At 42.6% G+C, this 245,442-nt stretch overlaps 6 protein-coding genes and 1 long non-coding RNA gene across 17 annotated transcripts in view; 3 read left to right on the forward strand and 4 right to left on the reverse strand.

The window, feature by feature from the left end:
- LOC123751238 (uncharacterized) overlaps positions 1-8,603 on the reverse strand; it is a 26,373-nt gene extending 17,770 nt beyond the window's left edge. The window contains exons 1-2 of the mRNA XM_045733340.2: positions 8,544-8,603; positions 5,823-6,005 (exon numbers count right to left, since the gene is read on the reverse strand). Of these exons, the coding sequence (XP_045589296.1) occupies positions 5,823-5,986 (164 nt within the window). The 5' untranslated portion in view covers positions 5,987-6,005; positions 8,544-8,603. The remainder of the gene's footprint in view (positions 1-5,822; positions 6,006-8,543) is intronic.
- Positions 8,604-18,222: 9,619 nt separating this feature from the next.
- Positions 18,223-56,043, reverse strand: LOC123748750 (ankyrin repeat domain-containing protein 29). 2 transcript variants are annotated; one of them, XM_069332881.1, is made up of 15 exons: positions 55,900-56,043; positions 47,932-48,157; positions 41,490-41,588; positions 38,643-38,753; positions 36,097-36,201; positions 34,171-34,269; positions 33,443-33,544; positions 32,479-32,574; positions 30,336-30,437; positions 25,292-25,381; positions 24,902-25,000; positions 24,309-24,371; positions 24,112-24,169; positions 20,078-20,397; positions 18,223-18,589 (listed from the first exon to the last, which is right to left on the reverse strand). In XM_069332881.1, the coding sequence occupies exons 2-14, from the start codon at positions 48,017-48,019 to the stop codon at positions 20,118-20,120; spliced, it is 1,392 nt and encodes a 463-aa protein (XP_069188982.1). In that variant the 5' UTR covers positions 48,020-48,157; positions 55,900-56,043; the 3' UTR covers positions 18,223-18,589; positions 20,078-20,117. The 2 variants fall into 2 exon arrangements, with proteins under 2 accessions (XP_069188982.1, XP_069188978.1); XM_069332877.1 differs by having other exon boundaries at positions 41,490-41,609.
- Positions 56,044-58,013: 1,970 nt separating this feature from the next.
- LOC123751206 (ankyrin repeat domain-containing protein 13D) lies at positions 58,014-104,113 on the forward strand. The gene is made up of 16 exons (XM_045733309.2): positions 58,014-58,212; positions 63,121-63,478; positions 65,352-65,487; positions 67,215-67,339; positions 72,599-72,644; positions 73,974-74,117; positions 75,575-75,618; positions 82,275-82,414; positions 86,515-86,581; positions 89,196-89,354; positions 89,491-89,619; positions 91,848-91,998; positions 93,695-93,856; positions 95,470-95,632; positions 99,311-99,391; positions 102,366-104,113. The coding sequence occupies exons 2-16, from the start codon at positions 63,143-63,145 to the stop codon at positions 102,637-102,639; spliced, it is 2,157 nt and encodes a 718-aa protein (XP_045589265.2). The 5' UTR covers positions 58,014-58,212; positions 63,121-63,142; the 3' UTR covers positions 102,640-104,113.
- Positions 104,114-118,694: 14,581 nt separating this feature from the next.
- On the forward strand, positions 118,695-213,134 carry LOC123751154 (microtubule-associated protein futsch). Of its 7 annotated transcripts, none has more exons than XM_069332893.1 (18): positions 118,695-118,840; positions 122,222-122,392; positions 123,040-123,164; positions 130,320-130,431; positions 133,033-133,312; positions 138,795-138,873; positions 140,759-141,110; positions 144,977-145,517; positions 147,939-149,143; positions 164,815-165,006; positions 172,604-172,675; positions 176,900-181,087; positions 181,239-184,374; positions 189,880-189,974; positions 193,866-194,241; positions 200,626-200,734; positions 205,818-206,021; positions 210,153-213,134. In XM_069332893.1, the coding sequence occupies exons 1-18, from the start codon at positions 118,798-118,800 to the stop codon at positions 210,264-210,266; spliced, it is 11,394 nt and encodes a 3,797-aa protein (XP_069188994.1). In that variant the 5' UTR covers positions 118,695-118,797; the 3' UTR covers positions 210,267-213,134. The 7 variants fall into 7 exon arrangements, with proteins under 7 accessions (XP_069188994.1, XP_045589219.2, XP_069188997.1 ...); XM_045733263.2 differs by having other exon boundaries at positions 118,701-118,840; positions 138,792-138,873; XM_069332896.1 differs by having other exon boundaries at positions 118,701-118,840; positions 138,792-138,873; positions 193,869-194,241.
- Positions 213,135-216,733: 3,599 nt separating this feature from the next.
- On the forward strand, positions 216,734-231,598 carry LOC123751148 (uncharacterized). Its single transcript, XR_006772074.2, has 2 exons — positions 216,734-216,882; positions 231,108-231,598. It is a non-coding gene; the product is annotated as an uncharacterized lncRNA (long non-coding RNA).
- Positions 218,808-222,297, reverse strand: LOC123751137 (uncharacterized). Of its 4 annotated transcripts, none has more exons than XR_011229880.1 (4): positions 222,236-222,297; positions 221,561-221,726; positions 219,228-219,809; positions 218,808-219,115 (listed from the first exon to the last, which is right to left on the reverse strand). XR_011229880.1 is itself a non-coding variant. In XM_045733244.2 (3 exons), exons 1-3 carry the CDS (start codon positions 222,245-222,247, stop codon positions 219,484-219,486), a joined length of 504 nt encoding a protein of 167 aa, XP_045589200.1. In that variant the 5' UTR covers positions 222,248-222,297; the 3' UTR covers positions 218,808-219,483. The 4 variants fall into 4 exon arrangements, 1 of the variants encoding a protein (XP_045589200.1); XR_011229879.1 differs by having other exon boundaries at positions 219,153-219,809; XM_045733244.2 differs by having other exon boundaries at positions 218,808-219,809.
- A 9,783-nt stretch (positions 231,599-241,381) lies between the features above and the next one.
- Positions 241,382-243,063, reverse strand: LOC123751126 (uncharacterized). Its single transcript, XM_045733232.2, has 3 exons — positions 243,001-243,063; positions 242,210-242,375; positions 241,382-241,871 (listed from the first exon to the last, which is right to left on the reverse strand). The coding sequence occupies exons 1-3, from the start codon at positions 243,010-243,012 to the stop codon at positions 241,777-241,779; spliced, it is 273 nt and encodes a 90-aa protein (XP_045589188.1). The 5' UTR covers positions 243,013-243,063; the 3' UTR covers positions 241,382-241,776.
- Between the last annotated feature and the right edge of the window lie 2,379 nt (positions 243,064-245,442).

The raw sequence follows: 245,442 nt of genomic DNA on the forward strand, positions 1-245,442 counted from the left end.
GAGTGGAGTCTCAGTTGCATATTGGCTTATCGAATTATATATATATATATATATATATATATATATATATATATATATATATATATATATATATATATATATATATATATATATATATATGTCGTACCTAGTAGCCAGAACTCACTTCTCAGCCTACTATGCAAGGCCAAATTTGCCTATTAAGCCAAGTTTTCATGAATTAATTGTTTTTCGACTACCTAACCTACCTAACCTAACCTAACCTAACTTTTTCGGTTACCTAACCTAACCTAACCTATAAAGATAGGTTAGGTAGGGTTGGTTAGGTTCGGTCATATATCTACGTTAATTTTAACTCCAATAAAAAAAAATGACCTCATACATAATGAAATGGGTAGCTTTATCATTTCATAAGAAAAAAATTTGAGAAAATATATTAATTCCGGAAAACTTGGCTTATTAGGCAAATTTGGTCTTGCATATTAGGCTGAGAAGTGCGTTCTGGCTACTAGGTACGACATATATATATATAGGGGTACCACCACTGGTTTAATTAAAGGGACCCACATCCTCGAAGAAGAAAATAAATAGTGTTCAGAGAAGACCTTGTGGATTCTCACTGAATACTTTAATCTTTTCCTCTCCTACCACCCCTATTATTTTTTTTTTTTATTTTATTTTATTGCAATGTTACAGTTTACAGAAAACACACACTTATATAACAATATACCAATCAGTGTTCGAAGACCTCGTCCAGTTCCTCGGGGGTCGGGTGCGTACCCAAGATACAACACGCATTTCCCCTCTGAACAGCGACACTGAGGCGCTGGAACATAAAACTGGCCGCTCTTGGGTCTCTAGTCTTCCCAATGAGTTCCTCGCCCAGCTCCTTCAGGAACTTAAGTGCACATTTACCCCAGGCGCCCAGAGTCTCAGAGCCTATTGGCACGAACCTGTAACAACGTTCTAGGTCCCTGTACTTGTTAGTTTTCTGGGTCTCCCTGAAGGTGGCCGCCCCGCCTCCCTCAGCTGCGCTGTAAGGTAGATAGGTATCAGCCAATGTGGATGCACACGTGTAGTCCCACACGACCTGTTTACCTTCCCTCCACGGCTGCAGGGTGACTCCATCTGGGCGTTTTTGGCTGTTGTCAGGCCTGCACAACTGAGGTTCCCTTTGTGCTGGGCACCCAGCTGAAGCCAAACTTCTCTTGATGATGTCATTGACTGCTTCATGTCTGGCAATCTTTCCCTGTGTCTTACGACAGATGAGACCATGGCTGCCGTATTGGTCTGCCCGTGCATGGCCGCAAATACACCGGTGCTCGGTGGAGATAGGGGCGGCAAGGCGCAGAGCAACACCAATACTTAGGGTCCGATGGTCCAGGCGGGTGCCCAAGGCGGACTGATGGTCAAGTGGATTAAGGCGTCTTGTACATACCAGTTGTGTTGCTCCTGGGAGTATGGGTTCGAGTCACTTCTGGGGTGTGCGTTTTCAGTTGCATATTGTCCTGGGGACCATTCAGGCTTGTTCGCATTTGTGTTCCTCACGTGTGCCCCAAAGAATGAGGTGATTTGGTAAAATGCTATGCCCAAGATTACTATCCGAGTGCCGGTGGTGGGGTGGTTCAAATAGCCTCGGCTATCACCTCATTTTGTCCGGTCGTGATGGTCAAGTGGATTAAGGCGTCTTGTACATACCAGTTGTGTTGCTCCTGGGAGTATGGGTTCGAGTCACTTCTGGGGTGTGAGTTTTCAGTTGCATATTGTCCTGGGGACCATTCAGGCTTGTTCGCATTTGTGTTCCTCACGTGTGCCCCAAAGAATGAGGTGATTTGGTAAAATGCTATGCCCAAGATTACTATCCAAGTGCCGGTGGTGGGGTGGTTCAAATAGCCTCGGCTATCACCTCATTTTGTCCGGTCGTGATGGTCAAGTGGATTAAGGCGTCTTGTACATACCAGTTGTGTTGCTCCTGGGAGTATGGGTTCGAGTCACTTCTGGGGTGTGAGTTTTCAGTTGCATATTGTCCTGGGGACCATTCAGGCTTGTTCGCATTTGTGTTCCTCACGTGTGCCCCAAAGAATGAGGTGATTTGGTAAAATGCTATGCCCAAGATTACTATCCGAGTGCCGGCGGTGGGGTGGTTCAAATAGCCTCGGCTATCACCTCATTTTGTCCGGTCGTGATGGTCAAGTGGATTAAGGCGTCTTGTACATACGAGTTGTGTTCCTCCTGGGAGTATGGGTTCGAGTCACTTCTGGGGTGTGAGTTTTCAGTTATATATATATATATATATATATATATATATATATATATATATATATATATATATATATATATATATATATATATATATTATTAAATATGACCGAAAAAGTAAGATTAATAATTCTAACACGAATTTTCTCAATCTTTCGTACATTACGCTTCACTGTTGGAGGTAAATCAAAAATCAATTCTCCAAAATTCATTTTTATTTCTAGTCTGACGCGACACGGGCACGTTTCGTAAAACTTATTACATTTTCAAAGACTTTAGTTCACAAATACACAACTGAATAGAACTTACGTATCTCCGATTTTATATCTACATTTGAGTGAGGTGGAAGGGGTGATGTGGCATTAACACAAGACAGAACAAAATGTGGTATTAATAGGGTATTAATTTCATCAACACAAGACAGAACAAGGGTGTTAATAGGGTATTAATTTCATCAACACAAGACAGAACACGAAACAATGGATATTGAATAGAAGTGTTTGTAGAAAGCCTATTGGTCCATATTTCTTGATGCTTCTATATTGGAGCGGAGTCTTGAGGTGGGTAGAATATAGTTGTGCAATAATTGGCTGTTGATTGCTGGTGTTGACTTCTTGATGTGTAGTGCCTCGCAAACGTCAAGCCGCCTGCTATCGCTGTATCTATCGATGATTTCTGTGTTGTTTACTAGGATTTCTCTGGCGATGGTTTGGTTGTGGGAAGAGATTATATGTTCCTTAATGGAGCCCTGTTGCTTATGCATCGTTAAACGCCTAGAAAGAGATGTTGTTGTCTTGCCTATATACTGGGTTTTTTGGAGCTTACAGTCCCCAAGTGGGCATTTGAAGGCATAGACGACGTTAGTCTCTTTTAAAGCGTTCTGTTTTGTGTCTGGAGAGTTTCTCATGAGTAGGCTGGCCGTTTTTCTGGTTTTATAGTAAATCGTCAGTTGTATCCTCTGATTTTTGTCTGTAAGCAAAAAATTAAAAGCAAAGGTCAACAAACTGATCGAAACTGTGAACGCCAAGAAATCCGGACTCCACCTGCCAAAGATCATTGGGGAATATAAACCTGGATATGCGTATGGAAATGTCAAGACGCACAAGCCTGGAAACCCACTTCGGCCAATCATTAGCCAGATACCCACACCCACGTACAGACTGGCGAAGCGACTCAACGGCCTGCTGACTCCTTATGTTCCTTGCACCTTCAGCCTGAAGTCTCCAAAGGAATTTGTTGACTTACTGCGGGGCACACGGGCCACAGGGATAAGAGCCTCGTTGGACGTAGAATCGCTGTTTACCAACGTACCTGTGGACGAGACAATCGGAATGATAGCCGACAGAGTGTATCGTGATCCAGCCTGTACTCCTCTTGACATACCAGAAAATATTCTGAGGAAACTACTCCAAGCTTGTACTAAAGAGGCACCCTTCTTGAGCCCGGATGGGCACATGTATAAGCAAGTAGATGGGGTCGCCATGGGTTCTCCCCTAGGTGTCCTGTTTGCAAACTTCTACATGGGTACCATCGAGCAAAAAGCCTTAGTCGACATGAACTTGAAACCGGCCATATACTGCAGGTATGTTGACGACATTTTTACACAGGTACCAGATGTCAGACATCTGCAGGAGCTGAAGGAGGCATTTGAGCAGAGTTCCGTGCTGCGTTTCACTTACGAGATGGAAAAGGATGGGAAGCTGCCTTTTCTAGATGTAACAGTCATGGAAAAGGGTGGAGGTTTCCACACTGCAGTCTACACTAAGGAAACAAACATAGGAATGTGCCTAAATGCCAACAGCGACTGCCCAGACAGGTACAAGAGGAGTGTTGTTAACGCATATGTCGACCGTGCTCTCAGCCACAGCTCAGAATGGAAGCAAGTCGACGAAGAACTCTGTAGGGTAAGGCAGGTCCTAGTCAATAACGGCTTCTCCAATGGTTTCGTCGAAGACATCATAAGAAGGAAAGTGAAAAGCCATGCAACCTCTGAAGAGACAACTAACACAACACCTATACCCCCTATTAGACTATTTTACAGGAACTTCTTTTCCACAGCTCATAAAACGGAGGAAAGGGTCCTGAAAGATATTGTTAATAGAAACGTTATCCCTACAGACAAAAATCAGAGGATACAACTGACGATTTACTATAAAACCAGAAAAACGGCCAGCCTACTCATGAGAAACTCTCCAGACTCAAAACAGAACGCTTTAAAAGAGACTAACGTCGTCTATGCCTTCAAATGCCCACTTGGGGACTGTAAGCTCCAAAAAAACCAGTATATAGGCAAGACAACAACATCTCTTTCTAGGCGTTTAACGATGCATAAGCAACAGGGCTCCATTAAGGAACATATAATCTCTTCCCACAACCAAACCATCGCCAGAGAAATCCTAGTAAACAACACAGAAATCATCGATAGATACAGCGATAGCAGGCGGCTTGACGTTTGCGAGGCACTACACATCAAGAAGTCAACACCAGCAATCAACAGCCAATTATTGCACAACTATATTCTACCCACCTCAAGACTCCGCTCCAATATAGAAGCATCAAGAAATATGGACCAATAGGCTTTCTACAAACACTTCTATTCAATATCCAGTGTTTCGTGTTCTGTCTTGTGTTGATGAAATTAATACCCTATTAATACCCTTGTTCTGTCTTGTGTTGATGAAATTAATACCCTATTAATACCACATTTTGTTCTGTCTTGTGTTAATGCCACATCACCCCTTCCACCTCACTCAAATGTAGATATAAAATCGGAGATACGTAAGTTCTATTCAGTTGTGTATTTGTGAACTAAAGTCTTTGAAAATGTAATAAGTTTTACGAAACGCGCCCGTGTCGCGTCAGACTAGAAATAAAAATGAATTTTGGAGAATTGATTTTTGATTTACCTCCAACAGTGAAGCGTAATGTACGAAAGTTTGAGAAAATTCGTGTTAGAATTATTAATCTTACTTTTTCGGTCAAATTTAATAATATATGTCTACAGGAAAGACTGCTACCAAAATATTCTAATATATATATATATATATATATATATATATATATATATATATATATATATATATATATATATTTATATATATATATGTATGTGTGTGTGTGAACAAGCCTGAATTGTCCCCAGGCGTATATTCAACTGAAAACTTCACACACATTTAATTCACATTTGTGTTGCTAACGTGGTTCCACAAAAAGAAGGGGATTTGATTAAACAACCATGCCCAAGATTACCATCAAAGTGCCGTCGGGGAGGTGGTTCAAATAGCCTCGGCTATCACCTTTTTTTGTACGGTTACTGATGGTCGAGAGGTTAAGGCCTCCTGTACACCAGCTGCATAGTGCTCCTGGCAGTATGGGTTCGAGTCATTTCTGGGGTGTGGAGTTTTCAGTTGAATATACACCTGGGGACCATTCAGGCTTGTTTGCATTTGTGTTGCTCACGTGGCCCCACAAAAAGGAGGTGATTTGCTTTTTTTTAAGTTTTACTTTTAAAAGACTAAATTTCATAACACGTTTCTATTCTTAATACTATTAGTATTGATGGGACAATAAAGCATATATCTTACAATTGGGGCTGGCGGTGGGGGCTCTGCATTGCCATAGCTGAGGAAAAAGGCCTGAGACGAGGTGTGGCCCGTTGTTGACTGAGGCGCTGCAAGATGGGGCACACCGGACGCCACACCCTCGCTGCTGACATGCTTCTTCCTACTACATGAAGAAGCGAAGACATGTTGCTTACGCTACGCTTTCTGTAAATGTAAAATGTTTTCTTTTGAGATATGTCAAGAACTGACACAGAGCTGACTCGCTTTTTTAGTTGTAGTTATTGTGTCTATTTTTTACTTAGCTCGTGTGTCTTCAATGGGTCGCGAAGACCTCTTTTATTACTTTTATTCAATGGATTTGTACACATTAAAAAGTTTCATTTGTTTCGACAAATAATATTATTAATATATAGTTAGGTTATTTAGAATTTCGTGTAACCCATCACTGATGAACAATTGTTCAATTTACAAAATAATAATGCACAAAGATTCAAGACTTTGACAATATTATATCAAGGCCTTGAATATGTTTGCTATACATGTATTGTTTATTTATGAAAATACTGTTGGAAAGTTATTAATTAGAAACAGTCCTCATAGTGATAACTGTCATTTACAAAATACCTAGTAAAGACTAATAGGTTCTATGCAGGTCAAATATCCAAAGATTTGAAATTTAGAATTTTGCTATATAAATATTCTGTAAGACATGGACAATTGTCTAATGCTTTGTTTATTCATTTGTCAGAAAGCTGTCACCAAATTTATTAAAAGAGGGCTTCTTCAAAACCTAATTGAAAAATTATTTTCAGTGGAAACATTATAGAATCTGCTTTAATACAGATTACAAAATCATTCCATTTGAACATTTTTTGTGGTTTGTATAACTTTGATCCATTTTTGATTGATAAGCTGAATTTTCCTGAATTAATATATTTTCTATTTTTTCCTTTAAAATGATAAAGCTTTCTATTAATATATATGATTTAATTTTCTTTAACTTAAATTAAGACTAATGTAGAAGTATGACCGAACTTAAATTACCTAACCTATCCTAATGTAACCTAAACTAACATAACTAAGTCAATAATGCATGTTCCTAATAAAATATAACAATGTTATTTAAAATAAACCAATTGGAAGCATTTTTTTGAAAATAGGGAAAATTACTTATCCTATTATGCAAATCGGGCCTTGAATACTAGATGGTACTAAAACTCACCGCGAAATACAAACAATCTTAAATTGTATACATACAGCCTGTGAGAGCCTTTGTTTTGTAATCAACGCTGCTGAAACTAAGATATTTAACATACAAATTTGGCAACCGCAAAAGTGGTCCACGAAAACTTAAGATAGATAACATACCAATAGACTATGTCTCTTCTTTCAAATACCTTGGTGTCTCTGTCACTTGTACCTCAACTGCAGTCAATAAGTTACATCAACAATGTAGAGACAGACTCAAGGCTCTCAGAACTGTAGTGGGGTACAGCCCTAAATATGGTGTTAATATTAGAATAGCAAAAATGATGTACTTAGCATATATAAGGTCTCTGATAGACTATCATGCACCAGGTTTAGTCCTGCAAAATGGCAAAAGTATTGACAGACTGGAAAAAATGCAAAATGAATCACTCAGAATTATACTTGGCTTTCCTAGAACTACCAAAGTTCTGAATATGCCGAAAGAACTAAATATACTTAGCATTCGAGATAGAATATCTGAAATCAATCTTATGATGGGACTAAAACTTCTGCGTGATAACAAAAACAATATTGTGTCAGTTGAACTGTTAGAACACATACGAAATGGAACCAGTGAGTCTAAATGGATTCAAAGAACAGCCACTCATATTAAAATGATGGGACTGCACGATGTATATACAGATGAAAGAGTACAGCACTTCCTTCCACCCTGGCAGATAGTACTTTTTGACATCCTGACGCCTGCATACACCACCAAGAAACTAAACACAAACAACCCTCATGCTCAGCTTGCTGCTAAATTAAGCACCATAGAACACATTCACAATATACAAACTGAAAACAACATAACACCGACCATATACACTGACGGATCACTCAATACAGCTACAGGGAGAGCAGGAAGTGCTGTTATCAGCCAGATGGCAGCACAATTTAAAGGAATATACGAATTAGTAACTGGGCATTCACAATGCAAGCTAAGTCGGTAGCATTCGAAATTATTGACAACACTGAAGTAGACAGCTTAATTATTTCCGACTCCCTTTCCTCACTACGAGCAATAAACAGTTTGCAATCAAGTAATAACGTGCTTATCTCAGAAGCCAGACATAGATATATAAGCATACTTAACGAGAGGATAAATATAAAAATGTTGGGGATTCCATATTTCGCTTGCAGTAGATAAATGACATGAGATTAAGAAACTCAGTATTGTGAAGACTAATAATAAACAACATATCCCCTATGACTGTAATATCTCCATTGATCAAACAATTATGTATTAGCGATAAGACCCACATTAATGTATAATGACTTACTGGAAATATAATTGAAAAAGAACTTTCTCTGTAACTAGCTGACATGTAACTATTAGGTGTGAAGGATAGATGAAATTGTTTATGTAATAGTCTAAGATGAGGTTTGATAAAGACCTTTTGTGCCCTCTGTAATGCTTTTGCGCTACCACTCACAGGATGAGTATGGGGCGCACCTCCGGCAGCAACAATCAAAACCAAACAGTACCGTGCTTACCGGTTCTTTCTGTAACTGTGTCTGGTCAAAAATGAGTAGTGAGCCAGGGAGCTGCCCAGAGAGAACTGTACATACTGCTTATCTCTCCGCCTATATACACAACAGGGACTCACTTGGTCACGCTCTCAATCGCTGACGGGTACTGCGTGACCGGCGCCTGATACGCAGGATTTCAAGGAAATTATTGTATCTCATCTTCATTCCAACCTTATAATCATGAAATGAGAGGACTCATAATAATTATTTGGTTGAAAGTTCCAATATGTAGTGATGGACCATCAGTAATTCACTTTTGAGCGATTCACTTTTGAGAGAGAGAGAGAGAGAGAGAGAGAGAGAGAGAGAGAGAGAGAGAGAGACAGACAGACAGACAGACAGACAGACAGACAGACAGACAGACAGACAGACAGAGAGAGAGAGAGAGAGATAGACAGACAGAGAGAGAGAGAGAGATAGATAAACAGACAGAGAGAGAGAGAGATATTAAGCTAGCTCCTTGTGGTATTTCATGATCCAAGATCTCGATGTCTTCCTCGTTCTGAGTAAAGATCAGGTCCAATAGACTTGTTGTATCTCATTGTTTTCTAGTGTCATCATTCACATGTTTTGTTAAAAGGTTCCTTTCTATAACATACAACAATTTGCTCCCCACGTTTCTTTCGCACCATGGGGATTCATCAATTCCTAGTCAATCTCTTTACGATTTAGCTCCCACTATGACTAGTATTTTAGCTCTCATTCTATGTGTTGTTGCTGCTGCTGTCTGGAGTTTATCTATACATGGCTTGTTGTTTGCCTAGAAGCAAATTTGAGAGTTTGACTTGTGAGAGTTTGGCCAGATTTGACTTGTGAGAGTTTGGTCCACTAGGGTGTTCCTTGCAGCAGTTCGCAGGCCCACATATCCATCTTGGTCCGGCACTCCATGGAGAAAATGATCTAGTTTTCTCTTGAAGATGTCCACGGTTGTTCCGGCAATATTTCTTATGCTCGCTGGGAGGATGTTGAACAACCGTGGACCTCTGATGTTTATAGAATGCAAGGTGAACCATCCAAAAAGGGTAAATATCAATAAATAATTAATCATATTAATTCCCCCTGATATAACTGTCATATATTGGTTACGATTATTACTGCGTGCCCCCATTTTGACGGGTGAAATTTAAGGGAAAGAAGAGTTAGCAATCAACTACCTGGTACAACATGTAACATGTGATTACTCACCTAAAAGGAGTATTAATCTGCGATCATCTGTGTTCATGTCAGGTTGACCGGGCCAAAATAAACTATACAGATAAGGCTAATCATTTGTAGTCTTAACACCTAGTAACATTGTAGTGAATGTCTGCCAACCGATAATTTTGATTGATAGACAATAAAAATAATATACACCCCAACTTGTGTAGGAAACGATTTGTGGGATTTAAATATCATACAGTCCACTTTAACATTGTACAATCCACTATCAAAATAAATCAATTATCAAAAAAAATAAATTAATATAGATATTAATAGAAATTATAAATTAGAATTCATTAAATAAATTAAAAATTGTATTAAAATAAATAAATAAATCCTAGGAGTCAGTTTTCCTCATGCTTGTGTTTCAATCGTGTTTTAGTATCTATGTACTGGTTTGGTGTATTTGTTTTTGTATTAGAATGGTGCTCTGTTGCTGGAGGTGTATCCTGTGGTATTCGACAATGTTATGGTGCTTCGGTACCTTGTCTTTTATTTATATGCTATTTTGTAATAAAGTGAACAAAATATCCTGGGTGACCACGACCAACCTAAGAGTCCGACACTACAACAAGCAACTTTCATACACACGGCTAGATCAGAACTTTGAACCAACTTGTTACACCTAGTCCTTGAACACTACTATCAATTCCTGGTTGATACCTGGTTGATGGGGTTCTGGGAGTTCTTCTACTCCCCAAGCCCGGCCCGAGGCCAGGCTTGACTTGTGAGAGTTTGGTCCACCAGGCTGTTGCTTGGAGCGGCCCGCAGGCCCACATACCCACCACAGCCCGGTTGGTCCGGCACTCCTTGGAGGAATAAATCTAGTTTCCTCTTGAAAATGTCCACGGTTGTTCCGGCAATATTTCTTATGCTTGCTGGGAGGACGTTGAACAACCGCGGACCTCTGATGTTTATACAGTGTTCTCTGATTGTGCCTATGGCACCTCTGCTCTTCACTGGTTCTATTCTACATTTTCTTCCATATCGTTCACTCCAGTACGTTGTTATTTTACTGTGTAGATTTGGTACTTGGCCCTCCAGTATCTTCCAGGTGTATATTATTTTATATCTCTCTCGTCTTCTTTCTAGTGAGTACATTTGGAGGGCTTTGAGACGATCCCAATAATTTAGGTGCTTTATTGCGTCTATGCGTGCCGTATATGTTCTCTGTATTCCCTCTATTTCAGCAATTCGTTGCTAAAAATCTACATACTTTGTTCCTCAGTGTTTTTGCGCCTTCACAAGATTACCTCAGATTCTGGCTCCTTTGGGCCGCCTGAAAACTCTCTCAGAGATAACACGTAGCGTCCCACGGTTATCTCTGCCCGGTCAGCTCAACATAACTGTTGTTGCCTATAATGATAAGCCTGCACCTCTGAATAGTTCATAGGGCGTTGAGCATTATACCCCGTTCAACCGACACAAAGCGGAGCCTAAGTGACTGCTTCACTGTCACCACAAGGCACTTACTCACTTAACTTCTACACTCCTTAACATATAACACAACCAAATGAAATATACGCGTGAGCTTTCAATAAGTTGACAAACATTACTGAACCACCGCTAATCCACCATTGTAACAATGGTCACAGTCACCATTGTAACGTTTACAACAATCACTCCTACTACCAGTGTAACGTTCTTTTAGAAACGTTACACATGAAATATACTACTTACTAGACAACAATGTAAAAAGTTGTTCTCTTTACCATTAGAGAACAACATAAATTATGACCCGAAATAAAATTAAGAAAACTCCTTATCATATCTCAAGATGAGATATCTTGGTGGTATGGGTTTCCCTAGCTAGCTTACGACCTAATCACACCACGCTCGTTGAAGCTGCGGCTGTCCACCAAGACACAGGTCTATCGAGCATTTAGTGCGTTTTAAAAAGAATGAGTTGTCAAATGTGCACCTAGGATGCTCTGTTCGAGCTGTTGACGAGTCCACCCTTGAGAAGAGTCACGTCTGGTGATCCCAGACTTCAGTCAACGGTTCGAACCTAAAATGAGCAGTGCAGAGCTGGCTAACTTGCTAAAATACTGCTTTAGTCCATAAACTATACACTGACAGGGCATTACCTACTTTCCCTGTTTGAAAGTGCGCTTTTGTGGAGAGCATCTCACTGGCATAACAAATGTATGTTACCATTCCTCCCAGCTCTCACCTGAGTTGCTCTTCTCTCCATGTGTTACTCCCTCCGTTCTTTCTTGTGTTCCTCATCCAGCTTTAATCTGTTGTGCTCCTTCAACTCACATTCACGTCTCTTCCAGGTCATCCAACTTGCGTTTTTGTCCTTGTAGCTTTTTGTTCAATCTATTTTAAGTAGCTGTTGTAATCGGCATCAAGATATGATGTTTACAACATGTTGCTATCACTTGAGCGTGTATCACACTGACCTTTAGCCGGAAGATCACCGTGAATCTCAATGGCTTTATTATTGTGCTTTTCTTACATACGAATTTTCAATGACATCATTTATTAAATAAATATTCTTATATTTAAAAAATTATTATATATTATAATGATTTTATGGCCAATACAATGTACCCAATTACTCACAGTGGATATTACCAGCAGTAAAAGCTTAGTGTAACAGCAAAATGAATTATTAAGAAGCACTGAAGCAACTGAATGAATCGCTCAGAAAATATGTTTTTATGATAATTAAGACCTCTATGGGAATCACACCAAATATTACACATTTAACTGAACGAAAGTCATATGGAGGGTCTCTCTATAAATTCTAATATTTAGTAAAGCATTTAACATAAGCCTAACCCGACCAGCCTATGTCTGCCCCGAACCCAGATCATTCCCCATGCAAAGTTTTGTAAGGCTAGCCGCAAGTGTCTGCCTTTCAACTTTGGACAGACAAACAGGCATTCTCTCGTTATAGTTTAGATATATATAAATTAGGAGGAGGTGCCCGGGAGAATCTTTCTCTCCCAAACCCCACATTCCGCCCATCTTCTTTTCCCTTCTCCTCTATCACCCCTTCCCTCACTCTCTTCCTCCTCTTTCCTGCCCCCTCCCCTCTCTCCCTTTGGGGATTTAACATCGATATATGTAAGTGTTGAGTTCAAGGAAAGACGAACTACAAAACAGAACAGCGAAATCGCTGTAAGTGAAAGTGCGGTCGTTATCCCTGCTGTGATCTCTAAGGTGCCATGAATGGAACACTAGGCCTTCTGAAGGTTCCTTGATTAGCATGTTCTACCGGAAAGCTGGATGACAGCTAACGTAGTCCCAATATACAAAAAGGGTGACAGGCAAGAGGCACTGAACTACAGGCCAGTGTCCCTAACTTGTATACCATGCAAGGTGTTGGAGCAGGTCGTGAGGAAAAAGCTCACAAAGCATCTGGAGAGAAGGAGTTTTGTAACAAACACCAGCATGGGTTCAGGAATAGTAAATCGTGTCTCACAGGTTTAATATAATTTTTTGGCCAGACAACAAAAACTAGACAAGAAAAAGAAGGGTGTGCAGACTGCATTTTCTTAGACTATCAGAAAGCCTTTGACACCGTACCCCATAAGAGGTTGTTACAAAAGTTGGAGAAACAGGTTGTAGTTAAAGGTAAGGTGCTCCAATAGACAACGGAATATCTAAGCAACGGGAAACTGAGGGGAGAAATCTCAGTGCGAAGAAATGTCATCAGCGGAGTCCCACAGGGCTCTGTACTTGGACCATCCTTTTTCTGATATATGTAAACGATCTTCCAGAGGGTATAGACCAGGGGTGGGCAACCTTTTTGAGAGTGCGTGCCAAAATCAGCCAAGTCTCTGACACAAACTTTTTCCACGTGCCAACCATTTTTTTCAGAACATATTTGGTATCTCTTAAGAACTTTTTAAACGAAAAAATAATAAATTACCTCAGTGCAGTAAAACATAGTATAAAAAAAACAGAATTTTTTTTTTATTTAACCTTCAGAAGTACATTTCAACAGCCTTTAAGCTTTTGTGACTTTAATAGAATACAACAGATAAAAAACTTGCTGACTCCTTTTATATACATTCAGTGAGACTTCTGCTGCTTCATAACTGATGACAGAGATTTTACATCGGGTTTATATTTAGTAACATTGAGAGATATGCATGCAGCGCTAGTTTCATCTGTCATGCTACTCCTGTTACGAGACTTAACAAAGTTCATAATTGAGAACAAAGATTCGCAAGCATATGTAGACGAAAACATGGTTAGCAATGCTGTTGCAAGGTTTTTTAAACAGACATAATTTTCTGGAATAGTATTCCAAGTCCTTAATACTTCGTTTTCCGCATTTCTCTTTGTTACTTTCATCTCTAATCTCTCTCTTTCAATATTTTCCAAGTCAACTCTAAGGTCAACAAATTTCTGCTTCCAAATTGAGCTACTCTGAAATTCAATCAACTGCATCTTAAAATCATCCATGTCTATCCATGAAAACATTTGCAAGTTTAGTTCATCCATTTTGATGCTGTCTGGAAACTTGATGAACTTTACTGTGTCTTCCAGTTCTTTGAATTTGGCAAATCTTGTAGAGAACTGCCAAACTGTTGACTCGATAATGTTTACAAACTTTTGAAGACATTTGTGGTCTGTTCTGTCATCTTTTAGATCACTGATGTACCTCTTTAGGTTTGGAAAGTATCTAAATCTCTCATTATCTACATCCCTCTTAAAAACTTTAAGCTTCATTTCAAAAGCTGTTATGTAACAAAACATAACATCAAGTGTCTTACGAGAGCCCTGTAACTTAATATTCAATCCATTTAAATGTTCACAAAAATCTGCAAAAAAACATCAGTTTACAAACCCACACGATGTCAGAAAATTCATGGTATGACACTTGTTGGTCGTTCAAATAGAGCTTTATCTCATCTATGCATTCAATAAATCGTTTCAGAACCAAGCCTCTGCTAAGCCAACGAACATGGTTGTACGTTTTTAGTCCTTTATACACAGATTCCTAGGCATTGAGTACTTATACCAAGAGTTTATAAGACTTCACTTGGTTCGATAGACAAAACCCGTTTTTGTGTGTTTGTGTGGTGTGTTGTGGCGAAACATCGTTGAGTCGGTGACATCTTGCTTATGCCAGCTCTGTTCTTAGGGAGCAGGCGAGCGAGTACGTGTGAATTTAAGGATTAAGACTATTCTTACAATTATATTGAGTTTCACAAAGTTATTGATTTATAAGAGGAATAATTTTCACCTGGAGATGAAGTACTGACCTTCTCGGGGAGGAGGCAAGTGAGCAACTGTGAGAAACACTACAAAGCAAGACTGCGAGAGAGTTACGAGTCTGAGATCGTCTGAACATGTGTTCATTACGGGGACTTCATGGGGGTGAGGGACTGTTGATTTCACTGGTTATATTACGGCCGTCAATGGAAAGAAGGGGACAGCATAAGAATTCTTATCTTTCTTTAGCTTTCGAAGGTGAAGATGCTTTAGATTTAGATAGTAAAGTGAGTTTAATTAATATGCGTCAAACTGAAGTCGGGCGGCATTCAAACACATGAGGTTTAGGGGGGGGAGATGTTGTGGGGGTTTAAATTCAAAGTTTACGAAATTAATTTTTAAAGGTGGGCGGGCATGGCGTATTTTGCCTTCACAGATATGATTGTCAGTGTACATTATGGTTATGGGTGCAGCCTTTAGGTTAGAAAGGCTTATTACATAAAATATGAGCCAAAGTAAATAGAGGGGAATCATCATACATCGGCATGATCGATGACGTAAAAAAAGAAGGTAACTATGGCAATAAGATCAACTTCTTTTTCTTGAGACCTCTTTAGCTTCGTAGAGCTTAAACCTCTTCACCACCAGGACGTACATATACTGTCATGGCATGTAAGCTTATACCCCAAGGAAAGTAGTTTTTTTTTGTCTGTGCTTAGGGTGACATGTGCTTGCATCTGTGCTTAGGGTAACCTATGCTCTTGCGAGCCAGAGACAAGTCATCGGCGTGCCAAATTTGGCACGCGTGCCAAAGGTTGCCCACCCCTGGTATAGACACATTCCTCTCAATGTTTGCTTATGATGCAAAAATTATGAGAAGATTGAATTGTCGGGGATTGAACGCAGACCTGCATGAAACGAGACCGTCGCTTTACCGTCCAGCCCAAGTGATTGGGCTGAACGGTAGAGCGACCAAGAATCTTTGACTTAAAGATTCTTGGTTATGAGTTATATTCGTACAGCGTGTATATGATAACACTAGATAATATTGTTATGCAGACAAGTTCCATTCCTTGTTTTATATATACTTAACTTGAATGGATGGTGGCAGCAACCTTTTATTATTTCCACTATTCTAGCACTCCATTCTCTCTCCATTCTGTCTCTCTCTCTCTCTCTCCATTCTCTCTCTCTCTCTCTCTCCATTCTCTCTCTCTTTCTCTCTCTCCATTCTCTCTCTCTCTCTCTCTCTCTCTCTCTCTCTCTCTCTCTCTCTCTCTCTCTCTCTCTCTCTCTCTCTCTCTCTCTCTCTCTCTCTCTCTCTCTTATTCTAAATCTTTCTGTTTCTCCTAACCGCTCTTCCTCACACCTCCTATCTACCTCTCTACCTCCCTCGCCCTTTGATTTTTATTCCTACTTTCCTTTCTCTTTCATTTTCCGATACGTTACAGTACCACTTACAACTGTGTCTCACACAACCCATACCACCTACAACCACTTCACAAACAACCCATACCACCAACCTCCACATTACACACAACCCATTCCACCGAGAACACGTACCACAAAAACCATTCCACATGTGAGAGCGGGAAGCACAGGTGTTTGAGTACATTACTTTTTCTTAGGTACAGGTGCAAGCTTCATCTTCATATCAATTTTGTTTGACGTCTTTTTTACGTCAATAATAATCCTTAGTAACTACTAGAGCACCCAGTGTTCTCTTGGTTAGACTCTACTACTAGAGAGTAGTTCAACCACTAACAAAGAAGTCCAACACTATTGTTACTAGACTTCTTTGTTTGTGGTCCTCCACTTGTGGTTTTCCCAGAGCAACGACGTCATTGGTCGTGAGACTATCAGGTCAATATTTACTCACTCAAGTGCTCATAAAAAAGTGGGCTTGTATGATGTTCAAAGATAAAGGACAAATGATAATGTTTTATAACGCTTTTCAAGTAACAGTTTGTTTTTGATTCAGATACTCGGGAGTAAAACCCTCTTGCAGCGTATGGTGAACCCGTAAGTAGCACTTATCTTTGGAATGGCTTAAGAGAAACCACAAGGTTACAGATAACAAGAACGTAAGAATGAAATGATACCATTATTTCATAATTTCAAACACCCATTGTATCTTCTTGTAAATAAATAAATAATAATAAATAAATAAATAGTATAGTTTAATGATTAAACTTACTCGCCAGTACACTGGGTGCTTGAATTTACTCCTGATTAGTGTCGGTCAAAGCTAACTCGTGTTAGAGACACGGGACGTTCATGTTGACCAGACCACACACTAGAAGGTGAAGGGACGACGACGTTTCGGTCCGTCCTGGACCATTCTCAAGTCGATTGTGAGAATGGTCCAGGACGGACCGAAATGTCGTCGTCCCTTCACCTTCTAGTGTGTGGTCTGGTCAACATTCTTCAGCCAAGTTATTGTGACTCATCGCCTGCACATGGGACGTTCAATTGATAACCAACTCCAGCAGAAACAACCTAACTAATCACTCAGGGACAATCAGTCATTAACTCAGCTCTTCAATGACTATCGGAACTGACCTGGGACAATGGATCTTACTGTCGCTCAGGAAATCACTATACATGTGCAGTATATGTCAATACCTCGTCAAACCCCGGTAGTACAGTCTGGTTCGTTCTCGACTCCCAATCGAAAATTCAAGGTTCGAATCCTTTTCGGCACAGAAATGGCTGGGCGCATTTCCTTTCACCTCATGCACCTGTCCACCTAGCAATAAATATATACCCAGGGGGGGGGTCAGCTTGTTGGGGGGGTTGCATCCTGGGCGGGGTCAGTAATTAGACCCTGGGGGATTGGGGGACTTCGGTATAAGCCTAACGTGTTCTGTATGTATTACCTGGCTTCCTGTCCCCCGACAAAATGAATTATTATTAGTATTATTCAACGGACTACAATCAGGCTCAATCCTCACACAATCTTGAGGTTATCTTGAGGTTATCTTGAGATTATTTCGGGGCTTTTTAGTGTCCCCGCGGCCCGGTCCTCGACCAGGCCTCCACCCCCAGGAAGCAGCCCGTGACAGCTGACTAACACCCAGGTACCTATTTTACTGCTAGGTAACAGGGGCATAGGGTGAAAGAAACTCTGCCCATTGTTTCTCGCCGGCGCCTGGGATCGAACTCAGGACCACAGGATCACAAGTCCAGCGTGCTGTCCGCTCGGCCGACTGGCTCCCTAGTCAATGGCAATGGCGTAACAACAAAGGATAACAAAAACACATTTGTGATTCTACGTAGTTTATTCAAATATTTCAAATACATAAAATCTTTCACACTCTCCTGAGTGCTTTATAACCTAACTATATAATATGAACAGGATGCACATCTCAACGGCCAATACAGTTGCTCTCTTGTTGTTTTAGATTCAGCTACTCGAAACAAAAAATTCCAAGTAGCACGGGCTATGGTGACCCCGTAGTAGACTTAACCTGGCACAAGAGCAGTGCTGTAACTGTGAGTTGCTCTCCTGCGTGAAGTCCTCTTATTCGTCTTAACGACCCGACCATGTCATCATCCCCAACTGCTGGTGTTCACAAGTGAATGTCTTCCAGGAAATCAGTGCGACCTTTCTTGTTCACTTCCTCAACAAAATCCTGGGAATGAGTAATATGTGACGCCGATAATGATAGCATAACCAAATTACATATGAAATTCAATAGTAAGACCAAGAAGATCACCAATATGTTGGTTTTGGGAACGCTTTATTTAACATTATGGTTTTTGCAGTAAAAATGCCCTCTTAGATCCATATTCCTAGTTAAGTGGGCATCCTGGAGATACCCAACATGACAGTTTACTATCCAGGGTTAACAGAGATAGGGCTTGTGCACGAGATCGGTGCACTGTAATGAGCCATTCAAGTCAGCTGTGGGATAATCTTGAGAGACCATCCTCTCACACTGATCTTAGGTTATCTCTCGTGGATCATTGATAAACCTCATGACAAAGCAAAGGCATCCTTTACACCAAGACGGAAATTAACCTCTAGAATCAACCCACTATCCTGTTAAGATAGTACTTAAAGTGACGGCGGTCCATAGTCAACATTTTACAGTATTTTCAATTTTAGATAGTAGAATTTTCGACTATTTACTAAATATGGAAACAATTCCTTTAGAAATTAATGCAAAAATAGTTATTTTTGCTACAATTCCTCCAGTACATTCTGATATTTGAACTTTACTGGTGTTGAGCTCTCTCAGATCATAGAGATTTAATGTACAACTGAGAACAGGAGATGATTTTTCCCCCATAGGGTTATAAACTCAAGGAACCGCCTACCCGCCGAAACCGTAAATACCAAACCTGTTATTTTAAGATACAACTAAAAACTTATCATCAGAACAAATTGAGAAACCTTTGATAAGCCACTGTCTGCCTGTACTTGTCCAGGCCGCTAGTATTAGTGGCCTTCAGGTAAATTTAGATAAATGATCTATTTACAGTCTCTTGACATAATTGATTAGATATGTGCCTTTTTAAATGTTATGTTATCTAGGCTTAAAATAACTATTTCTCCAGTAATATAAACAGCTTTTATCCGATTTAAACCAACGAATCTTCACTCCTAGTTGCTCTAGTCGTCCAGCCATCCATTAGCACTCAAAAAAAAATTAGTTTAGCTTTAAGACTAAAAGGAGTTAAAAGCAATAAAGACAAATTTCAGGAAGAAGAAAATGCACTGTACAACTTTTTCAAGCATAGAGGTTTCCCAGACGAGGTCTTACAAGAAGCATCAATACAACTAAGCAGGAGGGACAGACAGGACCTCATATACACAATATGGTCCTTGTGTATAACACATAATGTACATAACGTTTATGTACGATATGTACATAACGTTATGTACTCTCGGGAGTTGACGTGAGCAAGGACACGAGTCAACGTCAGCACGGACGGGAGTTGACATCAGCAAGGACGAGAGTTGGGCGCAGCAAGGTGATAAGCCGGTAGTTTCCATGAATACAATTCAGGATAGACAGATGGAAAGATGAACACAACTACAAAGATAGACAACCAGAACAAAAGTTCAACATTATTTACAGAGTCAAACGAAGAAGACTTTAAGACAGTTGACTTACATAAAGTTGGAGACAGAGGACACGTTCATGGCGCAAGGTACTAATGGCGATCAATTGCAGCCGAGACGTTGCTCCAGACCCTCTCGGCCGCCACACCGGCACCAAAAGTGTCCACACACTGGCAGCACCTACAACACTCAAGGCGGTGACCGACAGCACAGCTTACTCCCACGCCATAGTCTCCAACATCACTATGATCTCCACCATGGGCTCCACCATGGGCTCCACCATGGGCCAGGGCATCACACTGGGGGTCTGTCTTGCCAGTCTTCTCCCAATTGCACTTGCGGTTACACTTCATTTCCACGCAGGACTCAAACCTAGACATGAGAGAGAAGGGATGCCCCATTATGACGTGAGATAAGTTAAGTGATGAAGTCACAGTACCCCAGTGTGAGGGTATATTGTTCTAATATATAATATATTAGGTATATTGTTATAATACAATAATCCCTTACCTTTTTCAGTGACGTGCAGATATTTACAGTGAGAGGGGGTGTGTGTTACCTGGAGCTCCGATTGTGCTATCATAGTAATAATGGAAGGTGTAGTGAAGGAACTCATGAATCTATGTGGTGCTCTGGGAACAGAGTTGGATTCCGTCCGGGAGGATCTACGACAGCCTAAACAACGTCAAGAAGAAACGAAGGAGGAGACCAGTATTAAAAAGTCCTCGCCTTGGAATATCGCAAAAGACAGTGATCTTAAGAAGACTCAAGTAAGGCCGCCTACATATGTCCTAAAAACTTCCAACTCATTTGCCATGTTGAAGGACAAGTGCTGTGGGAAGCCTAAAGTTCGCTCGAAAGGGAAGGCAACGAAGGTAGCGCAGGTACCTCAAGGTGCTCAGAAAGTAAAGGAAGTAACTAAGCGAATTTTTATTGTGGGAGATTCCCAGGTGAGGTATTTGGATAGAGCTTTTGGTGACAGAGAGAGGAGGGAACAGGCTAAGCGTTTGCTATCCGGGAGCATGGATTGGTGACATTGTTAACAACATGAATGATATTATGGCTGGAAATGGGATCAAACCCATTATTTGTATCAGTGCTGGTGAAAATGATGTTGGACTAGTTAGAAATGAAGAACTGATTTAGAACTTTTAGGAAATTTTCAGAGGTTTAAGACAGCCATAGAATTAGTTATGATTAAGGGAGGAATCCCGATCATATGTGGCATTCTTCCAAGAAAGAGAGTTGGAAATGAATTGTCAAGGGCACTTGGTGTCAATTGCTGACTAGACAAGTATTGCAAATCAAATGCAATATCATTCATAGATTACTGGGAAAACTTCAGTGGAAGAAATTACATGTATGCTCGGGATGGGGTACATCTATCTAGGGCTGGGGTTGTTGTTGTTGCGAACTCGATGGAACCTGTGGTGGGAGGGATTTGTTTGGGTTTAAACTGTTAGTAGATAGTGGTATGGGAATTGATATGGAGAAAGGAGGTAATAAAAGTACGTGTTTGCGGGAGAAACAACTTGGCAAAATTATCAGAGAAAGAGTGGAGCCTCAAAATAACAATTTACTTAGGGTATATTATACGAACAGTAGGAATCTATGAAACAAAATAAACGATTTAAATGCTCTTGTATGCACGGAAAAATATATATAATTGCACTTACCGAAACGTGGATGAATGGAGAAAATAGAGAACTATTAGCTGAATATCAGTTAGATGGATTTAAGATATTTCACACAGATAGATATATTAGACGAGAAGGGGGAGTAGCCATATATATATATGTTAGGGACAATTTGAAATGTAGTCTCAAAGAAGGAATCAAAACTGAGCCACACACACAGAAACTATTAGGCTAGAATTAAACGAAAAAGCAAATAATCATATAATAGGAGTTACATATAGGCCACCAAATTTAAATAGAATGGAAGCACAGCATCTATGGGATGAAATATCTAGATCATCTAGGTCTAACAGTATTTGTGTCATGGGTGACTTTAATTTTAGTGGAATAAACTGGATTAACAGAACAGGGAATAACGAAGCAGAATATTTTCTAGAATTAATTGACGATTACTTTCTTACTCAACACATTAAGGAACCAACGCGGGAAAATAATATTTTAGATTTAGTGTTCACTAACAAGGAAACAGATTAATGACATCGAAATAGGGAGTGAACTAGGGAACAGTGATCACAAAGTAATCAGATTTAGCATGGAATGGAATGGAATAGATCGGTTACCAGGAGAAAATTCTGTTAAAGTGCCAGATTTTTTTAAAGCTAATTTTAAAAATCCTACAGGCAAATCCTAAAGGATTTTTTCAGTTATATCGAACAAAGGTTATGGAAAGGATAGGTCCATTAAAAACGGAGACAGGTCAGATAACGGATAATGACGAAGAGATGAGTAGTATTTTTAATAAATATTTTATCTCTGTTTTTACTAAAGAAGAATTTAACTCTATGCCTTCAGCCGAACAAGCCATTTCAAGCAACTTTCCCACAATAAACGTTAAGCTAATTGGCCGATAGTGTGATGCAAGTGATCTATCTCCTTTCTTGAAAATTGGTACCACATTAGCAACCTTCCACGAATTTGGCACTCTGCCTGACTCTAATGATTTATTAAATATGGTACTCCTGGAACTTCTACACTGACTACTTCTCGTCGTGCACTCCCTTCACACACTTAAGATCTTCGTAAAATTTTGTTCTCTCACATCCCAACTAATGTACGCCTGACTTACACATGGTAACACAAAATGTATGGAAAACGCATAAATATATAATTGATGCACATTTGCAAGCAAAGCCATGGGACGTGTGTTGTTTAGGTACGGAGTAGGTGGTGGCTACCAGTGATAGACGGGAGCAGTGTCTGCCAGTGTTGGAGGGAAGTAGTGTCTGCCAGTGTTGGAGGGAAGTAGTGTCTGCCAGTGTTGGAGGGAAGTAGTGTTAGAGGGAAGCAGTGTCTGGCAGTGTTGGAGGGAAGTAGTGTTAGAGGGAAGCAGTGCCTGGTAGTGTTGGAGGGAAGCAGTGCCTGGTAGTGTTGGAGGGAAGCAGTGCCTGGTAGTGTTGGAGGGAAGCAGTGCCTGGTAGTGTTGGAGGGAAGCAGTGCCTGGTAGTGTTGGAGGGAAGCAGTGCCTGGTAGTGTTGGAGGGAAGCAGTGCCTGGCAGTGATGGAGGGGAGCAGTGTCTGGTAGTGTTAGAGGGAAGCAGTGCCTGGTAGTGTTAGAGGGAAGCAGTGTCTGGCAGTGTTGGAGGGGAGCAGTGCCTGGCAGTGTTAGAGGGAAGCAGTGCCTGGCAGTGTTAGAGGGAAGCAGTGCCTGGCAGTGTTAGAGGGAAGCAGTGTCTGGCAGTGTTGGAGGGGAGCAGTGCCTGGCAGTGTTAGAGGGAAGCAGTGCCTGGCAGTGTTAGAGGGAAGCAGTGCCTGGCAGTGTTAGAGGGAAGCAGTGCCTGGTAGTGTTAGAGGGAAGCAGTGCCTGACAGTGTTAGAGGGAAGCAGTGCCTGGTAGTGTTGGAGGGAAGCAGTGCCTGGTAGTGTTAGAGGGAAGCAGTGCCTGACAGTGTTAGAGGGAAGCAGTGCCTGGTAGTGTTGGAGGGAAGCAGTGCCTGACAGTGTTGGAGGGAAGCAGTGCCTGGTAGTGTTGGAGGGAAGCAGTGCCTGACAGTGTTAGAGGGAAGCAGTGCCTGGTAGTGTTGGAGGGAAGCAGTGCCTGGTAGTGTTGGAGGGAAGCAGTGCCTGACAGTGTTAGAGGGAAGCAGTGCCTGACAGTGTTGGAGGGAAGCAGTGCCTGGTAGTGTTAGAGGGAAGCAGTGCCTGACAGTGTTAGAGGGAAGCAGTGCCTGGTAGTGTTGGAGGGAAGTAGTGTTAGAGGGAAGCAGTGTCTGGCAGTGTTGGAGGGAAGTAGTGTTAGAGGGAAGCAGTGCCTGGTAGTGTTGGAGGGAAGCAGTGTCTGGTAGTGTTAGAGGGAAGCAGTGTCTGGCAGTGTTGGAGGGAAGCAGTGTCTGGCAGTGTTGGAGGGGAGCAGTGCCTGGCAGTGTTAGAGGGAAGCAGTGCCTCCACCCACCTAGTGTATCCGAGACTGTAGGATGCGTCGTTGTGCTCACAGGCAGCCCTTAGTTTACCTGAAACATTTGCGGTTTACAGTAATTATTTGACCTTCATTTATCATTACTATTTTGTTTACATCCACCTTCACTTTATTTTATTCACAGTGTCTTTAAGACTATCCTTGTGTGAAGTGTGAGTCAGGTGACTACCCACCTTTGATGGCTTGGACCAGAAACTTGTATTCCTTCTCCTCAGCTATCTTTAAAGCTGTCTTATCTGTGGAGGAAATGTTGTTCTGAGTTCATGAATGTATTCATAGATAAGCACTGAGGTTTAGTTTCTGACCCCATAATGTGCGTTTGTAGTTCATCTACCACCACGCACAATGATGAGTATGGGTGCCTCTTTAACACATCCTTCTTCACCCACAGTGAATTATAATTAAATAATTTAATAATTAAATAATTAAATAATTAAATAATTAAATAATTAAATAATTTAAATTAATACCAGTGACATATACCAGAGGAAGGGAAGGGAACTGTCAGGGGAAATATCCAAGCCACTCCGACTATATAGCACTTGGAGGATATCTGGATAAGGATTAGCGATGGTGACGGGGGGAAGGAATGGTGCCCAACCACTTGGACGGTCGGGGATTGAACGCCGACCTGCTTTAAGCGAGACCGTCGCTCTACCGTCCAGCCCAAGTGGTTGTACCAGAGGAGTAAATGTTTAACATATAAGTCGTTATAATGCGATTCATTCTGTCAGCGCAGTGTCGCCCTGGAATCAGTTCCGCTAACCTTCCATGTTGTGATGGGTGAGATCCGGGCAGAACTGGAGCAGGAGCAACACCCCATCCCTCTTAGACTCCCTCGTATAACGCATCAGCGGTGTATCACCTGGTTATAACACAAAACTAAATCAGAACGATACAGACACACTGTGTGCAATATGTTGAAAACAATGTTCTGGAAATATTATGTGACTATTTTATATTTCTTGTTAGAGTAGTTTACGTTCATGTCGACATTGCTGTATATTATTAAGTCATGTGCAAAGAGCTTGTAGAAATGTCCATCATCGTGTGCTTATTCTGAAAGTAATCATGAAATATATTTGATACATTAAAGGAAGTGTCAATATATAAGGCAGCAAGCAGTCAGGCGAGCAGGTTGGTGCCAATACTTCACCTTGTTTGTCCTGCACCTCCATGCTGGCTCCGGCCTCCAGGAGAGCAAGTCGACCATCGTTGTTGGCTGCGTAGACTAGAGCCGTTGACCCTGTAACAGGTTAATGTCTTCAACATTATACTCCAAAAATCTTGGGTTATTATATCATTTACTACATATGTGTTCACATTTAGCTTTTTAAATCAAAGACGATCAATTATACACCGTTAAACACTCATTAAGTTTTTTGTAATAATCTTCTACATAACCTGACAGCTGGGTGGACAGCGCTTCAGATTCGAAGTCCAGAAGTTCCGGGTTCGATCCCTGGTGGAGGCGGAGACAAATGGGCAAAATGTTTCTTTCACTCTGATGCCCCTGTTACCTAGCAGTAAATAGGTACCTGGGAATTAAACAGCTGCTACGGGCTGCTTCATGGGGGTGTGTAACAAAAAGGAGGCCTGGTCGAGGACCGGGCCGCGGGAACGCTAAGCCCCAATATCACATCTCAAGATAACCTCAAGATAGCCTATGAATTCAAACAGATAACACCCAAACAGTTTGTTATCCGTGGGTTTTGCCCCCAAAAGTGGCCCAACACCAAAAATTTGAGCTCTAACAGGTCAAAAACCAATTGTTTAATTTACCAAAGTGCCTGCATAATTCTCCCAAATTTTGGGTTGAGTTACTTAAATTAACAAAACAGTTGTTGCACAGAAAAATGTGAACTTTTCACCATATATTAGGTGAAGATTGGACGGAGTTTAAATTCTTAATTAATTAAATAAATTATAATTATTGTTGCAATTGGTTTTTACGACTCTGCTCCATCTTCCGATGGCTCATTGATTGTTAAGACAATACTGAACTACTACTTAAAACTTTCTCGAAAGTACAGATGTAACGCAGACAAGGAGTAACGGCTTCAAGCTCAACAATTCATAATTTAGGATGGATGTGAGAGAAGAGATTACCAGCTAGCTGTAAGGCAGTGTTGGAGCGCAAGCCGTCAGGTTGCACTCTGACTCGAATCATTCTAGATTCTGTAGATGTCTTCTTAAGCTAGACATCTCTTGCTTGGTGTCTATGAGGAGCATAGTCCCAGGGCTGTGCATTAAGTCTACGGTGGTCGCTGTAGCTTCTCTGTGAGAGGAGGTAGAGCCATTAGCATGTATTTAACATGTAAGTGTATGGACAGAGGGAGAGAGGAGCGAGGAGGACTTGCGGTCAGGAGGACCAATGGTTCTTCGCTTGTATGAATACGGGCTGGAAGCCGTGACGTCACCGAAGGCACTACGTGATTAGAGGGAGGTCTACAGTTGTTGAGGCGTCCCTAGGCCGATGCCATGCTTTCTCTGATTGGTGGATTCATAGACAGAGGGGACAAGTGTGGCCTGTTCCTGCCTCGCCTGGGGTAGCCATTCCGTCCGTGTCGCTGTGCTTGAGAGACGTGTCTTCCCGTAGTTCAGCCAAACTGCGAGAAACACCGTCTATAGCGACATTTAGTAACTTATTCATCACCGTTCCTGCAACGCGGGTCCGTCAAGCAGATTCCGGAATCGCGGTGATAGGAATTTCGATAATTAAGAGTGAAACGAAGAAGATAGAGTGTATCACCACGTGATCCAGCAGGCACAACGGGACTGCATTGTTTAGGACCCGTGATCATCGTTAGCATCCATAGTCATCCGTCTCTATATGACTATGATAACTGACTAGGAGGGAATAGGAAAGGTGTCTCAGTGTTTGTGAAATCTTTCTGTTGTTATTAAGTGAATTACCGCCACCTTGGTGGACATAGCAGTTCCCGCCTAACCGTGTCATCACCATCTCAGCTCACCACACGCTCGAGCGAGCATGATAACGCTCGAGTGTGAGTGTGAGAGCCTGCTCACGCTAGTTCCTGAGTCAGTGAGGGAGCTAAGCACTTTAAACCTCCTGGTCTATTGCACCACCAACTGTGTAACTATTTCATTGACTCAGGTGTTCTGGAGACATCCTAACAATTTATCCAAAATTTCCTTGTCCATTTTAAAGAATAAAGAACAATTTTATTTATATTACTTCTAAGCTGCATCACTTATGAACCCATCCCTGCCCTTGTGTGGCAGTGCACAATAGAAAGTTGTTCTCGCATATTCATACATTAAAACATTAATTGTAACCACGAGTGTGGGTATGACTCCAGGACACATGGAGACCATCCTCGGTGCAAAGGGGCATGCCACCCCGTTATGGCCCAGTGGTGCCAAAGGGGCATGCCACCCCGTTAAGGCCCCGGTGACGCCAAAGGGGCATGCCACCCCGATATAGCCCAGTGGTGCCAAAGGAGCTTGCCACCCCGATATTGCCCAGTGGTTTCACTAGATCATAACTTTAGTTCATTTATTATGCACCCTATACCCATCCTGTGGACGGTAGTGGAAAGGGTTACAGAGGCACATAATGGGCTCAGGGACTGAACCCCACAATTCATTTAGCTAAGCAAGTTACAGTCTTGATGAGCTAGTTTCAAAATTCAATGCACATCGTCACATAAACAATGGGCTCGACACCGACCACAAGTACAGCTTCTAAATTAAGCAACACTCATATGTGAAGAGCTAGTGTCACAATTGATGTGTTTGTCCTGCACCCCCCTCCCCCTCCACCCAGTGGGCAGCGGTTAATAGATTACAAATCACTTAACGGTACAAGAATAAATATGATTCAACCTTCAGGCTCATTGTTTCAGTCATTTATAAAAAATAATTATGTTTATTTCCAATGTAATAAATAATAATAATAATGTTCATTCAGGTATAAGTACATACATATAAAATGAGTAACAAACAGAATGTTGGACTTCTAGATAGAGCTTGTACATACTATGCCTAAAGCCACTAATATGCAAATAATAAAACATTTGAGTAGTTATATGTACCTCTATGGTTTGATAAAGTTGCATATCTTTGTATACTTAATTCGTGGTTGTATTTAGTTTTAATGACAATGATAATAATTCATCGTGTCGGGGGACAGGAAGCCAGAGTGTATTGATACACATTAGGCTTTTCTCGAGGTCCCTCCCAAAGGCTGAACTACTGACCCCGCCCAGGATGAAACCCACAACACGTTGACTAACTCCTGAGTGCCTATTTACTGCTAGGTGAGTAGGTGCATTAGGTGAAGGGAAATGTGCCCAACCATTTCTATCTAACCCGGGATTCGAACCCGAAATTCTCGATTGTGCATCGAGAACGAACCCGACTGTGCTACCGGGATAGTTATTATATACGTTGTGTTTCATTAATCAGTGTGTGATGATTTATTGTCTATGATATTATTGTCAGACTTCTGTATTATTATTTGATAAGTATTTATTTTTATTGGCATTGTTGGCCAATTTTACTTTGCATAGAAATGTTTTTTTGAGTCATATGAAGGATTGGTCACAGAGAGTTGTAGCGGGAGGCGGGCTGGCGTCCTCAGTGACTTGTGGTACATCATGGTGAGAGGAGGAGCCGTGGGCGCTCTCTCTCTCTCTCTCTCTCTCTCTCTCAGATAAGTGAAGTGTTGATTTGTTATCTCTGTGATGATAACAACTTGTTTGTGTGAATATGTTATTGAGTAATAATTAAAGGAGAGTATCCAGTGAGTGGGAGAATTTATTTCTTATGTTTCTTTTGCCCATGAGCTCAGAATATACTGACATTGTTTCAAAGTTTTAAAGTAGTTTCATTCCACTTACTGCTGCTTGATTATTACTTGGGATTGGGGTGAAGTGTTCTATAATAAGAGCCTTATTCTACGCTCGTTAGTAACACACTCAACATCTTAGAATACACCAAGACCATTACACTTTACACCCAAGATTCAACTTATTATATACCAATTATGCAACAGTAAGCTGGTCATAGAAATATATTGACACATATGGTACAGAAGTTGTGTTTTTTTTTTTAGCTTAATGGAAACAGTGACCAGTTTGGATATTTACCAAGATATTCCTTGTATATAAGAATAATAAATGATTTAAGCCTTCACTCATTAATGACAAGTTGCTATAATATTCCTGAACGGAATACATATTTTCTGTAATAATTAATAAGAAATTCTCCTTTTATAGAAGGAAGGCGAGCCGAGAAGCTGCCTGCAACACTCCAGATACCAGAGATATGTAGTTATTAATAGATATTTGTATTAATTAGTGCTTTAAGTTATCCTAAGTGGTAATTTTTCCTTTAGGAGCCTCTTTATTAGAAGCGTTCTCTTTCTCGGTTCAGCTGTTTTATTCCACCAGAAACTTTTGATTTTTGTTACGACCCTAAATTACTAGGTGAGAAGAAACAAGGAAACAAACATATGCATCAATTATACGTATAACAGCTGCTGGATTAAAGTACAGGCAAACGTATGGTGGTATGTAAGCTTCTAGCTTATTTAGAGATGCTAATAGGGAATATGACTACGGGTGTATAAAGCTAGAAGGTTACAGTAAAGGAATATTTTAATTGTGAATTGAATGGTGGTTATGGAATATTTTAGATGAACCTTTACCACCAATCATATATTGTATCTAATATAACATGCAACACTGGTTGAGTGTAGGAATATGTATTTGGTATACAAACATTTCAGCCAATGAGTATTTACTGTGTGTGTGGGGGGGGGGGAGAAATTTCAAGTGTTATGTCTCCAGAGAGCTGTAGGCCTACCTCTAGTGTGCCAGGGTACATCCCTACTCCTACCTGTGTGGGGTAGGTGCTTTAGAGTAAATATAGATGAGGTAGAGTAAGGGGGTTTTGTGTATGGTGTAAGTGTTAATGAAAAAGTAATATTAAAGGGATAACTATGTTTTTGTCTACATCAGGCACAGTAGACTATCACACCTTTGGACACAGGTGCATTATTCAAATTATGGGAGGTAAGTTCAGTAGGGGACCGGGCCTTGTCTGACTCTTACTGGACGGCTTGCCTGTCATCTCCAGTAAATATGCACATTTAAGCCCCAGTTGTAACCTCAGTTACATTAACAATAACGCACCGACCTTAACAATTATTTGTTAAATGTTGCTTAACTCACCAAGGTGATCGGCGAGGTCGAGTATGGGATGGCGTGCGAGGACGAGCTTCAGGATGGCCGGTGACCCGCTGCGTGCTGCCAGCATCAACGCTGTAGACCCATCTGTGAATATTGACCTGTGAGAGGTTCCTCTCCCTGTGGCTGGGCGTGGACCCAAGGCTCGAGAATCAGGCCGGAGTCTTCCTCTGGTCACGTGACAGCTACGGAGGCTTAACTATGCCTCAGAAGAGCTTACCGGATAAGTTAGCAGTTGCAGTCTGAACATCGTTGGGATATCAGTAAGCAAACCTCCGACTTCTTCCTGACTTGGCATCTCTTCGTGTTTTATAGTCACCAGTTATTACCCAGATGTGAACAAAAGTATGTCTTCTTAATGCATATTTTATGCTATGTCAGATATAGTGTTAAATTTTAGATAGCTCCAAATTTTAACAAATTCACACAGAAATTACAATAGCGTTATGCATCAAATGAACAATTCCACAAGGGTTCGAACCCTCATCACGGCCCTTGTGGATTTGTTCATTTAACAAATTGTGTAACCAGTGTAATTACAGTAGTGAACCAGGGAAATTTTATCTCAATAGTAGAAAAAACATTAGGAGATATTAAATGTTGTTGAATAGACCTATGGACACTACTACATGGAGCTATATAATTTAACATAAAGTCTAATTAGAAAACGTGTATATCATCTGGTAATTCAATGTATGCAGAAGGGTTTTGTAAATATAAGAACATCTTGGGAAATCTTATAAATACGCTATGGTAAATTCCATAGTGCAAGTGTGATGAACGTGTTAGTACTTTAGTCCACGAACTACGAAAAATTTCAAGCACAAGTACAAGGACAACTTTTTATCTGTACTCAAGTACAAGTACAGACTCTTGTACTTGAGTCCAAGTTCAATCTCTTTGGTCTACAAAATCCATAAGAGAGAAAGTCTATCTGTTCGAAGTTCGAGACCAGACACTTGTGGCTAGCCTCACCCAAATTGAAATAGGGAATGGTCTGGGGTCTGGGATGAACATAGGCTGGTCGAGGTCGCCAGAATTCAAAACGGAACAGCGTGCCAGGGCCACATTCAGACCCCCGCGACGATTTTTGGCACTGCCCGCCGGCTACACAGCTAAATATTTTCAAAACTATATTTTTTCTTATATAGTACTATACACCATTATTCACTGATCTTGGGAAAATGAACAAACTTCCTGCCGTGAATAATTTTCCCGTACTTGCATAAAATAGACGATTCTTCCACAGCTTCAAAAGTTTTGAAAGCTGCGGACCTTTATCAGATAAAGGGAAAACTAGTCTTTTAATTTAACATTTCACACCACTGAGCTCGTCTCACTGACGACCACACACGCACGCACACACACACACACACACACACACACACACACACACATTAGCCAATAATATTTATAAGAAAAAGGAGAGAGACAGATATCGAGACAAAGACAGGGACAAAGAGACAAATTAGATGTATGGATAGATAAAGGAGTAAATGGTTGCATAGTAGGATAGCCAGAGTGATAGATAAGTGGGTAGAAGGATGGATTAATAGAGGGAAAGACAGAATAGATAGCAGATAGATGAGTTAGATGGGTAGATGGATTGATTAATAGAGGGATAGATCTGTGGACAGACAGAATAGATAATGGATAAGGGAGTAGATGGATTAATTAAATAACACAGTATTAACTGTGTTAGTTAGAATAAGTGCGTTAGCATAGAAGAAAATAAGAGCTGTGTCATCAGCAAATAGAATTGGTGCGGTTGACTTGCATTTGGAACGTCGCTGACATCTGTGAGAAAGAGGAGCGGACAAAGTACACTACCCTGCGGAACGCCAGTGTTAATGGGCAGGGAGGGAGAAGTAGCCTTGTTCAGTGGAAGCTACTGCTGCTTGTCCCTGAGGTAAGACTGCAAGTATTGTGGTAAGACTTCCTCACTACACTTAGAAGACAAATGTCGCTATAATTATTTAAAGAGCATGACAATCGACTTGAGAATGGTCCAGGACGGACCGAAACGTCGTCGTCCCTTTACCTTCTAGTGTGTGGTTTGGTCAACAAAAGATCATGATTCTGTCTTAATGTAAATTCTAGAGATGAATCTGTGAATACAATCACTTACCCTTGTCGTGTTTATTTATGTCAATTTGTTTCTGTAAGATGAGTCGTGTGGCTTCTTCATTTTTGTTTTGAATGCAGAACATCAGTGGGGTCTTGCCTGCAGGAGATATTACAGAACTTCAATAAAGTAATTATCGCTTTATATTGCAGACTTTCACGCTCATAACATGTGCAATACAAGCGAGGTCTTAACCCTTCCCGCTCAGTCCTTTGTCAAATGTTTGAGAAAGAACCAGGAAAAACCATCTGCTTCTGATACCCTTTCCAGACTGGTAATGTCTTACCAACTCTCCCGAGTGTAACTGTGGCTCCTGTCTTACCAACTCCCCCGAGTGTAACTGTGACTCCTGTCTTACCAACTCCCCCGAGTGTAACTGTGGCTCCTGTCTTACCAACTCCCCCGAGTGTAACTGTGACTCCTGTCTTACCAACTCTCCCGAGTGTAACTGTGGCTCCTGTCTTACCAACTCCCCCGAGTGTAACTGTGACTCCTGTCTTACCAACTCTCCCGAGTGTAACTGTGACTCCTGTCTTACCAACTCTCCCGAGTGTAACTGTGGCTCCTGTCTTACCAACTCTCCCGAGTGTAACTGTGGCTCCTGTCTTACCAACTCTCCCGAGTGTAACTGTGGCTCCTGTCTTACCAACTCTCCCGAGTGTAACTGTGGCTCCTGTCTTACCAACTCTCCCGAGTGTAACTGTGGCTCAGCCTTACCAACCCTTCCGAGTGTAACTGTGGCTCCTGTCTTACCAACTCTCCCGAGTGTAACTGTGACTCCTGTCTTACCAACTCTCCCGAGTGTAACCGTGACTCCTGTCTTACCAACTCTCCCGAGTGTAACTGTGACTCCTGTCTTACCAATTCTCCCGAATGTAACTGTGGCTCAGCCTTACCAACCCTTCCGAGTGTAACTGTGGCTCAGCCTTACCAACCCTTCCGAGTGTAACTGTGGCTCCTGTCTTACCTGTTGCGTCCTGAACTCCAGGTTGTGCTCCAGCGTCCAGTAACTCCTCCAGAGCGTTGATATGGTTCGTCTTAGCTGCGACCATCAGGGCCGTCATGCCTCCTGGAGTGTGGTAAAGGTATCAACATCAGCGTCAGTTCAGCTCAGTTTGTTTTATGACACATATCCTTCTCCACACTGGAGCAGGATGTCTTCAAGTTCATTAGTCTCTCCAAGCACTCATATGGAGTGCTTGGAGAGAGTAATGAACTACTCTCATGAAAATACTATTACATGAAAATATAAAAAAAAACTTGATATTTATGCCTGAAGTTGAACAAATCTACGTAGGAAGCGAAGAAAATAAGTTGATTAGTTTTGTAGCTACCAGGGAAGAATTTTGTAAACAAATATACAAATTAAAAGCCAGGGACAAAGCAAGGACTCCCAAGGCGCTCGAGAAAGGAACAGAGCAGTGCAGTAAGCCCTTGACATGCATTGTAATTAATCATTATACTCGGGCAGGGCGCTGGAGCAAATGATTGCAAATGTGGGGCAGATTTTTAACATCATAACTCACCGGAAAAAACTCGACCCACAACACAACATTCCAGACACCACAACCCATCACACAACATTACTTACCAGACAATAAAGCTTATAACACACAACACACCAGACAACACAACTCACCACACAACACAACTCACCACACAACACAACTCTCAACACCACACAACACAACTCACCAGGCGAGGTCTTGTGTTCCATATTAGCGCCACATACTATAAGGGAGGACACGCCGTCCCGGAAGTCCTTGGAGGCAGCAATCATCAGAGGAGTGAAGCCTAGACAATACTTATATATAAGTACCCGTACGATCAGGTGTCAATGTACATACATATATTTACTGTGCAAAACATGAAAGGAAGAGAACATGCTGGATGATAAACCCGAACACATCCCAAATACTCCCAGACGTATTCTCACCTAATTGTATTCACCTAATTAATCTTGCATTGGAAATGGTTCACCTATTAGGCACCGCCTCTCAACTTTCCATCAACAAGTTCACAAAGTTCCGAGCCTATTGTGTTCTTTTCAACATGAGAATCTCTCCAAAATTAAGATATCTCTAACAGACATCGCTCTCTAACAAGGATATTTCTCCAACATGAAAATCTCCCCAACACGATAACCAATCATATGTGACGATCTCCGCAACATGGAGATCTCTCCATGACGATTACTCCAATCTGAAGATTTCCAAAATGAAGAAAGGAATGTAATGCATGAACTCACCGAAGTGTTGATCTATATCTAAAGCATATAGACCTCTCCAACACGAAGATCTCTCCAACACGACCTCCAACATGGCACCACCTCCAACATGCACACCATCTCCAACATGGGCACCACCTCCAACATGGGCACCACCTCCAACATGCACACCACCTCCAACATGCACACCACCTCCAACATGCACACCACCTTCAACATGGGCACCACCTCCAACATGGGCACCACCTCCAACATGCACACCACCTCCAACATGCACACCACCTCCAACATGCACACCACCTTCAACATGCACACCACCTCCAACATGCACACCACCTCCAACATGGGCACCACCTCCAACATGCACACCACCTCCAACATGCACACCACCTCCAACATGCACACCACCTCCAACATGCACACCACCTCCAACATGGGCACCACCTCCAACATGCACACCACCTCCAACATGCACACCACCTTCAACATGGGCACCACCTCCAACATGGGCACCACCTCCAACATGCACACCACCTCCAACATGCACACCACCTCCAACATGCACACCACCTTCAACATGCACACCACCTTCAACATGCACACCATCTCCAACATGGGCACCACCTCCAACATGGGCACCACCTCCAACATGCACACCACCTCCAACATGCACACCACCTCCAACATGCACACCACCTCCAACATGCACACCACCTCCAACATGCACACCACCTCCAACATGCACACCACCTCCAACATGCACACCACCTTCAACATGCACACCACCTCCAACATACACACCACCTCCAACATGCACACCACCTCCAACATGCACACCACCTCCAACATGCACACCACCTCCAACATGCACACCACCTCCAACATGCACACCACCTCCAACATGCACACCACCTTCAACATGCACACCACCTCCAACATACACACCACCTCCAACATGCACACCACCTCCAACATACACACCACCTCCAACATGCACACCACCTCCAACATACACACCACCTCCAACATACACACCACCTCCAACATGCACACCACCTCCAACATACACACCACCTCCAACATACACACCACCTCCAACATGCACACCACCTCCAACATGCACACCACCTCCAACATGCACACCACCTCCAACATGGGCACCACCTCCAACATGCACACCACCTCCAACATGCACACCACCTCCAACATGCACACCACCTCCAACATGGGCACCACCTCCAACATGCACACCACCTCCAACATGCACACCACCTCCAACATGCACACCACCTCCAACATGGGCACCACCTCCAACATGCACACCACCTCCAACATGCACACCACCTCCAACATGCACACCACCTCCAACATGGCACAGGAAGTTGTCATCTCACCATCAGTCAGTCTTGAGGCCTCAGTGTTGGAGTCCTGGGCATTACACAGCAGGTTCACCAGCTCAGCGTTCTGGTACTTGGCTGCCCAATGTAGTGCCGTCTCTCCTGTGTGATTTGTATAGATTTGTATTAGATTGTAAAGAACTTGTGTATGTACAATATTGTAATAGTTTAGAAAGTGTGTATGTGCACATCTGTGCTTGTTTGTGTAAGTTAGTGACCTGAGTATTTGTGTAGGTTGTATAAAAGTTTGTGAATGTAATTATATGTGTGTGTAAGTTTCTACATGTTTCGTATATATAGGGAGTTTGTATATGTAGTGATAGTTTGTGTAAGAGTGTATGTCTTTTGTCAGAGTTGTAAGAATTTGTATAAGAGTAAGATAGTTTGTAAATGTAATTGCATGTGTAGATGAGATTATGACATATATATATATGTGCAAGTAATTATGAAATTTATGTAAAAGTGTTTGCGTCATGGGGTATTTTATGTAAGTCTGTATACGTTTGCGAATGTAATATTAAAGTTCAATGTTGTAACTAAGTGTGAAAGAGTGTTGTCTAGGTAAATAAATAATAAACAAAGAGTTGATGTTTCAGAGCGAATAAGATGCTGTTTTAAATAAGATACATTATGTAAGTTTGGAAAGTTTTATAAGTTACGTCAGACAGGATAGTGCATTGTTGTTCAGAGAATAGTTTAAGACAAAGTAGATTAGAGAATATATTTTAAACATAATAATTAATAAACAGAAATGCAAGTTAGGAAAATTTGAACTAGCTATTTAAAGTGCTTTATGAGAACTCAGTAACTCTACTTTTTCTATGTCTGAAATATAACTGTTTTAAATTGGGCGAAAATTGGGCTACTAGTAGCGAAGTTACTAGTAGCCTAATTCAGTAACTATTAACTAGTTACTAGTTACTAGTAAAGGAAACAAAGACGGAAGACGGGAGCTGAAACTCGGTAACTGACTCGATTTTATTTACTACGTCCGAAATACAGCGGTTTTAAATTCTGAGAAAAATTAGGTTATTAGTAGAGAAACTACACTTATAAACGTATAGAGCTGGGACCAATAACTAACATCTGATACTGGGAATTACATTTTTCAAAACAAGGACTTAAGTCCTCAGAGTTTATTTTTCCCCCATAAGAACTCCTTAAGAACGCAGCTGAAACTAAAAATTGTACCGAAAATCATGTGACACGGCGGGAACTAAAACTCTGAAAAATTTTACCTCAAAAAACGCGTGACACAGCGAGAAGTTTAAAAAAAAAAAACATTCGTCGCTAAGCCCATTATGTGCCTCTGTAACCCTTTCCACTACCGCCCACAAGATGGGTATGGGGTGCATAATAAATGAACTAAACTAAAACAAAAAACTAACTAAGCCTACATCGCTACTACTTGTCTCTCCTGACAAGTCACACGCTACGGAAAAGTTATTATTTTCAAGATTAAAAAACTTGAAAGAATACTTAATAATTACTTGGTGAATGCTGACTTCATCAATTATCAGGTAATAAATTACTCAATTCAAGATACTACTAAATTTCATATTACTTAATGTACGCATGTAGATGAACACGCTACATAACACAGCATGTAGATGAACACTATATAACACAGCATGTAGATGAAGGTGATTTGAGTGGTAGATGCTGTGATTGGTAGATGCTGTGAGTGGGAGATGTTGTGAGTGATAGATGTTGTAAGTGGAAAGTGATGTGAATGGTAGATGCTGTGAGTGGAAGGTGATGTGATTGGTAGATGTTGTAAGTGGTAGATGCTGTGAGTTGTATGTGGTGTGAGTGGTAGATGTTCTGAGTGTAAATGCTGTGAGTGGGAGATACTGTTAGTGGAAGGTGATGTGAATGGTAGATGCTGAGAGTGGTAGATATTGTGAGTGGTAGATGATGTGGGTGGTAGATGCTCCGAACGGAAAGCTCAGAGTGTGTGTGTGTGTACTCACCTATTTGTGCCTGCAGGGGTTGAGCTTTGGTTCTTTGGTCCCGCCTCTCAACTGTCAATCAACTGGTGTACAGATTCCTGAGCCTATTGGGCTCTATCATATCTACATTTGAAACTGTGTATGGAGTCAGCCTCCACCACAACACTACTTAATGCATTCCATTTGTTAACTACCCTGCCACTGAAAAAATTCTTTATAAAGTCTCTGTGGCTCATCTGGGTACTAAATTCCACCTGTGTCCCCTTGTTCGTGTCCCACCCTCGCTAAAGAGTTTGTCTTTGTCCACCCTCTCAATTGCCCTGAGAATTTTGTAGGTGGTTATCATGTCTCCCCTTACTCTTCTGTTTTCTAGGGTTATGAGGTTCAGCTCCCTTAGCCTTTCCTCGTAACTCATTCCTTAGCCTTTCCTCGTAACTGTGTGTGTGTGTTTCAGTAGCTGCGGAATATAATTATTACTACAAGACAATAGAACTGGCAAGGAAACATGTTTACATAAGATTCAATAGGATGTTCATCTTAAGTGATCTTTAGAGTGATTTAATTCTGTCAAAGAAGGTAAAGTTGACTTACCGGTGGTTTTGGTAGCCAGATTTATGGGGTAAACAGGATCGGTTGCTTCCAGTATGAATTCAGCCAAGGTCAACGCCCCGTACATGGCAGAGACGTGGAGCAGACCCTGTCCTGTACACAACACGTTACAATAAGTATCGCCTTCCCAACGAATACACTAAACTACAAGCTAAAACTATGGTGAACACGAGCTTGGCGCGACAAGCTAGTGAAAAGGAATTCATTCCTCAGCCTCAAATGCCTGGAGATAGAGGAATGCTACACAGAAATGTCTTGCCGACCCTTAACACCATAAGAACATTAGAACATAAGAACATAAGAATGAAGGTAACTGCAGAAGGCCTAGTTGCCCATACGAGGCAGTTCCTATTTATAACCACCCAGTCCCACTCATACACATGTCCAACTCACGTTTGAAACAATCAAGGGAACCCACCTCCACCACATTACGTGGTAATTGGTTCCACAAATCAAAACCCTGTTACTGAACCAGTAATTACCCATGTCTTTCCTAAATCTAAACTTATCCAATTTATACCCCCTGTTTCGTGTTCAGTCATGTGTTGATACTTTTATTGCCCTATTAATATCCCCCTTTGTTATGCCCATTCATCCACTTATACACCTATATCATGTCACCCCTAATTCTAGAGAATGTAATTAAAGCTTTGTCAATCTTTCTTCATATGAAAGGTTTCTAATTTGGGGGATTAACTCTATCATCCTACGCTGGATGCGTTCTATTGTATTTATATCCATTCTATAGTTCGACGACCAAAACTGAGCTTCATAATCTAAATGGGGCCTAACCAGAGCAAGTTATAGCTAAAGAACAACACCAGGTGTCTTATTTCTAACGCTTCGATTAATAAATCCCAGTGTCTTATTTGCCTTATTACGAACATTTATTCATTCATTGATTTTTTGGTTTTAAATTCTTATTAATCATAAGTCCCAGATCCCTTTCGCAATCCGACTTCGCAATCTCAACACCATCTAGCTCGTATCTTGTAACTCTATCATCATTACCTAACCTCAAAACCTTACATTTGTCAGCATTAAACTGCCAATCTTTTGCCCATTTCAAAACTCTATTTAGATTGTCTTGAAGAGATAGTGAATCTCTTTCCGTGCTTATTTCCCTCCGATTTTTGTATCGTCGGCAAATTTGCAAATATTGGTGCTCAAACCTGAATCTAAATAATTTATATATATTATGAATAACAGAGATCCCAGGACAGAGCCTTGAGACACTCCACTTACAACATTTTCCCAGTCTGACTTAATCCCATTTATATTAACTCTTTGTTTCCTTTCGTTAGCCATGCCCTAATCCGTCTTAATATAGCACCCCCAATACCATGAGCCTATATCTTTTAATCAGTCGTTCATGTAGTACTGTATCAAAAGTCTTGCTAAAGTCAAGGTACTCAACATCACAAACCTTACCACTATCAACTGCCTCAACTATGCTGGAGTAAAATGACCGCAAATTTGTTAAACATGAAATGCCATTTGTAAAACAGTTGTGAATCATTTATTAATTTATGTTTTTACTACCTATATGGTTTTACAGATTCTTTATTATCCATTTTGGGTCATTAGTATTCGATCTATTCAATGTGAATGTTATACTACGTTCCTGTGCTTAGCTTAGAATATTTTTAAATCAGTTATATTTTGAATCCACATTGAAATCCCTTTTTTACATCACCCATCGCTGGCTTCATGTCTCGCTCCAAGACCAGCCCACCCCCTATGCCCAAGACTTTCCAATCTATTTGACACAAAAAAATAGGCTATTAAAATTAGGTTTCCGAAAATCTGGCACTTTAACACAATTTTCTCGTACAGATCTATTCAATCCTATGCTAAATCTGATTTCTTTGTGATCACTGTTTCCTAGCACACTCCCTATTTCGATGTCATTAATTGTTTCCCTGTTAGTTAACACTAAATCTAAAATATTATTTTCCCTACCAACAGTGGAAGGCACCTGACTGTTCTGGGGAAACGAGGTCATCCAGTTAGTCTTAGTAACAGTCATGCAGGAAAATACATTAATGCCTGCGTGGTCCATGAACAAAGCAAATCAGAAATTAAAAATAGTTAATTAGCACTTAAAATAAAGCAGTGTTGGTTCGTGAAGAAGAACAAGCAGAAGAACAGGAATTTGTGCAGGTTCCTCAATATTTATATGAATAGAAATTTACTAAAAAATACTAATATCAATGCAATTTTTAACTGTTATTAAAGGTACAAAAGGGGGAGGTGTAAACACTATTAGTAACACTATGTGTAGGAGAGTGTAGCCACTGGCGTTAACACTGTGTGTAGATAAGTACTGCTATTTGTAGTACGTCACTGATAGTACCACTGGGTGTAGAGAAGTGTGGGTACGTGGGGGGGGGGGGTAACCACTGGGTGTAGAGAAGTAACAGTAACACAGAATATAAGGAAGTGTGGACACTGATAGTAACACAGGGTGTAGGGAAGTGTGGACACTGATAGCAACACATGGTGTAGGGAAGTGTGGACACTGATAGTAACACATGATGTAGGGAAGTGTGGACACTGATAGTAACAGAGTGTCGGGAAGTTTAAATACTGATAGTAACATAGGGTGTAGGGAAGTGTGGCAATTGATAGTAACACAGGGTGTAGGGATGTGTGGCCACTGATAGTTACAGAGTGAAGGGAAGTGCAGTCACTGAGAGTAACACAGAGTGTAGGGAACTGTGGCCAATGGTAACACTGGAAGTTGGAAGTTGGTGGTGGGGAAGGAGGGTGCTGTCAATAAAGACAAGAGCCCGAGTTGGTAACTGAAGATAGAAACAACACAATTACCTTCCGTATCCCTCCAGTTGAGAAGTGAGCTGTCCAATTCCAATGCGGTTTTAGCCGCAGCGAAGTCTCCCGCCTTGATGTAGTCCCTCACTGCAGCTCCTGTCAAAGGTGGAGACGTTACTGGTGGCCGCAGCTCTTGTGGAGAGCTGCGGCAGATATCAGGGAGCACGGTAAATACCACCGTATTTAGGAGCACGGTAGATACCATAATTAAGATAGGGATAGATTAGTGCATAATATAGTGAGAGGAGAGCAGAGTTAGGAACATAATATCTGATTTCGGAGAGTATACCAACTGTTTTAGAGACTTTCTTAGATATGTGTTGAATGTGGGTGCTGAAGTTGAGTCTCTTGTCTAGGAATAGGCCAAGAAATTTTCCATCATTTTTATTACTGATGTTTATGTTGTCTATCTGTAGCTGAATTGCATTCGATGATTTACTTCCAAATAAGATGTAGTAGGTCTTTTCCATGTTTAGTGTTAGTTTGTTAGTTGACATCCATAAGTGGACTATTTTTAATTCATTATTCACAACATTATTTAGTGTATGTGGATTGGGGTCTGAATAGATGAGGGGTAGTATCATCAGCAAACAGTATAGGTTTAAGAATATTAGAGACATTAGGCAGATCATTGATATATATAAGAAATATGAGAGGTCCCAAGATGCTGCCCTGCGGCACCCCTACGGTTTGAGGTAGAGTAGCAGAGGTTATATCATTGATGGCTACACATTGGTGACTGTCACTAAGATAGGATCGGATATAGTTTAGGGCAAGGCCACAGACTCCATAATGGTGGAGTTTAAGTAAGAGGTAGTTATGGTAACAGTTTCAAAGGCCTTCCTCAGGTCGATGAAGAGTCCAATCGGAAACTCACTTTTCTCAAGGGTTGAGTAGATTAAGTCAAGTAGACTAACAATGGTGCAAAGATCTGATGCTCAGATAGGAGATAGGGAATACCCTCTTTGATGGCCTTGTATGATAAAACCACTTCTAATTATCAATGCCCAATTCAGTTCACGAAGTTTATCATAATGTAGCACTGGTGCAAAAGTAACACTGTAACATAAATGTAACACTGGTGCAAAGACCTCATTTTCCCTTTTCGACCCGATCCTGGACACCTAACTATCCACCAAGGGCAGCCCCTAATGGGCTGGAGGGGCCCCTCCAGTGGGGCGACCGTTGACCCGAACGAGTTATTATTATTAACATCTTTATTGACAAAATTAATTACAATTTTGCCTAATCTGAGGATTTTGATAGTCTTATTAAAGTGAGGATAATGCTGGTATTCACTCTCACGCAGGACAGAGGGTCATACATAAGACAATAGGTCTAAACTGTAGGCTGAAGCACATATATATCATGGTTACAATCAATGTTTTAATGTATGGATATGTGAAAACAACTTTCTACTGTGCACTGCCACACAAGGGCAGGGATGGGTTCATAAGTGATGCAGCTTAGAAGTAATATAAACGGGTGTGTACCTTAGAACGTTTAACACCCAAGAGGGGCCAAGGCAACCCCCTCACCGGCCCCAGGGAGTCATACGTGAGCCTCTCACCACGACAAGGTGACGCTTTGAAGGGGGCACCTGGTCAGTTAGTGGGTTGTAGTAACGCATTGTGTCGTAGCCTCTTGTGTCACACATCTTCACGCCCCATGAATTTAAGGTTACATTTATGATAAACTTCGTGAACTGAATTGGGCATTAATAATTAGAAGTGGTTTTATCATACAAGGCCATCAAATACGGTATTCCCTATCTCCTATCTGAGCATGTCTCTCTCCTCCCTCCTCCTCTTTCTCTTTATCTCATGTACCTCCCCATTCCTGTTATTTCTGTTTCTTTCTTTTTTTCCTATGCAGGTGGGTACAGGAGCAAACGACTTCGGACTCCCAATAGCTTCCTTTTTCCTAGCGCTTGCAGCGGTGCTCATAGTTCAAGACGTCATGCCCGATCAGAGGATTCTGCAATATCCATTTCAAGACCACAGCTGTTCTTGGTCTTAACTACCAGTATTATTGCCACTTCGGGGAGAGAGACTTAACATAAGATCAGCAGTAGAAGGAACTTTCCAGAAACGCTAATGTCATTTTGCCATTAATTGGAAACAGTGACAATTATCTGCAGTTAACGATAACTGAACGACTCTGCCTACTCTGGCCTAGATCTACATACACCTCTTCCAGAGGGACGGACATAGTTTGAAACCGGGTAGAGTTGGGCATTAGTCAGAGATGAAGTCAGCAGGCCAACAGAAATTAAGTCAGCAGGCCGCAAAGATCAAGTCAGCAGGCCTGCAGAGATGAAGTCAGCAGGTTTGTAGAGATAAAGTCAGCAGGTCCAAAGAGATGAAGTCAGCAGGTTTGTAGAGATAAAGTCAGCAGGTCCAAAGAGATGAAGTCAGCAGGCCCGCAAAGATGAAGTCAGCAGGTCCGCAGAGATGAAGTCTGCTGGCCAGCAGAGATGAAATCAGCAGGCCTTCGTCTGCAGAGACGAAGTCAGCAGGCCCGCAGAGGTGAAGTCAGCAGCCATACAGGGATGTAGTCAGCAGGTCCACAGAGATGAGGTCCGCAGGCCCACAAAGATGATGTCAGTAGATCCGCAGAGATGAAATGAGCAAATGAACAAATCCACAAGGGCCGTGACGAGGGTACGAACCTGCGTCCGGGAGCATCCCAGACACTGCCTTAATCGACTGAGCTACGACAGGGTTAAAAGAGTTGAAACCGAAGTTCTAGTGAACTTACTGGATCTCGCAGCCTCTCCGAGGCACAAACCAGGGTTTTACACAACTCCCCCCTGCACCCGAGCTATGTCATTAGGCCGTTCTCCCTCTTCGCCCTTACATCATTATACACAGAAATCACACTAACGTGATGCATCAAATGAACAAATAGTCAGACAGCGTAGCTTAAACTGTTTGGGTTGAAAAACGTTTAAGCTGCGGTCTTAGGCGTTCTTATGGGGAAAAATAAACTCTGCGGTCTTAAGGAATTGTTATGGAGAAAATGTTTAAGCTGCGGTGTTAAGGAGTTCTTATGGCCACAATTCATCACTTATATTAGAAAATATACTCTTTTTGATCTTAAGGAAAATCTCATAGGAAAAATATACTCGCTTCTGTGTTAAGAAATTTTTATGTAGAAAATATACTTGTATTCTTAAGGAATTCTTATGACAAAAAATATCGTCTGTACTTTACCAAGTCCATTTTCAGAGAATATGTTCATTAGGAGTTTGTTAAGTAATTCCCAGTATCAGATGTTAGTTCTTGAGCCCAGCTCTAAACGTTTATAAGTGTAGTTTCGCTACAAACAGTCCAATTTCCCTAAAATTTAAAACTGCTGTAATTCGGACGTAGTAAACGAGACAAGGATAGTTACCGAGCTCCGGCTCTTGTCCCCCTGCCTAAGTTCATTCATATATCATCGTTATTAATAGCCCAATTTTTATGCAATTTAAAACAGTCATATTTCAGACGTTGTGAGAAGAGAAAATTGGGTTATCGCGTTTCAGCTCCCGTCCTCCGTCTTAGTTGTCTCTCGTAACTCTTAGTTCTTGAACCCAACTCTATACGTTTATAAGTGTAGTTTCGCTACTAACACTCCAAATCCCTTGATATTTAAAACCGTTGTATTTCGAACGTAGGAAAATATATAAATTCAGTTACAGAGCTCCGGCTCTTGTCCCCTCCTTAATTGGCTCTTGTAAGTTCGTTATTAACAGATTAATTCCCCTAAGAATTAAAACATATTTTTTTCAGACACATTAAGAAAAGAAAATAGAGTTACCGAGTTTCAACTTTTGTCTCCCGCCATAGTTCACTTTTGTATTTTCGCTATTAGCAGTTAAATTTCCTTAAGAATTAAAATATAGTTAATTTATGAGAATATAGTTATATATAGAATAAAATTTAGTTATTTTATGTTCCATGCCATTTCGTCTCATGGAACAGATAATAATAGAACATTACCAAGAGATAGATGAAGAACGGGTGAAATGAGAGATGCGAAAACAAATTTAAAATCTCGAGGGCAGAGTTGAGAAGAGATCTGGAGAGGGGGGAGGTATGGGTAGAGTTGGGGAAGGGGGTGAGGTGCAGGGGATGTAGGGGGGAGATGAGGGGGGACGATAAGGGCGCATGGAAAGTTTGTTTATGTTGTAATTTATTATTTTTGGGGGCAATGATGTTCCTGCGCGGGCCCTAAGCCTCTATCTGGCCCACGAAGTGCTGCTTGTTTCTGTTTTACTTAGGCGGAGTATGAGTATTTATGACTCGTATGGTCACTTCAATAAGATTTTGCCCCCATGTGTTTAACAACTTCTGCTCTGTAGAATCTAATTTAAAATCTTAATGGGTTTCTAACTCTGCACTGTGTTAGATAACCACATCTGGTGGTCTGTTGGGCATTTCTCCACAGTGCTGAGTGGTGGGGGGGGATGAGGAAGGGAGGAGGTAAGTGAGCGGACTGGAGTGTGTGTGATGATTGAGGAGGAGGCAGGAGTGGCCAGGAGGGGGGTCAGGGGGAAGGTGGAGGAAGGGGAGAGAGAGAGATAAAGTCTGTTATGGGAGGTTATCCATACCTGGCGAGTGTTTATTTACACATGTGTATCGAAGGTCAGGTTTTGACTCATGTTTACCTACAATGATAAGAATGGACTTTAATCTGGGAAACACGTTTACTTTGATAAACGGTTGAGAGCTGGACTCTTGTTGTTGAAATAACTGTGTTTTGGCGATCATTGAACAAAGGCAGAGGGGCAAGAGCCAGAGCTTGGTAACCATTTCATTTGTTCTTAATGGGTATGAAATAACTATATTTTGATTCTTAAGGAAATTGAACTGGTAATAGCGAAAATACAAGAATGAACTATGGCGGGAGACAAGAGTTTTTTTTTTGCAGGGATATTCCTGCGCGGGCCCTAAGCCTCTGGCTGGCCCACTAAGTGTTGCTTGTTTCTGTTTTACTTGGGCGGAGTATGAGTATTTATGACTCGTATGGTCGCTTCAGTAAGATTTTGCCATATGTGTTTAACAACTTCTTCTGCTCTGTTGAATCTATGTTGAAATCTTAATGGGTTTGTAACTGTGCACTGTGTTAGATAATGTTCCAGTGGTCTGTCGGGCATTTCTCCACAGTGCTGACAAGAGGTGAAACTCGGTAACTCTTTTTTCTTATTTTAATTCGTTTAAAAAAACTGCTTTAATTCTTATGTGAATTAATCTGTTAATAACGAACTTACAATAAATAATTAGGCGAAGACAAGAGCCTGAGCTCGGTAACTAAATTGATCTTTTTACTATGTCCTAAATACAGCCGTTTTAAATCTCGGGGAATTTGGGATGTTAAATAACAAAGTTACGAGAGAAAACTAAGACAGAAGATGGGAGTTGAAACTCGGTAACACTATTTTCTTTTCATGCTATGTCTGAAATATGACTGTTTTCAACTGTGCGAAAACTGGGCTATTAGTAGCCATGATATAAGAGTGAACTAAGGCGGGAGACAAGAGCTAGAGCTCGATAACTAGCTTTATCTCGTTTACTACGTCCGAAATAAAGCGGTTTTAAATTTCAGGGAAATTGGACTATCAGTTGCGAAACTGCACTTATAAACGTGTAGATCTGGGTCCAAGAACATCTGATACTGCATGGGAATTACTTAACAAACTCCTGATGAACATATTCTCTGAAAATGGACTTGGTAAAGTACAGACGATATTTTTTGTCATAAGAATTCCTTACTATGACAAGTATATTTTTCTACATAAGAATTTCTTAACACAAGCGAGCATATTTTCCTTATGAGATTTTCCTTAAGATCAAAAAGTATATTTTCTAACATAAGTGATGAATTGTGGCCATAAGAACTCCTTAACACCGCAGCTTAAACTTTTTCTCCATAACAATTCCTTAAGACCGCAGAGTTTATTTTTCCCCATTAGAACGCCTTAAGACCGCAGCTTAAACGTTTTCAAACCTAAAGGTTTAAGCTACGCTGTCTATCCCTCTACTGTCCGCAGAGATCAAGTCAGCAGGCAAGCAAAGATGAAGTCAGCAGGCAAGCAAAGCTGCACAACGGTCCAGGGCTGACCTCACCCGGCCCTGCTGCCTTACAGTGAATGACTACAAGTGGTTGTTGATTTTATTCATCCTGCTTAATAACCACTACAGACACTGCTAGGATAATGCTGCGGAGGTCTACAGTCAGCATTATGCTGACTGCATCATGTTGTATGAAAACAACATGATGTTCATAGACGGGAGATTGCAATTACTTCAGCAGCACGCAAGAACCCTGACTTCATTGAAGTCACCGATTTTTGCCGAGAAATAACAATGTCAGAAGATTTAATATTTAGAGAGCACAATAAAGCCAACCTCAGAGCATGATAATGAATTGTTACAAGGAGAGCTTGACTCACCTGCGTCAGCCGTCACCTGGTGCGCGAACACTTGGTGCGTGAGGAAGACCGCCGCCACCCACAGGCGCCCTGCCCTCGCTGCTGACATGGCCGCTGCTGCTGCTGCTGCTGCTGCTGCTGCTGCTGCTGCTGCTGCTGCTGCTGCTGCTGCTGCTGCTACTGCTGCTTCTGCTGCTTCTGCTGTGTCTTACAATACTGATCCTGCTGCCGCTGCTGCCACTGAAAGCTGAACTGCTTTAGTTAGTAAAATTATCAGCTACGAAACTTTTGTTCTTTGTATCTAATTTTTCACATGTTGCTTCCATTTCTTTTGCCAATAAGTAACCTGAATGTGTATGGTCCTGGGATCAAGGATGCCCACTAAAACAGTTCTTTCATTCTAGAGAAAACCTTCGTATGCACAATAAGTACTGAGGAAATTACAGTGTATGTATTCGGTATGTGGATAACAGGTGTGATGGGACAGTGCATTGAGGAAACCCAGTTTGCTTTTAATATATATGTACATTATTGAACCGTCCTTCCCCTTGAGGGTGTAGTGAGACGTTGCTTTTGCTTCAATCAGTCATTGACTTTGTTGCACAGAAGACGTGATACCGGAGCCCCGGTGTAGCGATGGCTGACACATCACACTTGCTATTTACCTAATTTACTCTATTTAATTTTAAATTTTGTTACACAATACCAAGGTACATAACACCAAGACGGCGGCTGCTGCTGCGTACAGACTGAACGCACATCGTGCAGAAGCTGTAAGGAAGGCTATTACAACTGGATTCATATAACTATAACGAGAAAATTACTAGAACCAAAAATTAATAGGCACAATACAGCATATGGCTAGCATATAAAAGAAGACAGCAATGAACACAATGATAAAGTTGCTTGGATTAAGTACATAAAGATTGGGAGATTGGGTAACACTAGATACAGAGCAAATTTAAAGCTCAGTGTAGGAAACTATGAAGATGAAATTAGGTACTTTTTGTTTTTGTTTTTGAATGAGGCAAAATTTTGACAGCTTTTCAATTCATTAGGGAGTGAGTTCTATAGACTAGGTCCCATTATTTGCATAGAGTGTTTACACAGATTAAGTTTGACCCTGGGGATATCAAAGAGATATTTATTTCTGGTGTGGTGATAATGGGTCCTATTACATCTGTCCAGGGAGAGTTTCAGAGAATGGTTTGCGTTTAAAAACAGGGTTTTGTAAATGTAGTTGACACAAGAGAATGTGTGGAGTGAGTTAAAGTTTAGCATATTAAGGGATTTAAACAAGGGGGCTGAGTGTTGTCTGAAAGCAGAGTTTGTTATTATTCTGATAGCAGATTTTTGCTGGGTGATGATGGGCTTGAGGTGGTTTGCAGTGGTTGACCCCCATGCACAGATACCATAATTAAAATAGGGATAGATTAGTGCATAATATAGTGAGAGGAGAGCAGAGTTAGGAACATAATATCTGATTTTGGAGAGTATACCCACTGTTTTAGAGACTTTCTTAGTTATGTGTTGAATGTGGGTGCTGAAATTGAGTCTCTTGTCTAGGAATAGGCCAAGAAACTTTCCATCATTTTTATTACTGATGTTAATGTTGTCTATCTGTAGCTGAATTGCATTCGATGATTTGCTTCCAAATAAGATGTAGTACGTCTTTTCCATGTTTAGTGTTAGTTTGTTAGTTGACATCCATAAGTGGACTATTTTTAATTCATTATTCACAACATTATTTAGTGTATGTGGGTTGGGGTCTGAATAGATGAGGAGTAGTATCATCAGCAAACAGTATAGGTTTAAGAATATTAGAGACATTAGGCAGATCATTGATATATATAAGAAATGTGAGAGGTCCCAAGATGCTGCCCTGTGGCACTCCAACGGTTATTGGTAGAGTGGGAGAGGTTATATCATTGATGGCTACACATTGGTGTCTGTCACTAAGATAGGATCGGATATAGTCCAGGGCAAGGCCTCAGATTCCATAATGATGGAGTTTAAGTAACAGGTAGTTGTGATTAACAGTATTACAGGCTTTTCTCAGGTCAATGAAGAGTCCAATCGTAAACTCATTTTTGTCAAGGGCTGAGTAAATTACATCAAGGAGACTAATAATTGCATCTTTGGGACCGGAAGCCAAACTGACAGGAGCTGAGTATGTTGAATTTTACGAGGTAGGAATAGAGCTGTTTGTAGATAATATTTTCAAATATTTTTGATAGAATGGGTAGGTTTGATATTGGTCTATAATTGTTTATGTCTGCCGGATTACCTCCTTTATGAACAGGCGTTACTCTTGCTTTTTTAAGGATATCAGGGAAGGTATGACTCTCTATAGATTTGTTGAACAACAGAGCAAGGTGGCGCAAGGGCATGGGAGGCGCTCTTGTATACAATGGATGGAATTTCACTGATATTCCCTGCCTTGGTTTTTAGTGAGTGTATGATGGACACATCTGTAGGGCTGACTAGTGAAAGGAGAAGAGAGTTTGGATAGCTGCCTGAGAGATATGTGTTAATATGTGTCTGAGTCTGTTGGATTTTTCTGGCAAGGTTAGCACCAACTGATGAAAAGAAGCTATTAAATTCATTTGCCATTTCTAAATCAGTTGACGGTGTATAGCCATCTTTATTTATCTGGTTATGTGAATGTTGTTTAGTGCCTAGGAAACTAGAGATGGTTTTCCATGTACTTTTCATGTTGCCTTTAGCTTCATTGAATCTATTCTCATAATATGAATGTTTTGCCTTTCTTGTGATACTGGTAAGCATTGATGAGTACCTTTTAACTACTTCCTTCGTAACTAGACCAATCCTAAGTGTCTTTTCATATTCATGTTTTTTGTTGATTGATATGAATATGCCACTTGTGAGCCACGGATTTTTATTCTTTTGTCAGTTACTTGCTTGGTACGGAGGGGACAATAAGTGTTGTAGAGGCTTAGAGTTTTGGAGAGGAAGAGGTTAGCAAATGAATTTATATTCTGAGTATTATTGAATTCAGATTCCCAGTTAATATTGTGAAGTGCATTTGTAAGGTTGCCTATTGCTGATTCACTGTGTATCTTGAATGTAAGTTTCTTGCTTTCTGGTGGTGTTAAGTCCATTTTTGCTATGAGAAAGGTAGGATAGTGGTCAGTTGTTCTGTCATAGATTATACCAGATACAAGGGGAGCTGTTATGTTAGTCCATATGTGGTCCAAGGTAGTGGCAGATGTTTGAGTGACTCGGGTGGGCTTGGTGATTGTGAGGATTAGCATACAGGAGTTCATGCTGTTAAGGAAATAGTCAACTTGAGAGCAATTTTGTTGACCCTGGTCAATATAGAAGTGTCCTCTCAGAATGAAGTGGGTTTTTTTTTAGATTGTTGTTTATGATAAGATTCATAAGGTTTAGATAAAGTAAGATAAGGTTTATGACCAGGGTGGGTACTGGTGGGTGGGTACTGGTGGGTGGGTACTGGTGGGTGGGTACAGCTGGGTGGGTACTGGTGGGTGGGTACAGCTGGGTGGGTACAGCTGGGTGGGTACTGGTGGGTGGGTACTGGTGGGTGGGTACAGCTGGGTGGGTACAACTGGGTGGGTACTGGTGGATGAGTACAGCTGGGTAAGTACAGCTGGGTGAGTACTGGTGGGTGGGTACTGGTGGGTGAGTACTGGTGGGTGGGTACAGTTGGGTGGGTACTGGTTGGTGGGTACTGGTGAGTGGGTACAGCTGGGTGGGTACAGCTGGGTGGGTACTGGTGGGTGGGTACTGGTGGGTGGGTACAGCTGGGTGAGTACTGGTGGGTGGGTACTGGTGGGTGGGTACAGCTGGGTGAGTACTGGTGGGTGGGTACTGGTGGGTGAGTACTGGTGGGTGGGTACTGGTGGGTGGGTACTGGTGGGTGGGTACTGGTGGGTACTGGTGGGTGAGTACTGGTGGGTGGGTACTGGTGGGTGGGTACTGGTGGGTGGGTACTGGTGGGTGAGTACTGGTGGGTGGGTACAGCTAGGTGGGTACAGCTGGGTGGGTACTGGTGGGTGGGTACAGTTGGGTGAGTACTGGTGGGTGGGTACTGGTGGGTGGGTACAGCTGGGTGGGTACTGGTGGGTGGGTACTGGTGGGTGGGTACTGGTGGGTACAGCTGGGTGAGTACTGGTGGGTGGGTACTGGTGGGTACAGCTGGGTGAGTACTGGTGGGTGGGTACTGGTGGGTGGCTACAGCTGGGTGAGTACTGGTGGGTGAGTACTGGTGGGTGGGTACAGCTGGGTGGGTACTGGTGGGTACAGCTGGGTTGGTACTGGTGGGTGAGTACACAGAAGCACAGTGAGACACAACCTCGTGCCACGTGTGTGTGTGTGTGTGTGTGTGTGTGTGTACTCACCTAATTGTACTCACCTAATTGTGCTTGCGGGGGTTGAGCTCTGGCTCTTTGGTCCCGCCTCTCAACCGTCAATCAACTGGTGTACAGATTCCTGAGCCTATTGGGCTCTATCATATCTACATTTGAAACTGTGAATGGAGTCAGCCTCCACCACATCACTTCCTAATGCATTCCATTTGCTAACTACTCTGACACTGAAAAAGTTCTTTCTAACGTCTCTGTGGCTCATTTGGGTACTCAGCTTCCACCTGTGTCCCCTTGTTCGCGTCCCACCAGTGTTGAAAAGTTCGTCCTTGTTTACCCGGTCGATTCCCCTGAGGATTTTGTAGGTTGTGATCATGTCCCCCCTTACTCTTCTGTCTTCCAGTGTCGTGAGGTGCATTTCCCGCAGCCTTTCCTCATAACTCATGCCTCTTAGTTCTGGGACTAGTCTAGTAGCATACCTTTGGACTTTTTCCAGCTTCGTCTTGTGCTTGACAAGGTACGGGCTCCATGCTGGGGCCGCATACTCCAGGATTGGTCTTACATATGTGGTGTACAAGATTCTGAATGATTCCTTACACAGGTTCCTGAACGCCGTTCTGATGTTAGCCAGCCTCGCATATGCCGCAGACGTTATTCTCTTTATGTGGGCTTCAGGAGACAGGTTTGGTGTGATATCAACTCCTAGATCTTTCTCTCTGTCTGTTTCATTAAGTACTTCATCTCCTATTCTGTATCCTGTGCCTGGCCTCCTGTTTCCACTGCCTAGTTTCATTACTTTGCATTTACTCGGGTTGAACTTCAACAGCCATTTGTTGGACCATTCACTCAGTCTATCCAGGTCATCTTGTAGCCTCCTACTATCATCCTCTGTTTCAATCCTCCTCATAATTTTTGCATCGTCGGCAAACATTGAGAGGAACGAATCTATACCCTCTGGGAGATCATTTACATATACCAGAAACAGTATAGGTCCGAGGACTGACCCCTGCGGGACTCCACTTGTGACGTCTCGCCAATCTGAGACTTCACCCCTCACACAGACTCGTTGTCTCCTGTTGCTTAGGTATTCCTCTATCCACCGGAGTACCTTCCCTCTCACTCCAGCCTGCATCTCCAACTTTCGCACTAGCCTCTTGTGTGGCACTGTATCAAAGGCTTTCTGACAATCCAAAAATATGCAGTCTGCCCACCCTTCTCTTTCTTGCCTTATTTTTGTTGCCTGGTCGTAGAATTCAAGTAACCCTGTGAGGCAGGACCTGCCATCCCTGAACCCATGTTGATGCTGTGTTACAAAGTTCCTTCGCTCCAGATGCTCCACTAGTTTTTTTCGCACAATCTTCTCCATCAGCTTGCATGGTATGCAGGTTAGGGACACTGGCCTGTAGTTCAGTGCCTCCTGTCTATCCCCTTTCTTGTATATCGGGACTACGTTAGCTGCTTTCCAAGTATCTGGCAGTTCCCCTGTTGCCAGTGATTTGTTATACACTATGGAGAGTGGTAGGCTCAGTTCTCTTGCTCCTTCCTTTAGAACCCAAGGGGAGATTCCATCTGGGCCTATAGCCTTCGTCACGTCCAACTCTAGTAAACACTTCCTTACTTCCCCACTGGTAATCTCAAACTCTTCCAGTGGTTCCTGGTTAGCTATTCCCTCACTTACCTCTGGAATTTCTCCTTGTTCTAAGGTGAAGACCTCCTGGAATTTCTTATTCAATTCCTCACACACTTCCTTGTCATTTGTAGTGAATCCTTCCGCCCCTATCCTTAATCTCATAACCTGTTCCTTTACTGTTGTTTTTCTCCTAATGTGGCTATGCAACAATTTGTGTGTGTGTGTGTGTGTGTGTGTGTGTGTGTGTTTAGCGTGTGTGTGATGGGGTGAACATTAACCACAGAACACCTGCTACAATAAGTCACGTCTGTGTCTGTCTGTCTGTCTGTCTGTCTGTCTGTCTGTCTGTCTGTCTGTCTGTCTGTCTGTCTGTCCGTCCGTCCGTCCGTCCGTCCGTCCCTCTCTCTCTCTCTCTCTCTCTCTCTCTCTCTCTCTCTCTCTCTCTCTCTCTCTCTCTCTCTCTCTCTCTCGCTCTCTCGCTCTCTCGCTCTCTCGCTCTCTCTCTCTCTCTCTCTCTCTCTCTCTCTCTCTCTCTCTCTCTCTCTCTCTCGCTCTCTCGCTCTCTCGCTCTCTCTCTCTCTCTCTCTCTCTCTCTCTCTCTCTCTCTCTCTCTCTCTCTCTCTCTCTCTCTCTCTCTCTCTCTCTCTCTCTCTCCCTCTCTCTCTCTCTCTCTCTCTCTCTCTCTCTCTCTCTCTCTCTCTCTCTCTCTCTCTCTCTCTCTCTCTCTCTCTCTCTCTCTCTCGCTCTCTCTCTCTCTCTCTCTCTCTCTCTCTCTCTCTCTCTCTCTCTCTCTCTCTCTCTCTCTCTCTCTCTCTCTCTCTCTCTCTCTCTCTCTCGCTCTCTCTCTCTCTCTCTCTCTCTCGTTCCCTCGCTCTCTCGCTCTCTCTCTCTCTCTCTCATTCATTTGTACTCTCTGGTTCACTACCACTGCGTCACTTGCCAGGTAGGTGTTCCTAGTCATCACAGAAAACGGTTTACAGAGAGTACGGTTCACAGAGAACGGTGTCTCTATAACATGAACTGAAGCACAAGCCAGAGATAGTTGCTTGTCAATAAAGCAACGTCATTTCTGCCAAATCATTTTTTGGATGATTTGGCAGCCAGCAAAAATTAATGTGAATTGTAAACTGACGATGAACAACAACCATTGTAAATTTACGACTCCAGGCTCACGAGAGCTGCGAGAGTCGACTACAGTGGCTGACGGATAGTGGTGCGTGATTGGTATCTTAGAGCATATCAAAATGCATTCAACTCTATCTGTAAACAGCAGTGGCGGCACATGAATACAGAGAAAATATTAAAGGAAAATACGTTTCAGGTCAATAGTGACATGTAAGTCTTCACAGTACAGGTTAGGCTTTACACAATTTAACAAGGGGGCACTTCTATGGTGGATGTTCTGCATTAAAAAGCAGAATATGCATAAATAAAACAAAATAAACAATAAAATAAAATGAAATAAAATAAAATAAAAAAATAAAATATAATATAGTAAAATAAAATAATAAACAGAACTTATATTCAAACGCAGACCACGGGAAGCCTGCCTAGGCGAGTATTATTTATTGACTGTTTAAGGACCATTCTTTCATCAATGCCTTCTGCGCCTCCTGTAGCTCATTTATTACCTTGAGATCCTCTTGGAATGCCTTTATTTTTTCGTCAATTATTTTATCTGTCAGATATTTTTACCACTATGCACCCATCTATTGTTACCTTATTATTCCCCCTGGTACTCGTAAGTTAACTGAGCTTGTCATTGCGTGGGATGCAATAGAGGTGAAAGACGCCTTTGCCTTCGATTTCCTCTTTACCATAGGCATCACACAGGGGGCGTGAGATATTGAGACGCTATGGTACACCAGTATGCAGCCCTCACATCTGATTGCTTCTTTCATCTCTGGGTTCTCAAGCACAATTACACTGGCATCAGGTGCAGTTTGCTGACGCAAAACAATATTGCTACATGCTATACAACACAAGTTAAACAAGTTAAGATAAAGTATTAACCTGATTATCGGAAGGTGTGAGAGAAGCGGAGAGAACCAACAGCGCTGCCTCTGAGGTCGCCTCACCTGTCGTCCTGTCACTGCTGGTGCTACTGTCTGTCTGTTTCCCCTACTGCTGCAGGTGTACCATCAGCCCCCACCACCATTACCACACCCTGCACCATCAGCACCCATCACTATTGCACCCTCAGCCCCCACCACAGTAGTGGAAAGTAGGCCATAGAGGGGCCGTTTTGCTGTCTGCTCTGTGTGGAAGCTGTAGCGTCTTGGGGTCGATTAAAACTGTACACGCCGAGTGCTACATTCTTGTCTAAAATTGTCTAAAATATTTGAAAAGCAAATCTACAAGCAGCTTTACTCATATCTAGCCAAACTCAATATGCTTAGCTCTTGCTAGTATGGTTTCAGACCCAATAAAAGCACTAACGATGCACTTATTAGTATGATTAACTTGATACATACAGCTCTTGATAAAAATGAGTTCCCTGTTGGGTTATTTGTAGACCTACGCAAGGCTTTTGACACTGTCAACCACCAAAACCTTCTTCTTAAATTACAACATTATGGAGTCAGAGGTCACTCCCTGCAATACCTGCAGTCTTACTTTACTGACAGGCTCCAGTATGTTTCTGTGAATAATTCCATTTCTCCTACACTACCCATAAACATTGGTGTTCCAGAGGGATGCATACTGGGCCCTCTCCTCTTTCTCATCTACATTAATGACCTCCCAAATGCCTCTCAACACCTCAAACCAATCTTATTTGCTGATGAAACAACTTTCATTTTCTCCAGTCCTGACTCGCTTGCTCTAAATGTCACTGTGAATACTGAACTAAATAAAGTCCATCTTTGGCTAACTGCTAACAAACTCACTCTTAACATTGACAAACCTTTCTATATTGTGTTTGGTAATAAATCCTGAAATGAAATTAATCTAAAAATTAACAATATACAAATCAGTAGTAAAGTTGATGGTAAACTCCTTGGTGTCCTCATCGATAACAAGCTGAATTTCTAGGGACACATTCTAAATATAACAAAAAAAGTTTCTAAAACTGTTGGCATTCTTTCTAAGATCAGATATTATATTCCTCGCCCTGCCCTGGTGACGCTCTATTACTCTCTCATCTATCCTTATCTCAACTATGGTATTTGTGCTTGGGGTTCTACTACCCAAAATCATTTACGTCCTCTAATTACCCAACACAAAGCTTCTATTAGAACAATATCTAACTCTGGCCCCAGACAGCACTCGGTACTCTTACTCAAATCTCTGAATATGTTAGATATTAAGTCACTGCACATCCTCTCATGTGTACTCTATATATTTAAAACTCTGAATTGTAATGTCAATCCTGACCTTAAAAGCTTCTTAGAAGGTTGTAACAGAACCCATGGGCACCACACCAGAAACAAATACCTATTTGATATTCCAAGAGTACGACTTAATCAAACTAGAAATGCTCTACAAATGAAGGTGACCCAGAATGTGGAATGACCTTCCCAATCATGTCAAAGGCTGTACCTCTCTCAACCAGTTTAAGATGAAAACTAAGTACTACCTAATTAACTCCATGTAACCTACCTTACCCCTAAATGCTAACCCATGTCTTACTATTTTTAAAAATGCTGTTTGTTGACCAACTTTTATATTGGCTATTTTTTACCATGTTCCTCCTTTTTTACCTTTTATTTTTTCTTTCAGCGCAATTTATACTTTAAGCTCAATTACTATTAAGTTTTAGTCTAAGTGTTTTTTTCCCCACCTCGACTTGCCCGAAACGATATGCGTACTAGTGGCTTTAGGTATTGTATGTACTAGCTATATCTATAAATCCAACATTATGTTTGTAACTAATCTTTTATGTATGTACTTTTACCTGAATAAACATTTGATTTGATTTTTTATTTTGACTACTAATCCCGAACGCTGTCCACTTAGCCGTCAGGCCCCTCTGCATATTAGTGGGTTTAGGCATTGTATGTACTAGCTCTATCTAGAAATCCAACATTATGTTTGTAACTCATCTTGTATGTATGTACTTTTACCCGAATAAACATTTGAATTGATTTGAGTTACGCGCGTTGATGAAGGGCGAGAACGCGCAGCACATTGTACAGTGAAGGTGGTTGAGTGTCCAAGAGTGCGCAGAGTGGCCTGGTGAGTGTTGTGAGCGCCGCCCCCTTACACCAGCCCCTCACCAACTGGCCTCATACCTCGCCACCTCTCCCCACACCTCGCCCCTCACCTGCGCCGCCAGTCACATGACGTGTGAGGCAGCGTGAGGGCACTAGAGGTCACGTGTGCCAGGTGAGGGCCTCTGCTTGTCACTCTACACGCTCCTGCTGCAGACCACAACCTCCTCTCACTAATTATGTTATTCTCTGAATATTTATGTTAAACATATTATGTTAAACAAGTTAAACATAACTCATGTATGTTTAAGAAACCATGATTATGTTCATAGGAACCAGTTTGTATTTTAATGTTTTGGAGATCCCTGTATTGACCCACCAACACTTGTTTGATTTATTACACTAATTGCTTCGTTTATGTGAAGAATTTCCTACATACTGTGTACTCTTGTTATACCTGCTCATGAAACTGTTTAGTATCATATATATTTAAGTTCTCTTGTAGGTTGATATTAGTGGCTGAATCACTTCCCACTTCAGCTCAGAATTGACAGCTCACATTAAATAGGGAAAATACTGTATATGTTGTTCATTAAATTTAGTGTTATTAAGCAGTGTTGAAATTATAGTGAATTACAAGTGTTTGATGCATGTTAGAGAGAATGCTGCACTTTCTTGTGGGGTGGGGTGGTGGGTCAAATCATACACGGGCTATTTGACAAGGCGCGGTTTTCGATTGTTGAAACCATATGTATACGAATACATACAAAACCGTATTAGGTTTATAGGATGTGTCAGGGTTTGTTGGGTTAGATTCAGTTTGGTTAGTTTAGGTAGATTTTCAAATCGACTGGCAAATTGTCTTGTGGTAGGTGACCATAGCATGGAAGCATCATGGAGAAATTTCAAGGTCATCATTACTGAACTCTGTCACAAATATGTGCCAAAAGGAGAAAGAAAATAGTTGCATAACACAGTAAAGAGAGTTTTGATAACTAAGCAGGACCTCCGAAGAAGGTACAGATCCACAATGGACATCATTGATTATGAGCTATGTAAAAGGGCATTAAATTCAGCCACCTAATAAATCAGATCGGCCAAAAGGAGCTGGGTATGATCGTTTCGGACATGAGATGGTACGACAAAGCTCGTTTTCTGTTTGTTAAAAGCCATATACAGTATATTGTTGTGCTTAAAACACATGAAAGATCTTGAAATTCAAGTGAAAACAAGGCATTCATAGCCCCATGTAGTTAATTCAAGTGAGGATACACTGTATTTTCTTCAACATATTCTTGCAAGTCATTGTTTTCAGAACTTTGTCAAGTTTAATTATAGGAGTAGACATTTATGAAACTAGCACTCAAAACAGCCAAATACAAGCCTGATATAAACCATCTGTTAGCGATGGTGCATGAGCAAAAAGTCTCACCGAGAGCGAAATAATCTTATTTTCCTTTCTTTTAATTCAATGATTTTATACAGTAATATGAACCAAAGCTAATAACTCCTATATTGCAAAATTCAACATACTCAGCCCGTCAGTTTGGCTTCCGCTCCCAAAAAGAGTACCAATGATGCAATTATTAGTCTCCTTGATATAATCTACTCAGCCCTTGACAAAAATGAGTTTCCTATTGGACTCTTCATTGACCTGAGAAAGGCCTTTGATACTGTTAATCATAACTACCTCTTACTTAAACTCCATCATTATGGAATCCGAGGCCTTGCCCTGGACTATATCCGATCCTATCTTAGTGATAGACACCAATATGTAGCCATCAATGATATAACCTCTCCCACCCTTCCAATAACCGTTGGAGTGCCACAAGGCAGCATCTTGGGACCTCTCCTATTTCTTATATACATCAATGATCTGCCTAATGTCTCTAACATTCTTAAACCTATATAGTTTGCTGATATTACCCTCATCTACTCAGACCCCAACCCACAATCATTAAATAATGTTGTGAATAATGAATTAAAAAAGTCCACTTATGGATGTCAACCAACAAACTAACACTAAACATAGAAAAGGCCTACTACATCTTATTTGGAATCAAATCAACAAATGTAATTCAGCTTCAGATAGATGATGTTAACATCAGTAATAAAAATGATGGAAAGTTTCTTGGTACAGTATATTCCTAAACAATAGACTTAACTTCAGCTCCCACATACAACACATAACTCAAAGTCTCTAAAACAGTTGGTATACTCTCCAAAATCAGATATTATGTACCTAACTCTGCTCTCCTCTCACTATATTATGCACTAATCTATTCCTATCTTAATTATGGTATCTGTGCATGGGGTTCAACTACTGCAAACCACCCTGTTTAAATCTCTTAACATGCTAAACATGAACTCACTCCACACATTCTCTTGTGTCAATTACATTTACAAAACCCTGTTCTTAAATGCAAACCCTGCTCTGAAACTCTCCCTGGACAGATGTAATAGGACCCATTATCACCACACCAGAAATAAATATCTCTTTGATATCCCCAGAGTCAAACTTAATGTGTAAATACTCTATGCAAATAAAGGGACCTAGTCTATAGAACTCACTCCCTAATGAATTGAAAAGCTGTCCAACTTTTGCCTCATTCAAAACCAAAACCGAAAAGTACCTTATTTCATCTTCATAGTGTCATACCTTGTGCTTTAAAATTGCACTGTTCTAGTGCTACCCAATCATCCAATCTTTATGTACCTAATCCAAACATTTTTACCATTGCGATCATTGCTGTCTTCTTATATGTGCTATCAATATGCTGTATTGTGCTTATTAATCTTTGTTAAATTACCTATCAAGCTGTCAATGCAATCAATCAGAGCTACCGATATGTTCTAATATTCCTACTAATCTCTCTCATCACATTTTTTTTCTTGTAATTTTCCTGTTATCACTTTTAAATTTTGCTAGACTTTACCTACTTAAAATTATATGTTAGATTAAGGACCTGCCCGAAACGCTGCACGTACTAGTGGCTTTACAAGAATGTTAACACCATGTCATGTATCCTCACAAACCCAATGTACCTTCTTGTATATAAATAAATAAATACATTTCACATTTACATTTCTTGTTGCTTATAAAGTAAAATCAAATTTATTTATATTTTTCACTTATTAAAAATATTAATTTTTTAATGGTTTTTCTAAAAAGTTTTCATTTATTTCAATCTGTTATACTTTTTTTAATTACATGTAATAGTAAAACAGTAAATATATATACCTGTACAGTGCACGTAAATAAGCAAGATCACTTTTCATTTCCTAAAAAATGTTTTATTATTAATACAAATTAATTAATTTTACTATAGTTACTAGTTATTAATCACATAATTCCTCAAGCTGTACCGTTTCAGACAATTCAGCAGAGTTGTTGGTTGCCTAAACAGACATCATTAAGAATGCTTTCAACCATTTTCTTCTCTTTTGCCATAAAAATTATAAAATGTAAATATTGATAAATTATAATCTGTGGCTCAAAACTCCCATGGACACACATGTTAATTTATTAGAAGATTATTGCCAAATTGGGTACATGCTCTAATAAAGGTTCACCACCCCTACCCTAGGTCAACTACTGACCTTTCCCAAGATATATCCTATAAAAGTTGGCCGATTCCTGGGCTTTTGGTGAAAAAGGCTTCAGGTGAAAGAAAATATCAAATATTTCTTTCCTGCCATGAGAATCGAACCTGGGACTATTTAGTTGTAAATTGACTGTGCCACAGGACTTGTTACCACACTGTAATTTATGTTAATATATATATTGCTGACTGTTACTCTGGTGTTTTAGTAATTACCTAAGTGTAGTTACAGGATGAGAGCTACGCTCGTGATGTCCCATCTTCCCAGTACTCTTTGTTGTATAACGCTTTGAAATTACCGACGGTTTTGGCCTCCACTAACCGTCTACCACTCTGTTTGCAAAAGAAAACTTTCTAGTATTTTTCCAGCACCTTTGTTTTCTTAGTTTGAATCTTTGTCCTCTTGTTCGTGAACTTGTTTGTTTCAGGAATTCCTATTTTGTCAATTTGGTCAATTCCTGTTACACTGTAGTATTTTGTAAGTGGTGATCACATCACCTCTTTTTCTTCTATGTTCTAGTTTTGGCATGTTAAACACCTCTAGTCTCTCCTCATAATTCTTGTTTTTCAGTTAAAAAAGCCATTTTGTAGCATGCCATTGCACCTTTTCCAGTTTGTTTATGTGCTTCTTGAGATTTGGGCACCATACAACTGCTGTATATTCCAATTTTGGTCTCGCCAAAGTCATGAACAGTTTCTTTAGTTTTTCACCATCCATATAATTAAAAGCAAGTCTGAAGTAGGAAAGAGATGCATATGCTCCTCTCACAATGTTCTTTGTGTTCCTCTGGCAACAGCTTACTATCCAAAACTCACCCTCCTAGGTCTCTTTCTTTATTAGAGTTCTGTAATTCCTTTTTACATACAGTAATTTATAAGTTGTGTGCTTTTCTATTTTTTCCGATTCAACATTCCAAAACATGCCATTATTCACATTTAATTCCATTTGGCACTTAATGCTCCAAGCACTCCCTTCTCTGTTACCCCTCCAGTATGTTTCAGTTTCCAGAACAGCCTCATGTGAGGGAGGCTGTCAAAAGCCTTTTAGGTCCAGATACAGTCAACCCAACCACCTCTTTCCTGTAGTATCTTTAGCTCTATCATAAAAACAAAGTACTGTAGATTTGTTACACAGTATCTTCCTGTTCAAAAACCATACTCTGTCCATTATTATGTCATTTCTTTGTAGATGTTCAACCCATTTGGCTTCAACTATTGTGTCTAGTGTTTTGACTACCACACTTGTTATATGTATTCCTAGTTACATTACAGTTGTTGCAGCACAAGAGGCATTTCAAACAATGGATTAGGAATTATCTTAAGTGACAATACAGTATTTACATTATATACAAGTAAATTGTTTGGACTTCAAATCAGAATCATTCAGCTATCAATTTTTTTTCATTTTTTTTTTTTTGTTTCCTTGAATATTTCTTTAATGAAAAGCCTTTGTTTTTATTAAACCATTTAAAAAATTTCAGGTTGCAGTGCACAAGGCTTCTAATGGCAGAAGATTGTAAAATGAGTAATTGCAAAAGTAGAGAAGATACAGTCAATGGTGCCTCACCAGCTGATGAAGATAAAAGTGTAAAAAGAGTTCCTCCTGGAGTCAAGGAGAATGAAAAAAAACAAGTTAGAGCAGAAAATGATGCAGAGCCAAGGGTTTGTACAGAGTCACCAATGATGGCAGCAGACCAAGTTAGAAAAGAGGCTGGGAACCAGCATCTAGGGTTTGACTGTAACTCTGAGACCAAAGGTGGGCAAGACTGTTACCCTCTCCATTGGCTTGTTTGGCATAACGACTACCGAAGATTAGAAACAGAGCTGAGTAAAGGCAAGGTGTGTGGAGATTATTTAATGTAAATAGATTTGGTTGGTGATTAATTTACTGACATTTTAAATAGTAGTGTGATAAGTTAATGTTCCCTGTGAAGGGTTTTTCCTGATCATTCCCTCAATTCAGGGAGCATGGATGTCTGAGGACCACCATATTCCCCATTTCTGTCTATAGCGTATTTCTTATTCTGTACTGAATACATTATAATCCACCTTGATCACTTAAGGTATGGGAATGGTGTCTTAATTTATAGGTTTCTATAGACTAGGACTAATGTTTTAAGTTTACCTTAGCATTTCTACTGTGGGCAAAACTGTTACTCCTCTTCCACTTAGCTACAGTATTGATGTTCCAGATAGTCAGAACTGCCTCTATTCATGATTTATTTAAAAATCATATTGTGTTTTAGAAGTGCATATGGCATCTGAATCTAGACTATATTCTATACCTAATGCAATATTAACCAAAATGTTGGTGGCTGAAGTTTTGATAGTTACTTAACAGTAGTTATATTGCCCATTTCTAGCTCCTTTCAGCTTAACCCAAAGATATACAAGACAAGAGTGAAAATGCCAGGCTCCTCGCAACTATCTCGCATGCCAGTAGTAGGACACATTTTGGTGTTTAATACTTCATTACATGTAATGAAGTATTAAACACCTTGCACCTCGCTGAGTGGGCCAGGTTCTGGCTCATGGGTAGGCGGAATTCCACTGACTGAAGCCCCAGACTAATATAGTGCATATCAGTCCTATAGCTCCAGGGAGCCTCTGGGTCTCACCCAGAAAATGGCATTTCATTACATTCAACACTGGTGAGCGTGTTTGTTGTCTCTAGCATTGTGCCTGTTGGGTCTAGTGTTGAACCTTTTTATTTGGTCAAGGCTCTTTTTTTGCAGTTAGTGGCTTAGCGACTGCTAACTTATAGGCCTACATGACTCGTTTCAGGCAGGTCCAGACATCAGCTGTCTCTGGCATAGAGGTGGATTCTCAGTCCTTATATTTTGATGAGAATTTGGAAAGTTGATTTTGACCGCTCATGCCAAGTTGAGGTCATTACCTGCTCTTTCAAGTTCTTTCTAGTGCTTTATCTTCTTTCTATGTGACTTTCCAGCCCTCTTAACTTTTTAAGGGGAAAGTCAACTTCACTGTTGTCAAGTCAGAGTCAACTTCACTCTAGAACAATATTTTTAGATATATATTTGTTTAATATTTAACCGCTGCACTGCGCTATCTGTGATATTATGGGAAATAACGGTGCACCACTCTACATATCATGAATGTTAGTACAGTACTGTATATTGTAGGATTCAAAGCTCATATGCAGTTAGTTGGGTATCAGATGGAGGCTTGAGACTTCCGGAGAGTGTTGGCCATTTTGTAAAAAAATCCCAGCATGCTCCACGGCTGAAGGTAGGCTCAGTTTTGATTGAGCAGCCATGGCCAAAGGACACACTTCAAGCTCTTATTCTCCTGCGGGTTGCGCGGTTAAAAAAACCACTGTCTGAAGATGAAATTCAGGACGTATTGTTTCAAGAGGACCGTGACAGTAATGGTGACAACCCAAAGCCCAATACAAGACTTACACAAGTATCGGATATGAGTGATAGTGACACAAATGATGAGGATACAGGGAGTGTGTACCATACACAGTACAGTACAGTTAGCTTACAGACACACATCAGCTTCATTAATTTTGTCATTACATCCTTATGCTTCTGTATTATTCAGTTATTCAGATGATAGAATAAAGTACCTATTCCTTGCATGTTCCTGACACTGCAATAGGGGGATGAAAATTATTAAAATGTTTTTCTTTATTATACAGTACACAGAATGTTTATGAAATATTTTTATTTCATTTATAACTTTTCAGCACAGCAAAGAACTACGTGATCCTCGAGGACGAACTCCCCTTATGTTAGCTGTTACCCTGGGTCACTTAGAATCAACTAGATCACTGCTACGCTACCACTGTAATGTTAATGTTGAGAATAATGATGGTTGGACAGGTAAGTGAGAATTTTTCATAAATTATCTTCTTTCCCTTATGATGATAACATAAGCTCCTGCTTGTTCAGTAATTTACATTTTTACTGTGTTGTAATCTTTCATTGCTGTGCTAAATATTTTCTGTATTGCCCTCCACAGTGGCTACCTAGAGGTATGTCTTTAAAATTACAGGACTATATCTTCTTCATTTAGTCTTTTCAAGACTTTTGAGGCCTACTGGAGGAAAGTTGGTCATTATAAAACAAATTAAATAACAGCTCTATGAGAAAAGAATAAAATTATTGAAGCAAGGCAAACAGTAGTTGGCAACGGGTAAAAACTCTTGCCCCAGGCCGCCACTGGGTGGTAGCCCCAGGCCACCACTGGGTGGTAGCCCCAGGCCACCACTGGGTGGTAGTGCCAGGCCACCACTGGGTGGTAGCCCCAGGCCACCACTGGGTGGTAGCCCCAGGCCACAACTGAGTGGTAGTGCCAGGCCACCACTGGGTGGTAGCCCCAGGCCACCACTGGGTGGTAGCACCAGGCCACCACTGGGTGGTAGTGCCAGGCCACCACCGGGTGGTTGTGCCAGGCCACCACTGGGTGGTAGTGCCAGGCCACCACTGGGTGGTAGTGCCAAGCCACCACTGGGTGGTAGCCCCAGGCCGGCCACTGGGTGGTAGCGACAGGCCACCACTGGGTGGTAGCACCAGGCCACCACTGGGTGGTAGTGCCAGGCCACCACTGGGTGGTAGCCCCAGGCCACCACTGGGTGGTAGCCCCAGGCCACCACTGGGTGGTAGCACCAGGCCACCACTGGGTGGTAGCCCCAGGCCACCACTGGGTGGTAGTGCCAGGCCACCACTGGGTGGTAGCCCCAGGCCACCACTGGGTGGTAGCCCCAGGCCACCACTGGATGGTAGTGCCAGGCCACCACTGGGTGGTAGCCCCAGGCCACCACTGGGTGGTAGCACCAGGCCACCACAGGGTGGTAGCCCCAGGCCACCACTGGGTGGTAGCCCCAGGCCACCACTGGGTGGTAGCCCCAGGCCACCACTGGGTGGTAACCCCAGGCCACCACTGGGTGGTAGCGCTAGGCCACCACTGGGTGGTAGCCCCAGGCCACCACTGGGTGGTAGCCCCAGGCCACCACTGGGTGGTAGCGCCAGGCCACCACTGGGTGGTAGCCCCAGGCCGCCACTGGGTGGTACCTATGGTACCTCACCTATGCAGTTACTGCATAGTTTGTATGCAGTGTCTCAAAGACCTCACAAAGTGTGTTGTGCGGTGCTGACAGAACTGCTACAGTTTGGTTTGGGGTCAATAATACCTTGGCTCTGTTTTGCGAGCTATCTTGTGCAGCAATAGTTTGTTTTGACTCTTTGTGGTTGCCTTTTCCAGTGATGTGGCAAAAGTAGGTCACTGCTCTCTGCACCTCTATGAAGAAGCCAGGTTTTGGTGCTGGTTCTCGGTAGGCCTATAGAACTTTATAGGTGATGCAACATAGTACCATAGTATTGAAGCATCAGGGTGTCACTGGGGCAGTACCATCTCATTGTATTGTAGCTTCAGGTAGCCACCGGGGTTCGCCAAGAAATGGGCGATTCATTATGTTCAGTACTTTTTTTTTATATTTTGGTTCAATTATAATCTAAATATCCTGAATAATTAGTTACCAGTACTAGCATCAGCCTAGAATACTGAATTGCTGGGAATAATAAGCCTACTTATTTAGGATTTGTGTTAGTTTTGCAGGAGGCCACAGCAACAGGTGACCCAGAGCTTCTTGGCATTATTCTGGAAGGGCGCGACATGCAGCGTTATTCCTCGCGTGTAGCTGGTATCCCTAGTCTTTTGGCAAAACTAAAAGAGGTAAATCATATTACTTTGTTCTTACTTTGCTACAGCATTGTAACATTGTAAAGGGTTCTATATTGCAGGAAAATATTTAATACTTAAAAGTTTTGCATCCAATAGTAACATATTTTGATAATGGTCAAAATTATGATAGTGATTGAAAACTGTTCATTGGAGTCATGTTCATCAGTGGTTCTTGCCACTTTCGCACTAGCCATGTGTTACTCAAATTTTCTGGAGACTCACTCGGTGGCTCTCTGAAGCTATCTTTGAGATGGCTTCCCCTACTGAGTCACATCAGCCATAGGATAAGTGTTGGCCTACCAGAGCCAGAACGTTGCCTCTCACAGAAGCATAGAGAGCTGGGGATTGTTACGTTAACAATCTACTAGGGGAAGGAGAAAAAACAAAAGTAAACAAGAAATCGGAAAAGCAATACAAATGACTAAAAGGTTCACCTAAAATCATGGACCGAAACAGCTAACCGTCAGGTGATAAACTCAAATCCAAATGGTTCAATTGCCACTTAGCTCAAACCTCCTAATGTGCAAAGCCACCAGTAGGCGGTGCCCTGGGAGCTCCCTGCTTCTGGGCCAGCATTGAATCAGTCCTGTTGCTGATGTCAGAGCAATCTGACCTTCCCGATTCACTGGGACACTTCATTTTAAAGATAAAGTGACTGTAGAACTGTATCATACTTTCCAGTGACACTAGAATTTTCATGAGAGTAGACAATATTGAGTACACAGCAAATCTCTAATTATGACTTTCAATGGACCACAGAAAATATGTTTAATAAGAATAAGTTCCGGTTACTGCACCATGGACAAATGAAAATATCAAAACAGGAACCACATACAAAATGAAGTCAAAGCACACTATTGAAAGAAAAACAATGTAAAAGATTTAGGAGTTATGTTACAAGACCTTACCTTTTAAGAATACAACAAAGTTGCTGTCACAACTGCAAGATAAATGACAGGTTGGATAACAAGAACCTTCCAAACAAGAGATGCTATACCTCTGATATTTGTTAAGGCACTAGTGCTCTCTAGGGTGGAATATTATTGCACACTAACAGTCCCATTCATAGCTGGAGAAAATGCTGACCTGGAGAGCTTGCAAAGATCTTTTACTTCTAGAATCCACTCAATAGAACCTCTAAATTATTGGGACTGTTTAAAAATTTTAGGTCTGTATTCCCTAGAGTGCAGGTGGGAGAGATACATAATAACTTACATTTGGAAAATACTAAGATTGGTTTCAAATCTGCACACAGGAATTGCACCACACGAGACTAGAAGACATGGCAAGTTGTGCAGAATAACTCCATTTAAAAAGAGGTGCAGTAGGCATGCTGAGAGAGAACTGGATAAACATCAATGGTCTATGACTTCTCAACACACTTTACACATACAAGGTTTAATTGACCAACCTCTTGCAGTGTTCAAAAAAGAACTTGATAAACATGTTCAAAGGACACCATATCATCCTGTCTGTGACTCTTAAGTCAGACTGCAAGCAGCCACATCAGAAAATCTGGTTGACCTGATCACCAACCTGGAGGCCTGGTCAGAGACCGGGCTGCAGGGGCATTGATCCTTGGAGTCATTGATAGGTATACGACAGGAATATGGCCCTTTTTATCTTGGTTCTGTGGTGGCCATTTTCTTGTGTATCATTCCCATTCTTTAGTATTTGCTGATGGGCATGTGTTTAGAATCTCACTTCTTGCATGGACTTCATCTAATCTGTTGTAATAGGTGCATGTGTTCGGGGCAGCCCCTCCCTGAGTGCCCTTTTAGCATTGCCCCTGCAGTGACAGTTACTTCTCTGTTGTGATCAAGAGTTTGCTCCTTAGAGGACAGGCCTCAGGGGTGGAGAACCTCACCTTGAGCAGTGCACGAGTTATTAGCTCCTTTGCAAGACCCTATGGCTGGGGGGTATTCTGTTTTGTTACAGAGTACTGTAATTCCCTAAGTATAATTACCCAAGTGTAGTTACAGCATGAGAGCTATGCTTGTGGTGTCCTGTCTTTCCAGCACACTGTCATGTAATGCTTTGAAACTACTGATAGTTTTGTTCTTCACCACCACCTCACTTACATTGTTCCAACCGTCTACCACTCTACAGTATTTGCAAAAGTGTTCTTACTAGTATTTTTAGGCACCTTTGTTTAGTTACCCTAAATCTATGACAACTTGTTCATGAAGTTTCAGATTTCAGGAATTCTTCTTTATCAGTTTTGTCGATTCCCATTACTATTTTGTATGTAGTGATCATACTGTCTTTTTTTCTCTTCTTGCTATGGCATATTTATTTTGTCTAACTTCTTGTAGCTCTTGTCTTTCATTTCCAGTAACCAGTATGTTGCATGTCGTTGCACCTTTTCCAATTTGTTGATGTGCTTCTTGAGATATGGGCACTGTACAACTGCTGCGTATTCCAATTTTGGTCTCGTAAAAGACTTGAACAATTTTTTTGTGGAGAGCCCCGTTGGCTCCCTGACGCTATCTTACTGATCAAGTGCCATACTACTTGATTGTCATTAGTCGTAGAGTTCTTTGGTATACCTACCGGGTATACAGCCAGAACCTAACCCCCTCAGAGAGGTGCAGGGAGCATTAGCCCATGAACACTATATATTTAAAGTATGTCATTGTGCTGTCGACCAGGGAAGGCACTTAAAAAGGTAGGCGAATCAAAACAGACTACTACCTGGTTGAAAATTGTGACCTACATCCTCAAAATAGTAAATAAACGCCTCCACAAAGAAAACAAACAAACAAGTTAGTTGGACTTCGTTCAATTAACTCCTCGCACATTAGCGCCACCCCTCATCCCAGCAAGGGGATGGAAAGCTGGTCCGGTTGAGCCAGGCCGCCCACCAACCAGTTCTTTAACTGTTGTCGTGCCAAGTGGTAGCTGTTACTCTGGCTCTGTGTTCCTGTTTTCTTTTGTGTTTTTGCCCTTGCCGTGGTGTTAACAAACAGAAGTGTGTGTGTGTGTGTTTCCAGGAGTTTTCAGGTACTGTACTGGAGCTACATGCCCATAGGGTCACCTTCCCTAGGTGCTCCATAAGTACAGTACTGCCCTTGGTTCTGTGGTGGTCAGTTAGGTTGTGCGGTCAGGGTTATGTTTCCTGAGGTGTTGGGGATTCACTCCCCATTAGAGGACTTCTTTGCTTGTGTTGGGGTGCGTCGGGGCTTTGGGTTTTCCATCTTGGCTGGGTGGGGGAAGTGTTTATTGGCTGGTGCAGCCTGATTTTAATCTATCACACAATGAGTACTCGCCTAGTTGTCCTCAACTTAGGTAATTAGTACTTAAGTTACTAAGGTTGTGGGGGTTGAGTTTCAGCTCTTTCGTCTTGCCTCTCAACTGACAATCTACTGGTGTACTGCAGATTCCTGAGTGGAAGATTCTCTCTGACTGCTTATTGGTGGTTACGGGGTTTTGGGGATTTTAATGTACTTTCACAGCTTGTTCTTTCACCTATTTTGGCAGCGTAGTTCTGCTTTTCACCTCATTAGGCTATGCCTAGGGTGAAGGTATGGTACTTCTTTGTTGCCTCCAAGACTTTACTGCAGCTGCTTGCAGTCAAATTGTCTGCACCGACAGAGTTTACTGGCTTAGTTGGCCCCAGTGCCTGGGCTTCCTGTAGGGCTCATTCACCCTACAGACCTTGGAAAACCTCTGCGGGCTCGGTTGTACTATGGCTACCTCTTCTGTGTCCACTCTCGCCTTGTGCTAAATTCAAAGGTTGCTCGTCGCCCCTGCCTCAGGGTGGTGGTCATCTAATCTGCCTCTGCCATACTGTCTGTTGGCCAGGGACACCTATGACCCGGAGTCTTGAGGGAATTGTTCCCTGCTTGTGCACCAATCCAATCATCCCTCTTCTAATATTATGTGGAGATTAGGCAGCAGCAGCATTGCATAGGCATTTCCCAGTGTTGCAATGTTCCAGGTTGGGTGCTCGTTTGGAAGGCTTGGATCTTTCCCTCTTAAAATTTCAGGACTTGGATTTGGGGGCATTGGTTGCTTCGCCCTTGGTTCAGTCTGCACCCCATTTTCCTTCTAAGATGGGCGTGGTTTGCCTTTCTCCTCCTCCTCCCCCTTCCCTGCTACCGGCTCCCTACTGTCTGAGGGTTTCGGAGTCGGGGCGGAGTTAGCTTAGGATGAGTCTCGGTGACTTCAGGGGATGCTGCTTCTGATACGGGTACGGAGGTAGTTGAGCCTCTCCTTCCTGCTGAGGTTTCTGGGTCCAACCAGAAGCTGATTTCCTTCTAAGTCATTTACCTGAACTCTGCCTTTCCTTCTAAAGTGGTGGGCATGGATAAGGGTTCTGCCCCGGGGCCTTTGGCGATGGTTTCTGGGGCTTGGGGGGATGGGGGGTCTGTGTGAAACTCTTGGGTTCCGTTTGACCCTGTTTGGGCTTTGTGCCCTCTTCGCATGGCCTTTTTCTGTAGGAGTGTGGGGTTCGTACCCTCCTCCACCTTGATGAGTTTGGTTCAGGTGGGGCTCTCCCCCCTAAGGTTCATTACTGGGGGCATTTAGGCTCCTCGGATTCATTCATCCGGAGGTTTTCTTCCTCTCGGATTTCCCATAATTACTGAAGTGTAGTTACAGGATGAGAGTTACGCTTGTGGTGTCCCGGCTTCCCAGTACTCTTTATTGTATAACGCTCCATGCAGAGGTTCGGGAGGCGCTCAGCGCTTGCCTCCTGTGGGCCTCAGTTTACTTTCTGGGATGGTTCCAACCTCCTTTAAGTTCGGTTCTGCTTCCCACTATAGGGTGTGTTACGAGGTTCTGGTGTCTTCCTGGCTGGCAGACTGCTCCTTCTCTTGGGACTTGGAGCAGCTTTTCTCGTACCTGCATGCATGAGTGGTGGGAGGTTACCACAGTGTTCCAGGTGTTCTTGAGGGGGCTCTTTTGAGTTCTTCATTGAGTGCATCTTTGCTCCCCGTGATGTTGGTCTGGTGCAGTTGCATGCTCAGGTACCCCTCTCTTTCAGCTGCTTTGGTGGCTGATGACTTTCGGACTCGCAGTCGCCAAGCGACTGCGAGTCACCACTCTTTCCTTTTCTGTTCATGTTGCATTTTTACCCAACACTTTGTATTCCCCTCTCCTCCTACTCTTAACTTGTTAATAATCGAAGATAGAGTATTATACATTAATAAATTATTGTTTGTTACAGTATAGTACTATGCATTACAGTATAATATTGTACAATATGCTTCTATAAGCTTTATATATTAAGTGAGATTTTCTTTGCAGGCACCAGATTTTTATGTCGAAATGAAGTGGGAATTTACAAGTTGGGGTAAGTTGTTTTTGAGGTTTTTATTATCTGGTTAGCAATTAACAGTATAAAGAAATTTGAATACTGTACAGTATTTATAATACAGGCCAATCAAAGCAGATGTTTTCTAGCCTACAAATGAGTTACTAATATTTACTTTATAGAATATATATTTATATTTACAGTATTATTAAAAGATGAGACTGAGATATTGCTTTCATCATTGCTTCATTATTGCTTCATCATTCCATTATTGCTTGGGGCGGGGGGAAGCTGTTGTTGGTGAGGTTGGGGGGAGTCCATTTTGGTCCATGCCACAATGGAGCTGGTTGCTCTGGTTCTCTCCTCTGCTGTGTTCTCAAGGTTTAGCTCTTTGCACTGTTCACATTCACAAAAATAATCTGTTACTTATTTCATCATTATTAAATGATGTTGTTGACATAATCTGCACAGCAGAGCTGTAAGCTGCAGCTGCATGAGCTACTTTTGGTCATTCTCTCAGTACTGAGGCCCCTCTCACCCAGGAGGGGTCCCACAATTTTTTTCCAAGATGGTGTCTGTTTACTGGAGGCCTGAGAATGGAAATGTAAACTTCGTGTAATTTGACTCTTACATGAGGCCAAAATGACCATGGTAACCATTGATGAAGTGATGTAAAACAACCCAGGTCACCACGCACAATTGAGGGGTTAAAGGACCAGCAACCCATTCTCTTCAGAGCTCAAAGTCAAATCATAAATGTATATTGTAGAAACCCATCTTACTTAAGTGTAGAAAAACTCTGACTGCCATCAGATAGGTTTGTGCTTGTATTAGTTATTTATGTTATGATATACATTAGAAGGGTGAAATTTTGTGGATTGTCTGCTCAGTTCACTGGGTTAAAATGGCCAGCAGCTTAGAACAAGATGTTGTTTTTATTAAAATATATCTGGTTTATGGCACTTGCTTTTGAAATACATCTGAATTGTATGGACAATTTGGCTAAATTTTAGACACACGTACTGTACAATATTTTAAATGAGGATGCCTCCTGATTCTACTAATTCCAAAAATATTCCTTGAAATTCCTTGAAATCTCTTGAAATCTCTAATGATTGAAACTAAGTGTAAAGAAGCAATAAGTGTAGAGTAGATGTTATTGTGGGGGATGTTTTGCCTGTAATGGCTGATGTACGGATAGGTACTCAGATAAGCTGGGAAGTAGATAGCTAGTTAATGTAAAAGAAATTATCTACTTCAATATTTAAATATTATGTAAGTTATTTCATATTGTATGATTGAAATCTTTGTAACTATTTATTTCTCATCTTGTAAAACTATTTAAATATCATTTGGTATTTGTTACAGTGCCGCTAGTTTCACGAATGTGTCCAAGTGACACGTACAGAGTATACAAAAGTGGATCATGTGTTCGAATTGACACAACACTTATTGGATTTGACCAGACAAGTTGGCAGCGTGGAAATCGGAGCTATATCTTTAAAGGGCAGGGTAAGTACTTTAAATTGGATAGTGATGAACATTTCTTTGCTTTCAGGAATTTGAGTACAGTAATATAATTAATTTATTTGACATTTATTTTCTGCTTGTCCCTCTAATATTTGTAAGTTAAATAATTTGTGACTGTTCTTGTCCACTCATCTTTTCGGTAACTGGATATATAGTACAGTATACTCTATTTAAACATGTCTTATTGAATATGACCGCATATTCAGTATTTACTATCTTCTGATTTAGGGCTTCTATCCCTCTAACTATTTTCCTAGCATCAGGGCTTGGCTGAAAGAGGAGTTCTCCAAAACTCATTTTCATTATTTTCAAGGTGAAGAATAAAAAGTGAATTACTATAGAATGTATTACACTTATTTATTCAATTTGCATAACGTTTCGAACCTCCATGGTTCATTCTCAAGTGAAAAAAAATTACAGAACTCGTTGATTTATACCCGTACGGGGTCAGGTGATAAGACAAGTACAATAAAGGTAAAAACAAGGGGGATACATAGGGGATAAATAGGGGACGAAGCACATAAGAATAAAGGTAACTGCAGAAGGTCTATTGGCCCATATGAGGCAGCTCATTATCTATTATCACCCAATCCCACTACATACAAAGACTAATCAGGTGTAATTGGCCTGTTATGTTGAACAGTGTCTTCTGTGTTGGCATCGTTATGTTCTGGTCTTGTCCTTACTCTCGTGGTGGGTAGAGTAAATAGTTCCGTGATTTGGGTGTTCATGGTAGGTTGTTCTATTCTTATTTGAATTGCTTCAAGAATTTGTAATCTTCTTGCATCTTGCATTTTGTCTATTATACAGGTACCTGTATAATAGACAAAATGCAAAAAGTGTAGAAGTGTAGATATCATAGTGCCACTGCTCTCTGCACCTCTTCAGAGGGGACCTGGTTCTGGTTCATGGTACCCAGTAGGCCTGAAAGAACTCTGCAACTCATGGTACCTAGTAATTTAGTACTATATCAGCATTGTAGCATCAGGGAGCCACTGGGGTTCACCCAGAAATATGCTTTTCATTACATTCAACATTGGTTTGTTGGGGACTAGTCACTGAACCTAGTTGATTTCCACTGTCCTGACAGGTCCAGTGCATACGGTTAGGAGAGCTCCTGAGGATATTAGGGAATAGAATTTCTATTGTTCCTTGCTTTATAAACATAGGCCAGATAGTGTGATTATAAATTGGTACTGTACTAGTAAATAGGCACTGTAGTACTTTACTGTGTGAGGAGTATGCTGAATGGAGAAGAACATTTGTATTGATTCTCTTACATTTTTGTGAATGGAATGGTGTGTTAAATGATGACTTAATGTAAAGGTTTTGTGTGTTTGCATGATACTGGCTAGTAGTAGTATTAATTTTCACCTGGCAATAATTTTGTTTGGTTTTGAGTGTGACTTGACTTTTTTTTTTTTTTTTTTTTTTGGCAGCTGATGGAGCCACGATGATGGAAGTTGATCATGAAACTGGACAGGTGAGTAGCAGTAAATTTTAGTAGTAGTGATGATGATATTATACTGTGTATTATTTTCAGTTGGGATATGCTATAATTTTTACAATATTCAGATTTTTTGCAATATGTAGAGAACATCTTAGCATATTTATTTAAAATTTTCTGCATTTGGATATAATGATACAAAGAAGTTACCTTTCAAAATTGGCTAAATTATCTCTTTGGAGGTTGATTTTTAAAACATTTTAAATTTGCAAGGGAAAGTAGATAACAATGAGTGTTTCTGTAGATCTTCCTTTTGTTTGAAACTGGATAAAAAACACCCACATTTCAGTGTAGCATAACCAGCTTTAATTTTTCACTTCAATGTGTCATATTGCCGTAAAGTTTATACATAAAATTTGTCAAAATTCTTAACACTTTCACTGTCCGAGTCATACAGGAATGATCACGTAACATCTGACCTGACCACACTGCGTGACTCATACAAGGTTGATTTAGAGTTCTACGAAAGATTTAAAACTCCCTTCAGGTATACGGAGTTCACATTGGTTTTCTCAGGCCTCCAATAAACAGATGCAGTTTTGAGAAAAATTCATAGACTCCGTTGATGGGTGATCATGCCTCAGTACTGAGATAGCAGTGATGGGTAGCACAATCATACGATACGAGCTAACTGCTCCACTAGGTGTACTATGTGTTGGGCATGCTAGGCAGGATACGAAGTAACAGCTTGTGTCCACAGCATCACTTAAAAGTGACTAAATATGCAAGTAGTGGCAATTACTTTTCAATAATAGTATAAAAGAATAGCCTAACTGTGATGAAGACTATGTACAGTATTCAGATGTCAGTGGACACAAGGCTGTTTATTATGATCACAGTGCAATACAGACAGCCACAGCACTCTGGCATTGTTTGTTGGGTCTAAGCATCTTGAAACTACAGCTCATGTTCCTTTAGAAAATAAATTTGTGGAAAATTATTCATTTTCAGGATTTAGTGACCAGGATTCTGGTAATAGGAGCATTGTGCATAGAATTAATGATATTTGTAGTATGTTGGTAGGAGGAATTGTGTTAAGTTGGGTGGCACCGTCGGCTTACTAGCGTGTAATTACCTAAGTGTAGTTACAGAATGAGAGCTACGTTCATGGTGTCCCGTCTTCCCAGCACTCTGTCATATAACGCTTTGAAATTACTGATGGTTTTGGCCTCCACCACCTTTTCACCTAACTTGTTCCAACCGTCTACCACTCTGTTTACAAAAGTGAATATATTTTTCTTATATTTCTTCGGCAGCTTTGTTTCGTTAGTTTAAATCTGTGACCTCCTGTTCTTGAAGTTCCGGGTCTTAGGAATTCTTCCCTATCAATTTTATCGAGTCCTGTTACTATTTTGTACGTAGTGATCATATCGCGTCGTTTTCTTCTGTCTTCTAGTTTTTGCATATTTAATGCCTCTAACCTCTCCTCGTAGCTCTTGTCCTTCAGTTATGGGAGTCACTTAGTGGCATGTCTTTGCACCTTTTCCAGTTTGTTGATGTGCTTCTTAAGATATGGGCACCATACAACCACTGCATATTCCAGCTTTGGTCTAACAAAAGTCGTGAACAATTTCTTCAGTATTTCTCCATCCATGTACAGTATTTAAAACCAGTTCTGAAGTTAGAAAGTGTAGCATAGGCTCCTCGCACAATATTCTTAATGTGATCCTCAGGTGACAGTTTTCTATCTAGAACCATCCCTTGATCCCTTTCTTTGTTAGAATTCTTTAAAGATTTCTTACATAATTTATAGGTTGTGTGTGGTCTATGTTCTCCAATTCCACATTCCATATCAGGGCATTTATTCACATTAAATTTTATTTGCCAAGTGGTGCTCCATATACTTACACTTTCACACTTTACTGCCAATCACTTTGCTGATGTTACACTAAACATCACACTTTACTGCCGTGCCGCTCGTTCGCACAACCCTCCCCTCCCCAAGAGGGGGAGCGGGAGCCCCGGACCTCACCGTGTCGGCTGCCTAACACCGGTTCGTAAGCTAATGTCAACCGGGACAGACGCTTCTCTGGCCTCAGTTTCCTAGGCAGTGTTTGTCTTCGTAGTGCTCACTGCTTTATTTTGTGTTGTGCGGTGGCCAGGTGTTCCTCATCAGAACCGGGGTTGCATGCGCTTAGGGGCTTCCTTCCCATAGCGCCCTGTGCGTCCTGCCCCTGTGTGACAGGGTTATCTTCCCTGGGGCATTCGGGAACCATTCCCGTAGAGGTTCTTGCTACTCGGCATTTGCCTTGCTCTTGGGGGCCAGCTGGGGCTTGGGTGCTTGTTTGGCCTTGGGTAGGGACTGGTATTGTGCTGGTTAGGGCGTCAAGGTGTTGCGCAACCTGCCACCTACACGGTGACCGGTTCCTGTTGACTCCGGGGACGGTGTACTTTTGTGGGGGTTTTCTTTTGTTTTTATTTTCATTTGCCTGGTGGGTGTCTGCCTAGTGTGGCTATAGTTCCACTGGCAGTGTTTGGTGGCCCTCTGCTAGGCCCCAGTGATTATACACGTTGCAGGGATTTTCAGTGTTGCATCTACTCCTTGTTAGTTTGGGTGTTAACCGGTTAGCAACACCTTGCCCAGGCTTCCCATAGCAGTCACCCTACGTGCCCTGGAAAACTCTTGTCAGGGCTCGGTGGACCATTTGGATGCGTCTTCAGAGTTCCATCACGTCTTGTGCGGGTTCGTTGGTTGTTGTGCCCTTGTCTCCTGGTGACAGTTACCACTTTTACCTTTGTCGTTCTGCCTGTTGGGTCACTGACACCTTGACCCGGAGTCTTGCGAGTTTTGTTCTCCACTTGTTCTCCAGTACTCTCCTAATGTCATTACTGTTCAGAGTACAGGCAACATCCGCGTTGCAAGCTCGGTTTAGGTTGCTGCAATGCGCTAGGTTGGTTTCCCACTCGGATGCCCAGGGAGCCGACCCGTTTTGGTTAGGTGCTGTTCGCCCCTTTCCCTCCCTGTTCCTGGCTCCTGACCGTCTGCGGGTTTTGGGGTTGGGGTGGGGTTTAGTTGGGGCAGAGACTCGGGCGGTTTCGGAGGCTGCCCCGTTCGGGTTGGAGATGGAGGTTTTTGAGCCTGTTCCTCCTGCCAAGGCTTCTGAGTCTTACCAGTGGCCCTTTCTTTGCTGCCTTTTCCCTGGACTCTTCCTTTTCTTTAAGGGCAGAGGGCGTGGAGGACGGCTCTGCACTGGGGCCTCTGTTGCAGGTTCCCGGGGCTGTGGGGAATACCCGCTAGCGGTTCTGGGGCCGTTTGCCCCTGCTTGGGTCTTCTGCTTCTGGGCGGGGTTTTTTGTCCATCTAGTCTGCTTACTTCCCACATTTGCTGGTGCGTTTTCGGATCTATTGCATCGGTCACGACTTCCTGTTTCTGGTGGCCATTTTCTTTCTGCGGGTTTCCCCGCTTGGCCACCAGGACGGCGCTGCGTTTTTTTTACATGTGAATGGGTGTGCAAGCTCGCATTTTGGGTGAGTTTTTTCACCTCTTTCAGGGGTTTTTATTCTCCTGTTGTCAATTCTTTGCTTTTTCTGGGGTGTTTTGCCCTTCTTCTGTTCCTCTGGGAACGCTTGGGTGTTGGTTTTTACACCGGTTTTTGTGTTTTCTGTGTTTGGGTCTGGGCCCAGGTGTTTGGGCTCAGTTTCTGTCTGTTTATGCTTGCTCCCACACCTTGTCCCTCGATTTTCGGTCCATTTTGGCCGTTTCCCTGGAGGTTCTGTCAGGGTGCTGTGCTTCGCCCTTTCTGTGGTGTATGTATGCTAGCAATTGTGGTGGTTTGGGCTCCGCTGGGTTCGATTCCGGGTTCCTTTGGGCTCTTTGGTTTCATTTAGGAGGTTGCTTCCTTCTGGAGTTCTGGGGTCTTCCTGGCTTGCAAGCTGATCTTTTTGGGTCTTGGCACGTGTTGTGGTCCTGCCGGGGCTTTGGGTTTTGTTGTCGAGGTGGGCCTTTTGGTGCAGTTTTTGTGCTCTCTTGGTGCCTTCTTCGTCTGGCCGGCGTGGTGCTCTCTGCCCAGAGGTCGGTGGCTTGTCTTTTTCTTTTCTTAATTTATTTTATTTTTATTTTTTATTATGAGTATACAGTATGGTCTTTGAGCAGAGTTCTCTCCTACCTCTCTTCTCCTCGGTTGCTGATGGCCCCTTTGGTTCAGGTTTGTTTTTCTGAGACTTATTTCCTGTTGGCATTGGCCTCTGTGGGTCGGGTTGCGGAGCTTTGTGCTCTTCTCCGGCACAGGGGTTTTCTGCTCTTTTAATTGTGGTGTTCGATTGCAGCTGTCTCCTCTCCTTTCTGGCGAGGAATGTGTCTGCTGATTTCCGGAGGGGTCCTTTGGTTGTTGATGCTTGGTTGGTCAGGCCAGGGGAGCATTGTGTTTTGTGTCCGGTTGCGGCCCTCTGCTGTTCTTTTTGCGCCAGGGCTTCTGTGTCTAGGGACGCTGGTTTTGATCTGGTTTCCCTTCTTCCCTGTTCGCGGGTACGGGTCTCTCAGGTCATCCGCAGGGTTCTATGTCTGGCCCGCCTGCGGTCTTTCCCCATGCCCATGACGTTCGTAAGTTTGCTGCTCTGTCTGCCGTCTTTGATAACATGTCTTGGGTTAACATTCAGGCACGGGGATTTTGGCAGTCGAACAGGGTCGTGGCTGCACACTACCTTGTGAATGTTTCTGGGCCTAGTCGGGTCTATGTCGCTTTTGGTCGGCAGTTGCAGCCAGTTGTCTCGACTTTGAGTCGAGTTGTTATAAGCGACCGCCTCCCAGATAAGTCCCCTTTCTTTTCCTCTTTGGTGAAATAGCTCAGGGGAGCTGTAGGGGCTCTCCTCAGAAAACCAGCGTTGAATGTAATGAAACGCCATTTTCTGGGCGAGTCCTGGAGGCTCCCTAGCAACCCTCCCTCCCTCTGGTCGGCATTTTTATGCATCTTTTGATATCCAGCCTCAGAACTGGGGTGTGGATCGCCGGCGCAGAGGTCTGGGGTTCCCTCCTTCCCCCTCTCGGGGAGGGGGGGTGGAGCTGCGCATACGTGCGGTGCGGCTCGTGTGACGTCATGCTTGGTTGCTCGTTTTTCATTTGGGAGTTCTGTTCACTTGTTTGTCTACTTTTGTCGTTTTTCAGCAGAATAGGGGTTTGTTTTGGGGTGCTTACCTTTCTGGATGCCTGTCCTGGTCGGTGGCAGATATAGAATGCTTCACAGTCACATGTGCATTTCTATATGCCATTGCTCCTCGTGCCTCTCTGAGGAGGCCAGGTTCTGGCAGTGGTCACTGGTAGGCCTACGAACTCCACCCACATCGACTGATGCCAAAAGAGTATCCTTATCAGCCTGGATAGCTCCGGGGAGCCTCCGGGACTCGCCTTGAAAATGGTGTTTCATTACATTCAACGCTGGTTTTTTTTTTTTTTGTATTGACTAGGTACCACTGAACTTACATGTAAAGACTAACCTTTACTGGGATATGACATTCAAGAGAGCTGGTTACTTTGTGTTACTTTTGAGAAAACTGGTGCCTCTCGTGTAATCCTTGGTATTCTTAGATACTCAAGGTATTTTTACCATTGCCACTCATTTCAGTCTTCCTCAACACTGCATATTTAACTTTTGTTAGGTTGAGCCTCATTTATGTAGCTTTTGTTATTTAGGTATCTATAATTTATGGACTACAGTGGTACCTCGGAATATGGTGTCCCTGTATACGAGTTTTTCGGAATACGAGCAGGATTTGCTCGGAAAATTTGCCTTGGAAGGCGAGGGTTGCCTCGGAAGACGAGGGTGTTGATACGCATACTGGCGCTTGTGCGTGGTGGCACGGTGATCGCGCCTCAATTTACCAGTGCCTTGCGCCCAGTGACTATCCCGCCTGAATTCTTCACAAGGATTTACAGTTTTGTCGTTTTTTTGGCCATTTGAGCATAAAAGTTGTTATTATATATCTCGCCATGGGTCTCAAGAAAGCCAAGAAAGTCCCAAGTAAGGTTCAGCCTAAGAAAATAGTTGTGAGTAGAGGCAGGAGAGGATGTCCCTTCTTCATTAAGAAAATGTGTGAAGTATGGGAAGAACTGCAAAGTTTTGTAGAAAAAAACTCACCCAGATAAAGCTGTAGCAGGCCATTGCATTGACTATTTAAATGACAATGTGATGTCTTACTACAGACAAGTGTTAAAATGTAGGGAAAAAAAAGTGTCTTTAGACAGATTCTTAATAAGACGAGCTAGTCCTAGGGGTGTGCAGGCAAAACGTACCAGAATGTGCACACCAGTGAAGTCCTCACTGCCTGATGTTATAATGGAAGGGGACTCCCTTTTCCAAACAGTAACACCTCTCCTCCTCCCCCCTCCTCACCATCTTCCATATGCCAACAGCAGTCGTCAGCAAGGGTAAGTAATAACTAGAACATAGTTTTGTAGGTTTATTTAGATGAATTAGGTATAAAATTTAGTTTGAAGTGAGGTTTTTGGGTAGTCAGGAACGGATTAATTCATTTCCCATTATTTCTTATGGGGAAATTAGTTTCGGATTACGAGTTTTCGGAATACGAGCTGTCTCCAGGAACGGATTAAACTCTTAAACCGAGGTATCACTGTATTTTGTTATTAGAATATTTGGAATCAACTTCAGTTTTGTTCCTAAATTATGTGGTCTTTTCAGGTGTACATGGAAAACATGCGAACTCTGCCTCCAGACCAGGCACATTCATATATGCGACCTCACCCTGGAATGCTGTCTCATAGGCTCACTACGCCCATAGCCATTACATATATTGATACTGAGAAAATAAGCTTCGAAAGGTTGGTATTGTTCACGTTGATATATATACACAAGTTAAAATTAATATAATCCAGTGTTGAATGTAATGAAACTATTCTTAATGGTGGATCCCACAGTAGCTCCCCGAACTACTCACTTGGACCTTTCCAAACCTTTAGTACCACACCAGGCTCTAACGAACCACAAATGCCTGTCAGAGAACAGGGCCAGAAGCTAATGACCAGGACTAAGGGTCATTGGGTGAGGTCCTTCTTTAGAGTGCACAGTTCAATTTGCAAGTTTGTGGCAGTGTGGCAGACAATATGACAGATTAGTCTCCCTCTAGACTTCATTCTCTGACTGCTCTTCTGTGGTTCTTTTTTCTGAATTGCGGGAGGGAGAAATGGGGGTGGTTCGGTTCTTTCCTCTTTGGAGCTGGGCTCTTTGTGTTGCTCATCTTTTGATTTCTCAGGGTTTCTTTAATTCTCTCCTCAGTTTACATCCTGGGTGTGTCCGACATGTATGCTAATGGTCTCATTTGCAGCCCATTTCCATGGAGTTAACGGTTAGTGACATACAGTATCATTCTGATGGCTTTGCGAGGCGATCGGGTGCCTCAAGGTGGACCTGTTCTTGTCATATGGAACTGTCTTTCACAGTGGGTATCTTTTCATTGGGCTGGTAAAGGTGAGGTTTCCATTATCTCTTCCTCCTGGTTTTGCTGTTTCTCCTGGTGTTGTCTAGACTAGAGACTTGAGCGGGGAAGGTGATCCTTTTGTCTCCTTGGTTTTTTGTATATTCATCTGTTATTTGCCCAATGTTTCAGTGATTGTCTTTATTTTGTCTTTGGTTGTTTGTCGTTGAGCATCTAATTCCATATGCTGTCACCCTTTTTCATTCTGCCTTGTTGGTGCCGCTTTTGTTGGCGTTTGGTGTTGATACGGGTCCGGCACTGTTTCATAAGATCTCTAGTGTGTTCTCTCTTCTAACCTGTTCTTCATGAGCCATCTTGGTCTTTGGCTCAGGTGTTTTTCTGAGGAGGGGGGGGGGAAACACCAGGCATTATAACATCAGGCAGTGAGGACTTCACTGGTGTGTTTTGTGCCTCCTTGAAGCTACAGTGCTGACATATTGTTAAACTACGAGGTGCCATCAGTCACGGAGTTCTTTTAGGCCTACTAGGGACCATAAGCCAGAACCTAGACCCCTCTATAAAGAGGAGCAGAGAGTAGTGGCACTGGTAAAATTGTCTGTCTGAATTTTAAAAATCTCCACCATCACCAGGGAAAAACCCAGAAAGTCAGTGAAATAAAACAGAGCTCTGGTGGTTAGAAAGAAGACCAATGCCTCAAAATCGCTAAAAGAACTACGAACAATGCAAACAAATGATTGAAAATTCATGAAACTAGTGCAAGCTTGTTTGCCCCACCACCACCTATTATTTGGGGGAAAGAGGAAGGCAACCAGATCAGCCGGCTGCTGCATCCTTCGTTCTTTGCTGATGGTGGACAGTGTGAGGTGCCTTTTGTTGCTCCAGCTCCTATGATCTTTTTCAGCTAAGAGGTGGTTTTTGCCTTTGTGGCTGTTCTAATGCATGTTTGTGCTGCATGAGCCAGGTGTATAGGGCACTTGGAGCTGCATGTGAATATGGTTTTCTTCCTTGTGTGCTCGCTAGCACTGTCAGGGTTCTCCTCCCCGAGTTGTTTGGAGTTTGGTCCTTTAGGAAGCTTCCTCGCTTGTGTTGGGCCTCACCCGGGCTAATTTTTTTTTTTTTTTGGCTTTCTATCTTCCCGGGGTTCAGGAGTCACATTTTGACTGGTGTGGCGCACTGGGGTTTGCATTTGCATCTTCCAAGGCATGCTGAGGTCGGCCTTCTCAACCTCAGGTGAGCTGTATTGGCTTACTTATACCTGTTTCATTGTCCATACAACTATCCCATTCGTATTTTGATACAATGACACATCTCCTCTTGGGGAACTTGTTTCGTATTCCAGGGTTCTGGCATAGCAATCCCAGTGCCTGGGCTTATTGCAGTGTCATTCCCTGTAGACCCTGGAAAACCCCCTGCAGGTTTGGTGGTCCAGCGAATCTGCTCTCACCATGTGAGAGTTTGTGAAGTGAGAATGTTTGTGAATTGAGAACGGCGATGCTCATTCTTCCTGCCTTTGCAATGTTGCCTGTACTTGTAGGCCCCTCCTAACCATTCCGCATACTCTGCCTCAATCCAAGTCGTACTCCAAACCTGTGTCAGGTTAGGTTAGGGTCTGTAGGTTTCGTTTCTTTGGCCTGTAACCTGGGGCTGGTCTTCTTTCCCAGTTTGGTTGAGATGATCTGCCTGCACACCTGCTCTTAACAACGTGGTCCTTTATAGACTTACCTGGCCTCCAGGCGAACATGGGAAGGTTTTGTGGGAATTTTACCTAGGAGGGATGTTCACTGTAGTTTCCCTCATCCATATCCATACTTCCTGGAGTTTTATCTTGAGCTGAGCTGCATGGCCAGGGAAAGAAAGGATTGGGAGGATCATCTCTTGTCCTCCACTTGTTGTGTTCTAGGTCTGAGCAGCATTGGCAGCTGAGTAGCATTCTTGTTGGCATTGGCCTCTGGGGTTGGGTCGGGGAGCTTCATGCTCTCCTCCAGCGCAAGGGCTTCTGCTCTTTTGGTCGAGGTGATCAGCTCATTCGTTTGCAGTCGTCTGCTTCATTTCTGCCAAAGAATGAGACCGCTGCTTTCCGGAGGAATCCTTGGGTTGTTGATGCTTGGTTTGGTGAGGCGAGGGGTGCATCATGTGTTGTGTCCGGTTGCGGCTCTCCGCTGTTATTTTCACGCCACGGCCTCTGTGATTTGGGACGTGCTTTGGGTTGATCTGGTTTCTCTTCTAACCTGTTCTTGGGTTCAGGCCTCTCAGATAGTCTGCAGGGTTATTCGGTCTAGCCAGCCTGCGGTCTATCCCTGTTCCCATGATGTTCGTAAGTTTGCTGCACTTGCTGCCGTCTTTGGTAACATGTCCTGGGCTGACATTCAGGCACGGGGTTTTTGGCGGTCGAACAGGATCCTGGCTGCATGCTACCTCGTTAATGTTCCTGGGCCTAGTCGGGCCTGTGTTGCTTTATGTCGACGGTTGCAGTGTGTTGCCTTGACTTCGAGTTGAGATGCGAGCACCGACCGCCTCCTGGGTAAGTCCCTCTAGTTTTTCTCTTTGGTGATGTAGCTCTGGGAAGCTGAAGGGGTTCCCCCTAGAAAACCAGCGTTGAATGTAATGAAACGCCATTTTCTGGGTGAGACCCAGAGGCTTCCCAGCAACCCCCCCATCCCCCGGTTGGCGTTTTGTTCACGTGTTTTGACATTAAGTCTTGAACTGGATGGTGGATTGCCAGCGTGTTGGGTTTGGGGCTTCCCCGTCCCCCTCCTGGGGAGCGGGGAGCTGCGCAGACATGTAGTGTGGCTCATGTGACGTAATGCTCGTTTGCTCATTTTCGTTTGAGGAGTTCAGTCACTCGATGATCTATTTTAGTCGGTTTAACCAAAATAGGGGTTTGCTTTGAGGCGCTTACCTTTCTGGGTGCCTGGCCGTTCGATGGTAGACATAGAATGCTACAAATCCCATGTGCATTTCTATTAGCCATTGCTCCTCTTGCCTCTCTGAGGGGGCCAGGCTCTGGCTTGTGGTCCCCATAGGCCTAGAACTCCATTAACACTGACAGATGCCAAAGTGTAATGATTTACATATCAGCCTGGATAGCTCTGGAGGAGCCTTCGGGTCTCACCCAGAAAATGGCATTACATTCAACGCTGGTTTTTTGGTTCTCTAGTGTGATTTGACTGTTTTGTGTGGTTTCAGTTTTGATATTAATTTTTCCATTGCATAGGAGCTGGAATGTGTCTTCAATAAACATATTATTATCTGTGGTCCATTGAAAGACTATTAACATTAGATTGGAGATTTGCTGTGTACTCTATATTGTCTACTTGAATTAAAATCCTAGGTTCTGTCTCTAGTCTGTAATAGGCCTAGCAGTATTACTATGACCGATGTTATCCAGTAAAGGGAAGCCATCTTGGCAAAATAGCTTTAGAGAGCAGCAGGCCTCTTCCAGAAAGAGGCATTTCGTTATAATCTGCATTTTTTGTTTGTTTTCAGAGATAAAGCTGGCATATGGGGCTGGCGGAGTGATCGAAGTGAAAATGTTAATGGTCATGAATGTAAGGTAAGCTCATTTTGCTTTGTTGTATAATGTTATAAATAATTCCTTCTCCCATGAAGAAATTTGTGCACTGTATTAATTTCAGTACTGTTAGTGTAGGTACAATAACCGGCTACTGAATAACAGAGAAATTTATATTTGACAAAATTTGCAATGCTAATAATTATTTTAAACATAAGCAAAATGTTATTTGTTACATTCAAAATGTTGTACTATACTTCTAAACAACTTATGTATGAAGGTATGAACCAATGATAACAAAATTTGTAAACTCTAAATTAACAATACAGTCAGACATTGCTTTAAATTGGTTGTACTGCAATGGGCATGCAACTATTCTGTACATTCAAGAGGGAATTTCTGTACAGTATTCAGGCTCCGTGAGTGACTATGGGGTATTATTGACCCAGGGCCCAAAGAACTGAGTGACTTAAGATTGTCTCTAATCTCTTGATGGTTTGGTTGTCTCCTAACATAGTTTGAGAATTGTATCATTAACTATTTTTATTGTGGAAAGTATTTTCTGTCATTTGAAAGGTTTACGACCTAGTATCTGGCTGGATGCACTACTGTGTCTGAACTTGCCCATGCCTCCACACTTTAAATGAAGTGATATTAGCTGTCCCAGAAATTGGTAGTTCTGCATGTGGTCATTGTTTTTTACTCTTGTTAAATTTATGCTTCACTTATATTGCATGTACCCTGGCTTTTTATTTTGCCCTGGACTTGGGTCAGGGTTACAATCCTTGGTAGTCAGGTCGTCACTTTGCTCCTTCAGGGACACCTGTTCCAAGTGGTTTGGATTTCTCCTTTACAGGTTGATTCCTCTTAACCCTTCAGCTGCACATCCCTTCATCTGATGGGGTGAGTAATTATGCTCAGACTGTGCATCCCGTCATGTGAAGTACAGTGGTACCTCAGCTTACAAATTTAATCCGTTCATGAGATGTAATCCGTTCAGAGAGATGGCTTGTAAGCTGAATATTCGTAAACTGAAACGAATTTCCCCATAAGAAATAATGTAAAATGAATTAATCCGTTCCAGACTCCCCCAAAAATTAACTACAAAGTAAATTTTATATCTAATTCACCCAAGTCTTCAGTACTAAAGTATGTTCAAGTTATTACTTACCCTTACTGATGACTCTTGTTGGCGTATGGAAGACGGTGAGGGGAAGGAGGAGAGGTGTTAGTGTTTGGAAGGTGAGTCCCCTTTTATTATAACATCAGGCAGTGATGACTTCTCTGGGGTACACTGGTGTTTGGAAGGTGAGTCCCCTTCTATTATAACATCAGGCAGTGATGACTTCTCTGGGGTACACTGGCACGTTTTGCTTGCATATCACTAGGACCTGCTTGTGGCTCACTGCTTGATTTTCTCACTAAAAAACGATCCATAGAGGATTGTTTTTCCCTTCATTATAACACTTGTCTCTAGTGAGGCATCACATTGTCATTAAAATGGTCAAAGCAACGGCCTACTACAGCTTGCTCTGGGTGAGTCGTTTCAACAAAAGTTTGCAATTCTATTCATCCTTGTTTGCAGTTCTAACTTCAGAATTGCTTTTAAATACATGGATGGCGAAATACTAAAGAAATTGTTCACGACTTTTGTTAGGCCAAAGCTAAAATATACAGCGGTTGTGTTGTGCCCATATCTTAGAAGCACATCAACAAACTGGAAAAGGTGCAAAGACATGCTACTAAGTGGCTCCCAGAACTGAAGGGCAAGAGCTACGAGGAAAGGACAGAGGCATTAAATATGCCAAAACTAGAAGACAGAAGAAAAAGAGGCGATATGATCACAATCGCAATCTAGATCTTCGTCATGGATTTATCTACCAGGTTTCCAGCATACAATGCAGAGGAACCAGAATTTTGGTTCATGCAGATGGGGGCTGTTTTCGACCACCACGAAATAGGAAGATTCATGCTGCTAAATATTGTGCCTTTCTTTATGCGAACAGTGACTTAGAGCAGGGGTGAATGGTAAGACCTTAAGCTGGTGTGATGAATATTGACGATGCTTGAGTAGTGTATGGTGACCATTGGTGGTGCCGGCCGTAGTGTGCACGTGAGTTTCTGGCCGAGAAAAAATTCTCATCCCACCACTACCACCAGTGTTGCTACTCGTTTACTGGTTGGTTGGAGATATGGTGATGGCTCTCACTTGGGATTATAGATACACTTAGATTGCTTCACAGACTTTATTGGGGTGAGGTAACACAACTCATCCCAACCAAGGGTCCTCCCTGCTCTGATGCCTGGCTATGGATTGCCGGCACCCACTGGCTCTATGGGTACGACGTCAGAGGCCTAGTCCCCTGTGATTGGCTGCACTCCAACCGTCTACAATTTGAAGGCTGACACCTATCCTTCCTTATATTTTGTCATAATTTCTTCAGATTTAATATACAGTACATAAATTTTGGGAATTTGCAGTATGGAGTACTATACCGAGTTTTAGCATAGTAGCTTCCTGGAGACAATTTTAAAATAACTTATTAATTTGTGTCAAATATTTATTTTATTTACCTATTTTGTGCAGAGGCAATTAATCAATATCTAGCTTTATATGATTAAAACTACTGATGGCAGTAACCAAAATTTCAAACAGGTATTTTCCGCGATAAATGTTGAACTTGTAACGAAGACTCGAACTGAGCACTTGACTGATGCTGACAAAGAAAAATCTTCACCCCGAAGTCCAATCCAATCGTTCCTTAACATTGCAGAAGTGGAAGAAAAACAAAACTCTCCTTCCTCCTCGGAAGAGGTAAGGAATTCTCTTATCTTTTCAGTCTTAATCTGTATCTTTGTGTGTTGCAAGAAAGTGGAGTGTAACAATTTTGTCTCAGTTTTTATCATGTGTAGAGTAAAGGTTCTCTTGTGACAAAGAATTTTTTTTTCAGAGCGAGACATATAGTCTAAATAATCCAAGCAATATCACTGCTGATGAATATTTTGATCCAGATGGAGACTTGCAAGGCCGTGACATTGGTCGACCTAAAGAAATCTCCAAAAAAGTGCAGAGTTTTAAAGTAAGTTCACTGCTTTTCATAGAGAAAGTAAAATAAAAAAAAATTGTAAAGCCTCACCCTCTTTGTCACAGTCTGCGTCTGTCTATATGTCCTTTTTCATATAACATTTATCCAATCTGATAACATTGCCTCTTATTACTGAGTAGTACTATTGAGCTCGTTCTAGTTTTGAGAGATTCAATTATTTGTTCACAATGTTTGGGGGAGTTCATTTGCCAGTTTTGATGCTTTGGTGTGTATGAACTGAGCAGTGGTCTATTGATTTGCTGACATTTTGGATGCTTTCTTGGTGGGGTGCAGAGCTTCACCTGCTCTTTGTGCCTCTGTGAGGTGGCAGGTTCAGTCGCTGGTTCTCAGTAAGCAAAACAGAACTGTATGGCTGATGTGCTGGTAGTTGGGAGCCTTCTCAGCAAGACTGTCTCAGGGAGGCACTGGGGATGTGCTTTGGGTTGATCCAGCTTCCCTCGTTCCCTGTTACAGGGCTCAGGTCACCCAGGTCGTCCACAGGGTTATTAAGTCTAGCCAGCCTGCGGTCTATCCTCGTGCCCATGATGTTAGGAAATTTGCTGCTTTGGCTGCTGTCTTCGGCAATATGTCCTGGGCTAACATTCGGGCGCGGAGATTTTGGAGGTCAAACAGGGACCTAGCCGCATCCTATCTCATCATTGTTCGTTGTCCTAATCGTCCGTTTGTGGCTTTGGGTCGCAGGTTACAGCCAGTTGTCTCGACTTCGAGTTGAGGAGTGAGTGTCATCTACCTTCCAGGTAAGTCCCTATTTTCCTTATGTTTGGTGATGTGGCTTCAGGGAGCCATAGGGGCTTCCCTCAAAAAACCAGCGTTGAATGTAATGAAATGCCATTTTCTGGAGGCTGCCTGGCAACCCCCTCCAGTCGGCGGTTCCGTTTTTCTTTTGATGCTCAGCCTCCGAACTGAATGGCTTGGGTAGCCTGCGAGGTGGGTCTGGGGCTCCCCCACTCCCACTTCTTGGGGGGTGGGGGGGGGGGGGGAAGGTACCTCCCTCGTGAGAGTGCGGACAGGCAGCGCAACGGTGAGGTGTGAAGTTTGCTTGTTTGCTTGTTTCCTTAATTTAAGTGGTAGGGCGAGTTCTGCCTCCCTGTTCGGTTTTCGGTTGCAATTTCTTACTTAGTGGGGTTTGTTTTGTTATGCCTACTTTTTCTGGGTGCTAACCCCAGTGGATGGCAGACAAGGAATGCACCCTACCACATAGGGGGGGTTTCTATAGGCCATTGCTCCCTTTGCCTCTCTGAGGAGGGGGGGGGGGCAGGTTCTGGCTCTCGGTTCCCGGTAGGCTGAATTCCAATTGACTGATACCCCAGACTAATATAACACATATCAGCCTGATAGCTCCAGGAAGACTCCGGGACTCGCCCAGAAAATGGTGTTTCATTACCTTCAACACTTTTTTTTTTTTTTAATTATTCTCCATGGGCCTCCATTATCATGGGCCTCGTAGCCTGGTGGATAGCGCGCAGGACTCGTAATTCTGTGGCGCGGGTTCGATTCCCGCAAGAGGCAGAAACAAATGGGCAAAGTTTCTTTCACCCTGAATGCCCCTGTTACCTAGCAGTAAATAGGTACCTGGGTGTTGGTCAGCTGTCACGGGCTGCTTCCTGGGGGTGGAGGCCTGGTCGAGGACCGGGCCGCGGGGACACTAAAAAAAAAGCCCCGAAATCATCTCAAGATATAACGAATCCATACTTGGTAGGGCTGGTCAGTAGAGCAATGGTCTTGCTTCGTGCAAGTCTGTGTTCAATCCCCGACCTTCCAAGTAGTTGGGCACCATTCCTTCCCCCCCCAGTTCCATTCCAAATCCTTATCCTGACCCCTTCCAAGTGCTATATAGTCGTAATGGCTTGTGCTTCTCCTGATTTGGTAATGATTTATTATGTTTATTGAATGCATGGCCAGTACTTACTGGAATTTCAAGCAAATATGAAGAAGAGCTTGTTCTGTCTTCTCAGCTTACGCTCATTTCATCTAGTAACTCTTCTAAAAAAAAAAAAATGGTTCTATTATGCATTACAGATAGAATTTCCCATAAATATAATTACAGTTTTGCCATACTTTAATTAAGATGGTGATGGCAATACTATACAGCAATAATTAAAAAATTAAAAAGCAATCTAGTTATTTTGTGGCTATAATGTGACAAGAAAATGTTGTGACCTAGATGTAAGCAGGAAATATTAAGAATGTTTTCTCACTAGGCTCACCTTTGGCTGGCAGAGGAGTACCCACTGAAATTACAAGAGCAAGTGATGCCAATTGTTGATCTTATGGCCATCAGCTCTTCTCATTTTGCGAAACTCAAGCATTTCATTCAAATGCAGCTTCCCAATGGATTTCCTGTAAAAATTGGTAAGTAATGTGTTGTTTTAATTTCTTTAATAGTTGTTTTATGTACAGTATTTCTTGGTTGTACCACTTAGTTGCTCCCTTAGGCAAGGCCATGCTATTCCCTGGATATGACTATACATGTACATTCAGAAAGGTAGAAATCTCACACTGCTGCAGCAGGGATCACCTAACCTTCATATAAACGGCTGTGCCCATTTATGATGATGCAACACCTAGTTGCGACTAAAATAAAAAAATAAAATCTAGCAATGTTTTTCTTTCCAATATTGTTAAAATGCATTTCTTTGCCATGCAGTTGCTTTGTAATGCATACACGTTTGTTTCATATACAAAATATTGCAACAAATCTCGTGTAATAAATAACTGTAAAAATCCAAGAGGAGTGAATAGTAATGGTACAGTCAAGCCTGGTGTTCCAGTAAAACTTTCTACAAATGGTGGAGTGTAGTCAGTTGACCAGGCTTGACCAGAACATTGCCGTTTCGTAGTATGACCACGTGAGCCTGTGGCAGTATGAACATCAAAATCATCACTTCCCTAACTTTCAATCTCATCCTCACCTACTGTTTCAGTTTCAACAAACTCACTGCCAAATGGCTCATAACAGATAATGAGAAGGCATTGGCGCAAAGTTTAAAACATGTCCCAAAATGATCGGATAAAAAATATAATTTTAACATTTATTAATTTTTGGACTTCACCTACATCGCTACAACTCCTGAACATCTGCAGAGTTAATTTTGGATGTCATATTGGTCCCTCCCGAACAAAGGTGTTAAGTCAATGACTGTTGGGGGGGAGGGGGGTGGCTTGTTGAGCGTGGTTGAGAGCCAGGAGATGATGGACCCTGCCATGGTGTCCTGATCAAAATGGAAGACTTCCCACTAAGGTGGCCTACACTGGATTTTCTGAGGGAAGCCAACACATACTGATCAGTACCATACTACTTAGTGCCATCAGTTGCGGAGTTCCGTTTGCCTATCGCAGACCACGAGCCAGAACCTGACCCCCCTCGGAGAGGTGCAGGGAGCGAGGGCATATGATCATTTTACATTTAAAGGTTATCATCTTTGCCACCACCTAGGGAAGGCACCGGAAAGATAAGGGAATCAAAAGAAACCACTGCATGGTTAAACAGAAAACTGCATCCCTAAAATTGCCAAAAGAACTTCCATCAATGAAAACAACCGAATTGTGAAACAGCCTCCCAGCGAGTAGTTTGCTCTGTCTCCTCCCCCTCAAGGAAGGAAGTAAACTAGCTCCCTCCTTTTTGTTGTTTTAATGTTGATAATGAATATTACCAGTGCAAGAACTGAACCCTCGTGGTATTCCACTCGTGACATTTCTTCAGTCCGATACATTGCCTCTGATTACTGCTCTTATTTTTCTGTCGGTTAAAATTTTTATCATCCATGTTAAAAACCTCCCTGTCACTCCTCTGGTATGTTTCAATTTCCAGAACAACCTTTTATATGGGACTCGGTCAAAAACCTTTTTTTAGGTTCAGATAAATACAGTACAGTCATGCCAACCATCTCCTTCCTGTAAAATCTATCTGTTTCATAGAAATTAAGTAGATTTGTTGCACAAGATCTCCCAGATCAAAAAACCAGTCTGTTTATCTGTTCGTATGGACAGAAATGCATGTATATCTTTAAGTGCATTTTATGACTTAATACTCAATTGTACTTTTCAGAAATTCCTCTGTTCCACGTATTAACAGCAAGAATCACATTTGGAAATATATTCGGTGTTGATGAGGGCATAGACAATGTATCCACAATAAGTGAAGAGGACAGACTTGCATGCATTATAGATGAAGCTGTGTTTGAGCCTCCTGCACACTACACAAAGATTGGTAAGTAATGATTAATCAAATTCAGCAAAATTCAGTGAATAAGTAGAATATTTCAATTTTTTTCTCGTCTTTGTCTTGAAGATGGGAGACCAAGGCAGCCATCATTGGAACATGTAAGATAGGTAAACTGCAGTGTGCCTCTAGACCCATGCATCACTTTTCCTCACCTTGCTATTGGTTATATATTCGGTTTCTCCAGCTGAATTATATTCACTTCCACTATACCTTTGAAAATGTTGACAAGGTCAGCAAAATACACCTTAGTGTCATGCCATAATAAAATTGTAAAATAAACTTTGGAGAGTTAAATTTTTCAACTTCCTTCTTAAGTGAAGAACATGAGAAATATAGAGAAGATTCATGCTAGAATCAATCATTGATCTTGCCTGTTTCTGTCATTTTCAGTAACAATTGTCTGCAAGAAAAACTGCTACTAAAATATAGGTGAAGGAAAGACCCAATTTATGTTTTAAGTGTATTAAAAGCCAAATTTCTGTGGGGAGCCCTGTTGGTTCCCTGAAGCTGTCTGAACTGATATGTGCTGTATTAGTTTGGGGTCTTCAGTCACAGTTCTCATGCCTACGAGGAACCATGAGCCAAAACCCTGGTCCTGGCCACCAGGTGTCTTGTGTGAATATTGATAAATGCGGCACTCACAGTGGTGCATCAATGTGTTCATAATTTGGCATAGACTAGAAGATATCGATGTCTAATGTTGGTGTGTGGATAATGAGAAAATAAACATACGAGTGGAAACCGACTCCACATCTAAAAGTATGGCAAAGATGAGGAGTTGTGTTAATGGTGGTATCTAAGTGTTACTGTTTTATGAAAAGTGTGTGGTTTAGTCAAGAGACTTAGATTGTGAGTCGAAGTATGTTTAGGAGTTAGTCGCAATTCAGACAGGTTAGGGTAGATTATGGTAGGGTAAGTTAGAGTACATTAAGTAACTTGTGGTTAATGTCTATAAGGTTAGGTTAGATTGGGGTTGGTTGGTTGAAGATGGGTTGTTATGTTGTTGTAGTACAGGGTATTACAAAATTAATATACAATGGTTTATGCAAATTAGTGGGGAATTTTTCACACAGGGTTACAGGGGGACCCGAGAGAATGTTTGTTTGGACAAATGTTCGTAAAGTGAATGTTCATAAAGTGGGGATGGCCTGTAATGTACTGTAGTTTATTTACCTGGTTGATGGGGTTCTGGGAGTTCTTCTACTCCCCAAGCCCGGCCCAAGGCCAGGCTTGACTTGTGAGAGTTTGGTCCACCAGGCTGTTGCTTGCAGCGGGCTGCAGGCCCACATATCCACCACAGGCCAGTTGGTCCGGCACTTCTTGGAGAAAATTGTGTAGTTTTCTCTTAAAGATGTCCATGGTTGTTCCAGCAATATTTCTTACACTCGCTTACACTCACCGAGAGGGTGTTGAACAACCATGGACCTCTGATGTTTATACAGTGTTCTCTGATTGTGCCTATGGCACCCCTGCTCTTCACTGGTTCTATTCTGCATTTTCTTCCATACTGTTCACTCCAGTATGTTGTTATTTTACTGTGTAGATTTGCTCTTTATATGTAATTTACTAATCAAATCGTATCCTTTTTTTAATTGTAGGTCATTCTGATGAGCAGCACGTACAGTTAAGCATGGATGAAGATGATGCTCTGTTGCAGTATGCCATCCAACAGTCTCTAGTAGAAGCTGGCACTGAGCAAGACCAAGTGGACATCTGGGAGGCACTTCAGGCTGACCACAGACCAGCTCTTAGGCAACCAGGGTCAGTAAATAAAGCTCTCACAATTTGCTTCAGTTAAAGTGCATGGTATAATTTAGTGTTATGTCACATATATACTTTTATCACTATCTACCCATGGAACCCCTGTAATGCAAATCAAAATCAGTGACTGTACTGTTCAGGGACATAATTAGCCACATCACTGGCAGAGGTTTGAATGTTTTTCCCTTCAAACCAACACAGTTATAACTGTTAGCTGCCAGTTCCAAACACTGTTCACATACACCTTACAAGAAAGAACCTCTTCCTTACATTTCTTGATTTGCAATTTTGTTCTGGCAATATTTCTTATACATGCTGGAAGGATATTGAACGACTGTGGACCTCTGATGTTCAGATAGTGTTCTCTGATTGTGCCTATGGCACCTGACCTGGATGGAAATAAATGATACTGTACTTGAATTCGGTTTTCCAGTTTTATTCAAATTGGTTTCCTACATGATATCTGAAATAACACGAATCAAAGGTATCAGAGGGGAATTACAAATTGTCGTAATAATGAACCCTACCAACCTGTTGACTACATGTCTACCTGTTGATTACCTGTCTACCTACCTGTTGATTACCTGTCTACCTACCTGTTTACTACATGTCTACCTGTTGATTACCTGTCTACCTACCGGTTGACTACATGTCTACCTACCGGTTGACTGCCTGTCTACCTACCGGTTGACTACCGGTTGACTACCTGTCTACCTACCGGTTGACTACCTGTCTACCTACCGGTTGACTACCTGTCTACCTACCGGTTGACTACCTGTCTACCTACCGGTTGACTACCTGTCTACCTTCCGGTTGACTACCTGTCTACCTACCTGACTACCTGCCAGTTGACTACCTGCGTGATAACTACCTACCTGTTGACTACCTGTTTGAGATTTTGAGGATTGATGTCTTTGTGGCCCAGTCTCTGACCAGGCCTCCTGGTTGGTGGTCTGATCAACTAGGCTGTTCAGTGCAGCTGCTCGCCACCTGACATATGAGTCACAGCCTGTTTGATCAGGTATTCTTTGAATGTGCTTGTTGAGTTGTCTTTTGAACACTGCAAGAGGTTGGCCAGTTATGCCCTGTATGTGTAGTGGGGAAAAGTTTTGAAAAGTCTTGGGCCATTGATGTTGATAGAGTTCCCTCAGCATGCCTATTGCACCTCTGCTTTTCAGTGAGGCTATTTTACACATTCTGCCATGCCTTCTGGTCTCATATGGTGTTTTTTTTGTGTGTGCCAATTTTGGAACCAGAACAACAAGAACTAATGAAGGAGATATTTATAAATATGACATTCTTCCTTCCTTTAGAGTGTTTGCTAATAATAAGTGAATACAGCAGATAATACTGAAATCAATACTTCTCATCAACACACTTATTACTACACTACATGATCTTAATCCCAGTCATAATGATCAAGAGGCCTTTGCACCCGGGCAGACTTTGAGTTTTCCCGGAGAAGGTGGACTATTGTTATTGGGTGTCCCATATGTCAATTAACAACCTTGAATACTAGGTGTAGGTGGGAAGTTCATCATTCTTGTCCCTATATCATAGACTGGAGAGGGTTGATTCTTGTGATAAGCCCAACATCATTCTACTTCATAAGAGTTGCCAGACTCATTGGACATGGAGCCAAATCACGGATAGGTACTATAGATTGGCATCTATGGGGATACTTAATGCTTGCATAAGTTGGATTTACATCATTGAGCTCAACCTGGTCAACTAGAGGGTCAGTCATACTAGACAAAACAAAATGTTGAAATAGCACTGGACCAGGAGACATAAACCACAATGGTAATGAACTTCCATGAGTAGAGCATCGCTGAAATTAAAAAAAAAATGCTCATGTTGGGTTGTTTTAGTTGAAGTAAATGACAGAGATCTAATGGAGTGTAGTACATCTGGAAGCACCAGTTCCTAATGTTTTTCTGCTAGATTGTGTGACTTCAATTTTAAATGTATGGCCTTCCTTCATATAACAGAATTCTATATGATTCTATTACACTGTTCAACCTGTGCATTTCCTGTGTTGGTAGGGAATTTCCTGTGGTGGTAGGGTGTTGTCCTGCTTGTTGCAATGCTCTTTTAACACTATCGCTCACTAGGGCAGGCGCGCGGTCAACTTAAGGGTCATGCACCCAACGTGCGGGCGAGCGTGCAGGCAAGCGCGCGGTGACACCTAAATGTGTATACTCGTTTCAGCTTTCTCACCTTAATTCTCGTGCTACGTCGCTTGTTTTGGTATCATTGTGTTCGTAATTAAATTCCCTACAGGTGTGTATAAGTATAATGTCCAAAAGCCTGGCGTGACTCCCAACAGCAAAGCCTAAAGTCGGCAAAAGTTACCCGTGAGCGCACAAAATCAGTAAAATGTGCATACTCGTTCCATTTTTCTCACCTTAATTCTCGTGCTACGTTGCTCGTTTTGGTATCATTGTGTTTGCAATTAAATTCCCTACAGATGTGTATGAATAATGTACAAAAGTTTGGAGTGCCTCCCCGCAGAAAAGCCTAAAGTTACCCGTGAACGAGTACCAATTTGTACACTGCAACCTAATGTGTATACTCATTCAGTTTGATAACATCAATTTTCGTGTTATGTCTTTCATTTTGGTATCAAATTGTTCGCAATAAAAAGGTGCGTATTCTAAAACTAGTCCCATAATAATAGAGCAATAACTGGAATTTTAACAAATATTTTAATTCTGGAAGCTCATCATCACAAAATTATTTATATCTTTCCAGTGTTCTGACATAAATTTTTGTGTTACATCTTTCATTTTGGTATCAAATTGTTCGCAACGTAAAGGCGCGCATTTTAAAACTAGTCCCAACATAATAGCACAATAAATAGAATTTTAACAAATATTTTAAAATTTTGACCAAAAATCTATTTATAATCATATAAGTGTTCGGACATCAAGCTTCATGTTACAGCTTTCATTTTGGTATCAAATTGTGCGCATTCTAATGGCGCTTATTTTGATACTATTCCTAGGTCGATTGGATAAAAAATGAATTTTATACAAATATTTTTGTAGTGGACGCAAGTCCGGTCCTCGGTTAGGACTCGGGAGAAAAATAATGGACGAGAGTCCGGTCCAAAGTGACCGATAGTGTTAAGGAAGTTAAGCCTTGAGCTCTTGGGACATAAAGGGGGGGTACAGCTGTCTAAATGGATAAAGTTAAGCATTTCACAAAAGTCTTACTTCAAAGCATTTGATCATAATCATCGTGTGCTTGTTAGAGCATGGAAATGCAAAATAAAGGCATGAACACTTGTCACTTACTCTTAGCATATAAGGGTTATGGGTCGCTGATGGCAGTGGCCCCAGTGGCTTGGAGTTAACCAGGCAGATAGTTCGGGAAGCCACTGAAGGGACCCACAGAAGGAGGCATTTAATTACATTCACTGCTAGATTTTTTATAATTAGTGTGGATCATTTTAATTTATTCAGTGTAAATGGCTGAAGTACAGGTCTGGAGCTTTTTGTTCTAGGGGTATATGGGTACTACATCCCTGTGATGGTGCTCTGTGTGAAAGATGGGTGTTATTTTGTTGTCTTCACTGTCTCTTGTCAAATTTTTGCCTACCCACTCATGAAAATGGAGGCGAGATCATTTTTTTTCTTGTGGACTACTATAACTTTTCTGTTATATTGTTTCCAGGCTTAACTCCAAGCCAGGGTCCCGTCCCAGCACTCCAGGACACTTGGGACTGCAAACTGCTGAAGATGCTCAGCTACAGCGGTAGGAGTATATTACTTTGTACATGTGCACAGGTTTATAATTTTTCTTGTAATATAAAAGTTTACTTAACCCTTAAACCGCACAAATCATATATATATGCTTTCCGTGGCAAAACCGAAACCATGCATGTCATATATATACAATGGGGCCTCGACTTACGATGCTAATCCGTTCCCAGAGACGGATCGTAAGTCGAAGCTATTTTTCCCATAAGAAATAAAGGGATTTGAATTAATCCGTTCCCCACTCTTCAAAATATTAACATACAAATACATTTTATACTGAACACAATGTTTTTTTTCTAACTACAATACAGTACCAAAGTTTATCTTATCTTTATGGAGGGCTCTTGATGGCATATGGAAGATGGTGATGAGGGGGGAGAAGGAAAGTTGTTACTGTTTGGAAGAGAAGTCCCCTTCCATTATCACATCAGGCAGTGATGTTTTCTCTGGGGTACTCACTCTCCTACGTTTTGCCTGAATACCACTAGGACCTGGTTGTGGTTCAGTGCTTGTATCACTACAAATTTGTCAAGAGACATTTGTTTTTCCCTTTGTTTTAACATTTGTCTGTAATGATGCATCACTTTAGCACCCATAATGTCCTTTTTCTTAGCCAGTATGGTGGATATCGTTGACTGAGATTTGTTGTACTGCCTAGCCAGTCCAACAACCCGCACACCATCTTCATATTTACGAATGATCTCTTGTTTCTGCTCTATGTTCATCCTTACATGGGATCTCATATGTTGAGCCTTACCAATGACTTTCCTGGGACTCATGGCGTGATATATAATAATTACTTTAATGTTCAAAATGCAAAAAAAATCACCACAAAAGCAAAATTTCTTGTAGGCGCGATCGTCACTAAGCGGGCAGCTGTAGTAAACTGAGGCAGGTCGGCCGCGTGACCGGGAACCACGTGCTCGGTCGACCCGAACGTGTACCAACAAATATCGTAAGTCGATGACACCATCGGATGTCGAGTCGCATTTTTCGATGAAACTTGTAAACTCGTCGTATCGTTACTCGAAATTATCGTAAGTAGGAACAATCGTAAGTCGAGGTGCCACTGTATATGATTTCGTGTCTAGCACTATAGTTTAAACTCCCCGCCTGGGATAGGGGCAGCTTTAGTGCAGCCACGACCGATAGTTGCCAGATGCCACCTAGAAAAAAATCCATGCCAACATTCATGGGTGTGAGAGCGTCAGTATTGAGCAAGCCACCAAGGCTGGCGCACGCAGCACGAGCTCACAGCACTGCTGTTCAGCTTTTGACCACAGCATCGCCTACAAATGCCATAATATATATGATCATGCTATTAGTTAGCGATGATAGTATTACAAGGCTTCCCGAAGTTCTACTGAACTTACTGGATCCTGCAGCCTCTCCGAGGCACAAACCAGGGTTTTACACAACTCCCCCAATGCACTCAAGCTCTGCCAACAAGCTGTTCTGCCTTTTTCATCCTCACTTTAATCCACAACAATGCCCTTGTGGATTTGTTCATTTGATGCATCACGCAATTGTGATTTTTGTGTGTCCTTAATCCCAATTTAACCTGGAATACAACCCGCCAAATCGTTTAGCAACCAGGTACCCATTCACTGCTGGGTGAACATAGGCTATAGTTAAGGATTGGGGCCCAGTCAATCCTCCCTGACCAGGATACGAACCCAGGCAATTCGCTTGTGAAGCGCCAGTCAAGTGTTTTACCACTGCGCCACAGGGACTGCTAAGACCAATATAAACCAGTTGCACTTACGTCCCACATAATAAAAGTATTCGAGAGAGTGATCAGGAGTCGGGTCTCCAGTTTCATGGAAACCACTGACCTCCACAACCTAGGCCAACATGATTTAGAGCAGGAAGAACAAGCCTCTCACAGCTACTTGACCACTACGACAAAATCACTGAGGCATTAGAAGAAAAACAGAATGCAGATGTGATATTCATGGACTTCGCAAAGGCATTTGATAAATGTGACCATGGAATGATAGCACACAAAATGAGGTAAATGGGAATAACTGGTAAAGTAGGACGGTGGATACTCAGTTTTCTGTCGAACAGAACACAAAGAGTAACACTCAACCATATAACAGCTGACAGACTGTCAAGATACTGACAGGTTAGACAGGCTGTGAAGCTGCACAAAGTCTGTGCCACAGACTGCCAGACAAGACATGGCACTGGACAGAGTGAGATCACATATCTCCTTCCTGTTCACCTCCCCCCCCCTCAAATTAGGTCTTCCTAACTCACCCTCACGAGTGTCAACACTTGGCCATATTTAATATTCGTGTTGTTTAGTATTCGTAACTAGCTCTCCATGGCATAAAGAATTTTTTTTATGATTAATACATTCTCCCATGTATATCTTTAATATTTTCATTGCCATTTTCACAAGTCACATTCTAACACCATCTTATTTAATATTTAATAATAATAAATATCTGGATAAAGTTTTATGAAACCACCCCTAAAGGAGTAATAGGGTTTCTTCTGGGAACACAGTATTAAAGATTACAACATTTTTCTTGATAATTACCGATAAAAGACCTTTCGGTTTCTTCCTGAGCTGTCAGCCAGGATTCTTCCAGGACCCTGGTAATATTCCAGGCTTTTGTCGACCTTCAGCCCACTATAACTGGGAACTTTGCCAATGGTCTTGCCATTTAGTATGGGATGGATGATAGTTTAGAGTTTTCTCTATCCAGCAATAAAACAATCATTTGCTGTAATTCAATATAGTGATAAAAAGAACCACTCAACACTCCAGCAAATTACTTTGGTAAATTGAGAGAACCTCACACCCCTCTTCTCCCCAATGGTTTACAAAGTTTCTTGGCACGGTGGAGCAAAGGTTGACAAGAGCCTGGGATTTCAGCAGTGACTTGGGCAGACCCTGGATAAGGTAGTGACCAAGAGCATTACATGTAACTTGATGCCTTATTTTTGTTATATTTTAGGGCTATAGAAGAATCGCTTGCTCTCAGTATGGGGGCAAACATCCAACGACCCTCTGGTACAGGAGTGACTGATTGTGGATTCCAAATTGAGCCAGAAGGGGATATAGCTGTTCCAGGAGGCTTGGCAGTTACTCCAGGGGGAAGCATATTGGATTCAGAGATGGCTATGGCACTCTCACTATCACAGCGACACCAGGAAGAGGAGGAAGCACGCCGACGGCAAGAAGAAGAGACATTAAAGCGTATCCTCGAGTTATCTCTTACAGAAAAATAATGTTAGCTATGGTTTAGAACAAAAAAAACATGAACATACATACTGCCATATTACAAAATAAGAAGAAATGATGCAATTCTTTTAATACATATTTTGCAGAAATGTATAGAATGTTTTAGATACTGGATAGCGAGATGAGACATCACAAAACACACCCAGACTTTACAAACATAATTTGTGATGCTTCAGTTATGTATTATGTGTATGATTCAGATGAATAAAAATGTCTTTGTTCGATTTGAACAGAGACCAGAGAGTGATGTATGGTGGACTGTGTTGGTCATTGTGAATAGACTTTGCTGGATCATAGTGCCTCTGCTTAATCTTTTTTTTTATACTAAATTATTTCTAGAAGCTAACCTTAAAATATCATATAAATTTTCTCCTTGCATTAATGCTTTCTTGAAGTACAGTTTTTAATGTGGAAATTATTGCTTAATGCATATTTCATTTTGAAACTGTCTTCTTAAATATTCAATGCAGTAGTTTTTATCCCAAGACTGGGGTAACTAGGGCATTCTTCCATTTTTATTTACACTGTAGATAGCCTTTATCCCTTAACTTAATGATCCACCTGTTTGTCATAATAAGCTAACAACTATTATTCTTGTTAAGATTTCTGTAGAAGTTTCTATCTTAATCAATGTTTTACCCCCCTTACTATCAAGACTGTCTACTGGCCATTCAGTGGGCTTTACAAATCCATGATTTCAACCACATGGGCCCTATGCAGTCACATGAGACCAAAACTAAATAACTTAGATGCAGAACTTGTTTACTTTTTTAACTTTGTGATAATCAAAGGGTTTTACATGTAGTGTGTATAGCTAAACCACAGATGTATGAACTCAAACTTGTTCAGAGTTTAATCCTGGAGTTTCTGAGTTGTCATTGTCAGTCCCCTGATAATTACTATTTCATTATATGCATAACATAAATCTGACAATTTTATTCTGTGAGAAAAGTTGAAGATGCTTCAGAGGAAGAAATTCATCCAACAGCCTGTCAGTGTCTTGTGAGTAAGAAAGCCTATATAAAAGTGAACAAGGGCCAAATTTTGAAAGAGTTTATCTTTAGAAATTTGATTTTGAGTGATATTTAGCAACTGTATAGAAAGTTTGGTTATTAACATATATAAAGGTAAGTTTGGAATTGACAATGAACTTCCTGCCCTTTTATTATGTCAGGTGTGCATTAAATTAGTACAAGTTGCTAACTGTAAACTGATGGTTCAGATTGTAACCCTAAATATCATAACATTTGTACATTCAAGAAGGTTTTTCAAACTGACTTATGGCCTTCATTTTGTATCATGATTTTTAATTAAGATTATTAAAAAGGCTTTATCCCAATGATAGTGTACACCTGCCATTGCATTTTTAATGTTTTTATTAATTATCCTTAACCCATGTACTGCACGGCTGTTTAATATGACAAATCCATGGTGCACATAAAAAAAATATTATTCCCTCAATTTTTTTCTTTTAATACACTTTATTGTTAAAATCCCTCCCTCATGTAAATTCAAAAAAATTCCAAAATCCACTTACTTTCGGTTCAGTGAAATGGAGAAGTTGTGCGATGTCACAAGATCTTGAGTACTAATGCAGGAGACTCCTGAAGCCGGTCGTGTGGACGATTCAAGACCCACAAATTGCCACAAATATTTGTTTGTGATTTTTATCAAATAATATTGTTTTCTTATTTTTGTGTGTAATATTGCTAATAATGATGCACATATCACTAATGTGTCTACTAAAAATGTTTGTCAATACAACTTATTCAATTTTCATTCTATAATAATATTTACACAGTCATACACATTCATCAAAAGAGTACTGTACTCCTCCAAAGTGTGTGGAGCCCTCCTCTGGCCCCCTTTCCCAAAACAAACAATACTCTACATAAGGATATTTATAGTAAATGGTATATTATAGTTACCTTTTAATACTTGGTTGGGTGGCTTGTTCTTTTATTCACAGCTTGCAGGCATCTGGGTAGTAAAGAGTCAAGTTTCATAGGGGGTTCCGTTGAGATGTTTGTCTAAGACTGACAGATGGCCTCCACGAGCTTGGGTATGGAGCTAACGTCTTTACCCTCCCAATCCCTATTAGTGTAGTGGGAGTGTTGAAAAGTCCTCAGCCCTTGATGTTGATAGTTCTCCCTCAGTGTACCTATTGCACCTCAGCTTTTCAGTATGGCTATTTTGCACATCCTGCCATGCCCACTGGTTTCATGTGATGTAATTCCGTGTTCAGATTTGGAATCAGTTCCTCTAATATTTTTCACGTGTAAATTATTACACATCTCTCTCCTCTTCATTTCCATTTGAAAACAGAAACTGAAAATACTGTCGAAGTTTGTTAATCCAGACTATATGGGAAGGACCCCTTGCCGGATGAGCACATTTTCCAGATTAACTTTTTCACTGGCTTCTATGGACATTTTGGCCGGATAGGGAGATAACTTTATCCGGCCACGATTTTTACTGAATTAGGGTATGATATGAGGATGAGGAAAAGTGCCGGAGCAACTACTTTATCTTTGAGGACTGAGCTTTTCACTGTGGATGATCTGGGAAAATTATTGTGCGCAATAACACTATGGTCACATTTGACGAAAGCTTTTGCAAAGTGTGTGTATATTACATCTACATTTTGTCTTCCATGGCACCCAAAGCCATGTCATAGTGATCTAGCAACTGAGAGAGGCAGGATCGCCCTATTCTGAACCCGTGTTGCCCGGGGTTATGTAGATGATGTGATCACACACAATTTCTAATCTTCTTAGCACTTTCAAAGATTTTATGATGTGCAAAATTAGAGCTATTGGTCTATAATTTTTTGCATTTGCTTTACTATCTCCTTTGTGAAGTGGTGGAATCTCTGCTGTTTTAACTGTCAGGAATTCCTATTTTGATTATCAGCACTTCCATCATATTGTTTGTGGTATTTAGCAGTTCTGTGCAAATGAGTGTGTCTTTGATGTACAGGCTGATCCCACGCTGTAGCCTGTGTTTCCTATTACATCTGAAAAGATTGTACTTTGGAATCCTTTTCTCACTGTCATAATGGGCCTTAGTGTGAGTACACAGCACAAAAAATACATACATTTCAGGTACAGTGGTGTCTTTCCAACATAGCAAACATGAAAATGGTAATAATCCATCTGTAATTAGTTTCACCGAGTAGTGCTTGGTTTCTCCAGTAAGATGTTTCATGAATGGCTCTTTTAAAATAAGCCATAAAATGCTCATTCTCACTTGAATTTTCCCCAGTATACAGGAGAATGTCTGTAGCACCTACATCTGTATCATCAAATGTAGGTATTTCTGGTACAAAAGTCACAATCTTCCCATACGAGTACACCTGTGCTGCTCATGGTGGCACCAGTGTCATGGCTCAATCTTATGATATATCAACATTGGCTGGATGATGAAGCTCTTCTACATTGTATGCAACCTCAAACTGTTGCAGTTGAAGCCACTCTTCCCTCAATTTCTCCATGGCTCATCACATGCCTCTGCTTTGCAGGGCAAGCTACCGACATTGCAAACCTTTTCCTAGTAACAATGAGAGCCACTGCCACTAGGTTCATCTATGCTACCAGTATCCGAACCAGTGTTGCTGAACCCGGAAAAAGTGATCTTCCACATATTCATGGGGTAGAGGAATGCCAGATGGCACAGCTGTTGATATGAAACACTAGAAGTGGTGTTGACCTAGCATGCGGTGGCAACAGTGGTGTAATTCTCATACTGCACAATTTTCGTTGTACAGTGGACCCTCAATTCCGCGAATCTTAGGTTAAGACTTTCACTTCCCAGGCTGGATTTACTCACCCGATTCGATGAACACACACTCATTGCTTCTCTTCCCTCTGTCCCACACTACCTCTTTCCCTTCCTCCCTCCTTCCCCCCCCCCCCCTCTCTCTTCTTTCCCCCTTTACTGCCTCTCTCCCTCAGTGCCTCCCCCTCCCTTCCCTCACTCAAGTTGGTATCCAGTGTGGTGGGGGATAGCAATGTTTGTTTACGGATGCTGACACATTCTTTGTAACCCGTCACACACAAGGTGTTTATAATCACAAATGGCACCTCAAGAGGATTCAAGCAAAATACTGTATATACTATATGCCTTTTCTAAGTTATATAAAGATATAGTATGATTCATTAATGTATAGTTTAGTAATACTATATATAACAATGAATTACTCTTGATTTATATGACTACAAAATTGCATTATATAAATATCGCCTATAGGCCTCTCCAGTTGCAACGATTTCATCGTTGCAACGAATTTGGGTTGGTCCCACATAGTTCGCTGAATCGAGGGTCCACTGTATCATTGTCCTCTTTTTCCATCACTTATATCCAGTTGTTGTGTTAGGTCATTATCGAGTCTTGGGGCATCAATATCATTATCAAGGTCAGGATTATACAATACATCATGTATTTCATCCTCCAAGGGATTTTTCAGCCATGCAACCCATAAGCAACTAAAAGCTAAATACCCGTTTGTCAACCATGGTTGCTCACTTCAAATTGAGCCTACCTGCAGCCATGGGACATGCTGGGAATTTTGTTTAGACACACTGGAGGCCTGGGGTACCCATTTGCTACCCAGGTTGCCGCATGTGAGTTTTGTATCTTACATTATACCAACAAATTAATTTTCTAGGTGAGTATATCACGGTCAGATAAGATACCTCTGAGTGCAGTACAGGGGTTAATGTTGAAAGCAATATTTGTATTTTATTCACATCTAACATTATTTTCATCAGTAAATTCTTAGGTTTCTTGTATATATAGATTAGATCATTTTGAATGTTCTTGGTGCAAATAGTCATGTCTTACAATAACCGTGTTCTTTTCGCTGCAGACTATATATATACAGTATATATTTTATGTTGAAGTTTTTCTTTCCAAAGAAATTGTTGTACTCGTTTTGAAGCTTAAAAATTTATACGAGTTGAGTAGTGGTAGCTGGTGTGTTTTAGGCTTCAGAAAAGCAAGTAGTATTTAAAAAATTTTAAATAAGAGAATAAGATTTATTATATTTCCATGTGCTGTACATTGTATTTTCAGTTTAAAGTCTTTTTATCTTTAAAAGAAAATAAGTGGTTGGTCTGATTGTCATATATATATTTGTCCAGGAAGGTACTTTGTTGCTTTAATGTATAGAATTTGTAAGACTTGATTTTCAAATGGACTTGATCGTTAGGCTTATGTGCTCCATGGAGCGTGTTGTATGCAGTGGTTAACCCTTAAACCGCGCAAAACATAATTTGACTTAACTAAAGTTTTTCAAACATGTACAAACACTTTCCAATTTTTTGTGCATATCAACTAGGCAAATGTTCCAACTTTGTCTAAATGATCACAACGTAACTTGAAAAACAAGAAAATAATAAATAATTTTAAAATTTAATATTGAAAACTTCAGATTTTCAAATTGGATTAAAAAATATAAACTATTGCCAATTACCTGGTTGATACCTGGTTGATGGGGTTCTGGGAGTTCTTCTACTCCCCAAGCCCGGCCCGAGGCCAGGCTCGACTTGTGAGAGTTTGGTCCACCAGGCTGTTGCTTGGAGCGGCCCGCAGGCCCACATACCCACCACAGCCCGGTTGGTCCGGCACTCCTTGGAGGAATAAATCTAGTTTCCTCTTGAAAATGTCCACGGTTGTTCCGGCAATATTTCTTATGCTTGCTGGGAGGACGTTGAACAACCGCGGACCTCTGATGTTTATACAGTGTTCTCTGATTGTGCCTATGGCACCTCTGCTCTTCATTGGTTCTATTCTACATTTTCTTCCATGTCGTTCACTCCAGTACGTTGTTATTTTACTGTGTAGATTTGGTACTTGGCCCTCCAGTATCTTCCAGGTGTATATTATTTGATATCTCTCTCGTCTTCTTTCTAGTGAGTTTCACCAAATTGTTCATTTGGTGTTATTATGTCCTCAGAATAGCATATGATTTTCATTTTCATCCAATTAGAATATAGGTTTTCAGTATAGTTTTCTGTAAAAAGAATCGTCAATATGGTATTTGAAATAAGCGGCAAATTTAGACAAAAATAAATTATAACTCCAACGTATAGGATTTGTGAAAAATCCATTCTGAAGGGATTGTAGAACAGACAGCTGAGCACACAGTATGTTAAAATGGTGAGAATCGGTCAAACTGGAATTTTAGAAGCCACTCAAAATTGAAACTAGTTTGAGATAATTGAAATTGAAGTCCTCGACAATGAATAAAGGTACTGTAATTCTAATTTGTTAAGTTAATTGTATGTTTTAATAAACATTGTTTGGCATTTGTACTCGAATATGTGAAAGTTGTAGGTCAATGTGTGTTGAAATGAAGTCAAGAAAAAAAATACCCCCCCCCCCCCAAAAAAAAAAATAAACTATATGGATAATTATAATGATTTAGGGGATATATTTAGGTATACTTTATATAAGTGAAAAAGCCCTAATCATCAAAACAACCTAAAGAAACAAGAAAATAGTTTGAAATCTGTGAAAAAATCAGCCAAAACAAATTCAAAGTACCAAGTTTTGTGAGTTATGACTGATTTATTTGTTGACCAATTTCATTCTATCTTCACATTAGTGATGAGTATGCACTCTCCAGGATGTAAGGGTTACAACAAAATCCGATAATAAACAAAGGAGAAAAAACTAAAATATTAAAAAAAATTCCCATAAAAAAATATTTTTTGGACATTGATGAAAGTAACATATATTAACATTGGCCAATGTATTTATATGATATATAACAAAATAAGCATAATAGCATACTTACTCATTATTATTTGTGGTATTATGTATTACTCAGCAATGCTATAAAGGCACTAACTGCATATTCACTTTGTGGACACTTCTTACTACTACTGTATATTCTTCTTTGAGTGTCGGACAGGTGCTTGCATCTCTTTATTACTGCATTATCCCTTAGTTCCAGTTAATAGGAGCTGTTCTCCTTATCAACAAAACATTCTTCTTTTTAAAAAATTTGTCTAAAATAAATTTGAAAATATTTTGATCAAAGTTTCATGATGCTGAAGCCAATAAATTGGAGATTTGTATAACATTAAGTTTTTTACATAATTTGAATATTTTTTGCTTTCGGGCTCTAAATATGCACAGTTTAAGGGTTAAAGAACTATTAGAAAAGTGATACATACAGTATTTCTCAAATGCAAATGGGAATAATTAAAAATATTTGAATAAATGTTGTAATTTGAGAATGAAATGCAACTATGTATTTGCATAAATAAGTGAGCATAGCATCAAAGAGGACATCTTAAGATGGGTTTTACATGTATTTGTAAAAAAAAAAAATGGAAAACTGGAGTGTGTAATGTAGTATTAGAAAGGTAACCTGTATCTGTTCCATTATCTTGTCATCTTGGAGAGTTTCCATTGAATTGGGTGGCCATAACAGAACACCCTCCAGGCTGTCTGGTGTAAACATAAATTTCTCCACTGTGCAAATATTCTACCCAAAGTTTTTATTTAACCTCCCAAATGTACTCCTTAGTTCTCATTTTTTCAGTTTTCTTAACCATCCAATACTCTAACCACTTGTACAGTATGTACAGTACTTCAATAATGTAAATTTGTATTGAAATCTTGCCACTCATCCTCCTCTCCATGCCTTATTTATAGACCTGCTTCTTCAGTCATTGTTTTTTTATTAGTTCTCTACACTTATTAATTGTATTTCAGAAAGTTTGTTTTAACAGTTTGAGTTGTAGATTTGTAACTCGTGCTGTCTCTATGGTTTATTACATAGTCAGTGTGGGAGTCAGTGGTAACATACACCTTAACATTCATAGTTGTGTTTCACCCTTTCCCAAAATGTTTGAGCTCATCTTGCAGTACATTCTGTAGTGCTTCCCTCTGCTAGTATTAGAATTTGATTTTGATCTGTAGGCAAAGAGGATCTTTCTTTGTGGGCAACCAAATAAATCTGCTCAAAAAGGTGCTATTCATATACAGTATAGTAAATTGAATTTTTTTTATTAGAAAATAAAATTGAAAATGTTTTTCCACCACATTCCCAACATGAGGGTGCTCAGCTGAAACATTTTGATCTTTTTGCTGCTGTATCAGAACTATTGACCAGAAGGTAATACAGTATGTTGTATGTAAACTTCCATACAAAAATCTTTTAGTTGAGAAGTTTCATTATGGAAAATCATTCTTGCATTTATTAATTGTTATCAACATGGATGAAGTTCTGAGTTGTGTATTTTATCCAGACAACTAATCCATTGTATCCAACACAAACCAGATTGTAACTGTCACAGTGCATCAGATGTTCTCCTGAAACAGGTTCTGTTTATGCAAGATTCCACTGTAATTTATGTACGGTACTTATTTACTTTTTAAGTATTAGATGCGTGTAGAGATCCGCCACTGATCATACAGTAGTGCCAAATGCTACGGTCACTGCCAGCTTGCAGTTTTTTAGCTAATGCACGGTACACTTTATTATCATGTGTGGAAAGTTATGTTTAACTTCAAAATTTCCTGTTCTTTACTATAAAACAAGTAATGAAAATATATAATGCAATATAGTAATTTTTTATTTGAGCACTTCATATTATGGTCTTAATAAAATTGGGGTGCACAGTTTTATTATTTATACAAAGCATAGTATGTTTTTTTTTTTTTTTTTTTTTTTTGAGATATATACAAGAGTTGTTACATTCTTGTACAGCCACTAGTATGCGTAGCGTTTCGGGCAGGTCCCTGGAATAACAATACAATACAATACAATTTTATTTAGGTAAGGTACATACATACAATAAATATTTACAAGGATTGTTTGACTTATAGGTAGAGCTAGTACATACAATGCCTAAAGCCACTATTACGCAAAGCGTTTCGGGCATGATAAACTTAAATGACAAGCTTAATACGATCCCCTGCCGCGAAGAATCGTTTTTTCATCCAAGTACACATTTTACTGTTGCGTTAAACAGAGGCTACAGTTAAGGAATTGCGCCCAGTAAATCCTCCCCAGCCAGGATACGAACCCATGACATAGCGCTCGCGGAATGCCAGGCGAGTGTCTTACCACTACACCACGGAGACTGCCACGGAGAATGTGAATGATGTTGGGCAAAATATTAGCTTCTAATTAAGAATACTGAGTGGATTCATTTTTACAAAAAAATATGGGTAAAGTAAATCACCAGCATTGAATGTAATAAAACGTCATTTTCTGGGTGAGACCCGAAGGCTCCCTTGAGCTAACCGGGCTGATATGAATGCATTATACGCTGGCGACATCAGTCAAGCGAGTGGAGTTCTTAGCGGTCCATAGAATTACCCAAATCTACCCAAAAGTACCCAAATCCTCCTAGCATTACGTAAGTAATGAAGAAATATGCTATATTTACTTACTGTAATGTTGGTGCTACACGAACATGATCAAACCTATTTTTACTCTGAAATAATTAAATTTCATAACGAAATTATAAGTAAACATGTATATAAGTATATATGACCCCCCGACTAGGCCCAGGAACATTGACAAGGTAGCGAGCAGCCAGTTCGACCTCTTAAAAACTTCGCGCCAGAGTGTCAGCCCAAGACATGTTACCAGAGACGGCAGCCAGTGCAGCAAACTTTACGAACATCGTGGGCACGGGGATAGACCGCAGGCTGGCTGGTCCGAATAACCCTGCGGACAACCTGGGAGACCCGAACCCTGGAAAAGGGAAGAAAGGAAACCAGTTCAACCCAAAGCTCGTTCCCAGCCACAGAGGCCGTGACACGCAGGTAACGGCGGAGAGACGTGACCGTGAGAGAGACGTGAGAGACGCGGGGACTGGTCAAATCGTCTACTGCAGTTTCGGATACAGCACTAGAAACAACTTCGTTCACTGAGAAGTTTGTACATACAAACCCTTTTTTTCGCTGATTTGTGTTCCTTGCTGTTCTCGTCTGAATAAATACATGGCACTTGATCATATAATTAACGCGTCCATTAACAGTGCTTAGCGCACTGTTTGTATTACTGTGTTAACAAAGCGCACTCTTATCAGAGAAGGGAAGGGAAGAGAACTATCAGGGGGGAAAACGCCAAGTCAAAAGATTATATAGCATTTGGGTTAAGGATTTGGGATGGCGCGGGGAGGGAAGGAATGGTGCCCAACCATTTGGACGGTCGGGGATTGAACTCTTATCAGAGAAGACATCCATTATTAGAATAACAAGGTGCAAACCATACCCCTTACAGTTGAAATATATTTATTTATATAAAAGAAGGTACATTGGGTTGTGAGAGTACATAACATATATTAAGAGGTACATTGTAGTAAAACTTGAGCTGGCAGAGTGGGTAGCACAAGATACAGTGTGAGTTTGAAACACATTTAGAAACAATTAAGGCGCCACCGAAGAAGGCCAATTTATTATGCACACCATACTCAACCAGTGAGTAGTGGAGCAAAACATAGATTACATGGTCATAAAGTCTTAATCAGAGCTCAGTGGATATTTTTACATTATCATTTACAGCTAACTTAAGTAAAATAACAACCAGTAAACAGACTGCTGTTTTCTAATTCTAGTTCAGGAACTTCCTGGGATAAAACGCGAACATTCCTTGAGGAACTGAGGTGCTTACCTGTTTTTCCTCGTAACGGTCCCAAAGCTTCCACAAATGTTCCTGTTTCTCTTTATTGCCCTTGTGCCGACTGGACTTTAGCTTTTGCTCAGAAACCAGTTGGTATTGCAAGGTTACCAGGAACGCCTCACGGTACAGTAGTAGAATTAAAATATATAAAGCCAAGTTGTCCCTCACTGCCCAACTGAGATGTTTGCCATACCTCCTAGTAGATCGTCAATTGTATCTTCTGATTTTTGTCTGTAGGGATAACGTTTCTATTAACAATATCTTTCAGGACCCTTTCCTCCGTTTTATGAGCTGTGTAAAAGAAGTTCCTGTAAAATAGTCTAATAGGGGGTACAGGTGTTGTGTTAGTTGTCTCTTCAGAGGTTGCATGGCGTTTCACCTTCCTTCTTATGATGTCTTCAACGAAACCATTGGAGAAGCCGTTGTTGACTAGGACCTGCCTTACCCTACAGAGTTCTTCATCGACTTGCTTCCATCCTGAGCTGTGGCTGAGAGCACGGTCGACATAAGCGTTAACGACACTCCTCTTGTACCTGTCTGGGCAGTCACTGTTGGCATTGAGGCACATTCCTATGTTTGTTTCCTTAGTGTAGACTGCAGTGTGGAAACCTCCGCTCCTTTCCATGACTGTTACATCTAGAAAGGGCAGCTTCCCATCCTTCTCCATCTCGTAAGTGAAACGCAACACAGAATTTCGCTCAAATGCCTCCTTCAGCTCCTGCAGATGTCTGACATCAGGTACCTGTGTAAAAATGTTGTCAACATACCTGCAGTTTCTGCAGTATATATATATATATATATATATATATATATATATATATATATATATATATATATATATATATATATATATATATATATATATACTGTGACTTAATATCTAACATTCAGAGATTTGAGTAGGGGTACCGAGTGATGTCTGGGGCCAGAGTTGGATATTGTCCTAATAGCAGCTTTGTGTTGAGTAATTATAGGACGTAAATGATTTTGGGTAGTAGAACCCCACGCACAAATACTATAGTTGAGATATGGATAGATGAGGGAGTAATAGAGCGTCACCAGGGCAGGGCGAGGTACATAATATCTGATCTTAGAAAGAATGCCAACAGTTTTTGAAACTTTTTTTGATATATTTAGAATGTGTCCCTGGAAATTCAGCTTGTGGTCAATGAGAACGCCAAGGATTTTGCCATCTATTTTGTTACAAATTTGGGTATTGTTTATCCTGAGATTTATTTGATTAGAGGATTTATTGCCAAACAGAATATAGAAAGTTTTGTCAATGTTAAGGGTGAGTTTGTTGGCAGTTAGCCAAAGATGGACTTTATTAAGCTCAGTATTCACTGTGACTTTTAGAGCAAGGGGGTCAGGACTGGAGTAAATGAAGGTTGTGTCGTCAGCAAATAGAAATGGCTTGAGGCGTTGGGAGGCATTTTGGAAGGTCATTAATGTAGATGAGAAAGAGGAGAGGGCCAAGTATGCTGCCATGAGGAACACCAATATTGATGGGTAGGGTTGGAGAAACTGAATTATTCACAGAAACATACTGGAGCCTGTCAGTAAGGTAAGATTTGAGGTATTGCAGGGAGTACCTCTGACTCCATAATGATGTAATTTAAGGAGAGGGTTTTGGTGGTTGACAGTGTCAACCCTTACGCAGGTCCACAAATAACCCAACAGGGAACTCATTTTTATCAAGGGACATTCATTCATTTATTTTTCATTCATTCATTCATTCATTTTCATTCAAGGGACCTCGAATGTGGAATGATCTTCCCAATTATGATAAAGACTGTACCTCTCCCAACCAGTTTAGGATAAAAACTAAGTACCACCTAATTAACTCAATGTAACCTACATCACCCTTAAATGTCAACCCATGTCTACGATTTTAAACAATGCTGTTTGTTGACCAAATTGTATTTTTGTTTTTTCTGCCATGTTCCCCCCCCCCCTTTTTCAGTTTTTTATGATTTTTTCTCAACACAATTTATACTTTAATCTAAGTTAGTATTAAGTTTTAGTCTTAGTGTTTTCCTGCCCGAAACGCTTTGCGTAATAGTGGCTTATTTAGGCATTGTATGTACTAGCTCTATCTATAAATCCATCAACTTTTGTATTTCACCTTGTATGTATGTACTTTACCTGAATAAATATTTGTATTTGTATCTAACATAGTCAAAGATTTAAGTAAGGGGTACCGAGTGCTGTCTGGAACATAAGTAACATCGGAATATTAAGTTACTTTCTCATGTTAAATATCTTTGTGGCACGAGGGCACCCAAGGATTATCCTCAAGGCTTCGTTCTGCAGTTTTTCAAGCATTCTAAGCTTTCAAGCATCAAAGCAAACAGAGGTGCAGCATAGGTACATCATTTTGACAGTTCTGTCATGAAATTGAAATTGAAATTGAAATAAGTTTATTGAGGTAAAATACACACAAAGGGATGAGGTAGCTCAAGCTATTCTCACCCCATTCAGTACAACGTGTTAATATATACATAGACACACATCACAAATAAACACATTACCAAACATTTTGAGAGGTAAAAATATACATTTCCTCCTTCACAAGGAGTATGTTATCAGACGTACACACAAATACTTTTATGACCTAGGTATACTGTATAGACAAATTGCAAGACACCTGCAGATAATTCAACAAAATATTACAATCTTGGTGCAAAATTCTTATATCTCTCAAGAATATCATCAACCTTTCCGTTGTGACACATCCAGGCTATTTGTTCAGGAACAGTCCTTATCTCAGTGTTTCTATATACACTAATCAACGGACAATCAAGAATATAATGGGCAAGGGTGTGAGACCTTAACATACCACATAGTTTACACTTCGTGTCATTACCATGAACATCTATCCCATATTCCCAGTAATATTTGTACCCAAGCCTGAGCCGCATGTACACAGAGTCACTCCAAGCATTTCTCCTTTTACCATAAGTGAAATGGGTGTTTTGACTCACATACATGTAGTGTTGCATGGTTTGACTACTCTCATACATTATCTCTCTCCTCTCCACTCCCGCCTGTGCCTGAATATTTCTGATTTTGCTTCTTATTTGTCTCATTGTGAATTCACATTCAATGTCAACTTGTGGTTTTGATGTGGCACGTTTGGCCAAGTCATCCGCCACCTCGTTGAGCACTATTCCAACGTGAGATGGAATCCACATGAATTTCACACTATAACCTTTCAGCTGTATCTCAGTTATTCTTCTCTTACAGTCCTCCACTATAGACATGAAGACTGGGTTTCGACTGTTTAAGGACTCCAGTGCTCCTCGGCTATCGACAAATACAAAAACATTTTTGTCGTCATGACGTACTTCCTCCAAACACGCCAGAATGGCCTGCAGTTCAGCTTGTGTGGATGATATATAATTACTAAGCCGGAGTTCAATTATCCTGTCCACAGTCCCAAACTCCGTATAATCCCTTATTAGGACACCACACCCTGCCCTGCCATCCTCCGCCACCGACCCGTCGCAATATACATGTAAACTGTTGCCTCTTGGTAACCGAGATATCATGCTTCCATACAAACACCGTAATTGTCCCGGTTCATGATGAATCTTTTTCACCTTGAGGGGTACAATTTCGACGTCTATTTTCTGTACTTTCCAGGGAGCAGACATATTACACTTTCGAGAGGGTTTACAGCAGTCAAGTACGTCGTATTCCCTGAGGTCATGAGCTAATCCTCTCGTATAGCGTGTCTCCCTCAGTTTCCTGGAAGTGTGTACGTCACTCAAGCAGGTCTGAACGCTCTCAAACAGCTTATCCCCTCCTTTTCTCCGCATGAAACGAATAGATACTCTAGTGTTAATGTCACGGACTCTATCACACACACTCTGTAAATTTAATTCCATTCTCATTATTTCAATCATTGCATTTCTTTGACATCCAAGAATAATCCTCATAGCCTCGTTCTGTATCAGCTCTATTTTTTGAATTCTGCCTTGGCCTGTGTAAGACAATACGGGTGCTGCGTAGTCTATCAGGGAGCGAACAGTGCTTATGTATAACATCCGCAAGATAGGTACCCCAACACCTTTACCAGAAAAAGCCAGTGCTTTTAGAGGATGCAGACGGGCTTTACATAAGGTGCTGATATGATTTATTTCAGCATTTTTACTCTCACATGTGTATCCAACATACATGCCCAGATACTTGTACTTCTGTACACGGCTCAGTTCCACACCATTTAGAGTAAGTGTTATATTTCTTCGTTTCCTATACTCGTATTTGGTTTTATCTGCATTTATAACTAAGCCTAACTTGTGACAGGTTGTACCAAGTATGTTAAGAGCATCTTGAATTTTGTTCCCAGAAGTGCCTTGTATAAGAATGTCATCAGCATATATGATCGTCGTGACCCCTGGAGGATACATCTCTGATGCTAATCTGTTCATTAATACATTGAATAAGGTGGGACTTAATACTCCCCCTTGTGGGGTACCTAACTGAAACCTCCGTTCCTCAGACATGTATCCCTGGTAATACACCTGACCTTTTCTGCCTTGCAGGTAATCCCTTATCCAGTGTAGCAATCTCCCTGTTATTCCCAGATTGGCTAATTCGTATAAGATTACTTCCCCATTGGCTTTATCAAACGCTCCTTGTAGATCAACAAAAACTCTACAATTGTCATCCACATTAGACAAACACTTTAAGAGACAATCCGCAGTACTTTTGCCTTTGATAAAACCAAAGAGATTATTGGACATGTTATCACCTACAAGGTAGAGTAGCCTATTTAACAAAATCCTTTCCATCATTTTACAAAAGCAGGATATTAAGGAGACAGGTCTGTAGCCTCCGTTTGACTTAGGGATAGGAATGATGACAGCCTCTTTCCATTTTCTTGGTAACTTTCCCTCTCTATAACTCATATTAAACAAATCAAGTAAGGGATTAGGTTTCATACCGGCTAAATAATTAAGTATGTCATACGTTACTCCATCTTTTCCCGGAGCTCTGTCATTGGCACCATAGCATGAGTGATAACCTGCAACAGCCTTGAGAGCCCTGAGTCTCTCTTTATACTGATGACAGAGTCTGAATAGAACTGGATCATACAGTGGCACATCAAGGCCAAGGTATTTGAATCTGTTTACAAAATAATATAATAGATTTGTCTAACAAAATGCGCGGGAGTTCCAATAATATTTAACTTTGGCATTAGATGTATTTCAAAAAGGAGATATTAGGCATGATTTTGGTTAGAATTTGCATAGATACAATCGTATATTTTATTTAATTTTTTAATTTGTAAAATTCATAATATATAATGCATTTATTATATCAGGATTTGCTAAAATCTTATTTTTCCCTTTTTTTTTAACCTTTCGAAGACTTTCCGTATTTACCTTCAGAGTGACGAAGTTCGCGGGACGATGCTGTTGTAAACAAAACTGCTCTCATCCTCGTATATGTTAATAATTATTTATAGTGTTTAGAGGCTTCAAGGGTAAACATGACATCTCTCTTACCATCAGAACTAGCGCGCCTTGTATTAGGTGAGCAACTCTGAATAGTTTATATTTTGGAGAGATTGTTAAGTTCGTTGGTGTGCAGGGAAGTTCACTTCTCCACTAGTTATATATACTGTATTTGTTGTTATTTTACCTCCCAAGGGGCGAGGTTATTGCTGAGTGTGACGTGCCCTGTGAGTGAACATACCACCATACTGGCATGGACATCAATACAGCCGAAGGAAGATAACCCGCTAGTGTGTTCATGTCATGTTTTCAGATTTATTTATTTATACAGTATACCAGAAGGTACATTGGGTTTGTGAGAGCACATAACATTGGTGTTCTTACATTCTTGCCAAGCCACTAACACACACAGCGTTTTGGGCAGCTCCTTAAGCTAACAAAGAAAGATAAGATTATAGGTACATGTAGCAAAATTTGAGTTCAACAATTGACTAATATATAAATTGATGGAGATGATTACACTAGTGAAATTACAGGTCTTAAGTACTAATACAGTATTAGGGAAGTGGGTAGTACAAGATACAGTGTGAGTTTGAAGCACAAAGTAGGAAACTATGAGTTTAGTTAGTTTAGTTCATTTATTATGCACCCCATACCCATCTTGTGGGTGGTAGTGGAAATGGTTACAGAGGCACATAATGGGCTCAGGAACTGAGCCCTACAATTTATATAGTAAGCAAGTTACAATCTTGATGAGCTAGTTACAAAATTCAGTATAGGTCGTCACATCATCAATGGGTTCGAGATCGACCACAAGTACAGTTTCTAAATTAAGCAACTGACATATGTGGAGAGCTAGTGTCACAATTGACATGTTTGTCCTGCACACCACCCCCCCCATCCAGTGGGCAGTGGTGGAAGGTTACAATCACTTAGTTACTACGTACAGTTATCAAACTGGGGATATTTGGCTAAAATTTCTGGTAGCAAATAATTTTGAATGAAATATTTACACATCTCTAGAATATTTGATATAGAATTGTCTCTGAATTCACGTATCTTTTTGCACTCCATCACATAGTGACGGAGGGTGTGCAAATAATTTTGTTGACAGTTTACATTTGGTCAGGTCTACATCAGTAGATAATGAGAATTCCCAGAGATACTTGTAACCGAGTCTAAACCAAGCAGTAGTAACATCTAGAAGTCTGCTGATTTTATTGGATGAACCATAGATGTGTAGCTGCTCTTGCATGATAGTATGATGATAGATGGAATTACTGGTGTCGATTTCATTTTGCCTCATATCTACAAGATTTTGTTGAAGTTCTTGATGCACTATTGCCCTCAGACTGCTTATTGACAATCCACGATTATACTCAATTTCTCCTTTAAAGGCAGATTCTTTGGCTAACTCATCAGCTCTATCATGCATTCAGAGGCCAACATGATGTGGAGTCCACATGAAATGGACTCTGTTACCATCATTAATAATTTTGTTGTGAAGATGAAATTATATACTTTTTGGTTTTACTCTTGAATAAGGCATAGGTCGGAGAATTTATTAATTAATTAAGCAGTGAGTTACATAGTGGGTCCTTTTATTTGCTTGGAATGTTTGTACAGATTTATTTTGACTCTGGGAATATCAGAGAGATATTTATTTCTGGTGTGGTGATCATGGGTTCTGTTACATATGTCACGAAAGAGTTTCAGGTCAGAGTTATCATTAAAGAACAAGGTTTTGTACATATAAATAGCACAAGAGAATGTGTGTATGTTTAACATGTTTAGGGATTTAAAGAGAGGGTCTGTGTTGTCTGAAGACAGATGCAGTTGCAGTTGACAGATGCATATCCAGTTGAAGATGCAACTAGGGCACTGGAACTGTAGTTAACAGCTCATTAATCAAGGATACGAACATTTACTGACCATATCTTGCAATATCTTCCTCGTGCTTAGTGAGGTAAATATTTTAGGTCAGCATTTGTACTCGCCTTGTTTTGCTTGTGGGGGTTGAGCTCTGGCTCTTTGGTCCTGCCTCTCAACTGTCAATCAACTGATGTACAGGTTACTGAGCCTATTGGGCTCTTATCATATCTACACTTGAAACTGTGTATGGAGTCTGTCTCTACTACATCATTTCCTAATGCATTCTATTTCTCAACTACTCTGACACTAAAAAAGTTTGTTCTAATGTGTCTATGGCTCATTTGGGCACTCAATTTTCACCTGTGTCCCCTAGTGTGTGTTCCCCTCGAGTTAAATAGTCTGTCTTTAACTCTTTAACTTTAACTTATGTTTGACAGATTATGTTTTTCCTATTTAAAAATATGGGATTCATGATATGTTTGGTGGATGTATTTCACTTGGTGATGTATTTGTCTGCATACTCTGCCTCTCCTTTATTCACATACCTCTTCCATCCTGACTTGGTGGATACTTGTATCCTCATTGAAGCTTTACTTTTACACATGGATAGTAATCATGAGGGGTAAACCTCTTTGCCTTATACATCATAGGCATTGGACTTAAGTACTCAAATGCAGCACATGGCCAAAAAAGTTTTTAAATCCATTGGTATACAGTACAGGGATACCTCGGTTTACGAATTTAATCCGTTCCTGGAGATGGTTTGTAATCCGAAAATTCGTAAACCGAAGCAAGTTTTCTCATAAGAAATATAGTGGGGCCTCGACTTACGATGGTAATCCGTTCCCAGAGACGGATTACAGCAGCCTACCAGCCGAACACTGAATGAACCATTTTGACATTTGTTCTGTTTTTCAAAATTCTTAATTTTTTTTTTTTATAAGAAACATGGAGCAACCTACCTGACAAACACCGAGTGAACCTTTTGCTATACAAAAAATGAAAAAAAATTGAACAAATTTGAGGAAAGAAAAATGTCATAAAGATTTGTTCAGTGTATATAAGGTAGGCTACTCTATTATTTAAAACATCGAATATCATATTGATGTTTTTTTGGTGGTAGAACGGATTATTTGTATTTACATTATTTTCAATGGAGAAATTTGTTTTGAATGATGTAGGTTTCACATGACGACGACGGCTCCGGAACGGATTAAATTCGTTATTCGAGGTACCACTGTACATCCATCCAGTCCAGTCCCCTCACCACCCATCCATCCAGTCCCCTCTCCCTCCTTGCTGTTGTCTTCTCAAATACTGTATTCAAGTGCAATCATTACTAGGCGGGAGACACTGGTAAACTGAAGCGCGCCTTGCCTGTGCCACCAGGAACCACGTGCTCAGTTGACCCATATGTGTATCAACAAACTCGCCAAGTGAGGCAAAGCTCGCATACCGAGTAAAATATGAAGAAATTGAGCTCGTAAACCGAAAACTTTGTAAAGAGGGGCATTCCTCAACTGAGGTTCCACTGTACTGATATAATTCCCTCAAATGGCATTATATGTTTGTTGTTTTTATTTACAGGGTTTTTAGAGGAAAAACGATGTAAAAAAGCAGCAGAATGCCTGCTAAAAGAATTACCAGAGTTGGCAGAATGTGCTCAACTGCGAAGAAGAGGAAGAAAAGTCAGCACACTCATTGGAAGCAAATCACTGGAAGACATGTTAAATGATTACACTGATACCAAAGACCATGGTAAGATCTTCAGTAGTAGTAAATATTTGTATGTCAGCCATTGGCAAAAACACACTGTCTCTCTCTGTCTCTTTCTGTCTCTGTCTGTCTGTCTCTGTGTCTGTCTGTCTGTCTCTGTCTGTCTGTGTCTGTCTGTCTGTGTCTGTCTGTCTGTCTGTCTGTCTCTGTGTCTGTCTCTCTCTCTCTCTGTCTGTCTCATTATTATTATTATTATTATTATTACTAATATTATTACAGTACTATAATTGTACATATTACTATTATTACTGTACTATTGCTGTATTAGTATTACTATTATTACTGTACTATTATTACTATTACTATTATTTTACTATTATTACTGTTGTTGCTATTATTACTTTTATTACTATTATTATTAGTACAGTAGTACTATTATTATTTCCATTATCACTATTTCTATTATTATTATTATTATTTATTGTTACTGTAACTATTATTTCTATTACTACTATTTCTATTACTACTACTACTATTACTACTACTACTACTACTACTATTATTATCCTATATTTTTCATTGTGTTGATTGGGATATATATGACTATTATTCTGTATATCAGTAGATAAATTAGTTAACATTTATTCCCAATAGTGTATAAATCAAATTTTTATCCATACTTTTTTCAGTATTAGATTGCACGAATAATTACCCAGCATCTTTTCACAAAATATCGAGTGCTGAGAGTTTATGCCAGCAAGTTAACAAAATTACGTCTATTATTATAGAGAATAAACATCTTCTTAATAAACAGGTGAGCTGCAAGAGTGTTCTTTTTTTCATAATGTAACTTATTTCCAAATCTATAGCCATTTCTCTATCATAGCACATATTGAACATTTTATTCATCTCTTAACTTTTAAAAGTTCATATTTTCCTATGCGTTATTATTTTGAGTAGTATATTTGTTTGTTTCCTAAGGCTAGAATGTACCTACCTCTGACTAGAATCTTATCATAGTGTCCTAGTTTACTTTGAGGTTGGACCACTACTGCGATGGTGGTGCAACCACTCATAGTAGTTATCAACTATGCAAAATGCCTAGAGCAACGGCACAAGATTCTGAGGAGATCTTGCCAGATATAGGTCGTATCTGATTCCCACCTGGAGAGGTAGGGAAACAGATGTCACTTCATTGAATTTGTAAGATCAGTGCTAGTTAATAGGAGGTTATCTTTATTGGACCAAGTCTGCAACAATAGTTTGTTTAATGAGAAAGAAAGATTTTCCTGAAACACCATGTGCTTAACATCTATTTATTAAACATAAAACAAATATATATTTACACATGGAAATGGGATAATTGTCTACTTTATGATGTTTCATGGGCAAATCCACGCACGTCTCTTGCTGACAATATTCAGGTGATGTGACGCAATCTAACTTTAACATTGGTATAATGATCACCTCCTTACCTTGAGGTGTTTTAAGGGCTTAGTGTCTTTGCAGCCCGGTCATCGACCAGGCCTCCTGGTTGCTGGACTGATCGACCAGGCTTTTGAATGTGGCTGCTCACTGCCTGACGTATGAGTCACAGCCTGGTTGATCAGGTATCCTTTGGAGGTGCTTGTCTAGTTCTCTTAAACAATGTGATGGGTCAGGCCAGTTATGTCCCTTATGTTTAGTGGAAGCGTGTTGAACAGTCTCGGGCCTCTGATGTTGATAGAGTTCTCTCTCAGAGTACCTGTTGCACCTCTGCTTTACAATGGGGGTATTCTGCACATCCTTCCATGCCTACTTCTCCTTGTCTCATGTGGTGTTATTTCTGTGTGCAGGTTTGGGACAAACCCCTCTACTATTTTTCCACGTGTAAATTATTATGTATCTCTCTCGCCTGCACTCTAGAGAACACAGATTTAGGCCTTTCAGTCAGTCCCAATAATTTAGATGTTTTATTTGAGAGGCTTCTAGCAGTAAAGGATTTCTGCACACTCTCCAGGTCAGCAATTTCTCCAGCTTGGAAAGGGGCTGTCATTGTGCAGCAGTATTCCACTTAGAGAGCACTAGTGTCTTTAAGAGTATCATCATTGGTATAGCATCTCTTGTTTGAAAAGTTCTTGTTATCCAACCTGTCATTTTTCTTGCAGTTGTGACGGCTACTTTATTGTGTTCTTTAAATGTAAGGTCTTCCAACATGAGTACACCCAAATCCTTTTACACTGCTTTTTCTTTCTATGTTATGATTTGACTGCGGTTTGTACGTGGTTTCTGCTTTTATATTTTCATTTTTTCCATAGAATAAGAGCTGGAACTTCATTAAGTTTGGCATTCTTACTTAAATATGTGAAAGTTGTAGGTCAATATGTGTTGAAATGAAGTCAAGAAAAAATAACCCCCCAAAAAAAGAAAATATAGGGATAATTATAATAATTATAATGATTTAGGGGATATATTTAGGGTATACTTTATATAAGTAAAAATGCCCTAATCTGGTCCCTAATCATCAAAGCAACCTAAAGAAACAAGGAAAATATAGTTTGAAATCTGTGAAAAAATCAGCCCAAAAAAATTCAAAGTTCCAAGTTCTGAGAGTTGTGACTGATTTATTTGTTGACCAATTTAATTCTGTCTTCACATAGCTAGGGACGGGTATGCATTCTCCAGGATGTAAAGGTTGAAACAAATTCAAATAATAAACAAAGGAGGGGAAAAAACTAAAAACCTAAAAAAAAATAATTCCCCTAAAAAAAATATTTTTGGTACATTGTTGAAAATAACTGATAATAACATTGGGCAATGTATTTATATGATATATAACAAAATAGAGCATAATAATATTCTTACTCATCATTAGTTGTGTTATTATTAATGCTATAAAGGCACCAGCTGTATATCCACTTTGTGGACACTTCTTACTACTATTCTTCTTCTTTTGTGCATCGGACAGGTGCTTGCATCTCTCTATTATTGCATTATATATTTACATCTCTTTATAATTGCATTATCCATCAGTTCCAGTTAATAGCTGTTCTCCTTATCAACAAACCACTCTTTTTTTTGGGGGGGGGGAGCCCTGTCTGCTCCCCGGAGCTGAATGGATATGTATAACTTTCTGGTATCAGTCAAAGTGCTAGGAGTTCTTGCCTACCGGGGACCATGAGCCAGAACCTGGCCCCACTTAGAGAGGCACGAGGAGCAATGGCCTATAGAAACCCCCATGTGGTTGGGAGCATTCTATGTCTGCCATTGACCAGGTCTGACACCCAGAAAGGTAGGCATCCCAAAACAAACCCCTATTCTGGTGAAACTATTGCTACCGAAAGGCAAACAAGTGAACAGAACTCCCCAAACAAAAATTAGCAAACTAGCAGGTCTTCACGTTGCCGTGCCACTGTCTGCACAAACCCCCCTCCCCTTCCCGGGGGGGGGAAGGGGAAGCCCCAGATTCTCGTGCCGGTGATCCAACTACCCTATACCAGTTCTTGGCTGATGCGATTCTGGAGACGTCGTGTGCCTCTGGCTCCTGTTTTTTGTCTTGATTCTGTGCCTTGTGGCGTGGGCTGTCTTTAAAGGTGGTGTGTGAGCCAGGAGTAATATTCCATGATACTCCGGCTGCATGCCCCTAGGGTTCCCTTCCCTAGGTTCCCCGTAAGTACTGCCTTTGGGGCCTCCTTCCACAAGTCACCTTTGGATCTACCTCCGCTGTGTCTTTTATTGCACGGTACTTGGCCACCCTTGGGGTCAGCTGTGGTTTTGTTACCCTTGTTGGTCTCTGGGTAGGAGGTAGTTTTTATCACTGGTAAGGGCATGGGGTACTGCACAACTATTTGTCACCTATTATAGCGGCCGGCTATGTTCCGCCTGGGTATGTTGTCCTCTTGCAGGTTTTTCTTTTGTTTTTGTTGTTCCTGCCTGGGGGGGGGGGGATTGCTGCCTTGTCCTTCCGCTCTCTGTTGTTGGGGTTAAAATATTTTTTTCTGTGTGTTGTATTGATGGTATCCCTGCTTGGCCCTCTGTGAGTAGACACATCCCAGGGGTTTAGCTTTTAGAAGTTTGTTTGGTAGACTTGGGAGCTGGTTTGCAGTACCCTGCCTGGGCTTCCCTTAACGTGTCGAGAAGGCTAAGGGCCCCTGGGAAACCCCGCGGGGGCTCTATGTGACCTTTGAGTTCCCTCTCGCTTCGTGTGAGTTTGAAGGTTGCTCTGTCCCCTTGTCTCAGGGTGACACTCACCAGTTGTTCCTCCACCATGCTGCCTTTTGGGTCGGTGATTCTTTTGACCCGGAGTCGTGCGATGTTTGTTGTCTATACGTGCTCCATTTCCCCCGAGTTACTGATCATGATATGAGGGGTGCAGGCAGCTGCTGCGTTTCATGCTAGGTTAAGGTTGCTGCAACGCATTCGGTTGGCTGTGGCTCCGGATGCCCTGAGACTATCCAGTTTTGGTTATTGGGACCCGGATTTGGGGGTGGGAGTTGCTTTGGCTCTGGTTCCATTCGCCCCTCCTAGTCCTTCCTAGCTCTAGTCCGGAGGTTTTCAGCATCCCACGTACCATCACAAGTGGTGCGGGAAGCCCTCTCGGCTTACCTCCTGCACCACCCGGATTATGCTTTCATGATGGATCTGCATTCCTTCGTGTATGGATCTTCGTTTCTATACTGGGTTCGTTGTGAAGCTCCGGAGTCGTCCTGGTTGGTAGACTGCTTGCTCTTCTCTTTGGAGGCTTGGCATATGTTCTGTCGGTCCCGTGCGCTTGAGTGGAGGGAGGCTCAGATGGCGTTGCAGGTTTTCCTGTGGGGCAACATAGAAAATCTCAATTCTTGTTTGTTGCCCCTGCCCTTCCGTGGGATGTTGGTGTAATGCAGCTTCATGTGCAGGTTCCTTCCCTTTCGGCTGCCTTGGTCGGAGTGGAATTGCGTACACGTGACCTGCTGGCTTTGGCCCTGCGGTTCTTCTCTCTCCTCGAGCTGTCCTCGGATTGGCTTGAGTTGGATGTGGATGCGCTTGGGGCTGCCTCTGGGTCTGGTGAACTGCCCTCTGCGGTGCATGTATCGTCTGCTTTGTTGAGGTTGTTAGCGCCACTCCTGCGGGATGCGGTTTTGCAGTTATTTGCTTTTCGACTCGCGTGTCGGCAGGTAGTGCGTGCTTCTTTAGAATCCGCTTGGGCCCTGGCTCTTCGGTTGTCTTCATCTTTTTGTCCTCTGCTGTGGTGCAGTACCTACAGGCTGCTTCGGCTAGTTGCCGTCCTATGTCCGACTTGTTGGTTCTCCAGAGGGGCTTGTGGGGGGGGGGCCTTTCCAGAAGGGCTGTGCCAGGGCTAAGGGTTGTTCCTGTCATGATAGGCCAGTGGTGCCAGATTCGGAGCAGGCGCACCCTCGGGTTCAGTCTTTTTCTGTTCGGCACAGGTATCGCACTGTGTGTGCTGCTTAGGTTCTCGTAAGGCGCGTCGTCCCTTTCGCGGTTCGTCCCATTGATGGGGCAATGGGGGGGGGGGGGAAGCTCGCTCTGTTCAAGGGAGTCAGTCGGCCGAGTGGACAGCACGTTGGACTTGTGATCCTGTGGTCCCGGGTTCGACCCCGGGCGCTGGCGAGAAACAATGGACAGTTTCTTTCACCCTATGCCCCTGTTACCTAGCAGTAAAATAGGTACCTGGGTGTTAGTCAGCTGTCACGGATTGCTTCCTGGGGGGTGGATGCCTGGTCGAGGACCGGGCCGCGGGGACACTAAAAGCCCCGAAATCATCTCAAGATAACCTCAAGATCTCAAGATGTTCCGTCGCTCCTGGTCCTACGATTTGTGGGTTTTTTGGGTTGTTTCGTGCAGTCTGTGGTGGTGTTGGGTGACTCCCCCTTCTTTGGAGGGTTTGGGCTGGTGGTGCAGGCCTCTTCTCCTGCGCTCTGTTGAGTTGTCTCGGAGTGGGTTCGCTTGGGCGTGGTCGAAACGACTTCGTCCCTCAGGTGGGTTTCCTGCCTGTTTCTGGTCCCGAAACGAGACTGCTTGGACCTCCGGTTCATTCTAGACATGTCCCATCTGAACCCGTGGATTTATTGCCCGTCCTTTCAGATGACTACCCTGTCCCAGGCCCGTCTTCTGTTGGAGCCGGGCGCTTGGATGGTGTCCCTGGACCTCAAGGACATGTATTGGCACATCCCGGTTCATCTGGGGTTCAGGGATTAGCTTGGTTTTGTTGTGGGGCGTCAAGGTTACTGCTTTCGTTGCCTTCCATTCAGCTTGAATCTGGTACCTCACGTTTTCACACGCTTTACTTGGGTTGGGGTGACCCACTTGCGTCTGTTGGGTGTTCGGGTTCTGGCCTACCTCGACAATTGGCTGGTTTGGGCTCCCAGCCGGTCCGCGTGTCTGCTCGCCAGGGATTTGGTTCTTTCCCAGCTCGTCGGGTTCGGATTCTTGGTGAACTGGCAGAAGTTCCATCTGGTTTCCTCTCAGGTTCTGTCTAGGCTGGGTCTTGTTTGGGACGCTCAGACCGCTCCTTGTCCCTGCCTCCAGTGGCTCTGCTTCACCTGCTTTCCTGCCTTCGTCTGTTCCTGAGGGCCTCCTGGGTCACGTGATGGTTGCTTGAGGGTTTGTGCGGGAGCCTGAACTTTGTCATAGTGGTCTTCCTGGTGGGTTGGGTGTGGCTTCGTCAGCTATTCTGGTTCCTTCAAGGACGTCTCTTTTGCCTCTCTCACGACCACCGGATTCGGCCTCCGGGGACTTTGCACCAGTTGCTGCATTGCCAGCTTCTTCGTCTGTTTTTTTGGGGTTCAGTGCCTTGGCGCCTACCTGAATCCTCGCTTGATGTGTTCATGGATGTGTTATCTCTCGGCTGGGGCTTTGTGACCAGTGTTGACCAAGCCGGCCAGAGTCAGTGGAATCCGTCCTTCCGTTGGCTCACAGCACGGTGTGTGAATTTGCGGTGGTGTGATTGTCGCTCCGAAGGGTTTGGGTCGCTCCCGGATCGACTATCAGGTTTCATTCAGACTGTTCCCTGCTGGGTCCTTGCCTGAACCGAGGGGGGGGGGGTTCCCAGTGGTCCTTGGCTCTTTGGGGCTCTAGACAAGTTAAGTGACTTGTGTACAGAGTTCTCGGGGTTTAGCTCTCCTGGCAGTTCACATTCGGGGGAGTGTCTAATGTCTTGGGGGACGGGCTGTATTGGTTCATTCCCCTGTCCACGCAATGGACGGTCGACGCCAACTCGTTCAGTTGACTCTGCCAGACTTCCGGGCCCCCAGAAGTGGATCTCTTCGCGTCTGCGTGGTCGAGGCATCTCCCGGTATATGTGACACCCTTCCCTGACTCCGAAGCCATAAGCGTCTACGCTTTTCGGCAGAACTTGGTGAGGTGGGGGTTACCTGTACCTCTTTTCCCCGGTTCAGCTGTTACTCTGGGTCCTGGCTCGCTTGGAGACTTACCTGGGAAGTGTCGTCCTTCTGGATCCTTGGTGGCTAGCCCAGCCTTGGTTTCAGGCGCTGCTTGCTCGGTGTCCAAACCCAAGGGTCTTCGTGGTCCCCAGTAGACAAGAACTCTATGCACATTGATGCCAGAAAGCTAATAAATACATATCAGCCTGGTTAGCTCCAGGGAACAGATGGGACTCGCCCAGAAAAAGGCGTTACATTCAACGTGGGTTTTTTGCAATTTCCTACCAAGTAGGGTTTGTTTTGAGATGCCTACCTTTCTGGGTGCCTAACCCCAGTCGAGGGCAGGCATGTAATAACGTCCAATCCAAGGGGAATTCCTTAGGTCATTGCTCCCTGCAACCTCTCTGAGGGACCCAGATTCTGGCTCATGGTCCCCAGTAGGCAGAACTTCATTGAATGAAGTCCCAGGCTAATATAACATACAGTATATCAGTCCGTTAGCTCCAGGGAGCCTCTGGGGCTCATCCAGAAAATGGTGTTTCATTATATCCAACGCTGGTTTTTTCATGTGTTGTGCATTGCCAAATATATAATAATATATTTCTGTACAGGGCACGTCTTTAGGTGTAATTGGTAAAACAAAGCAGATCTCTCGCACAGTTCAGTTGCAAAAAGAACTTCTCAATCCATCGTCTTCCTCCAGCACACCGTCTCGACCTATTGGTAAGCTATTGGATTGTCACTGTTATTTAATATTTTACAATCAGCAATGTCATTAAAAATACAGTCAGCAGAATTATACCTTGGACTGCACTGGTCGAGTTATGTGGAAAAGTTAAAAAAAAATTCTTTAACCCTTGAAAGGCACTCTGCAACTATGGTTGTCATCGGTGGTGCACATTGCACGGTCAATGTCATTTTAATGGGTAGTGTAAGCTGTACGAGTGTCTTTTAAAGAACACAACAAAGTAGCTGTCACAACTGCAAGAAAAATGACAGGTTGGACAACAAGAATCTTCCAAGCAAGGGATGCCATACCACTAATTCTTTTTAAAACACTAGTGCTCTCTAGGGGTGGAATATTGTTGCACACTAACAGCCTCATTCAAAGCTGGAGAAACTGCTGACCTGAGAGCTTGCAAAGATCGTTTACTGCTAGAATTCTCTCAATAAAGCATTAAGATTATTGGGACCCCCCCCCCTACAATTTTTATATCTGTACTCAGTAGAGTGCAGGTGAGAGAGATACATAATAGTTTACACTTGGAAAATACTAGAAGGACTTTGCCCAAATCTTTACATAGCCAAAACACCACATGAGACCAGAAGAAATGGCAGGATGTGCAAAATAACCCCATTGAAAAGCACACGTGCAATCGGCACGTGCAGAGAGAACTCGAACAACATCAACAAAATACTTTCCATACACATGGGGTATAACTAGCTGACCTCTCACAGTGTTCAAATGAAAACTTGGCAAACGCCTTCAAAGGATACCTGATCAACCAGGCTGTGACTTGTATGTCAGGCTGCAAGCAGCCATATCAAACAGTCTTATCAAGCAGGTAAGCCTGCTTGATCAGACCACCAACCAGGCCATGGGGACAGTGATCCTTGTAATTGTCAACAGGTATAGAGTGATAGCCCATTAAATGAGATCAATAGGAATAATAGGTAAAGTAGGGCAATGGATATTCAATTTCCTGTCAAATAAATTGCAAAGAGTAAGTCAGTAAAATAAAATCATGTTGAAGCACAGTGAAAAGCTTTGTACCCCAGGTCTCAATCATTACATGACTTCTTTTTCTTATTCTTATATCAGATATAGACAAATACAAGTCACAGCCTCCTGTTATTCTTTGCAGACAATACAAAAATCTGTATGAAAAATAGAAAATTCAGGGTACAAGACAGATCTACTCATACAAGGAAAACAACTTGTCAATTATCTGAGAATAGTGATCTCTGATGAGCTAACATTTTGTGAGCATAACCAAGGAAATGTAGCATCAACAACATATGAGATTAAGAAACAAGTACTGTAGTGTATCGTGAAGACTAATATTAACAAACAGCTCCCCTATGACTGTAATATCTCCATTGCTCAAACAATTATGTATTAGTGATAAGACCCACATTAATGTATAATGACTTACTGTAAATATATAGCTCTTGAAATAGATCATTCTCTGTAACTAGCTGACATTGTAATTATAAGCTATAAAGGATAGATGAAATTGTTATTGTAATAATCTCCGTTGAGGTCTGATAAAGACCTTTGTGCTCTCTAATTCTTTTTGCACTACCGCTCACAGGATGAGTATGGGGTGCACAATAAACTAGCTGCCTCCAGCGGCAACAATCAAGCCTGGAAAAGATAGTATGGATTATGAGAACCTTCAAATCCGGGGATCACACCACTATGCTCATACAATTAAAATCACTTGTACTGTACCACATTGAGTACTGCTCGGTACTCGCTTCCCTTTTCAGAGCAGGAGAGATTGATGAAATAGAGGGAATACTGAGAATGTGTATGATGTGCATAGACGTGATAAAGCACCAAAATTACTGGGACCATATCAGAGTTCTAAAACTGTACCCCCTTGAAAGAATACAAGAGAGGTATCAAATAATACATAGTACTGTACATGTAAGTTATTAGAAGGCTAGGTCCTGAATTTACACAGTAAAACAGCAACATACTGGAGTGAATGATATTGCAAGATTTGCAGAATAGAACCAGTGAAGACTGGAGGTGCTATAGTCACAATCAGAGAACACTGTATGAACATCAGAGGTCCACTGTTATTCAGTACCCTCCAAGCACGCATAAAAAATGTTGCCCAATCAAAAGTGGACTTCAAGAAAAAATTAGATATGCTCCTGGAAGAGCATGGTGGAAAAATGGTGGAAAAAGTGGGCTGTAGTGATTATATGGGCCTGTGGGCCACTCCATGCAACAGCTTGTTGGATCAAGTTATCACAAGTCAAGCCTGGCTCCAGGCCGGGGTTACAGAATAGAAGAAATCCAGAACCCCCTCCACGTATGATCCAGGTATATTTGATACCAGTAGTTAAATATGTAATTTAAAAAGTGATGCATACAGACAGTGTTAGGATGGATAAAGATTCATCATTTGTTTCATAGATGGGTACAGCGATACTTTGGCATTTTATATTCTAGACATTTGAGCTCTATTCATGTTTGGTGTATGCGACACTAAATTGAAAACTTCCAGAGTCACAGATAAAGTTTGTTGAAATAAAAATAATAGTTTGTAGATTTCATAATAAATAAAGATCGTGTCCTTAATTCCTTAGTGATGGAGATAAACGCCACACCTTCTGAAAGTCTTCCTGGGTCGTCCTGTCGTGAACCAATTCGTGTGGAAATTATGACAGGGGCTCATTCAACTAGATCACCTCAGTATGAAAATAGACAAAATCATTCTCACTTCACCACCAGCAGCCCTCTTGCCACCCCACCAACAGTCACTCACACAAATGCAGAAGATGCAAGAGGAGACTCCCTTGGAGGTGATTCCACATCAATGCCTTTAACTGGCCCAGAGTTTGACTTTACACCCCAGAAAAGAAAAAGGTAAGTGTTGTTTTGCTAGACTCAATTTTCTGTTGTTTATATCCTTATTTATGTTTTAATTTTTTATACTTGTTACATTTCCTGAGCTTTTATGATTTTCAGTGCTAATATTGTTGTGCTTATAACATTAAGTCAAGTATTCAGTTCCTTGCACTACATAAGAACAAGAACTAAGGAAACTGCAGAAGGCTTATTGGCCCAAACGAGGCAACTCCTTTTCATATCTTCTCAGACTCATTCATTCATCTACACTTGAAATGATCAAGTGATACCATGTCTATTATGTTACCCTGTAATCTGTTCCACAAATCAAAAATCCAGTTTCCAAACCAACATTTACCCAGCTCTTTCCCAAATCTAAAGTTATTCAGTTCATATCCATGGTTTTGTGTTCTATTTTGATATATTTAATACCTTATTAACATTTTCGTTACCTGATCATGCATATTTCGTCACAAAATCAATATAAGCAAAGTGCGGGATGACGTAAACGGCTTCAATAATTTTCAAATTTGTAAAAATTCCATTTATTGTCTGCATACGATGGGGTTTGTTTTAAAATCCATGCTAACATCTTCCCATTCTCTGTATACCCCACATGGGATCCCATCCCCACCATGTGGGTGCCCACCTATGCTGGAGGCTGTGTTCTTGTGACCTCGCTCGTGACAGCCGCAGCCTTCCCTCGAGTCGAAAAGTTTCCCCATTCCGGTTATTTTATCTCGGGTATTTGTTGTTACTGGCTTTGTAAACACTGCAAATTTACTGCCAGATGGATATTGATCAAGAACAGTGTCAATTTATGACGAAAGCATTGAAAGAAACACACATGAAGGAAAAGTTATTAAGTGTTCACCAAAAGTATAGAAAAGTGAGACTTAAATGTTCTTATATGTAAATATCCATTTACACCATTCTATTGTGAACAATTTGATACCAAATTGAATGACGTAGCACGAAAATTGAGGTGAGAAAGCTGAAAAGAGAATAAACATTGGAGTAGTGAGCTTTTGGGCAATTCTCTGGTTACCTTGCAGTGCACGGCAGGGCTAAAGTATAGGAAAGTGAGACTTATATGTTCTTATATGCAAATATTCCTTTAGAGTATTCTATTGTGAACAACTTAACATTTTCGCTCACCCCGCACGCCACCCCTCAATAGTGCGATATGGGACCCAGGGTGTCACGGGAGCGCGCGTAAATTCTGAAAAGTGTATACTCTCTTCAACTTTGTCACCTTAATTCTCGTCCTACGAGATTAAATTTGGTATCATTGTGTTCGCAGTAGAATTCTCTACAGCACTAAATGCATATAAACTCCTAAAGCCCGGCTAATTACCCGCAGCAAACAGAGAAAGTGCGAACGAGTTACCCAGGAGCGCGCAAACGCGATAAAATGTTTTCACTATTTTCACTCTGGTCACCTCAATTTTTGTCCTAGGTCTTTCATTTTAGTCTCAATGGGTTCGCAATAGAATTCTCTAGAGGAACATTAGCATATAAAATATAAAACCTGGTCACGCTCCAACCGCCGACGAGTTGAAGACGGGCCACGCGTTAGCCGCGAGTGAGCGCTCAGACGCCTTCCAGCTACACTCCCAATTCCCTCCCTTTTCAAGCCTTTCTTTAGCAATTTTCTTCCTGGAAGGGCCTTGTTCATGATCACTATCCATCGTGGAGTAAGGGTAGATAGTTTCTAAAGCCGCAGTAAGAAATATAGCCACGGAAAATAGCCGAAATGTTCACACGTTTGAGATGCGAGGGGAGGCGACATTGGTCACAACAGTGGAGCGAAAACAATGGGCCCACGGCATGTGCCAAGCCACCTGAGGGCCACGAGGCTCAACAAAGAAAATGGAAGACATCGGCGCACATTTTAAAACCAGTCCCCAAAAAATCGGATAAAAACCTGATTTTTGGCGATTATTTAAAGTGGATGACGCAATGCTGCGTCATCCCCGGTATTACCGCCAGTAAACGGATGACGCAATGCTGCGTCATGCCCGGGCGAAAGTGTTAATACCAAATTGAACGACGTAGCTCACAAATTGAAGTCAGAATGCTGAAAAGTTTGTAGTATATTTTTTTTTTTTTTTTTTTTTTTTTTTTTTTTTTTTTTTTTTTTTTTTTTTTTTTTTTGAGATATATACAAGAGTTGTTACATTCTTGTACAGCCACTAGTACGCGTAGCGTTTCGGGCAGGTCCCTGAAATACGATCCCCTGCCGCGAAGAATCGTTTTTTCATCCAAGTACACATTTTACTGTTGCGTTAAACAGAGGCTACAGTTAAGGAATTGAGCCCAGTAAATCCTCCCCGGCCAGGATACGAACCCATGACATAGCGCTAACGGAACGCCAGGCGAGTGTCTTACCACTACACCACGGAGACTGTGATTTATAGATGGTGGTGAGCTTACACCCAATGCTCGGCCTACCTTGAGGTGTGCGGTGGGTTGCCCGCCTGGCCACTGATTGTGTTAACACCTGCACTGTGCAAACTGCCACAAGTCTGATGATAGGTGGTGTGCTGACTAGCATATGGCATTTGTTGATATATTATGAGATTCAAAACTCGTGTGTGGTAACATGGGTAGCAAATTTCTTCCAATGAATGTCTCCCACCTTGAAAAAAATTGCCAGCATTCCCCACAGGCATGGGGTAGGCTTTGTTTCAAGTGAGATTTTATTTGTCAAAATAAATTGACAAATTTATTTAGATTCAGGACTGAGCAGCAATATTTGTCAATTTGTAGACGGTATGAAAATGAGGTAGGCTAGCCTCATATAGCTCTTTCTGGCTCCCTGAAGTTATTTCACTGAAATTGCTCCGAACTACTAGGTGACATCATCTGTGGAGTTCTGTTTGACCTACCTGGGATCAGAGCCAAAACCTGGCCCCCTTAAAGAGGCACAGAGAGCAAGATGACACTGCCACCCCATCTGTCGATGATTTGGAGGATCAGTGTCCCCATGGTCTATTCTCTGACCAGGCCTCCTGATTGGTGGTGTGGTTAACCAGGCTGTTTGGTGTAGCTGCTCGCAGCCTGATGCATGAATCATGGTTGATAAGGTATCCTTTGAAGGTGTTTGTCAAGTTCTCTTTTGAACAGTGCAAGAGGTCAGCCAGTTATGCCCCATATGTGTAGGGATTGGGGGGGAGGAAGTGTTGAAGTCTTCCCTAGAGTGCAGGCCTCCCCTGCACTCTAGGGAATACAGATTTAATATTTTCAGGCAGTCCCAATTATTTAGATGCTTTATTGAGTGAATTCTAGCAATAAAAGATCTTTACATGCTCTCCAGGTTAACAATTTCTCCAGCTTTGAATGAGGCTGTTAGTGCAACAATATTTCACCCTAGAGCACTGGTGTCTTAAAAGGTATCATTATTGGTGTGGAATCTCTTGTTTGAAAGCCATAAAAGCATACAGAAAGTCAGCAAACCAATATAGACCACTGTTGGGTTCAAAGAGACCAGAGCCTCAAAACTTGTAAACTCCACCAACCAATTTAAACAAATGATTAAATCTTGAAAGTATTCTCAAGCTTATTAGCACCACCCTTCTGCCAGTTGGTGAGTGAGGGAAAGGCTGAAGCTCCCAGTCTCCCCAACCTTCCACATCAGTTCTGAAGCTGATGTGGACATGTATAGAGATCCACTGTAGGGCTTCCGGGTCGTCAGTAAGCCATGCGGGTCCCACTACTTCTAAGCTAAGGGCCGGCCATCTTTAGACTTCGTCCGGTGGGTGGTCTTTTTACATGGTATTGTTCCTTGTTTAGGTTCCACAATTATGTTTTCTGCTCGATTTGTATTGTGTTGACCATGCTTCTAGGGTGCTTGGAGCTTCATGTGCTGGACAAAATAAGTATATGGAGCACCACTTGGCAAATGGAATTTAATGTTAATAAATGCCATGTTATGGAATGTGGAATAGGAGAACATAGACCTCACACAACCTATATATTATGTGAGAAATCTTTAAAGAATTCTGATAAAGAAAGAGATCTAGGGGTGGTTCTAGATAGAAAACTATCACCTGAGGACCACATAAAGAATATTGTGCGAGGAGCCTATGCCATGCTTTCTAACTTCAGAATTGCTTTTAAATACATGGATGGCAATATACTAAAGAAATTGTTAACGACTTTTGTTAGGCCAAAGCTAGAACATGCAGCCGTTGTGTGGTGCCCATATCTTAAGAAGCACATCAACAAACTGGAAAAGGTGCAAAGACATGCTACTAAGTGGCTACCAGAACTGGAGGGCAAGAGCTACGAGGAGAGGTTAGAGGCATTAAATATGCCAAAACTAGAAGACAGAAGAAAAAGAGGTGATATGATCACTACATACAAAATAGTAACAGGAATTGATAAAATCGATAGGGAAGATTTCCTGAGACCTGGAACTTTAAGAACAAGAGGTCATAAATTTAAACTAGCTAAACACAGATGCCGAAGAAATATAAGAAAATTCACTTTCGCAAACAGAGTGGTAGATGGGTGGAACAAGTTAGGTGAGAAGGTGGTGGAGGCCAAGACCGTCAGTAGTTTCAAAGCGTTATATGACAAAGAGTACTGGGAAAACGGGACACCACGAGCGTAGCTCTCATCCTGTAACTACACTTAGGTAATTACACTTAGGTAATTACAATACAGTAAATGCGGCACATAAAAGTGGTAATGCTGTTTTTTTTATTATGTTACACTCTTTTATTGTGTTTTGTGACTTTTCTGTTTTATGTTTACTGATCAGCTGTAGTTGAAGTGTGGGGGGCAGTTTGGTTGGCCAAGCTTAGTTGATTTGTTTGTAAGGACCAGGTACCTTGAGGTTACCTTGAGGTGCTTTCGGGGCTTAGCGTTCCCCATGGTCTGGTCGTCGACCAAGCCTCCTGGTTGCTGGACTGGTCAACCAGGCTGTTGGACGCAGCTGCTCGCAGCCTGACGTATGAGTCACAGCCTGGTTGATCAGGTAACTTTTGGAGGGGTTTATCAAGTCCGCTATTGAACACTGAGCGGTTGGCCAGTTATGCCTCTTATGTGTAGTGAAAGTGTGTTGAACAGTCTCGGGTCTCTGATGTTGATAGAGTTCTCTCTCAGAGTACCTATTGCACCTCTGCTTTTCTGCCCCTCTTGCACTACGTATGTGACAATTCTTGATTTATATTGTACACCTGGCCATTTCTTGCAATAGGGCACTGCTGTGAATGATTACTGAAAATATGAACAAATACACAAGGAAGACATTTGATGTATCACACTATTGTGATTTCTGAGTGTAGTGGAAATATTCTGTTGCTAGATTTATCAATGATGTTGTATAGGGGGGAAAGATAAAATATAATTAGACGAGTAATAATAATATTATCTATAACCTTCTTTCACTTCATTGATCTCCAGTTTTCTCAAAGCTGATGCTAATGTGGTAAATGGGTAATATAATGTATATTTTTATGTATGCAATAAATAAGTACTATTGTTTCAGTAGCCAAGTAAAGAGAAGAAGCCAAGGCTCAGACCTTACAACTAAAATTAGCCCGTCTTTGGATAATGAAGCTAGCTTTGAGGTAAATATATTTTTAATTTTTTTATATACGTTACTATTAATTTGACATTTGAGAATGTTGTGGGGAAAATATTTTATTATCTGTGGGGAGCCCCTCCGGCTCCCAAGAGCTATCAGACTGGTATGCGATATATTAGTCTGGGGCATCAGTCAATTGGAGTTTAGCCTCCCAAGGACAACGAGCAAGAACCTGGCCTCCTCAGAGAGGCAGAGGGAGCAATGGCCTATGGAAACCCCCTTGTACTTGGGGGCATTCCATGTCTGCCATCGACCAGGGTTAGCACCCAAAAAAGTAAGTATACCAGGGTTAACACCCAGAATCTTGAGGTTATCTTGAGTTATCTCGAGATGATTTCGGGGCTTTAGTGTTCCCGCGGCCCGGTCCTCGACCAGGCCTCCACCTCCAGGAAACAACCTGTGACAGCTGACTAACACCCAGATACCTATTTTACTGCTATGTAACAGGGGCATAGGGTGAAAGAAACTCTGCCCATTGTTTCTCGCCGGTGCCCGGGATCGAACCCGGACCACAGGATCACAAGTCCAGTGTGCTGTCCGCTCGGCTGACCGGTTCTAATGGTATGGTATGGTTTGGTATGGTATAACAAATGGTATGTATAACATACCATTTATAAGAATGGTAGGTATAACAAAAGAATGGTAGGTATAATAAAACAGATGATTAAAAAAAAAATCAGGTTGGTTGGGGCACAAGGTGCTACGCAGCTTGCCTACCTACACGGCGGCTGTGTGCCTGTTTCTTCTGGAAACGTTGCACCTTTGCGGGTTTTTTTTTTTTTTCGTTTTCCTTGCCAGGTTGTTTGCTTGTTTGGTTATTGGTCCACCTAAGGTTGTTGGTGGCCCTCCTCTAGTCCCCACTGTGTTTATACACGTTACAGGGGTTCAGTTTTCAGTTCATCCTGAGGGCTTGACAGCTGAGTGGACAGCGCGCAGGATTCGTATTCTTGGGTTTGGGTTTGGGTTTGATCCTCGGTGGAGGCGGAAACAAATGGGCAGTTTCTTTCACCCTGATGCTCCTGTTCACCTAGTAGTAAATAGGTACCTGAGAGTTAGACAGCTGCTACGGGTTGCTTTCCGGGGAGGGGGGGGTGTAACAAAAAAGGAGGCCTGGTCGAGGACTGGGCCGCAAGGACGCTAAGCCCCGAAATCATCTCAAGATAACCTCAACATCCCCCTTTTCTGTAGAGAGCCCCTTCGGCTCCCTGTTCCCTGTCAATCAAAGGAGTTCTAGGCCTACCGGGGACCAGAGCCAGAACCTGGCCCCCTCAAGAGAGGCATGAGGAGCACTGGCCTATAGAAACCCCTGTGTGGTTGGAAGCATTCTATGTCTGCCATTGACCGGGTCAGGCACCCAGAAAGGTAAGCATCCCACAACAAACCCCTATTCTGGTTAAAATTGCTACCTAATACCAAGCTAGTGGATAGAACTCCCCAAAAAGATACGAGAAGACAGTGTGCGCGGGGACACTAAAGCCCCGAAATCATCTCAAGATAACCTCAAGATCTCGACCGGGTAAGGCACCCGGTCGATGGCAGACATGGAATGCTTCCAACCACATAGGGGTTTCTATAGGCCATTGCTCCTCATGCCTCTCTCTGAGGAGGCCAGGTTCTGGCTCGTGGTCTCCGGTTGTCATAGAACTCCAATCGAATTGACTGATGCCATAGTCTCTTAATACATCCATATCAGCCTGGTAAGCTCCGGGGAGCCTCCGGGACTCACCCAGAAAATGTTGTTTCATTACATTCAATGCTGTTTTTTTATAATACAGTAGTGATCTTCTATAGTCAGTTTTAAACAGTTATAGAAATGGAGGTACAATACTTTTATTCATTATATTCTTTATTTTGTATGACTTTTTCAGAAAATATTGAAAAATTTATTTGAGAACACAGCACTTCATGAAAAGATTGCAGAAAACATTAACCGTGGTCTAAGCAGTCAGAATAAAGCTTCAGGTACTGAAGGTGAAGATGACGAGTCGTGTACTACCACAGGCATTGAAGCTAATGGTAGTAGCTGCAGTAAGAACAAGGAGGCTAGCAGCATTATTGCCAAGGGAGTTTCTGGTGCCAGTAGTAGAAGTAAATACTCTGGAGATGGGTTGTCAGCGAGCGCAGGTGGGGCCCTCAAAGAACTGGACCACCTTGTTACTGGGATTATCTCTGAAACTACAGCAGACCCAGCCTTTGAATCACTTCTTGATGAAGTGTTTGGTAAGTTATTTACATTGTTTGGCATGCTATCACATGATGTATATTTAGTGCTCCCTTGAAAATCTGGATCTAATATTCAAAATCCAGTTAGGATTTGCATCAATCTGGATTTCTGAAGAAATGCCACTCAAGATGAATAAAAACCACACAGTTTTGTTTTAAATTGGTTCAGTGGCTTTTCCAAAACTCCTCCAACTATTTATCCTAGTGTTGTATTTGTCAATGATCATTAACTCTTTAACCCCATGGGCTGTGCCACTGTTTGTATTCAGATGCTCATAAAATAAAAAAAAATAAAAAATTATGTTTTCTTCCTAATATTGTTAAAATGCATTCTCTGATCACGGGAAAATAATAAACAAAATTGTATGATTTGAAACAAATTACTTTGGCTGTGGTGAATCCTGAAAGTCTTGCGATGACAAAGATTCATGTGCGCTCATCGAGCAATTGCGCCAGGATGGTCATCCAGAGTCGGCTGTCAGGCATGCATTTTTACACATTTATTTCTGTTTCTGAATAGTTTTTTCTCTGGTGTTTTATAGTTATATTATTTTCTTCAGAAATTTATATTCAAGTGCTGAGAACTATGTTTCTCAAACTTCCTCAAATGCATTCAGTTTTATTTTTTACACAATCTACATGGTAAATGTGCCAATTTATTCTAATGGATCACCCACATAACGAGAAAAACAACACCAAAAAAATAAAATGAAAAGAGCTTTTAAAATTTAAAATATCACCAATTGTTCATTTAGTGTTATGGTCCCAGAATAGCATACAATCTTCATTAATTATCTTTTAAAATTTAGTTTGGCAGTATAGTTTATTATAAAAAAAAAATCTGTGACATTTTAAATATGCTCTAAATTTAGACACAAAAGTTTATAACTCCAAAAGTTTGGCATTTATGAAAAACTAGAGATAATCATTGTAGAACAGACAACTTTGCACATATGTGAAAATGGTTACAATTGATCAGAAACTGGATTTTTTAAAGCTGTTTAAACTGAAAATCTAGTTATAGAAAAAAATTAAATTTAAGTTTTCAGCATTATATGTGATTGTTCTATTTAATGGATTTCCTTGTATGTTTTAATGAACTTTGCTTGGCATTTGTACTCGAATATGTGAAAGTTGTAGGTCAATATGTGTTGAAATAAAGTCAAGAAAAAATACCCCCCCTCCCCCCAAAAAAAATTATAGGGATAAGGATAAAGGGTTAGGGGATATATTAAGTATACTTTATATAAGTGATAAAGCCCCCATCTCATCCCCATCCAGCAAAACAACCTAAAGAGACAAAGAAAATATAATTTGAAATCTAAAAAAATTGGGTAAAAAAAAAATGAAGTTACAAGTTCTGCCACCTGTGGCTGATTTATATGTTGACCAATTTCGTTCCAACTTCACATACTTAATGATGGGTATACATTCTCCAAGATGTAGAAGCCACAATAAAATCAAGTAAGAAACAAAGAAGAAAAAAATAATAATCCCCCCCCCCCAAAATGGAGGATATAAGAAGTACTGGAATTTGACAATGTATTTATATTATAATAAAAAATTCAACAAAATAACATACCTACTCATATATACTGTATCTATGCTTGATATATATAAATATATACATTTTCATGCATGAATATGAACCACTAAGCAATTCTGGTGGGTGTGGTAATGAAATCCAACATCAGCATAGTACCTCATTACCAGCATGATTAGTAGTAGCAGACGATGCAAAATGTGTCAGGATATACTACACATGTTGCTAATTCTATGCACAATGTTGCTATTATTATCAGCATTCTGATAACAATATTGTGTAATTTGATAAATCTATTTAATAAAATGTGTGGAACATCACTATACTTAAAATGGTGGTGTTTATGTAAGTGGCATGATTATTATATTTTTAGAACAAGAAAACTGCTTTATGTGGGGACCCCCTTGATGCTTCCTGAAGCTACCATCTCCGAGTAGGTGCCAGCTACTAGGTACCATCAGTTGTGGAGTTCTCTAGCCTATCAGAGACCCAGAGCCAAAACCTGGTGGGCTGTGGCATTTATATATTAAGTTATTCATTTGTGCCACTACCAAGGGAAACACCCAAAAAGTCAGTGAGACAAATCTAACCACAGCTGGCTGCTTCTGATACCTGCAGACTCGAAAATGGCCATTGAACTCCTCAAACTATGTAAATAAATTACAGAAAAAGTTATAACCCAGCACCTGCTTGTTTGCCTCACCCTCTCCATTGTTTCAGGGGAGAAGGGAAGCAGTGCACGGCTCACAGACCACTGTTAGTTCTCCTCTGAGAACTACAGGCTTTGAGGAGGTACCATAGTATAACTGATCCTGTAGGGGTTTTCCAGGGCTTGCAGGGGTGAATGAGCCCTGCAGGAAGCCCAGTCACTGGGAATATTATGCCTGAAACCCCTGAGTAGAAGAGGAATCCCTGCCTACCCAAAGCCAATGGAAAAGGCAAGGGGCCATCAAGGGCAGGGGGGGGGGTTAACCACACAATCACCCTCAGCTAAGCCTAATGAGATGAAAGAGAAGAACACTAAGCATACAAGGGCACAATGAACAAAGACCTGAAATAACATCTGGAGAATGAAGAAAGCCCCGAGCCCCCAGGACCAAACTGCGGAGAACAAGCACCCAGGGAGAAACTTCGATGTACGTATGTAGTAATAGAATACTGTACTTGGAAATGCAAACCACAGCGCACTCCACCAGCCAGGAACACTCCTAATCCAAGGGAAGACAGACATTCAAATACCACCGGCTTATCTGAAGGGCGAGGAGACCTAAAAGGAGCGAGTCCCGAACACCCCAGGGAAGATAACCCTAACTGTACAAGGGAAGTACTTAAAGAGTGCATAGGGAAGAAAACCCTGAGCTCGTCCAGCTCCAGGCACTCGACTACTGGCTCCCACTATGCAAACATATATACAAAACAGCCTCAAAGCAAGGTTGCCAGGAACTGAACAGCCAAAAGTAGTGAATGTAAACAGCTGGTAACACAATTGGGTTCCTCATAGCTGAAACTGGCTACAGATAGCCAAAAGTAGCAAACATAAACACCTGAGAATGCAATTGAACTAATAGCCAAAGTGAGCAATGGAACTCATTATGGCAACCCTGCTTCAAAAGCAAGAGCAAAGCAAAGTTATCCCCCTCCCTAGTGGGGAAGGGGGTAGCACTAACGAGCAGGAGTGCTAGTTAGATGAAGTGTTGCTGGTGTTGCTAGGCACCCATAAAGGTAGGCATAACAAAACAGACCTCACATGGTAAGAAAATTGCAACCAAAAACCTAACAGAGAGGCAGAACTCTCTGGCCTCGCTTTCCAAGCAGTATTTGCTTTCGAGGTGTCCTCTGCTGTGTCGTGTGTGGTGGCCAGGTGTCCTCAGGAGTACTGGGGCTGTATGCGCTTAGGGGCATCCTTCCCTAAGCTCCCTGTGAGTACTACCCTAGCATGTTAGGGTTCTCTTCCCTGGTGCGTTCGGGAATCAATTCTGTAGGTGTTTATGCTGCTCTGCACTTACCCAACCCTTGGGGGCCAGCTGGCCATTGCTAAGCCTCTCTGAGGGGTGCCAGGTTCTAACTCGTGGTTCCCGGTAGGCAGAAGAACTCCAATCGATTGATGCCATGGTCTAATACATACGTTTCAGCCCAGTAAGGTCCGGGGAGACTCCAGGGCTTACCCAGAAAATTGCGTTTCATTATATTCAATGCTGATTTTTTATTTTTGAAGATTCAATGAAAAGAAAGATAGGGTGTGCCTTGTTTGCTTGCTCTTATCCAGATAAACCATGTATAGGGTAGTCTAATGTACAGTATTTGCATTTTTTGTGCTCAGGTTCTCCAATGGTAACCCCAATAAAAAGTGACACATCGCAGTCTAATCATGGCAGTGTGCAAGATACTCCCTTAGCTCCTTCAAGGCTACTATCAACACCAGTGCCACCAGCATCAGCAACAGTGCCTCAGCCAATTTCAACACTTTTTTCTCCTAACACTCATTCTCAGCCCTCATCTTCAACCTCTATGACTGTCAGCCCATCTTCCCCTCATCGGTTACCTACCTCACCACATCTTCATTCATCAACATCCGATGAAACACCACATCATTCTGTGTCGGACTTGGCTCCACACTGTCCTCAGGCAGTCCTGTCTCCAGAAGCTTCTCCGTCATGCTCTCCTTCACAGGTGGTTGCAGGAATTTCTAAAACTTTCTCAAAAACTGCATATAAGAAAAAGCAGAAGAAATTGAAATGCGGAGACACATTAGTTGCAAAGCGTCGGGCAACAAGGAGTGCCACCAGAAATTCTCGGCTGATTCCTACCCAAGGCAGAACAAAAAGCACCATGACACCCAGTGAAAACAATTCCTCACTCAGGTAATTAAATTACATGTATGTATTTTGTGTTAATATAAATGTTAAAATATATATATATCTATACTTGTTAAAATACACATACTGTTCATTACATGTATGTGTATGTGATTACGAAAGTGTTTTTGAAGGATGAGTGTTATGCTCTTGGTGTCCCCATCTTCTATATAATCTATGTCATGACTCTTAGAAACTGTTGATGGTTTTTTCATCCACCACCTCTTCGCACCTCTCACTTTACTTTTTTAACATGATTCATATTAACTGACTCCCCGAAGCTTATTAACTGATTCAGTGCCATAGTATTAGGTGCCATTGGTCGCAAAATTTTATTGGCCTACCGGCGACCACGAGCCAGAACCTGGCACCCTCAAAGAAGGGAAGAGTGTGGGGGCACTATGAAAACCTTACATATAAAGTTATTCATGTCTGCCACCTCCAGTGAACCACCTACCCTGCTGTTACCGTGCATAGATTCCGGGGGTCCAGGTCCCTGCGGCCCGATCTCTGACCAGACCTCCTGATTGATGGTTTGGTCAACCAGGTTGTTGGATGCGGCTGTTTGCAGCCTGATGTATGAGTCACAGCCTGGTTGATCAGGTATCCTTTGGAAGTATTTATCAAGTTCTCTCTTGAACACTGCGAGGGGGTCGGCCAGTTATGCCCCTTATATATAGTGGAATCTTGTTGAACAACTACTCGGGCCTCTGATGTTGATACAGTTCTCTCAGAGTACCTATTGCACCCCTGCGTTTCAACAGGGGTATTCTGCACATCCTGCATGTCTTTTGGTCTCATGTGATGTTATTTCTTTGGGCAGATTGGGACCAGCCTCTATAATATTTTCCTGTGTAAATTATTATGTATCTCTCCTGCCTCCACTCTAGAGAATACAGATTTAGACATTTTAATTGATCCCAGTTATTTAGATGGTACTGTATATTAATTAAGTGGATTCTAGCAGTAAAGGATCTCTGCATGTTCTGCAGGTCAGCAATTTCTCCAGCTTTGAAAGGGGCAGTTATTGTGTAACAGTATTCCACTTTAGAGAGCACTAACATCATGAAAAATATCATCATTGGTAAGGCATCTTTTGTTTGAAATGGTTCTTGTAATCCAACTAGTCATTTTTCTCGCAGTTGTGACGGCTACGTTATTGTGTTCTTTAAAGGTAAGGTCTTCTGCTATGATTACACCCAAATCCTTTACATTGCTTTTGTTTTAGTATATGATTTGACTGGATTTGGGTGATGTCACTCCTCCAGCAGATTTGTGATGTGAGATGTGTTTCCTGGACTTTTCTTCACCCTCATGCAGCCTTGGCATTGCTACTGATCTCTCACACTAAGTCTCCCTCCTAGTGAAGTTCTCAGTTAGCTTGTTCCTTAGAGAGTGAGGCAAGAGGGGCCCTGCTAAGTCTTACTACAGCAATTGTTCCACACAACCTATTCTCACATGTCCCCCTTCTCCAAATCTTTTCAGTTGCTCCTCTTGCTGCTGGAAAGTACTCTTGCTTCCTCTAGTAAGCTCATCTTGCCATATGAGCTCGAATCTGTAAATAAATCCTGGACCGCCAATGCACATGTCTGCATGCGACCAAGCCTGTAGTGTCACTGATCTAGCATGCCTATCTAGATCAGTGACACTATGCCCGTATCAGAGCTAACTGTTGACCTGCCCACTGGCTGCAACTCTGCCCCATCATCCACTCCATGCCTCTTTTTTATATACCCTCTAGACCGGTGTCACCACACTAGGTCGGAAACTGCTCTCGGTCAGCGACTCTAGGTGCCATATTGTCCAGCCTTATGCTACCTCTTCCCTCCTGCCAACCCCTTAAAACCAAATTTACATTATCCTCACAAACTTTTCCCCTCATATCTCAAAATATCGTTTGGGCTATCTAACATCTCATTAAGGTGGGTACAAATGATTCTTGATGTGGGAAAGTCTTGAACTAGATGGCGATCATAACAGGAGCTACCTCGCCAAGCTAGTTTCAGGAAGCCACAAAGGCCCATCTAAAAAGAGGTGATTCATTACATTCACTGCTGATTTTTTCTCTCAAAACTAAGAATAGCAAAAAAACTTTGGATTATCTGTATTGTATGTGAAGAACAGGGTGCAGTTCCAATTGATCCACATATTTGGGAGAGCATTTTACTTACTAATAAGTAAGCACGAATATTGTACAGTGTAGCTGTGCTTTGCAAATACTGTATTATGTATTTCTTGATAAAATATTCATAACACACTATAGAGTTGCTATGGTTTTAGTCTGGTCTGTAATATTTGGCAAATTCCTTCCATTGTCTTTAATATACAATGCTATACTTAAATTTTGTCATGAATTTTGAAAATGTATTAATTAACCTTATGTTTAGTAACATGCAGGAAATATATAAAATTTACCCTTCGTTCCAGTTCTCAAGAATCTGTTACCAGTACTTTGAAAGCTCAAAAAACTAGTCCTTCTGTGCCACAAAACAATAAATCTAAAAGTAAAAAGAGAAAACCTTCAAAGTGGAAAAATAAAATCTTGAAGGAGGATGAAAATAACCTTGGGGAACAACTGCTTCAGGAATTTGCCGAGTTTCAGTCTTCTCGACCAGATAAAGTCAGTGAAGGTGAAGACGAGGCAGAATTGGGTAAGTCAGATTCTGCTTCACTTGAAAAGAGATTAAATGAAAGTGAAATTAGTGCAGAATTTCAATCTTCCTTTGTGGAAAATGAATTAAGTGTTTGTAGTAATGTAGCTACTGACCCTAGTGATAAGCTTGTCTCTGAGGTTCCTGGAGAAGCTCCTGTCTGTGTAGCTCAAGAACCCTGTGAGCATTCTCCATACCATATTAGTCACAAGGACTCTCCGGTTGGTGAAAATGCTCAGCCTGGAGCTGCAGCAGCAGCAGCAGTGGCAAGTGTATCTAGTTTGGTTAAATCAACTAGTCCAGACAAAAGAAATAATCTTTCATCTAACATACAGACTTTGGAAAACTCAGAAAATATTTCAGATTCAGTCCAAGGAACCTTACCATTAACAGAGCCTCTTCAAATTCTTCCATATACTGAAACTCTTCCAATTCTTGAACCCTCTGAAAATTATGATAATGATATGGGTCTCCTAGCCATGGTACCTACAACCACCCTTCCTATTCGAAGTAATACAATACCAGGCATTGCTACATCATCTTCACTGTGTTGTGCTACCTCTGCTCTGGATCAGGAGCAGTATACATTAACTGAACTTACTCCCGTTAATCCACATGAAATAACTTCCTTGGAAGGTTCATACTGTGTAGATGAAGGAACAGGATTACTCTATCCTGCACCCATGCAAGGTGAGGCTTCAGGCAAAACTTATTCTATAGTTGCTCCATCATCGTCATCATTAATTTCTGCTCCTTCAAACACATTAGTAACACAAAATGCTTCTGCTGGAGTTCTACCAAGGTTTGACAGTGGTATGTGTAGTTATGGAGAAGTTGGCCAAGAGAGAGAGTCGACGCCTTTTTCACAACCTGTAAAAGGAAATACTGGAGATGTGACAACCATTCTGCTTCCCCCAGTCGCAAAGGAGCAGATCAGCCAAGGGTGCATCATTACATTTTGTAGTGGAGCTGAAAATCAAGGTATGTTTCTGAAACTTCTATTTTTTCAAGTACAGTTAGCCACGTGCTATTCGAACCCCTCGGGACTGAGACTTAATGGATAACATGTTGTGTACGGATAAGTGGTTAGTCATCCTGAAATGCTAGGGGAAAATTTGAAAATTTTGTTGCAGGAATTCAATAGTGTTTTGTTTGAACTCGCCAATATATGTTCAGATCTGCGTATTGGTGGTGGATGATGATAGTGTTGTGTTGACTGAAGTGGAGATTAATGGTGATAAGGTAACCTCAGCAGACTGCCTTTTACCATGTACTCTAATGTACCATAATGCCATGGCAGGCTTTAAAGCTTCTGAGCCATTCATTAGTGTATGAACACTGCTCAAGTGGTGTTGTGTACAGTCACTGGGCTTACTAATTTCATCTTTATTACACATTTTTACTCAGACTACCTGCCCCACCCATTATTCAAACTTTTTAATCCGAACAAACCCCAATTGGATAACAGGCATTCGTAAAGCATGTGGCTGACTGTATGTATTATTGGTTATTTTGGGATATTACGTTTGTCATAAATGATCTTACAAGACATGGGTAATAGATAAGTTGGTCTTGGTTGCTCAAAGAATTGTCACCCTGGTTAAGTAAATGGGCATCCTTCATCACATGGCTGCCTATACCATTCCCAAGCAGTTGTCAGCACTTTTACCTCTAGCATTACTGTATGTGCTCGCTTATCCGAATTCCGCTGAATCAAATATTTGGGTTATCCGGCCAAAGTCACATCTGGATAATTTTCTATCAGACAGAAATCTAGATAATTGGATATTATCACGGATAGCACAAACTCGCACAGAGCCTAAGGTAAGTCTGGATAATTTTCTGGTGAAGCTTCGACAAAAATCTGGATAACCGGAGGTTAGGTTACATATATTTTCAAGCACTACACATTAAAGGATCTACAGTATCAAACAAGAAGACAAAACTACAACAAGGTAATCTGATGTTTCTCTTTTAACACTTAGACCACAGTTATGGAAAAATGGCCATACCTGCCTATGCACAAAAAAAAAAAAAATCCCCAAAATTATTTTCATTATAGAATTATTAATTTGTAAGAAGAATATAAGTAAAACATGAAACTAATTGAATATTTATTGTTTCAATGGGTGGAGGTGCTTGGCACTTGTCAATGCCTGGTACCTGATTTTACTAATACTTCCTAATTTATTCTCTGATGTTTTACCGATTGTTTTATCACTTTTTTTCTTAATTTACATCCACAGAGCTTTTATATCCATACAGTACAACCTCGATTCAACGTACTATATGAAACCAATCCCAGTGCGTTGGAGCGTTGGATTCGTTGCAAGAGGTGACCTTCAGGAGGTGTTTGCATCATTTTTTTTTTCTTGTACACAATAAAAATGCATTATCATATTACATACTGTACCTATATATTACTACTCTACTAAAAAATACTGTATTACATTTGTTATTTACCTTATTGTTGGAGTTATGTCCATCTTGAAGTTTCGTGGAGTTGTGAATGCTGTACAGTAAATACATACTGTAGTGTATTATGCCGTTAGTACTGAGTTGATTAAGTAGTTCTGCTGTATGTTGAGTACTACAATACAGTTAATGAAAACCATTTTACACTTAAAATTTCTGTACTGCAACCTTAATTTGAACACCAACACTATGTACTTAAATTTAACACTTTAACTGTATACTCCACACACGATGTTCTTAGATGTTTGCATCAGCTTTGCTGGTGCTCGCTGCTGCTGCTGTGTTTGCTTCAGCTGCTTCTGAGCTGGTGCTGGCTGCTGTTGTACCAGTGCTGGGTACTGCTGTTGTACCAGTACTGGGTATGGCTGTGCTCGTGCTGGGTATAGCTGTGCTCGTGCTGGTTACAGCTGTGCTTGTGCTGGGTACGGCTGTGCTTGTGCTGGTTGATTTTCTGCTACTAGTTCTTGCAAAATATTGCTTCATTTTTGGCATTAATAAGGCACTATTAGTAAGCCACTGAGATATTTTGTTGTATAACAATACAGTAGTAAAAAATGGTAAATTCCACAATTATTCTTCCACCGGCAGATAAATAAGACAATCACAGACAAAGCTAAGGGCACTGGGTGCCTACTATATGAACGCCGACGGGGTCGATACACACTACAGTTGGCTGGTGTTTAAGACAGATGCAGTAACATAAATTTCTCTCAAATATTGGATTTATGTCAAATTATATATTTTTGGGTTATATATTTAGTTTAGCAATATTATTACAATAGTAAGAGTCATAAAAAATACTTATTTTAGAACTGATTTATTAATTTTATTATTTCGAAGCCATAGGTCACTGAACTGTGGCGACGAAATCAAATGAAACACACATGGTGTTGTGTGGACACGGATTAGACCCGTCCTCTCGTGCTGGAGTTGTGCCGCCAATAACATGAATAATTTCTCAAATAGCAGATATCTATCAGATTACAGTATATTTTTGGTTTTATTTAGTTTAGTTTAATTAGGGTAATAAAGAGGTATTAAAACACCAGTTTTAGAAATGATTTATTAATCTGAAACGTTCAAAGTCATGGGTCACTGAACTATGACAACACAGGCAAAAGTGAGTGAAACCTCACTGTAAAGAGAGGTTTGCTGTACAGTGTTCCCTTATCTGTCAATCCTCACTCATCTTGTTTCATTACAGAAAATGTATACAAGAAGATTTCAACACATTAGCTAGCTATTTACGCTTCAGCCTTTACATTAATTTACAAAGATACGTGTGCCACAAATCAGTGAGCGAAAATCATTGAAACTCAGTTGTTCACTTGTGTGGACCACTCTGGCTTGTATTTGGTTAAAATGTGTCACTTCTTGTGTGGACCGTTCTGGCTGGTGTTTGGTTAATATGTGTCACTTGTGTGTTCCAACTTGTCTTATGAAGGAATTATTAATTGTAATCTGTGATAGAATGAGACAGTTTTCCACCAGTCTGTGAAAACTCTGTCCCAACATTGTAAGCTTGTGGACCACTTGTGGTTCACTTCTATGGTCCACTTGTGTGGTCCACTTGTGTGATATAAGTTGTCATATGAAGGAATTATTAACTGTAACCTGTGATAGAATGGGAAAGTTTTCCATCAGTCTGTGAACTCTTGTCTCGACATCGTAAGCAAATCTGAACATCCCCCGTTTCGGCAAACCATTGTTTGTCCAACCGGGTTGTAAGGTACTGGGATTGAAAGCCGTACCCTAGAGTATCGCTAACAACACCCACTCTTACTTTCTTGTAAACGATGGAAGTGCAGGGATCTATATAGCAATAATCACCAGTTCTAACTACATGGGACAAGAAATACACCTTGGGGGTACAATTTTACAAAAGGGTTTTTATTTAGCAAATACCAGATTTTCTCACACTGATTAGAATGGGGAGGGGTGTACTTGGATCCACCACAGGATTGATACAGACAAAGGGGGGGGGGGGGAGGTTCCTTCCCACCAACACACACCTCAGGAGACCACTGGCACAAAGGGACCACACACAACGGTTTAGGCCTCTACAAACTTGGACTTAAGGTCATTACTCCATTCCACTCCTCTTAGGTCACTACAAAGGAAAGGGCATGGGTTTTAACAATACACTACTCTGACCACAATACACAAATGGATGTACAAAGTAAATGTGGATAACCCCATTTGACACACAGGGTTCTAAAATCTTTATTTCTATAAATTCCTATCTCTAACTTATACAAAAAGGGAAGCACCGCTATAAACATCTATAATACTGCACTTATTGTATTTGTTGGAGACCATCCAAGACACTGGTCTTGTTCTCACTGCCTTTCTCTCTCCCAAGTGAATGAGAAGACCTTGCCCATTTGCTTCCTGCCTGATTCCAATAATGTCTCATCTCTATACATGTCATACACATTTCCCATTAGTTCATTTATATGTCTTATAATGTTCCAGGCTGTTTTTCTACATTTAACACTGTTGTTTCTCTATATTTTCTTGCATTGAATCTATTTTTTAACTATTTTATCAGGTTTATTTACATTGGTTTTTAGGAGATGACCTTTTCCTGCTAAGCTGATGCTCTGTATATCTGCAGGGGTAAAAGTACCAGACTGGTTTTCAACATTTAACACTGCTATTTCTCCCTACACAAGGGTCTCTCTCTTACAGGGTGAGTAAATTTGGCCTGAAAAGTGTGCGAACTGGCCGGAGATTCGTTGAATCGAGGTTGTACTGTATTTGCATCATACTTGCAAAACCCAGACAGTAATATTTAAATCTTCAAATGATAATAATCACATTACTCTGTGAATCAACAATAAATGATGATCACTGTTTAAGGGTTAAATTATAATTTTGATTTACAATGTGTGTGGAAATTCAAATTACGTTGGTTGTTGTACAAAAATTGCAAATATAGTCATCTTTGGACGTCACCTGTAAGAATGCTGCTTATCTGTAAGTGTGACTTATCTGATGAGGGATTCTTTCCATATAGTTTGGTTAAGCGAGCTTAGACAGCACTGAGTACAGTGGTACTGTACCTCCACTTACAAATTTAATCCATTACCAGAGACGGGTTGTAACTCAAAAATTTGTAACTCGAAAAGAATTTTCCCATAAGAAATAATGTAAATTGAATTAATCCGTTCCACACTCCTAAAAATATTAACTTTAAAATACATAATACACCCATATTTTGTACTATAGTATGCTCAAGTTATAGCTTACTTTTATTGATGACTCTTGTTGGCGTAGGGGAGACGGTGAGGAAGGGGAGGGGAAGAGGAGAGGTGTTATTGTTTGGAAGGGGCGCTCCCTTCCATTATAACATCAGGCAATAATGTCTTTTCTTGGATGCACTCTCTCCTGTGTTTTTAGGCATTCCACTAGGATCTGTTGTGGCTCACTGCTTGCTTGTTTTACTAAGAATCTGTCTAAAGACACTTGTTTTTCTCTACATTTTAACACTTGTCTGTAGTGAGACATCACATTGTCATTTAAAAGGTCACTGCAAGGGCCTGCTACACCTTTATCTGGGTGCCTTTTTTCAACCAAACTTTGCAGTTCTTCCCATACTTCACACATTTTCTTAATGTTCTCTGCGTAAAGTTGCAGAGTTCTCTGGCCTACTGGAGGTGTGATTAGGGGGTGCGACTGGCTCTGTTTGCCCGTGCTTGGTCCCACGATTTGTGGGCGTTTCAGGTCGTTTCTTTTGGCCTGCCATAGCATTGGGCCTCCCTTTTCGGGGGAGTTCAGGGCTGGTGGGGCAGGTTTCTTCCCTCCTTCGCTTCGTCGGGTTATCCTACCGTAGGTGTGGTTGAAAGGACCTCATCCCTCAGGTGGGTTTTCGTCTGTTTGCAGTGACAAAACGGAATTGTGTGGATCTGCGGTTCTTTCTGGACTTGCACTTTCTGAACCCCTGGAATCCTTGCTCCTCCTTTCGGATAACCACTCTGCTCCAGATCCAGTTTTCTTGGAACCGGGTTCTTGGATGATGTCTCTGGACTTCAGGGATGCATATTGGCACATCCCTATTCATCCGGGGTTTAGGGACATGGTAGGTTTTGTGGTGGGGTGTCAGGCTTACCATTTTGTTGCATTCCTTTCTGGCTGAATCTGGCACCTCTCATTTTCACGCGTCTTGCCCAGATCGTGGTGGCCTGTCTGCGTCACCTAGGTGTTTGGGTTTTGGCCTACCTTGACGACTGGTTGGTCTGGGCTCCCAACCAGTCTGCTCACCTGGGATTTGGTTATTTCCCAGCTTGCTGGGTTCGGGTTCCTAATGAACTGGAGGAAGTCCCATCTGGTTCCGTCTCAGGTTTGGACTTAGCTGGGCCTTGTCTGGGATTCCCAGACAGCGTCCTTGTCAATGCCGTCTGGGGAGCAATGCCCCCCAGACGGCATTGCTCTGGCTGCAGTCTTGCCGTCGTTTGTTTCTGAGGGGCGTCCTGGGTCACTCGGTGGTGACTCAAGCAGCTGTGTGTAAGTCTGAACTTTGCCGCTGCGATTGTTTATGCGCTTTTTCAGGTTTGGTTGCAGCATCTGTTCTGATTCCTTTGAGGCCATCCCTTCCGCCTCGCTCACGATCGCTAGGTTTGTTTCCCCAGGGGCCTTGTGTCGGCTGCTGCGTCGCTGCCTTCCTCTTCGAGCATTTCGGGGTTCATTGCCTTGGCACCTTCCACAGCTCTGCCTTGATGTATTCAAGAATGCCTCCTCTTTCGGCTGGGGTTTTGTGACCAGTGCTCACTAGGGCGGCCAGGGGCGGTGGGCTCCGTCCTTCTATCGGGCTCACAGTAAGGTACAGGAATTTGTTGCACTGTGGCTTACGCAGTGTCAGATTTGGCTCGCTCAGGGCTCCACGATCCGGCTCCATTCGAACTGGGCCCTGGTGGTTTATTGCCTGAACTGCGGAGGGTCTCTGCGGTCTGTATTCACCTAGTTCACCTAGTTGTTCTTTCGGGGGATGAGCTCTGCTCTTTCGACCCACCTCTCAACTGTCAATCAATCAACAATCTTTGGCTCTTTGGGGCTGGTTGCTTTGAGTGGCTCTTCTGCTGAGTTCTTGGGGTTTAGCTCTCTGTGTGTGGTTCATATCCCGGTTGTGTCCAACGTCCTAGCAGACGGCCTGTCGTGGTTCATTCCCCTGTTCATGGAATGGACGGTTGACGCTAAATTGTTCAGTTGGCTCTGCCGAATGTACGGGCCACCAGAAGCAGACCTCTTCGCGTCGGCGTGGTCGAGACAACTTCCCGTATATGTGTCATCCTTCCCCGACTGCGAGGACTTCGCGGTAGATGCTTTTGGGTAGGAATGGTTGAACAGCCATCTTCTTTTCTGGCGAAGAACGAGATGGCGGGCTTCCGGTGGGGTCTATGGGTTATTGATGCTTGGTTGGTCAGGCCCGGGGTGCATCATATTTTTTATATGGTTGCTGCTTTATGCCGTTATCTGCGCGCCTCTGCATCTGTGTCCGGAGGATGCGCTTTGGGATGACCTGGTTTTTCTTGTTCCTTTTTCCAGGGCTTGGGTCACTTAGGTTATCCACAAGGCTATCAAGTCTAGCCAGTCTGCGATCTACCTTCGCGCCCATGATGTTTGTAAGTTTGCAGCTTTGGCTGCTGTGTTTGGCAATATGTCTTGGATGGATATTCGGGTTACCTTACCTTGAAGTGCTTCGGGGGCTTAGCGTCCCCGCGGCTCGGTCGTCGACCAGGCTTCCTGGTTGCTGGACTGATCAACCAGGCTGTTGGACTCGGCTGCTCGCAACCTGACGTATGAGTCACAGCCAAGTTGAAAAGGTATCCTTTGGAGGTGTTTGTCAAGTTCTCTCATGAACATTGTGAGGGGTCAGCCAGTTATGCCCCTTATGTGTAGTGGAAGCGTGTTGAACAGTTTCGGGCCTCTTATGTTGATAGAGTTCTCTCTCAGAGTATCCGTTGCACCTCTGCTCTTCAACGGGGGTATTCTGCACATCCTGCCATGCCTTCTGGTCTCATGTGATGTTATTTTTGTGTGCAGGTTTAGGACCAGCCCCTCTACTATTTTCCATGTATCGATTATTATGTATTCGTGCGTGGGTTTTGGAGATCGAACAGGGTCCTGGCTGCCCGATATCGTGTTAATGTGCTGGGCCCTCAGCGGTCTTGTGTCTACTTGGGTTGGCTGTAGCAGCCAGTTATCTCATCTTCGTTATGAGTTGTGCAGTGTAGCCTCCTCCCGGGTAAGTCCCTTTTATTTTTTCTCTTTTGGTAGTTGGCTCTAGGGAGCTGACAGGCCTCCCCCACAGAAAACCAGCATTGAATGTAATGAAATGCCATTTTCTGGATAGTGCCCTGGAGGCTTCCTGGTACCCTCCCTCTCCCTGGTCGGCAGTCTGTGTTTCCGTTTTTCAGCCTCTAAACTGACGGTCTGGCTTTTGGCTCGGTGGGCAGGACCCCCTCTTTTCTTCTGAAATGTGGGGGGGGGGGGGGAGAATGTTGACATGAATGAGCGGTGTGTGGTGTGATGATGTGTTGCTTGTTTGCTTATTTTTCTTTGGGGGAGTTTCTGGCCGCTGTTCGGTCTCAGGTTGCAATATTTCTACCAGGAGTGATTTTGTTTTGAAGCGCCTACCTTTCTGGGTGCTCAACCCCGGTCGATGGCAGACAAATACTTTCAAACATGTGAGTTTCATATTCCATGGCTCCCTTCACCTCTCTGAGGGGACCATGTTCTGGCTAGTTGTCTACAGTAGGCATGACAACTCCATATGACTGAAGCTCCGTGCTAATATTAGCTAATATATGTTCAAGAGCCCCAGGAATCCTCTGGGGTTCTACCCAGAAAATGGCATTTCATTACATTCAATGCTGGTTTTTTTTTTTTAGGTCATCAACAAGGTTATAAAGTCTAGCCAGCCAGTGATCTTCCCTCATGCCTATGATGTTAGCAAGTATGCTGCTCTGTCTGCAGTGTATGCGAACATGTCCCAGGATGATATTCGGGTGAGGGAGTTTTGGAAGTTAGACAGGGTCATGGCGGCCCAGTATCTTGTCAATGTTCTTGGGCTTTGATGCCCTTGTGTGGCTTTGGGTCGTCTCTTTCAGCCAGGGGTCTTGTCCTCATCGTGAGTCCTGCAGTACTTCCTCCTCCTCCTCCCTGGTGAGTTTCCATATGTTTTCCTTCTTCACAAGGACCTTCCCCCTCTCTAGAAAACCACCATTGAATGTAATGAGGGGGGGTTTATGGGGAATTTTGATAGATGTAGATGCCTACATCTATCCTAGAACTGGGGGCTGAGATGGTGGATTGGTGATGAGCTACCTTGCACCTCCCAGCAAATGAGTGGAGAAGGTGGAGTGATCAAGATCATGCTAGTTTCGAGAAAATTTGATCGTTTGTTTACATAGCTGGGGGAGTTCTTTAGCCGGGTTTTGGGGCTTCAGTCTCTTGAAGCCAGCAGTGGTTTATTTTGACTTCTCTGTTTGCCTTCCTCAGTGAGGTGATAAACTATATAGGTACCAGTATATAAGTAGGTTGAGGGAGCCAATGGGGATCGCTCAAAAATTGACATTTCATTACATTTGACGGTGTTTTTTTTTTTTTAATTGCATAGAGAAGTAGAATTTTGCATAAGTTATGTAGTTTGTGGTTACTTTTCTGGGGGGAGCCCCTACGGCTCCCTGGAGCTTATCGGGCTAATGTGTGTTATGTTAGACCGGGACATTAGCTATGGAGTTCAGACCTACCAGGGACCAGCGCCAGAACCTGGCCCCTTCAGAGAGGTTTCAGGGAGCAATGGCCCTGGAAAACCCCATATGGTTGGGGGTTTTCCTTATCTGCCATCGACCGGGGTTAGGCACCCAGAAAGGTAGGCGTAACAAAACAAACCCCACATGGTAAAAAACTACAACAAAAACCGAACAGAGAGGTAGAAAACTCCCTACAATCCCAAGGAAAACAATCAAACAATCAATTTACTGCCACGCCGGTCGTCCGCGCAGCCCTCCCCTCCCCGGGAGGGGGAGGGGGGGGGGCCCCGGACCTCACCGCGCCGGCTGCCGTCAGTTCGCAAGCTAGTGTCAACCGGGATAGACGCTTCTCTGGCCTCAAATTCCTTGGCGGTGTTTGCCTCGTGTGGCGTTCTCTGCTGTTGTCGTGGTGTGCGGTGGCCAGGAGTACTTCATCAGTGCCGGGGCTGCATGCGTCTAGGGCTTCCTTCCCTAGGCGCCCTGTGAGTACTGCCCTTGCGTGTCAGGGTTATCTTCTCTGGGGCGTTCGGGAACCGCTCCCGTAGAGGTTTTTGCTGCTCGGCATTTGCCTCGCCCTTGGGGCCAACTGGGGCTTGGGGCCCTTGTTTGGCCTTGGGTAGGGAGTGGTATTGTGCTGGTTAGGGCGTCAAGGTGTTGCGCGGCCTGCCACCTAAGCGGCGACCGGTTCCTGTTGCTCTGGGGACGGTGTACTTTTGCGGGGTTTTTCTTTTGTTTTGTTTTTGGTTGCCTGGTGGAGGTGCTGCCTCGTGGGCCCATAGTTCCCCTGGTATTGTTTTGGTGGCCCTCTGCTAGGCCCTCGTGCTTGTACACGTCCCAGGGGTTTTCAGTATTATCAATTACCCGTGTTTTGTTTGGGTTTCTTAACCGGTTAGCAACACCTTGCCCGGGCTTCCCGTAGTTGCTAACCTACGGGCCCTGGAAACCCCTGTCGGGGCTCGGGGACCCATGGAGGCGTCTCCCGAGTTCCAGCCTGCCTTGTGCGGGTTTGAAGGTTGCAGTGTGCCCTTGTCTCAGGGTGACAGTCACCTGTTTTGCCTCCGTCATGCTGCCTGTTGGGTCAATGACACCTTTGACCCGGAGTCTTGCGAGTCCTGTTCTCTGCTTGTGCTCAGGTTTTACTCTGAGGATGTTCCTATTAGAGTACAGGCAGCATCAGCGTTGCATGTTAGATTTAGGTTATTGCAACGCGCTAGGTCGGTTTCCCGCCTGGATGCCCCGAGGCTGCCCCGTTTTTGCTTTAGGGACCCTGACCTGGGGGCGTTGATTGCTATGGCTTTGACTCCTACGCCCTCTGGTCCTTCCCCTGTGGTTCTTCCTGCACCACCCCCCCTGTGTCCGGCTCCGAAACGTATGCGGCTTTCGGCCTTGGCACACGATTTAGTTGGTGGTGAGACTCGGGCTGCTTCGGGGGCTGCCCCATCCGGGTCGGGGACGGAGGCATTTGAGCCGGTTCCTCCTGCCGAGGCTTCTGGGTCCCACCAGCAGGCCCCCTTGTCTGCCTCTCCCTTGGACTCTACCTTTTCTTCAGGGGTAGAGGGTTTGGAGGACGGCTCTGCCCCGGGTCCCGACGTAAGGGATCCTGGGGCTGGGGAGGAGTCGGCCTGGGGGCCTTGGGCCCCCTGTGACCCCGCTTGGGTGCTTTTGCCTTCCCCACGGGGTTTATTGTTGCAGGGGGAGGGGTTTTCTTATCCTCCCTCCCTGTATGAGTATGATTTGGGTTCGGCTCCTCCCCGTGTTCGGTTCCGGGCGCCTTTGGGTACCTCGGCTCCGTCTTTACAGGGGTTTGCTACTTCCCGTCTCTCCGCGAAGGTGGCTCGGGAAGCTCTTGCTGCATACCTCTTGCGAGACCCGGGTTATGCCTCCCCAATGGATCCGTCCTCGTTTGAGTTCGGTTCTTCTTCCCGTTTTTGGGTACGTTTGGAGGTTCCGGGGTCTTCCTGGCTAGCAGACTGCCCTTTCTTTTCGTTGGGGGCGTGGCATGGGTTCTGTCGGACCCGCACGCTTGATTGGCGCGAGACTGCTACTTTTATGCAGGTTTACCTGGGGGGCGAGTTTGAGCACCTTAATGCGTGCTTATTCGCTCCTGTGCTTTCTCGGGATGTTGGCCTTTTCCAGCTTCACGTGCAGGTTCCTCAGCTTTTGGCTTCATTGGTTGCGGAGGAGTTGCGCTCCCGTGGGCATTTGGCTTCGGTCTTGCGTTTCTTTTCCCTTCTCGAGCTCTCTTCTGCTTGGCTCGAGGAGGATGTGGGAGCGTTGGCTGAAGGGCCTTCATCCGGGGCGCTTTCTTCGGCAGCTAGGGCGTCGGCTGCACTGTTGAAGCTCTTTGCGCCCATCCTGAAGGAAGCGGTGTCTCTGTTTTTTGCTTCTCGCCTCGCGTGCCGTCAGGCTGTGCTCGCCCTCTCTTTGGATTCCGCTTGGGCCCTGGCTCTTAGGTTTTCATCTCCTTTTTGTCCGTTGCTGTTTGCAGAGTCTGCGGTGTCCCAGTTTCTGCATGCGGCTTCGGCTAGTTGTCGTCCTATGGCGGACTTGTTGATTCTCCGGAGCAGTCGTTCTCGGCAGTTTCGGAGGGGTCGTGCCAGGGTTTCGGTTTCCGCTGGTCGAGGTGGGCCTTTGGTGCCGGTTTCTGAGCCGTTGTTCCCTTTGGGGCCAGCGTCGTCTGGGCGGCGCAGTGTTCGCCCTGTTCGACGGTTGGGTTCTCGTGCGGGGCGTCGGCCCTTTCGCAGTTTGCCCCGTTGACGGGGCGATGGGGGGGAGGTTCGCTCTGTTTGCCCACGCTTGGTCCCACGATTTGTGGGTCTTTTCGGTCGTGTCATCCGGCCTGCGGTGGCGTTGGGCGACTCGTCCTCCTTTGGGGGGTTCGGGGCTAACAGGGCAGGTCTCTTCTCCTGCGCTTCGTCAAGTCATCTTGGAGTGGGTGCGCTTGGGCGTGGTCGAACCGACTACGTCCCTCAGGTGGGTTTCCCGCCTGTTTCCAGTGCCGAAACGGGACTGTGCGGATCTGAGGTTCATTCTGGACTTGTCCCGTCTGAACCCCTGGATTCCTTGCCCCTCCTTTCGGATGACTACTCTGTCTCAGGTCCGGCTTCTGTTGGAGCCGGGTGCCTGGATGGTGTCCCTGGACCTAAAGGACGCGTATTGGCACGTTCCTATTCATCCGGGGTTCAGGGACTGGTTAGGCTTCGTGGTAGGGCGTCACGCTTACCGTTTTCGTTGCCTACCTTTTGGCCTGAATCTGGCACCTCGCGTTTTCACGCGTCTGACCCGAGTTGTGGTGACCCGTCTGCGTCTTCTAGGGATTCGGGTTTTGGCCTACCTCGACGACTGGCTGGTGTGGGCTCCCAGTCGGTCAGCTTGTCTGCTCGCCAGGGATTTGGTTCTTTCCCAGCTCGCCAGGTTCGGGTTCCTGGTGAACTGGAGGAAGTCCCATCTGGTTCCGTCCCAGGTTCGGACCTGGCTGGGTCTTGTTTGGGATTCTCGGACCGCTTCCTTGTCTCTACCTCTGGTGGCGTTGCGGCGGCTGCGGGACCGCCGTTTGCTGTTTCTGCGAGGGTCCCGGGTCACTCGGCGGTTGCTCGAGCGGTTGTGCGGGAGTCTGAACTTCGCCATGCTAGTCTACCCGCCGGGTCGGGTTTGGCTTCGGCGTCTGTTTTGGTTCCTTCGGGGACGTCCTTTCCGCCTCTCTCGCGATCGTTGGGTTCGCCCTCCGGGGGTCTTATGTCGGTTGCTGCGTCACCGTCTTCCTCTTCGGATTTTTCGGGGTTCGGTGCCTTGGCGCCTTCCCGAGCCCTCGCTCGATGTGTTCACGGACGCGTCGTCTCTCGGCTGGGGCTTTGTGACCAGTGCTCACCAGGCAGGCCAGGGACGGTGGGGTCCGTCCTTCCATCGGGCTCACAGCACGGTTCGGGAGTTCGCGGCTGTCTGGTTCGCGCTTCGGAGGGTTCGGGTCGCTCGGGGTTCGACCGTTCGCCTCCATTCGGACTGTTCTCCGGTGGTTCATTGCCTGAACCGCGGGGGTTCTCTTCGGTCCTTGGCTCTTTGGGGTTGGTTCCTTCGAGTGGTTCGTCTGCTGGATTCTCGGGGTTTGGCTCTCCGTGCGGTTCACGTCCGGGGAGTGTCCAACGTTCTGGCGGACGGTCTGTCTCGCTTCCTTCCCCTGTCCACGGAATGGACGGTCGACGACGACTCGTTTCGTTGGATCTGCCAGACGTACGGTCTCCCAGATGTGGACCTCTTCGCGTCGGCGTGGTCCCGGCGTCTCCCTCTATATGTGACGCCCTTCCCCGACTGCGAGGCGTTCGCGGTGGATGCTTTTCGGCAGGACTGGTCGAGGTGGGGTTACCTGTACCTTTTTCCTCCGGTCCAGCTGTTGCTTCGGGTTCTGGTTCGGTTAGAGACATTCCCGGGGAGAGTAGTCCTCGTGGCCCCTTGGTGGCCGGCCCAGCCTTGGTTTCCGGTGCTTCTGGCTCGGTGCCCGAACCCGGGACGTTTCCCGCGGCTCCGCCTCTTTCAGCAGGTCGGCCCGATCCGGTACGGGGCTGGTTCGACCTTCTCCTCTGCTCTTCGCGTCTGGTCTTTTTGACGCGGGTGTATCACCATTTCTATGGTGATCAGGTGGCTTCTTTGATGGTGTCCCACCTGAGAGCTTCGTCTAGGCGACAGTATGAAGTTTCCTGGCGTTCCTTTCGCCATTTTCTGGCTCTTCGTAGGTTGTCTTTTCTCTCGGATCGGGTTGTTTTGTCCTTCCTTACTTGGCTTTTTCAGGACCGTCATTTGATGCCTAATACTGTCGCCTCGTATCGTGCGGCACTGGCGGAGCCGCTCCAGCTCGCTTTCGGGGTGGACGTCACATCCGCCCCGTTTCGTACGCTTTCCCGTGCTATGTTTCACCTCCGGCCTGCTCATGCGCCGCCTGAGCCGTCCTGGTCCTTGGACAGGGTGCTCTCCTATCTTTCCTCTCCTCGGTTTGTGGTGGCCCCTTCGGTTCCTGATTGTTTTTCCAAGGCTTTGTTTTTGTTGGCATTGGCCTCTGGGGGCCGGGTAGGGGAGCTTCATGCTCTCCTCCGGCGCAGGGGTTACTGCTCTTTTGGTCCTGGGGGTAGGTTTGTCCGTTTGCAGCCTTCTCCGTCCTTTCTGGCAAAGAACGAGACGGCTGCTTTCCGGAGGGGTCCGTGGGTCATTGATGCTTGGTTGGTTCGGCCGGGGGTGCATCATGTGTTGTGTCCTGTTGCTGCACTTCGCCGTTACCTGCGCGCTTCGGCCGGAGTGGCTGGGGATGCGCTTTGGGTTGATCCGGTTTCCCTCGTTCCCTGTTCCAGGGCTCGGGTCTCCCAGGTTGTCCGCAGGGTTATTAAATCTAGCCAGCCTGCGGTCTATCCTCGCGCCCATGACGTTAGGAAGTTTGCGGCTTTGGCTGTCGTGTTTGGTAATATGTCTTGGGCTCATATTCGGGCGCGTGGATTTTGGAAGTCGAACAGGGTCCTGGCCGCCCGTTATTTGGTGAATGTCCCTGCTCCTCGTCGTTCTTGTGTTGCTTTGGGTCGCAGGTTGCAGCCAGTTGTCTCGACTTCGAGTTGAGGAGTTTGTGGCCACCGCCTCCCGGGTAAGTCCCATTTTTCCTTCTCTTTGGGTATGTAGCTCCAGGGAGCCGTAGGGGCTCCCCCCAGAAAACCAGCGTTGAATGTAATGAAACGCCATTTTCTGGGTGAGCCCCGGAGGCTCCCTGGTTACCCTCCCTCCCATCCGGTCGGCGGGATTTTTCGCGTTGGTTGAAGCCTAGTTTCCGAACTGATGGCAGCCGGCGCGGTGAGGTCCGGGGCCCCCCCCTCCCCCTCCCGGGGAGGGGAGGGCTGCGCGGACGACCGGCGCGGCAGTAAATTGATTGTTTGATTGTTTTCCTTGGGATTGTAGGGAGTTTTCTACCTCTCTGTTCGGTTTTTGTTGTAGTTTTTTACCATGTGGGGTTTGTTTTGTTACGCCTACCTTTCTGGGTGCCTAACCCCGGTCGATGGCAGATAAGGAAAACCCCCAACCATATGGGGTTTTCCAGGGCCATTGCTCCCTGAAACCTCTCTGAAGGGGCCAGGTTCTGGCGCTGGTCCCTGGTAGGTCTGAACTCCATAGCTAATGTCCCGGTCTAACATAACACACATTAGCCCGATAAGCTCCAGGGAGCCTCCGGGGCTCACCCAGAAAATGGCGTTTCATTACATTCAACGCTGGTTTTTTGCTTTGATTTTATGAAACTCTAAAAAGACAAATGACTTTAGTGATGTGCTGTAGTATGAATTGCATTAGAAAACTTGCTGTGCCATTCAGTTATTGTTTGTAATGATATCTGCAGTTGACCGTTTGTGTTTGAAAAGAAATTTCCTTGATTATAAATCAAGAGTTTGTGATTTGCAGGTCGGCAAACAAGCACGATGGTTCTTCACTTGCCAGCTCCCGAACAGTCAACCATACCTGTCATGGCTCGGCCTTTTGAGATTGGTTATGGAGAGATAAATCCAGTCGCAAATAAAATACACGTTCTTGAATTGAATCCAGAAACATGTACCTTACCTGCAGAATATAATAGGAGGAACTACTCTCCGAATGGTATGTGGTATCCGGTAATATACATAGAGCTTGTAGAATTTTGTGACTTCTATGGACCCAGAATTGTTCGGACCCTCTCACCATGTATGTGGTGTTCTTGCTCCATACCAGATACAGTACAAAGTTATGGCCATTGCAAATAATTCCAAGTTCTTGAACTCATAAAACATGCTAATTCCAAGTTCTAGAACTAATAAAACATGCTAATTCCAGGTTCTAGAACTCATAAAACATGCTAAATTCCAAGTTCTAGAACTCATAAAACATTCTAATTCCAAGTTCTAGAACTAATAAAACATGCTAATTCCAAGTTCTAGAACTCATAAACATGCTAATTCCAAGTTCTTGAACTCATAAAACATGCTAATTACAAGTTCTAGTGCTCATAAAACATGCTAATTCCCTGTTCTAGAACTCATAAACATGCTAATTCCAAGTTCTAGAACTAAAAAATATGCTAAATCCAAGCTCTAGAACTAAAAAAACATGCTAATTCCAAGTTCAAGAACTCATAAAATATGCCTTTGCAATGATTAGTAAGTTATAATTCAACCAAACTATTCCATTATACCGCCCACATGCAGTTGACTTGTTTTTAACTGCTTATATTTTCTCACCAAACAAAAAATGAAGGTTTTGTTGGGTACTTTCACATGTGGGGGAGAGAGACATTTATCAAACTAAAGTAATGTGGATCCTTACTTTAATGAACTGCACTCCAACAAATTCTTGAATTGTCCAGTGTGTTTAGTCCAAATTCTAAAGTGAAATATAAAAATATGCAATTTATATATATATATAAATTATATATAACACATATAATATACAATATATGTTTGATTAACCACTGTGCTGCGCCGAGTTTATTGTGAAATTCCCCCTGTGCGCATGAAATCAAGTGTTCCCAAAAATTCTTTTTTCTTTGTAAAATGATAAATTCCTCTTCCCTGAACATGTCTATGTAATAATAAATACCAAATTCCACTTTGGCTGTGGGGACGTGGACATGGTGCGCTGTGACGTCATGAGGGGCTGGTTGCCTATACGTGAAGCTCCCAGACACGGTCGTGCGGGCCATTCAAGCACCGGGTGTTGCCACAAATATATTTTCAATTATTTGTTCTATGTATTTCCAATGCGGTTTTATTTGTTTTTTATCGTATATGATGCATATTTTTGTCCTTTACAATATGGATACAGTAAAACGTTCTTAATGTTCCTTGGAACTGTGATACGTGTGTCAGTAATGTGTCCACAATAAATGTTTATTGTCGCTATATTACTTGTTAAAAATAAACTAAAATTGCAATATGTACAGTTTCACACACTACACAGTAACACACTGTATTACACACACTCAGTACTTTGAAAGTGAGTAATAATCAACGAAGTAGTTCATGGTACACAGTGCGACTTTCGCTTCCTGTTTCTTCGTTTTGTGTGCTTGCAAATAATGCACTCACGTACACCCTTGGCTTTAGTACTTGTAGGTGGTATGTAGCCAAGCTTGTAAAGCATAAGGTAGTGTTGAAAAGATTATAGGAAAAGATCAATTTGTAAGGTGGTCTTGAAAAGATCACTTTGTAAGGTTCCACAAAGGAAGAGATTCAGCCACCCTCAAAGAGTGTTAGTCAGTCTGGAAGAGATTCAGCTATTCTTGAAAATATTTATGGAAAACACCACCATGGAAGCTACTAACACTGTTCATCTATGCTACTTGTACCAGATGCATCATCATTGAATGCAGAAAACGATTCATGTATGTATCATCTATATAAATTGGAGATGGCATAGGTGGGCAAGGGTGGCGCTCAAAGCTACAACTGGATACGTTTGCTGTATTATCTTTATAGGTGCTGTATCACTTGCATCCGACCTTTGTGTTAGGTCCTTATTGCGCCTAGGTTCACCAATATCACGACCCCTTATGTTCTTCAAACAATAAGGTTTGAATTTCCCCGACAGAGTGCGATCTTTCAACACCGTGTCGGACAGGTGTTTGGGAGTCAGAGGCACGTGCGCCACTCATGGTTGCTCACTTAGTACTAACCCAGCCAGCAGTCCTAGAACATTCTGGGAATTTTTTCCAAGATGGCTGCCTTTCACTGGAAGTCCTAAGAGTCCATTTCGTACACAACCAACTGCTCACACAATTTGAATGGGTACGAAAAAATCAGAGTTTTCTCAGTTGGTGCAGTTTCCTACTGACCGAATTTTCTCGGTTGCTGCAGTCCAGTGGTTGAGGGAGGATTCTTTGTCAAAGCCATCCCCCGAGGTCAAGCATCAAGATGATGCTGTATTAGCAGCATCCGTGATCTACCTAATCAAAGTGTAAACTATTGTATAATACTTAAAATCATTTAAACAAACTTAAATGGACATAATATTTACAAATAATTTAAAAAACTAATATATAAACAAATACAGTGGAACCTCTCTGTTCAAATTTAATCGATTCCAAGAAATGAATAGTACAATAACTAGAAAATCCATGCATCGAATAAAATTTTCCTCTTGGAAATAGTGTAAATCCACTCCACACCCCCAAAAATATTAACTTAAAATACATTTTGTACAGAATACTACTCATATTTTTTTCATATATAAAACAGTCAGGTATAAATATAAATAGTAAATAAAATAAATGAATATTTAACTGAACTTTACCTTTACTGAGGACACGTGTTGGTGTATGGGAGATGGTGAGAAAGGGGGTGGGAGCTGTTGTTAATGTATGGAAAGGAAGTCCCCTTCCATTATAACATCAAACCCATCCCATGCTCACCTTAAATGTTTTTATATTTGGATCACTCATCCCAGATTTTCCCTTCACATGTTTCACTGCCTCTGTTATGTAGCAGCCAGTCAGGCATTTAGTCACAAGAAGTCATTCAGTCAAGCATTCATAGGCAAGGCCATTAACAGGCAGTCATAACCAAAGACAGTCAGGCATTCACAGTTGTGGTAGCAACCAGTAAAACATTTACCATCAGTCAGGCATTTATAGTCAATCAGGCATTCACAGTTGCAACCAGTCACAGGTCACAATACGAGTTTAATGTCAGGCACTCGAGCAGTTTGCCTCCTGGGCCACCAGCTGGTAGGAAGGAAGTCAGCCATGTTAATACCATCCAGACATGGCTGGCAGGGTCCATTGTGGGAATGGGAAATGGAAGTTGCGGGGAGGAGGGTCCATTGTGGGAATGGGAGATGGAGGTTGCGGGGAGGAGGGTCTGGTGTGGGGATGGACGGTGGAGATTGCGGGGTTTGTCCAGTGTGGGGATTGGTAATGGGGGGTTGTACTCACTTAATTGTACTCACCTAATTGTGCTTGCAGGGGTTGGGGTTTGTCTCTTTGGTCCCGCCTCTCAATTGTCAATCAACTGGTGTACAGATTCCTGAGCCTACTGGGCTCTATCATATCTACATTTGAAACTGTGTATGGAATCAACCTCCACCACATCACTGCGTAGTGCATTCCATTTATTAACTACTTTGACACTGTAAAAATTCTTTCTAACTGAGAAAATTCTTTCTTTCTTGTGGAGAGGGTCTAGTGTGGGGGATGGAGGTGCTTGGGGAGTGACTGGGTGTGACCAGCTCCTGTGTTAGTCCTATTCAGATACAATATCTCTTCTTCCCACTCGCCCACTTCAGCCACCCATCTCACTCTACCGCCCACCTGCTACCAAAACTCTACCTGCTTCCAAAAAAGCTACCAAACTGTCCTGCTACCCACCACCCACCCATTCTGTGCCTACCCACAAATTCTGCTGCCTGCCCATCCAAAGGGGCTGGCATATAAAGCATATACATGGGTACCTCAGTTTAAGAGTTTAATCCGTTCCTGGAGACGGCTCGTAACCCGAAAACTCGTAAACCGAAGCTAATTTCCCCATAAGAAATAATGGGAAATGAATTAATCCGTTCCTGACTACCCAAAAACCTCACTTCACACTAAATTTTATACCTAATTCATCAAAATCTACACTACAAAACTATGTTGATGTTATTACTTACCATTGCTGATGACTGCTGTTGTCGTATGGAAGATGGTGAGGGGGGGAGGAGAGGTGTTACTGTTTGGAAGGGGAGTCCCCTTCCATTATAACATCAGGCAGTGAGGACCTCTCTGGAGTGCATTCTCTGGTACGTTTTGCCTGCATACCACTCGGTCCTGGTTGTGGCTCACTGCTCGATTTTCTCACAACAAAGCGGTCCATTGATGACTTTTTCCTTTCTTCGCAAGATGTTTCTGTAGTGAGGCCAAGTTTTGTAATAATAGGTATTTGTATGGTCAGCATAGTAACCGAACCAGGCAATGTGATGTAGTCATTGTGCGAATTCGCCTTGGCTATAGACACATCTGGCAGATTAGTGAGGCTGAGCCACTACCAGAATACTCAGATTGTAAACTCTGTGATAAACCTTTAATGCATTCACTAGAACACTATATTGTTGAATGTGAAACCGTAAAGGACTTTAGACCTCCTGGGCTCTTGTACCACCAACTGTGTAACTATTTTATTGACTCAGGTGTTCTGGACGACATCCTAACAATTTATCCAAAATTTGCTTGTCCATTTTAAAGAATGAAGAACAATTTTTATTTATATTACTTCTAAGCTGCATCACTTATGAACCCATCCCTGCCCTTGTGTGGCAGTGCACAATAGAAAGTTGTTTTCACATATCCATACATTAACACATTGATTGTAACCATGATATATGTGCTTCAGCCTACAGTTTAGACCTATTGTCTTATGTATGACCCTCTGTCCTGCGTGACAGTGGATACCAGCATTTTCCTCACTTTAATAAGACTATTATTAAAATCCTCAAATTAGGCAAAATTGTAATTAATTTTGTCAATAAAGATGTTAATAATAATAATGTAGTGAGGCATAACACTGTCATTGAAAAGATTAATGCAATGGCCTGCTACAGCTTTCTCTGGGTGAGTCGTTTAAATAAAAGTTTGCATTTCTTCCTACATCTGACGCCACTTCTTAATGGTTGCGGATGGGACATTTGCTGCTGCCTCATCCTCCTCCACTGGAGAAACATCCTCAGCTGTGTCTTCTTGCTGTTCCTTTTGAAGGACTTTGAGTTCTTCGGTGGTCAGTTCTTCGTTGTGTTCTTCCACCAACTCCTCCACATCATCACCATCCAATTCCAAGCCCATTTGCCGGCCCAGAGTAACGATTTCCTCAACAATAGGCACATCATTTACAGGCTCAAACTCCTCAAAGTCTAGTTCTGTCACACATTTCAGGTCACAATTTTCTCCAGCCAGAGATCAGGGTTCTTTGAGTCACTTCTTGCCAGGCTTTGTCAACGAGTTTTAAAGCACTACAAATGTTAAAATAGTGTTTCCAGAACTCTTTTGAGGGTGAGGTTTGTGGCTTCAGTCACTTTAAAACATTTCCAGAAAAGTGCCCTTTCATAAAGTTTCTTAAAATTTGCTATGATTTTCTGGTCCATAGGCTGAATTAGAGGAGTGGTGTTAGGAGGAAGGATTTTAACTGTGAGGAATTTATTGTATCTGGGCAACAAATCATCTTCCAAGCCTGGAGGATGAGCAGGAGCATTGTCGAGGAGAAGCAGGGCCTTGAGTGGCAAATGTTTCTCCTGCAGATATTTTTCTATGGCAGGGCACAGCACTTCATTCACCCACTCCGAAAAAATAAGCCTAGTCACCCATGCTTTTTTATTAGACTTCCACATCACACACATTTGAGTTTTCTGCACTTTATACTGTTTGAAAACCCTTGGATTTTCAGAATGATAAAATAGCAAGGGTTTAATTTCCAATTCGCCACTCATTTGAACACAGTACAAGCGTAAACCTATCTTTCATAGGCTTGTGTCTGGGCAAGGATTTTTCCTCCTTGGTAATGTGTGTCCTCTTAGGCAATCTTTTCCAAAACAGTCCTGTTTCGTCACAGTTAAACACTTGTTGCGGTAGGTATCCCTCAGCCTCTGCAAACTCTATATTCGTCAATAAATCGTTCAGCGGCTGGTTTGTCTGAGCTGGCTGCCTCCCCCATGCCTCGCAACACTATGGATACCACTTCTTTTTCTAAATTTTTCAAACCATCGCCTGCTTGCCTTAAACTCTCGTATCTGCAGGGGTTTTCTTTACAAGGTCTTCGTGCAATACCCTGGCTTTCTCACAAATGATGGCCTCCGAAACACTATCACCCCTTAATTCCTTGTCGTGTATCCAAATTAATTTCAACTTTTCCACTTCTTCAAGTATTTGTGGTCTTTGTTTAGTCATTGTTCTTACTCCTTTTGCCACTTTAGCACTCATAATCTCATTTTTCTTCTTAAGTATAGTGCATATTGTTGATGTGGCTTTGTTGTACTGCCTACAAAGTTCAACAACACGTGTACCATTCTCATGCTTCCGAATGATCTCTTGTTTCTCCTCTATTGTCATCCTCACATGGGCTTTCTTGCCTTGATCCTTACCACTGGCTTTCTTGGGACCCATGGTGAGATATATAATGACAAATTGTATAGTCAAATGACCAAAAATCCAACAAAACACTGAAAATCCGGGTGAAGAATTGATGTGGGATAGTCACTGGGCGCGAGACAATGGTAAACTGAGGGGCGGAGGGGCGACGATCGCCGTACCACCACGCGCTAGGTCGGCCTGAACACGTATCAACAAACTCGCGTTCCGAGGTAACCCTCGCCTTCCGAGACACATTTTCCGAGGAAATCCTGCTCGTATTCCAAAAAACTCGTATACAGTGACACTCGTATTCCGAGGTACCACTGTATACTACTTTTACGGCAGTCTTTAATATGTCTTGGGCGGATATTTGAGCTCTGGAGTTTTGAAGGTCAAACAGTCATGAGGACGTGACTAAATACCTGGTTGCTATAAGTTCTGGGTTGACCTGGGCTATGTTTGCAAACTGATGGTCTGTCCTTCGCAGTAGTATCTGCCACATCTCCTCCTCCCTCGTAAATCCTTCAACTTTCTTTGTGGTTATTTAGCTACAGGGAGCCACCAATGGGCTTCCCCCAGAAACCCAGCATTGAATGAAATGAAATGCCTCTTTCTGGTAGAGTCCCATTGACTCTGTCTCCCTCCCTACCTTCGAGGTTCATCGGTTCATTGGTTCATTGGGGCAGTTTTATCTGCTTCAGATCAGATTGGCGAGTTACCAGAGGACTGAATTCTGGGCCACTAGGTGGCTGTGAATGGGTATTAACAAGTTGAAACTAGTTTCGAGCGAATTATTTTGTTTCTTTTCAATCATTTGAGGAGTTGTTTAGCAGTTTTGAGGATTTGGTTTTTGTGAACACACCATTTGTCTATAAAGATTCACTGACTCTTTATGCTTTCCTGGTGAAATTTGCTCTGCACCTCTGTGAGGTGGCCAGGTTCTAGCTCTGGTCTCTGTTAGACCAAACAGTGACCAAGCAGAGTAGACCTGTGACTGACGTGACAATCTCAGCTAAATAACTACAGGAAACCACTAGGGCTCTACCAGAAAGAGGCATTTCATTACATTCAGTGCTAGTTTTCCAGGTTTGAAGGCGATTTTTAATATACTTAAAGCCTGATTTTCCCCAGGTTGGAGAAGACCCCCTATCCTCATAGCTCCTAAAGGCAACCCATCAAACATTCAACAAGCAGAGGTATCAGGTATGGCATTATGTCTGTTAATGTTTATTAGTACTTATTGCTTTTCATGATTTCTGTATTTTTATTTTCATAAGAAAACTAGATTGAAAATGGCAGTGCCTCTACAGATGGTGGAAATATCATGGCTACTAGAGTATCTCATTCATTCCAAAGTAACAGCATGCAATTTTAGTAAACTAAGTCGTCCAGATTTAACTCTTTATAACTAAAGCAGTTGCACAATTCCAAGCAGGCACAAAATTAAAACAGATTTGACTGAAAATATAAGAAACCAGCCAGGTTCGACTTTTGATAACCTGGTCAAACAAGCTGTTGCTTGGAATGGCCCCGTAGGCCTACATATCCACTACAACCTGGCTGATCTTACACTTCTTTCAAGAACTTATCTAAGTGCTTCTTGAAGACAGGAGTAGGAGAGGAGTGAGAGTTGTGAGAGGGGAGAAGGGGGAGATGTTGGAGTGGAGTGGAGGGAGAAAAGTGGTGATAGGGAGGGGGGAGAGCAAAGGGGGGAGGGAGAAAACTGGAAAGTGTGAAAGGGCAGGCCTCCTGCACTTTGCCGAGTCATCTCTGAGTGGGTTCACTTTGGCGTAGTCGAAACGACCTCGTCTCTCAGGTCGGTTTCCCGCCTGTTTCTGGTCCCAAAACAGGACTGCGCGGACCTCCAGTTCATTCTGGACTTGTCTCATCTGAACCCATGGGTTTATTGACCCTTCTTTTGGATGGCTTCTCTGACCCAGGTCCATCTTCTGTTAGAGCCAGACACTTGGATGGTGTCACTGGACCTCAAGGATGCGTATTGCCAGGTCCCGGTTCATCCAAGGTTCAGGGAATCAGGTTCGGAGGTTCAGGGACTCAGGGTTCAGGTTCAGGGATGATATGATCCGGCTCCATTCGGACTGCTTCCCGGTGGTTCATTGCCTGACCCGAGGGGGTTATCTTACCTTGAGGTTATCTTGAGATGATTTCGGGGCTTAGCGTTCCCACAGCCCGGTCCTCGACCAGACCTCCTTTTTGTTACACCCACTCCCCCTAGGAAGCAGCCCGTAGCAGCTGTCTAACTCCCAGGTACCTATTTACTGCTAGGCAACAGGGGCATCAGGGTGAAAGAAACATTTTGCCCATTTGTCTCCGCCTCCACTGGGATCAAACCCGGAACTCAGGACTACGAATTACAAGCGCTGTCCACTCAGCTGTCAGGCGCCCTAATGATGTTAGGACGGTAGGTTCGATGCAGTCCTTGGCTCTTTGGGGCTGGTCGCTTCGGGGTTTGGCTCTCCTGACGGTTCATGTTCGAGGGGTGTCCAATTTCCTGACGGACGGCCTGCCCTGCTTCATTCCCGTCCATGGAATGGATAGTCGATGCCAACTCGTGCAGTGTGCTCTGCCAGATGTTCGGGCCTCCGGAAGTGGATCTCTTCACATTGGTGTGGTTGAGGCATCTCCCAGTATCTATGACGCCCTTCCCCGACTGCGAGGCCGTCGGGGTCGAGGCCTTCAGGCAGGACTGGGCGAGATGGGGTTACCTGTACCTCTTCCCTGGTTCAGCTATTGCTCCAGGTCCTCTCTCACTTGGAGACTTACCAGGGAAGAATTGTCCTTGTAGCTCCTTAGTGGCTGGCCCAGCCGTGGTTTCAGGTGCTGCTTGCTCAGTATCCGAACCCGAGGGTCTTCCTGCGGCTCCGCCTCTTTCAGCAGATCAGTCCAGCCCATTACGAGGCTGGTTCGTTCTTCTAGAGTTTTTGCATCTGGAGTTTCCAACTCAAGTCTATCATCGCTAGTATGGGGCGCAGATGGCTTCGTTGTTGGTCTCCCTTCTGCGTGCTTTGTCTCGGCGGCAGTATGAAGTTTCCTGGCGGTCCTTCCGGTTTTTCCTATCATACTGTCGCCTCGTATCGTGCGGCGCTGGCGGAGCTGCTCCAGCTTGTGTTCAGTATTGATGTTACTTCTGCCCCGTTCCGCAAGCTGTCTTGTGTGTTATTTCACTTCAGGCCTGCTCATGCGCCTCCTGAGCCGTTCTGATCTTTGGACCGGGTGCTCTCTTTTCTCTCTTCTCGGTTTGTAGTTGCCCCTTTGGTTCAGGATTGTTTTTCTAAGGATCTTCTCCTGTTGGCATTGGCCTTTGGGGGGTCAGGTCGGGGAGCTTCATGCTCTCCTCTGGCGCAGGGGTTTCTGTTCTTTCGGTTCTGGTGGTAGGTTTATTCGGTTACAGCCATCTCCTTCTTTTTAGGTGAAGAATGAGACTGCTGCTTTCCGGAGGGGTCCTTGGGTGGTTGATGTTTGGTTGGTCAGGCCGGGGGGTGCATCATGTGTTGTGTCTGGTTGCAGCTCTTTGCTGTTATTTGCACTCCACGGCTTCGGTGGCCAGGGATGCACTTTGGGTTGACCCAGTTTCCCTCCTTCCCTGTTCCTGGGCTCAGGTTTTCCCAGGTCATCCGCAGGGTTTTTAAGTCTAGCCATTCTGTGGTCTATCCTCGTGCCCACGACGTTCGTAAGTTTGCTGCTTTGGCTGCCATCTTTGGCAACATGTCTTGGGTTAACATTCGGGCACGGGTTTTTTGGAGGTCGAATGGGGTCCTGGTCGCTCGCTATCTTGTTACTGTCCCTGGACTTGGTAGGGCCTGCGTTGCATTGGGTCAGTGGTTACAGCTAGTTGTCTTGACTTCGCGTTGAGGAGTGAGGACTGACTGCCTTCTGGGTAAGTCCCTGTATTTTTCCTTGTCTTTGGATAGTTATCTCTGGGAAGCCGACATCCCCCACCCCCTCTCCCCCAGACAACCAGCGTTGAATGTAATGAAACACTATTTTCTGGATGAGAGCAAGAGGCTCTCCGGTATCCCTCCCTCTTTCTGGTTGGCTGTGTTTTTTGTGTGTTTTGTCATCGAGCCTAAGAACTGCAGGTTGGATCGCCGGCATGAACATACTCATATGTCTGAACCAAATCTAATATACAGTACAATATTTCTCATGGCAGGAATGTAATTCTACATCACTTTGGCTTCATATATTGTATGAAAGGACTGAAAAGTAGTTGTCAGTTCATGCACAGGTGAATAACATTCAAAATTGTGAATTCATCTTGTGTTACAGTGGTAAAGATGAATAAAAAATTATTGGTGATTCAAAATGTATAATTCCTGGTATGCTCATTGAGATTATTTTCAAAAATTATTTAAGAAAAGTAATATGGCTAGTGTGGTTAAATGAGCATCTTGTGGTAATGTGTAACAAAACTGTCTATAGGAATGTGCTTCCTATACACAATATATATATTTGGATCTCAAACATTGCATGTTAAAAGCACTGTATTTAGTTATTCTTAAAGTATTTTAGAATGAGTGTCATATGTATTCTTGGTTGACAATGATAGGAAGGAAAGGGTGCTCTGGGTAAAGCAAAATTTGAAGCTTTAATGAATTGGGTAAATCTATTTAATTTATTATTTTTAAACAAAGTGTGAGATGAGCTAGTCAAATTTTCGAGGCAGTTATCTTGAGGGCATCTTGAGATGATTTCGGTGATTGGCATCCCTGCGGCCCAGTCCTCGACCAGGCCTCCTTTTTGTTACTCATCCCCAGGAAGCAGCCCGTAGCAGCTGTCTAACTCCGAGGTACCTATATACTGCTAGGTGAACTGGGGCATCAGGGTGAAAGAAACTCGGCCCATTTGTTTCTGCCTCCACTGGGGATCAAACCCGAACCTAAGGCCTATGAATCCCGAGCGCTGTTCACTCAGCTGTCAGGCCCCCAGTTGATAACTGAAGGTGAAGTAAAATTGATTAGGTGGTATTTGTGCTCATGTCTGTTGTATTTCAGTAATTACAGGATGAGAGCTATGCTTGTGGTATTCCGTCTTCCCATCACTTTGTCATGTAACACTTTGAAATTACTGACGGTTTTGGCTTCCACACCTTCTCACCTAACTTGTTCCAATCATCTACTACAATCATTGTGAAAGAAAATTTCTGGTTTTATTCAGTTTTTAATTTTGTAATTTAATTATTATTATTGTTATTATTTAATTGTCATCCACACCTTCGTGGAATTGGAAGACTTGACTCGAGAGTCACTCACCCATACCCTCATGTGTATGAGTGAGTTTACTCAGTGTATGAGTAAAGATGCAGCTTTGTAATGTAACTACAATATTCCTGCTGTAAAAACAAGATATGCTATATTATATCCAAACATAGATATCTAAAACTAATTCTGCTATTTTCTATTTCAGCTGGTGATGATGGGAAGTTTCAGTCTACCACTACCTTCACCTTGCCCAATAATGTAAGCTTCTCTTTGCCAAGTGTTGACAGTTCTGACAGTTCTCTCAGGAAGACAAACAAATCTAATAAGAAAAGTACTGCATTAAAGAAAAATGATACAAAACAATTTTGCAAAACACAGAAAAAATCCCCACCTGGGAGGCAAATTGATATGACCAAGATAAAAAAGCGGGGTGTTGGCAAAACTAGGAAGAGAACGAAACGAATGCAGAAAGAAGTTGATGAAGCTGTATTGAGCAGCAATATTGTAGCAACAGCCTTTTCTGTTGCACTCAGTTCAGTAACTCCAAGTAAAGATAATGAGATGTGTAATAATAGTAAATCTCCTAGATTGTGTGATGAAGTAATGTCATCACCTCCCACGGATGACACACACACTACTGCAAAGCAATCTAAACAAAATTCTTCGTTGATTCACAATAATCACAGTGAAATAATACCTAATGATGAGCAAGCGGATATGGGAAAGAACCAGACTCAAAGAGCAGTCACAGACCAAATCATATTAAAGACCAGTTTAAATGATGGTGAAGATACTAATGCAGAACTAACAACAAAATCCCCCAATGATGCCATTTGTAGTAATGATAACCAGAAAGAATATCTTGAATCAAATTTGACTGAGTTACAAGGCTGTAGTTATGATTTAGTCAAGCCATCAAGCAGTATATCCAACACAGGCAGGTCTCCTAAATTGAAAGCCCTTCTTCAACTTTCACAGAGTATTTCTCCATCTAAGAAGTTTGCTGCAAGAAGGAGAATGTTTACAGCTTATGAAAGCCCTCATATTAGGGATCTTCCAAAGAAGGGAAGCCAGAGTACTCCAAGTTACAAAAACAGTCATATTAGAGCTCTGGATTTCAGCACACCACAAAAACAGAAAACACCCAGTAGATCTCCACAAAAAGCTATAACCAGTTTGAAGTTTTCACCAATTGGCAACAAAAAAATATCACCGAAGAGAGCAATTAAATCAACTTTTTCTAAATCATTGAGATATTCAAGCCTTATATCACCAAAGAAGGTTATGGAAAATATACAAGAAGAAAGTGATGCAGCCTTTCTGGTTCCTGAATCTAAGAAAAAAAATAAATCTGATGAAGAATCTATACAAAATATGAAAGTACACTACAAGAAGCCATTGAATTTGTCCAGACTAAAACAAAATGGAACCAGGATAGATAATTGTGATAACGAGTTAAAAAGTGATTCCTTATGTTCTGTGAGTGATGCAGTACAGTCAAACAAACACCCGCCGGATTGTCAGTTAGATACAGAAGATGAGGAAAATTTTGTTTTGCGCATTGATGATGATGACAGCCAAAGTTCAGGTATTGAAACTCTAGCCACAGATGCTGGTAGTGTGGAACTGTTTGACTTGCCCAATGAAACTGGCAGCGTTCAGAATCAACCGCAGGTTCATCGTGTAGAATTTAAACACAGTCAAGAGAAGGAAACTGGAATTAGCAAATCTACAGGTGCAAATGAGTCTTGTATTTTATCAGAAAAAGTACAAACAGGTTTCACAGATTCATCTTGTGTGCTTGATCTGTTTGATAAAGCAAAAATAAAGCAGCTGAAGACCCCAGGGAAGGCTGGTGAACTTTCATTATCACAGTGTAAGGAAGTCCTGCCCATGACTCCTGTGTGTTTGCAACCTGCAACCCCATTTTTTCCTAGTGAATATAGACCTCCTTCTCAGGATGATAAGGATCTTAACACTCCACTTCTGCCCAGCCTTCCTCAAATGCCTGCAGCTATATCTCCTCTCTTTAAAGATTATCCACAGGGACCTTATTCAAATAGCTCCATTGGCACGTCTTACTACATGCCGTCTGAGCGTTCCTTAACAACAGACTCTGAAGGGTATTCACCATCTAGGTTAGGAACTGTGTGGGAAACAACCTTGTCAGAAAAGCTTAGTGCTGACTGTAGTGTAGAAAGCAATGCTGATTGGAGCAAATTTAAATCAAACTCTGGCATAAGCCCAGCCAAAATGTCAAGAAAAACTATGGGAGAGGTTATTGAGAAGGAAATGATTAAATTATTTTCAGAAGATAACAATGATACAGATTGCAATGTTCAATCCCAGAATTCTTGTAGTAATGACCATCCTTCTACAAGTTTAGAGCTTTCATACACTACTGAGAAAAAGGACAAAGACCCTTCAAAAGGTAAACAGGTAAAGCAAAAGAGAGTACCATCAAAAAAATATCAAAGTCTTGAGTCAACATATTCTGAAGATGAAGATGACCATGGTGAGATCCAAGAAGACAAGTCTGTAAAGTCTATTGTGAATAGAAAACTTAAACCTATTGGAGCTATCTCTGGGCCAAGAGCCAAAGGTAAGAAGGGCAAAGGGATAGTTGACATTGTGCAGAATAATTGTTCAACCTTGGTTATGAAAAGGTCATCTGAGAAAAGGGCACTAAAAAGACAGAAAGCGGTAATTAGAGAAAATAATGAGCGCACTCTTGCAGAGCATGATACAGAAAGCTCTGTTATTTTTACAGCAGAGACCAGAAGACAAAGTAAGAAAAAAGGTAAAGCAAAGTGTGTAAAGACTAAAAAACCTATGAAGAATGTCATGGGTGAAAGTAATGAGGCATTGATGGAGCAGGCAAGCAGTATTGATGTTAGTCCACTTATTGCTATAAGAAACACATCAGTACTTGGCATTACAAATAAATTGCCTAAGAATGCTGCAAAAACTCAAAACGTAAAGGTATGTTCTCCAAAGAAAATTATTGAAGACATTAATGCAACATTGTCTAATAGTTCAGACACCATATCCTCAGTAACCAGCTTGTACCAAGAAAATGATTTAGTGTTGCCAAGCAAGTCAGTAAACCAAATACAGGATGATCATTCTTTTTCAAATGAAAGAATACAAAATCCAATTTGCCAAAGTTTAAATATTAGCTCTTCAGAAAATAAGACAACAAAAATTTCTCCGGTTAACACTAAGACAAAACAAGTAAATTATATTTTTGGTTCCGATATCAGCTTTACTGATGAATCTGAATCTGAGATGAAAGAAAGCGAAACCAAATTCACAAAGACAAGCCGTAAAATGCATCTGAAGATTAAGAAGGAACCCAGAAAAGATGGTGGCAATAAAAGAAAGAAATCATGCATAGGTGAACAAAGTCCGTTAAAAGGTCAACGTCGGACATCCAGAATACCTAAGACTTTGTCAAAGGAAAAGTCCCCTACTGTGAAGGCAAGCAAGGTTAAAAAAAATGCTAGAGCTCCTAATGCAGGAAAAAGAACACCCAGAGGAAGGGGGAAAATTCTCAATATAGATGTCAGAGAAGTATCAATAGAGGCTATAGTTACTGGCATAAATACTTCTAGAAATACTCCACCTGAAGTAGCGGCATTTGATACAATGGTGAGTGAAGCAAAAGGAGAGGTAGATGTGGCTAGCAGAAGAGGCAGGGGCAGAGGTAGGGGCAGGGGCAGGGGCAGGGGAAGAGGCAGAGGAAGGGGAAGAAACTCTAAAATTATGAACATAACAGATATGGAGAGCAGTTTGGGAAATGCTGAATGCTCTGCAGACCTAGGAATGCAATTACCTGGGAATGAACTGAAATTATTAGGTGTTGCTGAATTACATGCATTTCCTGAAATTCATGATTACATGCTTGAGGGAAAAGAGATATATAGTACAAACTCTGAAAACAGTCCCCAAGAAAATATAATTTCTGAAGCAAGTCACCAAGCAAAACATTATACAACTCCTTTTTCTTCTTGGGGCTCTGGATTGAAAAGGAGGAAGTCCAAACCAGAGAATCCAAAGTCATCTGAAGATCTTAAATCCCGGTGGTCATCTAGCATTGCATATTATTCGTCTACCTCAGACATTAATATTACTGATACTGAGGATGAAAGTCCCCATCACGCGCTGCTTCAGACTGCACCTCAACAGTTCCGCCCCCACACCAAGACTCACACGGAAAGTAGTACATGTGGTTATTGGTCTTCTGGATGTGCTCGCACTATTATATATCAAAAGAGTATCTTGAAAGATACACCTCATCATCATTTGAGTGAAGAACTAGGCGAGATTCGAAATGTCACGCCAAAGCTCTCAAAACGTCAAAGGATTGTCAGTAGTGGATCTTGTTCTGGAGGTAAGATTGTCTTTAGTTTGTGCCTGGTCTCTTCTTATATTGATTATAGAATATTATTATTTTTTAAGTGCTATAAAATAGGCTAATTATATTTAGAATTTTATATTAACAAGAATTTTGTTTGATACTCTTCTTTTTATTGGATTTTCAGAATCTCTTCCTGACCTAACATGCACAACAGCCACTGATAGTCATTCAACTGACATGGTTGAATACAGATCTCAAAGGAGCATTGATCCATTGATTTCAGATCAAATCAACCAGCAAAGAGATACAACTAGAAGAATTATTACATCCACAAATGCCCCTCTTATTTCTGATAATGACGGAGAGGATAGTAAGCAGATATCATTATTAAATAAAATGGATATAGATGGATCAAGCAGTGGTCATGCTTGGGATAAAGCTAGCAGTTCTCAGAATGAAACAATAACACTTTGTGCACAGGACAGCGAGGGTGTTGCTCAAATCTCTGCAGCCTCCATAGCATCATTATTAAATGATAAAAATATATTAGAATTAGAAAAACAGATTATCCTTGCTGATCAAAATTGCAGAAGTATCAGTACTTGTGAGTTATTATCTGATGTGCCACGAAAGTCACCAGTTGAAAATAACAACATAAGAAGGGATTTATCACTAAGAAATGTGTGTGAAGAAGGTAATGATAATGAATCACCTAGGTCAGTTGAGAGCACAGGTGATTTATGGGAATCTTCTGAGCAGAACTGTTTAATGACCTATAAGTCACTTCCTTCAACTCCAGAAAAGGAAATGGGCCAAATTTGCCATTCAATTGTCAAGAAAAGGAAAGCCTTGGTTGCTTTTCCATCTCACCTTGATCTGCCATCAGTGAAAAAATACTGCACTTCATTACCTGAAAAAGGCGAGACTAGTCCTCAGCCTATGAGTGATAGTGATTTATTAACAACTGACACAGAAAATGAAAACTGCATAAAGCCATCTTCACGGGATGGTAGGAGAATGAGGAACTTAGCTACAGACTTTAATAAAACTTGTATTTCTCAAAGGCCTAGAGAAGCTTCACCTCTGAAAAAACGAGAGAATAACCATTGTTCTTTAAATTCATATCCATTACGTACGGTTGTAGATAAAAGCCCTGGTAAAGAAGTAAGAGAAGGCAGCCAGGAATTGAATATAGATTCCAGCAATCAAAATAGGAGAGAAGAACAAGAAAGCATTTTTGTTATAAATAGACCACAGGCGTGTGATGAATCTCAACCGAGTGAGTCACCTACTATTGGTAGGAACAAAACATCACAAGAGAGTGCATCACCTACTGTTGATGAGAAAACATCACAAGAGAGTGCATCACCTAATGTTGATAGAAACAAAACATCACAAGAGAGTGCATCACCTACTGTTGACGAAAAAACATCACAAGAGAGTGCATCACCTACTGCTGGTGGGAACAAAACATCACAAGAGAGTGCATCACCTACTGTTGATGAGAAAACATCACAAGAGAGTGAATCACCTACCGTTGATAGAAACAAAACATCACAAGAGAGTGCATCACCTACTGTTGATGGAAACAAAACATCACAAGAGAGTGCATCACCTACTGTTTGTGGTAACAAAACATCACAAGAGGGGGCATCACCTACTGTTGATAGAAACAAAACATCACAAGAGAGTGCATCACCAACTGTCGATAGAAACAAAACATCACAAGAGAGTGCATCACCTACTGTTGATAGAAACAAAACATCACAAGAGAGTGCATCACCAACTGTCGATAGGAACAAAACACCACAAGAAAGTGCATCACCTACTGTTGATAGGAACAAAACACCACAAGAAAGTGCATCACCTACTGTTGATAGGAACAAAACACCACAAGAGAGTGCATCACCTACTGTTGATAGGAACAAAACACCACAAGAGAGTGCATCACCTACTGTTGGTGGGAACAAAACATCACGAGAGAGTGTTACACCCTTTGTTTGCAACAAAATGTCACTTGAAAGTGTTGCACCCTCTGTTTGTAGCGGAACATTACAAGAGAGTGCGTCACCTGTTATTGTTGATGAAGGGGCATCACAAGCGAGCCCGTCACCCACTGCTGTTGGAAATGTAACATCACTGGAGAAAGATTGTCCCACTGTTGGTAAAAGAATATCACTAAATAACAAATCACCCACTGTTGTAGAGAATGGCAACAGTCAGTCAAAAGTCTCTCTCTCTCTCACCGGTAAGGAACATAGAGGTCAAGAGCATTCAGAAATTCTGCATGAGCTTCAGCATGATAAAACTCCTGATTATGTAAAGTTGAAACTGACCCCACAGAAAGACTCAAAGACTGGAGATGCAAATATTACAGTCTTAGACTCTTTTCAGGATGACCCTTCTGAAAGTCTTAGCCAACCAGGCTACTTAGTTTCAAAGATTTTGAAAGAAAATATTGAAACAAATGTAGAAAAAGATAGTAGTGAAGATCGAAAGCTAAACATTAAAGAAACAAATCTTTATCTTAAACAAAACACTGTTAAAGAACCTTTGACCAACTGTGATGAAGATGGTGTAGAATACCAAGTGATAGATGAAGATAGTGATGTGTTGAGAATGCAAGTGGCATCTGAGAATGTAAGTGATAGTGATGATTGGGCTGATTTAGTAACCTTAAAAGATTCAAGTTTCATAGATTTGTTCAGTTTAAATCTAGAAAATAAGAAAAAAAGAACTAAAAGAATAACAAGTACTCACCCCAAGAAAGGAAGTAGGCTCTTGAACAATTGTGCAGCAAAAAATAAGGTGGGAATAGGTAAAAAGCGGAGCAAAGCGAAACAAACATTAATATCTGGACAAGTGTGTGAAGTGAATAATGTAAATAAAAGTGAAGGTAGGAAAAAGAAAACATCAGATGTAGCAGAAAACATTGTAACACGAGCTGAGAGCTCAGTTCAGTCACCAGGTGATGGAAAGACAAATTTAATTGAAAAAAAATTACATTCAGGTGTGAACTTAGCCAATGCAAATCTTCATGAAGCTTCTATTGATAAATCAAGTGATGTTGTAAATAGCCTTTCAAATAAAAAAAGATCAAGAGAAGATTCTTATGAAGAGAAGAATACATTAATGGAAAGAACGGAATCTAATCAAAGGTCTCAGAAGAAGAGGCGTAGGATTCAGCCAATCAAGATAGGAGAGGTAGAGAAATATTCCAAGCAAGCTAGAAAGTTACGGACCGAGAGGAAAGACAACAGAGGACCATTTTCTGAATCAGAAGAGGCCAGAGCTGGTGGTAGAAGAAAAGAATGCTTTCAGTAAGTAGTGCTCTTATTTATGATTTATTATTACGTACATAAAATATATGATGTAGAAGAGCCTCAATGTGTATCTTCTATAAAAACATATTTTGTGAATATTCTTTTGCACTAGTAATTGCAGAGATAATATACACATACACTCTTATTGTTCACGATCCCTTTCAGATTTATTAGTTTCATATATCATTTTCTGTGGAGAACCCCTTTGTCTCCCCGGAGCTATTACAGGCTGATGTGTATATATTAGACTGTAACAACAGTCAGTTGATGGAGTTCTATACCTACCGGGGCCCAGTGCCAGAACCTGGCCGCCCTCAGATGAGGCACAAGGAGCAATGGCTTATTAACACCCTCCATGTAGTTGGAAGCAGTCTATGTCTGCCATCTACCAGGTCAGGCACTCAGAAAGGTAGGAATCCCAAAACAAACTACAGCTGGTTAAAAATTGCAAACCAAAAGCTGAACGAGCAAACAGAACTCCCCAATTAGAAAACAAGCAAACAAGCATGATGGGATTCCTTCCACCCTCCCAGGGAGGGGGAAGTTGCGCAGACAGCGGCACGGCGACTGGTGATGTCATGCTTGTTTTTCTTGTTTTCAATTAGGGAGTTCTGCTTGCTAGTTCGGCTTTCGGTTTTGCAATTTTTAACCAGCTGTAGTTTGTTTGAGATTCCTACATTTCTGGGTACCTGACCTGGTAGATGGCATACATAGACTGCTTCCAATTACACGGGTGTCTGTAGGCCATTGCTCCTCGTGCCTCTGTGAAGGGGCCAGGTTCCAGCGCTGGTAGGCCTAAACTCCATTGATTGACTGTTGCCATGACCTAATATATGCACATCAGCCTGGTATAGATCCGGGGAGTCTCTAGGTCTCATCCAGAAAATGGCGTTTCATTACATTTATCACTGGTTTTCTAGGGGAAGCCCCTTCGGCTCCTCGGGTCTGATATGCTAATGTCAGACTTTGTCATCAGTCATGTGTATGGAGTTCAATGGGCCTACCGGGGACCACGAGCCAGAACCTGGGCCCCCCTTAGAAGAGGCAAGGGGAGCCTATAGAAACCCCCTGTGTGGTTGGAAGCATTCTATGTCTGCCATTGACTGGGTCGGGCACTCAGAAAGGTAAGCATCCCAAAACAAACCCCAATTCTGGTGAAAATATTGCTACCAAATGCCGAACAACTGGATAGAACTCCCCTAAAAGTAATGAGCAAACGAGCATAACGTCACACGTCGCCACGCTGCTGTCTGCGCATCTTCCCCCTCCCCGTGAGGGGGAAGGGGAAGCCTCAGACCCCTCGCAACGGCTATCCACCATCAGTTCTCAGGCTGATGCTAGAGGCTGAGGTCGTGTGCTTGGCTCCAGCATTTCCAGCACTGTGCTTTAAGTGTGGTGGCTGTCTTCCGGGGGTGCGAGAGCCAGGAGTTATTCTACGGTACTCGGGCTGCATGCGCCTAGGGTTCTCGTTTCTAGGTGCCCTGTAAGTACTGCCCTTGGAGCTTGAGGTTACCTTCCACAAGTTCCTCAGGGTCTGCCTCTGCTAGGCCGTATTACTGCTCAGTTTTCGGCTGCCCTTTGGGTGCTTGGAGGTTTTGTCTTCCATGTTCTTCCATCTTCCTTAGGGTAAGAGGCAGTTTGCACTGGTGGGGCGCAGGGTGCTGCGCAGCTTGTTTTCACCACTCACAGCAGCAGGCTGTGTTCCTTGGGGTATTTTGTTCTCTTGCTCTTTTTTTTTTGTGGGGGGGGAGTCAAATTTTCGTCTTTGGTGATGTAGCTCCAGAAAACCACCATTGAATATAATGAAACGCCGTTTTCTGGTTGAGACCCCGGAGGCTCCCTGGCAACTCTCCCTCCCTCCAGTCGGAGGTTTTTCACGTGTTTTTGACATCCAGCCTCAGAACTGCAGGGTGAGTCTGGGGCTTCCCCTTTTCCCTGCGGGAAGGGGGAGCTGTGCATACATGCAGCGCAGCTCTTGTGACGTCATGCTCGTTTGCTCATTTTTATTTGGGAGTTCTGTCCACTCGTTTGTCTATTTTAGTAATTTTAACCAGAATAGGGATTTGTTTTGAGGCGCTTATCTTTCTGGGTGCCTGTCCCGGTTGATGGCAGACATGGAATGCTCCAAATCCCATGTGCATTTCTATAGACCATTGCTCCTCGTGCCACCCTGAGGGGGCCAGGTTCTGGCTCTGGTCCCTAGTAGGCCTTGAACTCCATTCACACTGACTGATGCCAAAGTGTAATGATATACATATCAGCCTGGATAGCTCTGGTAGCCTCCGGGTTTCACCCAGAAAATGGCGTTTCATTACAGTCAACGCTGGTTTTTTGCAGTAATATTTTTCAATAGTGTGTAGTGTGATATATAGTATTGTGACGTGTTGGAAATAGCGCAGCAACTACCCCGGCAGGTGTTGTGTGAATAACTTCCAAAAAAAAAGGTAAAACAAATTAAAATAAAACTGCTCACATCCTTTGCGTTGTGAACATTTGTATAGAAAACAAGACACATTAACAATTAAACACTTTACCTAATAAAAATAAACATAAATAATAATAATAAAACCTGAAAACTTGGCTTAACACTAATAATGGTAAAATGAATATAATAATTACACTAAGAGTGACTATACATTATTTACATTATGCTGTCCTTCCTCCGTCACACGTCGTAGACGAGACCACATCGAGTGAGGGAAGACGTATGTACCAAGAGAGCACCAGAAGTCGTCCGAGTGCTGGATGGCCGGCTGTCGCTATATATACGCCGGCTGGGGATGTCATGCTGGCGTGTAGCAGGAGTTGAATGGTCTGCCAGCAGAGTAAGGGGTCATTTGCAGGGGCAGAACAAGTAGCCGGCAAACACCTGGGGAATGGAGCTCTCGAGGCAGGACGGGGGGGGGGAGGGGGGGAGTCAGGGGTGGAGCACTCCAGATGTTTAGGCTGGAGGTTGGAGTGACTATATGTATCACAATGGTGTTGAAGGCAGGAGGTAGAGGCATAATCACTGCTATGCAGGGGAAGAGTGTAGCAATATACTGTAATAAAATGTGTGAACCATCACTAAACTCAAAAGTATTATGTGTATATTTGTAATTCAATTATTATGTTCATAAAACAATAACAAATATTTTTGCTGTTATTACACTATCTACACACGTTATATATAAGTATCTACATTTTTATTCATTATACCGAACCACTAGCTGGTATGGTGAGTCCAGACAATTATGGCAGCTGCCACACACACACAGATGACACTACCTCAGTGCCAAGATTCCTCCTCACAGCATACTGTTTTTCTGTTATTACACCATATACTCATGTTATATATAAGTATCTGCATGTTTTCTTCACCATAACTATACAACTTAGCTGGTATGGTGCCCAAACAGCATAGCAGCCTCCATACACAGTATGACACAAGTCACACACCAGCCAGTAGACGAAGCCACTTCCCTCACCAAGATTCCCCCTATTAACATACAGTTTTTGCTGTTATTTCACTATACACTAGTTATATATAAGTATCTACATTTGTGTTCACCATAACGAACCATTAAGTTGGTATGGTAAGTCCAGAAAATATAGCTGCTGCCACACTACCGGTTACCACTAGTCAGCTGGCGATGCTACCTTACTGCCAAAATTCCTCCACAGAGAGGAACTACACACATCTTGTGGGGTTTTCTTTTGTTTATGTTTTCCTATCAGGAGGGGGATCTGCTTTTGGTTGCCCCCTGTTCCTTTGGGTCCCCTCTTTTCTATATTTGGTTTTTGGTGGTGCGCGCTGCTTGGCTCCCAAGAGTAGACACGTTCCAGGGGTTCAGCTTTAGAAGTTTGCTTGGTAGTTTTGGGCGCCGGTTCGCAAATACCCTGCCTGGGCTTCCCTTAGCGTGTTACCAAGGCTAAGAACCCTGGGAAAGCCAGTGGGGGGGCTACGTAGTCTGACGGATGTGACCCGAGTCCCTCTCCTGCTTCATGCGAGGTTGCTGGTTGCCTGACAACTGAGTGGACAGCACTTTGGATCAGTAGTCCTGAGGTTCTGGGTTCGATTCTCTGTTGATAATATGTCCTGGGTTGACATTCAGGTGCAGTTTTTGGAGGTCAAATAGGGTTTTGGCTGCGAGTTACTTGGTAAATGTTCCTGGGCCTAGTCGGCCCTGTGTCACTTTGGGTCGGCAGTTGCAGCCAGTTGTGTCGTTGACCTTGCATTGAGGAGTAAGCAGCGACCGCCTCCCGGGTAAGTCCCTATGCTTTTTATCTGTGGGTAGGAAGCTCCAGGAAGTCGATGGGGCTTCCCCTAGAAAACCAGCATTGAATGTAATGAAACGCCATTTTCTGGTTGAGTCCCAGAGGCTCCCCGGCAACCTCCCTTCCCCCGGTCGGCAGTTTTCGCACGTTTTTTGATGTCCAGCCTCAGAACTGAGAGGTGGATGGCCGGCGCGGGGGTCTTGGGCTCCCCCTTCCCTCTCCCAGTTAGGGGGATAGCTGCGCTGAAGGCGGCGCGGCGACGTGTGACATCATACTCGTTTGCTCGTTTCTGTTTGGGGAGTTCTATCCACTTGTTCGACTTTTTGTAGCAATTTTCACCAGAATAGGGGGTTTGTTTTGGGATGCCTACCTTTCTGGGTGCCTAACCCGGTCGATGGCAGATATAGAATGCTTCCAACCACACGGGGGTTTCTATAGGCCATCGCTCGTCGTGCCTCTGTGAAGGGGCCAGGTTCTGGCTCGTGGTCCCTGGGCTGGCCCACAGAACTCCATACACATGACTGATGCCAAAGTCTGACATTAGCATATCAGCCTGGATAGATCCGGGGAGCCTCCGGGACTCAACCAGAAAATGGTATTTCATTATATACAATGTATATACAATGTGCGCATGCAGGTAATTAGACCAAAATGGTACATGTACAGTTAGCAGCGTTCAAAGGTTAAGCAAGGTTCACCTGTACAATACTGTACATCATAATAAATATTTTGATCATAGATTTTGTCTGACAATAGGATAATACAGTAATTTCAGTAATTTATAATACAGTCACTTGTTTTATGGATGTTTTCTTAATTTAAAACTTGCAAGATAATAGGTTGGTTGACTGTGGCTCGTGTTATCCTTCACAATTCCATGCATTCCTCAGGGAAATTGATGTATATATTTTTGTCAATGTGTACGATGTAACAAAAGAGTAGCTGAAGTGATGTTGCACCATTTCTTTATATGCAGTATATATTTTGGCTCAAAGGTTGCTTCTTGCTATTTATCAGTCATTTCATGTATTTGAAGTGAAACTTGGTAAACAAACTTAAAACAGAAGGCCACGTTCTGACGCACATTGTTTCATTACCCTCTGATGCTTCTGAAACCAGTCAGGGAAGATCAGTTAATTTAATTATCAAGTATCATTTGTGTAACTAAAATATATACCCACATAGAGGTACATCATCTCACTTTTAATATGTTTGTTTAAATGCTTAACTTTTTTTCTTTAATAGAGTGGGTGAACACGATGATGGCAATATGAACATGCATGAAAGGGCTTTTGGATACGAGTCAGATTCTCTGAGGCGTGAGGTGCTTTTGTGCTCAGGTGAGCAACTGCCTTTTTGAATTTGAGTATTCTAGGCTATCCATTTTCCAGTCATGTTTCATGATATTTCTGTGGAGAGCTCCTCTGGCTCCCCGGAGCTTACCGGGCTGATATGCATGTAATAGACCATGGCAACAGTTCTTCGAATGGAGCTCTAATGCCTACTGGGGACCACGAGCCTCTCTGCCCCCCCCCCCCCTCCCCTCAGAGAGGCACTAGGAACATTGGCTTATAGAAAATCACATGTGGTTGGAAGTATTCTGTGTCTGCCATTGACCGGGTTAGGCACCCAGAAAGGTAGGTGTTCCAAAACCGATTCCAACTGGTGAAACATTGCTACTGAAAGCCGAACTGCTAAGCAGAACTCCCCAATCTTAAAACAAGCATGACGTCGCACCCGCCAGCGCGCCACTTGTCTGTGTAGCTACCCCCTTTCCCATGAGGGGGAAGAAGGGTCTCCAGACCCTCCGCACCAGCTATCCAACTTCAGTTCTGAGGCTGTTGTGCTTGGTTCGACTTTGGCTCCAGACTTGGTGCAGTGCTGTGCCCTTGCAGTGTTGTTCTGCTATGTTGTGGTGAGTGAGCCAAGAGTAATTCACAGTGTACTGGGGCTGCATGCACCTAGGACTCCCTTCCCTAGGTGTATGCAGTAAGTACTGTCCTTGCAGTTTAGGATTCTTTCCATAAGCCATTCGGGAACTACCTCCGTAGGGATCTATTGCTGCTCGGTGATTGCCCACCCTTGGGGTCAGCTGGGGGTTTTCATAGTCGCTGTTTGACCTCGGGGTAGGAGGTAGTAACATCGCTGGTAGGGGCACAAAGGTACTCTGCAGCTTGTCTGACATTGATACACAGCGGCTGGTTCTGTTCCTCGTGGGGACATTGTCCGCTTAGCAGTTCGGCTTTCGGTAGCAATCTTTCAATCTGCCTGTCGATGGCAGACATAATATGCTTCCAACCAACACTCACAAGGGGGTTTCTATAAGCCATTGCTCCTCGTGCCTCTCTGAGGGGGGCCAGGTTCTGGCTCGTGGTCCTCGGTAGGCATTAGAACTCCACTCGGACTGTTGCCACAGTCTAATACATGGACATCAGCCCGGTAAGCTCTGGGGAGCCTCTGGGACTTACCCAGAAAATGGCGTTTCATTACATTCAACAGTGTTTTTTTTGCATGATATATTAGGCTTTGTTTTATTTTGCTTCCATTAGCTTTCTGTTCAATATTCCAAGAATACTGCTTAATATGGCCTTGAAGCTTAAAATACTTATCATTGGTCCAAAAAATGTATTAAATGCTATTAATATTTATCAGTATAATCCCTTATAACTTATATTTCCATACTATACTGTACCTTGAGAAAACATGATTTGATGTAATTTGAAATCTAAAATACTTACACTTTTATATGATTTATAATAGTTTCTTCTTGAGGCTCTTTGTAGCTAGCTTGCTGAGATAGTTTCCTCGTATTGTGTGACAGCAGTCTTTTGAGTCCAATATGGTCTACTGGAGACTAGAGCCAGAACCTGAGACTTTCAGAGGCACAGGGAGCAAGTAATTGTTACAATTACACTCGCTGAGAAATCATCCTGAAAGTAAGTAAAGCAATGCAGATAACTGCAACTTCAAAGAAATCAAAGCACTGAAACAAACAAACAACTCTACAATTAATTCACTCAGAAACTAGGTCTAATCTAGTTTTGGCTGGCCATCAATGGGTGGCAGCACCACCGAGAACTCTCAGCTTCGACTTCAGAGCCTCAGTCATATAAATAATGTCCTTGAAAGCTGATCTCCTCCTGATCAGCTTTAGTGAATCCCACTTCCCTTAAGAATAAAATAAGTGGAGGCCATCCTATGGACATTGTCCTGTGGGGGCCATTTACTACTGTGTCATTCCTGTCTTCGATATTTGCTTGACGAGCTTATTTTTCAAACCACACACTTGGTCACACCACACAGTCAACACTTGTGTTGACTTGGTGTAGTCTTCACCTCAAGCTGCATGTATTCAGGGCTACCCTTCCCTAAGTGCTTGTTTTGCCATTGCCGTGCTCGTGCTCTCGCGTTTTTTGGTTGTCTTCTGGCCTCTGGTGGTGTCGGGCAGCTTCTCCCCCTTTGGGGGGTTCAGGGCTGGTGGGGCAGACTTCTTCCCCTGCGCTTCGTCATGTCATCTTGGGGTGGGTGCATATGGACGTGGTCGATCCGCCCCATGCTTCCAGGGTTCCTGCTTGTTCTCGTGCAAACACGTGACTTTGCAGATCTGCGGTTCTTCTGGACCTGTTCAGTCTGCGCCCTGGATTCTTTGCCCTCTTCGGAAGACTGTTGTCTCCGGTCCGGCTTCTGTTGGGGCCGGGTGCCTGGATGGTGTCCCTGGACCTCCAGGTCACTTCTTGGCATGCTCCTCTCCAGGGTTCCGGGACTAGCACAGTTAGTGGTGGGGCTTCAGGCTTGTTGCTTTTTTTGCCTTCCCCAGTTTGTAATTGGCACTTAGTGTATTTACGCATCTTTACCAGATCTTGGTGACCTGTCTGCATCTGCTCGGGATTCGGTTTTCTGGCCTACCTCGACGACTGGCTGGTGTGGGCCAGTTGTCGTCGCAGGTTTTTCTGAGGGGAGTCCCTACGGCTCCCCTCAGAAAACCTGCGTTGAATGTAATGAAACTGCCATTTTCTGATTTTCTGGGTGAGTCCCAGAGGCTCCCTGGCAACCCTCCCTCCCACCGGTCGGTGTTTTTTTTGCGTTGAAGCTTGGCTTCAGAACTGGAGTGCTTTGTCGCAGGTGCGGTGAGGTCCGGGGCCCCCGCTCCCCCTCTCGGGGAGGGGAGGGCTGCGCAGACAAGTAGCGCAGCAGTAGTGTGTTATGCTTGCTTGTTTGCTTGTTTCCTTGGGATTGTAGGGAGTTCTATCTCTCTGTTTGGTTTTTGTTGTTAGTTTCTTACCATGTTGGGTTTGTTTTGTTATGCCTACCTTTCTGGGTGCCTAACCCCAGTCGATGGCAGATAAGGAAAAACCCCATTCACAGGGGAGTTTTCCAGGTCCATTGCTCCCTGAAACCTCTCTGAAGGGGCCAGGTGCTTGCTCATGGTCCCTGGTAGGTCTGAACTCCATAGCTAATGTCCCAGCCTAATATAACATACATTAGCTCAATAAGCTCCAGGGAGCCTCCAGGGCTCACCCAGAAAATGGCGTTTCATTACATTCAATGCTGGTTTTTTCATATATGCTGTACATTGCTGGTGGATTTGTAAAAAAAAAACATGTAATTCTGTATACAGTACATGTAAACATCCATATAATCATTGAATATTGTTTACATACGAAGATTTTATTTTAATTCCTTATTACAGTATTTACCAATATATGTTTATTTTTACTAGGACTGTATAGTTTTATAGAAAAAATGTATAAGCAGCATGTGTGTGTGTGTGTTACAAGAATTTTAGTTAGAGTAAGGAATAACTGTCACGGGAAGATGTGAGGTGCAAAAGTGGATTACTTGCAATATTGAGGCAAATGTTGTCCGATGGTTTGAGAATGTTGAACAAATGGGAGATGAAATACTTTTTAAAAATGATTGTAATAAAGTGAATTTGAGGGTTGCTAGAGAAAAAAGCCAGGAAGAAGCTGGGCATATATGTTGAGTGTGAGGAAATGAGGACCGAGTGTGAGGACATGAGGACCGAGTGTGAGGACATGAGGACCGAGTGTGAATATTGCATGGAAAGTGGAGAGAGACAAGGCTGGGTGGCAGCAGCTTGTATGGAGTAAGTGATTTGATTTGGTGATATAGTCTATGGCCTGAAGAGCTGAATACATGGTCTAATGATTATGATAAGATACATAAGTTTTGACTTTTTGATGAAATTTCATACAGGTTACAATTTTCAGCAGGTGGCAGTGCAAGTGAACGCAGTGCCAGTTCATTGTCAAGTGCGAGTCCTGGACGTCTTTTGATCTCTGAGTCTCCCAGGGACATTGAGACTTCTCCAGCTCAACACACTGAGCCAAGCACAGTCTCCTTATCTCTGTCCCATGCGTCTGCATCACCAGTCAATAAATGTCAGTCTGCCAAGGCTAATGACCCTGATTGTCTAACAATATGCAAGATCACTCCATTGACTGTCGGTCATCACAGGCAAAAAGTAGACAGACTAGAAAGGATACAGGAAGCTAATGATGGTGAACAATTGAGTAGAATATCAAATAGTTATCTCATAGAATCTGAGACTTCAAGAGAACTTGAAGAAGACTTTGGCTGTGGCAGGTTTGTTATTTACCAGTTTTGAGGCTTGCAAATTTTGCATTAAAAATATTTGGCCATTCCACATAACTTGGGAAAAGATTTTGTTTAGGTAATTATTCATATGCAAACCTTCACCATGAATATAGGTGACAACTGAATTTTTCAGTCACAATTTTTGTGGTATAAATTTGTGATAAGTATATTGTATTCAGATCCAGTAATTTCAAATAACATGTGTAATCAGTGATGACCAAGCCACAACTCAGAAGATGAAGAAGTGAAACATTTCTCCAAAAGAAAGGACATTTCGGTCCTTCCTGGACCATTATCTAGTCGTGTGATCGACTTCTCCATCGTGAAATGTTGTCGCTTCTCCATCTTCGTGAGTTGTGGTTTGGTCATCATTTATTCAACCACATTGCTGTGACTCATCGCCTGCACGTGTAGTCAGTGCTCATATCTGCGAGTTTTCATGGTGATACTGGTAACTATTAATTTTCTTAATTTGGCTTAGTAAGGGATCTCAAAAGTATTATTATTCAGCAGTTATCGTTATATGGCAATTTAAACAATTATTGTCTGGGTTTTTACATGTATGCAAATAAGGATATAATAGCTCTCTCTTTGGATGTAATAGAGTTTACCTTGACACATCCAAAAAATACTGCTACCATTTCTTGGTTACATGTACTAGGAGTCTGCCGCTATCTGTGCATGCCACATTAGTGGCTTTACATCTTTTGTTATAATCTATACTGCCACCCATATAGTGCCAACTAGGCCATATGTCATCACTCAAAGGCCAACACTATTAAATACTATGTTCATAGTCTTTTAACCACTATATACGGGTTGTAATGGAGTATACCAGGTAAACCAGTCATCAGTTGAAATATTATCATATGTGAATTATGGGATTTATCAAGTTATTCTACACACATAATCTTGTAAATAAAGAGAAACAAGTGATAAATAATCAGTGAAATAACTGAGGATAACACTGGAAGCATTAGCAAAATCGAGCAGCAAATCCTGGCGAATTTGGAGCCTTAGGGCAGGGGGGGGGGAGGGGTTCCCTTCTGACTCCTTGGTGGTCGGCTCAGCCTTGGTTTCAGACACTACTTGTCTGGTGTTCGAACCTGGGTGATTTCCTGTAGATTCCTGTAGATTTCCGTAGATCCGCCTCTTTCTGATTATCGGTCTGGTGACTCACCTTGCTGGTTCTGCCTTCTCTGATCTACATGTCTGAAGTTTCTGACACGATTTATCACCATCTCTCTGGTAATCAGGTGAGTTGTTTGTTGGTGACCTGTGGTCCTCCTCTTGGCAAAAGTATGAAGTCTCATGTGCAGGCGATGAGTCACAATAACGTGGCTAAAGTAAGTTGACCAGACCACACACTAGAAGGTGAACATATACACAATCGACTTGAGAATGGTCCAGGACGGACCGAAACGTCGTCGTCCCTTCACCTTCTAGTGTGTGGTCTGGTCAACTATGAAGTCTCATGGCATGCTTTCCTCCTTTTCCTTTCCCTTCAACGTTGCTCCTCGGTGTTGGTTTTGGTTGTCATGTCTTCTTTCTTGGGTTTTCTGGTTTGGCTTCTTTTACAGAATGCTGTTGCCTCATATTGTGCGGTGCTGGTGGAGTCATTCCTGCTTGTGTTCAAGGTCGATGCTTCCTAGGCCCCATCACAAATCAAAGACCCTAGGGCAGGTAAGCAGGGGATGGAAGGCTGGGATGTGGATGCAGAAAACTTGAGAAGGGAACAGAATGCAAGTTGGAGGAGGGAGATACAGCTCAGTGGCCCAACTACTGTGGGTAAAACTTGCAGCAGATGCCGATGTCTGGTGGGTGGAAGGGGTGTCCTTGGGTGCTCGCAGTTGATGTCTCGCAGGAGGACCAGCTGGGCTCACTTGCAGCATGCCTCAGGAGGAGGTGCTTTGCCCTTTTCAGTGGTTATGCAGAGAACCAGCTAATTTCCAGAGCAATCGGGGCATTGGTTGCTGTCGAACTGGAGTTGTAGTACTGCTCAGTACTCACTTCCCCCTTTCAGAGCAGGAGAGATTGCTGAAATAGAGGGAATACAGAGAACATATACGACATACATGGACGTGATAAAGCACCTAAATTATTGGGATCGTTCTAAAGCTCTCCAAATGTATCTTGAGTTATCTTGAGTTTATCTTGAGTTGATTTCGGGGCTTTAGTGTCCTCGCGGCCCGGTCCTTGACCAGGCCTCCACCCCCAGGAAGCAGCCCGTGGCAGCTGATTAACTCCCAGGTACCTATTTACTGCTAGTTAACAGGGGCATAGGGTGAAAGAAACTCTGCCCATCGTTTCTCGCCGACGCCCGGGATCGAACCCGAGACCACAGGATCACGTGTCCAGCGTGCTGTCCGCTCAGCCGACTGGCTCCCTTCTGCTCCCTTACTCACTAGAAAGGAAACAAGATATAAAATAATATACACGTGGAAAATACTGGAGGGCCAGGTCTCAAATCTACACAGTAAAATAACAATATACTGGAGTGAACGATATGGAAGAAAGTGCAGAATAGAACCAGTGAAGAGTAGTGGGGGGGGGGGGCATAAGCACAATCGGAGAACACTGTATAAACATCAGAGGTCCACAGTTGTTCAACATCCTCCCAGCGAGTATAAGAAATATTGCCGGAACAACCGTTGACATCTTCAAGAGAAAACTATATAGTTTTCTTAAAGAAGTGCTGGACCAGCCGGGCTGTGGTGGATATGTGGCCCTTCAGACCGCTCCAAGCAACAGCCTGGTGGACCAAACTGTCACAAGTCAAGCCTGGCCTCGGGCCGGGCTTGGGGAGTAAAAGAACTCCCAGAACCCCATCAAGCAGGTAGAGGTGGACCCATGAGCATTCTTCTTTCATCGAGCCTGTCTGATGGTCCTCTTCTTGTGCGTGTTGTGATATCGTAGTCTGGTGCAATCTTTGGGTACAATTATTGGATGGAGCAGAAGCACTGTACCAGTAAGGGTGGGGCATACATGTCAATGAATCTGTCATTGGCATGCCACTCTCTTGAATTGCTTAATTAAGCTTTGGAAGTTTTGGATTTTGTCCGCTCTTTGGAGTTTAACGCTGGTAAGGAGGCGAGTAGGAGACCCCCAGGGGTTGTGGTAGGGGCGGCAGCAGCAAAGCTGAAGTGGTTGGCTTCAGTGGTGAGGTGAGTCTGTTGAGTCATCACGTGCTGGTTTCAAGGGCTGCTCTGTTGTCGTGGTCATAGGGACCAACTCAGGGATGATGGAGGCGTTGTGCCCTGGCAGCTGGGGCTCCTCTGGTATCTTGGTTGGGGAAACTGTGGTTGGATGGTCCTTGTTGTTGGATGTTGAGTCGGAGGATGAGGATGGGAGCGTACCTGTTGATAGGTAAGTGGCTAGGATGGGTACGGCAGTCACAGCTGGTATAATAATAACAATACAGTAATAATAATAATAATAATAATAATAATAATAATATAATAATTTTTATTTGCAATAAGGTACAATGGGTTGGTGAAATTACATAAGACTGGTAATTTTACATTCATGCAAAGCCACTAACATGCATAGTATTTTGGGAAGAGGGTCTTTGGGTACAGCAGCAGTCAGAAAGCCATTTGCGATGAAAAAGCCTGTTGATGACATGTATGTAGTAAGTAATGTCGTTACCCACCATTTTGTTGGAGAGGTGGAGGAGGACGAGTAGCAGGGTGGTCTTGGTGGAGGCTGAAGGCTGTCCAGGTGATGGTGTGGTCAGAGGTGGTGCAGTCGGCTAGGTGTGGCATCCCCAGGGACCGGGCAATGGTGAGGTAGTTGCAGCAGTGTTCCCAGGTAAGACCAGGAATTCTGACGGGAGTGGGTTTGCTGGTCGAGATGAGGTGGTGGACGTCATCTTCTTGATTTCCTCCTACTGGAGGAGACAGTCAGGCGAGATCGCAGAGTGTGGGCCATTACAGAGCAGTCAGCGTCGGTGGGAGGACGTGCAGTCCATGTAGTGGTGCTCCTGGGTGCAGAGACTTCATCTCTGCACTTGCTTGGTGGACTTTCTGGTGTGGTGGAAGTATTGGTAGTACTTGAAGCACTGTCGGAGCTTTGTGAAGTGTTCCTTGGTCACTTGGGTGGGTGGTAAGGTGATTCCATATTATTTGAATCTGTAGTCTGTGGCATTGGTCTCCGGGATGGCTGTGCTGAAGGTCACCTTCAGTGTTGGTCTGTGGCTGAGGTTGGTGTTTGTGATGGCCAATACTACAGCTGTCAACATCAGGTTCTGGGTGTTGATATTGGTGAGGATGTCGTTGTCGTTGTGATCAGTGATCCATGTGCTAATATTCCTGGTAAACACTGTTCTATCTGCCGTGAGGGTGAGGCCAGCGTCTTGCAGGGTGGTCATGGCGAATATCTTTTTAACCACTGTGCTGCTCGCCTTCCAAATACGGCAACCTACTAATAAGTAGGACGAAAATACCCCTCCCTTTTTGACACGGGAGTATCACCACTTGTATGGTGATCAGGTGGTTTTATTGATGATGACCCACCTGTGGTCCTCGTCTCGGCGACAGTATAAAGTCTCTTCGCGTTCCTTTCGTCATTCCTCTCTTTTTGTAGATTGTCTTCTATTTCCGTTCAGGTTGTCTTGTCTTTTCTTTCTTGGCTCTTTCAGGACTGTCGTCTTATGTCTAATACTGTCACCTCTTATTGTGTGGCGCTGGCAAATCCACTTCTGCTTGCGTTCAGGGTGGATGTCACTACCGCCCCGTTCCGTAAGCTTTCTCGTGCTTTGTTACATCTCTGGCCTGCTCGTGCGCCTCCTGAGCCACCCTGGTCCTTTGACCAGGTGCTCACTTTTCTTCTCCTCAGTTTGTTGTGGCCCCTTTGGTTCACGATTGCTTTCGGAAGGCGTTGTTTCTGTTGGCATGGGCCTCTGGGGGTCGGGTTGGTGAGATTTATGGTCTTTTCCGGAGCGGAGGTCTCTGATCTTTAGTTCCTGGTGGATGTTCCGTTCAGTTGCAGCCGTCTCCTTCTTTTCTGGCGAAGAATGATACGGCAGGCTTCTGGAGGGACCCTTGGCTTATTGATGCTTGGTTGGTCAGGCCTGAGGTACATCATGTGTTGTGTCTGGTAGAGGCTCTGCATTATTATCTGTGCGCCTTGGCTTCTGTGGCTGTGGACGCGCACTGAGGGGTGATTCGATTTCCCTCATTCCCTGTTCCAGGGCTCGGGTCTCTCAGGTCATCCACTGGGTTATTAAGTCTTGCCAGCCTGCGGTCTACCCTCGTGCCCATGATGTACGTAAGTATGCTGCTTTGGCCACTGTGTTTGGAAACATGTCTTGGGCTGATATTCAGGCATGGGGGGTTTTGGAGGTCGAACAGGGTCCTGGCCACCCGTTATTTGGTGAATGTTCTTGGTCCCAGTCATTCATGTGTTGCCTTGGGTCGCAGGTTGCTGCCAGTTGTCTTGTCTTTGAGTTGAGGCACACGGTGCGGCTACCTCCCAGGTAAGGCTCTCTTTAACTTATCTTTGAGTATGTAACCGGGAGCGGAAGGAGTTTCCCACAGAAAACTAGTGTTGAATGTAATGAAACGACAGTTTTTGGGTGAGCCCGGATGTTCCTTGGCAACCCTCCCTCCCTCTGGTCGGCGGTTTCGTTTTTGATGCTTCTCCGAACTTAGGTGTGAGTAGCCAGCACGAGGGTCTGGAGGTCCCCACTCCCCCTCCCGTGGAGGTGAGGGCTGCGCGGACAAGCGGCAGCAGTGAATGATGTTTGCTTGCTTCCTTTGTTTTCTGTTGGGGAGTTCTGTTTGGTCTTGGGTTTTTAAATTTTCCACAATGTGGGGTTTGTTTTGAAGTGGTTACCTTTCTGGGTGCCTAACACCAGTCGATGGCATATGGAATACTGCCAAATACAAGGGGGGTTTCCTTATGCCATTGCTCCCTGCGTCTCTCTGAGTGGGCCATGTTCTGGCTAGTGGTCCCCAGTAGGCAAAACTCCATTGACTGAAACCCCAGACTAATTACAAGTATAGTGTACATCAGTCCAATAGCTCCAGGGTACCTATGAAAATGAAAATGACGTTTCAAAAACATTCAATGCTGGTTTTTTCTTCCTTCAGATTTTTTCATGATTTTTTTATTTATTTATAAACATTTTCACATTTCTAACTCTCGCTTGATTAGCTGAATCATTACTTCAGTCTGTAGACAGCATCGGTGCTGTATTGTATAATATAAATTAAGGAACCTAAATGATATTCGTTTTGAAAGAAAGAAATAATTGAGGCAGTGTATCATGGTACGTAATAGCAGAGTGAGCTTGGTAACCAGTAAAGTAAGTTATAACCTTTATTGTAAGCGTTGCTTCTTGGACTGTAATTCGTAAATTTTATTTTATAGACAAAGAAGAGCACGGCATATGACACGTGAACTGTTCAGTGGTGGAAGCCTAGAAATTGCCCATGTTCCAGAGAAGCAGTTGGCAATAATGACTAATCATGACCATGAGGTAATTACATTATTAGGTATTGATGTATTTCCTTCAGATGTATGTCTCATTACACATATATTCATGCTTTCTTTTTATATCAAAATCTATCTAAAGATAATTAATATTACTTTTATGTGCTAGTTTATGTAAGTATGCGTACACAAAAAAAAACGGCATCAGGTGACTTATTTTCCAAGCTTTCTTATCCTTGTTCAGCTCCATATACTCTGCTGTCTTCATATACCTGTACAGTGTATGATCTTTCTTCCCCTATTCTTCATATTTTTTCATCCTATCCTCTCATGAATTATTGGATCTTTGTATTTTCTTTTCACTCATGTTTTCCACTGGCTGATGCCACCAAAACATAATTTCTGCCATTATTTCTCCAACCATTTCTTTATTTCACATGGTTTGCACTCGTCATCATTAATTACCTGGGTTCACTCTTCAAATTTTGTAATATGCTCTAAAACAAATGCTTGTAGGCTCAGCCAGTTATACATAATATCCATGATTTATTTTGCAATGGCAGGGTTTGTATTGACTTAGTAATTTTGGGTGTCTTATGGGCTCTTGCTTTTGGAACTTGGTCATGGTGACTGGGGGTTACTCCACCACTCTACTCATTGGGACTATGCTCCATCCCTTGCATTTCACTTGAGATGTTTGTGTGGACTCTTTGATGGTTGGGCCTTTGTCCCTGGTTTCCTTGATGGTTAGCTGGTTATTTTTGCTCTTCCTGCTCTTTGCAGCCTCGTTCCTTCTGCTGCTTGCAGTATTGTATACTTTATGGGATTCTTGGGTCTGGGTGGTTTTGAATCATTAGAACTTAGCATGGTACCTAAGTTTGGAGGACTCCAGGTGAGTAACTCGTGGAGATAAAGAGGGAACTCACTAGAAAGAAGTATTTCATTAAACTCAATACTGTATTTTTGAAGAGGAACTTTAGTTCTTAACATGTGTATCTGACATTCATGTACAAAAGGGTACTTCTTATTTCCTTATTCTGGGTGTGTCAGCTTTTCCCTCAAGTAGCTTGGGTTCACTTGTCTTCTCAGCCTTTCTCTTTAGCTGCAGCTCTGTCTATGCATATTAGCTTCACAGATGTCAGGGGGAAGGTTACATTGAAAGTTGGAATACTGTATTCTGCATTCTCCTGGTAAGAAGTTTTTGTGGTTCCAGAATCTCTTCTCGAGCCGTTAGCTTTATCACCTTTTGCATTAGGTGTGCCCCTTTTCCATTCTGGAGTGAGTTGGAGGACTTTCCCCGAGGAAAATTTCTGTTCTATAGAGGAAGAGTTGCAGTCAGTATTATTGACAGGGATCAACCTTGTTTACATTTGACATTTCAATGGCTTTGGACTGTTTTTTTCAATAGCTAGTGTCAATTTTGCATATTACTGCTCCTTATGGTTTTGCCCGAGAGTTTTGATGAGTAATGAACCTGAACGATAATCACAAAAATATTTGAAGATTTTGGAATGTTGGATTATTTGTAAATATGTTGGGCTTAGTTGTATAATCGATACCTTTTCGAAGTCCACTCTTGCCTTGTGTGAATTTGAAGATTATTCATCACCTTTGCCTCAGCGTGATGATCATCCATTCTGCCTCTGCCATGCTGCATGTTGAGTCATGTGGGACTTGCTCTTCTCATATGCTCCAAATCACCCATTCCTTGCTGAAAATTCTGACGTATCAGGCAGCAGTCACATAACTTAGGCGTTTTTCCGTGTTCCAACGTACCAGGTTGCCCAGTCAGAAGCTCCGGACTGCCCCACTTGGTTATCAGGGACTCGGATTTTAGGGTGTTGGTCACCTCGACCATGGTTCCGTCTGCACCCAATTTCCTTCCCAGGTGGTCATGGTTTGCTCTTCTCCTCTTCCCGCTGCTTTCAACTCCAAAGTGTCTAAAGGTTTCAGACCTGGGGCAGGGTTTAGCTTGGGATGAGGCTTAGGCAGCTCCGGAAGTTGCCCCTTCCAGTGAGGGCTCGGAGGCAGTTGAGCCTCTCCCTCCCTCCCTCCAAGGCTTCCGAGTCTTCCCAGCCAACTCAATCTTTGGAGACCTCTGGACCTTGGACTCTACCTTTGCTTCCTGGGTGGTGTGTGTGTGTGGATGAGGACTCTGCCCCGGGACTCGGCCTCTCGCCTTGTGCGAGTTTGAGGGTTGCTCTATCCCCTTGTCTCAGGGAGACGCTCATTGTTTTTGCCTCCTTCATGCTGCCTGTTCGGTCGGCGATACCTTCGATGCGGAGTCCTGCGAGCATTGTTGCTTGTTTGTGACTCAATTTACCCAATCATTTGATGACATTATTCATGTGTAGGCGGCTCGGGCATTGCATGCGAGGTATAGGTTACTGCAATGTGCTAGATTGGTTGCTTCCCCGGATGCCCTGAGGCAACCCCACGGCTGCCCCACTTTGCTTATAGGGACTCGGACTTGGGGAAGTTTGGGGAAGTTGGTCGCTTCAGCCTTGGTTCAGTCTGCACCCCCTCGTTCTTCCCCCCCGGTGGGGTTCTTTTTGGGTCCCGTCTTCCCCCACCCCACTTCTGGCTATGAAGAGTCTAAGGGCTTTGGGGTCGGGGCAAGATTTAGAAGGTTCTGAGACAGGCAGTTTTGGGGGTTGCCACTTCCAGGGGGGGTAATTATCAGGGGAAAGCACAAAGCCATTATGATTATATAAGGATTTGGGATAGGACGGTGGGAAGGAATGGTGTCCCAACCACTTGTGGATGGTCGGGGATTGAACGCCCACCTGCATGAAGACAGACCATCACTTGGGGGGGGGGGGGGCAATGGAGGCATTTGAGTTGGTTCCTCCAACCGTGGCAACGGGGTCGTCTGACCAGTGGGCCCTCTTCCTTCCTTCCTGCATTTTCAGCTGCCCCGGTTTTTTCTTGTGAGGCTGGGGCTTTGGTGGACGTGTCGACCCTGGGTCTTGGTTTGGAGGTTCCTGGGGTTGGGGAGGGGCTGACTTGGGGGGCCTTGGGCCCCTTTGGACCCTGCCTGGGTATTCCTACCCTCTGAGCGGGACTTGCTGTTACAAGTAGTGGGATTTTATTTTCCTCTTCTGTGTACGAGTTGGATAGGTATCGGCTCTTTCCGGGTTCTGTTTTGTGTCCCTTTGGGTCCGTCGGTTCCGTCCTTCCAGAGGTTTTCGGCTTCCCACCTCTTGCCTGCTGAGGTGCGGGTGGCAATTGCGGCTTACCTCCTGCGCGACCCGGATTATGCCTCTAATGGATCTGTCTTCTTTCAGGTTTGGGTCTTCGTTTCCATATTGGGTTTGTTATGAGGTTCCGAAGTCGTCCTAGCTAGTGGACTGCTCTGTGTTTTCAATGGATGCTTGGGGTACTTTCTGTCATTCCCGCACACTTGAGTGGCATGAGGCACTGACAGTAGTCCTGGTTTACCTGAGGGGGCGAATTCGAGCATCTCAATGCATGTTTGTTCGCCCCTGTCCTTCAGCGGGATGTTGGCATGGTTCAGCTTCTCGTGTAGGTCCCGTCCCTGTCGGCTGAACTGATAGCTGAGGCCTTGCGTGCTTGTGGCCTGCTGGCTTCAGTCTTGCGGTTCTTTTCCCTCCTGGAGATGTCTTTGGATTGGCTTCAGGAGGATGTGGAGGCTCTTGGGGCTGTTCTTGGGTCTGGTGCCTTGGTCTCGGCGCTGTGTGCATTGTCTCCACTGTTGTAGCTGTTTGCGCTGATCCTGCAGGATACGGTGTTACACCGTATCCTGCAGGTGTTTTTCGCTTCGCGCCTTGCTCTCTTATCTCTTTCTCCCTCAATTTGTAGTGGCCCTTTCGGTTCAGGATTGTTTCTCAAAGGCTTCTGCTCCATTGGGTTCTGATGTTAGTTTGTTCGTTTGCAACTGTCTCTTTCTTTTCTGGTGAGGTTGGGACAGCTGTTTTCCGGAGGGGTCCCTGGAGTTGTTGATGCTTGGCTGGTTTGGCCGGGGGTGCATCTTCTTGTGTCCAGTTGTGACTCTCCCCCATTGCCTGCGTGCCGTGACCTCTATGGCTGTGGATGTGCTTTGGGTTGACCCGGGTTCCCTTCATCCCTGTTACAGGGTTTGGGTTTCTCGGGTCGTTCGCAGGGTCATTTGGTATTGCCAGTTGTCTTGCTTTTGGATTTAGGGCACGTGGTTTCTGCCTCCCAGGATTATTCCTCTTTTGTCCTTGTCTTTGGGTACTTAGCTCCAGGGAGCCAAAGGGGCTTCACCCCAGAAAACCAGCGTTGAATGTAATGAAACGCTATTTTCTGGGTGAAACCCAGAGGCTCCCTGCCATCCCTCCCTCCCTCCCTCTGGTCAGTGTTTTTTTTGCGTGCTTTGACATCCAGCCTCAGAACTGGTGTGGGTAGCCAACGTTGGGGGTCTGGGGCTTCCCCTTTTCCCCTCTTGGAGGAGCTGTGCAGACAGCGACACAGCAAGTGGTGACATCATGTTCGTTTGCACGTTTTTCTTTGGGATAGTTCTGCCCACTCGTTTGACTTTCAGTAGTAGGTAGTTTCAACCAGAATAGGGGTTTGTTTTGGGATGCTTACCTTTCTGGGTGCCTGACCCGGTTGATGGCAGACACAGAATGCTCCAAATCACATGTGCAATTCTATAGGCCATTGCTCCTTGTCCCCTCTCTGAGGGGGCCAGGTTCTGGCTTGTGGTCCCTGGTACGCCTATGAACTTTGTTCACACTGACTGATGCCAAAATCTAATAATATCCATATCAGCCTGGATAGCTCCCAGGGGGGGCCTCCAGGTCCCACCCAGAAAATGGCGTTTCATTACATTCAACGCTGGCTTTTTGAGGGAATAAATTTGTATTAAATTTGATGGCGAGTGTCCATACATGAAACACTCGCCATACTTCCCCAATCAGGATGCTAGTCATTGTCACAGTTTCCCCTTGTACCATGCTCACCTGCACTTCACTTCCAGTCCATCATATATATGTTACTTGGCATCTTGATGTTACTGATCTACTTCCTAATCTATTTGAAATGTACATTAATATTTCCTTGTAATGGGAAAAGATATGTAACTGTAATTTGTGCATGAATATTGTTGTTTCTAAATGTATGTACTAAATTTTCTTTTTAAACAGGCAAACAGCTTTCATATGAGTGAAGAGAGTGTAAACAGCTTATGTTCTATGCCTCCCACCCCTGGAAAACACATGTGTATGCCTCCAGTCCCTGTCTCAGCAGTAGCATTAAACAGCAGCTGCAGCTCTGACTCTCATGTCATGCAACAATCAGCGGCACTTCCTCTCAAGAAACGCAAGAAGATAGAGTATTTCCCAGAACAAGTAAGATGAATCCAGTCTGTACTCATCATACATTAAGGTGTATGGGATGTAGGCTAGTATAAGTAATAGCATAAGTACTGTACTTATCTAATACTAGTATAATCTGTGTAATTATACTAGTGGCTGTTAAGTTATTTTAAACAGTGTTATTCTAAAACATTACCATATTTTAGTTAAATGAAAAGAAGTTTTGCCGCCACCACCACCATAATGCCATTATGGTGGCATTATGCATTTTTTAGAAATTTAGTTAACTAACTGTCTATGCCATCTTGATATCACAATTGCCAGTTCCTTCTTTCTTGCAACAACATCCTCTGAAGGATTGTTACTGTCGTAATACACTAGTCTTTGACTACTTTTCTGAGGGGGATCCCCGTCGGCTCCCCGGAGCTATCCAGGCTGAATGGATATGTATAACTTTCTGGCTTCAGTCAAAGTGCTAGGAGTTCTTGCCTACCGGGGACCACGAGCCAGAACCTGGCCCCCTCAGAGAGGCACGAGGAGCAATGGCCTATAGAAACCCCCTTGTGGTTGGGAGCATTCTATGTCTGCCATCGACCGGGATAGGCACCCAGAAAGGTAGGCGCCCCAAAACAAACCCCCTATTCTTGTAAAAATATTGCTACCGAAAGCCGAACGAGTGGACAGAACTCCCCAAACAAAATTATCTAACTAGCATGACGTCATCACGTCGCCGTGCCACTGTCTGCACAACCCTCCCCGTCCCCAGGAGGGGGAAGGGGAGCCCCAGACCCTCCACACTGGCGATCCAACTGGCAGTTCTTAGGCTGGATGTCAAAATACGCGAAAAACGCCGCCGAACGGAGGGAGGGAGGGATGCCGGGGAGCCTCCGGGACTCATTCAGAAAATAGTGTTTCATTACATTCAACGTTGGTTTTCTGGGGAGAGCTCTGTCGGCTCCCCAGAGCTACCTCCGCCAAGTACCAGGAACTTGACTTCCGCCAAGTACCAGGAACCCGAATGTGGCAAGCTGGGAAAGATCCAGAACCCTGGCTAGCAGACAAGCAGACCGGTAGGAATCCCACACCAACCAGTCGACGAGGCAGGCTGCTAGCCAGGAACACACCGGAACTTCGAAAAGGTACCCAATCACTTTAGGAGGAACTGAATGTAAACAAAGCCAGATCCAACACAGAGGCATAAACTGGGTCTTGCAGGAGGTACGCTCCCGAACCACCACAGGGGAGAGCCAATAGGAAGAAACCTCCGAAAAAAAGAATTCCTCAGCACCCAGAAACGAACCCTACCTTCTTGTGGGGAAGCCCTACCTTCCGCATTTACTGGCGTATAAGACGCACAATATTAATTAATTTTCTGGGGGTAGCCCCTTCGGCTCCCAGGAGCTATCCAGGCTGATATGTATATTAATTAATAGACTTTGGCATCGGTCAGTGTGAATGGCGTTCTAGGCCTACCGGGGACCACGGACCAGAACCTGCACTCCCCCTCCCCCCTCAGAGAGGCACGAGGAGCAGTGGTCTATAGAAATGCACATGTTTGTGGAGCATTCTGTGTCTGTCATGGACTGGGCCGGGCACCCAGAAAGGTAGGTGCCCCGAAACAAACCCCTAATCTGGTTAAAACTGCTACTGAAGACTAACAAGTAAACAGAACTGCCCAATTGAAAAACGAGCATGACATCACACTTGCCGCGCCGCTTGTCTGCACAGCTCTCCTCTCCCTGGAAGTGAGAAGGGGAAGCCCCAGACCCATTGCACGGGCTATCCACCTGTCAGTTCTCGGCTGATGTGATCCGACTCTGTCGTGTGACTTCAGCTCCAGTTTCTCCGTTGTGCTGTGCCTTGTGTCCAGTACTGCTCTTACGGTGGCGTGTGAGCTGGGAGTAATTTTCACAGGTACCCAGGCTGCATGTGCTTAGGGTTACCTTCCTTGAGTGCCCTGTAAGTACAGACATGGGGCTTGGGTTCATCTTCCATAAGTCACCTTGGGTCTACCTCTGTTTGTCTTTTGCTGCTTGGCGACTGACTGCACCAAGTGTTTTGGGGGGTGTTTCTGCCCTTGTTTACCTTGGGGTAAGTGGTAGTTTTGCACTGGTAGGGGCATGGGGTACTGCGCAGCTAGTTTTCGCCTATAACAGCAGCCGGCTCTGTTCCTTCTGGGTATGCTGTCCTCTTACCAGGTTTTTCTTTTTGTTTTTCTTTTTGCATGGGGGGGGGGGGGGGTCTGCTTTGGTGTGTCTTCCCCCATTTATATTAGGGTTTGACCTTCTGTTTTGGTGGTACCCCCTGCTTCGCCTTCATGAGTGGACACGTTCTGGGGGTTCAGCATTAGCAGTTTGTTTGGTAGCATTGGGCACCGGTTAGCAGTACTCCTGCCTGGGGTTGCCCTTAGTGATACCAATCTAGGGGCCCTGGGAAACCCTGTAGGGGCACATGGGGTCCGATGGATGCGACCCCTGGGTCCCCTCTCTCCTTGTGTGAGTTTGAGGGTTGCTCTCTCCCCGTGTCTCGGGGCAATGCTCATAGTTTTTTCCTCTGTCATGCAGCCTGGTAATGTTCATTGTCAACATAAACAATCTACTAGATGGAATAGAGAATTATATGAACATGTTTGCTGATGATGCTAAGATAATAGGGAAGATAAGAAACTTAGATGATTGTCATGCCCTTCAAGAAGACCTGGACAAAATAAGTATATGGAGCACCACTTGGCAAATGGAATTTAATGTGAATAAATGCCATGTTATGGAATGTGGAATAGGGGAACATAGACCCCATACAACCTATAAATTATGTTATAAATCTTTAAAGAATTCTGATAAAAAAGAGATCTAGGGGTGGTTCTAAATTAAAAACCTGTCACCTGAGGACCACATTAAGAACATTGTGCAAGGGGCCTGTGCTACACTTTCTAACTTCCGAATTGCTTTTAAATACAGTGGCACCTTGATTAACGAACGGCTCTATCTACGAGCATTTCGAGAAACGAGTGAGCCACTCTCAGAATATTTGTGGTAGTCCGACTCATGTCCTTGCAACTTTACTCTGGCATACCTGTGACTTAGGTAATCTTGAATCCATGCTAGTATATTTCTCTTTACACCTTTTTTAACTAAGGTGTGTAAAATTGCTTGCGGGCTTGCAAGTTCAAATACTTTTTCTAGATCAAGGAAGATCACTATAGCTGGACCTGAGTTAACTATTCCTAGTAATGTTCCTATGCAGTTGGCAGTACCTACTCCTTTAGTGAAGCCAAATATGTGTTTATGCAGGTCTCCAGTCTTCCACAGTAGCCTATTTAAGACCATCCGTTCTGCAGTTTTACTAATGCATGATGTTAATGAAATGGGTCTGTAATTGCCAGATTGTTTCGGCTTAGGAACTTCAAGAACCTGGAACTTAAAGAACAAGAAGTCATAGATTTAAACTAATGAAACAAAGCCGAAGAATTATAAGAAAATTAACTTTTGTGAATAGAGTGGTAGATGGTTGGAACAAGTTATGTGAGAGGATGGTGGAGGCCAAAACCATCAGTAATTTCAAAGCGTTATATGACAGAGTGCTGGGGAGACGGGACACTACAAGCGTAGCTCTCATCCTGTACCTACACTTCGGTAATTACACATGTGTATTGTGTGTAAAACCATGGCCATTGCTCCTCGTGCCTTTCTGAGGGGGTGGGGGGGGGGGGCAGGTTCTGGCTCATGGTCCCCGGTAGGCCTAGAACTCCATTCACACTGATGCTAAAGTCTAATAATGTACGTATCAGCCTGGATAGCTCCAGGGAGCCAAAGGAGCTCCCTCCAGAAAGATATAATATACTTATAACTGGCTTGCTGCCAGTTGATCTCTTATTTTTATTGAAACTTCAGCCTCTGATTTTGATCTCTGATTTTTATTGAAACTTCAGCCTCTGATATAATTGGTTAATATCCTAATAAATTATTCATTACAGAGCAGTGTCTTTATACATATATAATACAATATAGATTGTATAGATGCACTTCTTAGCTTTCAATATATATACCATAGGGTTTTCCCAAGATCTTTAAACTTGTATTTATTCATCATAGCTAAAGAACTAGCAACTTTACCATAATACTGTATAAATAAAAGTTCTTATAAAACTTTTGTTTGTTATTTCAGCTGAAGAGGAGACAAGCACAGAAATTAGCCAAAAAAATTAACATAAACAAGTTCCTTGACAAAATCTACTGTAGTCAACAGAAACCTATGAACCCAATGAGTGAAGGTCAGTAGTGGGTGCAAGAACCCTAATGAAAATTGATGACCAAACCACACATCAGAAAATAAAGAAACAATGATGTATCGCTCTGTTCTGGACCATTATCGACTTGATAATGGTCCAGGACAAGCCAAAACGTCATCGTTTCTCCATTTTTTGATGCATGGTTTGGTTATCATATCATCACCCACGTTTTTGCAACTCACCTCTCTAGTGAAAAAAAAATTAGAAAGACACAAGAACTTTGCACATATGACTACTGTGGCAATAAAAGGGAAGACTGAATAAGATTCGAGATCTTCAGGAAAAGTTCTAATGCCAGTAGAACATAAAGCAAGCAGAACTAATTTGTATTTATTGTACAAGATGATAGAACATTGCTCATGATATCAAGAGATATCCTTGACATTATATGAAGCATAAGATTTAAGTGTCACTTCAATAGACTGAACATGGGCAAAACCTAGTCAAGCATCAGGTGTGGCAAAGAAGTATTTTTTATTTTAAATTTATATTTTGTCCATGATATTGTAAAAAAAAAAGTGAGTGTAGAGAAATCTGCCTTGGCTTCTCTTTAAAGCACCTACGTATTTGTGAAGAAAAAGGTAATCCTTTCCACAGTGGTTCTCTATCTGGATACATTTACGCTGCAATATCACTTGGTCATCTGCTCCACTTTCTTCACCTGGCTCTTTTTAACAAAAATGGCTTTCTATTTATTTTTCCTTATTTATGTTAATGTTTTTGTTTTGTTGTTCCTATTCTCTTTCTATTACAGTATATGCTAATTGGGGGCATTCCCATTCTGACATTTGGTTTCCCAGTGCAAGCCAGTGGTGACTGCTTATAGTGTGCCTTGACAAGTATTTTGAAAGCCCATTGATGAGTAAAGCTTATTGGTGAGGCATGATAAATGTTGAAGGTAGCTTCAGCATGTGTTCAACCACTCAGTGGCATGGAATTGCCAGAGGGGATAATGGTATCAGAGATGTAGATAATTTGTAGGAATGGAAATACTAAAATTAATTTTGTGAACATTTTTTGATTGATGAAGATTAAGCCAACTAAGAGGTGGCATGTGCATGAATAGCCCGTAATCCGAAAATTAGTGTGAATTATTTGTACCTGTTGTTAATAAGTTAATACAGTATGATAACAATTCAGTATAAAATGACAACATGACAATTATTATTTGCAAGATTTAGTCCTTGATAAATCTGGTTGGTGCATTTGTTTCTTAGTCACAGTTACCATTGTTATATTGTTAAAAATGCCATGAAAGTTGTGTGTTTAGAGTTAGGGACTTGCCGGTAATTGGTGTTGGTATTGACTTGAACTGACTGGACTTTTAATTTTTGTTTCTCTTTTGGGTTTTTGCTCTTGAATAATTTTCCTGTATTTACTTCATTTTCAAACAATTTCTTTTCATAATTTCTAATTAATTAATTTAAATCTTAAAAAAAATCAGCTTTTATTAATAATTATCTATTTTGTAGAAAGGATCAAGTTATTTAGAATATTTTTCGTCTTCAAAACTTTCTTTGCAAACATTTGTAAGTGTTGACAATTTCATGTAGAGAGAGAGAGAGTATAAAATTAGTTTGAATGGAAAAATAGTTTTATTATTTTAAGTACAGTATCAGTATTTGGGATGTGATAAACTGGAAAGGAATTTATGGGAGCAAGGTAATTAGAAATACAGCCAGAGTGGTGCATTAAGACATGGTAGTTCCCTGACCATTCTCCATGGCTGTTTAACACTAGTGCAGCATGAGCTTTAAATATCAAGCAATAGTGCAGTAGAAATGTGGAACCTGAGAAGCATGTTACAATGTTATGAGAATAGAGTAATGAATAAAAATGTCTGAGAATGATCAGTGCTTAAATCAGTAAAATGTAAGATTGAGGAGAATTCAAGCGTGTTTAGTCACAATAAATGGTTGAAAGTGGTTAAAGAGAGTTTCCAAGAGAATTGGAGGGTAGGAAGCCAGGAATGAAATCAAATGAGATGACAGCAGATGTGGAAGGAAGTAAGGGTAGGTAGCAGACAGCAGCAGATGTGATAGGAAGTATGGGTAGGTGGGATACAGCAGATGTGATTGGAAGCATGGGTAGGTGGTAGACAGCAGATCTGATAGGAAGCAGGAGTAGGTGGCAGACAGCAGATGTGATAGAAAGTATGGGTAGGTGGTTGCAGTTTATAAAGAAGTAAATGTTGGGCATGATTAGAAGAAAGCTCAAGAGAAGTACAATATACCTAACATAATAAGATCAAATGCTAGTCGTAATAACTAGCAGGTGTGTAGTGGCTGGTTCTCTGAGACGTAATGTAGTCATACAATATGGTTAATGGATGGGTATCATGTTTGAAAATGTGTATTTAGCTTTCTTTTCTAATGTTTTCACCCTCACTTATGTTCTGTAGGCTGATGAATTCTCACCCCTTTAAGGTGAGAAATGGTAGGCACGATTTATATTTCAAACAAGGTAACTATTTAGTAATGTATGTACCAAAATACTATGACTTGTTAAATCATGATTGAGGTAAATACAATGTTAGTCAGGTATAGGAATATCTCACATTTGATACAGGATCATAATTGTTTTTGACTTTACTGTATATTTTGAGTGTCTTACTTATTACAGCTTAGAAAAGCAGCTTAAACACATGATCTCTCATTCTAAAATGTTTTAATATCTAAGCATTTCATTTCAACTGTTGATGTACAAAAGATGTTTTTTTCAATGGTTTTTACCTTGGTAGTCACCAGTTAATCTTAAATTTTAAGGAATAGAAAATGTAATAAACCAGTAATACTGTAATTTAATATATTTTATATGAATTTTGTTATATTGTTAATGGAATAAATATTTTTATATATTCTAGTTGTATTAATTTTATCTTTCACATAGGCCAATCATATTTCATTGGGAGAAAAGTTTCACACACAAGTGTGTACAGTGTCGTGATGCAGTGAGCATACCTGGTATAATGACACTGGGCTACACACACACATGGCATTACTGGTGTGAAAAAATTGCTGGGATTGATTAATGAGAATTACTACTTAGGACTTGTACTGTACTAAATTAAAAAAATTACTGTATGCAAAATTAATACAACTAAAGTCTCTAGCTAGGGTCGTAAGTCCTAGCTCCTCTTGTCCTAATGACAGACTGTGGGCTGTAAGGGGCAGGTGGGTCCTTAAGGGTGAATGGAGATGTTCATTGGAGATGTACAATCCACCTGCAGACAATTCAACACATTAGCTTGTATTGTTTATACAAGGATAAGATTAAATAACTTGGTTCTATAACTGAACACTGCTTCTGTTTAAATCAAGGATCTAAACACGTACATAGTCCAGCCTAGCTCTATTATTACAACAACCAATATTCACATACTAATAAACACAACAATTTGTATTATAGAGGTATGATATATGTAAACATGAAATCAAAAGGACCTTAAATTTGGTTCAAGTACTGTTACCGAGGTACAAGAGATTATATTCATTATGATAAAGATAACTAAGTAAGCTATGGTTAACTTAATGTTTATGGTCAGTTATATACAGTATACAGGTATATTACAATTTATGTGAATCAATTCAGGCAAACATTGGCTGACTTTCAATAACTGAGTGTCCACATAGCATTGAAAAGATTCAGTTACTGAAAGATTAATCAAAACTCACTGAAATCTGGGACATTGCCCCAAGATTTGGGACATGATGGGAGCCGGTCGGCCGAGCGGACAGCACGCTGGACTTGTGATCCTGTGGTCCCGGGGTCGATCCAGGGCGCCGGCGAGAAACGATGGGGAGAGTTTTTCACCCTATGCCCCTGTTACCTAGCAGTAAAATAGGTACCTGGGTGTTAGTCAGCTGTCACGGGCTGCTTCCTGGGGGTGGAGGCCTAGTCAAGGACCGGGCCGCGGGGACACTAAAAAAGCCCCGAAATCATCTCAAGATAACCTCAAGATGTAACGACAGACTTATTGGATAGATTAAGGTTATACAGGCATGCAATTGGCCAATCAACGCACTACAAAAACAATCAATATACTTAGGTTTTATCCAATTTGAGTGCCAGTGCCATCTGACAAGTTGCCAGACTGGATAACCTCTCTTGTAGAGCTTAGGCGCTATATTTTATGTCACAGCTTTGCTGTTTAATATTCTGGTAACTTTGCTAGTTGATTATGTCCTTAGTTGCATTTGCAGCAGGATAAGATTAGGTGTGGTGGAGGTGGCGTCTGTTGTGAGCCACTCTCTTGACTCGTATTTAGATAAAGTACTTGCTAAGAATTTTCCCTATATAAATAGTTCAGGTACTTCCTCAGTTTCTAGAGAGTAATTTGTGGTGATAATGATAAGTTAATGTGGTGTCCTTTACTGAAAATGTTTGCAAGGCACCGTCCTGTGTTTGCACTCTTTATGTAAAGAAATGTTCTCCTCTCAGACGGTGGTGGGCGCTTCTCTCCCAGCCATCGTTCACCATGCTCTCAGAGTGAGGTAACCTTCAATGATTATTTATTGATTTTTTTACTGTCTAGACATATAATTGAGATAAAATGTGATGATAATATAATTAGATATAGGACTTAAAGATTATTGGTAGTATTTAATAGTACCATTGATTCTTATTAAGGATTTGATTTAATCCTCACCTGAAATCGATTTATGTTCCAATAGTTTTTAATAACACTTTCACTTGGTGACGATGCAGTATGGCATCAAAAATTTATTAGACGAATGTGGGGGAATGATGCATCGGTGCATCAAAAATGAAAAAAATTTCTTTGCTTTCGGGTTGGCTGCGGGTGGGGCTCACCGTGGTTTTGGACATTATATGCATATACTCTTATATGGAATTCTATTGTGAACACTTTAATACCAAAATGAAAGATTTAAGACGAGAACTGAGGTGACCAAAGTGAAAAGAGTATACACATTTCAATGCTCTTGCGCACTCATGAGTAATAACGCGCGGCCAATTTCTTGTCTTGGTGTGGGTGTTACGCCTAGCTTTTGGACATTATATGCATAAACTCCTGTAGAGAATTCTATTGTGAACACATTGATATCAAAATGAAAGACCTAGGACGAGAATTTAGGTGACCAAAGTGAAAAGAGTATACACATTTTAATGCTCTTGCGCGCTCACGAGTAATAACGTGCGACCAATTTCTTGGCTTGGTGTGGGTGTTATGCCTGTCTTTTGGACTTTATATACATATATTCCTGTAGGGAATTCTATTGCGAACACATTGAAACCAAAATGAAAAAAGCTAGGACGAGAATTGAGGTGAAAAATTGAAAAGGGTTTACACTTTTCAGTATTACCGTGCACTCACGTGGAATGCCCGACCCACCTTGGGGGTGGTCTGGCTCTTGCTCGCATAAAGTGCGAAAGTATATTACAATACAATTTTATTTAGGTAAGGTACATACATACAATAAATATTTACAAGGAATGTTTCACTTATAGGTATAGCTAGTACATACAATGCCTAAAGCCACTATTACGCAAAGCGTTTCGGGCATAAATTATTTAAGATATTAATTAAGATATTCTTGAAGCATCTAGATCCTTGAGAAATCATGCACAAAGTCACATAGGCACCATGGGCCCTTTGGTGTACATGATCATGGTGGCATTGTTATGTAGAATCCAGATGTAGGATTTTATTGAATCCAAAGTGATTCTGATATGATTTTGATATGATATAGAATTAATACATTTCTTAGATAATATTATTGATAAAGTGGGTAAAATTTCCCACAATTGTTTATTATTACCCAGAACACATGGACGGACATGTGTGACGCATCTTTCTCTAGCATAGAAGTTTTCACCCAAAAATTACGTTGTAACTTTAATTTTGACAAAGATATATACTGGATACTGATATATAATACTATAGGTGATGTAAACAAAATACAGGTAGAGTACAAAGAAATTGTAAGTACAAAATACATAAATTAGGAAACCTATTCTCCAAAAATGGATAGTACTGTACAGTAGTTAAGTAAATATAGTCAGCCACGTGCTTTACGAATGCCTTTTCTGTGGGAAGTCCCTACGGCTCCCTGGAGCTATCGGGCTAATGTGTTTTATATTAGACCGGGACATTAGCTATGGAGTTCCACCTACGAGGGACCACGAGCCAGAACCTGGCCCCTTCAGAGAGGTTTCAGCGAGCAATGGCCCTGGGAACATCTTCCCCGGGGTCGGGGGTTTTCCTTATCTGCCATCGACCAGGGTTAGGCACCCAGAAAGGTAGGTATAACAAAACAAACCCCACATGGTAAGAAACTAACAACAAAAACTGAAAAGAGATGTAGAACTCCCTCCAATCCCAATGAAATAAGCAAACAAGCAAATTTCACACTTTACTGCTGCTCCGCTCGTCTGGGCAGCCCTCCCCTCCCATGCCAGTATGGCTCAAGCCTTCAGTTTGCAAGCTAGTATCAACTGGGACAGACGCATCTCTGGCCTCAAATTCCTTGGCGGTGTTTGCCTTCGTGACGCGCTTTACTGTATTATTGTTATGTGTGGTGGCCAGGAGTTACTGATCAGTACTGGGGCTGCATGTGCTTAAGGGCTTCTTTTCCTAAGCGCCATGTGAGTACTGCCCTTGTGTGTTAGGATTCTCTTCCCTGGGACGTTCGGGAACCATTTCCGTGGAGGTTCTTGCTGCTCGGCATTTACCTTGCCCTTGGGGCCAGCTAGGATTTGGGGGGCCCTTCTTTGGCCTTGGGTAGGAAGTGGTATCATGCTGGATGGGGCGTCAAGGTGTTACGCAGCCTGCCACCTACGCGGGTGGCAGGCTGGCTCCTGTTGCCTTTGGGGACGTTGTACTTTTGCGAAGTTATTCTTTTTTTTTCAATAGTCTGGTGGGGGTCTGCCTAGTGTGGGTATAGTTCCACTGATAATATTTTGTTGGCCCTCTACTAGGCCCCCGTGATTGTACATGTCGCAGGGGTTTCAATGTTGTACTCCTTCCCTTGTTAGCTTTGGGTTTTTAACCGGTCAGCAACACCATGCCCAGGCTTCCTGTAGTCGACACCCTACAGGCCCTGGAAAACCCCGTTGGGGCTTGGTGGACCGATGGATGCGTTTTCTGGGTTCCAGCCTGCCTTGTGAGGGTTTAAAGGTTGCTATGTGCCCTTATTCCCCTTAAAAGGGGGGGGAGGGAGGAAACATGGCAGAAAAAAAGCAAGAATACAATTTGGTCAACAAATAGCATTGTTTAAAATCGTAGACATGGGTTGACATTTAGGGGTGATGTAGGTTACATTGAGTTAATTAGGTAGCACTTAGTTTTTATCTTAAACTGGTTGGGAGAGGTACAGTCTTTAACATAATTGGGAAGGTTATTCCTCAGTCGAGGTCCCTTGATTTGTAAAGCATTTCTAGTTTGACTAAGTCGTACTCTTGGAATATCAAATAGGTATTTGTTTCTGGTGTGGTGCTCGTGGGATCTGTTACAACCTTCTAGGAAGCTTTTAATGTCCGGATTGACATTACAGTTCAGCGTTTTATATATATAAAATACACGTGAGAGGATGTGCAGTGACTTAATATCTAACATATTCAGAGATTTGAGTAAAGGTACCGAGTGATGTCTGAGGCCAGAGTTAGATATTGTCCTAATAGCAGCTTTGTGTTGAGTAATTAGAGGACGTAAATGATTTTGGGTAATAGAACCCCAAGCACAAATACCATAGTTGAGATAAGGATAGATGAGAGAGTAATAGTGTCACCAGGGCAGGGCGAGGTACATAATATCTGATTTTAGAAAGAATGCCAACAGTTTAAATTCAGGGGGCACTTAACATAAAAATTAAATTCAATGACAAAAAAAAAAAAATGAACTGCATTGATGATAAACTGCATCATATATTCAAAAAATATGTTAGGTTCTGAAGAAGAAACTTGTCTGATTTAATTTTTCTCAATTTTATTGACTAAGAATAACTTTGACTACATTTTTCAGTTTGTAATATAGACTGAAGTGATGCAAATGACTAGTGATCAGGAAAAGTATAAATTGTTGCGATGTCTTTATTTCTTTAAGTTATGCACATCCCTGCTGTTTTTCTTTTTATACTGCCGTATTAGGTATTAATTTTTGTATTCACACTAACAGCCGAACAAAAGAATAATAAAGAAAATTAGTTTTAACTATTCACGTTCAGCAACGAAAGTTTAAAACAATCACAATGATTACATTTTTTATATAAAGGAAGTCGAGAGGCCTGGGGCAGTTGGCCACTTATAAATCTGGCCCGGGCAAGGGCCACTGTTGGCCACGGTACCTCCTCTTACTCACACTCCTCTCATGCCCTATGATCGTTGGTTCCAGTTTTCCTCAGTTTCGACTTCATAATTGTCTATTACAGACTGAAGTATCATCAGTTTCACCATCATATGTGTTGACCGGGCTCTGTATCCGACTGTAACCCAGCGAGGTCTCACATATCCTTCACACGCTCATAAATGATGCACTCTCCTCATAAAATCTGATCACAATATTAAAACTAGAATTAATTATATGATTTATTTTATTAATTTAATTTGATATTCTCATTATTATTAAATGATTTGCAATTATAATTTTAAAATTATTAGCATTACCCACGACACTGCACAATACGGGATGAAAATATTATCATATACTGTACTTTTTCCTGCCCAGATATGTATCATGAGAATGTAATTGTAATATTACTGTACAGAAACACTGAATATTAGTAGTACTGTTAATGATTGTGGTGGCAGCCCTGGTGGGTGGAGGGTGATGGCCGGGTACCCCCCCTCGCCCCAGCACCATGGCTGAAGGAAGAGGTCCCAACTCGCCCCAGCACCATGGCTGAAGTAAGGGGTCCCACCTTGCCCCAGCACCATGGCTGAAGTAAGGGGGTCCCATCTCGCCCCAGTACCATGGCTGAAGGAAGAGGTCCCACCTTGCCCCAGCACCATGGCTGAAGTAAGGGGGTCCCATCTCGCCCCAGCACCATGGCTGAAGTAAGGGGTCCCACCTTGCCCCAGCACCATGGCTGAAGTAAGGGGTCCCACCTCGCCCCAGCACCACGACTGCACCGTCCCATTGTGTTTATAAAAATCAGTCATGACGAGTCCTGTGATGTGGCGGTGGTCTCGGTGCAGACAGAGGGACACTGCCGGTGAGCTGGCGACGCCTTTAACTGCTACTGATGTCCATTAGGCCGCGGGTGCAGCAGGTGGTGACTTCGCCGGAGGAGCAGCTGGTGCGGCGGGTGCAGCAGCAGCTGGGGCGGCAGGTGCAGCAGCAGCTGGGGCTGCAGGTGCAGCAGCAGCTGGTGCGGCAGGTGCAGCTGGTGCGGCAGGTGCAGCTGGTGCAGCAGCAGCTGGTGTGGCAGGTGCAGCAGCAGCTGGTTTTGCAGGTGCAGCAGCAGCTGGTGCGGCAGGTGCTGACTTTGTAAGAGCAGCTGGTGCAGCAGGTTCTACAGCAGGTGCCACCAGGCTATACCCGAAGGGATAGTTGAATGGGAAGCCATATCCGAATCCTAGGAGAAGCGATACTTAGTGGCAGTCCTATTAGTGTTTTTTAAAGACAGTAAGTGTAATAATCGTTAGTTTATCATTGTAGTGATAATTAAACTGACAGCAAGAAACTATTATGAAATATTAAAGACGTGTATAGTCAGCCCAGTGAGGATGGTCAGCAAACATTTTCTCGTTTTTGCAACTTTTCAAAACTACATTCTATCGTTGTATTAACGTTTTAAATTACGTTTTATCTACTCTTTTTTTTTAGAATTTGTAAAAAGAATATAAAATGTGGGCCCACAAAATTATAATATAACTTTTTTTAATGTTATGATATTACATATTAGAGAAAAGGTTTTAAAATGTTAATGCTAATTATTTAATTATTGGAATTATTTGACAATTATCTTTAATGTATTTAGAAGAGAGAGAGAAAGAGAGAGAAAGAGAGGGGGAGAGGGAGAATGACAGACAGACAGAGAGAAGGAGAATGACAGACAGACAGAGAGAAGGAGAATGACAGACAGACAGAAGGAAAAAGTCCGAAACAGATAAAGAAGGAGTGACACAGAGGTGATACAGACAGAGAAAGAAACAGAAACAGAAAGAAAGAGAGAGAGGCAGATACACAGAGGAAGATAAACAGGCAAAGAGTGAGATAGAGGGATGGACACAGGGAGATAGAGAAAGAGCAGTATCGAGGCAGAGAAGACAGTAAAACACACACACACACACACAGAGTGTGTTGTGCGTCTACCACAACAGAGTGGTATGCACACGGGATAGGTATGGTGTCCACTACCGCACACGGGATAGGTATGGTGTCAACTACCACTCACGGGATAGGTATGGTGTCCACTACCGCTCACGGGATAGGTATGGTGTCCACTACCGCTCACGGGATAGGTATGGTGTCCACTACCGCTCATGGGATAGGTATGGTGTCCACTACCGCCCACGGGATGGGTATGGAGTACCTACCTTGAAATTACCTTGAGATGGGCTTAGCGTCCCCGCGACCCGGTTCTCGACCAAGGCCTCCAGTTCTGTAATGGAGGTCCATTTCCTCCCACAGGATGGATATGGGGTCCACTACAGCCAACTGAATGGGTATGAGGTCCACTAATGCCCACAGGTTGGGTATAGGGTGCATAATAAATGAACGAAGTCAATCAATCATGCCACACCAATATTGTTTTCAGTTGTTGGTAAGGAAATGTTTTCCGTTGCAGTAATATGAATTAAACAAAATACTATTGTCACTACCAATGTTACAGAGTAATGGAACAATAATAGACCTTGAGATATAAGAGGAGTAAGCTGGTGGCAGACTTACCAGGGTATGAGTAGGTCAGCGGGAGAGTGTCGGCGGGAGTGGCAGACTTACCAGGGTATGAGTAGGTCAGCGGGAGAGTGGCAGACTTACCAGGGTAGGAGTAGGTCAGCGGGAAGGTGTCGACGGGAGTGGCAGACTTACCAGGGTAGGAGTAGGTCAGCGGGAGTGGCAGACTTACCAGGGTAGGAGTAGGTCAGCGGGAGTGGCAGACTTACCAGGGTAGGAGTAGGTCAGCGGGAGTGGCAGACTTACCGGGGTAGGAGTAGGTCAGCGGGAGAGTGGCAGACTTACCGGGGTAGGAGTAGGTCAGCGGGAGAGTGGCAGACTTACCAGGGTAGGAGTAGGTCAGCGGGAAGGTGTCGACGGGAGTGGCAGACTTACCAGGGTAGGAGTAAGGCAGCGGGAAGGTGTCGGCGGGAGTGGCAGACTTACCAGGGTAGGAGTAGGTCAGCGGGACGGTGGCAGCGGGAGTGGCAGACTTGAGCGTGTAGGTGCTGTAGGGGTATGTGAACGGGTAGTAGAGTAGCTGTGGGTCTGGTTGAGGTCCAGGCTGCGGGGAGGGCAGGGCGATGGCAGCCCCCACCAACACCAACATCAGCTGCCAACCATAACACACCAGTAATACACATGATAACAAGCAAGACACCCAACAACAACAACAACAATAACAACTCTCTAGTTCTGATGTTTACTGCAGTTCATTCCCGCCATATATTCCACGTGAAACACTATCATTATTATAGATCGTATTCATTTTCCTCTCCAAGGGTTGTTAAGACAAGGAAGTTACTCCCTATAGATATTTCTCTACATGGGTTAAGATAAGAAACTTATTCACTATAGATATTCCTCTGCATGGGTTGTTAAGTAAAGAACTCTACTCCCTTAAGATATTCTTATATAAATCAAGAAAATGTGGTCGATTCACAAGCATTATATTTCAGTTCCGTAAACATTAAAATTCACACTTCATAAGTTTTTTATTCTAGAGCAATATAAAAAAAATCGTCCGCACCAGGTGTGCGTCGTTCCTTATCAAAAACTACATATTGTTTATGGCATCCCTATACTCAAGTGTTAGTTGTTGAGCGGCGGGAGGCAGCTTACCAGAACCTTCATGATGAGTGTGTGGAAAGCCTTGCACGAGTCGACTGACACGAGGCTACAAGCACAGCCTTATATACGCCAGAACAACCCCCCCCACCCACCTCACCCTCCATATTATCATTTAGTTTGGTTCATTTATTATGCATCCCATACCCGTTATGCAAGTGGTAGTGGAGGATACAGCAGTCCATCCTCTTACGAATTACCTCAGCACGGACTGATAAAAATTAAAAATAATACCTGGAGAATTATTCTTGGCTTTCTAATAATTTTCAAAGTTCTTTATTTGCGAAAAGGATTTTTTTGTATTAACAAGCTTAGGTATACACAGCAATGTGCTGCTACCCTATTTTATATGAAAGATTGTACGGTGTCAATAAAAACTAGCTATAATTCGAATTCAAATCTCCGTGGTGTAGTGGTAAGACACTCGCCTGGCGTTCCGCGAGCGCTATGTCATGGGTTCGTATCCTGGACGGGGAGGATTTACTGGGCGCAATTCCTTAACTGTAGCCTCTGTTTAACGCAACAGTAAAATGTGTACTTGGATGAAAAAACGATTCTTCGCGGCAGGGGATCGTATTCCAGGGACCTGCCCGAAACGCTACGCGTACTAGTGGCTGTACAAGAATATAACAACTCTTGTATATATCTCAAAAAAAAAAAAAAAAATTATTCAGGTAAAAGTACATACATAGAAGACGAGTTACAAACATAATGTTGGATTTCTAGATAGAGCTAGTGCATACAATGCCTAAAGCCACTAATACGCACAGCGTTTCGGCCAAGGTGTGGGAAAAAACACTTTGAAACATAATGCTAAATGAGACCAAAGCATAAATTAAGTTGAAAAAGGGAAAAAGGAAAAAAAACTTGGCGGAAATCAGTAATTATACAAGTTGGTCAACAAACAGTATTGTTTGAAAATAACAAGACATGGGTTGAGATTTAGGGGGGTAACGTAGGTTACATGGAGTTTATTAGGTAGTACTTAGTTTTCCTCTTAAACTGGTTGAGAGTGGTACAGCCTTTGACGTGATTGGGAAGGTCATTCTACATTCTGGGTCCCCTTGATTTGCAGTGCATTTCTAGTTTGGTTAAGTCGCACTCTTGGAATATCAAATAGGTATTTGTGGTGCCCATGGGTTCTGTTACAATCTTCTAGGAAACGTTTAAGGTCAGGATTGACATTACAGTTCAGAGTTTTCAATATATAGAGTACACATGAGAGGATGTGCAGTGACTTAATATCTAACATATTCAAAGATTTAAGTAAGGGTACCGAGTGCTGTCTGGGGCCAGAGTTTGTTATTGTTCTAATAACAGCTTTGTGCTGAGTAAGTAGAGTACGTTGATGATTTTGGGTAGTAGAACCACCCAAGCACAAATACCATAATTGAGATAAAGATGGATGAGAGAGTAACTGAGCGTTACCAGGGCGTTATAAGTACATCTAATATGCCCATCTCGCAGAAAAAAGGACTAAGTATATCTAGCATTCAAGATATAGTATTGGTGATCACTCTTATAATAGGATTAAAGCTCTTCTTCAGTAACGAATAAAAGATTGTATTAATTGTACTGTTAGAACATATACACACTTCCCACCGCCCTGGCAGACATAATGCATTATATGACAGCATGGCGTCTACGTGCCCATCACATACTAAACCCTCATACTCAGCTTGCTGCTAAATTAGGCGTCCTTGAACACAATGTACATTCTGCAGGCAACATCACACCATGTACATTGACGGTTCTCAGTAATCAGCTGCTGGAAGGCGGGGAAGTGCTCTCATTTTTCGTCAGCAGAAAGATAACACTGTGGCGAGGAATGGAAGCGTTAATAATAGGGCATCTATTTTACACTGAATGAACTGTTCGCTCTTCTTGTAGCGCTCAGAATTAATGAAGACACAGACGTAGATATATATGCACACTTAATAAGGAGGTCACAGTCAGTCTGAACTAACTGTTGTAGATAACCTCACACACATTGGTCTGTATGAACATGGTAAAGTCGACGCCCTTACCAAGTATACACTAAATAAAGGCAATGTTGAACATTATCTTTGGCCATCAAATTGAATTAAAAAAAAGCGTCTCTATAACTCTGAGGTAAATTAGAAGAAAGTAGAGGAGTGCAAACAGGAACCAGCAGATCCATTGTTGATCACAATAAAATGTGCCAAAGCAAACATGTGGATGATGCAAGTAACAAAGTCAGTAGAGTGACGATGTTGAGTAGTTGAGACGTTGTCACAGCTCGAATACGACTTAGCTATAAGTATCTCTGGCAGTTCAGCTTGTATGGAGCCTGGATGAAATGAAGTAAGTGTGATGCCAAAGACAGGGAGAAAGATCTGGGGGTTGATATCACACCGAGCCTGTCCCCAGAAGCCCACATCAAAATTCATCAGCGGCATATGCTAGATTATCCGACATAAGAACTGCCTTTAGAAACCTGTGTAAGGAATCGTTCAGGACCTTGTATTCCACTTATGTCAGACCAATCCTGGAATATGCATATGCAGCCTGGAGTCCATACCCAGTTAAACACAAGACAAAGTTAGAGAAGATTCAGAGGTATGCCACTATACTAGTCACAGAAATGAGAGGTATGAGTTACGAGGAAAGGCTAAGGGATCTAAACCTCACGTCCCTGGAAAACAGAGGAGTAAGGGGAGACATGATAATCAGCTACAAAATTCTCAGGGGGAATAGATATGGCGGACATAGACAGACTCTTTATTACGGGTGGAACACGAACAAGGGGACACAGGTGGAAACTTGGTATCCAAATTAGCCACCGAGACATTATAAATTTTGTTGTCAGTATCAGTAGTTAACAAATGAAATTCATTAAGCAGTGATGTGGTGGAGGCAGACTCCATACAGTTTGAAATGTAGATTTGATAGAGCCCAGTAGGCTCAGGAATCTGTACACCAGTTGATTGACAGTTAAGAGGCGGGATCAAAGAGCCAAAGCTCAAACCCCGCAAGCACAACTAGGTAAGTTCACAATAAGGGGACGTGGGTGAAACTGGAAACTCAGATGATTCACAGAGATGTTAGGAAGTTTTCCTTTAGTGTGAGAGTAGTGGGAAATTTAAATGAACTAAAGGACCACGTTGTGGAAGCAAACACTATTTATTCATAGCTTTAAAACTAGATATGATACGGAAGTAGGACAGGAAGGGAAGGGAACTATCAGGGGGAAAGTGCCAAGTCATTACGACTATATAGCACTTGGAAGGGGTCAGGATAAGGATTTGGGATGGGAAGGGGGGAAGGAATGGTGCCCAATCACTTGGACGGTCGGGGATTGAACGCCGACCTGCATGAAGCGATACCGTCGCTCTACCGTCCAGCCCAAGTGGCTGGGTGCAGGAGTCCTTGCTTTAAACAACCGGCGGCTAGAAAGGCGGGATCTAAAGATAGTAGATAAAAATTTATTGCGATATATAAAGAAGGAATAACAAATGTGGGAAGAGATAAGGCAGATTCAGTCTGGATGAATTACTAGGGATACCAGTGAAGCGAGACTGTCAACACACCAAGGCTGCTGAAGCACACGAAGGACAGACGGGGCTCTTGCCTCACACACACGAGCCACAGATGACGCAGGGGGGGGGGGTATCCTTCAGTGTACCCGTAGTGAACACCGGGCGACACCACCCAAAGGGGTTGGAGCAAAAATGCATCCATGCTGCAAAAGTAGATATGACGAAATCACAGGAAGCTGCATATTTATCTATACAAAATACCTTCAAGACGAAAAGAGGTGTATCCAAGAACCGACAACATTAACATCAGTAATAAAAATGATGGCAAGTTTCTTGGCCTATTCCTAGACAAGAGACTCAACTTCAGCACCCACATTCAACACATAACTAAGAAAGTCTCTAAGACAGTTGGTATACTCTCCAAAATCAGATATTATGTTCCTAACTCTGCTCTCCTCTCACTATATTATGCACTAATCTACCCCTATCTTAATTATGGTATCTGTGCATGGGGGTCTACCACTGCAAACCACCTTAAGCCCATCATCACACAGCAAAAATCTGCTATCAGAATAATAACTAACTCTGCTTTCAGACAACACTCAGCTCCCTTGTTTAAATCTCTAAACTTGCTAAATATTAACTCCCTCCACACATTCTCTTGTGTCAACTACATTTACAAAACCCTGTTCTTAAATGCAAACCATGCTCTGAAACTCTCCCTGGACAGATGTAATAGGACCCATTATCACCACACCAGAAATAAATATTTCTTTGATATCCCCAGGGTCAAACTTAATCTGTGTAAACACTCTATGCAAATTAAGGGACCTAGTCTATGGAACTCACTCCCTAGTGAATTGAAAAACTGTAAAACTTTTGCCTTATTTAAAAGCAAAACCAAAAAGTACCTAACTTCATCTATTTAGTTTCCTACACTGAGCTTTAAATTTGCTCTGTACCTAGTGGTACCCAATCTCCTAATTTTTATGTAATATCAAACAACCTTATCATTGTGTTCATTGCTGTCTTCTTTTATGTGCTAGCCATATGCTGTATTGTGACTACCAATTTTTGTCAACTACCATTCAAGCTGTCATTGCAATCAATCTTATATTGTTTCTGCTGTATTGTGCCTACCAATTTGTTGTCAACTACCATTTTAAGATGTCATTGCAATCAATCATAGCTACCTATGTGCTTTAATATACTGTACCTATAATTTTCTCTCATCTTTTTTTTTTTCATTCCATGTAATCTGTTATCATTTTTTTGTCTATAAATTTTGCAAGTATTTACCTCCTTAAAATTTTCTTAGATTAAGGACCTGCCCGAAACGCTGCGCGTGCTAGTGGCTTTACAAGACTGTAATTACCATAATTGTATCCTCACATTCCTTATGTACATTCTTGTATATGCATAAATAAATAAATAAATAAATAAATAAATTTCTCCTTACGGACAAGCTGTTCTAGACAAGCACGCCAAGCACGCTGGGACCACCAGGCGGAGAACCTGCCTCACGACCTGTTACAAAGGTATGATATGGGCGTCGTGAGTAACTCAAGATAGAGATGGGTGAACGGACCCAGTCCCCACACGAGGTACGGTCAAGGTACTACAGAGGATAATAAGTAATAGGACGCAAAAAAATTACAGTGGGGCGCGAGTCTTTGTTTACATCTGAGTACGCATGATGTGCTTAACCCATATCAAATAGCTTATCCTTGTCTCGCCTCTCAGTTTATTTAGTTTAGTTCATTTACTGTACCCCATACGTATCGTGTGAGCGATAGTACAAAAGACTACAGAAACAGATAATTCGCTTAGGAGACATTCATATATGGAACTAATAGAGAAAGAACTCTGAAATGTAATGTTATAGTGTAATGTTATATCCCAGACGTATCCCAGAATACGCCTGGGATATTGACGTATCTGGCAGCTTTCTCAAAACCCAAATGTCGAGTACACAATGTGTCAACTTTGTGAAACAGAAAACATGCACTCACTTGAACATTCTATTGTAGAATGACCCATATTGACTGACTTTCGCCCTCCTGGGCTGAGGTATGCTGAATTCTGTAAATACTATATGAATACTGGCAAACCTCTCGACCTTCTCCAATTTAGCTTTATGCTTGACAAGATATGGACTCCATGCTGGAGCTGCTTATTCCAAGATTGGTCCTGGAATATTTACGTAAGATCATTTACGTATATTAAAAACAGGATAGGTCCGAGTACGGAACCCTGTGGGACTCCGCTTCTGACTTCACGCCACGTATACGACAGTGTATACGTGGTATACAAAGCTCTGAATGATTCTTTACGCAAGTTTCTAAAGGCCGTTCTTATGTTGACCAACCTTTTATATGCCGCTGATGTTATCCTCTTGATATGGGTTTCAGGGGACAGGTCTGGCGTGATATCAACCCCCAGGTCTTTCTCTCTCTCTGATTCTAGAAGAATTTCATCTCCCAAATGATACCTTGTATCATTATGATGATATACGACATTATGATATGACATTATGATACCTTGTTGATACCTCCTGCTCCCCACACCTATCTTCATTATGTTACATTTGTTTGGGTTAAACTCTAATAATCATTTGTTGGACCATTCCTTCAGTTTGTCCAGGTCTTCTTAAAGCCTCAAGCTGTCCTCTTCTGTCTTAATCCTTCTCATAATTTTGGCATGATCAGCAATCATTGAGAGGAATGGGTCTATACCCTCTGGGAGATCATTTACGTACAGTATATCAGAAACAGGATAGGTCCGAGTACATAGCCCTGTGGAACTCCGCTTATGATTTCACGCCAATCTGAGGTCTCGCCCCTCATTGTAACTCTGCTTCCTATCGCTTAGGTACTCCCTTATCCATTGGAGCACCCTACAGTTTCTCTTGCCTGTTTCTCCAACTTATGCACCAGTCTCTTATGGGGTACTGTGTCATAGACATTCCGACAGTCCAAGAAAATGCAGTCTGCCCAATCTTCTCTTTCTTGCTTAATCTTTATCACCTGATTGCATAATTCTATTAAACCTATGAGACAAGATTTACCATCCCTGAACCCATGTTGATGGGTTGTCACGAAGTCCCTTCTCTCCAGATGTGCTACTAGGCTTTTTCTCACGATCTTCTTCATTACCTTGTATGGTATACAAGTTAAGGACACTGACCTGTAGTTCAGTGACTCTTCCAAGTCACCATTTTTTTTTTTGATATTGGATCTACATTAGCCGTCTTCCATATTTCTGGTAATTCTCCCGTCCCCAGTGACCTACTGTACACCAAGGAGAGTGGCAAGCAAAGTACTTCTGCAACACACATTACACATTCAGTACCCATGGTGAGACTCCATCTGGACCAACAGACTTTCTCACGTCCAGGTTCAACAGATGCCTCTTAACCTCATCTCTGGTAATTTCGAATCCTTTCAAGGAATCTTTCCTGGTTTACTGCCACCTCTCCTAGCTCAAGGACTTCACCTCGTTCTATTGTGAAGACCTGGAATCTCTTGTTGAGTTCCTGACACACCTCTTTGTCATTCTCTGTGTTGCTGTCTTCACCCGTTTAGAGTGTCATCACCTGTTCCTTCACTGTTGTTTTCCGCCTGATGTGACTGTGGAGTAGTTTTGGTTCGGTCTTGGCTTTATTTGCTATATAATTTTCATAGTCTCTCGATCTGCTTCTCTTCTCACACTGACATACTCATTCCTGGCTCTCTGGTATCTCTCTCTGCTTTCTGCTGTTCTGTTATTTCGGAAGTTCCTCCACGCCCTTTTGTACCTTTGTTGCGGCCACGTCTGTGGTAGAAAAAATAATACAAAAAATTCGCAGCATTATCAGTCCTGCAGCATTATCAAGTGTAAACTACACGACTTCCTCTAGTCGTGTAGTTTACAAAAGTCGCCACAGAGCCAAAGTAGCGGAAGGAAGATCCACTGCGATATGGTACGAACAAGCTACTGGTTACTACTCTTTCAAGCCTGACAAAAAAATATCCAGAGACATTGCAGTAGCCATACACAGACTCAGACTTGGTTACAAGTGCTGCTGGGAGGTAATGAACCCAATAGTTAAAGTGTGTCATATCTGTGGAACAGAAGCAGAGGCGCCACTATTGCACTACTTACTGGAATGTGAAGCTACTGAAGCCCTGCGCATCAAACTCAACATTAATCCAACGACAGCAGCTGCATTAGATGCACATTCCACAGCCACTACAATGATTAGAAAAGCCGTTAAAGAATTGGACTCACTAGTGAACATTCTACACCTACATCCGCCACCAAGATAATGTTTCTAAAACACGACTAAAACAGAAGCGAAAAAGAAACAGGGAAAAAGGAGGAAACCCCACCTCCATTTAAAACTTTAACCAAAATATTAGAGTAACAAGGTTATCGCGAATAACCGAACTCAATTGCGGGCTCACCATAGCCCGTGCTACATAGACATTCCGTTCTGAGTAGTTAAATCTAAAACAACACAACAACAATTTACCTCATCACAATCGACTTGAGAATGGTCCAGGATGGACCGAAACGTCGTCGTCCCTTCACTTTCTAGTGTGTGGTTTGGTCAACATATTTCAGCCACGTTATTGTGACTCCTCGTCTGCATCTTGGGTCATTTCCTCTAACGCTCAACACCCATGTTCATTACACTTACCTGTTCAAGGAGCCATTTGTTAGATTATTTGTTTCACTTTGTCAGGAACGTCCTGTGCAGTTTTCCTTCAGTGTATTCTCTCTTCAGGTCTCCTCATGATTCTCCCCTAATCTACACATTTGTGTTGTATTTCAAATGCCATTTTTGTTAATTGTAGTGCTTTCACGTCCGACAGTTTCTCCAATTTGTGCAGCAGTTTTATGTTGAGCACTGTATAAAAGACTTTCGAGAAATTTGCAAACAGCTTATATATCTCTGTACAATAGGATTTCTGCCGTCCTCTCATAATTTTATGATGTTTGTGAAACATGTTTTGCATGTGTTTCATTATAAAAGTTCTTCTCTCCTACTGATCTACTGATTTCTTTCAAGTGATAATTTATTTGATGACATTGTATGGATACAGGTAAAGGACACCGGCCTATGGCTTAGCCTCTCCTGTCACTCTTTCCGTAAGTTTATCAGCTATCTTACTCTGTCAGAGTAAAAGAGACAAATGTATGTGAATGCATGTGTGTGTGTATATATGTATGTATGCATGTATGTATATATGTATGTATATATGTATGTGTACATATATATGTGTGTGTGTGTATGTATATGTTGTTACGGAATGCCTTATCGTGTTATTGCGCTGCATAAAAAATGGCACTGTTATTTAATAGTAATACTTTCAATATTACAGGGAGAACAAGGTTAACGACCGTGGAGGTCATTAACGGTCAGCACAGTGTGGCTCGTCTGGTGGCGGGAATTCTGTTAGCCAATCAGAATCACCGGGCGAGGCAATGAGTACTGGTCGGAGCATGAACTAAACAGTACTCTACTCACTCCCATTCGGTCGACATGCCGTCGTCGTGTGTGTATGTGACCAGTTGGCCCCAGCTGTGACAGCGTGTTCCACATCTCCAGCGACACGGACCTTAGGACGTAGTGGCATGGTCGACTCCGTATGATGTTTTCGATATCTACCGCTGTTCTGGATTATTCGACCCACTCCGCAAAGTAGATGGTCTTTAGAGTTGAATCGACTGAAGAGTGGCGGCCATCTCATTGGCATATACATAAGGTTTTAGTATATATATTACTGTACATAATAGTCTCTTATCTCTTTTAACTGTACATATAATGTACCCCGTGTTTTAGTGATATAGCTGAATATATCCATTAGTCGTCTCTAAATTTATTTCTTGTCCTCGGTTAGATCTCGGAGAATAGTGTCGCACCTGACAATAGGTCGTGCTGAGACTGACGACTGAAAAAATCAAAGTAGCCAGTTGGATTACAAAGCATAAGAAAAGCACTTGCAGAACAAACCAATTTTAAATATTGGGTTCTAGACAGTTAGATCACAACAATATATGTATATAATGTACATATGGAAGCTGATCAGAATTGCATTTAACATTTGTAAATGCACATTAATGACACGATGTAAGACACATCGAACACTTTATGTAGGGCATACGTAAATCTGTGTATCTACGTATGTAGGTTAGGTTAGCTTAGCATTTTAAAAGTACCGAATCCCCTTCTGTGGTTGATTGCTCAATAAACCCTTAAACTATATGTTTAACACATCTCTAACCCTGTCCATGGAGGACAGAAGAAAATGTATATATGCTGGTTAGCATTGTAAATGTGTGGCCACGTTTGTGGTAGATAATAAATAAATATAAAAAAACTTTCCGTATATTAAAACTATACTGCCTTCCAGTTTTGTGGTAATGAAACGTGATGCCTCGTACATCTTCAGCTTCCTCTAGTATGCACAGTGTAGTCTTTCCTGGTACCCTGGTCATTACCATATAATATTTTATTTACAAAAAGGTACAATGGGTTGGTAAGATTACATTAGCGTGATATTTTTACATTCTTCCAAAGCCACTGTCACTCCCAGATACAAGGTACCATCTGGGAGATAAAATACTTAAGAGACGGAAAGACTTGAGTTGATATCACGCCAGACCTATCTCCTGCAGCCCATATCAAGAGGATAACATCAGCGGCATATGCCAGGCTGGCCAACATAAGAACGGCATTAAGAAACTTGTATGAGGAATCATTCAGAACTTTGTATACCACATATGTTAGGCCAATCCTGGAGTATGCAGCCCCAGCATAGTCCATATCTAGTAAAGGATAAGACTAAACTGGAAAAGGTTCAAAGGTTTGCCACCAGGCTAGTACCCGAGCTGAGAGGTATGAGCTACGAGGAGAGACTACGGGAATTAAACCTCACTTCGCTAGAAGACAGAAGTTAGGGGGGGACATGATCACCACATTCAAGGTTCTCGGGAGAATTGATAGGGTAGATAAACGGTATTTAACACAATGGGCACACGCAATAGGGGACACAGGTGGAAACAAAGTGCCCAAATGAGCCACAGAGTTATTAGGAAACTTTTTTTTAGTGTCCGAGTGGTTGACAAATGGAATGCATTAGGGAGTGATGTGGTGGAGGCTGACTCCATACAGTTTCAAGTGTAGATATGATAAAGCCCAATAGGCTCGGGAACCTGTATACCTGTTGATTGACGGTTGAGAGGCGGGACCAAAGAGCTAAAGCTCAACCCCCGCAAGCACAACTAGGTGAGTACGCAGCATTTCAGGCAGGTCCTTAATCTAACGTATCAGGAAAGATGAAGATACAATGTAGAAAGGTTTTATATCGACAATATTGACAGAGGTGATTACACGGGTAGAAATAAAGTACTTAATTAGTCTTGAGTACTAATATTGGGGAAGTGGGTAGTAAAAGATAGCGAGTTTGAAGTATAGGGTAGGAAACTATGAGGACGTAATTGGGTACTTTTTGGTTTTACTATTCAATGAGATATAGGTTGGAACATTTTTTAATTCACCATGGAGTGAATTCCAAAGACTGGGCCCTTTTATTTGCATGGAGTGTTTTCACAGATTTAGCCTAACTCTGGGGATATCAAAGAATTTATTTTGGTGTAGTGCTCATGAATTCTATTACACCTATCGAGGAAAAGTTTCAGATAAAGATAAGCATTTAGGAACAAGGTTCTGTACCTGTAGATAGTTCATGAGAATGTGTGGAGTGAGTGTATGTTTGGCATGTTAAGGGATTTAAACTAGGGGGGCCTGTGTGTTGACTGAAAGCAGAGTTTGTTATTGTACTGATAGCAGATTTTTGCTGGGTGATGATGAGCTTGAGGTAGGTTTGCAGTGGATAAACCGCATGCACAGATACCGTATGTAAGACGGGGATAGATGAGCGCTTAGAATGAGAGGAGAGCAGAGTATTGACCGTAATATCCGATTTTAGGAAGAATACCAACCGTTTTTGAGACTTTTTTGGTAATGTGTTGTATGTGGGTGCTGAACTTAAGTCTCTTGTCTATGTATAGGCCAAGGAACTTTCCATCCTTCTTATTACTAATGTTAACATTGTCTATCTGAAGCTGAATTGGGAGAAGTGGAAAAGGTATCATTGACTACATACTTGTGTCTGTCACTAAGATAGGATCATATATAGTTGAGAGCAAGGCCTTGGATTCCATAATTGTGAAGTTTAAGTAAGAGGTAGTTATGGTTAACGGTATCAAATGCCTTTCTCAGGTCAATGAAAAGTCCAATTGGGAACTAATTTTGTCAAGGGCTGTGTAAATAATATCGAGCAGGCTAATAATTGCATTATTACTCTTTTGGGAGCAGAAGCCAAACTGACGGACTTAATATGTTGAATTTTAAGAGATAGGAGTAGAGCTGTTTATAAATGATTTTTTCAAACATTTATGGTAATATAAGTAGATTTGATATTGGTCTGTAATTGTTTGTCTGCCGGATTGCCTCCTTTATGAACTGGCGTTACTCGTGTTTATTAAGGATACCAGGGAATGTATGACACTATAGAAATTTATTGAACAGCAGAGCTATAGGTGGCGCAAGGGCATGGGAGGCACTCTTGTTTACCATGGATGGTATTTCACTAATGTTCCCAACTTTGGTCTTTAGTGAGTGAATAATAAACATAACATTTGTCGGGCTGACTGGTGAAAGGAGAAGAGTTTGGATAGCTGCCCGAGAGATATGTAGTGACATGTGTCTAAGTCTGGGATTTTTCTGGCAAGGTTGGCACCAACTGAAGAAAAGAAACTATTAAATTCTTTTGCCGTTTCTAAATCTGTTGAAGATATATAACCATCCTTGGAGAGTTTTATTTGCTCGATATGTGATTGCTGTTTAGATCCTAGGATGTTAGAGATGGCTTTCCATGTGTTTTTCATGTTTCCTTTGGCTTCTTTGAATCTGCTCTAATAATAGGAAAGTTTCGCTTGTTTTATAATACTGGTAAGCATTGACGAGTATTTCTTCCCTACTTCTTTGTAACTAGGCAAATCCTAAATTTGTTTTCATGTTCATGTTTCTTGTTGATTACTTTGAGTATGGTACTTGTGAGCCAGGGAGTGTTCAATCTTTTGCCAGTTACTTGCATGGTGAGGAGAGGATAATGTGTTGTAGAGGCTTAGAGCTTTGGAAAGGAAGAAGTTAGCTAATGAATTTATATCCTGTGTATTATTGAATTCAGATTCCCAGTTTATACTGTGAAGTTCATATGAGGTTGCCTATTGCTGCTTCACTGTGTAACCTGAAGGTAAGTTTCTTGGTATCTGTTGGTTTTGTGTCCATGTTTGCTATGAGGAAGGTAGGATAGTGGTCAGTTGTTCTGTCAGTGATTATACCCGATGCAAGGGGAGCTGTTATGCTAGTCGATAAGTGATCCACTGTAGTAGCGGATGTTTGAGTGATTCGGATGGGCTTGATTGTGGGGATTAGCAAACAGGAGTTCATGCTGTTTAGGAAATAATCCACTTTAGGGTTCATATTATGAAGTGCATTTATGAGGTTCCTTATTGCTGGTTTGCTGTGTAGTCTAAATGTAAGTTTATTGGTAACCGAGGGTGTTATGTCCAGGTTTGCTGAGAGGAAGGTAGTATAGTGATAGGTTGTTCTGTCAGTGATTATACCAGAGACAAGTGAGGCTGTTATATTAGTCCATATGTGGTCCAGGGTTGTAGCAGATGTTTGAGTAATTTGTGTGGGCTTGTTGATTGTGGGGATTAGCATACAGGCATTAGCATACATATTGTTGTACCCAGATTACTGTGTCAAATTTAGTCACTCTCTCTCTCAATGTACTGGCAGCGGAAGTAGTTTATGGAGCGGGTGGGGTGGTAATTTGGGGTGGTGTGCAGTTCACCGCCCCCCCCCTCCCCGGATGTCTAAGTTTATGAAGGTTTATCTTATCTAACTACACTAGGGTCTACGCTAGGTAACTAGTAACTACACTAGGCTCGGCGGGCATGGATGGCCTGTGTAAGATACCTTCTAGCGCGGGCAGGGTAATAACAGACCAAATCCATGATTTGAATAACAGACCAAATCCACTCAACATGATACCAATGAACATCGGGCTCAGCTACCTGGCCAGAAGGCAGCTGTACCGCATGAAGCACGTGTATATCCCAGACCTCGAAGAACCCCACGGAGCAATAAACACCACCAGTGACTACGAGATCCATGAACCACCACCACACAACCAGAAGAATCACTCTCCAACAAAGTGATCAGACACATCCATGCTCAGGCCTTCCCGAGACCTCAAATACTAAGTGGTCTGCCAGACGACCCAGATAAGTGGCCCATCCCGGACCCGATTTATTTTCTTAACAAAAAAATACACTACCACCCTCTTTTGTGCTACCAGAATAGTAACCACCCTGATATTGCTAAGATTAATATCCTGCAGCCAACTCCAACGGCTCTAGTGTTTCCAAACACCAGCTAGGACACAAACAATAGCCACCCAGCCAATGTACTGACAACCCAACATACCATATACCCAAACAAACGACACACATGTCAACCCATGATGGACAGGCCACCGAACTTTCAAACCTCCTTTCTCTCTTTACACCCACATCCTCTACCAGAATTTCACCTCCCATCCCTCTACCTTCCCCATCTTTTCCAAACCCTTTGGACATCAAATCGGAATGCCTACGGGCGGCGTGTCAGAGAGGTGACAAAGTGCAATTTGGGATGGTCTTGTTAGACCTCATCCCAGGATACTGTGATCCTGTGCTCTCACAGGATCACATGTTGACCCGAAGTGGTTTGGTGAGGCTGAATACAAGAGAGACGCCAGCAGAGCAGGTGGCAGGATTACGGGCTATTCATGCCCGTGCCACCTTTTGGGTGGCTTAATCTTTATCAATCAGGTGACAAGTCTCAAAACCGAACAGGACATCGATGCAGGAGGCCAGGACAGGGAGTGGAGGCAGCGCAACCCGTCCTCTTAAAAATAACGTCACTTTTCGCTGGTATGCGCACTATGGCCAAATTTGGACGTAATTTGAAATGAAATCGACTCACAAAAGTGACGTTCTGTTCTATTTTCTATTTGAGTCGTCCGGCCTACGCGCAGAGGTTATAAGAGGACACTTTAAATTAACGTTTTTCATAACGTTTTGAAACTTTGAGAATTTCCTGCCCACCTAACCTATCAGAGGACCCTTAACTTACTGTTGTTGAAAACAAAATCCCAAATTTATATTCATTTTTTTTCATTTTCAAATTACGTCCAAATTCGGCCATACGGGCAAACGGCCAAAAGCGACGTTCTTTTTAAGAGGACAAGTTGGTGAAGGTGTTGGTACAACATGTCCAGCCGGTTGGTACACTCACCTGCCCAGTGGCCGCCAACGTTCGTAGTAAATGCGTAGAGTTGGATTCTTGAGAAACACGCGAGTATGAGGGACTAACATTAAGTTAGGTCTCTGGAGATGAGAGCTTTAGAGATTAGTGATATTAGCATTTAAGATGTGACGAGCGTTGACTGGCGAGGATCGTGGTTTTTGACTCGTAGTGAAGTTGTGGGCGGATGAATATATTTGTGAACTATATTGTATATATATTGTTATAGCACGAATATAGTTATGTTACTAAGCAGTCTCGTCTCTTTAGCTTCTCACATTGTGTTCCTGCCATCTGGGTAGCCTCTGTGTAAGAGGCTGGTGCAGGCAACTGAAAAATATTGGCGAAATTATGAATACATAACCGGTGATATAATGTGGCAATAGAGTGCTATAATGTGAAATATTTAATTACTGAACAGTGGAGTATTCAGCACCACAATATCCAACTTCAGTAAGGGCTCTTTTTACTTCATTTCTAGTAAACTTTAAGTGGTCCGAAGCCCCTTAAGAGGTGTGAGGTGCTCTCTCAGTGAAGACTTCTTTCAATCATTTGTGTTAGATTAAGTGTTACGTCCACTCCCAGGTCTCTTTCTCGAATCGTCACAGGCAGTAGTTTCCCTTCACTGTATACTGTCTCTTTGTTCTCCTGTCATCTAATCCCATTTCCATAACTTTACATTTGCTTGTGATGAACTCCCGGAGTCATTTCTCTGACCATCTCTGCAAGCTATATCTGTGTGTGCGTGCGTGCGCCTGTATGTGTTCGTGTGCTCCGCGCTCCAAATAACGGTGAGCAACATATGTGCAACACCTACCCAATAACCAGCCCTGAGGGCGCTACCAGTGCGAGGCAACAGAGTAATACAGAGGTAACGAGGACATTACAATATTAGTACGTAACTTCACCAGCGTGGCGTCCTTGTCCTGGGACAGGTACGACTGTTAATTAGTACGTCACCTGCAGCGACCTTCCTGGACACTACACCCTCACTACACTACCCCTGCACTAGACTACCCTTCACTACACTACCCCCCCTCACTACACTACCCCTGCACTACACTGCCCCCTCACTAGATTACCCTTCACTACACTACCCCTGCACTACACTGCCCCTCACTAGACTACCCCCTCACTACACTACCCCCTCACTACACTACCCCTGCACTACACTACCCCTGCACTACACTACCCCTGCACTACACTACCCCTGCACTACACTACCCCTGCACTACACTACCCCTGCACTACACTACCCCTGCACTACACTACCCCCTCACTACCCCCTCACTACCCCCTCACTACCCTACCCCCCCTCACTACCCTACCCCCCCCCCCTCACTACCCTACCCCCCCTCACTACCCTACCCCCCTCACTACCCTACCCCCCCTCACTACCCTACCCCCCCCTCACTACCCTACACCCCCCTCACTACCCTACCCCCCCTCACTACCCTACCCCCCCCTCACTACCCTACCCCCCCCCTCACTACCCTACCCCCCCCCTCACTACACTATCACCCTCACTACACTATCACCCTCACTACACTACTACCCCTCACTACACTACTACCCCTCACTACACTACTACCCCTCACTACACTACCCCCCCTCACTACACTACCCCCCCTCACTACACTACCCCCCCTCACTACACTACCCCCCCTCACTACACTACCCCCCCTCACTACACTACCCCCCTCACTACACTACCCCCCCTCACTACACTACCCCCCCTCACTACACTACCCCCCCCTCACTACACTACCCCCCCCTCACTACACTACCCCCCCTCACTACACTACCCCCCCTCACTACACTACCCCCCCTCACTACACTACCCCCCCTCACTACACTACCCCCCCTCACTACACTACCCCCCCTCACTACACTACCCCCCCCTCACTACACTACCCCCCCCTCACTAGACTACCCCCCCTCACTACACTACCCCCTCCCTCACTACACTACCCCCTCCCTCACTACACTACCCCCCCTCACTACACTACCCCCCCCTCACTACATTACCCCCCCTCACTACACTACCCCCCCCTCACTACACTACCCCCCCTCACTACACTACCCCCCCTCACTACACTACCCCCCCCTCACTACACTACCCCCCCCCCTCACTACACTACCCCCCCCTCACTACACTACCCCCCCCTCACTACACTACCCCCCCCTCACTACACTACCCCCCCCCCCACTACACTACCCCCTCACTACACTACCCCCCCCTCACTACACTACCCCCCCTCACTACACTACCCCCCCCTCACTACACTACCCCCCCCCTCACTACACTACCCCCCCCTCACTACACTACCCCCCCCTCACTACACTACCCCCCCCTCACTACACTACCCCCCCTCAATACACTACCCCCCCCTCACTACACTACCCCCCTCACTACACTACCCCCCTCACTACACTACCCCCCTCACTACACTACCCCCCTCACTACACTACCCCCCCTCACTACACTACCCCCCCCCCTCACTACACTATCTCCCTCACTACACTATCTCCCTCACTACACTATCTCCCTCACTACACTATCCCCCTCACTACACTACCCCTCTCACTACACTACTACCCCTAACTGCAGTACCTCTCACTACACTAACCCTCACACTACACTAACCTCACACTACACTACCCGTCACTACTTTACCTTTAACTACACTAACCCCTCGTTTTTGTTGTTTTTTAGATTTAGCTGCTCAGAACAAAATGGCCATGTAGCACGGGCTATGGCGAGCCCGTCATTGAGTTCCGTTATATCGCGATAACCTTGTTACTCTGATATTTGGGTCAATATTTTAAATGGAGGTGGGGTTTCCTGCTTTTTCCCTTTCTTTTTCGTTTCTGTTTTAGTCGTGTTTTAATAACATTATCTTGGTGGCTGATGTAGATGAATGTTCACTAGTGAGTCCTATACTTTAACGGCTTTTCTACTCAATGTATTGGTTGTGGAATGTGAATCTAATGTAGCTGCTGTCGTTGGATTAATGTTAAGTTTGATGCGCAGGGCTTCAGTAGCTTTACATTCCAGTAAGTAGTGCAATAGTGGCGCCTCTGCTTCTGTTCCACATATGACACTTTTAACTACTGGGTTTATTACCGTTTATTACTACTGTTACCTAGTGGCTTATTCGTACCATATCGCAGTGGATCTTCTACACTAGTGTACTTAGGGAAGTACGCTATCTTCCGCTACTTTGGCTCTGTGGCGACTTTTGATAGTTGGGAGTATTTTCTTCTTGATTTGTTCCTTAATCTGTGAAAAACTTGGAGGTATTTGAACCTGTACAACAGGTAGAGCAGTGGCAGTTTTTGCTAGTGAGTCTGTCTTTTCTTTACCATCTATGCCAATGTGACTTGGTATCCAATTTAGGGTGATTGACAGCCCTAGATTATGGGCTTCTTTTCCAATATGTTGGATTTCTGCGAGGAGTTGTATATTATCTCCGTGTTCACTGGATAACAATGCCTGGAGCGAAGATTTAGAGTCGGTATGAATGATGACATCATGTAAATTCTTCTCAATTGTATAGTTAATACAGTTCAATTGTATAGTTCAGGGCATATAATTCTGTTTGCAATGTTGAGCACCCACTATTCATGCTCCAGTAAGCTTCATGGTTGTTAGTGTAAACTGCTGCCCCAGCAGAACCTCTTTCTTGATCAACTGATCCGTCTGTGAAGATGTGAGTCGTTTTCAGTCTTGAGATGGTTTTCATTTGTCGTTCTATGACTGCTTTAAGCTTCTGTGAGTCACATGTTGATTTTTTAACTGGTAATCCTTCAATGATTATCTTTCGACTCGATTCTTCCCATGGAGGAGGCTGCCGAAAGTGTTGATATGGTCTATCTTCTCCTTTGTTTATAATGGTCCATTTCAAATCCACTTTCTATAGAATCTTTACTAGATTATCCGTCCATGCACGTGTTCTATATTGAAGGTTTCTCTGAAGACTAACCCCCTCACTACTGTTTCGACGTCATTTCGACAGGACGTCATTCCGGACACAGAGCTGGTACTAACCGCTCTGGAAGCAAGGTCAGTAATCTCACCAGACCAGAGTAGGTAGGACCTCGGCTGGCCAGATATATACCTTGTTGCCATTAATCAATAAACTGCTGAAGGAAACTATTGTGTATCTCTACAACCAACCAAGCACCATACATCTAAGTTAAATACATCCCATCAAAGCTTATTAAAACTCATTCTAATTTTCCACTTAATTTTATTTTTACATCGAAAATTCCTCAAATATTGTTACTGTTTATTTTCTTTATTAATTCCTGCCCAGATATGTATCAGGACACTGTAATTGTAATATTATTGAACAGAAACACTGATTATTAGTAGCACTGTTAATGATTGTGGTGGCAGCCCTGGTGGGTGGAGGGTGATGGTCTGGTACCCCCCCCTCGCCCCAGCACCATGGCTGAAGGAAGGGGTCCCACTTCGCCCCATCACCATGGCTGCCCCTAGAATAAGGAAGGTCGTCCATGTGGCAGCTCTTGGAGTTGTGGTGGTCACAGGACAGCTCAACTACACCTCTAAGTCCCGCAAGTGAGGCTAGTGAGGTCCCGTTCTCTACTTCTGGAGAGGTCGATTATGCCTTCTCTGCGGCAGGAGCTGCAGCAGGGGCCACCAAGGAGTAGCCGAATGGATAGCCGTAGTAACTGAAGGGATAGTGGTATCCAAACCCTGAGAGAAAGAACATATTAAGCTGACAACATATGCCGTGCATGAAGCAAGCTGTACATAGTCAGATTAAGCACCATTGAGTCTGGCCAGTAACTGGATGGGTGACTACAGAGAGCCTCGCCCTCGGCTAGGAAGATCTCGGTAAATCTAACTGTTTTGCTTACCCTGAAAATCGTATGCCAGTATACTTGGTCATCTTTCCCAGTGAAAAGGAAGGATGAACTTCATGACGGGTTGTGACTGGTGGTCACTGGTAATTACATCTTATGAGGAGCTTGTACGACACCAAGTTAGTGGTACAGGAGCTCCAGACATTCCCGAGGGCGTTTGGTACTTACCAGGGTACGAGTAGGTCAGCGGGACGGTGGCAGCGGGAGTGGCAGACTTGAACGTGTAGGTGCTGTAGGGGTATGTGAACGGGTAGTAGAGTAGCTGTGGGTCTGGTTGAGGTCCAGGCTGCGGGGAGGGCAGGGCGATGGCAGCCCCCACCAACACCAACATCAGCTGCCAACCATAACACACATTTACACACCAGTAACACACATGATAACAAGCAAGACACCCAACAACAATAACAACTCTCTAGTTCTGATGTTTACTGCAGTTCATTCCCGCCATATATTCCCCCAGTGAAACAATATCATTATTATAGATCGTATTCATTTTCCTCTCCAAGGGTTGTTAAGACAAGGAAGTTACTCCCTATAGATATTTCTCTGCATGGTATGAAGAACAAACCTCTAGAACCTATATTTTTCATTTAAATATTACGCCATCGTCATTTCATTGCGAGCTGAATGTGGCATAAGAGTGTGAACGCCATTACCGTAGGCCAGAGTGTGAGGGCTTGGCTGTAAAACCCTGGTTGGGCTCCGGGTCGGGACTTCCAGAACCTCCCAGAGAACGTAGTAGAGTTCTGGGTGTTTATAATTGCTAATATTTCTGAAACCATTTAACTTAGGCCTATCCCAACAATGCTATGTCCGTCGCGCACCCCAGACCATTTCCCCTTGCAAATTTTGGTGAGGTTAGCCCCATGCATCCAGCCTCCCACTTTGTGTCAGGCAGACAGACAAACATTCTCTTAGTGTTAGTTGTTGAGAGAAGATGGCGGCGGGAGGCAGCTTACCAGAGCCTTCATGATGAGTGTGTGGATAGCCTTGCACGAGTCGACTGACACTAGGCTACAAGCACAGCCTTATATACGCCACGACTCCCCCGCACGCTGCCTCCCTCATATGTATGCACTTACATAAAACATTTTATTTTGAAAATATCTTATAAATATTTAACAACTTATCATCATATACATTTTTTAAATTGCAAGGATTTTATACCAGAATAAACTGCGGTACAACATTTCTGTTTGGAATAACACAAAAATGTTTACACTATTTTGATAAAAAAATGTTCATGACACGATGTACAAAGAAATGATCTTTACACAACGAAATTAAATTCGCTCAAGGTTAATGAGACATTTTAAGGCCGGACTGTTGAGTTCGTATCAAAGACATGCCTACACCCCCATACCATTATCCTGCCTCCCCGTCTACACACCCCCACACCCTTATCCTGCCTCCCCATCATCAACACACACACACACACACACACACACACACACACACACACCCACCCACCCACCCACCCACCCTTAACCTGCCTCCCCATCTACACACCCCTACAATCTTATCCTGCCTCCCCATCATCACACACACATACACTCACACCTTTATCCTGCCTCCCCTCCACACACACCCACACTCTTAACATGTCTCCCCATCCACACACCCACACCCACACACACACACCCACACTGGAGCTGGAGAAACAGGCAGGAGTAACTGGTAGGGCGCTCCAGTGGATAAGGGAGTACCTAAGCAATAGGAAGCAGAGAGTTAGTGAGGGTTGAGACCTCAGAATGGCGTGGTCACCAGTGGAGTCCCACAGGGCTCTGTACTCGGACCTATCCTGTTTCTGATATACGTAAATGATCTCCCAGAAGGTATAGACTCATTCCTCTCAGTGTTTGCTGACGACGCCAAAATTATGAGAAGGATTAAGACAGAGGAGGACAGCTTGAGGCTTCAAGAAGACCTGGACAAGCTGTAGGAATGGTCGAACAAATGGCTGTTAGAGTTTAACCCAAGCAAATGTAATGTAATGAAGATCGGGGGTAGGAAGCAGGAGACCAGATACAAAGTATCATTTGGGAGATGAAATACTTCAAGAGTCAGAGAGAGAGAAAGACCTGGGGGTTGATATCACGCCAGACCTGTCCCCTGAAGCTCATATCATGAGGATAACATCAGCAGCATATGCCAGGTTGGCTAACATAAGAACGGCCTTTAGAAACTTGTGTAAGGAATCTTTCAGAACATTATATACCACATATGTCAGACCAATCCTGGAGTATGCGGCTCCAGCATGGAGTCCATATCTAGTCAAGCATAAGACTAAACTGGAAAAGGTTCAAAGGTTTGCCACCAGACTAGTACCCGAGCTGAGAGGTATGAGCTACGAGGAGAGACTACGGGAATTAAACCTCACTTCGTTGGAAGACAGAAGAGTTAGGGGGGACATGATCACCACATTCAAGATTCTCAAGGGAATCAACAGGGTTGATAAAGACAGGCTATTTAACACAAGGGGCACACGCACTAGGGGACACAGGTGGAAACTGAGTGCCCAAATGAGCCACAGATATTAGAAAGAACTTTTTTTAGTGTCAGAGTGGTTGACAAATGGAATGCATTAGGAAGTAATGTGGTGGAGGATGACTCCATACACAGTTTCAAGTGTAGATATGATAGAACCCAATAGGCTCAGGAACCTGTACACCTGTTGATTGACGGTTGAGAGGCGGGACCAAAGAGCCAGAGCTCAACCCCCGCAAGCACAACTGGTAAGTACAACTAGGTGAATACAGACAAATGGTAGTGGGAGAAATGGGAGTGGGAGAAATGGGAATGGTAGAAGTAGTCCTAAACGAAGCAGAGAGGAAGATCTAAAAGTTGATATTAATCCGAACCTCTCTTTTGAAGCTCACATCAAAAGAATGTCATCAGCAACGTATGCGAGGCTGGCTAACATCAGAACTGCCTTCAGAAACTTGTGTAAGGAATCCTTTACAACCTTGTATAAAACATATGTAAGACCAGTCTAGGCGTATTAGGAGCCAGTACCTTGACAAGCACAAGACGAAGCTGGAGAAGGTTTAAAGGCATGCAACTAGACTAGTCCCATAACTAAGGGGCATAAATTACAAGGAAAGGCTGTGTGAATTGCACCTCACGTTGCTGGACGTGAGGTGCAAGACCGCACTACTGTACCCACCACCACACCCACTATACCCACCACCACACCCACTATACCCACCACCACACCCACTATACCCACCACCACACCCACTATACCCACCACCACACCCACTATGCCCACCACCACACCCACTATGCCCACCACCACGCTCACTATGCCCGCCACCACGCCCACTATGCCCACCACCACGCCCACTATGCCCGCCACCACGCCCACTATGCCCACCACCACGCCCACTATGCCCACCACC

This window comes from Procambarus clarkii, chromosome 4 (genome assembly GCF_040958095.1).
Source record: "Procambarus clarkii isolate CNS0578487 chromosome 4, FALCON_Pclarkii_2.0, whole genome shotgun sequence".
Lineage (NCBI taxonomy): Eukaryota > Metazoa > Arthropoda > Malacostraca > Decapoda > Cambaridae > Procambarus > Procambarus clarkii.

What these genes read in the sequence shown, in the direction of transcription:
- LOC123748750 (XM_069332877.1), bottom strand. Translation starts at nt 48,019, where the DNA reads ATGTCAGCAGCGAGGGCAGGGCGCCTGTGGGTGGCGGCGGTCTTCCTC. An exon ending in CACCCATCACAACATGGAAG is followed by an intron (nt 24,372 to 24,901) that starts GTTAGCGGAACT and finishes TTTCCTCCACAG; the next exon opens with ATAAGACAGCTTTAAAGATA. An exon ending in TACAGTCTCGGATACACTAG is followed by an intron (nt 20,398 to 24,111) that starts GTGGGTGGAGGC and finishes TCTCATGTCTAG; the next exon opens with GTTTGAGTCCTGCGTGGAAA.
- LOC123751206 (XM_045733309.2), top strand. Translation starts at nt 63,143, where the DNA reads ATGGCAGAAGATTGTAAAATGAGTAATTGCAAAAGTAGAGAAGATACA. An exon ending in CTCCTTCCTCCTCGGAAGAG is followed by an intron (nt 89,355 to 89,490) that starts GTAAGGAATTCT and finishes TTTTTTTTTCAG; the next exon opens with AGCGAGACATATAGTCTAAA. An exon ending in TGGATTTCCTGTAAAAATTG is followed by an intron (nt 91,999 to 93,694) that starts GTAAGTAATGTG and finishes TGTACTTTTCAG; the next exon opens with AAATTCCTCTGTTCCACGTA.
- LOC123751154 (XM_045733263.2), top strand. Translation starts at nt 118,798, where the DNA reads ATGACATCTCTCTTACCATCAGAACTAGCGCGCCTTGTATTAG. An exon ending in CACTGATACCAAAGACCATG is followed by an intron (nt 122,393 to 123,039) that starts GTAAGATCTTCA and finishes TACTTTTTTCAG; the next exon opens with TATTAGATTGCACGAATAAT. An exon ending in TGACTAATCATGACCATGAG is followed by an intron (nt 200,735 to 205,817) that starts GTAATTACATTA and finishes CTTTTTAAACAG; the next exon opens with GCAAACAGCTTTCATATGAG.
- LOC123751137 (XM_045733244.2), bottom strand. An exon ending in GCTGACCTACTCCTACCCTG is followed by an intron (nt 219,810 to 221,560) that starts GTAAGTCTGCCA and finishes CGCTTCTCCTAG; the next exon opens with GATTCGGATATGGCTTCCCA.
- LOC123751126 (XM_045733232.2), bottom strand. An exon ending in GCTGACCTACTCGTACCCTG is followed by an intron (nt 241,872 to 242,209) that starts GTAAGTACCAAA and finishes TCTTTCTCTCAG; the next exon opens with GGTTTGGATACCACTATCCC.